The sequence below is a fragment of the Ctenopharyngodon idella genome, chromosome 7, assembly GCF_019924925.1.
Source record: "Ctenopharyngodon idella isolate HZGC_01 chromosome 7, HZGC01, whole genome shotgun sequence".
In the NCBI taxonomy this organism is placed as follows: Eukaryota; Metazoa; Chordata; class Actinopteri; order Cypriniformes; family Xenocyprididae; genus Ctenopharyngodon; species Ctenopharyngodon idella.
In genome coordinates this window covers 30,343,042-30,558,838 of record NC_067226.1, presented here as the reverse complement: position 1 = coordinate 30,558,838, position 215,797 = coordinate 30,343,042, and the positions used below count along the sequence as shown (strand labels likewise).

At 36.8% G+C, this 215,797-nt stretch overlaps 4 protein-coding genes across 5 annotated transcripts; all 4 read right to left on the bottom strand.

Moving 5' to 3' along the window:
• Positions 1-15,114: 15,114 nt before the first annotated feature.
• chsy1 (chondroitin sulfate synthase 1) lies at positions 15,115-91,809 on the bottom strand. The gene is given in 4 exon segments (XM_051901550.1): positions 15,115-17,973; positions 86,376-86,855; positions 86,857-86,872; positions 90,955-91,809. Coding segments are annotated over 4 exon segments (2,400 nt in total). The 5' UTR covers positions 91,263-91,809; the 3' UTR covers positions 15,115-16,377.
• Positions 91,810-92,847: 1,038 nt separating this feature from the next.
• selenos (selenoprotein S) lies at positions 92,848-97,449 on the bottom strand. Its single transcript, XM_051901594.1, has 6 exons — positions 97,206-97,449; positions 95,827-95,958; positions 95,641-95,747; positions 95,470-95,559; positions 95,322-95,391; positions 92,848-93,797 (listed from the first exon to the last, which is right to left on the bottom strand). The coding sequence occupies exons 1-6, from the start codon at positions 97,285-97,287 to the stop codon at positions 93,718-93,720; spliced, it is 561 nt and encodes a 186-aa protein (XP_051757554.1). The 5' UTR covers positions 97,288-97,449; the 3' UTR covers positions 92,848-93,717.
• A 1,793-nt stretch (positions 97,450-99,242) lies between these two features.
• Positions 99,243-106,225, bottom strand: snrpa1 (small nuclear ribonucleoprotein polypeptide A'). Its single transcript, XM_051901588.1, has 9 exons — positions 105,954-106,225; positions 105,709-105,856; positions 105,536-105,614; positions 105,399-105,445; positions 105,208-105,310; positions 102,829-102,908; positions 102,444-102,516; positions 99,849-99,942; positions 99,243-99,624 (listed from the first exon to the last, which is right to left on the bottom strand). Exons 1-9 carry the CDS (start codon positions 106,033-106,035, stop codon positions 99,473-99,475), a joined length of 858 nt encoding a protein of 285 aa, XP_051757548.1. The 5' UTR covers positions 106,036-106,225; the 3' UTR covers positions 99,243-99,472.
• A 6,755-nt stretch (positions 106,226-112,980) lies between these two features.
• Positions 112,981-214,476, bottom strand: pcsk6 (proprotein convertase subtilisin/kexin type 6). Of its 2 annotated transcripts, none has more exons than XM_051901547.1 (21): positions 213,880-214,476; positions 207,401-207,505; positions 199,107-199,217; positions 192,972-193,115; positions 192,420-192,496; positions 184,425-184,513; positions 178,293-178,465; positions 177,461-177,673; positions 171,218-171,318; positions 168,377-168,480; positions 167,650-167,767; positions 150,970-151,158; positions 138,330-138,466; positions 136,553-136,735; positions 135,232-135,334; positions 134,798-134,994; positions 131,041-131,128; positions 127,616-127,719; positions 125,465-125,594; positions 120,568-120,680; positions 112,981-113,870 (listed from the first exon to the last, which is right to left on the bottom strand). In XM_051901547.1, exons 1-21 carry the CDS (start codon positions 214,042-214,044, stop codon positions 113,773-113,775), a joined length of 2,742 nt encoding a protein of 913 aa, XP_051757507.1. In that variant the 5' UTR covers positions 214,045-214,476; the 3' UTR covers positions 112,981-113,772. The 2 variants fall into 2 exon arrangements, with proteins under 2 accessions (XP_051757507.1, XP_051757506.1); XM_051901546.1 differs by having other exon boundaries at positions 112,981-113,873; positions 213,880-214,472.
• Positions 214,477-215,797: the final 1,321 nt, after the last annotated feature.

Here is a 215,797-nt window from a genome sequence, read left to right as displayed (position 1 = left end):
AACATTTTACTTTAGTAATGTAACGCATTTCCAACTGAAACATGAAATATATTCTGTTAGGAAAGAAAAATGTGGCTAGGACTTTAGACCTGATTTGTAGGTGTTATATCAGAATGGAGTTATAGATAAAAGATTGCATGGAATAACTTGATTTTGATGATTTGTTCATAATACGACCAGAAGCAAATGTGATGAAAGTAAATTGGGTCCATCTTGAGTTCATTTAAAGTATCAAGACTCAAATTTTAGGATTTTTTGATGAACAGAAAGTTCAAAGAAACTTTGTGTCCCAGTCGATCACGACAAATGATGACATCACTGATCTCACAGTGATTAACTAATATAGTTAACTAATGTTAACAAATCAAACCTTGTCAAGTGTTACCAGAATTAAGAGTTGTGGTAGAGAGGATGGTTATCAGTAAATAAAGAGTTAATCAGTCTCACAACAACAAAGAAAAAAAAAAAGATTTATGAAATTAATATGAACTACAGTGGAGTCAAATGAACTACTTTTATTAGCCATTTAATTTTTATTTTGAGTTCATTTGACTTTAAGTGCAAAAAGCCCTATAAAGTATCAAGACTCTCAAATTCAAATCTGATTATGAATAATTCCTGTTCAAATCACCTTCCAGCTACCACAGCTAATTTTCCCATCATTTCCATCTCACCGAGTGACTGAGACATTTGGTTTTCATTCCACTTCTTAGTGCTCTACCATCTGATCAATGGCCATCAAAAGCCCGAGCTGCAGTATGCGGTGTGTCTGACGGCTGGAGTCCCTCTACCCCACTGACCTGCCTTCCACTGCAGCGGAAAACTCATTACCATTCCCTTCACTCAGCGTGTTTTCCACTGCTCTTTTATGTCGTATAATTGCAGCGCAGAGGTTTTTCTCGCTGTGGAGCATTACCGGAGGCCTGCGGGGATCGGGACGTGTGGAGAGAGGGTGGAGGATCCGAACAGGGCAGTAATGGAGACCAGGTGGGAGTCGGTCCTGAAGGCGGAAAACAGCTTCTGCTGCTTTGGTTCAACTAGTTCTATAGTTACTCTTAAAAATAAAGGTTTCAAAGTGGGTTTTTCCTAGTGATGCCGTAGAACCACCATCTTTGGTTCCCCAAAGAACCTTTCAGTGAACATTTCTTTAAAAAAACAGTATGAAGAACATTATAAAAAACGTTTTTTCACTATAAAGAGTTTTGTGTAGCCTAAAGGAAAGATTCCATGAATGTTAAAGGTGCAGTGTTTAATATTGACAGCTAGCGGTGGAAATTAGTACTGCAGTCCAAATTCAAAATATTGGAGAGGATCGTTTCTCCCGCCACTCCTCCTCAGAACGCGCAACAGGAGCGAGCGCAATTAGCCTTTTTTTACAGATTGTGATGACACGATGCATCAGCATCGTAAATCCTGCAAGTTATTTCTATTTTCATTTTTAAAAAAACTTTTATCTAGCCTACATTTATAACATACTTTGTATTATATTAGCTTTGCATCAAATTACAAAAAAACTATTTAAATGGTGCTGTGAGGGTGTTTGAAATACAACGGCTGTGGGACGGTCACATTGACATCTCTCTTCTGACTGCCGTTATCAATCTCTCTCTATTTTTTTTCATCTTTTGAAAGCTGTGAAAACACTAGTTTCCTTTTGCTAACTGAACAAATGGGAACACAAAAAAAATATATTTAATGTAGTCTCTTACAACAACACATTTGACAAGACGTTGCCGGAAGTAAATTTACACTGCGATGCCAAGCGCTGGAAACATGAAACCCGGAAGTGTGAAAAAGGCTAACTGACAATGGAAGGCGACGAGCCTTACACTGTAAGTTTATGAGTTGATTTATCCACATTTTAATATTATAATCCACATTATAATAGATGGATGTTAGGTTGGGTAGAATCTACAATCTCTGCCCTAGTTTGTTTGCTGGCTTCAGAGGCTACAATACACTGTGTTCTCTGCAAAATGGCAACCCGGAATGTCAAAATACTAATGGGTAAATTGTCAGTGGGCAGGATCACACGGACCAAAACAAAACCAGACATTTCGGCACGGAATGCACAATGTAGAATAACTGGCTAGCATTGTTTTTCAGAGAAACAAGTATGTGAACTTAGCATGTTTCAAATATCTGCAAATTATGGTATTTTTTTATGGTATATAATGATATTTTTATGCTTCAGTACAGTACAAAAAAATACATACAGCACTTTTAAAGGTTCTTCATGGAACCGTAAGAAGCTAATAAAGAACCTTTATTATTTTTTTTAGACGAGAGCCAGACTTCACTGTGCACCAGTTACACTGAGAATGACTGTCAAGTTACATGGCAAAGCTGGTATTTTCCTCAAACAATGACACATGCAAGCAGACCAATCCACAAGCTCGCATGTCCTATGAGAAACTTCAGAAACCACAGCTTGTGCTGCCATCACACGCAAACAATTGAGTGTTTATCTGCTCTGTTTCCTCAGCATGTCCCCCACAGACAGATCCCTACCAAGAGTCCATTGGACACAGATATCTGAGGTTCTGGTGAATTACAAAAGTGTGTTTCTCATTACCATGACTGATAAGCTTTTAAACAAGTTTTCTTGAATATTCTTACCCTGTATAGACAAAGATGAATTAAGACTGCAGATAACTAGTCACAGAATTGAAGATTCAATGTGTTTTCAACTGGATAATATAATTTGTAATGTGTTTGCTCATCAGGATGAATGCACTGATAAAACATTTCCTATTCCTTAACAGAACAACAGATTTTTGTACATTATTCAAATGTAATTCAAGTAAATAATGTATAAATAATATATAAAGTGTGTTTAAATCTGGATAATATCGTTTGTAAAGTGTTTGCTCATCATCATGAAAATAGTGATAAAATCTTTACTATTTCCTGTCAGAACAACATTTTGTTTACACCTGGTATTAAGATGCTTTTTGTTCAATCGGATCACAAGTGGACGACGCTAAATACAGGTGTAAACGGGGTGTAAAACGTTTCAATCACTTCGAGAGGTTGTTTAAAACGCATTCAACCGAATTGTTTTCGTAGTGTAAACGCTCATGTGGTCGAATGTGTTTAAACAGCCATAAAAGACCGTCTACTCTCCGCCTACTGACCTAATGCGTAAACATTACGGGAAGCGCACTAGCCAGACGGGATTTAAACTTTGCCGGTTGAAGACCCAAGTTTGGTTTGAAGAGGAAAAACGTACCAAGTTCAATGTTCTTTCACCATTTCTGATATCTAACACACACACACACAGCGTTCACCGTGGTTTTGTGGCTGTCAGAGTAGAAACTAAACCTGCTGCTCTCTGTATGTTTTTCCATCGTCTCCTGGCGCGTTCATATGTAAATTGAGCTTATTTTTTCCATTACATTGAAAGATCTAAAAAAATCCCATATTTATCCACCCATAAACCCTCCACTCAAAGAAATCAGGACAGAAGTGGTTGAAAGTGGACAAAAGAGATGGATTAAAACACCAGGTGTAAACAGGAATGTGTCTCTCTCGTTTACTTGTGATCCGATCGACCAAAACTTAATACCAGTTGTAAACAGAGCCAAAGACTTCAAACTTCGAAATATCAGGAATGAGGGTGAGTAAATGACAGAATTTGAATTCTGGGAGAAGTTATCCCTTTAATTTGGTGTAAGGATTTGCATTGAGAAGGGACAGGAAGTGTTTCACACAGAGACACTCAAAAGTGCTGATTCACAGGAGCTTAAAGCCACATAAATAAAGATCTTTGCATTTCCCTGGGCAGAAACAATGGCTGTGTTGTTCACTGGTATAATGTGGAGGAAGTTTGGCTGGCATGCGGGCAGGTTGCCCCATGGATGCTAATCACCCTCCCCAATCCGGCATCAGAATGACTTCATGCTTGTCTTGTTGGCATTTTGCTTTTCAAATGTTGAAAGCAGAGCATGATAAAATGATTAAAGTGATCAGTTGAAGTGCATGAGCTCCACTCTAAATGTGTCAAAGTACGGTCATGTCATTTGGAATAACCTCATTCTTGTTACTCGGTTTGATTTGTAGTTTTTAAGTTGAAAAACTTTGAATTCAACGGCTGTTTAGGTCATGAAAAAAGAGCAGTGACTCATTTGTCCTAAGAGATTACATGCCATATTTCACCAGAACTTCAAAAAAAATCACAAAGAAAAAAAGTCGAAATTGTGAGAAAAAAAAAAAAAAATCACAAGGAATATTACACAGTATTCATCAGAAAACAGTTGTGAAATACAAAACAAGAAAACACTGCTTTGAAAAACTCTGAGCCACTATTTAAATATAAGTATAAATGTGTCCTTATAATTCATGAATGTGCAGATATGAAAGCAGTTTATAGTTAGAAATGCAAATATAGCCTGTATTAATGCAGCTTTTTTCACTTCTTTCCTATTTCATGAAGACAAAATCGTGCTGCTGATGGGAAATGGGTGAGATGTGCATATTCAGATTTATACTGATCAGATGTAGTTTTCCTGTAACTGATGAATATGTCATAGACTTCCACTGAATATTTATCATCCACCAAACTCAGCACAGACTTTATTTAACTTATTGTTCCCTTGTGGACACAAACTTTAGAGGTAATAAAATATATGTCAGTTATGTCAGATATGTCAACCTGCAGTCGACTGTCAAATATGAAGAAGTGAAGGTGTCCACATAAGAGTATAAAGTCGGCATTAAACTCACATTTTCTTCTCTACTGTGACATATCTGAATAAAACAACTTCTGGAATTGGATTGATTGGATCGTAGGAAGTTGAGTGTTGCCAACTAAATGAAGGCAGATCTGAATGCCAAGCTGCATCCGAAATCGCATACTTCCAAACTGTATAGTAGGGAAAAAACATGTATGTCCTGAATTCACAGTACTCATAAAGAAGTAGGCAAAGAGTCGGATGATCTACTACTTCCAGCGAGATTCTTAGTGTGCATACGATGGACACTGTACTATCTCATTAGGCAATAGGAGAGGATTTGTGAATGGCAGTGAAGCAACGATACTGACACTTGGTGGGTCAGATGATAATGACAACATGGCGAATGTAGCATGACGTTTTTAAGTATGAATAGTGCAAGTAGTGTGTTCACACTGAAAATTCCAAAAAGAAAAAGTACACTTTAAATACCCGGATGATGCACTAAATAAACGGGAAAAAACAAAGTTTGGAATGTTGGACACTTCATATGCACTCAACTGTCGCAGCTTTAGTTACGTAGTGGAGGGGGAGGGGGTATCAGACTCCGTTGTTAAATGACAAAATAACCTTATACAATTCACGCACTACATGGATGAGTACATAGTGCATAAGTACATAGTGTATAGTGCGTCGTTTGGGACGCAACTATACTCTCCGAAATCGAATACTTCTCTAGTACGCGAAAAACAGTATGCGAACAGAGTAGTATGTCTGAATTCATAGTTTTCGAAAAAAAAAGTAGGCGAAAAGTACCTGGATGACTTACTACTTCCGGCGAGATTCTGAAGTGCGCATCATGAAAGCCACGGGAGAGGAATTGTGAATGGAGTTGAAGGGACGTAACTGACGCTGGTAGGTCATGTGACAGTAACAACATGGCTGATGTAGTACGTCCAAATTCATTCATACTACACGCATTCGTACTATAGAATGTACTTTTGAAGTAAATTTAAATTCAAATGTACTACCTCAACAGTTTGCGATTTCGGACGCAGCTATAACCCCACCCTCTGCCGAGACATACGTCATGAAGAGAGCGGATGCCCATAGAGTACCTCAGGGATGATGTGTTTTTGTAGGCCAACCCGGAAGTTAGCGGCGCACGGGTTCCCTCGATCGAAAGCCTATGCATTTTTCCCATAGACTTCCCATAGAAAATCGCAAAAAAAAAAAAAGCTCTGTGTTTAACAAAGGGTTATGACACTTACACGTTTTGTCTATCAAGATAATCTTTACAAGTTAACACAACATTTATACATTTTGAAGCCTAAATAAAGTCGTCAGATATAAAAAGCTAACAGTAGGCTATAAACGGACTACAGCACACCATGGTTGTGGATCAACGTCACCACCACCAAGCTTCCTCAAACTTTATTTAGAAAACAATTTTATTTAAAAACATGCTCGCTGATTATGATCTGCGCTGTGTATGAATACTTATCCACTTTTTCATGAGAAATGCTGTCCAAATGTCCTGTTTGTCATTATGACGTTTAAAGTCCCCAAAGGAAGTAGTCCCTTTTAGCAATTTGTTAGCAACCGCCGTTTTTAAGACACAATAAAGGTTTAAAAAAATCACAAGCAGGTTATAACTGGTGTGTTTTATGTCACAGATCAAAACGTGAAAATATTTAGAGGCTTTGTTAACCACAGACCTTATTTCAGGCGATTTAGCAAAAACCCATTGACTTAGGGGCGATGGAACCGGAAGTCCTAAAATGCTAACTCGCTTCCGGGTTTTGCCTACAAAAACACGTCATCCCTGAGGTACTCTATTTCGAGGGGGGATGTTTTTTGAATGAAGAATGCAAGTGCTCATACATTTAAAAAAAATAAATAACAATAATGTAAATAAATCATTAATAATGAACACTGCAACATTCTGAAAAAAAGAAAAAAGAATTGTCAATTTTGATTTCATGGTTAGCCTACTTTAATCTCGGCATTGAGCAATGTGCATCTGTCCACATCCCGAGATTCCCGACATCATGTCGCCCAAACGGATCTTATCTCGGGTATGAGGAACAACGGCACAACACTTAATGAAAGCCAGTTCGAGAAGGAAGAGAGGTGGAAAGAGTCGCCCGTGTTCAACGCTTCAGTGCCTGAAAGGAATCATTCATTCTGCTATCGAACAGTACTGTAGATGTCACACAAATACATGACGGAAACTTTAATGGCTGAGTTAATGGAAACAGCCGAGGTTTGGGCCAAACACAGAGAGGCAGCTCTTATTACTTATTCAGTGCTGAACAAGAGACGACTCTGCTCTGGTGTGAGCAGCAGCATATCGCTTTCAGCTGGGCCACATGCAGGGAACACTGTTATGAAACACTGCAGTCAACAGATGTTTGGGCTTCTTGCGCTGCAGTGACCCGACGACAGCGCTTCATGAACGAGCGCTTCAATACAACAGCCTGATGTGGAAAACGGGCAAGAGAGGTTTCTCTTAAAGGGTTAGTTCACCCAAAAATGAAAATTTTGTCAATCACTCTTCGGAACACAAATGATGATCTTTTAGATGATATCTGAGAGCTTTCTGTCCGTCCGTTGACAGCTATGCAACTGACACTTTGGCACTTAAAAAGTTCATAAAGAGATTGTAAAGCTAATACATATGAATTGAGCGGTTTAGTCCACATTTTCTGAAGAGATACGATCGTTTAATATGATGAACAGATTCTCTTGGTGAGTAGGCTAATTAATGACAGAATTTTTATTTTTGGGTGAACTAACCTTAAAGGATTAGTCCACTTTCAAATAAACGTTTCCTGATAATTTACTCACCCCCATGTCATCCAAGATGTTCATGTCTTTATTTCTTCAATCGAAAAGAAATGAAGGTTTTTGATGAAAACATTCCAGGATTTTTCTCCTTATAGTGGACTTCAAGGCCTCCAAACGGTTGAAGGTCAAAATTACAGTTTCAGTGCAGCTTCAAAGGGCTTTAAACGATACCAGACGAGGAATAAGGGTCTTATCTAGCGGTCATTTTCGAAAAAAATTACAACTGTATATGTTTTATATAAACAAACGTTCGCCTTCTAAGTGCCTAAGCCAAAACCGCATTTCCGCATTCTCCAAAATGCTTACGCTGTATGTCCTACGCCTTCCCTATTATACTTACGGAAAAAATGTAACTGGCGCAGCGTTCGTTCCGTAAGTTGAATAGGGAAGGTGTAGGACATACAGCGTAAGCTTTTTGAAGAATACAGCTATGTGGTTTTGGCGGACACACTTAGAAGGCGAACGTTTGTTTATATAAAACATATACAGTTGTATTTTTTTCGAAAATGACCGATCGTTTCGCTAGATAAGACCCTTATTCCTCGTCTGGGATCGTTTAAAGCCCTTTGAAGCTGCACTGAAACTGTAATTTTGACCTTTAACCGTTTGGAGGACATTGAAGTTCACTATAAGGAGAATAATCCTGGGATGTTTTGATCAAAAACCTTCATTTCTTTTCGACTGAAGAAAGAAAGACATGAACATCTTGGATGACATGGGGGTGAGTAAATTATCAGCAAATTTTCATTCAGAAGTGAACTAATCCTTTAACACACACAAAAAATTGTGCTTTTGTAAATAAAAGGCTAATTGGCATAAAAATGTGATTTAAGTCAAAACTATGATAAAAAGTTAAAATGATGACATACTAAAACCAAAGTATGACTTAAAAAGTCAAAATTACTGTATGTTAACTTGAAATTCTGAATTAAAGTCAATTATATGAAATTGACAATTGACTTTCTGTCATAATTATGGCATGGAAAGTCATAATTTCGACTTTTGTCTCATAATTTTGACTTTTAAATCTCATAGTTATGACTTAATATGTCATAATTGTGACTTTTATATCATTATTATTACTTTGTATGCCAATAATTGACCTTTTATTCCATTTTTTTGTCAATTGACAAAAACTAAAAGTCAAAATTATGAGAACTCAAAATTCTGAATTAAAGTCAATTATACTAAGTCAAAATTGACAAGTAAGATTATAATTTCAACTTTTAAATATCATAATTATGACAGTGTGTTATAACTTAGTACATATTTTTTATCTCAGTTTTATCACATCATTTTATCATATGCAGTGAATGAGAAGAGACAGGGATAGCTGCAGGTCCGAAGGTTGGTGCGTGCCAAACCCCTAACCCTACCCACACTAGGGCTGGGCGATATGACGATATTATCGTATATCGACGATGTCTTGCAAGTATCGCGATGTCGATAATAAAAGTCAGTTACAGACGATAATCTCCAATTTTGAGAAAAAAAAAATACAAATTTATTTAACATAGTCCCGTAGTTACCATTCACATATTTATTCACATGCAGCATAGGCTAAATGAAATATTTTGCAGCCTATAGCAGCTAATAGGGTTAGGAATAAAAAAATCTATTCTGGAATCACATTTACTTAAGGCCAGGAATCGAATAGGCCTAGGCTACTCTTTATAAAATTAACATTTTGATTTTGTTTATTAACAATGTATTTTTATTTTTAAAACATTCAAGCGCGAGATGAAGCAGACAACACTTCTGCAGGCCCCGCGCGCTGTTTTCTGAGCTCCGCACACATCCAGAGCACGCACAAGAGAGCTGCCTCATAGGTTATTTCGTGGACAAATACACAGAAAAGTATGTAAAAATATTCCCGTAAACAGTTTTGTCACGCATGTGTGTGTAACAGACTATATTGGATTCGTGTAGTGACATCAACCTAGGCCTAGCCGCGGTGCTAATAATGTTCATTTCTGTTTAAACCGACAAGTTTGTTAAATTCGAATTAAAAGGCTAAATTAAATTAGAATGGATAGCCTAAATGTCTATGACTATGACTTAAAAATAACAAAATTTGTTTTCCAATGGTTTCGTTTTACACACGCAAACAACAGAAAAGGAGGATTCACATCAAGCACCTGCAGCGCAAAATAGGCTACTCATATAGCCTAAATAAAAGGAATAAATACACAAAATATATTCACTTAAACAATTATAGTATTTACAAAACGAAAGAAAAAAAAAACTGAAGCCATATGCTGTTTTAATTGATTTATTTTTTTGCGACGCTTTCCACACAAACACGTTCAAAAAGGAAACTAAGACGGAAGAAAGCGGTAGGCCTACCTGTTTTCTTTTTTTCACAAAAACAAAATGTTTTGTTTTTATTGTGAGTGTACACAGATATAATTAAACTCTTTACAGTTTATGTATGACCAAAAATTAGTAGGCCTATTTTAAGTTGTTTTCACTGGTGTAAGGAAGCAGTTCAAGTGATCACGCCGGCGCCTCGATTAACAACACTAACATAACAACAAAGCTAATGTTTTAAACAAACCTTTAAGCTTTAATTAAATTAACTTTATGCCTACTGATTTGCAGGCTATTTTCAGATAAAGTGCAACCAAACTGATTTACAGTGCGTGTCGGCTATGTTGTCTCCGACGGGGTGGGGTGGGGCGGGGCGGGGCTCGGGTAGACGATATTATCGGATATCGCGATATTTTTTAAGGCGATTATCGATAAAATATTTTTTACATATCGCCCAGCCCTAACCCACACCCTAACAGGCAGCTTTCCAAACCAATTGTAAAGACCTTTCGGCACACCCATTACTACGAACCTGCAGAGATCTACACTTGAACTTAAGAGAGGAACATGAGCCAAAAGCAAGTCATGAGTGCCTCCTTTGTGTTGTGATGGCTGATTATCATCTCAGTGTGAGAAAAACCTGCTTCTTTTGTTTGCAAACGGCCAAACTGAACTAATAATTATGGAGTAATCAGCTTTAGGTCATGTTTGAATCTAAATAAACTCAAATGACAGATTTTATCATCCTCTCAGTTAAAATAATCTATCAACTGCGTTGTTTACTGAGGGTTTGCTGATTTGGGGTCCAAAAAGATTATGTGGATAAATACTTTGGAATGTCTTCGTAATGTTGAACTGAAAGTCTGTGAATGAACATCAATTTATCTGATAATGTTATCTAAAGGTTTGTAAATTCCACTTATTACACAGTCCATATATAGAATCTCACATTTTATGAACGCACTTAAAGGTCCTTTATGGTTCTAAGGACCTTTAAAATCCATGGAATCTTTCCAATTCTCAAAAGGTAATTCTGTGGCATCACTGTAAAAAAAACAACAACTATATTTTGAACCTATATTTTTAAAAGTGAAGACATGGAAGTTTTGTGTGAGGAACATTTGTCATTTTTCACTGAATCTGTCTAGTTACCAGCTTGGGTGTTTAACCATTTGGCCACATCATCCTTAAAAACCACCAAAGAAATAAATGTCTTAGTTTGATAGAGATCAGAACCAGTTTTGTCAGTAAAGGACTTCAGAGACTAGTAATTTTACTGTTAAGTTGTTCTTCTGAACACATTCATCTCATAGCAGAAATCTGTACAGTACAGTAAGTCAAGCCAGAGAGATTCTTGCCAAAGACTGGCAGCAACATGCCAGGAAAAAATCATGGCTGGTTAATATTTGGTCGTTTTGTAAGCCAGGTGATGACACAGCACTGTTTCACATTAAAACCAATTGCATGCTTTTCAACCGAGAATTAACAAGATCCAGCCACTATTATTAATCTGGTTTCAGCTCCTTTGGCTTGTGAGATCATCAGATCTAAAGCACATTAAACCAGAACCTTCAGTTTCACACTGGTCAGCAGATCTTCCCTTCAGGATCAGAATATGAACAACATAATATTGAAAATTCATGTTCATGCAAAAAAAGTGCTTTATTTAAGGCATGTTGGAGATAGCAACCTAAGGCATTCAGTTTTAGTCCTGGCATGTTTGTTTACATCTTGCATATCAATACACACATTGACTGCTATGCAAAACACAAACTTGTCTACAAAGCAGGAGTTTGTTCCATGAAATCTAAAGTTTATCAGCTCTTTAAACACCAGGATGTTCTTAGAAAGAATATCACAATGAGACCCTTTTACAAAAGGTTTTATTGGCTGTGGTTGAAGATGAACTTAATGAATAGTTGTTTACAAGTTAAAACCTCTGTGGTTATTATCAAAAACATAACCAAACATTTAATACTAGGGGTGTATAAAATATAAAATCCCATGTTGACAGACCACTAATTAATATTTGGAAACACATTCCTCCCTCACTGTCTGTCGTGGTTATGGCATATTGTTGAATAAAGTCGTTATTTTTGTTTTGTTTTTGCACACAAAAAGTATTTTCGTCGCTTCATAAAATTAAGGTTGAACCACCGTAGTTACTTCGACTATTTTAATGATGTCTTTACTACCTTTCTGGACCTTGAAAGTGTTGATTATATTGCTGTCTATGGACGAGTCATACTGTATACCTCTTGGATTTCATCAAAAATATCTTAATTTGTGTTCGGAAGATCTTACAGGTGAAGAACGACATGAGAGTGAGTAATTAATGACAGAATTTTCACTTTTGGGAAAACAAACAAAAGTCTAACAATAAATATTAACAAAACTGATTTTTAATATCAGTAATCAACACTTTATTAACCTTATAAATGGAAAAAAAAAGGACATTTTATCCTCAGTATGGTATTACTGTGTTGGTTTTAGCCAAATGTTGAGAAAGAAAATAAATGTATTCAAATGAGCATGATTTACTTGGTTTAAAAACCACAGATATTCAAGTACAGACAAGAACTCCTCTCAGTTTCTCAAGCAAAACCACTAAACCTGCTCATTCCACACACACACCTTTAAAATAACATTCCCCGTGTGTGAAACGAGCACTGGAGGAGGAACATCAAGAGCAGTGGGTCAGACGAAACAGGCCGCTCTTGGAATATCTGCTGAATCATAGTCGACTATAATTGTGCAATCGTCGTGAAAAGGTGCTGTGATTCAAACTTCATAAAAAAAGAGAAAAGAAAACCACAAAGTAGATTAGAATCCACTCTCAGATAGGATCATTTGAGAATGGGCTCCGTTCCAAGGCCTGCTGAGGCTCCATAACCCTGAACTGAAAATGACGTAAAGACCAAACCACTGATTGCACTGATTTTTTCCATTACCCTTTTTGCGATGGGAAAATGTTCTCTGTTAAGGATAAAATTTGACTAGAAGAAGTGATCTTATAATACAGCCGTTGTTTTGAAACAGGTTTTCATGTCAGAGCAACCATGATGCATTAAAATGCAGTCTAGTTAGACAGCTCACAAGGTTTTGAAACAGAACCAGTACAGAACAGAATGAGATCTCTTGATAGCATTGATTTTGTGGTGCGGAGAAAAAGAAAGTATAGCTTATTTGTTTTAAATTGAGTAACGGTCAACAGCAGAAAAGGTAAATCGATCCAGGAGTTTCATGAAGGTGATGCTTGTTGCCCACTGCAGTTTTGGGGCCTCATTTAATTACCTGGAATGTTTGCCGGCCACCATCCATTCCTCTTTTCTGAACTCTACTACCTGGTCACAACTTGGCAAGTTTATTTACAAGTTATATATATATATATATATATATATATATATATTTATTTATTTATTTTATTTTTTTAATTCATGTAATATCACTCTGGTTAATTATAAAATACTGTAGTCATTTTCTTATAGTTGTTGCTGTTTGAGCATGAAAAAGGTCTACAATATTACAAAGCACAAAGTCCTTCCGGCGGGAGTTATTCTCAAAATATCAGCGTCACTGTTTCTGAACTCCCTGAAATGCCTCCATTGTAGAGTTTTCTTCCAGGAACGAACACGTCACAATATCCCTCATTTAAATAATTCCCACCCAAGGCATGTGTTAGTATTGTGTTGAATCTCGTGGTAACCCCTTATTTACACTGCACACGTCTGTGGAGCGTTACAGCTGAAACGTGGCCACTCTAGTCAATGCTTGTGTTTACACCGGCCGTGCCACGGCACGTTTCAGAAGCGTCCCAGAAGTGGCTCGCCACGCTGCTTCGCTAAAGATAGGCGCCAAGTCTATTTTTGATGGATGCCACGTCCAAGCAGAGCAGTTCAAATACAAAATAAAGTCAAAATAATCACTCCTGCTCATATTTCACATCACTAGGAAGCCAGAAATTGACGACAAGAGATTCGAAGTTGAAAAACTTGAAAATCTTTTAACCTTGTTGTCCATAACTGGACTTTTAAGTGTATTAACTTTGTCTTTAGGCTACAGGAAAAACAATACGGGCATAGAAACAATTAAACCAGAAAAAATTAACCATTTAGCCATTAAAAACATGAAAAATCAAGGAAAACAAAGTTGGACAGGCAAATCTCGTGGTCTCGCGAATCTATCTGCTTCGCTTTTGAAATGCTTCTGGTGTGAGTTGACACCGTGTAGAGGATGGAACAAAATCTAGCCAGAGCCGTAATGCTCCGCAGATGTGTGCAGTGTAAATAAAGGGTAAGCGGCTTGATATTTGCGAAACATGATCAAAGCGGTTGACCAATCACAACACACAGTTTCAGCTGACCAATCAGAGCACATTGCGCTTTTCGGAAGAAGGGGCTTTATATAGACCGGAACTAAACAGTTACTGACAGACTGGGAAAATGTAAAATATGTGAAAAATACTGTTTTTTTTTTTTGAACATTCAAGCAAGAAACCTATTCTAGTAGACCCCAAAAACAAAATCAACACTTTGTAAAAGGGCTCAATATGGCCACTTTAAGCCATTTAATTTTTATTAACAATTAAGTAGTGCGAGTCTGTTTACTAACCTTCTCTGTGCAAAGTTAAATTCAGTCATTCTTGTCATGACGATGTAAAGCCAGTAAACCAGAGGTGCGTTTCCAGAAAGCGTCGTTAGTCAACTATGGTTGTAAGTCCCATTGAACTCTATTGGTAAAGACAGAACTTGTGACCATAGTTCACTTTGGGAAACGCACCCCTGGTAAGTTTTGCAAGATTTTGGCAATGATACCATTAAGGGACTGTTTATATGGAGAAAAATACACAGGAATTACACAAATTTGCTCAACTGAGGTCAGAAGTTTGATTCTCAGGGAAAATGGATACTGATTAAATTTTTGTCATTGACGCTTCGGATAAAAGCATCTGCTAAATGCATTATATGTTCATAGTCCTTGAGTTGTTTCACTGCTAAAAGGATGATTTAGATAACTTTACATATGAAATAACACATTTCTGTATGGAATAATTCATGTAAGCAGTTTACATAAAACAGCAAGTTGAAACCTTCCTGATTATCTTGCCATATATACATCCATAATGCATCTGCTGATTGATCTCAACTTTTTTGAATCTGGAACATTCCTTTAAAAGTTGTGTTTCACTGCATTTGGATGCTCTAATAAGGCAAACAAATTGGGATAAAACCTAAAAGGGATGGTTTGTTTTGGATGTAGAAATCAAAACATAATGCAACACTTTTGATAAACATTTTCCATTTTATTAAATATAAAACATTTGTCCCAGTTGAATGGGGGCTAACATAGAACTGAAGTATGAAAACTCCCCAAAGAAGAAGAAGAAAAAAATAGAAACAGACTACTGTGGGAGATTGGTCCTCACATCAGAAGGCGAGGCGGCGGTTTAGGCCAATTTCCCCGTGGAGTGCATGGCTCGATCACAGGAGAATGGCCTGTATGCAACCGTATAAAAAAATTAAATAACGAACAGGAGCAAACAAACTCTGATCAAACGAAATGAGAAAATAGTTTTCATCATTTCTGTTAAGTGGCTTGTTGTTGACATACTTTCATAGAGCTGTGTAGAATAGAAATCTGGTCATTGGTACCTCTATCCTACAGTACAATTCATGTGTTTTTCCTGCTCCACCACCTTGTGTTCGGACAGACACATACACACACGCACACATTCACAAGCACGCTCGAAACAATTATCACCTACAGCAACTGTGCAAAAAAGTCTTTGGTAATCAAAGTAATTTGAGATGGAGAGAGGGAAACGTACAGGAACGAAAACACTATCCATGACTGAGACGGTTACACAATCTCTAACATACACAACCTCAGTCCGATATCATACGAGACTGAACGTTCAATAAATTAGACAGTGGGAATGAGTTGGAAAGATCTACATCCAGCAGTTTCATTCACAGAAGTCAATAACAAATAAATCAAAATCAATGGAAACAAAACAGTGTTATTATGGATCCCCCCCAGACAAATAAACTGAAAAAATAAACCAAAAAGAAAAAAAAGAGAAACTTTTGATCAATGGCCCTTAATTGTCACAATTAAGATTGTTGTTTTATAGATCCCCTTTCCCAAGTATCAATCACTTGTTCAAAGCTCTCTGTAAACATTCACAAATAAACATTTACCATTTGCCAGACACCACATGTCCGTGTCCAAACTCCTTCTTCAACTCTATTGCGACACATTTTCCGGTGAGGTACACAGCAGTCTGTACGTGAGGTGCCATAAATATAATGCTCAGTATTAAATTCGTAAAATAGATCTCTCGTTGTTGCTCCTCTTACGTCAATGTTCCTTATTTTAACAATCGGTAACGACCGAGTCTGAAGGTGTCGTGCTGCTCCTTTACAGTTTACAAAACAAGTTATTTCAAAATATATCCACAGAAGTCTTTTTTTGTAAAAAATAAATAAGGTAGTTAAAAAAAACACCATAAAGAGGAAGACAGATGGCTGTGCGCTTGTGGGGTCTATTCTGTCCTCATTGATTCGTTATTAGAGTTCGAGATCTTTCGGAAGCTATGGTTGTTCTTCTCCAACCACAGCTCGGCAAGTTGCTGCGTGGAGCCATGCGAGGATGCTTTGGAACCCAGGCACATTTTGTACTGCTTGGGATCTAGGTTGGGGTCGCAAACCACGGGGTGGTGGACGTGCACGATGCCAGTGTCTGTGCTGCGGAACAGCTTGATCCCGGACTGGACGAATTTGTTAAAGAGGTCCACATCCTCCAGTCCCCAACCTTGGATTGAGACATCAAAGCCACCCGCTTTGACCAAGTCTCCTTTGTAGACACAGACGATCCCAAAACCGTAGTGTCTCCACAAGCCCGTTTTGGATGTGAACACATAGTGGTTGTCACTGGGCACCTTGCCCGCGTAGACAACCTTTGGGTCGTACTGGCTAAAGATGATGGGAAAGTACGTCTGTTCCCCAAGTATGGTGTTCCCGCGACATCTGGTCAAGAAGTCCGGAGTAAACAGTAAGTCCACGTCACAGTAGAAGAGTAAGGAATCATTGGTAAAGTGGGCCGAGCCGACCTCCAGGGCCAGAGCACGGGAGAAAGGGCCAGAAACCGGCTTGATCTCCATATCGGCTTTTGGATACTTCATGTGATACTCCCTCATGAGCTCGATCTGCTTAATGCGCTCCGTGTTGTTGTCCGTGCTGAAAAGCAGAATCAGCAACTTGACGTTCTGATTGGGAATGAGGCAGATCTTCTCGAAGTTGGCCATGAAGCGCACAAAGATTTCGTAGCGTCCCGCCAGCGGCACAAGGATGTTGATCTTCTTCTCTTTGGGTTCGTGCTGTTCGACGCCTGGGCCGCTCAGCTTGAATGGGACAAGCATCTTGAGAGAGTTGGACAAGAAGGACAGCGAGTCTGAGTCCTGGTTGATCCTGGCAGCCAGCACTCGGGCGTCCATTTCCTCATCTTCCAGGAATTGGATCTTGCTGAATGTCTGCTGAAGATAAGCGTGCCTCCTTACGGGCACTGTCATAGTCTTCCCCTTGTGCTTTTTGTAGAGCAGCAGCAAATCCAGTACGTACTCCGCCCCGTACATGGGGTTGACCCTTCGGTATCCGTACTGGATCTCTTTGAAGTCGATGACTCTACCTCGCGTCTTGGCATTGGCGTTAATCATCTCCATTACCTGCATGATGATGTCGTCCAGCGCCATCTTCTGTGAGGAGTCAATGCCTCGACGTGGAGGCTGACCGTCCGAGGACGAGAAAATGTACTTGCCTGTGAGGAACTCCCATTCTAGTACCTCCTCACGTAGGTGGGGATGAAAGCGCATGAACGAAGGAGGCATGCCCAGTTGGAGGTCTTCCTTGTGCACCTCAGTGTTGCTGTAGCGGCTCATCTGCACAATCTCACGGTGAAGCTGGATGGTGCGGTGGCGCAGCTCAGCGATCTTTCGGCTCAACATGTAACTGTGCAGGCGATACTGGTATGGAGGGTTCTTGTTGGGGTGAAGGGTTATGGCCCGGTGGATCTTGCTGTTGTGGAGATCACGGATGTAGCCCTTCTTGTTTGGCTCGTAGTTCTCATAGAACAGCTGCTGCATCTGGAAAAGAGAAAATGGGTATTAGTCATTGGCTTAGACATGTCTCAGTGTCGTAATAGCTCAACTGTGCAATGATATGCAAAAGACATATCATTAAAAACTTGAACAAATAAAAACAAGAAAGGGCACAACCTGTCTTTAGTAAGGCATCTTGTACCTTATTTTCCAATTTAAGGGCCAAAGTGAAATGCAAACAAGCAAGTCACCTTAAGACACAGGAGAAAGTTGGAAAGTGGCCACCAGACCAATAATGGCATCAAAAGCGATACGGTGACATGGGTAAGATTACAGAACAATGCTTGTCTGAGGATTGTGGAAGGGGATACCATCACTAGCACAGAGTCACAAGACCCGACTAAACCATTTCTATGCCAGTCCTGTAAGGTGGTTCATACACATGTATACAAGGCCAGAAGTGTTGACATTGTGAAACTGCATGATTTGAAAATTATGTGTGGTTGGCCACATATAATATATTTTAATAGGCAAGCTGGGGGCCATTTGAAATTCATCCCTGGGCCGTAATTGGCTCGCAGGCCAGATTTTCAGATTTCTATCATTACTGATAGAGTGCTGGGTGGCCAATGTCCGATATGTTATGACTTGATGTCTAAAAATATTGCTCACTAGTCAAGTCATACTGTAAGTATTGATAGAGCAGTTGATAATTGTCCGTTTTGAGATAAATAACAATTTTGTAAGTGCTACTTTCATTTCATCAATTGCTGCCATTATATTGTGTGTATTATGTCAAAAAGCTGACACCACAAAGACAGCAACAACTTAAAACCAGTTACGTTATCCTCTCTACAATATCCTACAAGTCTGTCTAATCATTTGTAGACCAAGTAATAACCTGTAATCATTGAAGGCAAAACCAGGTGCTCCCAACGCCTGTTCTGCTGGCTCTGGTTGAAAGGGTAGTAAGGGTGTGAGAGGAACACGATGCCAATAAGCAGGTTAGAGTGACCTGAGAAAGCTTCGCTCCAGCTGAGAGCCTGAGAACAGTACTCAGCAGTAGTCAGGATTGTTAAAACACTTCATCATTAGCCACCCCGTAATTATCCTAACTTCGGGTCACATTTATTCTTGAAGCACTTTATGACTCATTATAAAAATTCCATGACGGCCATTGATGTGATGAGGCCATTCATCATCTTTTGGAATTAAATAACATTATGTGGCATTTAGGAATAGAAGCAGAATTAAAGGTGCAGCCAAAGAGAGAAGTAAAACTCGAAAAGGAACTAAAGGTCAGTTAAAACACAAAATTAGACCTCACATGCCAAGACAAGGCAAATCAGTGTTATTAACAAAATTACAAGAGCATCTCTTTGCCCCAAAGCAACCACTTACATTTAGTCTTTTAGTAGATGCTCTCATCCAAAACCACTCACAGTGCATCTTTATTATAGAGGCTTCAAAAACCTTTTCGCCAACGAATTTCCATAACTCTTCCACATGGATTACTGGATATGAAAGAGCAATTTATATATATTAAAACTCTCTTTATACATTCCAGGTTTTTCATGACTGTGGGTTACATACATATATATATACATATATATACACACACATATATACACACATATATATATAGTTTGTATATAGGGTGTTCTGAATGGTTGCTAGGTAGCACAATACTTTTTAACTACTAAAAGCACGCCACCAATTAGATCATGAGATGGATTTACTTTTTCCCCCACAATACTCCAGAAAGTTTTTCCCATCTGCAGCTCAACGAACAGCAGTTGACACAAATGAAAACATTTAGACTGCGCTGACATTCAGATAGCAGACATGTCCCTGCAATGGAGGATGCCAGAGAAATGAACTCAAGCTGCAATCGCAACGTGCCACGGAGCAAATGTGCCATTGCAGTGATAGGACAGTCATGTGGCGTCCACGAGCCTAAACAAATACATTACAACAAGACACAGTCACTTTATTCCCACAGATAAATCCACACAGGCACATGACAGCATCAGTCTGTTTTTTGTCAGAGCACAAAGGGTTTCCATTACTAACTATAACAGGAAGCTAAAGCGAGAAAGTTTGTATGAAAAAAAAAAAACCCTTAAAAGGAACAGCTCATCCAAACAAATGAAATTCTGTCATCATTTACTTGCCTCATGTGAATTATTCCTTTAAAACAAGAGAAATGCTTTGCATATGAGAACAATGATAATCATTTGAGCTATACAAAGAGCCAATAAATAAGTAAAAACAGTAAATAAATGAATAATCAAACATATTTTTGTCTGTCTATCTTCTGATGGTAATAATCTCACAAGGGCCAAATAACATCCTATATACAGAGTCAGGGTTATTATTATTATGTATACCAAAATAATTTTCAGGTCTAGCAAAGAAGCATCTTCTCTTACAAAGCTATGAAATCACAGATTTTTTTGCAAAGAGGGCAAGAAAGGATTACAGTGAGAGTGGCGGGTACTTTATTGTCAGCATTGGGCTCGCAGATCATGTGGGTAGGGTACTTTTTTACTGTTTGTGTCGATGACCATGTCTGTCAGCCACCACGAAGACCATTTTTGACCCAGGAAAAATCCTGATATATTAGGCTATCATGACCTAAATTACTGAATTGCATCAAAGTCCCTTTCAGGCGAGTCATTTCACTTGGTGGCCATCTTTGAAACGCCTCTCAGGCAGCTACTTCAGTCATGTAAGTACAGCTCCTATCTCTTTGAATGGGGAAACATCAAATTCTCCAAAAGCTGTTCACCAAGCTTACAATTAAATTTCATATTTGAAATTAATGAAATCTGACAACTGTCTCAAATTTTGTTTCTAAATGCTCAAATCACAGCAGCCGGAGCTTCTAACAGCATCTGACTTTACCAATTGGCTTTTTTTATTTAGAAAGTGGGACTTATTTCACCATATTGAGTGTTGCACGTTGAGTGCACCATTCATATATCTAAAGTCATTGGTTACATTTACCAAACAGAGTCTTTGTCATATGATGCACATTGTAAACATTGTAAATTTTTAAGCCTTAAACTGATTTCAAACCAGCAAAAGCTTGGATTTTTGACAAGCAAAAAGCATTAGTAGCGCATAAAAACAGAGCGTGTCCTAATCTGCAGTGATGTGTACCGGTGACATGAAGACGAGAGGATCAGTGTAAAGCAGCTCAGAGATGCTGCATCTAAACACAGACAAATGTTTGACTTGTTCTGCAAAAAGGTCAGTGCACTCAGTTTCCCCTTTAAACACACCAGGAGCAATCCTCTACAATGCAAGTAAATCACTCGCATATGCGACCAAATTTCACGAGAGGCGACTAAATTAGCCAGTGGCTAGTAAATTGTATGATTTCAGTCGCCTGTAATCAAGTTAGAGGCAATAAGTTTAGCGTAGATGTAATTTCATTGCCTGCTGAGCTTTACGCACCATCGCTTGGCTGAGTGCACCTTCTGTCGCTTTCTCTTACACATGTACACTCAACGTGAGAGAAAGCAGGGCTCGTTGACAGAACTGTCACTGTCCTGATCGGACCAGTGCTGCCGCTGCAGTTGAACGGACAATTTCACACAAAATTATGTCAAAATGCCCATATTGGCAAGTATATATAGTTGGTTATGTCTTAAGAGAATGTAAACAGTTGAGAAGGTAAATGCATGTAACAGTACATTAGTCTTAAAGTGACAGCAGCCTAATAGTCCTGCTGCTGTCTGCGTTTTAATGTTAAACAACAGACTCACTGCAAAAAAAACAAACAAAAAAACCTCTGCTCTTGATTGAACTTTTGTAACTTTAATAAGGATTAATCTATATTTAATACAGTGAAGACTATGCAGTGCTATTTTACACTTGATTAATTTATTAAATTTTTGTACCGAATCCACATCTAACTACTGTTAGAGCTACATGAAAAAGCACTGTTTATTTAATTGGCATCTTTTCTATTGTGTTTATTTGTGCTATTGCTTGGAGTTTGATTATTTGACCGTATTTTATTAGACTGTTTACTTGACTTTAATAGTGTTTGAAAAATATATATTTTATTATAATAAATTTACTAGCCAATGGCGACTCGAGCTTCAACGTGTCTGTAGAGCAGGGCTCGTTAACTTCCTCCTCCTCTTTTCCTGGCGGTGCGGCTAAATTTGGTTAGATACGTGGCCGCAGTGGAAATATTCTGTGCGAATATTTCAGCAGTTATTATGTGTGTCCCATATTTCTGTCGACTCAACCAGCGATACCCATTATTCGTGAATTAATCATTCTTTTGTCTCGATTCTTTCTTTTCCGTGAATTGGCCAAACGCGCTTGCATAACGATCTGAAACGATTTGGATTCGTTCGGACCGCACTGAATCATCTGAAGTTGTTTCTCAGTCAGTAACAACAAATACAGAACAAATAGCGCTGATTTCAAGTGTTTCACTAATTTACTTTGAATAAATGCAGCACGGCCCAGTGGATAACGGAACGAAAGCTTAAAGGAGCTGCGTTTATTCCCAGTCCCGGATAACTTACCATTATTAATCAGCGTTGCCACATCCAATGAGAAGCGTTTCAATTCGGCACACACCTCTCGGTTACAAACTACAAATCACTCGATGATTAAACTAGTTTTAAATAGGATGAAACAGCCTCAACATTCCCAACAAGACTGATGAGGAAAACAGGAGAAATGTGCCATGAAGACTTTTAAATCCCAAAATCACCACCCTTACAAATATTTACCATGAATGAACTGTAGTAATTTACCATGGTTTGTGGAAATGTGGAATATTTATATTGAAAACTATATTATAGCCATTATAGCCACCTCAACTTTTTGATTTGATATTCCGGCCCTCGAATGAAACTACTTGAAGAGCCCTGCTGTAGAGGGTTAGGGAGATTTGTTTGGCATGGGAGCCAATGTTAAAGTCAACATGAAGTCAAAATTTACCCTATTTACATTCTAAATAAATCATTTAATAGAATATCCTGTTTGAAATACATCAGGTTATGGAAGTAAAATGTGCTGTGAAAGGATTTTCATGCATTATCCACTTTTTATTCTTTCAAAACATTGATTGATTTTGATGTACAGCTAATTCCCATGACTTCGCCTCAGCACGGTACTGTTTTCTCCACAGGCTCCACGGCAGATCTGTTATGACAGACCACCGCTCCCGAGTGCTGGGTGACTCAAGGATTTGTTCCGGAATGGTAATTAGTGTGGGAATGTACGGCGAGTGAAATCTGACATGGAGAAGCACATCCTGCCAGTGGAGCATGTGATGCAAGATTACAGCTCAGATTCAGTCCGTCTGAACTGACTACAGCTCCGATAACAGAGTAAAATAATACGCTATGCTCGCTGGTTTTAAATTGCAGCTGTAAAGATGTGACTTGTTTCTCCACTTTCGCAAAGGCTGATTTCATCATATAAAATCATTTAAGGCCTAATTCATGCACAATTACGGTTTATCATTTTGACATTCAACAATGTGCACTGTATTACAATTAGTTTACAGTGTATTACAACACTGTATTTTTGGCTTGTTTACCAGTAACGGTTATTTAAGTAAACTGCTGTGGCAATGTTGGTCCTCTGATGCAATTTATCAGCCTATGAGCACGTCTGACTGGAGAGGGTCTTAAACATGCCAGAGCGACTGGGACTACACTAGGATTTATCTGCTGATGAATAAGCAACATTACAGCTCAGCCTGCATAAAACACAAGCAGAATCAAAGTCATATATGTGTGTGATGCAACAATGAAGAGCTCGTCCCCTATACAGATACCAGACAAAGAATTAAAAACATCCAATTGAGCTGAAACATTTGCCAGAGTTGTTAACTTAAAGCACTAAGTAAAACAATGGTAATTCTTTCCACTATTTAATGGGAAGCGATTACTCCTGATGTTAAACACGTGTCAAGGCTGATTTGATGGCCGAGAACTTTACACTGCTGGTGAGCATCAAAAACAGATGGACTGTTTCTCCGAAATATCTGATGCATGATGGCGCAGCACTGGATGGAAAAACTATTTGTTTACAACTGTATTACATTAAAAACAAGGACGGACAACGCAGCACATGTCATACTGCAGATACAAAGTATTTCGGGTTTGAAAAATTAATAAAATCTATATAATGTTCAGATATGAGCAAGACTGTAGATGAAGGCAAGGTCTTTAATGGGAGGGTAATACTAAGTAGGATTGTTTTCCCAATGCCACCCAATTATAAAAACCAAATTAATTATGTACAAAATAAAGTACAAAATAAAAAAGGTTTAAAAAAAATTAATATAAATGTTAGTCAAAAGACATTTTTACTATGCAAAAAAATAAATAAATGTTATCATACATATGAAGTAACATTTCTATTGAAAAATAAATAGGGATGTACCGATATGAACATTTTGGCCAATACGTTAACCAATAAATCTTTATATTTGAAAGCCGATAACCGATATATTGGCTGATAAATCTAAATTAACATTTTTTATATATTTTTTTATATATTTATAAGTCTCATCATTAAAAGCCATATCCCAAGCACACAATTATAATGTTCTCATTATAATATTATGTAGCCTATATGACAGATTTGCGCTGCTGTACATGTTGCACTTAACTGTATTTTCCTTTTTGAAGTGATTTCAATCATATTTCAAGCAATTCAAAACCATAATGGTGAACAGTGCACATCTGAAATGTCTCAGCTGAAGGAAATAATCCATCATTTATCGGCTTTAATATATCGACCATATTTTCTTATCAGGCCGATAACGATAACATTAAAAATTAACATATCGGCTGATACAGATATGGTGGCCGATATATCATGCATCCCTAAAAATAAATATATAATCATGAAATACTAACTGACATACTAAATTTATATTATTAAAATAATAATAAATTTAAAATACATTAATAAAATGTAATCATACCTATGAAATACTAAATGGCATAATAAACATATTCAAAATTAGAAAAATATTATTCCTCAAGAACACTAAACATCTTCTCAAAAAATGTTTGCCGTTTCTTCACTACACAAAAACAAGAAAAACAAAATGTAATCATACATTCAAAATACTATCATGTAAATCTACATGAAGGGAGAAGATGTAATTGAAGTTAAATCTCTCAAATTAAAAATTAATGTAACAATATTAACTCTTAATACACTCTTAACATCATAAAACTGTCTCCGAGTAGCTCAGTTGTTCACTTCTTCTTCCAGCACTTTTCTCTTGACATCTCAATTCTGCAGGTCGGGTTGCAGGCTGCTTGCGAGAGGACGTGAATAATGGTGATTTCACCACTCCTGTCACTGTATGATCAACGTCTTTGGTCTGGGCCTGAACTGGCACGCTTTCTCTTGCGTTCTGGAACGCTGCATGAAAACAGTTCAGCATGCCACATTCAAAATCATCATTATGCAACACTCACAATGACGCAGATGAAGCAGCTTCCTCTGCATCACTGTGAAAAAGGCTTGTTGACTGAGAACAAGAAATGTTCTTGAACCAGAAAGAGAGAGGGAGTGTGGAATGAAACCGTGCCAAAGGACATGCCAAAGTATCGCCCGTCTGGTTTTGGAGGTCATCGGGTCTCTTCAGCAGAAAAGACGCCTTGCATTTGGCCAGAAAGTGACGTGGTCAAAGAAAAGAATTATGCAAATTGGTTAACGGTAAGAACACGGCCACAAAATTAGTGCTGTACGCAATTTGCATGATGCAAAACCTTTAAAAAATTGAATTACTGCTGCCGTGATTAATAGAAAACGTATATAAACATTTCTTTTAAACAAAATTCTGTTTACCAAATGCTTTCCGCAGGAAAACACTAATTTCACCAGGGTAAATAGCGCTGGCTTTCATAAATAAGTCCCAATCTGTCCAGTGTTTACACAGAAAGTAATGTCAAATTAAATCTAATAAATGACTATTTACTTAAATTGAATAAGTATATTAAACTAAATGAAAAAATAACATTTTAGCCTTTTAAATGTAACTTTTTTTTACCATGCAAAAAACAAACAAATATTATCGTACCTATGAAAATACTAAATAACATACTACATTTCTATTATTAAAACAGCAATAAATAATAAATTCAATTATAGTACTTTTCTATTAAAATAAAAAATAAAATAAAGTAATCATACCTATGAAACACTAAACATACTAAATTAATATTATTAAAATAATGAATAGAAAAATAAATAAATTGTACTAAGTAACATGTTAAAACTATTAAAACAATTAATAAAAAAAAAAAATCTTAGAAAGTGATCAGTTGACTTAACTTAAAAAAAGTGAGGAAACCAGTCGCCTTAAAATTAAGTAAATAAACTTAATTCGTAACTGAAAAAATTAAGTTATGTGGAATTGTCAAGTTCACATAACTTATTTTTTTCCAATTACGCATTATGTTTATTACTTAATTTTAAGGCAACGGGTTTCCTCACTTTTTTTTTTTTTTTAAGTTAAGTCAACTGATACTTTTTACACTGCAACATCAAAGTCAGCCATAAAGGACCAACAGGAGAAACCGTACAAAATTTGTTCGCCTCAAACGTCCCTCAGTAGCCAAACCTTTGAGTTTTAATAAAAAGCCAATGATTTGTCCATCAATGCCTACGGATTTGATCATTATGGCCAATAATCGGCCCCATTGACGGGCCGCAGGAGTCCGTCACAAAGGACGGTCTCAGAAGATAATGAAGGGTGAGCAGAGGTGGACGCTTCTGTCACTGCCCTCTTTATTGGATCGATTCATGGAGCTTGACACAGATATTCAGCTCTGATAATTGATGGCCTCATCCAACACCTGTCAGCTGAACGGCTCCACGCGGAGAAAGAAAGAGCAGCAGAGTGGGACGTTAATAGGTATGGATTCAGCGAGCACAGGAACCCTGTCAAGGTCTCCTCATTAACATCTGCTGAGGTACTTGGAGACGAATCAAATCCGGCTACCGCTGAGACTTCAGCGATGTCAGGTGACCGTACTGGTGCGCTCTTTGACCTCTCTTGACTGCTGTGGTTAAGTGGGGGAAACCGGCCTTAAGCTTAAGACAAACACGGATGCTGGAGCTAAACTCTGGAAAGCATCATGGGACGTTATTCAGAGATATTTTTTAGAAAGACACTCATTAGGGAAGATATAAGACTTGAATGAGGTTTTAAAACACTGAGCAACTACCCGCATCCAAACATCTTTCGTCAGAATCGTATTTCTTTAATACGGATTTATTCTACCGTAACAAAACAGACCATCTAGATGCAAAAGCGCATGCGAGGAATGGATAAAGATCAAGTCAGTCATCACCAGTCATATGAAATCTGCTCCCGTTACAGTCATAAGTGTTGTGATGACAGGAATGGGTGGTTTTTCCCCTCCGATTTCTATTGAAAAGCTACAATAAAAGGCCCTTCTCTTCCCAGAACTATGCATGACTCAATGATCATAAGGAAACAGACTTTTACTGTAGGTCAGCATCTGGAAGACAGATAAGTACAACACGCAACAGCTCATTGTATGTTGATCAATTTAATTTCCATTTAAACCAACAAATCAGCAAGATATGATTGCTATTTTTAGTGTTCTTATTCTTTATTAGCTATTATACAAAATCTCATCCAATCAGAATTTGGATGCAGAAATATTATAAAACGGTTTTATTGTTTGGAGGATCAAGAATGACATAACTAGAAGCTATTTTTGCACTGATGCCAAATTTATCATTCATTATGAGTAATCATTTGGTTTGCATACATCCGGTTACAAAAAATGAGAAAAATAAGATGAAGCATCTTTAATTTCTATTTAATTCACTGGATTATAAGCATTGCAACATGATTATTTAATATAATTTTAATCACAAACAGGTTTTAATGTTTAAATCTAGATCCGAAGATGCTAGAGACCTGACAAAATAAAGGCAATGCCTTTGTGAAACAGTTCTGACATTAAAACCGGCCAGATTGGTGTTCGACGGATAGGAAAACAAATCAATCAAGCCCTTATCTTGTTCCATGGCGCTTATCAAGAGTATACAGTGAATAACAATACGGTAGTTATCAGTAGAGTTAAGAGCGCTGAGATGAGCCTCCTGAAGAGCTCAGGCAACAGATGCCACGCAGCACACTGACGTCTCAATAACCGTCACACACACACACACGGAAACTATTAATGCTGCTTGGCCAAAGTGCAGCCCGGGGCAATTCAGACCACTCGGCCTGAGACTTCAGTTAAACGCACTGATAACCATGAGCACAGCATCTAACGCCGTTTTCACACTTGGTTTAATTGCTTTAGTCTAAAGTAGAGACCTCCTTTTATGCGGCATTATTGTGAGCACCACTGTGAGAATTATGCAGCTGTTTTTTACAGTACATATTGACATATTGAGAGAAATGTGTGTCTTAAATGAGTGTGAAAACAGCCTAGTACAGCAAGATATTCTTCATTTGGGAAATTAAACCCTTTTTTAGAACTAATGGGAGACTGATTAAGAGACCTATGGCCAATTTGTAAATTAACGTTTCCCATACAATGCCAATTCCAAAACGTACTGATCTACTGATAGGTAAAATATAGTAGTAAATGAAAAAAAAAAATCATATTTCTGCTTTCAATTTTTTTTAGTGAATATTATATTGTTCAGCAGTTTGGGGTTTGTAAGATTTTTTTTATGTTTTAAAAGAAGTCTCTTTTGCTCACCAAGGCTGCATTTATTTGATCAAAAATACAGTAATATTGTGAAATATTATTACAATTTCAAATAACTGTTTTCTATTTGAATATATTTTAAAATCTCATTTATTCCTGTGATGGTAAAGCTGAATTTTCAGCATCATTATTCCAGTCTTCAGTGTCACATGATCCTTCAGAAATCATTCCAATATGCTGATTTGCTCCTCAACAAACATTTCTTATTATTATCAATGTTGAAAACAGTTGTGCTGCTTCATATTTTTTTTTGTGTAAACCATGATACATTTTTTTCCCCCAGGATTCTTTGAATAGAAAGTTCAAAAGAACAGCGTTTATTTGAAATAAAAATCTTTTGTAACAACATTATAAATATCTTCACTCTCAATTTTGATCAATTTAATTCAACTTAAGAAACTAAATTCTAATTTATTTTTTGCATTGTGACAATTATTTAGTTTAATATCAACTAAACACATATTTCTTCATTATCATTACCACAAAAAGTATGAAAAACTGCTTTCATGCCAAAGCAAACTGACGTCAAACATACTCAGGTCTGCATCTAGTGTTAAGGCATCCTAAATATTGCCTTATAAAGTGGTGATGTTAAATCAGCATTATTGGCAGGGGCTGGCCTGACGTCTAGTCGCATCCGGCCACTTAAACTCAAGACCTCATCTATTCAGTCGCAGACCCATTCGTCTCTTTTTTCAATTTTCCTCTGCATTACTTTATTATTGAAGCTTTTCATTCTGCGCTCAGTGAAATTGTGTCTGCAGCAACTGTACTATTCCAATCCATTTCCAAATGACTATAATACAAAGAAAACTGCCATTCTGTCCGCTGACAGAATGTATACTTAGGCTGGCACTTTTGTCTTTGGGTAATTGAGTTACAAAGCTCTTCAATTTGCAATAACCAGCCCTGTTCCTTGGTGGGATGGTGCAGTATGCCATACCCCTACAAGGTCAGATTTCCATCTCTGGCAGTCACAGCTGCTGAAGAGAGAACACTAAATCTAATAAACTGCGGGAGTAAAGGGAGATGACATTAAAAAAAAATAAGAAAAAGCACAACTTTGGAAAGTCTGACTTATGAATAGAGGAAATTCCATATCAACACAAGGCTAGGATTGAACCGCAAAGTAGGACAGGAAGTAGAGGGAGAACAGTAGCTACCTGCTTTGTGGCGGCCAACACGGTCCAAAAACAGTAATTAGAAAATGAATAAAGAAAATAAACTTGTGACTGGTGTGGATTTCAAAGCAGCACCACAGAAACCAGGCCAGATTCAGACCAAAACAAAGAAAAGCAGCAGATATTAATGGTTTATAATGCCTTCGAAGTAAACTCTAAAGGGGAAATAAAACATTTAAATAATATTAAATGTTAAATACTGTTATATTTTGCATTAAGAAAATGAAGCCTATTAACCTATTCAGACTTTGGCATTTTCATAAATTTATATACACATATATTTTTTGTATAATATTATATATAAGTTTTGTGAGATTTTGACTGTTTTTAAAATAAGTCTCTTCTGCTCACCAAGGCTGCATTTATTTGATTAAAAATACCAAAAAACCCCAGTAATATTGTGAAATATTACAATTTAAAATAACTGTTTTCTATTTGAATATAATTTAAAATGTAATTTTTTCCTGTGATGGTAAAGCTGAATTTATTTTTTTAGCATCATTACTCCAGTCTTCAGTGTCACATGATCCTTCAGAAATCATTCTAATATGCTGATATTTGATTATAATTTTTTTTTTTTAAGCAGCATGTTGAAAACAGTTGAAAAAAAATGAAACAGCATTTATTTGAAATAGAAAGCTTTTGTAACATTATAAAAACAGTAAAAATCTTACTGATCCCAAACTTTTGAATTGCAGTGTATATGTATGTATATGTTTAATATAAATACAATATATAAATATAATATATTCTCGTTAATTTTATATATATATATATATATATATATATATATATATATATATATATATATATATATATATATATTTTTTTTTTTTTTTTTTTGTAGGCAGTAAACTAAATTTAATTTATCCTGATATATAAACCTTGTGTTTTGAAGCTATTTCAATTTGAAAAGCCAATCACTAATTGTCAAAAATGTTATGTCATATCAAATCAATGCACAAAAATTAGGCATGTTTCTATGCAAAATACTAGGGCTGCAAGATTTATCGCGATAAAATCGCAGGCGATTTGGCAAAGGCTGCAATTATTTTATGCACAGCTTGTCAGAGCTGTACAGCTCTGTGATCAGTAGTAAATGCTTCTCCATCTGAAAGCCAGAGGGCGCTCTCGTGCAGAAACTCCAAATATGCCCAAATATGTAGCTGAATAAACAGAAGATCAAAACGCTTTGATTGATTAAACATGACTAATAAACACAGGACTGCCTTATTCTGTGTAAGAAGCCACATCATCTCACAGAAGGATGCTCAACTGTCGTTATGAAGTGAGTTGAGTAAAAACATGTTATTAAATGTTGTCTTTTGCTTTCAGATGGATTAGCATTTGGAGCCATACTTCATTGACAAGCTGCGCATAAAAAATAAAATAAATAAAATAAAATAATCACAGCCTTTGCGATTTCATAAATTGCACTAAGAATCGCGTTTAAGTTCAATGTTTTTTTTTCGTATTGTGCGATAAATCTTGTGGCCCTACAAAATACCATATTCAACTAGAAAAAAAAGATTGCATTTTATCTCTTGGGAATTTAATAAATTGTGAAAAGCGGGCATTATATACCGGAATGGAGGCAGATGAAGAGGGAATGAAAACCGTAAGACAGACTGCATGAAAAGACCAGAAATATGCATAAAGATAATACAGTATAGCACTTTTTTTTTATTTATTTTTTTATTTTAAATGGGCTATAAAATTTCAGCATGCAAATTTTGGCACAGACAGGTTGAAGTGCTGAGGAACCCTGAAGCCCACATCTTGAGCGAGGTGCTCTTTGAAAGAACCGGTCAATCTTAAAGCATAAAGCAGCAGCTCTTCAGAAATCACAGCACATCTGAAACCCCAGAGGGCTCAAGAAAAGCGCTCTGGAGACGTGCTGCTGCTGCAAGGCGGACACACATCAGCCGGGCTCATCTTTGATATCTCTATTTGAAGTGGCTTCCATTCAAAGCCAATGATGATGTTAAGAAGCACATGCTAGTGACGGCTGTGCAACACAAAGCAACTCAGCCACACTAGCTCAAAAACCAAAGATACCAAAGAGCACATATGCATGAAGATAACCATAAATATGCAGAGATAATGCACAGTCATCCAGCAAAACAAACCGTGACGTGAACAAGAAGGGTCTTGTATCACCCCAAAGTGGTTTACTTTGCGACAACAACCAGATGATTGTACATTTTTAAGCTTATTACATGGCAACTTAATAAATAAATAAATAAATGCATGGACATGAAATATTGATTTGAGTTGAAATTAAAACATTGGCAACAGCCAATTATGCAGTTAAGTGGTCCAATCAGAATCACGTATTTCAGAAAGCCATGTAATATGCATAATCAAATTGTTGTGTCTTAAAACAAGCTCACATATACACAACTGTACTGCACAAAATGATGTCTTATACCAAAGACTGTACATATACAAACATGGTACACTCATATTCTTTATGAGTGGAAGAATGTGCAACACGCAATATGGTGGAAGAAGTCCCGCCTTCTAAATAAGAGAGCCAGTCGCCAATTGGTAAAGTCATCGCATCTCTGCAGCTGCTGTTAGACGCTCCCAGACACCACAGAAAAAGCCAGTGAGACGTGTGCTTTGGACTGGACATGCGCATTGGCTGGACCAACATGAAATATAAGCTTTTTTAAAGCTATTTGAGCCCAAAATACAACATTTATGGAACATTTAATGTCAGATTTTGTAGCTGATTTAAAATATGTTATTTAAATCTGATTTCAGCAAGCAGTTGTTGAGATTTCAGGATTTCCCCATTCAAGTAGATGAGTTGAGTGAACAGACTTTTCTTGAAAGGGACTTTGTTTATACGTGTCATGTTGAGAATCATCCACTGTTTAGGTTAATGAATCCACATTGCTGTTGCTGCTGTTTAATAAAAGCAATAAGCCACAGGAGGTGACGCGTTACAGCGGTTTTACTGCCTAACTCACCCTCAGCCGTGGTAAAACTGCTGTAACGCTTCACCTCCTGCAGCTTATTGTTTAATAAATATAAGTGGCTCGTGTATAAGAGCTTGAGCACAGCTCTGTTTATGCTTTCATCAGACAATATCTGAAGTCATTCGGTTCTGCACGGTCACACCAAGCAGCAAAGCCAATAAACCAGCTGCCAAGCTCTGTGTGAAAAATTACAAACAAGAGGAGCCTTATAATAAGTCATAAAACACTGAATAGTCAATGTCCGCAGCCAAGCACAGGGCAAACTACACCTCTTTTTACTTCAGCTGTCCTCTAGTAAAGGACAAATTAGATAAAGGTAAAACAAAAACAGCTAATTGTATTTCATATTGACACCTATTAATTAATATTGGAAGAAAACATCTATTTAGCATTAGACTACATCTACAGTTTTGGGGAAAATGCTTTATTTAATAATTAGTGCTAATCTTAAGGAAATAAAATGTATACATATTATTGGCAATGACGTTTAAAATAAATAATTCAAAAGATGGAAGCTATGAGCAAAGTCTTCACACAGAAAGGATATTTCACAGCAGAATCACAATATAGTCATTTTTGCTGGATATTCAACCCAAAAATGTTACTTTATAGCTAATTAATGTAGAAAAAAAAAGAAGTTTATGCTTTTAAGAGCTCTCCAAAAATTATGTTATTAAATGTACAGTATATTAATGCACATTTCTTTTTCCCAGCCCTACCTTGAAATGAAAAAGAACCTGTCCATGATGAAAGTGAAAAGAGTGAAAGAGCAAATTAAAGGTAAAAACGTAAAAAATGTCGGTGGTATTTCTATTCAAACAGAGGAGATCACGTTCAGTCTTCTTGACAAGGATAATTCAGACATAAATGGCCTATCATTTATGATTCAGTGCAATATGGACACATTAAACCACAGAGAACCGATGCAGGAAATGAGATAACACAGCACAATGGTGCATTACATCTACATTTCATGGTGGGCCAAGGCGCTACGCAATAAACTCAACAGATCAAACTAGATTTATGAGACCATTCAGCAACGACTCCCTCTCTTTTTTCCCTTTACAGATGAACTTCCTGCTTTAACTGTATCTGTGTTTCTCTTTTAGCCTGCAGCATGTTTAACTCACGGTCTGACACCTCCGCTCCAGAGAGAACGATAGTGCCGAGGAAATTCTTTCACTGACCGCAAGCTGGAGCATCCCACAGCCGTCAGTTCATTCCTAGTCTGTTTGTCATGGAGGCTTGTTCATGACGAGCAGCAGAATTAATGAATCTGGTTATGTGGGGTCTGGGTTTCATAGGCCAGATTACTCAACATCTGAGATGAGGAAGAGGTAGAAAACCTCTTAAAACCTGGACATGAGCTTCAAATAAATAAATAAGTAAATAAATGTTTGAAGAGTTCAGATGCAAAAGCCGCTAAACGCCACCTCCGTTAAAAATAAGATAATGATATTGAGCGAATGCTCTCCACACATAGTACACATTCATCAGTGACCATTGCTTCAAATCTGCTAAATCCCAGCATCAGCCCATTCAGAAATACCAGTTCGTTGACAGAAACCACTAAACGCTGCTTCCCTTTGACAGCAAAAGCTTCTAAATCCACAGAAGAACCAATCAGAAGATGCGAATCGGATCATATGATTTTAAGATGAAAGACGGTGTGCGTATGAGCCGGCTTTCAATTGCAGAGCTGCAAGTTATCATCATGTTTTGTCCATCGTTACAGTGGCACTGACAGGATTTTGAGAGCAGCAAGTAAACACAACAGTGCTCCTTTTGCTGCAGTAAAACTCACAGAAACAGACATTTTACTATGTCTTGCTGTCCAAAGAGGTTTTTGCACCTGAACTCCTTAATTTCCTATTATATATATATATATATATCTCAAGCTCAAATTGTGAAAAAAATGGTTGGATGGATGGAGAATGAGGAATCATTTTTATACATGAATTGGCACCTCTGAGTTCAGACCTCAAATTCATTGAAAGTCTTTGGGATGTGCTGGAGGAGACTTTACAGAGTGCTTGACTCTTGCATTGTCAATACAAGATCTTGACCAAAAATGGATGCACCTCTTGATGGAAATAACTTCTCTCTTTTGAACGTCTCCCATTATGTTGTGTGGATTGCAATATTTTATGTACAGCTTTGCTATTACTCAGCTAATTCAACCTTCACACTCTGCTCTTACTGATGGAATGTAAAATCACTGAAGATAAAACTGATTTATCCATCTTTAAATTCACATGTTTATTTGCAAAAAGCCCAACTTTCGTTGCATCGCTTACAGTTTCTGCTGCTCAGGTTGCCTCACATCACCAAGTCTCATTGAAAATGAATGACTTTAGTTCACTTGTTCGGGAACAAAGCAAGTGTGCCAAATCAACAAAAAACTGAGTGCAAGACAACCACAACAAAAATATATAATATCTGACTGCAGACAAAATCAGTCTGGTAGAAAAAAAGGTATGTCATAAATTCATTCCCATCTGAGTAGACGGGGTGAACGGGTGCTTATGAGGAGCGCTGCTGACATACAGACAGGACTATTCCTTCATGAACTGTGGATTACAGTGAGTGAACTCTGAAATAACCACACCACTATCTTAAGGGGTATCAGCGCTGCATTACAGTCCAATGAATATCTGTCCGAGAACTTCAAACCCACACGCCCACTGCATAAAGACACGTTATTCAATAACCTGAAATCCCTTTTGTTCCTCACAGGTCTGATGAAGCCAAAATGCTTTAGACAAACAGAGAGGGGGAAGACATACCCATAAACCTGCAGGAACACCTCTGTGTGACGCATTAACCTTTTGTTGCTGCTCCTTTGAAGTGTTTGCGCAAGATACATAGTATATCATAAATTGGCCAAATGAACAGTGTTAGGTGAGGAACTCAATCAGGAACAAATATCAGGTTGTGTCTCTTTAGTAATAATTCACAAAAAAAAAAAAAAAAAAAAACTCAGTTTAAAATGCAACTAACTGTAAATCAGTCAAGTTCACCCAAGTAATAAGATAAAGAGGCTGTGTTATATTGTGAATATATTATGTAAATACAGTATAGTATAAACAATGTATTTTGTTTTAAATATTAATACATAAAAATAAGTTAGTTCGCAAATTAGAACTTTTAACAGCACATTGTCATTTGAACAACCAGTCAGTAATGATAGTAATTTAATTTGCACAAACCTCAAGTACACAAAACATGATTAATTTCGAGATTGACATCACTGAAAGTAACGATAACATGCAGTTAAAAAAGTGAGTCAGATGTTGATTCAGTGAGTCAACTGGCAACTTGTCAGCTTGTGAGTTCTTTTGAGTGATTCATTAAAAGAACTGGCTCATAAGAGTCATTTGTTTGTAAATCAGACTAAACTGGTTAAGGTGCATGGTTTTGATTCACTAAAATGAAGCATAAGTGTCATTTGCTTGTGAATCAAACTAAACTGATCCCAATGTGTGGTTCTGATTCACTGAAAAGAACCGGTTCAAGAAAGTAATTTGTTTGTGCCGTGAATTGGACTAAATTATTTAAGCGATATGGTTTTGATTCCCTGAAATGATCCGACTCATAAGAATCATTTGTTTATGAATCAAACTAAATTGGTTAAGTTGTATGGTTTTGATTCACTCATAAGAGTAATTTGTATCAGACTAATCTGTTTGCACTGTGTGGCTCTAATTCAGTGAAAAGAACCGGCTCATAAGAGTCATTTGCTCATGGGATCAATTCAAAAGAATTATGCTTTTCTTGGCATTATTCTGTGGTACACATGCAGTCTTTATCTCTTCCCATCCAATTCAGATTCTGGTAAATATGGTTAGTTTTGTCGTGGTGAAGCATATAACACCATCAAGAGCCTTGTTGCTTTCAGACACAATTTTTCATTAAAACCTCCATGAGGTATTAAAGGATTAGTTTACTTTGAAATGAAAATTAGCCCAAGCTTTACTCACCCTCAAGCCATCCTAGGTGTATATGACTTTCTTCTTTCTGACGAAGACAATCTGAGAAATATTAATAAATATCCTGACACATCCGAGCTTTATAATGGCAGTGATAGGGTTCAATGAGTATGAGCTGAACAAAGTGCTTCCATCCATATCCATCCATCATAAATATGTGCTCCACACAGGTCCGGAGTGTTAATAAAGGCCTTCTGAAGCGAAACAATACGTTTGTGTACAATAAATATCCATATTTAACATGTTATTAAGTCAAATATCGAGCTTCCGCCAGACCGCCTTCCGTATACAAGTTATGAAGAATAGTTGCTCTCTATGGATGTTATGAACAGGTGTTTTGGTCTCATAGCTATTTTGACTAATCAGTATCTAGAAACGGAACTATCCGTTGTATAATTCAGAGACAGATGAGTGAATTTGTATTGCTTTTCCTTTTATAGCTGGGTGGCACACACAAATATAACCTCATTCAAACCATCCAACGAAGACCAGGATTGAAAAGCCACCCTCAAACAACGCATTCAAGTTTGCTGATATTGTCTGTCCTTTTTTTTTTTTTATTGAGGGTAGTAATTACAGTCTCCGGGAAAGTTGCGGCAAGCCTGTGGCACACTGGCGCTCTGTTAGCCTCGCTCGAGAGGTGCCGCCCATGGAAAGTAGAGAGAAGTGGGGACAGGAACTGGATTGTGGGTGTTTAGACAGAAGTTGCTAGGGAGAACTGAAATGATTAAAGTGAAACAAAGAGGGAAATGGAGTTAAAAAAGATACCCAATTACATATAATCTGTTTAAGTGCGTCTCTGACCTAAACAACTCCCAAAACTCCCACAATCAGAAAGCATTGTTTTGGAAAGCTCAGTGCTAAGTTTATAGAATCGAAGTGTAAACCATGGGAGGACCACCACAAATGAAAGCTGTGTTTATATAAAGCTGCAAGCTGGATAAAGCTGGGAGATTATAGCTGTCACTTACCAACACACATACTCAAGTGTGAAGGGGTGGTGAAATCATGTCACAAATACAGCCTCACTTTCAGCTACAGATTCTGTATGTGTGCCCTACAACAAACAGCTTTACCATTAAACAGAAGGTAGATCTGCACGATTAATCATTAAAAGATCGCAATCTCGATTCAAACACCCTGCAATCTTTTTCCTAAAGGACAACGATTCACCTATGCCTATTAAACCTTTGACAAAATCATACCGGAACATTCAAATCTGTGTTCTCAAATCACTCATCTGTGGAGATGTATGTTGCGCCATCATATCTGGCTATACCATGTCATATAGCCTACAACATGCTCTCACATGTTTAATTTTTTAACATTTTGGGAGTAAAATTTGGTAAAAATTGGGTTTCAACAACCAGATGCATTTACACTTGTCCAGTTTCGTCTGGAATGCGTCTCAGATCACCTCTTGAAGTGGTATGAATGATTTGGATCTAAATCCGTCTCAAAAGCGTTCCAGAGGGCATTTATACCTGGTCTTTTCATGATTGGATAGCTATCTGATCAGAGAAAATACATGAAGTGACCAGTTGTAAACAGGCCCTATGATAACCGGTTTATTTCTTCTTGTTCCCTGAAATTTCAGGCCTGGTATTAAGATGCGCTTTGGTCGATTGGATCACAAGTGGATGACGCTAAATACAGGTGTAAACGGGGTGTAAAACGTTTTGAGCTTGTCCAGTTTCGGCCACTTCCAGAGGTAGTCGAAAACACATTTGACCGGATTGCTCTTGTAGTGGAAACACTCATGTGGTCGAATGTGTTCGAACAGCCATAAAAGACAGTCTACTCTTCGCCTACTGACCTAACGCGTAAACATTATGGGAAGTGCGTTAGCCAGACGGGATTTAAACTTTGTCGGTTGAAGACCCAAGTTTGGTTTGAAGATGAAAAACATACCAAGTACAATGTTAGCTCACCATTCCAGATTTCTAACACACACTCACAGCATTCATCGTGGTCTTGCGGCTGTCAAAGCACAAACGAAAGCTGATGCTCTCCGTATGTTTTTCCATCATCTCCGGGCACGTTCATATGTAAATTGCTCGAGCTTATTTTGTCCATTAGATCGAAAGACCTGAAAAAAACCATACATTTACCCGCCCATAGACCCTCCCCTCGAAGAAATCAGGACGAAAGTGGTTGAAAGTGAACAAAAGAGATGGATTAAAACACCAGGTGTAAACGGGAATGTGTCTCCCCCGTCTACTTGTGATCTGATCGACCAAAACTCATCTTAATACCAGGTGTAAACAGGGCCTCAGATTCTTGCTTCGTTATGACAATTAAAGCATGAAAAATGGGCCAAACTAAACAACTTCAATATTATAGAAAACATATAATCAGTACCTGAGAAAATGATTAAGCTGTGATGTTGCAGAAATAGAAATCTGATTTGAATTTCTGTGCCACAAAAATATTGACCGTTTCCCAAACACTCCCCCCATTTGCCATTGAAAGTGACGTGTGGCCAAGTATGGTGTCCCATACTTGGAATTTGTGCTCTGCATTTTACCCATCCAAGTGCACACACACAGCAGTGAGTATTGAACACACGCCCGGAGCAGTGGGCAGCCATTTTCGCTGCGGCACCCGGGGGGTGATTGGGGGTTAGGTGCCTTACTCAAGGGCACCTCAGATGTGGGTAATGAGAGTGGAAGAGAGTGCTGTTCATTCTCTCCCCCACCTACATTTCCTGCCGGTACTGTGACTCGAACCCACAACGTTCAGGTTACAAGTCCGACTCTAACCATTAGGCCACAACTACCCCAACAACTGTTTGGTTGAACAAGCAGACGGCAAAACTCACTGCATTTGCTGAATCAAAGTTACTGTGTTGGACTTGTAGGGGTTGCTTAAATGCTACAAAAAAGCATTTTAATAAAAATCCTTAAGCCACTAGAGAATTAATTTGGTGAAGTTATATGTTTAATGTAACAAATAATTTATGCTACTGCTACATATTACAACCACTGCATGCTTACAGGCTGCTGTATATTAGAATGAACACAGAGGCTTGATTGAAACCATGGATATGTGCTGAGTTGATTCCTCTCACCAAACCCACATGTCAGAGGATGAAGAGTGCGGCCTGTTTCACACATCCTGCATCTGTAGCGTGTAACACTGACAGCGTTTCTGCTTTTCATAACAGGCTCCATTCAGAAAACAAACTGTATTTTTATTAATAACCGCCATAAATTATACAATAGTCTTTGGACATGAGATATTGAGATATAATACAAACTTTATCATTTTGTAATCAAGTATGCATACGAAGTATTACATTTACATCTAAATAACAATTATTCTACATGGATTCCAAACCTCAAAATACTTTTGTTTTCAAATAATTTTGATCAAAAAAGGCAAAAGATTGCATTGATAAATGCATTCTTGGTGCATTTTGGCAATATTTTTTGCTGAGTTCATCTTGCAAAATGCAGCAGAAATAATGTGCGTATTGTGAACGCTGCAACATGTTATTATGGGAAAAATCAATACTTGGATATGCAAGATGAATGATCCAGGCCTGAGAGTTTCATTTTAAAGCATTAGCCTTATGTCGTACTTACTGTACAGGCAAGAGGGCAGCTAGACAGGCAGGTGGCTGATGGGACCTCAAAGGTTTTGCTTTTCAAACAGGACTGTTTTGGCTGGGAACGTCTTAATGACAACCCGACGTAAAACAGCTGCAGCACAACTCAACAGATGTGCAGGTGTCGCTGACGTTGCTGCAGGGAAAGTTTAGTCTCTGTCTGCAGCCTGATGAGTCAGTTCTCGATTCATCAATGCAGGGTTCGGGACAAAGAAAACTCTGATACAAGTAGAATTCGTACAGACTCAGCCGGAGCAGTTCTTGACTTATTCAGTGAAACACCAGTCACTACTTTCACCATGGCCAACTCAACATATACCGAGAATTGTCTCTCCATCAGTGTCCGACTCCGGTTTCAACAATGTAAGGCTGCTGACAATCATCATTTTGGCTACATGAGATTCTCCGGCTTTGTTGTTGTTGAGCAATCGAAGCGTGAGCTGTTAAAGCTCCTCCCTCTTCTAGAAAGGGGCGGGGAGCAGCAGCTTATTTGCATTTAAAGGGACACACACAAAAATGTTTTTGCTCACACCCAAATAGGGGCAAATTTGGCAAGCTATAATAAATGATCTTTGGGGTATTTTGATCTGTGGGATATTTTGAGCAGAAATGTATCATTAGAATCAGAACTTTAATTATTAAATGTGTTTTAATTACCATCCTTAGCTACAAGATGGTCTAAAAAAGGTACTTCAATGGTCTTAGAAATATACTTAAATATGCTTAAAAGCAGCATGTGTGGAAAATAAACAATGCATGCTGACAGGTTCTTCAGAAATTGAGGAGGAGTTTCTGAGAAAAGCTGCAGATGGTGGCAGCTGTTAAAAATGCTGATGGTAATAGTGGAAGATGAGGACATGGAGGTCTGACTGCCAGCAAAGGATTTAAATGACCGTCCATCTCACACAAATACATTCTGTCATTGCCTCCCCATTCCAAGAAACAATACATGCATTATGCAAAACTACAGTGCATGAACAGCAACATCAGAACCTTACAAACCAACAAGTCTACCTGCACTACTATTCAGAAGCAGTTATTTATACAGGCCTATGTATTTTAGTTAATCTGTGAGATTGTGAATTATATGTGATGTGAGAAGGACTGGGAATCATCAAAATCATACATTAACAGTAATTTTCACTTTCACTTACGTTGCATAAATAATCTCCAAAATGAACAAATCCCTCAACTATTATTGTTCTTTATAATAAAACTGTCACTTCAATTAGTGAATCTGTCATAATCAAACAGATGAGTCATCAGCTTGAATCATATTGTTAACAGAATAAATTGTTTAAAAACCCATTCTTAAGTAAACTATCACATTAAATCCAATGCAACAGTTTATGCAAGAATAAATTTGAGAGCCATTTACACAGAAATTGGTTCTGTTTGTGTGTCTATGTATATGCATGTATGTTTATGTACACACACACGGCTTCATAAAAAAACACAAGGAGAACCAAGTTTACTCAACATGAAAATAAAAAGAGAAACTAATAAGGATGAGCGAATGACTGTGCTCCACTGGATCCTTCTGGTTCAGAAGCAAAGCCTAATTAATCGTGTTTATTGACGTTCATATGAGCCTCCACCTTATGCAGCACAATGAGACCCTCGCTGTGCCTTACGAAGGAATGGCAAAGGCCTTGGCACAACGTGAGATAAGCTTCTTTCCTCTCCTCGTGCCCTCTTCTGACTTCCCGGGAAGTTTAATTGCAAATTTAATTCGTTGTAACAGAGGCCGGTAAATTTTAAGGGGCCGAGTGCAGCGGCAGGCGAAGAGTTGGCCAGTGGTACGCTGGGAGTTTCGGGGACAGCTGTGTGTTTCTAAACCATTTCCAAAGAGTGAACTCAGAGTCCCAGACCACGAGAAAGGAAAGTGATTGTTAACGACTGGGAAGTCAGGCATGCTGAAGTAACCGACTGTAACAATGGAAACATGCAGGAATGACCTCACGGCTTCCTACGGGCTTCCATTAACCCGTATAATGTCCGTATAATTTTACGGACATTTCTGTTAACCCTAAAACAAAACGTAATGAAGTGCAAAATTCTAAATACAGGTAAAACACCTGTAAAAAAATAAATATGGAAAATTCCGTTAAACTAATATAGTACATTGTGCCCTATTTTTACAGATTTTTTTTTTAGTTTTTTTTTTTTTTTTTTTTTAAATCAAAAACAGCTAGAGAGCAAAAAAACATGGTACAAAACGCAAGGGTCTCAAGATCCACCCCCCTCCCTTTCCGAATTAGGAAAGGCACGGAAAATGTAAAAACGCATTCTATGGAGCGCCTAAAGGGACATGTTTAGGCTTGCTGCAGTAGTCAGTTACATAGATTTCACTTGTCACGTGAAGATAGTAAGGAGAGATGACTGACAAGATGATGTTGGAGGATTTGGTGCGCAACTGATCCGTCATCGACAAATATCTTTTCTTGTAAAACATGTGGTCAGTACCGCCGCTCCCTATTCAGAGTATGTGTGATCGCGAATTAGAAAGTAAAAGTGAAAAGCATGCACTTCAAAAGTGATTTCAATAGCGGCTTTGGGCACATCCCTAATATGCAATGTGATCCACATTGCGGTTCAAAGTCTTTATTTCTTTGATCAAAGCTGAATTTTCAGCATCAGTCTTTAGTGTCACATGATCCTTCAAAAATCATTCCAATATGCTGATTTAATACTCAAGAAACATTTATGATTATTATCAATGTTGAAAACAGTTGTGCTGCTTAACATTTTTGTTGAAACTGTTACATTTTGCAGGATTCTTTGATGAACAAAGTTCAAAAGAATAGCATTTAATTGAAATAGAGATGTTTTGTAACATTATACATTTCTTTACTATCACTGTTGGTAAATTGAATGCATTAAAAGTATTCATTTCTTTAAAAACAAAAAACAAAAACAAAACATTAATGACCCTAAACCTTTGAACGGTAATGTATATCAGAGTCTTAAAAACACAACTCTCGTACTTCACAACAGCGAAAGACTATCTATGTAGACAGTTGCAAAAAAACAGACTGAGCAGCCCTTATATGGCAAATATTCAACAGATAAATTGGCTCACTATCACTAACACTTGTAGCTTTAATAAGAATCAGTGTATATTTAATTCATATAGTGAAGACTAAACCCCCTGAATTACACTGTTGTTAAAATGACACTTATGTAGCTAAGTATAAAACACTGCTGTCCACTTCCAGAAACTGTAGGGGTGAAACATGTATGTTGGTTATATCATTTTCAGTTTTTAAATATATTTAAATATAATTTACATTCATTTTACACACTTAAATCATTATCATATCGCATATCAAATTGTTTAACAAATTATTGCATATTGCATTTTTCTTCAATATCATTACTTACTTACATATTAAAGATTTCATGAATCCCTCCATTTTTAACCATCTGACTCTTATGTAACACCCACCTTTTTCACATCCCACTTAATTCCTTAAGTCCCGTTCTGCATTTTTTTCTCATTGAATAGCAACTCCCATACTTCACAACAGCGAAAGACTATCTATGTAGACAGTTACAAAAAACAGACTGAGCAGCCCTTATATGGCAAATATTCACCAGATAAATTGGCTCACTATCCATTAAATAGTCCACACAAAAAACAGACCTAGTATGTATAATAACGTGAAAATTGTTTTCAGCAGGCGATTTGAAATCCAGCAGTAATTGCCTTGTTGAAGGCAGCGGATCCGTTACACATGCGGTGCTTTGATGGCTGCAGTGGCAATGCTTTAAAAATGATGAATTAAGAGATGCAGCTTCTCAGAGAGGATTTGTACTGTATCAGCATGCCAAACTCTCCCCGAGAAGTTTCTCTAAATACCACAAAACAACAAAACTGTAGATCCTAACCAACTTTATTAATGGACGTCCAGTTCATCCTGATCCCTTTCCAATGGAAGAGTTGCTGCCCTTGGATAACTCCAAGACATTTGTCTTACTTGAAGAGATGTCAGCTGGCAGTGGATTAAGAAATAGCACACATTACGAGGTTGGATGACTGATAAGTAACTGGATTCGGTCACTACGAACAGCATCTCAGAACCAGAGCGGTTATTAGCTTTTAAAACCCTCCCAAATATCCTCATGTGTCCAGAGAGAGATACAGTAGCGAGATCCGCTTGGCTCTCACTTATTTTAGTAAAACAGTTTGCCAATAAGACAGTGCGATCCAAAAAGCAGTGCTGCCTCTCTCGGCATGTGCCATGAATTAGCTGAGAGACACGCCGAGCTTCTTTCAATCTGTCTGGGCCGGCGCAGAAACCCATTTGGATGCGGCCCATGGGAGGTGGTCGGGCATCAGACATCCATCTTGCTGTCAGGACACAGACACAGCAGTCTCTCTGCATGCAGAAATCAAATAATGTGCCCATAACAGGCATACTGTGCTTATCTTTACCAACTCATGGCGTAACGTTATTTGACATCGCTTCTGTTGAAAAGACTTTAAATATAAACATTGTCCGCTAAACCCTCAGATAAAACCCATAGTTGTCTTCAGAAGACTCTGGGGCCTTATCACTTTTAATTTTTGCCTTTTGTCACAATGAACAGTGGCCGTGAGGACCTGGGAAAAAACAGACAGGAGAAATGTCACAAGCTGGATTCAAACCTGCACAGCCATGCACATGATCTAAGCAGTAGACCATGGGTCGGACAGACTCTAAAACTCTAAAAGCAACTTTACAAAAAAACTATGATGCTAATCTTCATGTCATATAGTCATATTTAGCAGATTAGAGCTGGGCAATAATATAATATAAACATTTAAGCAATTGAGGTTTTCTATAGTATATATCGTTTTGTAATATGCAGATAGCTGCACAATATATCTAAATTATCGAAACATCGCGATATGCATATTGCAATGGCTTACGATAACAATGATTTTAATAGTTCAAAAGTTTATGATTTTTTTTTTTTTTAGGCGCAATAAGCGAAGTAGGCACTACTCACACGCACAGGAAGCCGTCTTTTGGATAGCACGTAATCCCGATTTCGGTTCTCTTTCGCAGCTTATATGACTAAATACGCACAAAATTGTCAAAATGCCCGTCTTGGTGAGTATTTATGTAAACACAGATGGTTATGGCTTAAGTGGAGTAAACAGTTGAGAAAAAAAGTGTGGGTGTGTTACAATACATTGGATCCGTGCAACTCTTAAAGTGACAGCAGCCTAATAAACCTGTTTCCGTCTGTGTGCTTAATGTTAATCAAACAACAATAGACAAAGAGAAAAATCACACACTGTTATTGATTGAGTAACTTTTGTAGCTTTAATAAGAATCAGTGTATATTTAATTCATATAGTGAAGACTAAACCCCCTGAATTACACTGTTGTTAAAATGACACTTATGTACCTAAGTATAAAACACTGCTGTCCACTTCCAGAAGTTGTAGGGGTGAAACATGTATGTTGGTCATATCATTTTCAGTTTTTAAATATATTTAAATATAATTTACATTTATTTTACACACTTAAAGCATTATCATATCGCATATCGAATTGTTTAACGAGTTATTGCATATTGCATTTTTCTTCAATATCATTACTTACTTAAATATTAAAGATGTCATAAATCCCTCCATTTTTAACCATCAGACTCTTATGTAACACCCACTTTTTTCACATCCCACTTAATTCCTTAAGTCCCGTTCTGCATTTTTTCCCTCATTGAATATCCTGTTTCAATTGTAAATTATGTCAGATATGAAAGGAAAATTGGTAGCAAACAAACACCCATAATTGCTGAGCCAGAAGTTCTAACAAATATGTTTTCAGGGAAATGTTCTGAAAGCGCAACAGAACAACAGTGTTAAAATTATTCAGGCACACTACAAACGGCTGCACGATAAACTGAAGTAGGAGCAAGTGTTGTATTATTATACAAAATGACACTCTTCGGCTTTAAGAGTGAATCTGCAGAGGTCATTCGCTCTGTTGGACTCTTTCCCGTCTGCTCTCTCTCATCACGTTACTTCAATTAGCTCTGCAGGAGCCCAGCAGGATGAGCCCAGAACATTCCACACCGCCACAGATCTATGCCAGGACTGAGATAAAACCAAATCTGTACACGTCTATCAGAGATAAAGGCATTTACACTGATAAACTTACACTATAGGCTTCACAAATCACCAAATACTAAAAGATAATTAGAAGATATTACACCGACAAAGGCAAAAAAAAAAAAAAAAAAAAAAAAAAAAAAAGGTCAAAAAGGTGAAACAATACATAAAAGAAAACATTAACTAGCAGTAGTAAAAGATAAAGTCTAAGGTTGCGTTCACACCGGAACAAAAAAAAAAAAAAAAAAAAATCAGATTTTATACTCGCATCTGACACAGATCAGTATTTGTTGCACACATGTAAACACAAAAATCCGCACAAGATCTGATTTTTTCACATCAGATAGGCTACATATCCGTTATCTGAACATCTGACTTATGTCTAAACATGTATATCTGATTCTCCTTTGAACTCCAAGCCACCACAAGGCGAGGACGACACGTTTGCCCACAAAGACAGCTTTTTAATGTAGTATTATGAAGCAGATGTGCCTGTATGCGCTCGCATACAGAGGTGGAAACTTCATAGTTAAGAAATTGCGCACACACCGAAACATTCAAGAGCACAGAAACTGGTTTTCCACCTCTGACTCATGAATTTTATAAATAAATTTTATATTTTATACATTATATTTCTCAGCAATGAGGTGATAACTTCACGATTTTTGTAAATAGACTAACAAACTTCACTGGTATGTAAATTTTGCTCTGCAAACATCTTTGACAGCTTTTAACTTATCCATGCTGGCAAATAATCATGGCCACCCGACAGGAATTAAATGAATAATTTTAGTATGACCATTCAAAATCAGAGAGTTAACCATGTCACATAGTAAAGAGATGATATTTATATCGGATACCAGTCGTGGGGGGGGGGGAAGAAGAAAAAAAAAAAAAAAAAAAAATTGGATATGGTCAAAAGTTAAGACTCGCAGTGTAAACGCAGCCTAAATCATGATTTAAGGTAAGTGTACCCATTAAGCCCACGTACCCTTTAAGCCCACTTTCAACTTTGATGTCAAATTAAAAAAAAAAAAAAAAAAAAAAAGAGAAAATCATATTTTATGCTGATCATTATTTTAACCAATCCAGTGATTTGTTACTTCCCTGACATTTTTTTATTTTTTAACAATCACATTTGGCAATGTTAGCCCCACTCATGCATTCTGTCTCAGGGGACCTCACACAAACACACCAAAAAACTTTGGTGTTTCGGGACCCTTCAGAAATCAACACATTTCTGCAATTTGCTAAGTACATTAATAATATATCAAATAAGAGATAAATGTATTGTTTTTTGTGTATGAACAAATAGTACTTTATCATTTTATATCATTTTCCTTTAAATGGAAAGACGAGTTTTATTAGCTTGTGCACAAAGCTAATCTCAAGGTCAAACCATTAGCCTTACTGAAAGATAGACTGACAAATAATTAAGCATGCAAACACAATGTTTTGTGATTCATTTTGCATTCATTTACAAATAAATACAGCATAAATTGTTTTTTAGAGCAGATTATTTTCATAAATTAACTTTTTTTTTCTTTTTTAAATATATTAAATATTTTAAATAGTACAGTGGCATGCAAACTATCGCCAACACAAGCTAATGAAAAAAATGAATGAAAAAAAACAAAAACAAAAAAAACAAAAAAAAACAACAACAACTTACAATTTCTTAATGTGGGCACAATGAAAATTACTATGATACTTAGTCCACATTATATTTAAGCACCATGCATGTCTTTGTAAACTTATCTTACATTTTTAAAAGGAAAACATTGTCTTTTTTCACCTTTACTCACTGTGGTACCATTAAAGCCCACCTTATGAGTTTCAATGAGGAATCCCTCTAATTAGAGAGTTAAAGTGTTTAATGATAACATTTATTTGTGTGCTTTTAACTTACTAACCTTTTTTCTCACCTCACTTACTACCTTAATTTACAACAATATTTAGATAAGCCTACAAATTACACACTGTGTAGCCATTATATAATAGATGTCTGCTAGTGTGTGTCATTTGTTTTCAGTGAGAATGACAAAAAAAAAAAAAAAAAAAAAAAAAAAAAACTAAAGCACCCATCCAATAATTGTAGAGGCATGTCACCTTTACCATGAGGGCACACTATAAAACTTGTCTATGCTAGCAAAACAGTTTGTAGTGGACAGAAAGGGTGTTGCATTTAAGCCTAAAAAAAAAAAAAAAAAAAAAAAAAATCATCAGTGGATTTGAAAGAACAGGCATCCATTCAACCTATAGTGTGCACTAGTGGGGATGGAGAGTGACACACCATTTGCTATGCATACTGAAGATCCAATTACCACACCTCCAACCATGTCACTGACCACACCTCCAGATATGCATCCAGCTGTGCCATTTACTGTTCCTATAATAATAAGCGCTAACAAACATTAGTAAAAGGAATTTTTAAATACTTCCCTTTCACTCAATAAATATATTGATGTTTTATGTCTTTAAAATCAATACATTTTTATATTTTTGTGAATAAATCATGAAGTGGGTCTATTTGGAACATATGCAGGCTTAAATGGTGCCAAGGTACCAATTAAGCCCATGCCAGACTTTTGACTTTATTCATAAAATATCTTCATTTTATATTTTAAAATGTACATCAACTAATTAATACATTTTCAAATGAGAGATAAATCTTGCTCTTTAACAGATTATTTTTCTTATAAACCATGTCAATATAAGGGTCAATGACGTGACGGGTCATTTTTCTGTCCAAAGGCCTTAATTAAAAAAAAAAAAAATCAAAGATATGACATCCAAAGTATGTAAGGTAGTAGAACTAGATCTCTTTTATTGAATCCAAAAGGTTTTAATTATATTTTCTACATATAAAGGTATTTTAAAGATTTTGAAGTGTCAAAAGGTCATTCGGTTTAACCGTCTAAAGGCCAATACAGCCATTTCATTAGTGATTAATATATCTTAAAATGTAATAAATGTATATATTTTTTATTCTGGCATGATTTTGTAACATCATATAACAACATAGTGCAAAATGGTATTAAATTTATTTGTAGAAGTCGTTGCTTTGTTATGAGAAAGAATGTCCGGAAACAAATTTCACTGATGTCATTCGGAGTAACCAATATAAAGGGACCATTTTGGATCAAATCATGCGGTCAATATCATGTGACATCATTCAGACACCTGAAAAGGACGACACGGTTGTGAAGCAAAGTAACTAACTCTCTCTTAACTATTAAAAAAAAAAATCATGTTTTCACTTGCTCATAAGCATATCCTGAAACATCAGGTCATTCGGTACAACTGCTATAAAACATGAAAAATGTTGTAATATTTTAAAAACTTGTACTAAATATAAAATGTTTAATTGTCCTTTAGCTAGCTAACTAGCAAGCTAACTAGATATCAGCCTGTTAGCATTGTTTGAAGATATCGTCATTCAGTATAATCAAAAGTGTCATGCGGAAAAAATTTTTTGGTTAAACTGTATGACTTTTTTTAGTTACAAATTGTCCATCTTGTATAAAAAAAAAGAAATAAAAAAAAAAAAAAAAAGACAAAAGCAGTGTTAATTGACTATAAAAAAAACCACATAATCTCATTGTTAACACTTCATAAAACTTCAAAATTAATTATATCTCTATTATGTTTTTTTTTTTTTTGAAAAACACCTAAACTTAGATTTTGGTGGGCTTAATGGGTACGCTTACCCTATGCAGAACATTATATACAAAATAAAAAAACGTTGATATTTTTGTGCCATTTTGCCTTATTGAATGTTCAACGGGTGCAGATAGATGAACAATTATATATATTGGTACACTATACATTATATAGTGTAGATGGAACAAAAGAACACACTTCCTTTGGGCGGAACCATGATGGATGTTGTCTCAGCTGTCCAAAAATGCTAATATGCGGTCCTAAAATATTATTTGATATTCCCATAGCTATATTAGATTAAACCTCTATAATAATAATAATAATAATAATAAAAAAATAAATAAATAAAAAAGTCTCAGAAGTGCCATAAATCAGTCATTTTGACCTACTTTTACATTTTGGCAAAGTAATTTCAACAATGAATCAGAAACAGAACAAGGAAACCAAAGTCTCCACGGTTCAAAAGAGATGAAAATATCATGGGCCGTCAGACACTATGAGAAAACAATCACAGACTGGACACTTGAGAAAAAACATACACCAGCAGCAGAACTGGTGAAAGCTCCTTCCTGTTCTGCGGCACCTTTTGAACTCCATAACTTTTACAAACTTGGTATGCTTGTGTAGTAATTTCTATTGAATACTTCCTTAGCAAAATCCCTAAGAAAACATGATTGTTTCATTTCCATTAGAGAAAATTATATAAAAAAGGAATAAAATAATAAAAGGATTCTGAATCTTTCTTATTAAAATTGCATAGCAGGAACGACACGGGAACAAAATTTAATTACACTTCTAGAAAGAAAGCAGCGTGGCCTGAAGAGATAAATATTTGAGTCATTATCAGTTAAACTTGAAGCTGGCAGTAAAAGACGAACAAATCACAAAGTTTCTAAAATCGCAAAATGTTAGACTATCAAAATACCACAGTAAACACATTCTGTTGGTGAACTTCAAGATTACAGGGAACATGAAAAAGTTGCTGCTTTTGATGTACAAGCAGATGTGCATTACGATGTATTTATGTTTTTCCCTTCTTATTCAAAATGCTTTGATAAAGAGCTCTGAAAAAGCCTCATTGGAAACTTTCCCTCATATAGGAGAGGGCTGAATTTAGCCCGTTACGAGTCATTGCTCTTTGGTAGGATACAGAGAAACTGAAAGGATGCAATCAGGAGCGCCTGTGATATAGACTTAAAAACAGTCTTCCCGGAGAGTCACATCTTAAAATTGCCTAAATATAACAGTTAAAATAACAAAACCACCCAAAATTAAAATCAAATAACCTTCAGAACAACTTAAATACAGTCATATACGTCACAAAACAGCCCTGTATTGTTTTACATAAAATGACAGAAAAATGAAACCGGTTGTTTTTGAAAATTGTCCATTTGGATTTCTCCATGTGCATCTCATCATACATGATGCACATCTTTTTCCAGCAATTTATCATCAACCACCAGTGCTTACATTAAATATGATTAAACCTGGACCTGAAATTTCAGTGTATGTCTAATGTTTTTAGGTGCCATGAAGCGGAGTAATAATAAAAATCACTGCTTTTATAAAATCAACAACAGCGATATGATGTAATTAAAAAGTATTTGACCTTAACTCTTTAAGCCCTGAAGACATTTTTAGAGTTGTTTTTTTCCTGAGTGATATACACAAAAGTAAAGACTCATAACTCCAAAACTATAGCAAGGAGAGTCAAAAGGTAGGTATCGTTTGATAGAAAACTTTTTACATTTTTAGAGAAAAAAAAACTGATTACATATGGACATTCTCATGCTGAGAAAATGCTGAGAAAATGCAAAAAATATTATTTTATTATAATTTTACATTTGAAATGAAATATCTCAGGAAGGAAATAATGTAGGATGACAATTCTTTTTTTTGGTGAAGGTCACCTACATTTTAAATTTTGTGGTGATAGCATAAAGTAATCAAAAGTTACAGCATTTGGAACCAAGGTAGCCTTTTTGTTTAGCCCTTGACACCACCCTAATTGGCATTTTTAAAATAGTTTTCTTGTGATCGACGCAATGGATTATGTTGATTTTGGACTCATTTCAATCGGGAGCATCCACTGTAAGTAATGAAACAATTATGCTAGTTGTATTCTACTCCGTAAGACCTTTCAAATGACATATGACACATGACTATCTGAGCTGTATGATGTTTTTGACACATTGCAGTACATAGTACAAAAAAGTATTTCATAAAGTATGAATTTTTATTTTTTCCTGTTTATCAGCAGCACTACTTAGAGTTTCATTGTAAAGTTCAGACTCTAAGCTTTCAAATGACACCTAATTTGTGCTAAACAAAGCAGTAGTTTTGAAAAATATGATTATTAAATTTTTAATAATCATGGGCGGTACACTCCGGTTTAGTGGGATGACTCAGCACTCGTTAAGGGTTGATTAGAATGGATGCATTAAAAAGCAGAATTTCTAAGCTTTAAAATGATACCTATTTTGTGTTATTCTTGTCAGTGGTTGCTCATTTGATTATGAATTTTTTCACTTTGGGCTTAAAATAGTTCACTCAAAACTCAATTTTCTGTCATTGCTAACCTGTATGACTTTGTGTTCTTGTGGAACACAAAGGTATTCTGAGAAATTTCTTAGTGCTCTTTTTTCCCCCCATGCAATCAAAGTCAAAGACGTCCCACTTTTACAAGGTTTGAGAGCGAGTACATTTTCATTTTTGTATGAACTACCACTTTAAGAAAACTTCCCAGACTCGGCAGCACTCACACTAGTATAGGGAAATTATACTATGGGATGTCCTAAATTCTTAGACCGTTTCGAGTGTCGAGCGCTGTTTCATTACATCCAGTGGGATTTGGTGAGACGGCACTTTCCAAAGAGGCGGATGAGAAAAGGCTGGAAAAAGTGAGAGAGGGACTGGTGAGGACAGATGAGGCTTTCCCTACTGGCTTCGAGCTGCGCTGTTATTCCTGGAGGCACATCCAGCATTCGGCAGGTGCCATGCTGGCAGGCCAGACATCATGACACACCGCTTCCACCAGCTCGAGACCCTTTAATTATTTAAATACACAGCCACTTTGATGATGTTAATATTTCAGTGCGTCTGAAGTGGCTAGACACCGATTTATTAACCTCGCTGAACTATGAGCGTGAGCATTTTGCAGTCTGGATGGATCATAATTGCCTTTATTGCATTCAAGGATGATTTCTGCAGTAACCAGCAGCATGTGACATGTTAGAAAAAAAGGTTCTCGGCAGACAAAGACTGCTTTTCAGTCTGGTGTCACATTCTAAAGCAAAGAGTCTTTTGTCAAGAGTTACAGTGAGGAAGTATGATGAAACTTCCCAGTGTCATTGAAGGGAACGAGAGACAGACAACATAATAAACATCACTAGTCCATCAATAAGCAGAGGTCAGTCACAAGCAGAACCACCAGCTTTCATGTGTCCTTCAACTTGGTTAGCAATAAAGCACACAGTCGAGAATCCAAAGCAGTCAGTCACTCAGGCTGCCTCTACTCACAGAATAAAAATGACCCAGTGTCTCTTTTATAATGCAAACAATAAGCAAATAACCTACCTTCAGTACTAACAAAAGTACTGACTTCGGTACCAAGTCGGTATTGAAATTTAAAAACTGTGAAATTTTAAAAACCAAATCACAGACATATCTGATGAGCATGTGAACACATTGGCCAATCAGAGGTGTTTACAAATCTGCTCAACAGCGCTCAAAGCCTCACATTTTTAAACTTTCAGTATCGACTTGGTCCCGAAGTCAGTACTTTCGACAACACTAAAACAAACAACTGCTTTATTTGTGATCAAACAGTTATACAATGTACAGCCAACACTGCAAAGTGCATTTTTGTGGTTCACAAAAAATAAAAATAATAATGCTGTAGATGAAAACTGCCCTTAAAAATGGCTAACGTATGGCATATGTTTTAAAAATTAAATGTTCTCCAACTGCATTTCAAAAACATTTGTTTTAGATCAATAATTAACACAAGCGTGCAGTTGGTTCATGCAGATAAATGATGGCTCCATCATCAGACCCATTAGCACCAATTGCAATTAAGAAGGTCTGTGGTGAGAGCGAGTGACACCATGCTGTGCTATCATGCCGTCAGTATCTCCCTGCCAAAAACACACACACTCTTCTCTCTACCCAGACAAGGTTATCCCGCGTCAGCTCTGCTAATCTAAAACAGGAACTTAAGGATAAACAGGGACTCCGGGAAGCCGCTTCACAGCAGGGACGGCTATGGTCTGTGCAACTAACAAAAGCACCGTACCTTAGCTCGGGAAGCAATAATTCCAAGTCATTCTGGTGAAATGTAATCATAATATTTAGAAGGCAAGTCAATAAAATGACCCACAAACAATGAAACAGCTGTGCAAGTGATTATTCAGTTCGCCTTTCCTTAATTTTACCCCAAAGAATAAAGGCAATCTCTGTATAAGGGGTTTAACTTAAGTGAGAGTCATACAATGATAATTACTCCTGAAATTTCTAGAATGCATTTACCTCTCAGCATTTATTTACATCTACAACTACAATGTTAAGTTCTCATAACTATACTGATGCAAAATATCTAGAGACATTGAAGGGCAATGTAAACAGAGCTGATTAATGACGACAAGGAATTACAGGCTTTAGGTTTGTTTTTTGGACCTGAGCATTAGATCGACGACTGATTGATTAGATGGTTTCTGTATTCCTTAGGGCTGCAGTTTTTCTTCATCCATCTTTTTGATACAAGCCGACTACAGTCAGGCCTTGTTGTGTTTGAGTTATGCGCACAGACCTATTGAGGAAACTCAGGCGGGCATTGTCCTTAACGTCAGGAGTGTGAGGTTACAGATGGAACTGTGGGGTCAAAAGTTAAGAAAACAAAGCGAACCCTGGGAAGGTACACAAAGAGCAACAAGGCCTTTCATTTCAGCCGTCCCAGCAAACCACCCACAATGACAGCAGACCTACCACATCTGAACACAGACACATCTTAAAAATCACCTTGCTCAATATTTACACAAGTGGGCTTTGCAGTGACTGATGTTGTGATCTGCCTTGCATGGAACTACAAATCTGAATGCAATGTTAACGAAATTACTAAGAAAGCCAAAAATTATTCTAATACTATTATAGTACCATTACTAAATAATTTTTAATTTCTATTTCTAATACTAAATAATAATCCTATTATATAGATTAAATGTGAAGGATATTTGCGCCAAAAGACAAAAACTATGACCTAAAAACATGTAAACGAACAGATTGTGATTAATCTGCGCCGGAATCTCTGCATTGAATTGAATCCTAAAGAACGGACAAGGCCATGTTTGCTTTTACACACTTGAGTGCATGTTTGAAAACACAGTCTCAATCGTTCACACTTGCATGGGTGTTCAATGGACAGCTGAAACCACACATCGATAAAAGCGTTGAGACCTTTGGAGAGCTGTGCACTGCACCGCTCTGAGGCTAATGAGATTGTTTAGGCTGGTTCAGCATTGTGGATTCGGCAATCTGTAAGGCAGAGACACCTGGTCAACAGGCCCTCATGCTGTAAGACTCTTACAGCGTAATCCAGTTTAATAGGATAGAGGGTTTAGCTGCTAGACTGTGATCGCCACCGATGAATGTCCCAGCCGAGCAACATTTAAACTAGTCTCACTGAATTAAAAGTCCCAACAATTGGTTGTATGGTGGCAAAGGACCTTGTGAAAGGTGGATACGAGTGACCATGTTTGAGAATGGGTGAAAACGCAAGGCAATGACAACAGATGGCGGTCTATGGGGTCACTGGGTCGTTCCTTGTACAAGAACGAGGTCATGAGCTGAATGATTGGTGCCATAAGGATTTGACTTCAACACAACAGAGGTCATTCACTGGTGACATGTTGATGTTCTCCTACCAGACAAGCTGACATTCTTTGCCTCTGACCCTAAAAAGATTAAGATGTCTGCAGTTTAGCTGTAGTATGTGCATGTCGGGGCTGTGCAAAAATCAGAATCAGAATTGAAGAATCGTCAATTCATCAACTGGAATTTGAATTAGAATGACAGAAAGCGGAATGTTAAAGTTGTACAGTTGCACGTGTTTTGTGACGTTTCAGCAATGGCCCGATCTGGGTACCGACAGTTTCGTTAACTGTCCCGAGCATCTTTCACGCTGGCCCCGGGCCATCGGGCAGTCCTTATTGTCGAGCCCTGACAGGGGAGTAAACGAGAATGTACACGGTTGCGGTAATGCATAGACACACATTGATGTGGAGTGTGCCAAAATAAAGGATCACTTTTTTACGTTAGTCATTTCATCAATGTATCGATCCATATTGATGTACTGTTTTGTTGCACCCCTACATTCTATATCTACCCACATCCTATCTGTATATCCGATATCCTAGATTTTATATCTATATCTTGTTTCTATATTCTATATCTATCCTATATCTATAAACCTTCAAACTTCCAGGTATTGTTAAATGTCTTTTCAAAGCTTTCAAACAAGACTTTGTCAAGCAAACATTGCGATTATCTTGACAAAGATAATTTTGAATCTCAGTAAATTTGGGTTGGGTTGAGTCCTTCTTGACTGATAGATTACAGTGTGTTAGGGTATACTCTGGTTTGTCTTCCCATATCGTTACCAACACAGGGGCCCCACACGGAAGCACCATCTCCCCAGTTTTATTTACTCTCTATACAAATTAAAGTAGAGGTTCCTCATCTGATGTTTTCAATGTTAAATATGCAGACGATACAACAACTGACCCTTCACAAAGACCCGCTCCCTTAGTCGCTGTCGCTACGTCTGACAAGCCATGCTGCTCTTACGCCACACTTCATGTTCTCACGCAGTGAAAAATACATCGCGGAGCAAAGAGGACACTGACAGACAAGACAGAGGAGGTTACTTTGGGTATGAAACAGTCTTAACTTTCAAATTTTGTCATTTTTTAAAAAAGATATTCAAACAATAAATATCAATTGTGCCTCTTAAATTTGTGTTGTGACAGATCGCTAAAGTGCCTTAGTTCAAGCGACATGTAAACTGATCATCTCTTCCTAGTTATTGCACGAAATAAACATGAATGAACATCAGAATCAGAAGGTATGTTGTTTTAACTGCCGAAAGATGTCAATACACCATTTTTCAAGTTCAATTCCACCGATGTTAACCTACTAACTCTCCTGTCTGGTTTGTTTGTCGGACAAATCGGCAGATTCGGCGTTATGATTGGTCAGATCGCCTGTCAATCAAAATCCCAGAGAAGGGTGAATTGTTGGTTTGATCACTGAAGATGAAGTGGAGTATCATAGATGTGTAGATGAGTTTGTTGACTAGTGTCAATCCAGTTTTTCATTTAAACACCAGGAAAACTAATAAAATTATTTTTTTTACTTCAGAACAAGAGGAGATACACACCAACAAATAACTGTCAAAGGTGAGTGCATTGAAGTAGTAAATGAACATATAAATATATCCAGGGACAGTCACTGATGTAAAACTGACATGGGACGTAAATACAGAAGCTATGTACAGGAAAAGGGCTGCAACGATTGTATTTCATGCATAAGCTTTGGCAGTTTGGTGTGGATACACGTATACTGGTTCTTTTCTATCGCTCATGTGTGGAGAGTATTTTGACTTTCAGCTTTATTGCTTGCTTGGTATTTCTCACTCTCTGTAGTAAATAAGATAATAGGGCTAGTAAGACTGCAGGTAAACAGCAACACTATGTGAATCTCAAGCTGTGAGGAAAAGCCATGTAAATTTCTGGGATGTATCACATCCTCTTTATGGTGAATATGAGTTGTTGCCATCTGGTCGAAGGTATAGGGTACCGTTATTACAAACTGCCCGTGCACAAAGATCTTTTATATCCTCCAGTATAGCTCTGTTAAATAAATTCTTGTGATATCACAGTTGTCATTTTACATCTATGGCAGTGATTCTGTTGTTGTTTGATGTTGGTCGTATTTGTAATGTGTTGTAATCCGTTAATGTTTGTTTGTATTTGTCAACTGTTGTTGATGACTGAGGGGTTACCACAGATACAGAAAGAATTTCCGAAAGGACAATAAACCACTAATAAATTGTGATTATAATTCCTTATTCAAATTGCAAAGTTGCATCTTTGTTTGCTACTACAATTCAAATGGAATTCTAATGCAGAAATTTGCATTAGAATGTAATTGCATTAAATATTAATTTAATTTAAATTGATCATTTAAATTCAGTGCTGAATGACCATTTCATCTAAGAAAAAAAAAAAAAAAAAACAGGAATAAAATGGCCTCCGTGGACGTTCCACATCAACAAAAAGACTGGCATTGTGAAGCATATTTTACAGTAAGAAACTGGAGTGGTCATCTGTCCCAGTGCCAAAACAGGGAATGTGAAGCACTCTTCCTCCCCTAGATGTACATTGCTGTAGGACGTGGGTATTCGGCAGAAAGGTGGAACAATGCTGTCGCCGGCTTGTGTTTGTCCTGCCGAAGGGGCAATTACACTGCTGAGAATCACATGGCAGTGACAGGCAGAGATGAAATACAGGCAGACGGACTCATCTGTACGAGGCCGTGCGATTAAACAGCCGGCCAGTCTGACGTCAAAGGAGAGCCCTGCAGATGAGCTTCATCTGAAGGCGGTCTGACCCGCCGACTCGACCTCGTCTTTTTTGCCAAATCTGTAAACAGACGGCCATGAGGGGATGATGAGCTGACGAGCGCAGGGGGTGAAATTCTGAGGAATTTCCGGAGGATGTTTTATGGGGAGAGAAACACAAGTACGCAACCTTATCCACATGAGACTCATTACAGACTAGAAATCCATCAAAAAGGAATTACATGGAATTCTCCATTAGCGTAATTAGAATGCACTGCAAACGAACCGCAATTTAACCCTACGCAAAGATTCTGAAGTGGTCAACGCGCTGAAAATGTCTTACAGCTCTTGGGTAGAAAAGAGAAAGTTGTTATTTTCTGAACGTGATTCTTAAAAGGATTAAGCTGTCATTATTTACACCCTTACGTCATGCCAAACTCATATGCTTTTAATTCTTCTGTGGGAGTTAAATGTAGAATATTTTAAGAATATTTACACAGCTTTTTTCCATACAACAGCAGTTCACAGTGAGTACAAGTCAAAACCCATTTCATTTCAATAAGTTTCCAAAGCAAGATTTTTTTATTTTGGTTTAAAGTACTAAAATAACTAAAACTTACTAAAAACTAATAGAAAATAATGAAAAATAATAAAACTTAACCTAAAATTGAAAACAGAAGATATAAAAATAAAATCTAATTCAAAATAACAGAAACTACAGCATTATATCAATGATACTAAAATAACACTGCTACAAGGACCAAAAAAGACTATAAAACCATCACAGAAGAACTTAATGACTTTTGCACCACATTTTGTCTTCTGAAGTAATATGATAGATTTGTGTGAGGAACAGAATTAAATTAAGTCATTATACATGGAAAATCACTTCTTCTGCTCAAGTCCGTTCAAACTGCTGCGACATGACACCATTTTTCAATCTGAATGTGATCAAGAATTATATATTACAGGGAAAGACTCTTAAATTTCACTTTGTCCTTCAAGCAAAACTATCATATGACTTCAGATGGCTTTGAATATGTCTCACAGCTCGAATGTTGCTGTATGGAAAATAGCTGCTTGAAAATTATTACATTTCAAATAACAGCATATCATGGGTTTGGAACGACATGAAGGTGAGTACACATATATCAATTTATAAAGAATGCAACACATGAATACTCCAATTCCTGTTCATCAAGATTCCACTGAAACACATCATTGGGGAACAAATATTTCTCACATGCCAGCGAGTACGTATTTCAAGGGAGTCCCGTTGCAATCGCCACCAGAGACACCACATCATTCTCACAGGCTGTCCTTCAACCGCCACAACACCAAAAAGACGAGTCTCATTTCTGACCTCGAGTCCATCTCCCACATTACAGCTGCCTATCTGTCGGATAAAACCCTAGAAGACGCTCTAGAATGAAGCCACATATCATTTTTATGGCTGAACTGGAATAAACTACATGAACCATCTGCCCAACTTCTGTTTGAAGCTCAGCATCTTCAGACGGCTCTGTGGGGATCCATTTACTGGTTCAGTCTTCCAAATCCGCTCTACACTCCCTAAACCATCTTTGTGGGACTCCTAAATAAGTTTCTAAAGGAGCATAAATGCTTAAAAAAAACCCTTCAAAACCAAATAGTTTCCTTAGAACATATTAGTGACAGATTATCCTATTTTGTGTTTGCAAACGACGATGACGTTTTTGTGGGCGGAGCCCCCTTTTTTCTCACAAATCGGAGTTTATATCTCACAATTCTAAGAAGGAAAAACAGAATTGTAAGATATACTCATTATTCTGTCTTTTTGCCTCAGAATTGCGAGTTTATATCCCGCAGTTCTGACTTCCTTCCCATAAACTCCCAATCGCAAGTTATAAAGTCTGAACTGGGAGATATAAACACACAAATGCAAGAAAAAGTCAGAATTGTGAGATAAAAAAGTTATATGTTCTATGTCTATGTAAAATGTTATAGGTTTTAAAATTTCATGCTGTAACTGTATAGCTATGCATGCATGTCCCCTATGAACTGCATATGAATATTATGTTTACATCAAATTCATGCTTTAATAGTAGACTAATCATTGCAGGTTTCATCAGTCCAGTCTGTGACTTACAACATAAACATCTGTGTTTATGTTCAAAGAGCGTCTTCAACGACGGTATTCTATAAAAATATAGACATTCCGATTCTGACATCCAAAGGCACAACAAAACATTTGTTCTCTTATTCTGTGGATTTTGCCCATTTTCCTCCACTTGTTACCGCTATTTTTCTGCCACCACTATGCACGCGCAGTTTCAAGTGACGTAACTGTGACGTCTGCTCCAAATTGGTCTATAAAACCTGATTACATTTTCCCAAAACTATCAGACATCCTACCTTTGCTTACTTCTATAAATGTTCCTGAAAGGAAGATATTCCAAAGATTACAGCATTTCAAAGAACACAAAGGCCTACGATGAAGTATTCACCAACAATCATGCTGTGTTTCATGTTCTTCCTTTACATAAATGAATTACACTCTCCCACAGAGGTTGCAGACAGGCCTGCCTTTATAGTTGCTGTAAAGCCTCTTGGGATGATGTGAGGTGATGGTACAAATGCTGACTGGTGGCGGAAGCTAAAACTGTTTATTATTGAAAGAAAATGCTAGAGTCTCAACCCATTTCCACAAAGTGGGAAAAAAACCATGTTCCTTTCAGGATTTTGAGGAGCCAGTCTCAATCTTACCGTTCCTGTTGGCTGACTAAATCTCCTAATGCACAAGGTGTTTCTGTATGAGAGTCCTGCAAACATTCAAAACAAAAACAAAGCGTTCTTGTTCACCTTGAGCAGTGCATTCAGCAAATCAATACGACAGCTAAGAACTGACAGAAACAAACAAAACAAAAGCTTTAGCACACTAGCTATCTTTAAAGGTGTGAAAACCACAAAAATGAACAACATAGTTGTTAGCATTAACCATGGCAAGCATCACTACTACTATCTCTCATACTACAGGCTAGTGATTGGAAAAAACCTTCAGTTTAACCAGTATTCTTTTAGTATTTATATCCTATACCAGTTATTTATTAACAATTTAAATTAGGTTTTATATTTTTTATATTACAATTTAATTTATTTCAGTTTTATTTTTATTTATTTCCAGTTATACTTATTTCAGTGCTTCAACTTAAAACTGAATATTAGAAATGCTGCCTTGGAAACTAACTGAAATAAGTTTCATCTAATATTTATATTTTATTTTATTTCAGCTTTATTTCAATTAACAACAAGGCTGCACGAATAATCAAAATCAACCCTGAAATTGTGCTTAAACCGATTTGTTTTAGTGCAATTATGAAATCGATTTATTTTATGCGCAGCTTGTCAGTGAAGCACGGCTCTGTGATCAGTAGTAAATGCTGCTCCATCTGAAAGCACTGTGAGTTTAAGTCGGTTATAATTTGCATTTGAAAAAGCAACACGCGTCAAACATCTTTCCAAACATTTATGAACCTCTTGTCCAACAAAAGACAACATTTAATAACATGTTTTTACTCCAAACTCACTTCATAACGTCAGTTGAGTGTTTGAAAACATCCTTCTGTGAGATGATGTGGCTTCTTACACAGAATAAGGCACACATTATATTATTTCATAGTATTCTATACAGTGATAAAGGCTATGTCGATTAGCATTGCATTATAAATATACTTTATTATCATGAAAATACCTGAAAAGGCTTGAAGAACACCGATAAACCATATATTGTCGTAGTCGTGTGTTTATTAGTCTTGTTAATCAAAGCGTTTGAATCTTCTGTTTATTCAGCTACAGCGATAGTTTGATGCCCATAGGGATTTCGACGTGCGTTATCTTACTTCTGCAGGGCATATGTGGAGTTTCTGCATGAGAGCGCCCTCTGGCTTTCAGATGGAACAGCATTTAGCCATACTTCACTTACAAAAAAAAAAAAAAACCCCGCTGCCTTTGCCAAATCACATTCGGTTTAATTACAATTAATCATACAGCCCTAATTAACAAACATGTTTTAATAGATGAAACGTAAGTACACATGTGTTGGCCACCTGTGTTTACGCACTCTATCAAATGAAGTATATTTTGAAAGGCTATGCGTTCAGTGGTACACATACATTCAGTATTTGCATCAAAACTGAAGTATACTTTGGGCTAAACTATTAAACTAAAGAATGTAACTCGTCCTGCACTGTCTGTGCTACAGAATGATTGAGAAGAGGTGAGTTATTACTTTTTAAAGAGATTGGACTTAGGATGTTTAATTGGCAGACAATGAAATGGATGAAAAAAAGCACAGAGTTGTGAGTTCTTGGGCCTTTTCTTTCTTTCTGCCCCAAAAATGTGAAAGACAGTGGATTTATGAACAATATCCCACCAGACTACACCCAAAATCTCATTTCTCAGTTTAAATATGCACTTATGTTTTGCTATTGGTCTATAAAACTAAATTTTTCCCCATTTCACTTCCCTTTAAATCCCTATTAGCATCCTACACTGTGGGAATATTCCTGGAGGAGCAAAAAGCAATAGACAAGACATCTTTTTTTATCTGTCAAAATGACAAAATATCTTTTTCTGAAATGAATCTTCAATTGAATTGATGTGAATAACATGACTGGGGGAAAAAAAAATTAACAGATAAAAATACATCAAAGCAGGCAGCACACAGGGCTTCCTTGGTTTTATTCTAATGAGTATCCGGCATCTTTCCACAAGAATTGATCTCTTTCTTGTTTGTCCAACAGTAACACACACAAGTGGAGCGGTGGGAAGAGAGAAAGAAATGAGATTTAGAAGAACAAAGGCTCTCAGGGCTGCGCTGGCGAAGCGCAAGCTCACTTTCCCCAACATCCCGACTCTCCGCAGGCTCCCTGCCTAGTTGGAGATGGAGCATTGTGGTCTCACACCTACAAACAGAGCCTCGAGGCTGAAAGAAACCACGCAGGATGTCACCACTCTCTAATTCAATCCCCTTCGAGCGTTAGTTTGAGTCCAAGAACTGACGTTCCACAGATGAAGGGTAACACAGATGGCACACGCATACACACACACACACACACCATGACTGACGACACATCCCCTTATCAGTATGGTCGTCTGCCGCCACCAGGCACCAGATGTTGCCTCAGTATCTTCCCACAGATGTACAGACTGACGGAGCAGCAGCCCCTTCCATCACGCTCGAGCCGTCATCAACTGATTTAAACAGAACCATCTCTGCATATTAGCTCACCAAGCAGGTGGATGCAGCCACGTAATGCTCCCGCAGGGAAGCGCTGGAGAATGGACCGCATTTGCATTTCAGAGCTCTCGCTATTGATGTTCTCAGTGAGTGAGTCATTGGCAGTCAGTCGCCATCACAGGCGGCATCATGAACGCTGGCATTTGGCAACAAACGATCTAAACAGAGAACTGTATGAATTCTGCAAACTATACAAAATAATCACGTTTAAGTAGGGCTGGACGATTAATCGATAAGTAATCGAAACTGAAATTCATAACCTCTAACTGATGTAATTTTCCCCATGTTGGTTATTTCGTTTTTTTAATCCTATTAATACTTTCCCTTAAAAACATACTACCGTGTATAGTCATGTAACTCTGCCTCGTTCAGTCAGCGGCATGGAAGCAACATGGAGGCGAACTCAAAAGTTTAAGTGATGATAATGTATCCCAGTGGTTAAAGATTCAGCCGTGTGACTGAAAGGTTGTAGGTTTGATCCTCAAATAAATAAATAAATAAATATTTTAAAAAAAAAAATTGCACATATATTAAAATTCTAATAATTTCTATAAAGCAAATAATTTTTAAATAAAAAAAGTAAAAAAATATAAATAAATTATTTAAAATTTAAATAATAAATATTAAAAATTATTGTTAAATGAGATTAATATTTAATATAAATTATCACATTTTATCATGTCTAAGCACTAATACGATTTTAATTGCTGCAAGCAAATTTCTTCATTACAACATTATAATATACAGTATGAAAAATGGATATTCATTTTCAGATGTTTAAGATGACAAACTTGCAGTGCTATTAAATTATTAACATTTTATTTTAAAGACTAACTTAAAACTGGGGAAATGAGAATGCACAATTAAATATCCAGCATTGACAGATAACAATAAAATAAATAAATAAATAAAATAATTCATATTAAAAAAAACTAATAATATACTGATGGATTATGCATCCCTATACAATCAACTGATAGGTTATTGGATGACTAATCAATCACATTCCATCATGAAATGTCCTAACATTGAAGCATGTTATACTTTTAACAACAAACAAGGGATGGGTTGAATGGCATTCCAATTCAGTGGGAATCTTTGGAGCTTTTTGTGGATGCAGAATCAGGTTGGACCTGCTAACTAGCATTACATTCAGTAAATGAATTGGTTATCAATAACATGCTCAAAAACATTTCATCACAACACAACCACAGCAGTGCCAACATCAGTAATTGAATCAGCACAATATTTGCGGTGTGTTATGGGTAAGTCAAGGCCACTACTATAGATGCTCAAGCAGATGGTGCACCAAAGGGAACTGGGCCAAAACTCAAACGGCCCTACTTAACATGGTCTACTCTTCAGAAACGGCCACAGGCCTCAGTGTTCTCTTGATGCTGAAATCACAATTGTATAAAAAATAAAAATAAAAAAAATTCCCAAATAACACAAAGCGAATTAAATCACATGAAAATAAAAAGGTTATATGGGGAAGTAGGGCATTTCTTCCTCATCTTTCACTTTCCTACGTGTAATAAGCCCAAAATTGCCAGCTAGACACGGAAAAAGGGCGTACGCAATGGCGAACAGGAGAAATGAGGCCATGGCTGGGATGTGTCAGGAATATGCCCACAGAGGTGCCAGGACACGCCGTCTTCGCCAACCAGTCAGGCCTAACTCTGGCTTTTTTCTGCATCTTCAAAACATACTTTTACCAAGAAGATTATAGATAAAGGGAGACAACCAAAATTAGATAATGAGGGGACTTAAGAATCAGAGCCTTTGCCAGTGAATCTTTCAGAGATATGGGACGGTATGTCCTCGATGAGACGGTTCTGAAATCATGCATGGCCGTCTGACAGTGCGGCACATCTGAGACGTGCGGTTTTGCGAAAAATTAAGCGGAGAACCCAAAGTAAACGCTGAACATATTTATCTCCATGCTAGAAAAAATACAAGTAATACTTTAAGCTGTTTGCTCAGTCAGCCAGCCAACGCTGGTAGAGACCGGGCTCCACGGCACATGAAGTTTTAATCCCTAACAAATGGACGTTTTCACCTGGTCTGAATTAATTTCAACTGCAATGTGCAGATTTTGCAGGCCACCTCCAGCTGCGATGAGAACGAAGCAGGCAGTGAAACTCTCTCAGGCCTCTTTGTTCCAATTGTTTGTTGTGCATGAGGGGGGAAAAAAAAGACTTAAAAACAAAGTCAGCTTTCACCCTGGAATGGCAGTGACCTCAACGGGAGAGCGAACCAGCAAAGTGGGCGGCTCTGAGGGCGATTAGTATAGCTGTATTATAGTTCTGTAATGGTGCTGCAAGCCAAGAGGCACATTAGATTTAGTGGTAATCCGAGTTGGGCTCCTGTTTCCTGAGGCTTTGCTCCCTTGCACATCTCTTGCCTATCTGTAGGCCGAGGAAAATAGGGACGGAATCGCAGAATTCAATCATAATAATGGAATTTATATTATAGAGCAGATTGTCACAGAATTTGGCAATTTTTGGATGAATAAAACAAATCGTGATATGGACTAGTGTCTGAATATTAAAGTCCAAAAAACCTGCAATTTAAAGGTGACCTATTATGCCCCTTTTTACAAGAAGTAATACAAGTCTCAGGTGTCCTCAGAATGTGTCTGAAGTTTCAGCTCAAAATACCCCACAGATCACTTATTATTATAGCATGTCCTTCCAATTTGCCCCTATTTGGGTGTGAGCAAAAACACAGCATTTTCGTTTATGTACCTTTAAATGCAAATGAGCTGCTGCTCCCATCCCCTTTCCAGAAGAGGGCGGAGCTTTAACAGCTTGTGCTTCGGATACTCTGGCAACAACAAAACCAGAGAATCTTACGCAGCCAGAAATGTCAGAAATTGTCAGTAGCGGTGTTCAACCATATATGTTCGAACTGGATTCGGACACATAGGAAGAAGTTACAACTTTTAAAATGCAACAGGACGTTTCTAAATGGTTAGTTGATGAATTTATGTAGTTGTGGAGTTAACTTTATTCAACTTATTGATTAGCATGTTCCGTCATGATCATCTATAAATTGTTGTACAGGTGCTCATGTGGGAACTATAGTAGGATGTTAGTAATAACCCATCTTTCAGAATCAACTTTTGTGCAAATCCAGCATTGAACTGACCCTTGTTCGCAAAGGAATTAGGCATAAAATGATTTGTACACACATAGAAGACCTGATTTCTTTGGCACATTTCCTTCATAAATCTGCGTTTGCCATGACACTATGTGAGGACATGAACATTTCCAAAGCTGATCTGAGAGTCACTTCACTGGCATTTCACCATTTCATTTGATAAAAACTATCATCAGAAACACACAGAAACTGAAAGGTCTTCACTATGAACCACTAAAATTAAAATTTGGTTTTACTTGAAGAACTGATGACAGAAATAAATTACTTCTGTACAACAGAATGTATTTCTGGAAGTATTAGTAATAATGATGATAATGATGATGATGTTTTAATGTAATTTAATCTAGTAATCCCCTCGTGCAGCACTTTATTTGCCCAAAAAAAAAAAAAAAAAAAAAGTTATTTTCATTTAAATAACAATTTAGAATTAAATTGATTAGTCATGCTTTTTGATTATTAAAACATAATTAAAATACTATGAAAATGGGATCCAGAAAAATTAAAACAGAAAACATGGAATTTGGGGGAAAATTGAATGATTTCATAGGGCCGTGTGTCTTCTACCGTAGGGAACCGTGAGAGAATTACCACCTTACAGATCAGGTTTGGAGGAGATACAGCACGAATCTAAACCATCAGTGAGCTTCCTTTCTGCCCTTTACAACTAATCCAAGCTTTCCCTAATCCCCTCTCCAGCTTAAACAGTTCCAGGCAAGATGACACCCATGCATCCTTTAAACACACATGGGTTGCAAAGAGCCATTGCCACAAACTTAATAGCCACCAACACTCAGAAGTTGAGAAGGTCTAATGTGAAAGTCAATACAAAGACCTACTTCACAGCTGGACAAATGGCAATATCCTGATCAACTGTCTCAAGACATGGCATGCACACAACATTTTCATTCCATATGGAGTATGTTGTTTAAACCATAAAGGCTATTAGTTACAGGCATGTGACCATTTTTATAAGCTTTTTTTTTTAGCCATTATCTATATTGACCGATAAATGTTAATTTTTTAGTAATTCTGTGCAATTTTCAGTTGCTAATATCCTTTTGCATGCTTTGTGAAGCTTGAAAGCTTCAGTCCCTCTTCATTGCACAGAAAAATCACCTAATAATACCATCTCCAAAAATTCTCCATGTGTTTCATGGTAGGAAGTCATGGGTTTGGAATGACACGAGTGTGAGGAAACGAGTACATAATTTAATTTTTGGGTGAAATATTCCTTTAATGCTTCTGCTTTCACCAGCTGAATCCAACAAACCGGAAACAAATGGTGCATCCTAACAATTCCCATTCGCTCGTGCCGCCACGGGCAGAAAGGCGAGATTAAAGAACTGCTGGCATTTTGGTGGAGAAAGACGACTTCTAAAAGAGGAAGAGGGTGTGTCTGGGAGCACACTGTTCTCGGGCTGTTTGGTCTCACTAAACACGGAGAGAGCAGCATGTGCTGACATCAGCATCTCCTTCACTGTGCCCTTTTCTTTTCCCTCTCCTTGTTTAAGATCCTTCACTTTTTGTCTGTTTCTGAACTCCTTGATTCTATTCTGTGAAGCACATTTTTTCCTCTAAGATTTCCATCACTTGTTTGCTTCTCTTTATTTTCACTAAACTGCCTCAGTCTTCCTTATCCTCATTTTGTTCACATTCTTCCGTCTGACAGGAATGACAGATCCTGTCTGGTCCTCAACGGATCAGACGTGATGAAAATATCCCCATGTCGGGACTTACAATTCACTGCTCAACGAAGCCCATTCACAAAAACATTACCACCCACCTCCACCATAAAACAAGCTCACTTATAGCACAGAAAGGTTGGAAATATGAAAATATGATGAGAGCTTGAAACAAATTAAATGACGCTATAGGAACAAAAAAATGAAAAAGAACGTAAAGAGCTTGAAGTTGTGTTAGAAGCCTATACACTGCAATATCCAGGACATTTAACTGCTAACAATTATTAGCCATTTTGAGATAATCTGTTATTATATGTAAGGAATAATTGACTCCGGGCCGTTGAATTATTAGAAAATAATGCACACCCAAGTAATGCGGCCATTTATTATTTTATTATATTATAAGTAAAAATGCACTGGTGTTTTGGACACAAGATGTTCTGAGTTCATTTAGCGTGTTCACATAAAAGCCAAACATTTTGCAAACTGCTCTGAAACCAATCAAAACATCACCCCTAAGCTGAGAGAAACCATAATTGTGTGTGACATGAATCTTCTTGCACAATTTAGGACAATGCAAGCAGCATGAATCTGGAGATGTGTGTGCTTTCGTTCCTCACTAGCGTCATCTCAGCTGCAAGGACGTTCTCTCCACTCACAATCTCCTTCAGCGCAGCATTCGACCTGCCAAAACACTGCAAAGGCCGCTGATGAGGCACAGTGTGAGTCATTTACATAAGGTAAACATCGACCCACCAAGTAGTCGACTAGTAAAAACAAGTCATTGTGCAAACCCTAAAAGAACTAAATAATTTGTCCTCAGACCGATGTAAAGAAGTGCTTGTGCTTGCCGCTTTATGATGAAATGGTAATTTCCAACCAAAAATAGAGTCAGAATCCTTTTTTATTTTCATGAAAATACTGTTGACACAGATCAACGGCTCCTTTATCCCATTTAATGATCCGTTTTGAAAAGAAAAACAGCAGCTTTCAGTGCAATCAAATATTAATGACCCTCCAGAATCTCTATTGTGAGTTTTAAGTAGTCTGAAATTCTTCAAGTGAATGCTGAGTCTCATTTAATTGCTTTGGTAGTCGCTGGCCAAACACACTTCAGGCGGGAGAGAACAAAACAAAAAAGGCACAAAATAAAAGTTCAGCAAATCTGCATCACAGATTGTGCATTTCAAGGTAGAGTTTAGTCTGTCTCTGACTGGACAAACCAGGACGAGAGAGAGGGAGGAGAAAAAAAAAAAAGAAAAAAAAAAAGAAACAAAGCGATCGTGCCAAAGGGGAAAAAACTAGCCCAAACAGGAAAAGGTAGCTCCTGGATTGCCTTTGGAGAGAGCAGCAAAGCTCTTAATAAGCCTGTTGGTGGAAATGAGGGGTTCAAATGGCACGCTAATGGACTTCCTCTAAAAGAAAGTGTCAAACGGCAACAAACGGCTGTGAACATGGCCAACAAACCACCCACTGAAGCCAGGGAACACAAAGAGACTGCCAATGAAGCGTTATCTCCTGCTATTGATATCTGACGACACTGTAATTCCTCTCACTAAGAGCAAGACAAGGATTTTACACACATTAACTTCACAGATCTTAAAGGACCCCAGTTAAAAGCTTAGTAAGATAAGCAATTAAAGAATTAGATATGAGGCTTACTGCACTGAAACATCAGCTTAAATATAATTATAAAATTATATATTATAAATATTTTAATACATAAACAACATAAATATTTTAATGAATTAAAATAAATTTAACAAATAAATATAGGCTAATTAAATGTTTAATAACAAATATTTAAAAACAAATAACCATTTTAATAAATAATAAATATTTAATAAATAAATCAAAATTACATTTTAATAAATAAAATATTTTAAATAAATATGTTTTAATAAGAAAGTAAATATTATAAATAAATAAAATATTTAAAAAAATATATATATTAGATATTTGGATATTAAAGTAGTTTTCCACATCCCTGCAGTACAAGACCAAAATAATAATAATAATAATAATAATAATAATAGTAATAATAAATAATAATAATCTGTAACTGAACAGGAACAAGCCAAAAGCAGCAAACACTACAGCGTTTAAATAAGATCTTCACTGCGGTCGTGTCAGACAACAACTTCCTCTCAAACAGGGTCTTTAGGGATGTGCCAACTATTAACAGTTTAAAACGTACAATATTATTTCACAACATGTCACCCAATTCTCTTACAAACTCAAAACGGCTGTATTATATAAGAACTTCCAAATGTCAGGAGCTACATCAACCATCACTATATACTCATGTACTATAGAACGGAAAAAGAACGGAGCTTCTGTTTTATACTAATGCAACCCATATCCACGTCTACAGAGGACCTGTTTGAGCAACCGTACTTTGCATAAGTTGCCAATAACAGGCCAGTGTCCTGCAACGTAGACAAACTTCAACGACAAACATCTGAGTGTATAACTGAGGGTGTAATGTTTAGGGATTTTGAATCACGAGGCGATCAGCCGTTAGTTTGCAGCGAGCCAGTCATCCCCTCAGCATTCCTGAAGTGGCACACACTGAGCTCGCTGTGGGAGAGAAACAGAGAAGAGACATGAAGTTTGGGTATTTAAAGGGGCCACAATATCATGACCACTTTCAGCCTCTTTGATCCTTACAATTAAGCAGACTCTTTTTGCTACTGTATAAGTCATCCAAGTTAACGACCTTCACACTCAGCCATAGCTTGCAATCAGTGCCAAGTCAATCACTTTTACTTTTATGCATTTGGCAGATGCTTTTATCCAAAGCAACTTAAGTGCATTGAAGGTATATATATTTAAATCAGTTAATAACCCAACATGCAAAACGCCTAAACTGCATTTTTACCTGGGGACAGTAGCATAAACATAGCCATTACGTTAAGACAGTGTCTTAAGATCTAGTATGACCCACTACCTAATATCATTTGCATATACTTAGAATAATCATTAATTGACAGTTTGTGGAGACCAGATTTCGAGGATTGACCCGATTTGTCATGACACTGGGACACACCAAGCCAATGTCGGGCTGTCAGCGAGTGTCTGCCGGGCTAGTTTTTGCGGTGTGCTCCACACGTCAGCTCTCGTCAGGCTCGTGTTGGTGGTATGCCCTATTCAGCATTGTTGAAATGAGTTGAATCGGCATCGGGGCCATCGGTGAGAGTGGGAACTCTGATTGGATGTTCAGTTTAGCGAAAGAGTCAGTGCAAGAGAATTAAAGCGAAAGTAATGAAAGAGAGCAAGTCAGTCAAGATGGCGCAGACAGAAAGCTAGTCTAATGTTATGTTTATCCTACCCAAACATTCCAAAATGCAAATATTTACATAACATGAGTCGCTTAAAATAAAGAAAGTTATCAACATAACTGATATTCAAAATGGTAAGCAAGCGCTGCTTTGTTTACGTTTTGTATATCTGCATATATCTCATATCCTTGTTTCGGTTTCTCCTTTTGAATGATGAATATAGACTACTGATACCTGCTGATATAGACAGTTAATTCCTACACACAGACGCAGAACACACGTGCTAGTTTACAGTCGGCTGTAGTCTGTGCTGTGTGTTCAAGTGCATGTTTTTAAGTACAGACGCAGATGACGCAAGGCAACAACGCCACAGGTTTTCGTTGCCACTAGTTCTTTGAAGTTGGCTTGGTGTGTCTTAGGGGTTGCACCGACTAATCGACTTTAATGCTCTGCCATGACGCTTTAAGCATGACGTCGACTAGTCGCTGGTCATGGCCTACAGAGGGAGCAACAGGATAAGAAGTCTTTGAAGTCCACATTTACGCACCGTATCCAACAGTAAATGACAAATAAATGCATACTCCAAGAGTGCTCCACAAGATTTTTTGATTATACCATCTGTACACTCAATATTGATCGGATGAATGCACGTTTTAAACAGCTTCTTGTACAGGTACGTTAGTCGCCGTTCTAAACTGCACTGCTACATTACACGCACACACTGTATGTACACTGTATGTACACAGTAGCACGCAGATCATGTGAAGACAGATCATGCGCATACAGAATCATTATTGTCAACACCGTTCTGTGATTTATCAATAAAAAACCATTCTACCATTTATTTCTTAACTAAAACACACAGCTTCACTATTAGTAGAGAGAGATTGCCAAGTAGAATTAATTCACACACGCAATCGCTCTCTCACTAATGCATTCATATAAATGTAAGTAATCTTGACTGTGCTACTTCATCTGTATCAGATTTAGAACGAGCAGAAATCTGTGAGAAATATAATGACCCAAAGACAAAAGAACTGATAAAATAAACTTATGTTGGAGCAATAGGCTTATTTTTAAAAGTTGTTGAACTGATTCAAAGACTATATAATAACAAGACGCGTCACTCGTATTATTATGAATGGCAGAAAGAGCAACGCGCAACGTGACGGAATAAGTCCCGCCTTCTAAATAAGAGCCAATCGCGATTGGTAAAGTCAGCGGCCATTAGAAGCTCCGGTTCCTATAGAAACAATCAGACGTGCGCCTCCTAAATGATGGGATTGCGCGTGCGCATTAGCTTGATCCAGCCCAGAAAATACAGTTTTTTGTCACAATTCGAGCATTTAGAAATAAAATGTATGAGACAGTTGTTGTCAGATTTCACTGGTGATTTCAAATATATAAAAATTTAAATCGAAAGCTTGGCAAACAGCTTTGGAGAATTTGATGTTTCTCTATTCAAAGAGATAGGAGCTGCACTTGCATGCCCAAGAGGCATTTCAAAGATGGCCACCAAGTAAAATGACTTGTCTTAAAGGGACTTTGACTGATGTGAACTTGAGCGGCACGCTTTTCAGATAACGGTTTAAGCAAAACCTATTAATTGCCATACTACCATGGTATCAAAACTTTTATTAAAGGGTTAGTCTACCCAAAAATTAATCATCATTCACTCACCTTCATGTCGTTCCAAACCCGTACGACTTTTGTTCATCTTTGAACTCAAATGAAGATATTTTTAATGAAATCTGAGATTTCTATCTCTCCTTAGACAGTCCACGCAACTAGTCACATAAAATAAATATAAATATAAAACAATCCAGTCTTTAGTGGCTATAAAGCGATTCAGTCTCTTCAGTTGCGTGGACTGTCAATGGAAGGACAGAAATCTTTCAGATTTCATTTACCATATCTTCATTTGTGTTTCGAAGATGAATGAAAGTCTTACAGGTTTGGAACGACATGAGGGTGAATAACTGATGACAATTTGTTCATTACTGTGTGAACTAACACGAATACATTTTACTGGTATTGGTAGCAACTACTGAACTTAGTATTGTGTCAACTCTAGTACCCAATATTAAAAGTAAAAAAGAAAGAAGAAAAGATAATAATGCATTAAAATACTAAACGCAACAGAGGCACAGAAGTCATTCCTCCAGGCATCCAATCAAAGCAAAGTATGAGTCACATCACACTTACTCTTCAGTGAAATGCGTCAGACTCATCTAAAAACTGTCTTTTGCACAAAAACCATTTGTTTTTTAGTGAATCACCTGATGACTGTGTGTACATACATTTCCCTCATCTTACCCTTTTACCTTAAATAAACTGAAGAACAAAAAACACACAGATTTAACTAATTGAATAAGAGCAGCAGTTGAAAGCAAAGTACATTGGAGAGGTAAAAATAGCAGTGCCACAAAGACGCTCTTGTTCGAGGGTTTCTTGATGAAAACACAGAGGGCAAAAGAGCGAGAGAGACAGAGACAGACTTATAAAGATAGCGCGGGTGTGACAGCATCTCTCAGAGGGAGGGGCCACGTGTCAGACCTGTAGGAAACAGATGCTGTTGGTTTTCATTTGCATTAGCTGTACTTTGGCATGTTTGGCTGTTGGCATGGAAATGATGCCAAACCACAAAAACTCCCCTCAATCCACACAGAGGGCCGTCCGTACGCTTAATGCTGCATGCAAATCCTGCTTCACTACAACAAACAGGGTTATGGCGTATATAATGAAATTACTACAAATGTAAACATCTTAAAGGTCAAGGCAAAATTTTCAATCTTCAAGTAAATATTGTGTAAAAGAATATTAATTTGAGCAAAAGATTGATGAACAGAAAGTAAAAAAAAAAAAAAAAATGGTTTCATGGTTTCCACAAAAATATTAAAGCAGCACAACTGTTTTCAACATTAATAATGATCATAAATGTTTCTTGTGCAGCAAATCAGCATATTAGGATGATTCCTGAAGGATCATGTGACACTGAAGACTGGAGTAATGATGCTGAAAATTCAGCTTTGATCACAGGAATAAATTACACTTTTATATACATTTAAATTGAAAAAGTTTTTTTTTTTTTTCTTAATTAGATTAATATTTCATTGCCTGTAGGTTGACGTTAGCCAATAAGTAATTTCAGAAGCAGAGCAAGTTATTATGTAAAAAAAAAACAATTCCTCAAGGGTTTTGCACAAATGTCAAGGATTTTATTCATAAAATCTAAAGCAAAAAAGAAAACATTTAGTTAACAAAAGGAAACTAAATTAAAACTACAATTGCATGCTGCAATATGAACAAAAACTAAACAGAATTACAGATAAAATGAACCAAGTTGTCAAATTTTCATTGCATTTCATCATCTGACTAAATCTTTTGACCACTGGTTTTTATCAGGTTGTCAAAAATAACCAATTAGGAAGGGGTCGGCTTAATCATAAACTTTATTGGGTCCTAAAATAAAAAAACTAAACTGAAATAAAACAAAAAATACTAACTAGTAACTACTGAAGTTTTCAAAGCTATAAGCGTAAGTATCGAAATACAATGGGAGTCTGTCCACTCAAAGGACAACACAAACTTGGAAGCGATTTGTGTTTATGATTATGATTGAAACAAAAAGCGATATGAATGATAAAGCACACTACACAATTGCCAGTTACTTGTGCAGTCGTATCAGTACACAAACAGCTGGAGAGATTTTTATGGCTGTTACTCCACAGAAGGAGCATTTCAAGCTTGCTGGCTTTCATGCTCAAGCAAACCCCTTTAACCTCTGTTTGTATTTATTTTTAAATGAAGCTAGTAAACATTTATTTGCTCATTGCAGCTATAATTTTAGCATCCTGCTCGGGAGCGCCGAGGAGCAACAGAATAACACATACATGAGTCCAGCGGCCACAGGATGTCTGAAAATACATGAGGTTTGCCACATACACGGCAGTCTGCTGCGAAGAACTGAAATGAGTTGTGAACCAAAGAGACACAGACACCTCAACCTTTTCATTCTGAACGTGAAGATCTACACGTCACATTTAGTTGCACCTCGTTAGACAGACAAATTAAAAATGTGCAAAGAATGATGGAGACAGTGAAAACGCATGTCTGGGGAAAGATACCATCAGAACTGGTAAAACCTAATTAAAGGGTAAATAATAAAGGTCACAACTTGGAAAAAAAAAAAGCCATCGGTGAACCCATTCAATGCTCTAACAGAGCCAAAGAATGAACCATGGCTGGTTAGTCCATCGTCTAACTAATAAACCCAGTGGAAACAGGTGAGTTATGAATAGCTAATATTGTAACTTTAACAAGCTAAGAGGCCCAATCAAATTAAGCTCAGAGGATCAAATCATTGAGAATGTTTAATATGATTGACTACTCATTCTGGGTGCTGTCAAGGTCAACTGGGCTTCAACCCAACCATGTACAAACAATACTGTTTCAAACTGTAGTGAGCTGCCCAGCTGTCTACTGCTGTCTCAGAACCCTAACTGAAATGAAACATCGTAAGTGGCCAATTTGGAACCACTTTTCAATACATTGATTGGGCCTCTTTTACAGCACACATAAATATTGGATCATTTGTAATTTATTTAGGACAAAAGAAAGACAAGTATACACTATGGTTCAAAAGTTTGAGGTCTGTAAGATGTATAATCAAAAATACAGTAAAATTGTGAAATTTTTGCAATTTAAAATAACTGTTTTCTGTTTGAATCTATTTTAAAGCGTAATTTATTCCTGTGATCAAAGCTGAATTTTCAGCACCTTTACTCCAGTCTTCAGTGTCACATGATCCTTCAGAAATCATTTTAATATGATGATTTGCTGCTCAATCTACATTTATGATTATCAATATTTAAAACAGTTTAGCTGCTTAATACTTCTGTGGAAACCGTTCCATTTTTTTTAGGATTCTTTGATGAATATCAATTTCAAAAGAACATCATTTATTTGAAACAGAAATCTTTTGTAATATTTTAAATGTCTTTACTGTCACTTTTGATCAATTTAAAGTGTTAGTTCACCCAAAAATGAAAATGCTGTCATTAATAACGCACCCTCATGTTGTTCCAAACCCGTTAGACCTTCGTTCATCTTCGGAACACAAATTAAGATATTTTTGATGAAATCCGAGAGCTTTCTGACTCATCAATAGACAGCAATTTAACCACCACTTTCAAGGTCCAGAAAGGTACTAAAGACATCGTTAAAACCGTCAACATGACTGCAGTGGTTCAACCTTATGTTATGAAGTGAAGAGAATACTTTGTGTGCAAAAACAAAACAAAAATAACAACTTTATTAAACAATATCTTCTCTTTTGTGTCATTCTCCAACGCTTTTTAAGTCCAGCGCTTCCAGGTTCTACGTCAGAACGCCGGCTCAGTACTGGCTGACGCTGTTCGCGTGAGCAGCACGACACATGCGTGTGATGCTGACGCAGGAGCCGGCCAATAATGAGTTGGCATTCTTACGTAGAACCTGGAAGCGCTGAATGAGGAGTCAGAAAGCTCTCGGATTTCATCAAAAATATCTTAATTTGTGTTCCAAAGATGAACGAAGGTCTTACGGGTGTAGAACGACATGAGGGTGAGCAATAAATGACAGAATTTTCATTTTTGGGTGAACTAACCCTTTAATGCATCCTTGCTGAATAAATACTAATTTGTTTAAAGTTTGGGGTTAGTAAGACTTTTTTTGTGTGTATTTACAGCGAATTTTGGGATAGCCTTATATGTTGAGAGCGCCTATGATTTCTTGTAATCCCGTCTACACAGATTTTGGAACAGATACAGTAGAATGCAAATTCAAATGGAAAACAAAATTCCATCCATTGTTATAATGCCACAATGATGCATAAAAATGCACAAGAACCCAAGAATTGTTTTATTATTATGGTGAACAAACATTGCGGGTGAAGTTTCGAGCCGGCACAAACTATTTGTACTTTTGAGAAAAGCTTCACATATCTGCACACTGCCGCCAATCCTCAAAACACTATAACTGAGTGCAATAATGACCCATCTTGCATAGATCTCCAAAAAAGATTCCATGAAAATGGCCACAAAATACAGGACTGCACTGGCAGTATAATTCCGGGCTTCGCCGAGTGGCAAGAAATAGACGCGACTACAGGCGTTTGTTTGTTAGAGCTCGAAGAACAGAATATGCGTGTGGGAGGCTGACTTCCTGTGAATGTCTGAGCAGAAAAAGAAACTAAAGAATTATTGACACACTATGTGACACATAGAAGAAGGTGAGAGAATGGAGGCCTGGGTCATGAAGCGGTTTAAGTGGCTGCGAGGCTGAGAAAACTAAAGAATATCTATCATTTTTTTCAGCCATGTATAAAATGTACTCAATATTTTGAGTATCTGCTTTGAAATGGCTTTAAAAAAAAAAAAAAATAATAATAATATAATATAATATAATATAATATAATTTATATATATATATATATATATATATATATATATATATATATATATATATTACATTTTTTTTTTTTTTTTTCCCCAATCATAGGCGCCATCATTTCAAATAAACATGTCAACATTAAATCAAAACCTACTTCCTAAATACATGTTCTTGGAACAATTCATTGCTCCAAATTTGATAAAAAAATGATCAAAATCATATTCAATATCACATTTACTAGTGTTCATACACTACACGGCTAACCTTTATGACGCAGATCTGTGGTCACACTGACAGGGACACAACAGATGTGATGCATGGAAATACGTACTTGACATGACACAAGTTTCACTTCTGGTCTGTTGAGCTTGCAAAGGGAGCTGAATCATACGTAAGAGCTTCTGGGTTTGAAAACTCACAGATAGATGCGATCATCATTACACTGGAAGAGGAAGCAGTTAAGTCACGGCATGACGCCAACATGGGGATGGATCTCTAAATGACTTGAGGCCCTTGTCAGTTTCAGACTCTGTAAGTGACGTGTCATCACGGAGCTCACTGAGAAACAGAAAAGATGCTAAATGATAATGTGAAATCGAAATGCACCTAATTTACTTGATCCAAAAAAAAAAAAAAGCCTCTATAGTGTACACTATAGTTAAAAAGTTTGGGGTCTGTAAGCTTTTTTCGATGTTTTTGAAAGGAGTCTCGTATGCTAACCAAAGCTGTATTTATTTGATCAAAAAGTGAAATATTATTGCAATTTAAAATAACTGTTTTCTGTTTTGTATATATTTTGAAATGTAATTTATTCCTGTGAACAAAGCTGAATTTTCAGCATCATTACTCCAGTCTTCAGTGTCACATGATCCTCCAGAAATCATTCTAATATGTTGCTTTGCTGCTCAAGAAACATTTCTTATTATTATCAATGTTGAAAACAGTTGTGCTGCTTCATATTGTTTGTGGAAACCATGATACATTTTTTTCAGGATTCTTTGATGAACAAAAAAAGTTCAAAAGAATTTATTTGAAATAGAAATATTTTGTAACATTTTAAATGTGTACTGTCAGTTTTGATCAATGCACTGCTGATCTGATTAATGCACCCTTGTCGAACAAAAGTATTACACTGTTTTTGCAACAAAAAAAAAAAAAAAAAAAAAAAAAGTTTTTTACTTTAGTAGCAATAACAGTGTCCTAACTAGCTGACTAAAATGCTGAATGGTTAGGATGAAAGAACACATTTTTCATCCCATTTTTCTTTTTTTCTTTTTTTTTTTAAATCACATTTTTCCAGGTTAGGACATAGTATTAAATGAGTTACTAAAATTATTCCTTATTTTATTTAATGTTGAGAAAGTCTGTTCTACCAAGACAATGAACAGACCACATAAATGCACTGACAGTTTAGTGACACAAGAGTCATAAATCAAGGCGCAGATGGAAAAAATGTGGAACCCAATATTGGCTTACAGCTTCCATTCTTTGTCTCGTCATTTACGGCTGTTTTCCGAGCAAACAGATGGGCTGACAACTAAATAATGGCTGAAGAACAGCCTGTCAATATAAGTCAGAATGTGAACGATCACTCAGAGTCACGTGACAGGAGACAAAACGGCGTACAACATGACATGCGATTTACATCTTGCATTGTTCTTGCTTGAGGGCTTTTCTCTATTTTCAATGGAACAAACTACTACTTTACAACGCTCTTAATTGGCACATTTGTTGGAATAACTAAGACAGCTCTTCTTTCAGTTGTAATTTGTGAGCAGAAGTCCCACACGTCGTACAGAAAGAACATCTGTGACAACATAATTGGTGTAAAGATTAGCCAAACTGCGCTACTGAACAAAGCACAGCAGTTCACTACTTTCTTCTAGCAGAACTTCTGCATTCAGTGTGTCTATATTTAATAACAGGCTCAAAAAAGGGATTTTAATAACTTTCCTTGAGAGTATGTTACACAGCAACTTTCTCAGTTTTACTAAAAAGCACAACGAAAAAGCAAACTTTAATATTTATCATGAAAGCATGAGCTAAGTGTGGACACTATCAGAAACTATCAATAACCGTTTGGGATCACTATTATGAACAAAATAATACTTTTATTCAGCAAGGATGCATTAAATTGACAATATTATTGATCAAAGAATCCTGAAAGACACTGTATGATGGTTTTTCACAAAAAATATAAAGCAGCATAACTGTTTTCAACATTGATAATTGATAAGAAATGTTTCTTGAGCACCAAATCAGCATATTAAAATGACTGAAACATATAGAAGCTCTATATTACAGAGTTTCATTCTTTACAAAGGAAAAAAAAAAATACTAGTCATTATTATTTTTTTACTAAAATACTAAAAATCTTACTAATCCTAAACTTTTGAAAAGGTAGTATATTACCACATAAGTAATTTTATATATCTGTCACTTCCGGCTGAAACATTTCCACCGTCTGAGATATTTATTATCAAATGGACACGTCAGAGAGACTGGCAAACACATAATGGTTAAGGGTTATCTAATTGATCGGGTGCCAATCGTTATCGGCCACCAATAATAGCTTTATATAGTTTGATCGGTGGTTCCTATAAAGGCCAATCAGAAGACGCAAAACTCGCAAGACAATTTTTCTAAGCACAGCTAAAATTGCTTCATTACATTCACCAATCCGGCAGTTCTACCAGGTGTCTGAAAAGGACAATAAATTTGCAAGCCCAAACTTATCATCCAAACCAGCTAGATTAGAGATGGTCATAAAATACAGTATACTGTTGCTAAACTGCAGGACATGCTCGATAAAACGGTGATTAAAACTGCATTAAGGTAATGTTCCCCAAGTATTCTGTGGAACATGGAGAAGCAAAGTGAACTTTGAGCTTTGAGTTTGTGCCTAAACAGACTCAAAACACACAGAAATATGTCAAAATGCCTGGCTTGGTGAGTATTCGCTTAAACACCATCGATACATAAACAGTTGGGAAATAAGTCGATTGTGTAACGGTTAGGGTTGGGTAGCGTTCACATTTTAACCGGAACCAGTATCGGTACCTGAAATTCGGTACCCAACGGTACCTTTTTTCAGTACTTTACTCTCCGTGTCATAACAAAAAAAATTATTTCAGTGAAAAAAAAAAAGAAAAAGGACCAAACCTCTCAATTTTAACTTTTTTTTTTATTATTATTTAGAAATTTTACACACTAGACAAAATAAACTGTTATGTGTGCGCTGTAGTATGAATGAGATCGCATTACAGCTGAGAATTCAAATGTCACGAAAGACCGTTTCTCGCGCCGCTCTTCACCTCTGCTGCTCAGCGTTGCATTCAGACACATGTGCCATGAGTGTATGTTTCCTCAGCACAGTAGCACAAAAGTGTTGTTTCATTTTCCCCACGATGCTGTCAGAGCTGGAGTTTGACTAACAACACATGGAAAATATAACTGTGACAATATTTAGTATGTAACAACATGTGGAGCGCGCATGAGAGCGGTTTCTGCACGGAATGCCGCGATGAGATTAACAACGCTCGCAACGCGGATCATAGATCATATACAGACTGGAGTAAGCGTGTTTCAAGTTTTTATTGACATATTGCAAATAGAGTCACTCAGTCTGCATTTAGTTTTGTAAAATGTAACCACACTTCAGAACGTTTAACCATTGCCCTGTGTGTTGTGTTTGAACAAGTTGCTGGGGTGACTTTGCATGGTTTCTCTCTCTCTCTCTAACGTACCTTACTCTCGCGCCCAGATGTGTTCTCAGGTACCGAAATTTGGCACAGATTGATTAATGTGAATCGATAGTACTGATGTAATTCGGTCGGTGCCCATAAAAGTACAGAGTTCGGTACCCAACCCTAGAAACAGTATATTGGATCCGTGCATTCGGTCTTAAAGTGACAGCAGCCTAATTTACCTGCTGCTGTCACTGTCATTAATGTGAATCAAACAACAAAGGACAGAGAAAATCACTCATTGCTCTTTAGAGAATTAAGTGCGATTAATCTATATTTAATTTATACAGTGAAGACCATGCAGTGTTGTTTTACATGTGATTACTTTGTTGAAAAAGACTGTTCTGTTTTTTATTTTTATTTATTTATTTTTTTACAGGAATGCTAGGCCTATATTTGTATAAGCTGTGAGAGGGAATTGAATATGTTGCTTGCCAATAAATAAAGAGTTGTCAATTCATGATACTTTCTCATCTCTTCATTTTTTATACTTAAAATACATTGTTGTTAAGAATATTGGCCTATTATTTATTTCAGTGATCGGTATTGGACAATACTGCTGCCAGTGATTGGCAATCGGAGCACCCTTAATAATGGTTATGTTTAGACACAAATATGCGGAAGGCAGCAACCAGGACAGGACAAGGTCAGCAGGCAAAAGATATGAGAGCAGCTGCGAGAAGGTTCCCAGATCAACAGGTTTAATATAACACAGGTGACGAGTGTCTGGTTGAGCACTGCTAAGGTTTGATATCACTGGTTAAGTGTAAAAAGATTAGATAAAAGAGTGTCTCTCTGTGCAAAACCCACCTCCATGAGGTGGGTGGATGGGTGGTTGCTTACTGGACCAAGTCAGAAAAGTCCACCCACACGTCTCTGATATATCTGACCTCCAGATATGGTTCAGGTCCCTCGTTAACGTTAACTATAATGATAATAACTATATTAGTTTTCACAGCAATGTTTATTATAAATGTGCATTTGCCGCTTTATAGCTTGAGCGCTTTAAAAGCCGAATGGATTCTGATTGGCTGTCAATGTTCTTATTATGCATCAGCTGAAAAATTATAGTTAGTTATTGTCATAGTTATTGGTGTGAACGGGCCTTTACAGGTCAAAGTGATGCCTGACTTAGCAAATGCCAACAAATTAGTTGCTAAATGGGCAATTCAGAGAAAAACAGACAGAGAAAATGTGACATTTCATTATACCCGCTTAAATTGCGCACAGAATCATCTCAAGTACCCGCGAGCCCAAAGCAGAGGTCAGATGAGACTGTTTGCGCTCTGGCCATAAACAAACAGAAGTTGAGCAGCAGCACAGACAGATACACATCTGAAGAGCTCCAAACAGACAAAGACGCTTAATATCAGTATTTAAGGGAGTAACAGGCTGCCATTTTGAGCCGTGAGGTCTTTGAGGTCACTTTACGAGGCTGAAGCTCTTGCAGGGCCCGTCGAGACTTGCAGTGCAGTAGGTCTCGGCCGTTTCCATAAAGAACCAGAGGCAGAATGCTCCGACATTAATAGCAGGTTGCCCAGCTGTGCCGTCTCTAACTAATCCTGCACGGCTGTAATTAAAGCACACATCAAATGCGCATTAAAATCCCAGCGGCCCCAGTCACAGGGGAGACTCGTTAAGACTTGGAGGTTCCAATTCCGCCCCATTCCACAAGCCGAAAAAGATTCATGGAGCACCTCTGATAACTTTCCAACCCTTTAATTTTTTCCGTTTTGCAAATTTGTGAAAAGCGATGTCACATTTACGGTGACGAATTACGCATGTGGCTCCTTCATCTGGAGCAGATGGAAAAAAGGTAATCTTGCCTTGACGGATGGTCTTGGTAGACTAAACGATACGCAAAGACTTATTTGAGATGTTGGAGAAAAATGCAAAGTGCTTTACTCAAAACTAGCAGAAAACAGGAAAGCGCCGCCACATCTAAAAAAATAAAAATAAAAAAATAAAAAAAAAAGAAAGGAAAAAAAGGAGGAAATCCAGATAAACATTAACAGCACAGAAAGATCCACACAAAACTTCTAGTTTCCTTTCTCTTTCCCATAGCAAACACCTGAAGCTGTAGATGGAGGAACATGCCTAGGTCACACTTCACCCCAAAATCAAATATTTTTTTGAAAAAACACTATTTTAGGACCATGATATTTTGCATTGTAAAATTTATTTATGGAAATTAAGCACATTTTCCTCCAAAAATTAGTTACCTCATTACTGTAACACATCTGGATTTTTCACTTTCTCTTTCTTCCTTATTAGCAATAGTCATTTTTAATACTGCATTATAGTGTTAAGCGATATTTCGATATGTATCGATACTGAAATATCTAAAATGGTTCAGATTCTCATTTTCTGCAGTATGATACACCGATACCAGCTGTGCTTTCTCACTCGCTCTTCTCTCCGACGGCGAATTGACACACACCCGCCTCCTGTCACTCATTCGTCTCATTCACTCCAGTTGAATTGGTGCTTGTAGCGCGCATAATTTTAGTCATCCCCGCAGGTTTCGCGCTCACACCAAAAGCATGTGCACTGCTGATCTATACAACTGGTACTCTCATAAAGCCACCTCTCAAAAACCAACTCTTTTTCGTAGCTTATTGTGCTTACACGGTCAAATGCATACAAAATGATGTCAAAATGCCCTTCTTGCAGAGTACTCAGATAAATACAGTCAGTTTTGGAACGTAAATAGTTGAGAGAAAATGCATGTTGTGTAACAGTATATTGGATCTGTGCATAAACTCTTAAAGTGACAGCAGCCTAATAAACCTGCTGCTGTCTGTCATGTTAATCAAAGAACAAAAGACAAAGAGAAAAATCACTCACTGCTCTTGACTGAATAACTTTTGTGACTTTAATTGTAAGCATTAATCTGTGTTTGATTTTTACAAGATCAATAAATACTGTACCAATAAATACTTTAATTACCGCCTCATTGTTAGTTAATGCAATATGTTAACTAATGGGATCGTATTGTAAAGCAATACACTGTAATTGAATGGAATAAAAAACTGGATTGAAAGTAATAAGAATCATGGAGAATTATAGCAAATTCTCTTAAAATGAAACCATCCAGAAACATTACATTAATGAGAAATGGATAAAATCTACTTAAATGTCATGAAAACAATGTGAAAAATGTAATGGTCCCCAAAAAAAAAAAAAAAAAAAAAAAGGATTAATTTTCTTGATGCAAAATAAAGAGCATTTTTAGTTTTTTTGTGAAATATGACAGACATGTTCTCTGCAAATGGTCTTTTTTTTTTTTTTTTTTTTTTTTTTACGTAGTTCTCAGCTACTCAGTCTGCTCACAAAAAGAAAAGTGGAAGATGAGGCCATAATAGTATGAGATGATGACCTTTATCCATTGGAGAGATGATGACTCATCTCTCCAAGATCAGAGGTCACCCTTTCAAAAAGTCAGTGTCCAAACTCCAAAGCTTCATTTCCTATGAGTCACCCCATCACGGCTTTGATAAAACAGCTGATCTAGAACAACCATCCCTGGTTGGCAAAGATAGGCCATGTTCCCATTTGAACACATTCCACTATTGTCCAGCTCTCTCAGTAATACCTGGTCAGGTATCGCCGAAATCCTTTGAAGGATCAAAGCCGCCTAGGAGTTTTGATGGTGAAAAGAATGCAGCTCTTTTCTGTTTCGCTCCAACCTATAATTTTCAGCACCACGAAAATTGCAGCTCAGAGTTCAATGAAGTGGCTGATTTTCGAACAATATGCATTATAAACCTCGAGCTGCAGGAAATATAGGACACTAATAATTATGCAAAGGGTACTCTGCTCTATCTTGGTCATGTGATCACTGTGGTTTGGCCCTGTAATTATACAAACTACACACACAAATAAAAAAAATAAAAAAATAAAAAATCCAGGTGTATTACATGTTATGCCCCACAAACTTCATCTCATCTTACCTCATAGGACCAGACGCACTGCACCCCGGCGAAGCGGCGCACGCAGCGGCCCACCTCCACGTCCTCATGGGTGGTGTACATCTCCTGCAGGCACTGGCGGATGTGGGGCACCATCCTGCGCAGCACCTCACGGCTCATGATGACGCCAGGGCCGCCCATGCAGAAGTTCTCCCCTGGTTCCAAGGCCAGCTTGCCCAGTTCGTCACGGGCGCCCATGCCCGTCTGGCCAAGAAAGATGGCCTCGCTGCTGTTGAGACTCCTCAGAAAGCTCTCCAGCTTCTCGCTTTTGATGTAGACGTCATCGTCGGCTCGCATGAACCACTCAAACTGGTCCAGGTAGTGGTCATGCATGTACTTGAGCATCATGAAGGACTTCTTCTGCGGAGGGTACGAGTCGTCCACGTTCTGCAGAGCCACAATGGGAATTGGGATCGTCGTGTCAGAACCCTCGCTGGAGAAAAACTCCACTTTGCCTGGAATAGGTCTTGGCCCAGGTCCTACATAACGCAAAAAAGGAGAAATATTAGTGTGAGCATCATAACACAAACAAAAAAAAAAACTTAACAGTTCACAATTAGCGATCGGTCGACAAATAAATTGGCCTAGGGTGAGCGGTATGACCTTACATCATGTTAACAATATATCACAATATAGTTATTTGTGCTGCAAACTTAACCCCAAAATGTTTTATGTAGTACCCTAACAAAACAATTATGTCTATTTTTCTATAATATCAAACGAAAGGCATTTCAAGGAGCTATTATTAAAAAAATAAATGAATAGTAGTAATAATAATAATAAAAAGTTATCTCTCCTTTCAAAACCAAAATCTGCTGACAACCTTGTTTTTTTATTCCTCTACTGAATTTTGAATAAATATTGTGTTTATTTCAGCTATTTTGTTTACAAGTTCTCACATCATTGTTAAATTAAATTATCAGGATCGTGATGAGCTTAGGACAAAAAAAAAAAAAAAAAAAAATAAAACAAACCATAGCAATAATAATGTAGCAATAATATTAATGTACTGTAAAATAAAACAAGCGTTTATTATTATTATATTAATGGTCCGCATTTCATATTCAAGTTACGAAGAAAGTGTAAACTGGCATGGTGTCAGGTAAGCTTTTTCCATAAGTTGAATAGGGAAGGCGTAGGAAGTAGCGTAGGGCTGGACGATTATGACCTAAAATCAAAACCTCGATTAATTGAACATTTTACCTCGATTACGATTAATGAACGATTATTGTTTCTGTTTCTTTTCTTTCTTTCTTTTTTTTTGCCCATAGTTCACTTTCAAGGTTTGTACTGTAAATATGCTTGACTATTAAAGGTGGGGTATTTTTTCCTATTGAAAGAGTGATCAGACATAACAGCTCACTTTCAGCAGATAAAATCTGTTTCGTAACATTTCTTACAGATTTCTGCTCGTTGTAAATCAGATAAAGATAAATTAGCACATTACCAATAATGAGAGCGATTGCGTGTGTGAATTAGTCATACCGTCTCTCTATTAATTGTGAAGCTGTGGGTTGTAAATAGTTCCTTCAAAAGTAGAAAAATACATGCTATAATAACTTTTGAGTTTCTAAGCTACTTTAGTGATAAATCACAGGACAGCGCTGACAACTAGTTCCTGCTCATCTCAGTGCGCGCAATCTTCATGTTTTGTGCAGCTAACGTTACTGCTTGTATGAGTGTTCGTGCCACAATGCAGCTGTGCGAGCACAGTAGCTCGATATAATACACATCCGATCATCTAAAATCGCTTGAATGTCCAAACTGGCGAACCTTAAAACACACACAACTGACAAAGTTTTGTGAAGACGCAAGGCTCACCGCTCGTGTTGACTCGCCGTTCACCTGCGTGTTGACTGGACGGGGCGAAGTCACGTGGCTACACACGCGGTAGTATGTTTTTAAGGGGAAAGTATTAACAGGATTAAAAAAACGAAATAACCGACATGGGAAAATTACGTCAGTTAAAGGTTCTGAATTTCGGTTTCGATTACTTTTCGATTAATCGTCCAGCCCTAACGTAGCCTACGCTTTTTGAACTGCAAGAGTTTTACACTTTCTTTGTACGTTGAATACAGAAGGCAGTCTGGCGGAAGCTAGATATTTTACTTCAAAACTTGTTAAATATGGATTTTTTTTTTTTTTTTTTTGCACAAATGCATCGCTTCACTTCAGAAGGCCTTCATTAACCCTCCGGAGCCGTGTGGAGTACGTTTATGATGGATGGATGTGGATGGAGGCACTTTCTTCAGCTCACACTCGTGAACCCTGTTCACTGCCATTATAAAGCTCGGATGCGTCAGGATATTTATTAAAATATCTCAGATTATGTTCATCAGAAAGAAGAAGAAAGTCATATACACATAGGATGGCTTGAAGGTGAGTAAATCATGGGATAACTTTAATTTGAAAGAGAACTAATCATTTAAAGTTGGAAATTCCAGTATCGTGAAAACTCCAAAGTCCGAACCGAGACACTGAAAGCACTGGATCACGAGCTGCTCGCATGTAAATGAACACAGTGCCGCGCGTCACTCAGAGACTTAAACGCTTCACTTGGGTAATATTAGGTAGGAAAATACCTAGTATCTTTCATAGGTTGGAAAATATGGAAAAATCACATTACTGATTATGTACTGTAGATATCGGCATTGAGACAAAAACCTTGGGTAAGCAGCACTATTCAGAATATACTGACATGAGCAACTGAAGACTTGAGTAAAAACACTCCCTCAAGTTATTATCAGGATGATGAACAAATTGAGCAAGAAGTAGCATTAGGATGATTCAGATGGTTTTAAAACAAAAATCCCAAGCTGATTAACTATAAACATGTCGAAAAAACAGATAAACTAAATGGAGTACTCAGCATGCCAGAAGCTCCATTCTGCCATGACCCTGTCGTGTAGGAGGACACTTACAGCAACTAGATCAGTTCAGCAGAGCTTCAGAGATACACACAATTTAACACTGCAACATTCCTGTCCAGACACTCAAGCATGAGTCTCTAAAATACACTTGTGTCCCGCATGTCAGCACATGGAAAGGCTGCACTGTTTTTGTTCAGATAATATCCACTCTTCTTGCCAACATCTAATTTTACCAAAACCCTGCTTCCTGTTCTCTGCAACTAAAGGGGAAACCAAAGATACGGTGTTAACCTTTTGCACACTTCTGCAGTGAAGACATGGTGTCATTCTGACATTTACCACTAAAACCAGAACACCAAGCTCTGCTTTGATAGACAACCTTCCTCATTTTCTTGCATGCAATAAGCATTTAGTGATCTTGCATACTCATGTAAATCAAATAATGCAATTAAATAAATGAGATGGCAAACCAAGGGAAATAATATAGTTTTGCAATCCTTGAAGAACACATTCTCTAGAAATCACTCCTGTGCAGAACTATAAGCACTTAATTGTAGGAAATACAGCAACAAGAGAATCAGCCTTTGTTAATACTTCTGTGATGCTCTGGCTTTTCCACCAAGGCAATTCACCCACAAAAAAAAAAGTCTTTGGCAAGGTACTACTGCTGATTAAACTTATGACATAAAATCCATGGTAATCACCATAGTCTCCGCCAAAGCACCATACAAACACTATTCCTAAAATAATAACGTGGTATTAGCCAAAAGTGCCATTTAAAAATGAGAGGAAGATACTGACCACAATGATTTTTCATATAAGACTGCACTTAATTACCTGATTAATAAGCTCAAAAGAGGAAGTTAAACAGCTGAAATAAAATGATTCATCATAACCCAGTTCTCACTTCACATCCTTACTATGATTTACCATGGTAATGACAGTCTCCACCAAAATACCACAATTACTTTACTATAGTATAACTGTGGTAAAATGGTATCAAATGCAAGATAAATAATCTGAAGGCTTTTACATTGTCTGAATAAGATTGAGTATTATTATGACTATGTAGAAGTAAAACTACATAATTATGACAATTCGACGGAAATTATGGGTACCATAATGGTGATTCTTTGTACAGGAATGCGTTTTATTATAATGTTGATTAGACAGATGAAATAAAACATAACCCTGACCTTTCGCCATCCTTACAATGCTAGCAATTGTCACCACCAAATTACCACAGAATTATTGTTAATATTTAGCTAACTATGACACTTGCGCGAAAGCATTGAATTACCTGTAACTGGTAATCCCAAATAGTATTTGCCAAATATGACAAATATATTTTTGAATAATTAAATTAGTACGACTTTACACCTCGGCTGAGACTACAGTTACCAAGGTGATTTATCGTAACGTTACGTGAACGCGTCAAATTACAAATAACCGCCCCCAAAAACTAGTGACTAATAGCTAAAATAAAATAGCTCCAGCATAACCCTGACCTCTCTCTATCCTTACCATGATTTACTCTGGTAACCAGCCAAAATACCATTAAATTACCGTTACTACTACAATAAATGTGTGGTAACCAGCAGCACCGTTTCTTCACTGTCGTAACTATGCTGTATTTGGGCGGGAACTACGGTTACCATGGTGATTCTTCGTAAGTGGACGCGATGAATTACCTATATGCTGCCACGGCGCGGTTGTTCAGGTACTTCTGCGCGGTCATGACGCCCACGAACAGGAAACTGTTGGACTGGGGCACCACGGGCTTCTCCGTGCTGGGCATCAGCACCCCTCCATACTCCTTCTTCATCATCATCATCCCTCCTCCACCTCCGCAGCCGCCCGTGCCACCGCTCGCCCGCCGCTTGTGACCCGCTTTCTTCAGCTCAGTGGCCCGGGGCAGGATGAGCCTGGACGCCAGTGTGAACCCAACTACCAGACCCAGCAACACACTGAACCACGATCTGCGACTTCTGCCTGCCATTTCAGCTTATACTCAAACCTCCGGATCAGTCAGGGCTTTTATTTCTTTGTGCCTTCGTTTCTTTTTAAACGCCACCCGCTGCTGCAGTCCCGTCCAGAACACTGGGTTTGGGTCCAAGCATGATCGCCGCTGATCACCGTTCACTGCCGCTGTGTACGTTGCAGCGCTCCAGTCCCCATATATCACCGGCCACTGCCATCTAATCACCAGCTATCCGCTCCACGCGAGCCATGATCGGATTCATGAAGGTATTTCCGTTGTTTCGAGCCTGAATTGGTGATAAGTCAGAGGAAATTAACGGTCTGCGGCTGCATCCTCGTTCTCGAGACTATCTCGCCATTGTGAGTGAGCGCGAGTGCTTGAAACGCGTCTGCGGCGACGCGGCTTAACCATCAAGGGTTTTTGACACGCTGGAGGCGCCGTAGCTCGTTCCTGATTGGCTGAGGACAGTTAGCTGATGACGTTTCATGCATGGGAAAAGCGTTGCGTCCTTTTTCGCATTAATTTAGTTGTTCTTTTGAGAGATTAATCGTGAAACTTTGTTTATTGTAATGGATACACACGTTTTACTATAGAATTTTATTTAATTAAATGTCAATTTTCTAACCAGAAGCCAGTTTTCGCTTTTTTCCTGGTTGCATCATATAAGTACTTTAAATAGATTTAAGTGCCAAAATAAATAGTTGTTGTCGATACATATTTACATATCTTCTGAAGAGAACAAAATCCATTCAAAAAATTTCCATACAAAACAACAGGCTACAGAACTGGACGAAAGAAAAGCTATTGTATCTAGGAATGATTTTGGATTATGATGTCCATCATCATCTGTGCAGTCTTTATACAAAAATAATGTGACAAATATTTATTGTAAATATTGACAAATCTAGCATTCACTTCGTGAGGAACTTGTGAGGCTTAAAAATATTTTCACACCATAATACTATTTGGATACTGAATATTTAAAAAACGTTTTGTCAAAAATATATTATTATATATTAATATTTATATTTATTATTTAATTGTCAAATTTCATATTATGGTTTCCCATGAGAATTAAGCTTAATTCTCTAATTTTATAATAGGATTCCTTCTGTTTATAACTATGACAAAATCACGTGCTAATCTCGCCACCCAGTGGATAAAGTGTGACCTCGCGAGATTCTTCTGCTGTGTATTTTCCTGTCGCAACGTAAATGAATAAGACAAAATTACTTAGTTTTTTATCACAATATCATAAATAACTGAACATAAGGGTGAATTTGAATAATCTAATTACGTTGCGTGGATGTTGTTATTTTTGACAGGTCCCTATCATAGGTCCCTATATACGAACTAAGTATTAAACATTAAATACTAGCAATTCACAATTTTTTTTTTTTGAAAGATTCCAGTTTATTTATTATGTAGAATATAATGTTTCCCCTTTCTCTAATCAAATTGTTTAACAAAAAATATATTTTCTCTGAGTGTTTGACTTTCCTGTGTCCTAAAAATAACTTTCCATCCTGTTAAAAAGTGTAAATTGTTACTTTGATGGTCCTGAAACAGGACGTTGTTCTGATAAACAAGACACAGACAAACATTGAGTACATATGCATTTTAATTCTGAAAAACCGAAAATAACTTGTGATATGTCATTTGTAAACAAATGCTTTTGAAAACACCAAAGACCTCACACCACATAGGCTGCTATTTTACATCACTAACGACTGCATTGATGGATCCATCATGAAACAGCAATTCCCACTTTTACAACAGAATACAAACACTTCAAATGATATAAATGTAGCACTTTGCATTTTTTATTTACTCTCTCTAGGTGTTCATTTAGCACAGCCTTTATAAGTGCAAAAGCTAAAAACAGGAACACGTTTCATTACTGAACATCATCAGCCTGCCCCAGGAGTATTAATACCTTTGATGAGGAGGCGTCATTAGAAGCTGTCAATCATACAAATAGGCAATAGTTTCATAATCATAATGTGCAAATAAAGAAAAAGTATTTGTTTTAAAAGACGTTTTTCTTTAGACAAATTAAAAAAGAAGAGTCTGTCTTTATGAACTCACCCTGATGTCATTCTGACTGCAAATGATGTTATTGTGAAACACAAAAGGACAATCATCATGCAGCTCGAAAGGGAACAAATAAGCCTTAGAAGAACTATAAAAGCCCATTCAACCAGTGCACTAGATTCAAAATCATCTGAGTTCATAAGATGAACTGATTGATTAAAAATGTAACAGTATACAGAACTGGAACGACATGAGGGTGAGTGAAAATTTAGACAATGTATAAGCCAATGGAGAAAAAATGAAAGTGTTCATGAAGATCCTTAATAACCATATTTGCTATTGTCCTATGATGAGTGCTGACAGCCTTATTCAGTTAATATTTATGTGTTCCTATGGGGGAGTGTCAAAGGGTCAGAGGTTACTCTGACGACCTTTAACCTCATCCACCAGCGGACGGTCCTCTCCTGCCGGGTCTAAAGGAGCACGTTCCTCCTCCATCTCCAGACAGAGGATTGTATCCTGCAGTACAAACAGACAGAAAATCATGTAAACAACAACATAAGAAAATAAAATCCCAAAAATATTTTTAAACACAACAATATAATAATGTATAACGTCACCAGGGTGAGTAAATGATGACATAATTTTTTTAGGGCAAACTATCTCTTTAATATCGCTGCAATATTGATTAACAACCTGAATCATTTTCCCCTGTGAAATCTTGGGCTATTCTGAAAATGGGTTAATTTTTTGGGTTAGTGGACTCAAAAAAAAAAAAAAAAAGAAAAAAGAGAGGGAAAAAAAAAAAAAAAAACATTCTGTATGCACTTTCTGAACATACACTATATTGCCAAAAGTTTTGGGACGCCTGCCTTTAAGTGCACATGAACTTTAATGACATCCCATTCTTAATCCGTAGGGTGTAATATGGAGTTGGCCCACCCTTTGCAGCTATAACAGCTCTTCTGGGAAGGCTTTCCACAAGGTTTAGGAGTGTGTTTATGGGAATTTTTGACCATTCTTCTAGAAGCACATTAGTGAGGTCAGGCAGTGATATTGGCGAGAAGGCTTGGCTTGCAGTCTTTGCTCTAATTCAGCCCAAAGGTGTTCTATCGGGTTGAGGTCAGGACTCTGTGCAGGTCAGTCAAGTTCCTCCACACCAAACTCGCTCATCCATGTCTTTACGTTCCTTGCTTTGTGCACTGGTGCGCAGTCATGTTGGAACAGGAAAAGGCCATCCCCAAACTGTTCCCACAAAGTTGGGAGCATGAAATTGTCCAAAATGTCTTGGTATGCTGCAGAAAGTTGGTGACTTCTGCGCACTGTGTGCCTCAGCATGCGCTGAGTGTAATAAGCAATGTGTAATATGAGGACGCGCAATGCTAGAGCCTTTATGTAAAAAGTTTTTCCAGTCAGTAACACTGACACCACAAATACGCAAATAAGGACTTTAACCCGGGGTTTAGGAATGTGCAGTGTGAAACGGTAGCTTATGTCATGAATACCCAGCATTAACTGTCAACCCCAGGTATAGTATAAGCAGTGTGAAACGTGAAAAAAAGATAACCCAGGATTTAATTTACCAGGGGTTTAGAATGACCCAGGCTTAACTATTTCAAAGTATGAAAATCCCTTCAGAATAACAACTCAAATAATTAACATTACATTATGAAACACTCAAATAGTCAAAAATGTAATGAACCATATTATATATATATATATATATATATAAATAAATGTTCAAGAGTTTATTTTTGAGGAAATAAACTATACTTATAATAGGTTATAAAAATAATAATAGGCATAATAATAATAATAATACTAATAATAGTAATAATAATAGTAATTTACAAGGTACTACATGTAAAAATAAAATGAAAAATGAAGCACATTTACTTTTTTTTTTTTTTTTAACTGTATTTTCTTCAATTTTGCAGTTTGTATTTTGAACAGTTAAAGGAATAAAGGCCCAAAAATGTTTAAATAGAGTAAACTATTCTTTTTAATCATAAGAAAATGTAAAATTGTGGACATGCTGCATACCTCTGTTACGAAGGGGCTTTTTGTCGGTCTTTGGTCTCAGTGAGCTGGAGGAAGCGGCTTCTTCAGTGTTCTGTTAGAAACAAGAAATAATATGTAAATGCACCACCTGACACCTGAGGTCTAGAGAGATTCGTCTCAGAAGTCTTACTTGTGCAACTTTTGCATTTCCTTTGTAACTCTTTCCTTCCTTCATACTTTCCCACATCTCGATTTTCTGTCTTCTCTTTTCCTCCTCCAGCTAAACAGAACAAATAAACCAGCATGAATACTGCAAACCAAACGTCCGACCTGTCTGATCACATCACCACACAAGACTCACCCTCTGCTGCTTCTCTCTGAATTCTGCAGCTCTGGCGTCCTGCTCCTCTTGCATTCTGCGGCGCGACGCCTCCAGAGCCTCCTGACGCCGCACCACAGATACGGGGTCTGCAGATGCGACACACAACCTGTTCATATCTCAAATACTTTTGAGGCATTTCAAACAGCAGACAGTGTTGGTTCTGACCTTGGCTCTCTGCTGAGACAGAAGAGCTCCGATTGTTTGTGGATCTGTTCTTGCGGAGATGCTGGATGAGCAGATATCCTCCCACACACAGGAACACCAGATACCAGCCATAGTCAGACAGGAGCGTAGCAACTGTTGAAAAAAAGATAATGTTTTACATTCCAGACACTGCAAAGTCTATAAGCACTTTTCAAAAGTATGTTAAAGGGATGTTAAAATGATAATGTTGTCATCATTTACTCACCCTCAAACCTGTATGAGTTTCTTTCTTCTGTTGAACACAAACAAATATATTTTGAAGAATATGGGTAACCAGATGGTAGCCATTGACTTTCATAGTAGGGGGAAAAAAAATACTATGGAAGTCTGTTGGTAACCAGATGGTAACCATTTTCTTCAAAATATATTCTTTTGTGTTCAACAGAAGAAAGAAACTCATACAGGTTTGAGGGTGAGTAAATGATAACAGAATTTTCATTTTTGGGTGAACTATCCCTTTAAATAGTCTGCTATATAATCGATCATGTGATGGTTGTTAATACTATCTATATACAACTGTAATTATTAACAAACATATTTCATTTTGAAACATTCAAATACTCAAAAATGTCATGAAGCTTTATATATAAATAATATACATCTTATTTTTAGGGATGTGCAAAATTACAAATGTTCAAATTCATAAGTTGACTCATCTGTTTTTAAAGAAATATAATAAAGAAAAAATATAAAAGACTTATTATTATTATTAAAAATATCATCTACATTTCTGTTAATTGTATAGGTAACAACTTTCATGAATAACATTAAGAATTATAAAACTTTCAGACGGTTTGAAATGTCATTATTAAATGTCAAATATTATCTTATAAATTCACTTAACTATAAATATTATAAAATATATTATGTTTTAATATAATAATATAATATATATTTATACTTTAAAATTTAAAGTATAAAATGTGGTTTATTATCTTAGTTTAACATGGCTTTATTTAAATTTGTATTGACATGCAAATAAAGAAATAACTAAAATGTCCGCATCATCGCATTAGATAAAATATTATCTTACTTAAAGAATTACATTTTCCAAAGCAAAACATTTCACAAAACGTTTATTTATCTGTTGAGTTTGTTAACTTAATGGGTTATTAAAATAGGCTATTAAAGTCTAACTATTACTGACTACTGCGTGTTCTAGTCATTTCCCGAAAAGATCCGCATCAAAATGTCAAATCAATGTTTCCTTCAGAGTCCTTTATAACCCACAGTCACAGTTTAGATATCAATCAAACGGATTACACTATATTACACTTACGATAAATAATGACAGGTCAGTAAACGCCAATGAACTAAAGCTCTGGCTCATGTTTACATACCAGATGGCAGCACAAAACTCAGATCCTGGTTCTGGGGAGGAACATCTTCATTTCGGACACGCGCACCACCTTCTGCCTCCATATTAAAACGCTTTTAAGATAATTTATGATATTGTTATGAAAATAATTATAATAATTGGAGCATGTTTGCTCCGTTCAGTTCCATTCAAGCTTCCCTGCCACACACATAACACACTGACTCACTTCCGCAACCACAAGACAGCCAATCAGCTTTAAGATGGCGTGGCCTTTACGGGAGCCCAACTGAGACAAGCCAGGTCAAAGGCAAAATAAAAACTCTACTTTTCGATTATGGCACTGCTTATTTGACTTATCTGAAATATAAATATTGAAATATCACCCTTTAATGGCAAAACAAAACTAGAGTAAATTAGAGTAAAATAAGTAAATAAGCAAATAAATAATTTAACGGTAACACTTCACAATAAGGTTCCATTTATTAACATTAGTTAACAACATTAGTGAAAGGTGCAATATGTAAGATTTCTGCCCGCTAGAGGCCTATTCAAAACAAAGGCGTAGCTTGATGAGGCCAAGTTTGAGCGCGGAATCTTGGGACATGTGGTCTTCACATCACAGCCGGTGGAAACAATCGGGATAGGACTCGGGAAGAAATCATGTTCATGGATGCGATTATTAACGTTATTTTAGTATGAAGCAGAGCAGGACCGAGTGTTGTGGGAGCTGAACGAGGCCGCTGGAGCGATTGCGCAACACACGCCTCACGAGCAGCGGAACTTTTATTATGCCACAGTCGCCGGTGCCGCTTCCGCTTTACCGGTCATAAGTATGAGGTAACGCAGCTCTGTTTATCATATTAGATACATTTGAGAGTGTTGAAAATGATGTTATAACGTTACTCTGTGCGTTCACTCGGCGGCTGCTGTGAGACACTGTTACACAGTGCAGTAAGATAGATCGATTTTAGAATATCATATTAAATGCTGGATGGCTTGTGTTGATAAATGGCATGCAATTCATTTTAAAACGTATTGTATGATGGAGAAAATGCTGTATTACTGTTACTAAAAATAAAGCTGCATCTGATTATGCTATGTTAGCTACTTGACAAAATAGTGTTTTTCTCTGAGGCATGGTAAAGCATGGTACTCACAAAAAAAAAAATCAAGAAAATTAGATTTAAACAATAAGACTAAACGTGTTGAGCTATATAACAACAATTAGTTTTCTGTCTATAAACGTAACCAAACAGTTGTTCCCTTGTCTATTAAAACATGTAATATATTAAAGTGTCTTTGGTGTTTCTGAGGGTAACGCGGGTATAACGCAATTGACAGGCGACTCCTCACACGTCCCGGAGCCTTGGTTAAAATTGCAATTTTCTCATAATTTACAAATAGTTGGAAACATTTGGGATATTGTAAGTACTCAACTGAACAAAATATGTAACACTGGCCTAGTGGTTTTTGGATGTTTTACTGCAAAAATCTTACATATTGCACCTTTAACGAACTAAGAAAGAACAATACGTCTACAGCATTTATTAATCTTAGTTAATGTTAATATCAAAATTTACTAATACATTAAAATCAAGAGTTAGTTAATGTACTGTGAACTAACATGAATAAACAATGAAGTTATACTTTTATTAACTAACGTTAACAAAGATTAATAAATACTGTATCAAATGTATTGCTCATGGTTGTTAGTACATTAATGCTAACAAATGAACCTTATTGTAAAGTGTTACCCATTTAACTGTAGTGTATAGTACTATGAGTAGGAAAAAAATTTTTTTCCAAGTAATATTTTAGACACTTATGATATTTTTTTTTTTTTCACAATATAAATTGGGTATTTATACAGGAAACTAGAGTTTTAGGAAGTGGTCCCTCATGAGGATGACCATTTCTGGAGACTAAATGATCAAGAAACCCTGTTCTAAATTATATTGATTTTTTCTAAGCGTTTACAAAATGTGTGGCCAATAATTGGGCAAGAAATGTGCCACAAGTTAGAGAAGTTTTCAACAATGAAAAAACTGTAAATAATCAGTACAGATTAATATTTTTAATTTTAGTCTTAAAGGATAATTCACAAAATATTAGAACAGTAAATAAACAGGAAATTCTTGACGACGTTCAGATATACAAAGAAAAACTTTCACATCACTGTTCATTAAAAAACAAATGTTTAATGTACTTAAATTTACAAAAAAAAAAATAAAAAAAAAATGCTGTCAAACAACATCAAAACAAAGCATTAATGATTCTGATCGAACACAACTATGATCCATTAACATGCATATCCTCCTGCATGACATCATCTCCGTTTTCTCCCTCGTCTCTCATGCTCTGCATGTCCTCAAACGTGGGGACTGATTCCTGCATCTCTTCCTGGATCTCCTCTTCCTCCTCCTCTACCATGTTAGCTGCTCCTGAAAAAGGGAAAACAGAAGACTCATGAGAAGCTTGATCATTTTTAGCTCTTAAAAGCATAGAGTATGTACCATTACTCATTTAAATGTTGTTTGATTGCAAACTTCACCGAAAATGAGCTACACAGGGTTCCCACTCGTTCAACGATGAATGAAAGTGTTTTCACATTCATTTGTGATTACTGAGTAATGTTTACATGTAAATGTGTATTACAAAATAATACCTGATCTCAGCTCTCGTCCTGGGATCTGTCCTGACTGGAGAAGCCCCTTCAACCGCTCAACTTCAGCCAGTGACGTGGCATTAGCAATCGCATTCTACATGCAAACAACATTTACAAAGAGACGCATTATTATCAGGACATCATACCTATATGAATACTACATTAAACCAATCAAAAGTGTCAGTAAACACACACATTAAAAAAAATAAAATAAAAATAATAATTTATATATATATATATATATATATATATATATATGCTTCAGCCAACATTAAAGCCAGGAGAGAAGAAAACATGTATTTACGAGTGCACAGGACAAAGGCCCTGTTTCCACCTGGTATTTAGATGCGTTTTGATCAACTGGATCACAAGTGGACAACGCTAAATACAGGTGTAAACGGTGTGTAACATGTTTTGAGCTTGTTCACTTTTGACCACTTCCAGAGGTAGTCGAAAACACATTCGACCGGATTGCTTTTGAAGTGTAGACGCTCATGTGGTCGAACAGCCACAAAAGACCGCCTGCTCTCCACTAGGGCTGGGCATTGACACAAATTTCAAAATTCGATTAGATTTCGATTCACAAGCTTGCAATTCGATTTTGATTAAATTTGATTCGATTCAATATCGATTATTTTGGATATATATAAAGGAACAGTACATGGCAAATTTTCCTCAAGGAAAAAAAAATCTAATGCTGTAAACAATACACGGGAATCAGTTCTACATTACTATAATATTGAAGGTTAAAATTAACTGATTTGTATACAAACACTTAAATTAGTGGAAGTTAAGGAAGTTTTTATAATAAAGTTAAAACACTAACTTTACAATGATGTAATTATATTTCTACTCCAATTCATTTTTAGAAATATATTACTTAAAAAGGTGGCTGTTATAAAAACTTGATGGATTTATTCAAACATGCATTAAATATTGAAGAACATTATAAATTATAACGAATGTGTAATATGGTGCATATTTAGCAAAATGCTATTCTCTAGAGTTATGGTCACCGAATATGGTTTCTGAGGTAAATGTGATGTTACGTGACATTGCTTACAAGCTGTTTTATTGACGTTTGAAACACTGATTGAGCTATTCCATGAGACAGGATATGGATTTCAGTAAGTTGTACTGTATCTTTGAACATACTTTTGGGTATTCATTCATGTTTATTTCGCGCTGTAACTGGTATTAAAGCGAAGGAGATGATCAGTTCACGCGCGCTTCGCGTTGCCGCCTCTCTTGATCTGAGGCTACAGCCATTTGTCACGCCACATCAATCAGCGCCAAAACGGTTATTTTTTGAATTTCGTAATAAAATGGACAGAATTTGAAATCTGAGACTTTGTTTCATATCAAAGCCATTTATTAGATGGGAAGAGCGCTTCAATGTTCTATTCAAACAGACTAGACTAATCGATTCTTGGGATTTAAGAATCGATATCAGTTTGTAAAAATGAGAATCGATTGAAATCGATATTTTACACCCAGCCCTACTCTCCACCTACTGACCTAATGTGTAAACATTATGGGAAGCACGCTAGCCAGATGGAATATATACTTTGCTGGCTGAAGAGCCAAGTTTGGTTTGAAGACAAAAATCCTACCAAGCTCAATGATCTCTCACCATTTTGTTCCATCCATTGATATGGTTATCACTGTCAATCGAATTCAATCGCACATTTATATGGTTGTCAATGCCTTAAAGGGGTGGTTGATTATGATATCACTTTTTTTAACTTTAGTTAGTGTGTAATGCTGCTGTTAGAGCACAAATAAAATCTGCAAAGTTACGATGCTTAAATTTCAAGGCAAAGGGAGATATTTTCTTTTACAGGGGACATCGGATACCAATTTTCCACAAGTTAGTATGATTCTTTAGGGTCTTCATGAAAAGTCTATAACATACTTTGATTAAAATTTCTTAATGGTAGTGTAAAAAACCCACCCTTTTTACCTTGTCAAAAACAGCTCTGTTCACAGCGAGCCGTTTCGGTGCATGTCTCTTTAAATGATAATGAGCTACTGTTCACCCCACCCCTATCTTCCGTGAACAGGCTGTAAACACTGCTTGGCAGGTATTGCACTGAATTCACCATTCTTATTTATGCAGTTATAAATGCTCAAAAACGATTAAAAAACATTTGAAAATGACTTGTTAGTCATTAACCAACACCTTTATAAACCCTCTACAAAGGTAACCTTATTGTAGTGTTACCATGTTATCTTTACATAAAATGTACACAGTTTGTAATAAGACAATCACCTTAATGCATTGTTCATTATAAACGTGCAGTTATGAATTACAGTGAGAAGGTTCCAAAAAGAAATGACGACATGTTTGTTTGACTGTATTATTTTGATAATGAACAAGCTGCAATATCACGTTTGCAGCGCTTTGTTATATGTGCGTGAAGGAAATCCGCCTGTGATCTGAGATATTTGCGCTGCCGCATTACATGGATGCGCTCTCGACATATTTGTCATTAAAATAACACCATAGAAACTGCCTGGACTATAAAGAAGAGAAGAAAGTCGTGTCTGAAAGCTGTGTGTGCAGGCAGTGCCCCATGCCATATTCTTCCATACCTTTATGGCTTCAACATCTGCAGCAGACGGTCCCATTTTCTTCTCAGTCTGAAGGCCTGCTCCTGGAGTAAACCTGACAGCAAAAGAGTAAATTTGGGAATCAGACTATGCGAACATGTTAAAGATTGCCTCTGCAGCCTCTTAACCGCTGTTCCCACAATCAAGAGTGTAGTATCTTGAGTATCTTATCAATATGAATAAACTGATACAAGACAGAAAAGCCTTGAGCCAGCTCCCCTGAGAAACACTGCTGAAGTTTAACATGGAAATTTAGTTTTTAACAGCCAATTCAGGGTCAATTTTCATTCTCCGAGATGCCGAGTTCATAACTTCCACAGTCCAGTAATTCGGGAGAGCTGAGCTTGATCAAGGAGTTTCATCTTACGTTTTGGTTCGCTTGGCAATATCCTTTGCAAGCTGAGCACCTCGTTTGCCTTTGAACATTTTTTCAGCCTCCTGACGTTCCTGCGGTGATACAGCAGAAAGTTCAAGCAAACGTTCACAACAGACCATGGCAGCCCTGTTCTTCACACGTGCATTACTGAATGATCTCAGACAACTCAATCGAGCCAATTCAATCTGCATATGCATTTAAAGAAACAAATTAGCCAGAGGAGAATTATAATGTCGGATATAACAAACGATGTATGAAGAACAGGGCCCAGGGTGACACGACAGTGATAAATAAACAAAACAAAATGTTGTGTGAAAAATCTTGCAGCAATAATCTGTCCAAAGGAAGCCGTATGAATTTTATCAATTGGTTCATTTCAAGAAAATAACAAAACAAATCAAAACAATGACAAATTTTCTACAATTTGTGCAAAACAGTTATTAGTTAAAGGGTTAGTTCACACAAAAAAATGAAATTTCTGTCATCAATTACTCATTCTCATGTCTTTCCACAACCGTAAGACCTTTGTTTATCTTCGGAACACAAATTAAGATATTTTGATGAAATCTGAGAGGTTTTTATCCTCCATTGAAAGCAACGGAATTACCACATTTAAGGTCCAGAAAAGTGAAGACATCATTAAAATAGTCAACGTGACTGCAGTGGTTCAACCTTAATGTTATGAAGTGGCGAGAATACTTTGTGCGCAAAAAACAAAACAAAAATAACGACTTTATTCAACAAATTCATCTCTTCCCTGTCATTCTGCTATGTTGCAGAGCTTCCGTGTTTATATCCGAACGTGAGCTCAGTATTGGTCATTTCCTGCATCAGTATCACACACGTGTCGTGCTGGTCACATGACCAGAGCCACAAAAAGTATTCTCGTCGCCTTGTAACATTAAGGTTGAACCACTGTAGTCACGTTGACTATTTTACTACTTTTCTGGACCTTGAATGTGGTAATTTCATTGCTTTCAATGGAGGATAAAAAATCCTCTTGGATTTCATCAAATATCTTAATTTGTGTTCTGAAGATGAACGAGAGTCTTACAGGTGTGAGTAATTAATGACAGAATTTCATTTTTGGGTGAACTATCCCTTTAAAAACAGATCTTTAATAACTGCATTTCAGAAGTAAAACTAAAGGTGCATTTGCATCACAGATAATATTTAACAACATTAAAATATCCCTCACTGATACTCATAGGGTTGGGTATCGTTTGCATTGTAGCGATTCCGATTTTGCTCATCGTTTTCGATTCTTATTGATTACCAGTTGATTCCAATATGGTAAAAAAAAAAAAAAAAAAAAAAAAAAAAAATTAAGCCCAACAATTAGATAATCATACATATTTATTCTGTTTTTTTGCAAAACATTCTGTTGCAGCTGAAAAACATGAACAAAAATCAGCAGTCTAAAGAAAAACTAACTAATAAAATAGACTAATACGAGGCCATTTTGATAATTGTGTGTATTTGTCTATTCAAGTGAAAGAAGACGCAAAATAACTTTTTAGTATTCATCAACTATATGAGAAGCTTGAATGGTTTAAAGCCACATTAACATGCACACACAAGAATCAATAAGCAGAGTCGAAATTTTAATTTTATAATAAATATCCGATTCCTGATCTTAAGCGTATCTGATTCCAAAATTGGAATGGATTTTCGATTCCCAACCCTGAATACAGATCTATAATTATTTATTCTATAAATAATAATTAAGCACTAAAAAAACCTGCCGGTACTAAACATGACATTGACAAAAATGCACTAAAACATGAACTGCACAAAAAAAAAAAAAAAAAAATTGTCCACTGACATTATTTAAATCATGACGTACACTACCGTTCAAAAGTTTTGAAAAGATTTTTTAAATGTTTTTGAAAGAAGTCTCTCCAAGGTAGCATTTTTGATCAAAAATAAAGCAAAACAAATATAACAATTTAGAATAACTTTCTATTTGAATAAGTTTCTATATTCAAATGCAATTTATGTGATCAAAGCTGAATTTTCAGCATCATTACTCCAGTCTTCAGTGTCACATGATCCTTCAGAAATCATTCTAATATGCTGATTTGATGCTCAAGACACATTTCTTCTAATTATTATCAATGTTGAAAACAGTTGTGCTGCTTCATATTTTTTTGTTGAAACCATGATATTAGTTTATCAGGATTCTTTGATGAATGGAAAGTTCAAAAGAACAACATTTATTTTAAACAGAAATCTTTTGTTACATTATAAATGTTTTTGCTGTCACTTTTGATCACTTTAATGCATCCTTGCTGAATAAAATATTAAATTTCTTATTTTGAACGTTAGTGTAGTTAAAATAAAAGATAAAACACTACGGTTTAATCATACCTTCAGTTTCACCTTCTGGAAGTCTAGAACACGGATCTGTGGGATTTTATTGATGACATATAACCTGTAATGTTTCTTGTTGGTAACTGGATTCCTGAGGAGACTACAGAAGACAAAAACAGAAAATCCGTTGAAATGATCTGAAGTTAAAACAGTAAAACATTTGTAAAAGCAGTTTATTCAGCAGGTACCTGAGCAGGGTCAATGATTTCACTGTCGCAAGAGGATCCAAATCCCCCTGTTGAGCACCAGAAACAACCATTACTCCACAATTCAACGGTCACAGATTAATTAAAGTGCATAAAGGTACATCCATGGCTGAACTCACCAGCTCTTGAATGTTGTTGCTTGTGAGAATGAGCTCCTTCAGGTTTGGTAAAGCCTGCTCCATGTTCTCTCCAATACGGCTGCAATAAGCCAAACAAAAACACCAAGCGTTGTAGGGTAACAAAAGAGATGAAGATAAACAGTGCACAATAAATATTCATCTGCTTGTCTCACCAGATCCTGTTATTGTTTATCAGGAGTGTTTTGAGTCTCTTCAGCAGTGGAAACCCGTCCAGTTTTCTGACCTCATTATCGGACAGATCAATGGTATCAAACTGATCGAGTGTGGCGCCCAGATTCTCCAGCACAGGGATCTTATAGCCTACAAACACACAAACAGGGGTTAATTTTAGATTAACGCGCATAAATGAATGATTCACATGTGAATGATACGCTTTTAATGAAGATGCTTCACTCACCGCGCAGGTCGAGCTCTCTGTCCCGCACAGGGTTCGTGTACTGCGCCGCCTGCTCGATTAATTCTGCCGTCAGCTTCACCATGTCAGCCGCTGAGAGAAACAATGAGTCTGATCGATAAGAAACGTGTTTGTTTAAAAGTTTTTAAGCACGTATTACATTTACACACGCTGCCGCCAAACGGAAGCGACTGTTTTGTTCTTCTCGAAACAAACTCTGCGTTTGGAAGAAAGCCACAGCGCCACCAGGCGGGCTGGAGGAGCGATGCGCTATTGCGTACATACAAAACAAGATACAAAAAGAGGAAAAAGTAGCCTTTTTAAATCATTACTATCGTCATAATCATTTAATAGTATTTCTCTCAAGATTACAATAGCTGATTATGATTATTATGTATTAAAATGTTTAATTTATGCTACAATATAAAAAAAAACACCGAAGAGAGTCACTTGCAAACGAATCCCTCACGAGGCCACCAGAGCGCAGCACAGTCCTGTCAGTCGACGCCAGTTTCTTTTTTTCCCTCATTGAAACATGTTAAAGTTGTATAAAATAAATGGTCAGGGGATACAAGAAAACCACAGATGGTGTAATGAACATTTAGTTCGTTCCTCTTGCTGAAATATTATGGAAGCCCGTTTCCGCCACTAAATAAAAAAAAAAAAAAAGAGTAATTGCGACTTTTTATCTCAGAATTCTGACTTTTTATCTCGCAATTGCGAGTTTATATCTCACAATTGCGAGTTATAAAGTCAGAATTCTGAGATAAAAAGTCGCAATTGCGTGATATAAAGTCAGAATTCTGAGATATAAACTCGCAATTGCGTGATATAAAGTCAGAATTCTGAGATATAAACTCGCAATTGCGTGATATAAAGTCAGAATTCTGAGATATAAAGTCGCAATTGCGAGTTATAAAGTCAGAATTCTGAGATATAAACTCGCAATTGCGTGATATAAAGTCAGAATTCTGAGATATAAACTCGCAATTGCGTGATATAAAGTCAGAATTCTGAGATATAAAGTCGCAATTGCGAGTTATAAAGTCAGAATTCTGAGATATAAACTCGCAATTGCGTGATATAAAGTCAGAATTCTGAGATAAAAAGTCGCAATTGCGTGATATAAAGTCAGAATTCTGAGATATAAACTCGCAATTGCGTGATATAAAGTCAGAATTCTGAGATATAAAGTCGCAATTGCGAGTTATAAAGTCAGAATTCTGAGATATAAAGTCGCAATTGCGTGATATAAAGTCAGAATTCTGACTTTTTTTCTCACAATTGCGAGTTATAAAGTCAGAATTCTGACTTCTTACTTTGCTTGCGTTGCCTTTCACTGCGACTGACCATTAGGATTGGTGCTTCGTTATTATTCTACATAACATGGAAGACCTCATAAAGGATTATTTTCAGCGCGGATTTACCAATAAAGAAATTTTGATTTTCCTGGAGGAGACACATAAGGATTAGTCTCCGGACATATGCATTATGCAGGAATATGCATATAGCATGTTTCCACGGTAACCTTGTACATGAGTATCATTGTTTCGTTTCAAGGAGAAAAAACAGCTTTTACTGCCATCTAGTGGGCTTAATACTAAAACACCAATACCTATCATGTTTCATCAACTTTGTAACTTTGCAACTCAAGTCTGGTGGCTCCATAAAAGGGGGCATTCAAGGGTAAAATCATGCAATTCTGCAAATACAGTGGAAGTATTTGGTGAATAAAAGTTGTTTTTAACAGAATGGATACACTAATGAATTTGACACAATAATAACAATATAATAGTAATAATAATAAGAATCAGCTGTGGCGGAGGCGCAATAAAACAGACGAAGCTGAAGTGGCACATTTTCTACACCAACAGCTTCAGACATCAGAACGGCAGCACGGCTATCGTTGGATGCACCAGAAATGTTGGATGTCCGGAACTGTTACAGACAGAAACTGTCTGTCAGTTAATTGCGAGAAAAAAAAGTCAGAATTCTGAGATATAAACTCGCAATTGCGAGAAAAAAAAGTCAGAATTGCGAGTTTATATCTCAGAATTCTGACTTTATATCACGCAATTGCGAGTTTATATCTCAGAATTCTGACTTTATATCACGCAATTGCGACTTTATATCTCAGAATTCTGACTTTATATCACGCAATTGCGACTTTATATCTCAGAATTCTGACTTTATAACTCGCAATTGCGACTTTATATCTCAGAATTCTGACTTTATAACTCGCAATTATGAGATATAAACTCGCAATTGCGAGATAAAAAGTCAGAATTCTGAGATAAAAAGTCGCAATTACTCTTTTTTTTTATTTATTTAGTGGCGGAAACGGGCTTCCATAGTATTAAGCCCACTAGATGGCAGTAAAAGCTGTTTTTTCTCCTTGAAACGAAACAATGATACTCATGTACAAGGTTACCGTGGAAACATGCTATATGCATATTCCTGCATAATGCATATGTCCGGAGACTAATCCTTATGTGTCTCCTCCAGGAAAATCAAAATTTCTTTATTGGTAAATCCGCGCTGAAAATAATCCTTTATGAGGTCTTCCATGTTATGTAGAATAATAACGAAGCACCAATCCTAATGGTCAGTCGCAGTGAAAGGCAACGCAAGCAAAGTAAGAAGTCAGAATTCTGACTTTATAACTCGCAATTGTGAGAAAAAAAGTCAGAATTGCGAGAAAAAAAGTCAGAATTCTGACTTTATATCACGCAATTGCGACTTTATATCTCAGAATTCTGACTTTATATCACGCAATTGCGACTTTATATCTCAGAATTCTGACTTTATATCACGCAATTGCGACTTTATATCTCAGAATTCTGACTTTATATCACGCAATTGCGAGTTTATATCTCAGAATTCTGACTTTATATCACGCAATTGCGAGTTTATATCTCAGAATTCTGACTTTATAACTCGCAATTGCGACTTTATATCTCAGAATTCTGACTTTATATCACGCAATTGCGAGTTTATATCTCAGAATTCTGACTTTATATCACGCAATTGCGAGTTTATATCTCAGAATTCTGACTTTATATCACGCAATTGCGACTTTTTATCTCAGAATTCTGACTTTATAACTCGCAATTGTGAGATATAAACTCGCAATTGCGAGATAAAAAGTCAGAATTCTGAGATAAAAAGTCGCAATTACTCTTTTTTTTTTTTTTTATTTAGTGGCGGAAACGGGCTTCCATACTGAAACAATCATCTTAACACGTTTAATTTCTAAATACCCTGCGTTACATCTGATATTCTGCCGAGATGTGGAGGCTCATTTTGTTTTTGTAGATGCTCATCATTTTAAGAAACGACCCTTTGATAAAGTTCAGCAGATGATTTTAATGTGAAAAGTAGTAAATCATCAGATGATCACATTTTCAGAAGGATCAAATCAACAGCTCAGGACAGCGTGATTAATACAGCAGGGTAAACCATTGTTACTTTTCTGTTCACCTTTTAATGTCCAAGCTTTTTAACCTCAAGGCATTTCTTTTCTTGGACAGGCTGTGCTCAAGTTTACGCACTAAATGTGTCAGTGTTGGCTGTTATGACAAATTGGTTGGATGGATTGGACAAATTGGATAAAAGCCTCTGCTAAATGAATAAACGTAAAGGCAAATGCTGAGTGTTTCTAACTTCAGGTTCAGAGCACTCTTAAAAATAAAGGTTGTTTATTGGATTCTGGTTCCATTCCAACCTTTAACAACTGTTGGAACCTTTATTTTTAAGAGTGTAAACTCAAAACACACTTTTGGCTTGTTAAATACAATTAAATAATATTTTCATACATGATTGGAAATGAAAGACGATAAAATTATCTTCAGAAGTGGCTTAAATGTTACTTTGATTTATTTTAAGTTTAAAACAAGTAATTCATACTTGAATCATATATTTTCATAGTTTAAGATTAAAAGTCTGGTCCTCGGAAGAGATTAAACCAATAAAATCCACACCAAAAAAGTACAGTAGCAAAAAATAACCAATGAAGACGTGGTAAATGCAGTCCTGTGACCTTCATATATGCTGTATGGTATAAAAACATTGAAATCTTTTAATAAAAGCCCCTGATATGAATGTTCCCAGAAAGTAACCTAGAGAAAATCTCTATCTGTGGAATACAAAGGAATATTTAGAACTTTGGTGTGTGATTAACATTGGACCCCATTGACTTGCATTTTATGTACAAAAAAACAACAACACATTCTTAGAAATATCTTGTTTTTTGCTTCACAGATTTGGAGCAACATAAGATTGAGCAAATTACACAATTTACATCTAATCAGTTTAGTTAAAGTGATGTTTCTCAGTGCAAAAGACCTCAGTAATCTCACAAGTTTCCTATAGAGATTCAGCAATCTCAGTGTCTCAAATGGTGCTTGAATTTGCCAAAATACCAATTAAGAAATCTCAGCAAGAACATTTCTCATTAAATTCTTCCATAACTAAATGATCTGAGCAGCTCTACACATTTTTTTTATAACTCTATAGCTTATTATATAACTAATTAATTTTAGGAGAAACACCTGAGATAAAGTTGACACTTGTGCATGAAAAATTACTGAGAATTCATAAACACCATCTGAGCAATAAACATTTTTGATGAATCTATTTATCATAGAATAGCAATCAAAATTACCTGTTTCCGAGTCTGAGACTCAAAAAAAAAAAAAAAAAAAAACACTGACCATTGAAGTATCAGTTTTGACTAAATTTATAAGGCAGGGCTATAAAGCTATAACTATAACATGACCAATAAGAATAGTGATGCCTGACTAACATACACAATGGCTGCTTTCAAACACTCCTCTTCATGCCATAGTTCTGAGAAACAAAATCAACCTAGAAATGTTTTACTATTAGTTTCTCTGCATATTAAGCTCTGATTCGAGTGTTTCAAAATAAAATCCTTGGTTACACTTTATTTCGATGGTCCACTTGAGACATTTTATTATAACTTTGCAACTACATGTCAACTAACTCTCATTAGAGTATTAGTAGGGTTGGGTGTTAGGGTTCAGGTTAGTAGACAGTTACTTATAATCAGTAGGATGTCTGTTGGGAGCATCAAAATAAAGTGTTAGCAGATATTAAGCAATACTCTAATGAGAGTTAGTTGACATGTAGTTGCAAAGTTACTTATAGTTAGCAGAATGTCTAAAGTGGACTATCGAAATAAAATGTTACAAATCCTTTTTATAGGTCTACACAATTGACTCATTTGTGTCCATTTTTATTTCTCCTGAAGAATTTTAGGAAACACAACTGAGACAAAGTTGATCATCATACATTAAAACATAACTAAGAATTCACAAACGTCATCTGAGCAATCAAAAATTCAGGTAACACTTTACAACAAGGTCCTGTTTGTTAGCATTAGTTAATACACTATAAGCCATACATTTGTTACGGTATTTAATATTTGTGGTAATAATGTCTCATTTGTATGTTATGCATTAGTTAACATGAACTAACTATGATATATTACAATATATTTTTACAGCATCTATTAACCTTTGTTGATGTTAGTTAATAAAAATACATTTGTTTATGTTACTTCACTGTGCATTAACAGATACAACTTTAGATTTTAATAATGTATTAGTAAATGCTATATTAATAAATGCTGTTAAAGTATTGTTTAACGTTAGTTCATGTTAACTAATGTAGTTAACTGTTAACAAATGAAACCTTATTGTAAATTGTTACCATATTTGTTAAAGTCCCCTGTAGTCAATAATTTTATCCCTTAAAACTCATCTTTGCTCACAAAAATGACATATTTAAAGTTTTTTCCTTCATGCCTTAAAAAAGCTTGAATGAAACTCTACACCCTTGCTTCATTTAGTATTTGCGGATCAATTAATATGCTAATTAGCCCCGCCTCCACTCACTCGAGCGAGCTCAGAGATCCACTCGGTCAACTTACTGAGGTAAACGCTGCGCAATGGTATCGCTTTTTACAACTTCGGACACATAACGGTAATTAATAAGATTAGCCGTTTGCTTGATTATGTTATCAAACAGCTAATAATGTGTTGCTAATGTTACACAACTCGCTTCAGAGTGGTCATAGTTAATGATTTGCTAAAGCCGTTGACGTGATTGGTTATAAGGTAGTTTGTGATATAAGAAACATCAGCGATTTCAAACCACGTTTTTGAAACTGTCTTTATCACTGCAGTTATGAACAGAAAATACTCAGTAATGGTGTTGACTTATGAATTTGTACATGATTTGTCGTAAAACAAATTAAAAACACCACACAGGCATATAAACAACATTAAAAACTTGATTTTTGCCACAGGGGGACTTTAATGTTAGTTGTTCATGTTAGCTCAGGTCCATTAAATAATATGAACAAATACAACTTTTGATTTTAGTAATGTATTAGTAAATGTTGTAATTAAGATTAACTAAAGCGTTTGAAGTGTTAATTCATGTAGTTAACTAATGTGAACTAATGCAGTGTTACCAAAATTCAATTGAAAGCACATATTACACCTTTAAATTATGTAATAATGCAATGAAGAACAGTAATGATCAAATTGCACAGTATCATCATAGTTCAGGGCTTATTAATAAAGCAGCATGTAGTTCACCATGTTACTGGTTATCAGTCCTGCGGTGTTTTCACACAAACTGACTCCAGAATCATTAAAGAGACTCAGTGAAGCTTGAAGAGTTCAGTAACATCACAAACATGAGGAACATGCGTCAGTGTCTGTGTGCTGACATTATTAAGAGCAGCTGTGAACCTTCATTTCAATGATCACTGTGTGTTTGTTCATCAATTGCCCTTCAGGACGCTGCAGTCAAAACGTCACTGCGGGTCAGACTCGGACAGTTCATGAAGAGTTGTGTCCAATCTAAATATTTACAAGGTCTGATATCAGAACATGGAAAAACACCGGAAAAGCTAAACAAACAAATGATCATTAGCGTTTAAACACGGACCACCAGCACATGTGTCCTCACTGTGGGAAAAGAGAAACTCGGCCACACGTTTTCATCAGGGAAAGGTTTATATTTCAGAGCACTGATGGACATATATCACCTTCAAATATTTCAAATATCATTAGATACATAGTTTAAAATGTACAGTGTCATTATGCTTGATGATCCTTGAAAGCTTAAAGGGATAGTTCACCCAAAAATGAAAAGTTTGTCATCATTTACTCACCCTCAAGTTGTTCCAAACCTTTCTGTAGCTTTGTTACCAAGCAGATCTCACCCCCCATTGACTATCATAGTATTTATTTTTCCTACTATGGTAGTCAATGAGGGGCGAGATCTGTTTGGTTACAAACATTCTTCTAAATATCTTCCTTTGTGTTCAGCAGAACAAAGAAGTTTATACAGGTTTGGAACAACTTGAGGGTGAGTAAATGACAATTTTAATTTTTGGGTGAACTATCCCTTTAATGTCTCTCTTTACATTGCACTATCACTCGAAACTTTTCATGGAATACACCAACGCAATCATTCTCCCTGGAAATCACATGATCAGTTCTGAGAACGCCGGCTCCAGATGGCCTCTCTCATATACAGTTATTACATAATTCAGAGCGATGTCTTTGAATAAAAAAGAAGCAATTTATACATGTACTGCATGTTTAAAAAACAGACAATCTTAAAAATATATCTCGATTAAATCATACAGCACCCTAACGGGGCTTCTTGAAATGAGGAGTATTACTTCTGTCATTAATAATCACAGTATAGCTAGGTTAAAATGTACATTAGATAATACAACCAAAGAGAGAGGAGGTCAGTCCAGTGGCCTCTTTTCTTGCTGTCATCCAGCGGTCATCAAACACGTCCGGCAGCAGAACTGACGGAAGAGCTTTTTCTCACATAATCGGTTGGACTTGACCATCTCGCAGAACACTTCATCTGCTGGGAAAGAGAAAGAGAAAGTTCAGACCTCTGGATCGTGAAGACTTTACTCATTGATGTCTGTTTAGAGTTTGCATGTCATGTTCCAGCATGCTTTGCATGTTTGGCTTCTTCCCCACAGTGGTGATATGTTGAGTTCCAGTTTGGCGGGTCTCACGCTCTTACACCATGTCTAAACCAGACGCCGCGCTGCAACAGCTAGAAGCTGCCTACACTGGATGCGACAATGCGACCGCTGCGAATCCATTTGTCCTTTGTATGAGAAGTATGTCATACATAGAACGAGGCATTGCACTGCATCTAGTGTAGACAACATCACTAATTATATTGGGCTCTATTTTCTTTTGTTGCATCTGATTGCACTGCTCGCATCCAGTGTAGACAAGGTGTTATAAAAAAGTTTCAGTGAGGTTCTATTTAGAACCCTATCCACCTTATTCCTGACTAGCCTACTGCGTTTCGAATTATGGGTTGCACTTCCGGTTTGGGAAACTTCCATTTAAAAAGACAAACGAATCGTTTCAAATCATAAGGTTGCCCTACAAATAAAGCTTATCCGTAAGTTTGACTGAATGAGCTGTCAATTTTTCTTTCATGTTTTATTTTCAGACATCATGAGAATAACGTAACGCTTGGTATTTTAACGTAACATGTTATAAGAAGAATATCTATGGCAAGAGTTTTTTCAGTCGCTGCTTTCTATCCTCGTGATTATTTTCTTTTGTCCCTTTGCATACCGCTGTAATAGTGTGAAAAAGGACATTTACTGCACATTTGTGGTCTGTTCTCCTGATATAATTTACGATATATCCCATTAATAATTCACTGGAATGCACGAAGAATCTCTTGTTTTTCTCCTCAAAGCCTCACGTCTCTTTCCAGGTTTGTTTTCACAGGTAAATACAATTTATTATCTGTAAAAATGATGGAAATCACTTTGAAATAGTATCACGCAATGCTGAAGTTCATGAACATTTTTATTAAGGCAACGTATATTACATAATACAGATATATATCACTATAGTTATATTTAACCCGTCCGTTATTGCTGTGGAAAGAATCACGCTTTTTCATGGCCTTTTGAAAGTACCTTGTTGATGCTTTTATACTTTTAAATGTCCTTTTAATATTCGTTGGTTGAAGGGTGAGTAGAAAAATGGCATCTCATTGTACCCAGTTTAAAAAAAAAAAAAAACAAACAAACATATTATTGCGTTCATAGTTCATTATAGGTGTAACTTCCGTTAAGCTGTAAACAGTCAGTGAAAGGCTCTTTCACTGATTGTTTACAGCTTAACGGAAGTTACATCTATAATTCGCGCAAAGCGTCATGGGGCGTAGGAATAAGGTGGATTGTTCTTGATTCAATATTAAAGAACCCTTTATAGGGGCTTTCACATTGAATAGCTCTAGGAACTCAGTTATAGGAACTAGCCACTAGAACTAATTTCTCCCCTGGGCCATGTTCCTGGTTGCATTCGCACCGGTAATAGGAACTCTGAAGCGGCGTGTCTTTAAGTGCGGCGTCTTTAAGTGTGGCGTTTACAAACTTTAAAAACCGGTGGATGAAGGATGCCATAATCAGAGCTGTGTTTGTGGTTTCGTGATAACGGAGATGGAATGTAAACGCGTAACTAATGCGACTGAAAGAGCAAAAAAGTGGGGCTAAGAGACGAAATCTCCTATGACAACTTTCAGTATTACATATCATCGAGGCAGAGAAAAGAACACAAACCTGCAGACAAGGTAAATATGTTTACACTGCTTTTTTTAAAATGTCGGGTGTCTGTGTTTGACATGCGTTTGACCTGCGTTTGACCCATCAACGTACACTTACGTCACTGATAGTTCCTATGGAGCTGGTTTAGACCCTACTCTGAAGTAGGAGCTAATTTAGTTCCCCCAAAAGGACTTCCTAGAACTAAAATCATTCCTAGTTCCTGCGGTGCGAACACGGCAAAATGCGGGTACTTCAGCCAATAGTTCTAGGAATTATGAAAAGGTTCCTCTGGTGCGAAAGCCCCTTATGTCAAAAAAGGTTCTATATAATGAGAAATGTTTTTAGGACTGTCATATCAATCTCGATTAATTGTGTCTAACATAAAAGTTTGTGTTTACATAATATGTGTGTATGTGTGTGTGTATATGTATACACACTCATATATATATATATATATTTTCTAATTGTGATTAATCGATTTGACAGCACTAGTCTTCAAAGACTGCATAATATTTTCATGTTTAACAGGTTATTTCTACATTTTTCTAGTGATAAAGTATGTTTGTGTGCTGGTTAATTCATAAAATGTAATCAAAACAAAACATTAATTAAATCAAAATGAATTAATGAAAACTAAATCCATGAATATGGATATGAAATGCCAGACAGTATGTTTTTTTGTTTTTGTTTTGTTTTTTATATAAATACACATTCAAAGTAAAAAATGCATTCTATTCAAAGAATCCTGAAAAAAGTATCACAATGTCCACGAAAGTCAAATCATCATATTAGAGTGATTTCTGAAGGATCATGTGACACTGAAGCCTGGAGTACATGTCACATGTTGAAAATTCAGCTTTGATTACAGGAATAAATTACAATTTACAATATATTCAAATAAAAAGTGGATATTTTAAATTGTAATAATATTTCACAATATTATTGTATTTTTGATTAAATAAATGCAGTCTTGGTGAGCATCTATTTTGAAAAAATCTTGAATGGTAGTGTAAATTAAATATATAAGTTTTGTTGCGCAGCTTCTTCAGACAAATACTTAATAAAAGCAACAACATTATAATCTTATTTATTTGAAAAATGCTAAACATTTTAATTTCTAATGGTATGTAAACTCATAAGGACAACTCTATGTTTGTGTAGAAGTCACAAGTCTTCAAATGTTTAGAAAATTGAAATAGATTTTTAGATTTATTTTATGCAGCTTCAATAAGTTAATTTTGACTACTTACACTTACACTGAAAATGCATATCAAAAAAAAAAAAAAAAAACAATTTAGAGGTGCAGTAACCAATTTCTGAGAAACGCTGTTGATATTTGAAATCACCAAAACCAACACGCCCTACCCAAAAGGATCTTAAAAGCTCTGTTCACAAACACGCTATGCAACACAGGCACCTCCCCCCTAATAAGTGTATACGCCCCCTACTGCTGATTGGCTACTAGTGTGTTTTGGTGCTCAGTCCGGTCCACTTTTAACCGCGTTTCTCAGAAATCACTTACTGCACCTTTAATAGTCATTTTGCATGTAATCAGTTGCAATTGGTCACTAAATTCAATCTCAAATGTCAACTGTGGTATAAAGAAATGAAGAGTTTCTTCTATTTTCCTCAAAGTGTATCTCTTATTTTCCTCAAATAAGATGCAGCCCATATGCCGCACACTCGATCACTATTGTCTGACACCAGCGGACCGTCTGCTGTCATCTCTCTGCTCTCTGAGTGAGCTGATGGTCATGTTATGTAAGTTTGGACAGAAAGAAAGTTCCAGAGGAATGAGAGGCTCCTGGTGAAAGCATTGTTGCTTCCCTGCCAAAGCTCTGCCTCCACTCACACAACCGCCGTTTACAACAAATCCCCGTTTTATCCAGCCTTTCAATCACGCACGACTCTCTTCCCTTTTATGTTTTCTCCGTATGTCACTCTCTTCTGAAATCTTTCTACTCATTGTGTCCCTCTTTTCTACGCTCTCTAACTGGCAGCTTTTATAGTTGTGCAACAAACTGTGTTTGAGAAGATTTGAAGTCTGAAAGCCCCATAAAAACTCAGCTCAGGTCAATTTGAAGTGACATCATTCTTCTCAATAACTCCATGTGACTATAACAGCAAAAATCTCCTCAAAAAAAAAAAAAAAACAAAAAAAAAAAACTTGTGAAAAAGTAACCAATGAACCAAGTGAAAGCCAGTGAAAATATATGAAGGTTTAAGGTTTCAGTTGAAGGATTTAATTTAAATAATAATTATTTAAATTGAATTACATAGTAAATTAATATTTATTAGCCTGATTCACTATTCTATTCAACGAATCAGTCACAGTAACTCATGAATCAGTTTTAAACTCACGAGTCATCACTGTATGTATATGCTAATCAGTGTAATTATCGACTAGTTCGTCATATGACAGAGCAAGATAAAATATAATTACTTTTTATATATATATATATATATATATATGTCAAGCTCCTTTTTGAATATGAGGGAAGTAAATGATGACAGAATTTGTAGAATGTTTTCACAGATGAAGTTGTTGAAAAGCGCTGCCTTTGCTCTCCTCTGCAACAATACAGAAGAATGAAGGGAAAATACTTATGCACAAACACTCTCTCTTACGTTAATGTTTGCAACAGCACACACACGTACACTAAACTCCACAGATAACTCACTCTTTCACTCTAAATCAATCACAAGAGCTCGATAGAGCACGATTAACTGCATCTGCTGCTGTCACCCTCCTCAACAACACCAGCAGATGAGTCGGGTAGGGAATTGATTGAATGCGATAAGAGAAAGACTGGGTGCTGTGAAATAAAATAAATATTTTGTATTGCATTGTCACACACTGCAGTAAACAATGTAGCCTGATCCAAAAAACAAATGAGTCATATGAACCGGATTTATTTAGTGAATCAATCACAATGACTTATTTAAGGGATAGTTCATCCAAAAAAGGAAATTATCCCATAATTTACTCACCCGTAAGCCATCCTAGGTGTATATGACTTTCTTCTTGCAGTCAAACACAGTCGGAGTTATGTTAAAAAATATTCTGGCTCTTCCAAGCTTTATAATAGGAGTAAATAGTAACTGAGATTTTGAAGCCCAAAAAAAGTGCATCCATCCATCATAAAAGTAACCCATACGGCTCCAGTGGGTTAATAAATGCGTTCTGAAGAGAAGTGATGGGTTTTTTTAAAAAGAAAAATATCCATTTTTATAACTTTATAGACTATAATCACTGTGCGTTCACAAGAGTTGAGTTCCAGCGTATGATGTAGGATGTAGGAGTAGCGTAAACTTATGTGAGATTAAACACCTCTCGCGGTTCAAAGAAATAGGGCTGAGTAACATGAATTAGAAGTTGGTTTAGACTTCTAATTCATGACCGGTGTTTTGTTTTGCTCTATCCTCTGTGCTTTTGCTTTCGTCAATACATCATGCGTCAGGTCAAAGTTCACTCTACTGCCGGAATCGACTCACGTACAGAAGCCAGTGATTATAGTCTGTAAATTTATAAATATAGATATTTTTTTTACAAAAACGCATTGCTTCGCTTCAGAAGGCCTTTATTAACCCCCTGGAGCCGTATGGATTACTTTTATGATGGATGGATGCACTTATTTGGGCTTCAAAATCTAGGGTACCATTCACTCCTATTATAAAGCTTGGAAGAGCCAGGATATTTTTTAATATAACTCCGATTGTAGTCATATACACCTAAGATTTGATGGTGAGTAAATCATGGGATCATTTTCATTTTTGGGTGAACTAACCCTTTAATCAGTCTTAATCTCATGACTCCTCACTGTATGTGTACTTATTGCTAATGAGATGTAAATCGTGTAACTGGAAATTCAATTAGATTCTCTAAATTAAATTAAATTTACTAGATTAAAATAAAAAAAATGTATTAAATGTTTGTTTGAACATAAGATTCAACAACTGAGACATAAACTGAACAATTTTCACAGACATTTGACAAACATATATGGATAATGAATAATGAGACCCTGAACATATATTTTAAATGTTACACTAAAAAATGCTGGGTTAAAAACAACCCAAATCAGGTTGAAAATGGACAAACCCAGTGACTGGGTTGTTTTAACCCAGTGGTTGGGTTAAATATTTGCCCATTTGCCCAACGTGCTGGACAGTTTTATTTAACCCAGCTATTGTTTAAAAATTACTATATGTCTGGCTTAAAATGAACCCAAAATAGGTTTAAAATTTAAAAAAAATCAGACACATAATTACTAGAGAAAACAATAATAATCAAAAGGTGAACATTTATTAATAAGCAATTTAATAAATGTTTATTGTTTAACTATTATTCATTGAGTTAAATAAAACTACCCAGCAGGTTGGGCAAACATTTAACCCAATCACTGGGTTTGTCCATTTTCAACCCAACTTGGGTGGTTTTTAACCCAGCATATTTTAGTGTGTAATATTAATATTATTTTTTAAATTATTAAATAACTAATAATTAGCCTGAATCATGAGTCATTGCTGTGTGTGTACCTAATGCTCATTAGATGCAAATCAGTGTAATTATTGACTGGTTGTTCATACGGCAGAGAAAGATAAATGAACTAAATAGGTTTTCTAAGTTCATGTTAGTTTATCAGCTTTACATGAATAAATAAATAAACTTTTTTTTAATAAAAACATATATATTTAATTAACTACATATAATTTAATTACATAGATAATTAATTAGATTAAAATAAATAAATACATAATTAAATTTCTAAAAATTCCCCTCTGTACACATAAAATGTTTCCTGCACCGTAATTAAGACTCCCGCTGCTGCGAATGAGAGATGAAATGAGACGTGAATCAGCCGTGAATCATTCCAGCAGCCCTAGTAATCTGCCGACGGGGTCTGTGTCCACATGTGGTGAAAACTGGAGTACAACAAACATTAACAGCGACGACTGTTCAAAGGAGCGTACCATTGTTACAGGTGGCGTTCATGATGCACGTCCGACTGACGAGGCTGTATCCGTCCTTGCATTGCGTGCAGCTCGTTCCAGGACCCTGACAACTCAAACAGTTCTCCTCACACCTGAAGATGGACAGAAAAACTTCACATGAGTCTCCTCTTTTCATGTCTAAAAAGATCAATAAAAATGACAGATTTCCTGAAAACACGAACGAAGCCAGGCGACCAGAACAGGAGCATCATCACATGAATATGTATGAAGGTGTGCGGCCGACCAGGTCTGATGCATCAATGCCAGTGAGTGACAGCCGTAAAAAGAGCGAATGCCTTGAATCATAAAGTGACATTTTAGTACTTTTTAGTATTGGTTACTTTAGTTGATATGAATCAAATTGTGATATTGGATCTTGTAGGATAAACATTGAGCTTACTGAACATAGTTTAGAGCTTGTTAATTCAAACACTTCAGTGCTCTACATCTACTAGTCCAGGTCATTACTTTCAGAGTTGAAAGAGATCACATACCCTGATGTGCTTCTGACAGCTCAGAGCGTTCACTGTGAATGAGAATTAATGCTCGTCTCATTCACACACCGGGCCACACTGCAACAGAGTCAGACTGATGATGCTGCTAGATATCTGACAAACATCTCTGTCTTCATCTCTATGGCATTACTGACTTAAATTTATACGCATATTAAAGGTGACATATCATGAAAATCTGAGATTTTTTCCATGTTTAAGTGCTATAATCAGGTCCCCGGTGCATCTACCAACCCAGAAAACGTGACAACCCAGTAACTTTGTTTTGGCAAGTCTTTCTCTGAAAGCATGTGAAAAAACGAGCCGCTCAGATTTCGCTCCCCTTGTGACGTAGGAAAGGGGATCTTATTATAATATTACCACCCCTTGAATTTGTATGTTTCCACCTATGGCGCCGCCATTTTGTTTTCGCAAGCGAAAACAGTGTACCAGCTCTATCTAACTGTTCTGTTGTTGGCTGCACAGATGAGCACAGAACACTATTTAGAGTCTCGTTAGCTTGGATAGCCTGCAAGTTAACCCTGGCGAGCTTGACTGCTAAAAAAGGAGCGTTTCTGTCCGAGTGATATTTTGGAAAAAATATTAAACCATTCACAGCATTTGATAGCAATCATAAATGTTAGCCTGGTGTGTATGGCTCTGTTTGGCAAACAGGTACGCTATGTATAGTGGGCGTCCATACAGGTTTTGCACAAAAGATTAACTTGACGGCACATGCTAGTCAATGAGTTGAATCAACTCCACAGTAACTACATAAATTTATCCACTAACCGTTCAGAAACGTGCAGTTTCATTCTAAAAGTTGTAACTTCTTCCTGAGTTTCTCCATCAGTGTCCGACTCCGGTTTGATCAATGTAAGGCTGAACACCATTACTGACAATCCTCATTTTGTCTGTGTGAGATTCTCCTGCTTTGTTGTTGTTGAGCAACCGAAGCATGAGCTGTTAAAGCTCCGCCCTCTTCTGGAAAGGGGGCCGGGGGCAGCAGCTCATTTGCATTTAAAGGGACACACACAAAAACAGCGCGTTTTTGCTCACACCCAAATAGGGGCAAATTTGACAAGCTATAATAAATGATCTGTGGGGTATTTTGAGCTGAAACTTCACAGACACATTCTGGGGACACCAGAGACTTATATTACATCTTGTGAAAAGAGGCATAATAGGTCCCCTTTAAAGGAAAATCATTTTACTCACCATCATGTTATTCCAAACAGATACAAATTTCTTTCATACACGTTTGAAACAACAGGAGAGTGAATAAATGATGACTGAATTTTCATTTTTGGGTTAACTGATCCTTTAATTTGGTATCAAAAAGAGTGAAATTTCACAGGTACTTTAATTTTTTTGGTTTTTAAAAAAGTCTCTTATGCTCAACAAGGCTGCATTTATTTGATACAGTAAAAGTAATATTTAGAAATACTGTTACAATTTAAAATAGCTGTTTTCTATATATTTTAAAATGTAATTTACTCCTGTGATCAAAGCTGAATTTTCAGCATCATTACTCCAGTCTTCAGTGTCACATGATCCTTCAGAAATCATTCTAATATGCTGATTTGCTGCTCAAAAAAAAAAAAAAGATTATTATCAAAGTTGAAAACAGTTGTGCTGGATTATATTTTTGTGGAAACCATTATACATATTTTCAGGATTTTTTGATGAATTGATGATGCATTTATTTGAAATCTTATGTAACATTAGAAACGTCTTTGCTGTCACTTTTGATAAATTTAATCCATCTTTGATTTATAAAAATATTAATTTATTTTTAAAAAATTATTAAAATTACCTCAAACTTTTGAACAGTAGTGAATGTTCACAGAGAAAGTTTTCACACAAAACGAATAACAAGCGTGTGCATACAAAACAAGTTCTTCCCCTCTTTCCAATGACGAATCTTCATGTAAAGCAGGTGTGCCACTCTCAAAACCAGTTAAAACACAATAAACACCTTTTATAAAGGCCCAGGCCCATTATGATTTGAAGCAGGATAATTTATCATTATAAAATATACAAGCTCTGATTGATGTAAAAAATGACAACAGCTCTAAGGCCATTCATAACAGCTGTAGTGTTGAAGAACAGCTGTAAAATTGTCCTTGGCACACCGTATGTGACCTCTGGGCACTTATATAGTATTTACTATATGTACTTTGTCATTTGCTGGTATATGAGCTCAAACTGGATGTCTTCCACTGCATATTGGTTACCTCAGGGCCACACTTTACCTCTGTTTTACAGCTGTCTGATCTATTTGACTCCAGTGAACATCAACCGTACTCAGAGAAGAACCCATCTCTACTCCAATCACCATCCATGACCTTCATAAAAGCCTCTATTTGCTTTAGACAGCGTTCATAAAGCAAAAGACTGTTGCTTTATAAATTGTGCCGTGCAGAGGCGGCTATCCTCTCCCGCTGCCCTTATGCTACATTACAGGAATCTAAAACGCAGTGATGGAGTTGTAAATCTCACCCATACATGAAAGATCAGTGCTGAACCTTCCTCTGCTGCTTCTGTCTGATTTTATCTGCAAAACTGATTGCTTATTGATCATTGATATGGAGATAAAAAAAAAAAAAAGCAGTTCCGGATTCCAGTTCCGATTCCGATTCTGCTTATCAATTCCGATTCTTATTGATTTCCAATTTCGATTACAATAAGGTAAAAAAAAAAAAAAAAAACCTTAGATATCATTCACATTTATTCTAAGTCTTATTGCAAAACATTTCATTGTAGCTGAATACCATGAACAAAAATCAACAGGCTAAAAAACATTTACACAAGAAACTTTTGCCTATGGTTTAAAAATACCATAGCAAAAACAACTAGCCTAACTAATACAAATTTCAAGAATTATTAAAGACAAGTAAACACTCAGTAATTAAAAAAAGAACAAATAAACAAATTAGCAATCACACAAATAAATACAACTGAACAAAGATACAATTGAAGGTTATTCAGGTACTGAAATGTAAAATAACACTGCACTTTATAAATAAAATATACATTACAAATATAGTTACAAAAGTTATTCAGTCAAGAACAGCGAGTCAATTTTGTCTTTGTCTTTTGTTGTTTGATTAATGTTATTATAGGTACGGCAGCAGGAATATTAGTCTGCTGTCACTTTAAGAGTTGTACAGATACAATATATTGTTATGAGTTTTCTTTGTCAACTGTTCACATTCACTTAAGACATAACCAACTGTTTACACTAGGATATTTTGACATTTTTGTGTGTATTTGTCTGTTTAAGTGCAAAAAGACGAAGAGAACTCAGTTCAGTATCGCACACTATTCAATATGTATGAGAGGTGACTTTCTGTGCGCATGTTGCTTTGATGTGTGCGCAGCACAAAAAACGACGCGCGAGTCTTTGGTTTAAAATCACATTAAAATCACTTTTTCTGTGAGCGCGCTTTGGATATGTGCGCACCAAAGAAAACAGCGTGAGAGTCTTCTTGTGCTTGAATGGTTTAAAGTCATGTTAAAATGCACAAAAAGGAATCAATGAGAGGAATCAAAATTTTAATTTTATAACAAGTATCCGATTCCAGAACTGAAATTGATTTTCGATCCAAACTCTAGCCTTGCCTCTTTATTTAGCATATGCCGTGAGTAGGAATTATTTAAATGAGGAATATTGTGATATGTTCATTCCTGGAAGAAAACTCAAGACTACAATGGAGGCGTTTCAGGGAGTTCAGAAACAGTGACACTGATATAGAGAATAACTCCCGCTGGAGGGACTTTGTCACTTTGCAGACCTTTTTCATGCTCAAACAGCAACATTACACACTAAAGATAGTTGAATATGTAAAAAAGCAAAATAGGACCCTTTTAATACTTCGTTTAACTTTATCAGAAACACTTGATACTTTTAAAAATGCATGGTTATTGATAGACAAATAAGTAAGAAATTATTAATTTAATATGTATATTCTATTATTTTTTAATGCTGTCTCCATAAAATTATTGGCGGTCATTTGTCCTATATGCATCGCTGTTTATTGTTTGCATTTATTCATTCCACCATGGTGAATTTTTGGAGGATAAAGGCATTACTTTTGTTCAAGTTTAAGTCAACCACTGTATTAACAAATGTTGCTGTAAAATGCGGAATAATACAACCGCACGGAAATACTAGGCTAGAAATGCCGAGACAGCGAGAATGAGCTTGAAAGTTTATTACGTCTGCCACTAAGGGGTGAATTCCGGCAGTCGTGTCCGATTGTTGTGTGTAGTGGAAAGGCAGCTTTGGTTTCTGTCTGAATGCATAACTTTATAACTTTAACTTTATATGCATAACTGTACTCCAATGTACAGTTGCCATCTGAGACGTGTGCATGACTCACTTGCGGCACATCCTCTGTGAGAATCCCGCAGCCTCGCTCCTGTAGTACCCGGGAGCACATGTCTGAACGCACCGCCACTCCTGCTGTAAGAAATCAGCCGCACACTGAATGCACTCCTCCAGTCCCGGCCCTGCAAACACAACCACACTATTAGCTCAACGCTGGTGGTCTGGAATTGGTTTTCAGTTATTTATATTTGCGTTTCATTGGGGTCTTCGCTTGAGGCGTGTCTGGGACAGCTGGTGACAGAGGCTGACGTTAACAATGCAATGTTATCATTAATCAGTGGCATGATACAATGTATCAGGTTCAGCTGAAGATGACAGATGATTAGCTGAAAATCAGGATCAGACCACAAAGGCGACTTTCTTGCCTGCTTCCAGCCGATCAGCTCATCTCTGAGATTAAAGCAAGATTACGAGAGACTTTCTTCGATAGGTCAACCATGTGATCTCTTTCAAAGGTGCTTGCACATAATCATCAAAAGGATGTATGCTTTTATATCATACTAGTCATATAAGTTTGGGGTCAGTAAGATTTTCTTTCATTTGAAAGAAATTAATATTTTAATTCATCAAGGATGCATTAAACTGATCAAAACTGACAGTAAAGGCATTACAAAAGATTTATATTTCCAATAAATGCTGTTCTTTTGAACTTTCTATTCATCAAAAAATTCTGGAAAAAAATGGTTTCTACAAAAATATGAAGCAGCACAACTGTTTTCAACAATGATAATAATCATAAATGTTTCTTGAGCAGGAAATCAGCATATTAGAATGATTTCTGAAGGATCATGTGACACTGAAGACTGGAGTAATGATGCTGAAAATTCAGCTTTACTGAACGCTACAGTATACACATGAAGTATATGAGCGCTTGTACACACAACTGAATTCAATAGTCATACAAACAAAAAATGGGAAAAAAAGATGTTTTAAGTAGACTGAAATGTTTTGAAAGGAAAAAAAAAAAAAAATCATCATTGAATGAAATAAACGACTGCTTCTCAGTCTACTAATTTAGATGGAGTATGTTACAGTGCATTGTGGGATTGCCGTCTCCACGAATGATGCATGCCATGCTGCTTTTAGAAAATAATAATATTTCCTACTTTCCCCCAGTTTCACAGACAAGGCCTAAGCCTAGTCCAAGACTAAAAGGCATGTTTGAGCTGTTTTAACTGACAGCAGCTTAAAATATATCTTAAAATATGTCAGTGCTAATATGTCAGTGCAAATACGTCGTTGTTTTGCCTCAAGATGCACACCGGTAATGTTTTTTTCTAAGGCATGTTTATAAAAGCTTAATCTAAGCCTTGTCTGTGAAACCAGCCTTAATGTCTTAAAATGCTGCCTAAAATACCCCATAGCTCACTATAGGGTTTGGAATGGAGTCCATGACTATGTTAAATGAGGTAGAAACACACACACACACACACACACACACACACACACACTCGGGCTAATCTGTCAATTTACTTCCCTCCGCCACGCTGTGTCTATAACATTAGCTCTCCACATTTCAGCGAACTTGGAAAGCAAACAACTCACGGCTTATCAGTCGTCTCTGGTGAGCTGGTATAATGAACTAAGTTAATTAAGTTCTAAGGCTGAGCAGCAATAGTGAAACAGGACTGGCAGGGGCTCTTTCACTCCTGCTGTCCTGAAAACAAGACAAACTCTTTACTCTTGCGTCTCTCACTGCGAATTGATTCTGCTCCTGTGGTAAACAAGTTAGGGAAGACATCTGATCTCATTCCTCTACTTTTGCATTGAGTTCATTTCATATTCTGTGAGTTATATTTGAGTCAGCTGCACTGATTCTGAATGAGACTCATGATGACACAGTATACTGATGTAAATCAATGTTTCTCAACTCTGGCCCTCAACGTCTGTGGCAGTTTACCTGTCTGTGATTTTTGATTAATTTTGAAGACCCTGATTAGTTTGTTCAGGTGTGTTTTTGTTCAGGGTTGTAGCTGTATTGACCTTTATGATACTACTAGGAATTTTTGTTTATCGTTTGTTGTATAAAATTGTGTGTTTGTTCTGAATATAATGGCTGACAAATTACTTGTGGCTGTGATATTTACAGTAAGTACAGAAAATTGGAATAGAATAGAATAGAATAGAATAGAATTAAAATGACCTGTGCATGTGGAGCAGGAGATGTGGCAAGGGCTGCACTTCATTTCTTCCAAGTTAAAATAAGTTCTATTGGTACACTCTGGAACGCAGGTCATTCCTGCCAGACTTTAATCAGGAAAAAAGAAGACGACGACAGAAAGATTAAACTTATATCACAATTCATCATGGAAAGCAAAAACAGCAATTATATCAAAATTATCAGAACATTAACATGTGACTGCGACATTTACATATCAACACTTTTTATGCAAATTAAGACTATTCACACCAAGAGCAAAACAAAATGTATAAATGTAATTTTGTAAAATTATATCATTTGAATTCTATGGTTTTACGTATCAGGACATAATAAAAAATCATCTGGTCTTTATCAGGTCTTAAAATGAGGTAAATACAACCTCAGATGAACAACAACACATGACATATTACACCGTGTCATGGTTTATTTAACAAACACTAGGCCACAATGGAGAAGCCATGTGTGACAAACTAAGTACACTCTATGATTCAGTTATTTGTAGGACCAAATTTAGTAATAACTTAAATAGCAATAAGTTGAAGTAATCATTTTCTGTATGACTTTATCAGGTCTCTCACATCGTTCTGGAAGAGTTTTGGCCCACTCTTCTTTACAGTGTTGCTTCAGTTCATTGAGGTTTGTGGGCATTTGTTTGTGCACAGCTCTCTTAAGGTCCCGTTACAGCATTTCAATTTGGTTGAGGTCTGGACTTTGACTGGGTCACTGAAAAACCTTGATTATTTTCTTTTTTAGCCATTCTCTTGTAGATTTGCTGGTGTTCTTGTGATCATTGTCCTGTTGCATGACCCAGTTTGGCCAAGCTTTAGCTGTCAGACAGATCGCCTCACATTTGACTCTAGAAAACTCTGGTGTACAGAGGAGTTCATGGTCGACTCAATGACTGAGATGCCCAGGGCCTGTGGTTGCAAAACATGCCAAAAGTCTTCACCGCTCCACAAGTATGATGGACAGTTGGTATGAGTTGTTTGTGCTGATATGCTGTCTTTAGTTTTCACCAAACGTGACACTCTGCATTATGGCCAAATATCTCCACTTTGGTCTCGTCTGTCCAAAGAACTTTGTTCCAGAATTCTTATGGTTTGTTCAGATGCAACTTTGCAAACCTAAGCCGTGCTGCCATGTTCTTTTTAGAGAGAAGAGGCTTTCTCCTGGCAACCTTTCCAAACAAGCCATACTTGTCCAGTCTTTTTCTAATTGTACTGTCATGAACTTTATCATTGAACATGCTAACTGAGGCCTGTAGAGTCTGAGATGTAGCTCTTGGGTGTTTTGCAGTTTCTCTGAGCATTGCACGGTCTGACTATGGGGTGAATTTGCTGGGACGTCCACTCCTAGGAAGATTGGCAACTGTCTTAAATGTTTTCCACTTGTGAATAGTCTTCCTCACTGTAGAATGATGGACTTCAAATAGTTTGGAAATGGCCATATAACCCTTCCTAGATTAATGGCGGCAACAACTGCTTCTCTAAGATCACAGCTGAAGTTGTTCCTCCTTGGCATTGTGTTAACACACACCTGAAGGCTCCAGACCAGCAAACTGACAAAACTTCTGCTTTTATAGAGGTGATCACACTTTCTGACATTTGATTATCAGCACCTGACTTTGTTTTTTGTTAAATAAACCATGACACGGTGTAATATCTCATGTGTTGTTGTTCATCTGAGGTTGTATTTACCTCATTTTAAGACCTGCTAAAGACCAGATGATGTTTTATGTCCTGATGTAAAACCATAGAATTCAAAAGGGGTGTACTTTCTTTTTCACATGACTGTATATTATAGAAATAAATAATAAAGTATTTTAATATTTAGAATAGTATATTTATGTATATAATAAATTATTTCCAAGTTGACACTGTAACCAACATGTACAAAAATACTGCTTACCGTAATAATAATTATTATTATTATAACATAAGTGGAATTTCCATTATATATTATAGAAATAAACAATAAAATATTTTAATATTAAGAACAGTATTTGTTACTTACAACATGTGCATTATTTTACTAACCCTTAAACAATGTTACATTATTTCCAAGTTCACACTGTAACCAACATGCACAAAAATAGTTACATTAAAATTATTAATTATTATTATTTGTTTGACAATTAATCGACAGATAAAATTTTATAATTGTAACAGCAAACATATAGACAGTAACTACAAACTATTTACACCAAGAGCAAAACAAACGAAAATAATATTATTATATATATGTTGTTATTATTATTATAACAAAGTGGACTTTTCATTATATATTTAAAAAATAATGTATTTTAATATTAGGAAAATTAAAAGTCTACTTGTCACTTTAACATGCATTATTTTACTAACCCTTAAAGAAAATAATACATTATTTCACACTGTACCATGAACAAAAATAGTCAATTCGATTGTTAATTGCTTTGTTTATCTCCAGATAAAAAGTAATTGTGACAAACGTGTAGATGTGGCCCCTTTAAACTTTAAAGTGCTCTAAATGTGGCACAGCCTAAAACTAGTGTCGAAGTAAATTATATTTTCAAACAAATCAGAGTTACCAGTGAGTATGAATCCAAGACAAGACTTAATGTGTGTCAGAGAAAACAACTCTACAATCTTCTTCACAGTGGGTTGATTTAGTCTTGGCTCAAAGAACTGTTTTGTAAGGGAACTGTGGGTCAGTGGTTGAAAATGACAGGGGAAGAGAACCGTTTCAATAATCATTCGAGCAAGTGTGACGCAGAGAATGTGAATCTAAAAGACTCCAGGCATTTGGTCTCTATCCGCACTTCAAAACACAGCACATCACGATATATAACCCTGACAGATTAAATGCTGCAGAGAGGTCATGGCGTAACGCATGCAGCGTTTTACCCTTCACAAGACCAGACTGCCTTTCAAGAACTAAAGCCCGGTCTGTCTTAGTACGGCTCGCCTAAACCACAGCAAAGACAGCATACATAAAGATGACCAAATGCACCCTAGATGTCCTAAACCGACATAAAACACCAAAGCCTCACTTCTTACGCTATTTCATCTGCACCAGTATGCCATGAGAATTCATAACTCAATATATATTGTGCAATGAGTGCAAAGAGGGGTCACACTTCTGTGAGTGAAAGTTTATAGGTTACAAGAGGCTTTTAAATGCTTAATAGTCACAAATATTTGCTTTTATTTACATTTCAATTAAGCAACAATCCAGCACCAAATCCAGCAATAATCAAATGTTCTTGGGACGCATTTTAAAAGACCACAATCTGAGAGCAGCAGTTCAACACTGGACATGAAGTTGTGCATTTCTTTCTAATCAAGTTGTTTTATGCAAATGTTGATTAAGATTTTTTTTTTTCAGTGAACATTGTAAACAAGAATAGCTCTGATTTTTATTTGTATTACCTGAAGCCATCCTTACAGGCAGTGCATCTGTCTGCATCTCTCAAGCATTTCAAACAGTTCTCATGGCACTTCAGGCAACGTCTCTGGCCTGGAAAGGAAAAAACACAGAAAAATCACATAGACAATCAAAGACAGACATACTAGCGTACTGTTCATGTTATGGAGTAGGGGTGGGCAATATGACCAAATTCTTATTTCACAATAACAATATACACTATATTGCCAAAAGTTTTGGGACGCCTGCCTTTACGTGCACATGAACTTTAATAACATCCCATTCTTAATCCGTAGGGTTTAATATAGAGTTGGCCCACCCTTTGCAGCTATTACAGCTTTATCTCTTCTGGGAAGGCTTTCCACAAGGTTTAGGAGTGTGTTTATGGGAATTTGTGACCATTCTTCTAGAAGCGCATTTGTGAGGTCAGGCAGTGATGTTGGCGAGAAGGCCTGGCTTGCAGTCTTTGCTCTAATTCATCCCAAAGGTGTTCTATCGGGTTGAGGTCAGGACTCTGTGCAGGCCAGTCAAGTTCCTCCACACCAAACTCGCTCATCCATGCCAAACATGCTCATCCATGGACCTTGCTTTGTGCACTGTTCCCACAAAGTTGGGAGCATGAAATTGTCCAAAATGTCTTGGTATGCTGAAGCATTAAGAGTTCCTTTCACTGGAACTAAGGGGCCAAGCCCAACCCCTGAAAAACAACCCCACACCATAATCCCCCCTCCACCAAACTTTACACTTGGTACAATGCAGTCAGGCAAGTACCGTTCTCCTGGCAACCACCAAACCCAGACTCGTCCATCGGATTGCCAGACAGAGAAGTGTGATTCGTCACTCCAGAGAACACGTCTCCATTGCTCTAGAGTCCAGTGACAGCGTGCTTTACACCACTGCATCCGACGCTTTGCATTACACTTAGCATGCGCTGACCCCGCTCTGTGATTTTACTTGGCCTACCACTTCGTGGCTGAGTTGCTGTTGTTCCCAATTGCTTCCACTTTGTTATGATACCACTAACAGTTGACCATGAAATATTTAGTAGTGAGGAAATTTCATGAATGGACTTATTGCACAGGTGACAACCTATCACGGTACCACGCTTGAATTCAATGAGCTCCTGAGAGCGACCCATTCTTTCACAAATGTTTGTAGAAGCAGTCTGCATGCCTAGGTGCTTGATTTTATACACCTGTGGCCATGGAAGTGATGGAACACCAAAGGGTTGAAGGTCCAAATTGCAGTTTCAAAGGACTCTACATGATCCCGGCCGAGGAATAAGGGTCTTATCTAGCGAAACTAGATAAACTGGACTTTATTGGCCATTTTCTAAAAAAAAACCCACAAATGCTCATCTTGCACTGCTCTGCGATGTGCCGCGCATTACGCAATCACGTTGGAAAGGTCACGCATGACGTAGGCGGAAAGTACCGCAGTAGGGTGAAAAACTCCATGTCATTTTCTCCTCCAACTTCAAAATAGTTTGACATCGTTGTTTTAGCTTTTAGCACTGTTGTGGAGTTCTTTTAGCTCGTTGTTTGGCTTAGTCTGCGCACATTCACTTTGTAGAAACTGGATCAGTACTTCCTCCTACATCACGCGGGACCTTTCCAACATGATTACGTCATGTGTGGCAAATCGCAGAGCTAGTGCAAGACGAGCATTTGTGGTTAAAAAGTATATACATTTTTCATCTTTTTTAGAAAATGACAGATCGTTTCGCTAGATAAGACACTAATTCCTCATCTGGGATTGTGTAGAGCCCTTTGAAGCTGCACTGAAACTGCAATTTGGACCTTCAACCCATTGTACCCCAGTGAAGTCCACTATATGGAGAAAAACTTTAATTTCTTTTCGACTGAAGAAAGCAAGACATAAACATCTTGGATGACATAGGGGTGAGTAAATTATCAGGAAAGCTTTACATAAAGTCATAATGTTATGTCCAAAATGCCTTCTTGGTGTTTTAACAAGTTTTAGAGCTGGGCAATATGATTATATATAACAATACAAGTGATCATCTGGATTTAGATCTACCTAAATTGTATTTATAGTGTTGTCTAGCAGATAATACGTTCACAGGCTTTGCTTTATGTGTTTCCCCAGAATATATAAATGTCAGGAAACCCAATTCCTGGCCAATGTCAATGTTCACAGACCACTAGTTCTTTGGTGAGTTGTAAGGATCACTGCTTTTAATTTAAACAGATAATCATTCAATAGTTTCCCCTATTAAATCCAATCATGCTGCAGGATGTTTTGCTACTCAGTCCTGCTCAAAACTGTCCTGTTACTATAGCTAACATTACAACAACAGCATATCTTGTTTCTGTGAAACATAGCAAAACGATGTTATAAACAACACAATCATCCGCTTTTAGGCTTTCCACTCTCTAATGTCTCTCCAGCGTTGGAAAGCTTTTCTAATATTAACGTGGGTCCTAAAGCTCTTGTCTGATCATAACACTTCTTTCAACATGTGCATCTTTCAACACTATTCCTCTGACCTTTTCTCTTTTGTAATGTCTCTCAGCCATCTTTCTTTCTACAGTCTTCGAATCTCCCTCTTGCTCACTCTCTCTCCTCCCCATGAGTGGACACGCCCCCTACTGCTGATTGGCTCACTCTATCTCCTTCCCATCATGAGTGGACACGCACGTACTGCTGATTAGCTCACTCCCTCTCCTCCCCCATGATGAGTGAACACACCCCATACTGCTGATTGGCTCACTCTCTCCCCTCCCCCATAATGAGTGGACACGCCCCATACTGCTGACTGGCTCACTCTCTCTCCTGCCCCATAATGAGTGGGGCAGGAGAGAGAGTGAGCCTACTGCCTACTAACGCTCCCTACTGCTGACTGGCTCATTCTCTCCCCTCCCCCATAATGAGTGGACACGCCCCCTACTGCTGACTGGCTCACTCTCGCCCCTCCCCCATAATGAGTGGACACGCCCCATACTGCTGACTGGCTCACTCTCTCTCCTGCCCCATAATGTGTGAACACGCCCCCTACTGCTGAGTGGCTACAAGTGTGTTGTGCTGCTTGGTCCAATCCACTTTCAACAGCAGTTCTCAGAAATGGCTTACTGCACCTTTAAATTTGCGTATTCAAAGCAGTTTTACCCTGCACAGATGGCACATTAAAGCGGCAAATATACTGGGTGTTATTAAAGATGGTGTCAATCACAATCACATGTATCACACACTGAAACATCAATGATTTATTCAGGTACAAAATGAACAGAATACATGTGCACTGAATGACATGAAATCAGTGCATCTGGATGCAATTCATACTTGGGTATGTGCAAGTTTCATCCATTCATGCTGCCACTAAACACATATCCCATCAACATCTGTTCCACATGCACGGCTCCGCATGTGTTCAACAGCTGAGGCCAGCGTGCACAAACAGTGATAAACCAAGTCTTTGCTGGCTTTTATCATCCTCATACGCATCACAGGCGGACTGTGAAAGACGCTCAATCAACAAGCTGATTTGTGGAGATAACTACTGCTCATCTCCATCCCAGAATCTGTTATCAACAAGATGGAAACAACAAGGGACAATAAACCCGCAACAACCCATATGCAAATGCAAAATTAGTCAGAAACATGTAAATGACTCTTTTTTTTAAGTTTTCAAAGCATATCCGACACCTAATTTACTGGACAAATATGGTAATTCAGAAAGTTGAGTTCAATAAACACATAAGTGCAATGCAACAATGGGCGTCCCATCTTTGTTGGACTCACCCTCGTCATGGAAGCAGCCGGTGGGACAGGTTTCCACACAGACGCTCTCCTTCGAGTAGAAATAAAGACCTCTCCGGCAAGATCTGCACTCGTTCGGTCCACGACCGACACATTTCTCACAGCCTCTGTTACAGCGGCGACATCTACGGGCGTCTACGTCCTCAAAGTAGCCCAGTGGACAGTGACTAACACATGTCCTACGAGAAGGACAAGAGATATAGAAAAATTAGGGGAGCATAAATCTACTGTATATTCTCTAAATATATAGTTGACAAAAAGGTACATTAATAAAGTACCTTTATAAAGTAGATGTCTTAAGTGGGAAACGTATAAAAAAATACCATGACTTTTGACTTACCGCCCACAACTATCTATAACACTAAACTGAAACAGAGTTTATATATAATTGTCCTCTTTCTAGGCGTCCCCTTTACCTGCCAGATTTGAGGCTGCCCAGACTGAAGTGGATGCAGTTGAGGCAATGATCAGCGTCGGGCCCATCACAGCCCTGATCTCCACATTCATGATGACACGGACCTGAAATATAATGAAAAACAAGCAACGCCATAAATCTGATTCATAAATATACTAGATAACATTTGCATTTATTCATTTAACAGATTCTTTTATTCCATACAACTTACAAATGAGAAACATAAGCAAGTTGTCACAGAGTCAACAATTCCAGATTTATTATAACAATAAAGCTCATTAGGTTGATATAGACAATAATTTTTGGACTAGGAATTGTTCATTTTGCACTATATCACATAAGATAAAAGCATAGACAATTTCTTTGCTTTGCTTTTTTAAGTCTAATGTTCTGTCATGTTTCAGTTCTGTTTACATGGTTTCTAGGTATCTTACACTATCAAAAAGCAACAAGTACCATCATATTTATATATAATACATATTAATATGGTCATACTATTTATTAAAACCAAGTCAAATGAAAATCTAATCGTGTTTGGGTTTTTTAACTTCTTATTTGTTGCTTCAGTAATAATATAGTAACAAATATATTTCATGTAACTTATATTTGTTATTAATAGCTGTCGTTTTGTTTTTATTATTAACTTTCAACTTCTTTTCAGTCCATTAGTAAACAAAATGTTCTGCATTTACATGATTACATGTTTCTTGTTCATCACCTGCCCCTTTTGCATGTTTTTCCATTTTTTGAATGGGTTTTGGAGTTAATAATAAATGATTATATATACACTACCGTCCAAAAGTTTGTGGTCAGTACGTTTTTTTTTTATATATAAAAAAAAAACTTTTATTTAACACGGATGTATTAAATTGATCAAAAGTGACAGTAAAGACATTTATAAATTTTACAAAAGATTTCTATTTGAAATAAATGCTGTTCTTTTGAACTTTCTATTGATCAAATAATCTTGAAAAGATGCATCACAGTTTCCACTAAAATATGAAGCAGCACAACTGATTTTAACATTGATAATAATAATAGATGTTTCTTGAGCAGCAAATCATCTTATTAGAATGATTTCTGAAGGGTCATGTGACACTGAAGACTGGAATAATGATGCTGAAAATTCAGCTTTGCATCACATGAATATTTTACATTTTAAAAATGCAATTGAACACAGTTATTTTAAATTGCAATAATATTTCACAGTTTTTACTGTCTTTTTGATCAAATAAATGCAGCCTTGGTGAGCAGAAGATTAAAAACAAAAAAATCTTACCGACCCCAAACTTTTTAACTTGTCTAGGTATTACTGAGAGTACCATTATATTCCTCCTCTTCCTCCTCTTCATGCTCAGGGGCTCCTGGCACAGAATCTGGGTTTTTCAGCTCCTTGCCTGCTGTGGGAATTTCCAGCATCCTGGAGCGAGAGTGGTGGGAACCCTGGGTTTGGTAGGGGTGTTCAGACGTGCCGTGCAGGATTAGTGTCCACTCCTTCAGCTTACCTGAGAGAGAAGAAAGAGCAAGAGACGAAGCAATGAAGTCAGACAAAGAAAGTTGTGTTATGCATTGCAATGAATCACATCAATCCTGAAGAGAAACCAGAAGAAAGAAAGAACAACTTTAATCTGCAGCAGGTCTCAAAGTAAGTTTGCAATTAGCAAAAATGTCATTCATTTAAATTAGAAACATAAGCAAAAAAAAAAAAAAAAAAAAAAAAAAAGAAAGAAAGAAATTGGTGTAGAAAAACATGGACAAAAATCCATCTGGGACTGATGAGTTTTCATTTCCATTAGGATGCTGCCTAAGAAATCAGCTGCCCTAGGTTTAAAGAACATAACTAATGTAAAATGATATACATTGTATTGGTTCTTTTTTGCAAAACATGATGCTACAATTACTGCATCTAGTACTGAGAGCCAAAATAAAATAAAATAAAATAAAATAAAATAAAATAAAATAATAAAATAAAATAAAATAAAATAAAATAAAATAAAATAAAATACTGAGAGCCAAATTATTTGTAAAATAAAATAAAATCTGCATCTAGTACTGAGAGCCAAAATGATATGTAAAATAAAATAAAATAATAAAATAAAATAATAACTGCATGTAGTACTGAGAGCCAAATTATTTGTAAAATAAAAAAAATAAAAAAATAAAAACTGCATCTAGTACTGAGAGCCAAAATGATTTGTAAAATAAAATAAATTAAAAAATATAAAATAAAATAAAAAATAAAATAAATAAAAATAACTGCATGTAGTACTGAGAGCCAAAATGATTTGTAAAATAAAATAAAATAAAATAATAAAATAAAATCTGTATCTAGTACTGAGAGCCAAAATGATTTGTAAAATAAAATAAAATAAAATAATAAAATAACTGCATGTAGTACTGAGAGCCAAATTATTTGTAAAATAAAATAAAATCTGCATCTAGTACTGAGAGCCAAAATGATATGTAAAATAAAATAAAATAATAAAATAATAACTGCATGTAGTACTGAGAGCCAAATTATTTGTAAAATAAAAAAAAAAAATATATATAAAATAAAATAAAAAATAAAATAAATAAAAATAAAAATGTACTACTTGTTTAATAACTATATAATGTACTACTTGTCAAACTATAACAGCTTTAATAACTTTTTTCTTATAACAAAAAGAACTAAACGTTTAAATACAATAAAGCAACAAACAAAAAAATATAGTATAAAGTAAACAAATGTTTCAAAAGAATTATAAAGAACAATAGGTAACACTTTACATTAAGGTGTCACGTTAGTTAATGTTATTGTTAATATTTGTCTTTGTTAATGTTACTTAACTAACATTAACAATGAGCAACAGCTACATTTGTTACAACATAGTATGAAAGCAAACTAGTACCGTAGGGGCAATCAGCTTCATATCTAAACAAACACAACATTAGAATTAGGCTCTGGGAATTAGAATTAGAATTTGGGAATAGAGTCATATGTTTTAGGATTACACCATGTCTAGACTGAACACGACTAGCATCGCACCACATTGGCTTTAGGTTGTATGCACTGGAAGCATATTCAGTCTGAACTTCATTCCTCCATTCATTCCTTACCCAACACCTCCGGGTTACGCAGCTGAGAGGGCGAGTCAGATATCTCCAGGGTCCACGCGCCCTCCGCTCTTTCCCCCCAGCAATGCACTGTCATGAACTCCCAGTTCCTGAAGCCCTCGTTGGAGTTATCAAACAGTCTGGAAGGCAGAAGAAACAGAGTGGTCAAAGTTTCAGAGAGAAGAGGAGAGCAAAAGAGGATACTGAAAATAATGAAAGCCATCTGTTACGCTCATTTCTGCATCACTGATAACTGCGCATCATTCCCAGTTGTAATCCTTCAGAGGAGGGACACTGAACATCCTTGGAAATGCTAAATAAATGCAACAAACTAAAGTGATCAAATTGACTGTTGTTTAAATCAGTTTTTTTACTAATATGCAGATGTATACATCTATTTAAATTTTAATTTTATAATTTAAATGTATTCAATTGTAATACATTTTAATAGTTTAAAATGTATTAAAATAAATGTAAATGTATTGGTAACACTTTACAACATCCCATTAGGTAATGCATTAACTAACAACGATTAATACATGTTACACTATTTAATAATCTTTGTTAAGGTAAAAATATTTACAGATTAAGATTTATAAATGCTTTAGAAGTATTTTTCCATTGTTAGTTCATGTTAATTAAATGAACAAAAATAGAACCTTATTGTAAAGTGTTACTATTATTTTAAAATAAAATGAATGAATTAAACATTTTGCAGTAGTTTTGGCAAGAATTGAGAAGCAGAACCTCTTTATGAACAGTTTTCTGATGCGCACACTGGCCTATCAGAATGGATATGCAAATTAGGCTAACATAATTTGTTACCATTATGGAAGTATTTTTTTTTTCTTTTTTATTTGAGGTATCCTTTCCAACGAACTGGCTTTCACATATCGCGTCACATAAACGGCCGCACCGCTTTCTCCTTTCCAAAGCGTTTTTGCTCCCGTGGCGTCTGTCACTGCTATGCAACCATGAGCTGCGCTCTCCACGATGACGAGGAAGTTTCAGCAAAAGAAAAATTGATTTCTAGTCCTTGCATTAGCTCTACTACTAGATATATTTATGGAGATGAGAAATAAAAACCCACCCTGTACAGCTATGATCAGCTGAGCTTTCGATGTTGTTAAGGAAAGGCCGAAGCTCATCGGTTGGTCCTTGTCACATGACCTGCGGTGCGCTTGCGGCATTCTGAAAAGTTGAGATGTTTTCATCTCGCTGCGGCATAGGCGCGCACGGAAAAACGAGCGTGCTGCACCACATGCGCTTCTATTATGAGCGCGCTCACCTAAATTACAGTAAAAGTAATTTAGGCAAGAAGCATTCCTTAGAAGTGTGCAAAAAGATAAAAAAACAACTATCTGCTCCTCATCATCCAAAACAAAATCGCATTCACATGTTGGCGCTGTGCAGCAGGGTTCACTGGGAAAGAGTCCATGAGCCTGATTTGTGTTTGCACCTGTGAAGCATGAGTCGACGTCACACCACTGCATCATGGTGATTGAGCAGATGGATGCTTTGGCTCTGTTTGTGTGAGCTCGGAGCAGCTGGCGTGACGTGGTGCTATAAACTTTGCTCAGGTCAGACAGATCATGTTCCATCGTAGGTGTATTACTGTAAATACATTTTCCTGTTTGTCTTTACCAACTGAGGGACAAGTCAGAGTCTGTGGTTGACATTAAAGGCATACTCCACCCAAAAAATATAAATTCTGTCATCATTTACTCGCCCTCATGTTGTTCCAAACCTGTATGACTTACTTTCTTCTGCAGAGCACAGAAGATATTTTGAAGAAATATTGTTTGGTTGGGAACCAAACAGCACTAAATCCCACTGACTTCCATTGTATGGACAAAAACAAAAACAAACAACAACAAAAAAAAAACAGAAATTTCTCAAAATATCTTCTGTTACATTTCACTGAAGAAAGAAATACAGAATTGGAACGACATGAAGTAAATCATGAATACAAAATTTTATATATATATATATATATATATATACATACATAAATGAGTACAACCCCTCTGAACAAATACAAAATATGCATTTTCTTTATGATCACTAATACAATTCTTGGAAAGATGGCAAAACTAAAATGTATTAAACATTTACATAATAAAAACTGAGAAATATATGTAATTAATAGCCATAAAATAAGTAAATTAGCCAATTTTGTTTAAATTAAGGATTGCAGAAATGAGTACACCCTAGATTTAATTCAACAAATGTATAATATTCTAATACTTAGTATGCCCTCCATAATTTTGAATATACTGCTCTGACCCTTCTTGGCACGGAGTGTACAAGTTCATGACAAATTGTCACATCTGTCCTGTTTAACTCCTGGATGATGAGCTCCTTAAATGCCCTGATATTTAATGGGGAGTGTTACTCAACTTGTCTCTACAGAATCCCCCTCAAGAGTGTTAAGATTGAGTGCAATGCATGTCCACAGAAGGTTTTTCACCTTGGGAGAATGCATATCCTCATTGTCATGTTGAAAAAATGCCCAACAATGCAGAGAATGAGGAAAGGGTAACATCTTCTGTTTCAAGTTTGTGTATTAAATTGCACAGTGGTGTGTGAATTCATGACAGCATTGATAAAGCACAACTCCCTCACACCTTCAGCACTCATACATCCCGTATATAAGAGCTTTACTACCACTGAACTTTACTGTGGGAACCAGGCACTTCTCACTGTACTCCTCCTCTAGCAACACCATAACATTTTGGATGCTGTTAGATCCAAAATGATTGATTTGGTCTCATGAGACCAGAGTATTGATTCCCAGAATCTATATTTTGTAAATATGGGCTTTGGAAATGGCTAACTGACTTTATTGTGCTTTGGCTACAGTAGGTAGTTCCAGTGAGAACAACAACCATGCATGTCATTTCTGCAGGCTGCATCTTACTCTGTGAGATAAACAGTCACTCTTTTTATCACTTTTGCTGGCTCTGAGATACTTGCTTGGTATTTCTCCTGCTCTTTGTCTAGCAAAAAAATCCCTCATCACTAAATGAAAGCTTAAAATGAAGGCCTGATTATTTCAGGGGCCTTGTCTCAAGTCCATTGTTTTTGAATTTCTGTGTTACTTTTGCTATATTTTCACACTTAAAACAATGATTTGGTAATCCTCTTGTACCACTGTCCTCTTTTGTGCTAAGAAATAAGTCTCCTGACAGTTCTCTCCCAAGTGCTTCCATTGTGGTCAGCATTAAGTCTGAGAATGATTCAGTGGGCTATATAACACTTTTAATTGTCAAGAAATTACTTCTTTTTAAATGTTTTGGTTCAACATACTTACCTGTTAATCAAACATTGCCTTAAACTTACACCAGAAATTTTTTATTTTGTTTTATTTAGTAACTTTTAGGAGGGTGTACTCATTTTTGCTACACAACATTGGTAAGTGATTAAGCGGACTTGCTGGAACATTATATCTCTAAAGAACCCTAACATGTCTTCTAAGTAATTGAGTAATTGCTGACTTTCAGAAGTTTCAGAGGGGGTGTAATTATTTATGCTGTGCACTGTATATATATAGTACACCCCTCACATTTCAGCAACCATTTGTTATATGTTCTCAAGGGACAATACTATAGAAATGAAAATTGGATATACTTTAGAGTAGACAATGTATAGCAGTACAGATTTACTGTCCTCTGAAAATAACTCAACATACAGCCATTATTGTCTAAATAACTGGCAACAAAAGTGAGTACACCCTAAGTGAACATGTCGAAACTGTGTCCAAAGTGTCAATATTTTGTGTGAGCACCACTGTTATTTAGCACTGCCTTAATCCTCCTGGGCATGGAATTCACCAGAGCTGCACAGATTGTTGCTGGGATCCTCGTCCACTTCTCCATAATGACATCATGGAGCTGCTAGATGTTAGACACATGGCGCTTCTCCACCTTCCGCTTGAGGATGCCCCACAGGTGCTCAATAGGGTTCAGGTCTGGAGACATACTTGGCCACTCCATCACCTTCACCTTCAGCTTCCTCAGCAAGGCAGTTGTCATCTTGGCGGTGTGTTTGGGGCCATTATCATGCCGTTCAGCCCAGTTTCTGAAGGGAGGGCATCATGTTCTGCTTCAGAATGTCACAGTACATGTTGGAATCCATGTTTCCCTTAATGAAGCAGAGCTCCTCAGTACCAGCAGCAATCATGCAGCCCCAGACCATGATGCTACCACCACCATGCTTGTCTGTAGGCAAGACACAATTTTCTTTTTTTTGTCGCCACACATGCTGGACACCATCTGAGTCAAACAAGTTTATCTTAGTCTCATCAGACCACAGGACATGGCTCCAGTAATTCATGCTCTTGGACAGGTGGTCTTCAGCAAACTGTTTGCGGGCTTTCTTGTGAGCCAGCTTCAGAAGAGGCTTCCTTCTGGGACGACGGCCATGCAAACCGACTTGTTGCAGTGTGCGGCGTATGGCGTGAGCACTGACAAGCTGACCTTTCGCTTCTGCAACCTCTAAAGCAATGCTGGCAGCACTCATGCATCTGTTTTTTGAAGCCAGCTTCTGCACCTGATGCACAGCACGAGGACTCAACTTCTTTGGTTCAACTTCTTTGGCCTGTTCCAAGTGGAACCCATCTTGGAAAACCTCTCTCTATGACCCTGGCCACTGTGCTGTAACTCAGTTTCATGGTGTTATCAATCTTCTTATAGCCTAGGCCATCTTTGTGGAGAGCAACAATTCTAATTCTCAAATCCTCAGAGAGTTCTTGGCCATGAGGTGCCATGTTGAACATCCAGTGATCAGTATGAGAGAATTGTACTCAAAGCACCAAATTTTAACTGCTCTAATCCAAGATCCACACATTTGTATGGTCCTGTCAAGCAGACAAAAACATGAACATGATGAATAGGGCATGTGGCTTTGCATGGTTAAATAACATACAGCTGTTATCACTTAGGGTGTACTCACATTTGTTGCCAGCTATTTTGACAATAATGGCTGTATATTGAGTTATTTTCAGAGGACAGTAAATCCATACTGCTATACAAGCAGCACATTGACTACTCTAAAATATATCCAAGTTTCATTTCTATAGTATTGTCCCTTGAGAAGATATACTAAAATGGGGTGTACTCACATTTGTGACATACTGTATATGTTTTATATATATATATATACACACATACATACACAGTCAAACCAAAAATTATTCAGACTTTTTTGATATTTTTGATATATTTTTACTAGTGGGTGCAGGACACTATAGTTCATTTATGTTACTGCGGATAGCAAAATAAAGTAAACTGTGACATATTATACCCAAAAATTCTTCATACAGTGGACTACCAGTAAAATTGATAAAAATATGGAACCAAAAATTATTCAGACACTTTGACCTGACCATGTTTTGTTTAAGTGTTATCTAACATAATTGACCCTTCGCCAGGAGTTTGATTGACAGGCGATCTAACCAATCATAATGCCAAATCCGCCATTTTGTCCGACAAAGCAGTCAGGAGAGTTAGCAGATTAATGTAGGTGGGACTTGAACTTGAAAAAATGGTGTTGTCTTAACTGATGTCTTTAAGTGATTAAAACAACATTCCTCATGATGTTCATTCATGTTTATTTGATGCTATAAATGAACTAGTAGGAAGAGATGATCGGTTCTCGAGCCGCTTGAACTAAGGTGCTACAGGCGACCTGTCACGACACATTAGAGAGCCACACAATGGTATTTATTGTTTAAATTTCTTTAAAAATGACAAAATTTGAAATTTGAGACTTTTCTTCATATGAAAAGTAACCTGCTCTGTCTTGTCTGTTGACGCGTTGTCAGTGTCCTCTTTGCTCCGCGATGTACTTTTCACTGCGTGAGAACATGATGTGTGGAGAGAGATCGGCACGGCTTGTCAGACATAGCAACAGTAACTAAAAGGGGCGGGTCTTTGCGAACGGTCAATTAAGATTAATTTTTTCTGACACAGTTTAACTCTATTATAACTGACTTTTCTTAGAGTTAATAAACACATTTACATTATACATTTTACATGCAGAAAGAGTTAAACCTGCACAACCAACTGCCCAAAATTACTGCATACGAAACAACAAAAGAACACTACCAAAATAAAGGCAAAACATCTTCTTCCTCCTCTAAATAAAATCTACAGGAGGAATCGAACTGCTGCAATTATTGCTGTAATCTTCATTACATTAATCAGCATTCAATTATTCAACTATTGGTACGGTTTTTAGAAAGGCTGCATTACCTTTAAAAGCAACCAAAAACAATGACTAAAAGCTAATGGTGCACTCAAGTCATGTTGAAAAGATCGTATTTTTGCGTTGAACGCACATGAACGCCACCACAAAGTCGTAAATACAAGTGGGAAGCTCTGGATTTTGTTTAAGCCCCGATCTTTACGAGTTGGGGAAGTGTCAGTGAGAAACATGGCGGAATAACACATTAAATATAGGTATTTAGCAGTGACATTGGCAGGCTTATGTACAACAAAATAAGCTAATTCCCTGCACAAAATGTAATAGCATTGTAATATAATAATATAATATGTACAATGGAGAAAATAATTATTTGATCCCCTATTGATTTTGTAAGTTTACCACTTAGAAAGAAATTAAGGGTCTATCATTTTTATGGTCGGTTTATTTTAACTGATAGACAGAATATCAATCAAAAAAATCCAGAAAAATACATTATATAAAGGTTATAAATTGATTTGCATTTCAGTGAGTCAAAAAAGTATTTGATCCCCTACCAACCAGCAATAATTCTGGCTCCCACAGATTGGTTATATGCCCATGTCAAACACAGATTAGTCCCATCACTTTAAGAAAGTACTCCTAAAGTCAGCTCCTTATGTGTATAAAAGAAACCAGTCCACAGAATCTGCATCTTCCATTGCAACCTCTCCACCACCATTGGCAAGACCAAAGAGACGTTAAAGAACAGACAAAAGATTGTAGACCTGCACAAGGCTGGAATGGGCTACAAGACCATCAGCAAGAAGCTTGTTGAGAAGGAGACAACTGTTGGTGCGATTATTCGGAAATGGAAGAAATGTAAAATAACCATCAATCGCCCTCTGTCTGGTGTTCCATGCAAGATCTCGCCTCATGAGGAAAGGATGGTCATAAGCAAGGTGAGGGATCAGCCCAGAACTTCACAGGAGGAGCTTGTTAAGGATTTCAAGGCAGTTGGGACCACAGTCACCAAGCAAACCATTAGTAACATACTTTGTCACAATGGATTGAAATCATGCAGTGTTCCCCCAGCTCAAGAAGGCACATGTACAGGCCCATCTGAACATCTAAATGATTCAGAGAAGGACTGGGGGAAAGTGCTGTGGTCACATGAGACCAAAATTGAGCTCTTTGGCATCAACTCGACTCGCTGTGTTTGGAGGGAGAGAAATGCTGACTGTGACCCCAAAAACACCATCCCTACAGTCAAGCATGGAGGTGGAAACATTATGCTTTGGGGCTGTTTCTCTGCTAAGGGTACAGGATGACTTCACCGCATTGAGGGGCCCATGGACGGGGCCATGCACTCTAAAATTCTGGATGAGAACCTCCTTCTCTAAGCCAGAGCACTGAAGATGGGTCGTGGATGGGTCTTCCAGCATGACAATGACCCAAAATACCACCAAGGAAACAAAGGAGTGGCTCAAGAAGAAGCACATTAAGGTCGTGGAGTGGCCTAGCCAGTCTCCAGACCATAATTCTATAGAAAATCTGTGGTGTGAGCTGAAACTTTGAGTTGCCAAGTGACAGCCAAGAAACCTTAAGGATTTAGAGAGGATCTGTAAAGCGGAGTGGACCAAAATCCCTCCTGAGATCTGTGCAAACCTGGTGACCAACTACAAGAAACATCTTACCTCTGTGCTTGCCAACAAGAGTTTCTCCACCAAGAGTTTCTCCGACGAGTGACTTGAACGCACCTGAAGTCGTAAACACAACCTCTCAACTCATATACGAACTTCCCAGGAAGATTTGAACTCACAATAATATTAGGTTCACACAGGGTAATAGGTTCATAGCTAATATCCTATGGGGCCTGGGTGATGTCAGCTGAAAAGGAAAGTCATTTAAGTGTCAGCATGAATGCAAACATTTAAGAACCAAACATCATGAAAATCATTTGGACCCACTTACAAGTTTTTATAAGTTTTGATTCTTATCGCTACTTATGATCAGCATGAACTCACTCTCTAAGCATCAGATATCAACAAAAAGGCGGCTCACATTTGCTCATGCGGCCTGCTGTCCGACCACTAGCGCTTCCTTTGAACTGCATTCATACTGATAAAAACACTTCTTCCCCTTGAGCTCCGTCCACAATCACACTACTAATGAGAGCTTTGCAAAGCTGCCAATTCTGAACTTGGCCCTTTTACTGCCCTTGTTAACAGGCTTGGAAGGGAATTTCGCACATTACATCTGCGTGCTTTCTTCTCCCGCCACTAAGCCGAGGCGATCTGCGCTATAAGGAGACGGTAAATCTGAACTGCATTTGGCCCTGGCAGCATGCATGTTGAATAAATGAGATGAAGGGAGGTCCCGACCACAGCATCCCTCTCCAACTGGAGCGATAATTCAAGGCAAATGTCTTTCCTGGCAATTTGCAGGCGTCATATGGACGACGCTCCATCAACTCTTAGCACTGAAAGCCCGGGGTGAGAAAGCAGGCGAGCGGGGCGACTGCTGGCCGTTCATAAATACTCTCAAAACGCGGGAAGCCCCATTAGGCTGTCATGTCTGTTATCACAAAAGCAGATGCTCTGTGGGAGATGTTTGTGCAGGGGCGGATTTTGACAGGTCTTCCGTCTCCATGTGGTAAATAAGACGTGAAACGTCAAAACAATAAGCTTTCTGTGGAGAATTGAGAATGGAGGGACTTTCACGTAGACAAACTAGAGTGACAGACATTGTTACGGATAGAAAAGACGACATTGGCATTTTATTTTTTCCAAACATTTTTGGCATTTCATGTCTGAAGAGCCACATTTCCCATTATAACAATTTTGTTATGTTTCAACCTTGTGCTAAAATGCTTTATTTTATGTATTTGATTTCAGTGACATTCTTGGCATTTAAAGCCATAATAAAAATTTTATTATTCTTCAAAGCCAAGAAAAAAAAACTATGCAGGATTTAAAATAATAATTTTGTTATGTTGCAGCCAAAATTATTTTATATACATTTGACTGTTTACTTAAGATATTCAGTTCTTGTCCTGTGTTGTGTCGCTACTGTAAAATCTACGTCCTGAAGCAAAAGCAGCTGAGAACGAGTGATTTGGAGTGTGTGAGAGTTATATTCGTGAGGGATATGAGAATGAGTCTCAGCATCATAACCATGTGGTGAAAACCGCTAAAAGAATACTAAACTACACTGAAGCGGAGAGCAGAGAGGATTTGGAGCGTGCAGAGCATCAAGACCAACAGAGAGGATATCAAACTGCTGTGTGATTGACAGGATGAAGCTTCCTGTGTGACAGAAACCACAGCAGCCAGATCAGAGCCTGTCAGCCCATGTAGACCCCTTTAGAATAAACTACGGTAAAAGTAGGATATTACCATATTAGTGTGCATATGTTTGTATGAGGGTAACCCAAGTTGCCGTAACCACCATAGACAATGAGAGGGACAAGTGTCGTCCCCCCAATAATTAGAAATAGCCTAATTATTAGCCTAATAATAGAAATTATTTTTAAAATGTTTTTTCAGTGACACGCTGAGTCAGAATTATTTACACTTGCAAAATATTAGTAGGCTCAGTTTCAATTAAAAAAGGTCCCACTTTATATTAGGTGTCTTTACTATGTACTTACATTTAAATTAATCATTTGATACAGTGCACTTATTGTGTACATACATGTTTTTACATTGTACTTATATTTTAAAAAATACCTGCATGTAATTACAGCTGTAATTAATTTCTGTAATTACATCTATAATTACTGTTGACCCTTCCCTTATACCATAACCCACTCTTAAAGGGTTAGTTCACCCAAAAATTAAAATAATGTCATTAATTACTCACCCTCATGCGGATCCACACCCGTAAGACCTTCGTTAATCTTCGGAACACAAATTAAGATATTTTTGTTGAAATCCGATGGCTCAGTGAGGCCTGCATTTACAGCAATGACATTTCCTCTCTCAAGATCCATTAATGTACTAAAAATATATTTAAATCAGTTTATGTGAGTACAGTGGCTCAATATTAATATTATAAAGCGACGAGAATATTTTTGGTGCGCCAAAAAAACAAAATAACGACTTATATAGTGATGGCCGATTTCAAAACACTGCTTCATGAAGCTCGAACCGTTATGAATGTTTTGTGTCGAATCATGATTCGGATCGCGTCAAACCACCAAACTGCTGAAATTACGTGACTTTGGCGTTATTTTGTTTTTTTGGCGCACCAAAAATATTCTTGTCGTTTTATAATATTAATATTGAACCACTGTAATAATAAATATTGAACTGATTTAAATATGTTTTTAGTACCTTTATGGATCTCCATTGCTAGCTATGGAGGCCTCACTGAGCCATCGGATTTCAACAAAAATATCTTAATTTGTGTTCCGAAGATGAACGAAGGTCTTACAGGTGTGGAACGGCATGAGTAATAAATGACATTTTTGGGTGAACTAACCTTTTAAACCTAACCATACCACTAAACCGGTCTCTAAGTGCACCCGTATCCACCTCAAGAGCAGCAAAAGTGTTTTGAAATACAACAAACACATTAAGTACATTGTACTTATCTTTTGATGTCCCCCTGCAGTCAATAATTTGATCCCTTAAAACTCATCTTTGATCACCAAAATTACATATTTTAAAAAAAATTTCCTTTGGAAAAAAAAAAAAACTTTATGCCTTAAAATAGCTTGAATGTAACTCTACACCCTACCCTCATTTAGTATATGCAGATCAATGAATATGCAAATTAGCCCCGCCTCCACTCACTCGCACAAGCTCAGAGATCCACTCAGTCAACTTACTGAGGTAAACCATAGACTGTCAAAAAAAATATGGACATATGTGTAACAATATGGTGCTGACATCTTGAGTCTCGAGTCTGCGCATAGTGAACTTGGAGCCCGAGTCTGCGCCGTAGTGAGCGTGAAGTGGAGCCGCGATATCAAGGTCCTGCCCAAACTCAGAACAGCTCATTATGTCGGTGTGAAATAAACAGTTATGGAAAAGTAGAAATTAAAGTTAAAGCTCCAATCTCCTTGCGAAGATCTAGAAAAAAGTACGCTGGTGCCTCAGTGACTCCTTCACTCAGGGAAGCTGTCAATCTCAACTGTCAATCATGACGTCACACCCCCGTTTTTATAGCATCAAATAACTAAAACCAAACTTATTTAAAGAACGAACACTTGAACTAACACCAGCATGATAAAAACTGCCTAAAATGACAGAAACCATCTTTGGAAAAAAAAAATGTTAAAAGTGTAAACTGATTGTTTAGTTTGTCTCGCGTCCCATTATATTTCATGGAGAGGGCGGGGTTTATGACCTATACTGCTTCCAGCAACCTGGGGGCGATCGAGACGCTTTGGCTTCACTTTTCAGGACTCGTGTGGCACGCTTGAGGTAAACGCTGCACAATAATATCACTCTTTACAATGTCGGACACATAATGGTAATTAATGTGATTAGCCTTTTGCTTGACTATGTTATCAAACAGCTAATAATGTGTTGCTAATGTTGCACAAACCATGTTCCCGTTCACCATGTGAGAGTCAGACAGCTGCCTTCTAACAAACAGTATCCTTACAAACGCTTTGAACAACTCAGAACGTCGGTGGAGAAAGGCATATAGTTCATCATAACATCAATATACATCATACACCTGCTTTATTGCTAAATCTACACGATTTTTCATATCAACAGAAAAATATACTGGGATAACCTTCTCTCGAGACTCCCCTGCTAGTTCGCTGTTAATGATATGTTAAAGCCCGCTGGCACGTTGATGTGATTGGTTACAAGGTAGTTTGTGACGTCAGAAACACCAGAGATTTCAAACCGCGGGTTTGAGACTGTCTTTTTTTTGCTGCAGTTTTAAAGAGAAAATCCTCAGGAATGGTGTTAACTTATGAATTTGCACATGGTTTGCTTTAAGCATATTAAAAACATCACACAGACATATAAACAACATTAAAAACTTGATTTTCACCACGGGGTATAAAGTGTGACCAAAAAAAAAATATATAAACATCATAAAATATACCTTATAGGCAAAATTGCATACATTTGGTTGGTTTAAAACAACTGAAAATACTATTTGGCCTTAAAATTAAAAATGCTATTGGAAAAGAATGAAATAATTCTCCGAAAACTTTTGAGAATAAAAATACTACTGGAAAAGAATAAGAATAACTCTTCTCTGAAAACTTTTAAAAACTTTTTTTTTTTTTTTAAACTAGGTTTTACAAAGGGAAAATTGAGCAGGTTTCCTGTCCTCTCCACAATCCAGCCAATAAAATTGGCAAAAAGGACAAAATAGTGTTGCTTGACTTTAGCAGCACCACTAAAAATATAAAGCAGCTTTTGTCTCTTGTAAATTCAGCTGTATATACATGTTCTAGTGGGTTTTGTTGTGTGTAAGTGAGCATCACCTCTGAGCCAGTAGCTGCGATCGCGTCCCTGAGGGTGATATGAGGTTGATCTCCAGGTCTCCTCTGCGAGGGTGGACGATGAGGACTCGCACCACCACATGCTCCACGAACATCACGTGTTGATCGGGCTGTTCGCTGCAGCCCGTGGTCGAGATGCTGGCGTTCAGTTTCTGATCTGCTCGAATGTACCTGCAAGAGGACCCAAGGGGGTCAGTGGAGAACGGGTCAGAATCTAAAACACAGATCTGCATTAGTCGACCCAACATTAGACTGTCATGAGTGAAAATATGAAATGAAGATTAAAAAACTGTCAGGTTATATGACAATATATTCAATAAATGGTTACTGATTTTAAAGGGATTCTAAAAAGCTTTTAGAATGCTGATATTAACTAAGGGAATTTTCAGAACTGTAGATCATTTGCTTTGTTCTGAAACAGGGACTTAAAGGTGCAGTAGGTGATCTGGGAAATGCTAACGTTAACCTGCTAGTAGAGCTGCACGATTAATCGTAAAAAGATCGCAATCTCGATTCAAGCACCCACGTGATCTTACTTTATTAATGACAACAATTCGCCCGTGTCTTTTAAACCTTTGACAAAATCATAACGGAACATTCAAATATGTGTTCGTTCTGCCAGAGCCAGAGAGAGCAGTTTTGAATCACACTTTAGTTATTTCTGTGTTACAAATATTCACATTATCACAGAAGTACTGAGATATAAGTTTTAAGTTAGTATTTAAACACAGATGTCTACGATAGCGATCAAAATAGAGCAAACTACCTTTTGAAACGAACTTAGCGTGTCAAATAACGGTTGTATCTAGGTTGTATCTAAGTGGCGACAACTGACTGTTAAAAAAAAATGTATCTGTCATTGAATCGTTCATTCAAAAGATTTGTTCAAAAACACTGATTCATCCAGTAATGAAACAAGTATTTATTAACGAGTCATTGAATTAATTCAAAACCATTGTTTAAATAATTCATTCAAACATTTTCCAGCAATTAGAGTCAGCAATTTATATTTTGTCAGAACCTCTAGTAAATTATATGTTATTTTGTTTGGTTGTTTATTCAGAATCGTGGGAGAATCGTGAAAAAAAATTGTGATTCTCATTTTATCCAGAATCATGCAGCTGTACCTGCTAGCATCGTAAGCATACAATCCCTGCAAATCGGTGTCCAAAGCCAAGCCTCCTCCAAAACACATGAACACACACACACACACACACACACACACACCTGCTCTCAGCAAAGCGTTACAAGAGACGGCAATAAACAACCTCATATCTCAAAGCACATACAGTTGTGGTCAGAATTATTGGCACCCTTGGTAAGTATGATCAAAGATGACTGTAAAAATAAATCTGCATTGTTTATCCTTTTGATCTTTAATTCATAAAATTAGCAAAAATCTAACCTTTCATTGAAGGAAAAGAATTGAAAAAAAAAAAAAAAAAAAAAAAAAATCACATGAAATAAATGTTTTTCTTCAAAACACGTTTGCCACAATTATTGGCACCCATGTAATTTTTTATGAGTAAAATATCTCTGAAGTATATTCCCATTCATATTTACATTTTTTTAGCAGGGTGATTATGAACATGAAATTGTCCAGCCATGACTTCCTGTTCCACAGGAGTATAAACATGAGGAAACACAAAGGCCAAATTCCCTTAATCATTCCCTTTCAATTTTTGCTAATTTTATGAATTAAAGATCAAAAGGATAAACAATGCAGATTTATTTTTACAGTCATCTTTGATCATATTTACCAAGGGTGCCAATAATTCTGACCACAACCGTAACATTACAATAATAATGAACGTAAACAACTTAGAGAGCTTGTACCGGACGGCTGCAGATTCATTTCGGTGTTGATACTGTTGACATGGAAATGCCTAATTCAGAGTCTGACTGAACAGCTCCTTTTAGAACGTCACGGGTTGCTATCTCTTAATTACGGTAGTTATGGCGTGAACGTAGCATAAGCTTGTTGTTTTGATTTGGTAAGAACTGTAAAAGGTGGCTGCTGTTTATTTGAGGTGCTCCGTGACTGACGTCTGTCTGTATAAACTCGGCATAGCGTGAAAAGCACTGACGACATAGATTCTGCGTGAACAGGGTCACTGTTCGGACCAAATATAATAATTGGTTGAACATTTTATGGTCCTACTCCTTCCACAGATGGCATATATTTATAAAAATACATTTAGACCATTTAACAGTGATTGCTATTAGGATATGAGGAGACTTTCAACCAGTTTAACAAAAGATGTTTCTGTAAAGAATCACTTATTGCATCTTTAATTTGTTACAATGTTGCATTTTGTTCTTGGTTTGGTTCATTTTTACAGGGCAACATTTCAAAGTGTACCAAAATGTGTTTATGCAAGTCACATGCGAATAGAACTGTCCTCTTATTGGTCAGAGTTAACCTATTTATGTTCCTCTGTATCATCCATTAAGATGAATTGACAAGTTTGCTCTGAGAGCTTATTGTGGCTTTATCTGTAGCTATCACACGCAAAATCTAACTGATAAATTATATATATACTTTTAATGCAGTTAGTGTGGGAATCAAGGCTTCGTTGGGACAGCTCTTTGGTTATCAACCACAAAAAAACTCACAGAATCAGACACTACTGCTTTTTATATAATACATTTACCATTATGAATTATGATACCGCTTGGTTTGTTGGTCCGCTGGGTTCACCTCAAGCAAACCGCTCCAGAGTTCGTTTTTCAATCGGCTGAGACCACCTTGTTCCACCTTATAATTTTTCAGGTTATATGACAGTCAATAGTCAATAAACTGGAAAATTGATTGATTTTAAAAAGAATGTAAAAGGCTTTTAAAAACTTGAGTCTGACTTGAGCCAGTGTGAAAGGCAGAAGCTAATATTTTTTTAAAAGGAGAATGTGAAATAAAAAAGTGGACGGTAATTTATTTTGTCAAAAAGTTCAAATAATACCATAAACATACCATAAACGTAGTCCTCACATTTTTTTGCACCATATGAGCTCCATTGTAGCTACTTGATGGTACTTTTGTGGTACATTTTTGTTCTTTTATACAGTTTGGCAATGAAAATCAACATCCACTTTCAATGTATGAAAAAATACATTTGATCAGAATAACATTTTGTTTCACAGAAGAAACAATATAATCTGAATGACATGAGGGAGAGTAAATGATAAGAGCAAGTGAACTATTACTTTCAATGTAGAAAATGCATTCTCTGTCACTAGTGTATTTCTTGTGGGACGTAAATGACAGCTGCTTTGTGTAATCACTTGCCTAAAAGGAAAAACTCCCAGTTTTCCCGTCTGTCCTCAAGTATTACTGGAGTAAAGAGACATTATGCAACAACAGAGACAAACTGCCTCTTAAAATGATAAATGGCTGAACTTAATATGGAGCAGTGTATTCTGAGGACAAGTGGTCTTCTGGGAAAGTCCTGCCTTCTTTGAGTAATTGTCAAAAACCACATGACTTTATTTACATCTCTTGCTGTAGCATTTACACTCTTCCTGTGAGCAAAGTGAATATGATGAATGAAATCATGTCAGACACAGAATGATGATATTTTCGATATGAGTGGTCATAAACAATATAATAATTATCAATTTTAATTATTATAGACCAACTATGCAAATTGGAGATGTCAATTAATGAGTCATGGTGCTTGTGAATGCAGTGTACTATAGTTTTTGTGCATTTTGTATACTGTTCATGAAAACTAGAGAAACAAGACTACAGGTTTATTAAGCGACAGGTTTGCATGACTAAACTACATTTCCCATAATCCTTTGTGCAGCTAGAGCATCACACACCTAATGTGGATCGTTAAGCTAAAAAGGCAATAAAGAAATATCAAATTGCCTGACCTGTTCATTTTATTTTAACCTAAATCATTTAAATCACATAGTAAGCATCAGAGTGTCTGCATTACACATAACCTTCCCCTTAATAGTGTGAAAAAAACAAGCACATTCACTGTCATATTCACAATGCAATGCCGTTTCATGGCTCGTTAAGCTGCAGGATCATCTATCCGGTCAGTCCGGGAAGCTCGTTTTGTTTATGAAAGACTTTTTTCTTTGGGAGCAACACCGTTTCAACGGTTTTATAATAGCGACTGTGCCGTTTTATGGTTCTGCTGATAAACAACACCACACAGATGGCAACAAAATTAGTCACTTGAGGTCTGAGCCATTATTTAGCACATGTTCAGAAGCAGTATCACCCAGAAATACACTAGATAGAGAGCGCTGTAGCCTCATGACTGACATTCAAAGGAAAATGTGCTTAAAATGGACGGTTGTGTCCCTTCAGTTTACTGTAACATGACAGCTTGTGGTGAAATTTGAGGGCAACCTCAAACTTCCCCCCGAGATGAAACCTGAGGGGAAACAGCATCGACATGGAGACCAGGCATTTCTCTCAGATAAATGTTTAAATATATTAAAAATATTTAAATGTAAACAAATAAATGGCTAAATATATGCAAGCAAACCATCTAATCATCAAGCACAGCATCATTGATCATGGCATACAGCCATTGCATTTTTCACTTCGTAGAGCCAAAGGAATGAGACTGTAAATCAATAGATGGCAGCTCCATTCGAAACGTAGCCAAAGCACCAGCTAATTCCCTCTCAATAGCCATGTGAGCGTGAGATGCTATAAATAAAACCCAATCTATGATCAATATCAAAGGCCGCGGCAGTCATGCACACAGCCCTTCAATAAGATCTGCTATTCAATGCTATCAGGTACAAAACGAGCAACACAAGGAAACTGATACACGGTTTCAATGTTTTAGCAAGTCGCATTTTCAGAGCACTAACCACAATAAAAAAAAAAAACAGATATTGTGCATTTGATTAATAACTATATTTTAGGAGATAGATGTGTGTCAGCTGTCAACATGTATATAATCTAAGATAATGAAAAATATAATATGTAAAATTATTTATTATATTTGTGCCTTTACCCAAAATGTATTTTAACATTGGAAATATACATTTTGTAATATATTTTGACAGTTTAAATGAAATATATTTTCAATTATAAAAAAATATTTCATGAAGTCACACTGTACAGTGTTGTAACTGTTAACTATTAAAAACAGTTTTCGTTAATTGAAAAAATTGGAATAAAATGAAATATAAATATTAGATGAAAAATGTAAAATTAAAACAAATGGAGAAATGCTGCCTTGGGAACAAACTGAAATAAAATAAAATAAATTTAAGTTGAAGGATTAAAATTACTAAAACTGAAATATAAATTAATGCTAAATAGAAATAAATAAAATTACAAAAGTACATAAATAATTTTTTTGCAGCATCTAAAAAGATTAGTTCACTTTCAAATGAAGTGAACTAGGTGTATATGACTTTCTTCTTTCTGATGAACACAATCGGAGAAATATTAATAAATATCCTGACGCTTTATAATGGCAGTGAGCGAGGATCAACGAGTATGAGATAAAGAAAGTGCTTTCTATCCACATCCATGCGTTTGTGTAAAAAAAAAAAAATCCATATTTAACAAGTTATAAAGTAAAATATCTAGCTTCAAAAAGCTTACGCTATGTCCTATGCCTTCCCTATTTAACTTACGGAAAAAGCTTAACTGACGCGACGCCAGTTCCATTTTTTTTCGCAAGTTGAATACGGAAGGCGGTCTGGCAGAAGCTAGATATTTTACTTCATAACTTGTTTAAATATGGATATTTTTTTAAACAAATGCATCACTTCGCTTCAGAAGGACTTTATTAATGCCCCCGAGCCGTGTGGAGTATGTTTATGATGGATGGATGTGGATGGAGACACTTTCTTCAGCTCATACTCATTGATCCTGTTTACTGCAATTATAAAGCTCGGATGCATCAGGATATTTATTAATATACCTCCGACTGTGTTCATCAGAAAGAAGAAAGTCATATACACCTAGGATGGCTTGAGGGTGAGTAAAGCTTGGGCTAATTTTCATTTGAAAGTGAACTAATCCTTTAAGAGCACCAACTGCATTAAAACAATGTATATTTAGTTTTTGATTAATTTATGAACTGGATTTCTGGGGATAGATGTGGGGAAGCTAAAAATGTGTTAGACAGGACAATGTTTTACTTTTACACCCAAAATGAAATGGCCTTTTACGTCACAACTGCTGCAGTAGCGGCGACGCTCTCCGAGGAACAGCTGCAAACAAAGAGGACGACATCTTTACAACACAAACACAATTTAGACAGTGTGGACTTACTATTTATTCTTCATTGCTTTATCAAGCCCATCGATCAAGCTCCAAAACAAAAAGTGAACAGCAAAAACAACTATTGTTGTGGAGCCTATTAAGCCGACAGTGAGAAATATACAGGCTATAACAACATATTCTTCTAGTGTGTTTATACTATAGTGACCAGATGTCCTGAATTTACAAGCCACATCTCATCCTGATGAAGTTACATACAGTCATAATTAGTCTTAGTTTTAGTTTGACTGCTATTAACAAATATTTTAAAACAGCATTGCTGTGATTTGTGCTGTTTCTATCCTAAAACACCAGCTGCAGTTTGATGTGAAGTCTTAAAGAGATTCATTTACGCACACTCATGTCGTTGCAAACCTGACTTACTTATTTCTGTGAAACATAAAAAGAGTAATTTATAACAATGTTCAAGCTGCTCATCTCAATACAATAGCTGCATTTTTATAATCATCTGCTAGCACAGTCGGATTAAAAAAAGTCACATGTAACCACGTCAATCGGAAATAATTAGCCAAATCCAATTAAAATTTCATTCGGATTGTAAGGGGTGGTTTAAACCTTTTCTAATCAGATCAAGAGGACATGTAAACACTTGATCAGATTGAAACCCGAAGCTGGAAAGTATTGCACATCTGCGTTATGGTGTAATGACGTATGACGCCTGGAATGAGCTGTTGTTGTTGTTGTTGAATGAAGTGTCACAAAGCAGCTTTAACAGGAAAAATAATACAATTTGGCTGTTGTTCAGCTGAAGTCAGTTCAGTGTTGATTCAGTTCCGTTGTAAAGATCATCAATTATTAAATTTGTTAGTTTAATATATAAAGCAGTTCTGCAAAAAAAAAAAAACAGTCATCATCTAGCTCAGTTTAGTTCTCATACAACAGCGTCAGTGCAGTCAGTCAGTCATATGAATTAAAGCTCAGAATGTAGTGCAGATTTAAGTGTAGTGGAGATTAAATGGGGACTCTGCTAAACTTCATCTCTGGTGTTCCCAAAAAAAAAAAAAAAAGCCATTCAGGTTTGGAAAGACATTAGAGAGAGTAAATGATTGCAGTTTAAATTTTAGGGTGAACTATTCTTTTAAAGTTATCAAGAGAGGGTGGACTGTAGTTCTTTGACCCGTTAACAGAACAGTATGTACTACATCTGCTGCTTCCTCTGAATATGGAGTGGTAAGAAAACATCTGCCGTGCATGTGAATAATTATACAGTTGACAGTTTTAGTTTCAACAAATATATGCTTGTATTTTATTGTCTGGCATCTGACAGATTAATTTCAACTATCTTAAACTTTCTAAATGCATGCTCTCTTTTAGAAATCTGTCTGTTGATTCTAGTGCACATGCAGCTAACAGAATCTCAGGATCTGCGAGAACATCTAAAAACGCTGTATTACTCATGCCAGGCCAGTAGTTGGGGATGTCACTTAGTAAAGAAACACTACGCACTTATAGACTGAACACGTAATGCGCATGAGCATGATGTCACCGTTTTCACAAAATCACATTTTTGTAGTTTACACAGAGACGATAACGGCATCGTTTTCAAAAAATTGCACTCTGAATCCTGTTTTCAAAAGTTAGCATTTTCAGGGCCCCAAAACGCTGCTGTCGTGTAAATGAATGGTCAAAACACACAAAAGTTTTCCATTTATAGTTGAAAACAGTGTTGTGTAAATGCCCCTCAGAATCACAGTTTTAATCTAAAACATTTAAAATGCATGATTTTTTTTATTATTATAAATCAGTCTAGAATGGCACAACAATGATTACTATCCTGAAACACTAGATTGTTGCTTTTCCACAGTCTTTGCAAGCACATTTAAAATACATTGCAACATCGGCTAATTTTCAGTATATACAGTATAACACGTTTATATTTTATATTTTAGGGCCAGTTGTTCAAAAAGTTTGATCTGGATCAGAATGATCTGGATTTGGAAGTCCCATGTTTTGCTAACCAGGATCAGGTAATCCATCTTACTTTTGTGCTGGTTTTTCAAAGCAAAATTGGACTGGATCACCTTGATCCAGATACACACTTTTTTCAGATTACCAAATCTGGATTACTAGTCCTCTACGGAGCCCCTAAAGAGACATAGTGATAGAACGAATATGAGATGAGGAAAAAAAAATTCTCTCAGAAAAGTTCTGCATGGCGTTCACCGAGAAACTTTGCGTTCGATTGCAAAGAACTTTTTACTGGTTCATCTCTTATGATTGTACCAATGTAGTTTACAAACAGCGATAAAAACACTTTGAATTAAGCAATATTTTGGTTCGGTATTTACAGATGATTGGGGGTTATTTTATGGCACCAAAATCTCTTTACTTTACAGTAGGCTACTGGCTACCTTCTAATTTATTACTTTAACAGTTAAACTAATCAAGAGCAAAATAAAAAATGTGTGTATATATTACATGATAAAAATGTTGCAGTTTTAAAGTTTACTACATTTTTATTCCTGAAATCCACCCTTCTGATGGGATCAGTATAATCTAGATTTTTTGGATCAAAGATATCCCAATCTTACTAAAAAGTGAACAACACAAACTGAGAATTTTATCCAGAACAACCCATTTTCAAGATCTGATCCAATCCGACAGCCAAAATCCGATAGCCAAAATTCGATCAGATTTCTTTTGAACAACTGGAATTTACAGATTAATTTCAACTAATCCTAAACTTTCTAACAGCATGCTAACTTTCAGAAATCTGTGTTAGATTTAAATTGTCAAACTGTTGTGCATTAGAGTAAATCACACCAGGGGCCAGTTGTTCACAAGTAATCTGATCGGATTTCAACTATCAGATTGGATCAAATCTTGAAAATGGGTTGTTCAAAAGGAAAAAAGTATTCTGAAATCAGATTAGATAACAAAATCCATGGTTTTGATCTGGATAAAATCATCAGTTTGTGTTGTTCAAAACTTTTTGGTAAGATTGGGATACCTTGGATCCAAAAAAAATGGATTATACTGATCCCAGCAGAAGGGTGGATTTTAGGAACAAAAAGGTAATAAAACTTTAAAACCGGTCAAAAATACAACATTTTTATCATGTAATATACATATAATAACACATTTTTTTTTTTTTTTTTTTGCTCTTGATTAGTTTAACTGTTAAAGTAATAAATTAGAAGTAGACATTAGGCTACATATTTAGCCTTTCAGTAATACTGTAAAGTAAAAAAAGATTTTGGTGCCATAAAATAATCCCAAAACAGCTGTAAATATCAAACAAAAATATTTGATTCAAAGTCTTTTTTTTTTTAAATCACTGTTTGTAAACTACATTGGCACAATCATAAGAGATGAACCAGTCAAAAGTTCTTTGGGAGCGAATGCAAAGTTTCTTGGGTAAACGCTATGCGTAACTTTTCTAAGAGAATGCAAAAGCATTGATTTTTTAAAAAAAAAATTTCCTCATCTCATATTCGTTCTATCACCGTGTCCCTTTAGGGGCTCCATAGAGCACTAGTAACTTTTGTAAAAGTGTGTATCTGGATCAGGGTGATCCAAAACAATTTTGCTTTGAAAAACCAGCACAAAAGTAAAATGGATTACCTGATCCTGGATAGCAAAACATGGGATTTCCAAATCCAGATCATTCTGATCCAGATTAAACTTTTTTAACAACTGGCCCCAGGCCTGATTTGAATGTGCTCTTCTCAACAGGACATCTCTGACCTGTCTTGGATTTTTATCGTGGTCATCTGGACACTCCTAGTCTAACCCAAATATTTGAACCTACCAAACTTCTTCCTACCATTCAAACAGAGACTATTTACAGTTAAAAAAGTCATCGAGTCTGCTTTTACAGGTCTACTCCGTTCAACTGTATCCATCACAAATGCATTCTGGTAAACAGAAAGACAGATGTGTGACGAGGTGAATGAACAGCTTTTTTTAAAGTCACCATGAAATGTTTAAAATTTTAAAAAAAATAATAATAATATTGCAGTATTTATTATAAATTATTTTTTTTATTCATGCTCCTCGTTATCCTTAATCAAATTAACTTTCCCTCCCTCTTCCAGTGACATCTCTTCTCTCTCGTGTTTACTAGCGCAAGGGCGGGACAACCTGTCACTACTGTTAATTTTGTCAGCTATTTTTTTTTTTATTTACTCTTAAGGTACATTTACACTAGGGCTGCACTATTTATCACGATTAAACAGCATGCAATTTGGCAAAGGCATGACTAATAAACACACGACTGCCTTATTCTGTGTAAGAAGCCACATCATCTCACAGAAGGACACTCAACTGTCGTTATGAAGTGAGTTTGGAGTAAAAACATGTTATTAAATGTTGTCTTTTGTTGGACAAGATGTTAATAAATGCTTCTCATGTCTGGAAAGATGTTTGACGCGTGTTGCTTTTTCAAATGTACATTATAAGCGATTCAAACTCGTAGTGCTTTCAGATGGATTAGCATTTGGAGCCATACTTCATTGACAAGCTGCGCATTAAAAAAAAAAATAAATAAATAATCGCAGCCTTTGCGATTTCATAATCGCACTAAGAATCGCGTTTAAGTTCAGTGTTATTTTTCATATCGTGCGATAAATCGTGCAGCCCAAATTTACACAACAATGACTGGCAACCATAAGCATGAAAGCTCGTAGTAGAGGTTTGTATAGCAACCTGTGATATTTACTGTTTTCTCTCTTTTTCTGACAAAAATAAAGAGATTTTGGTAAAGTTTTTATTTATTTAAATACATTTTAGTATAATCTTTTTTCATCAAAAAAAAATACTGATACTGCATATAGTCACAGTTATAGTTTAATTACCTTGGTGTCATCTCGCCATCGTCTTAATCATGGAAAAAAGGTCTTCATAGTTTTTAACTAAAGTTAACGAAAACTTCTGTCACTCATATGAGATCGTCCAATCGCAAACAACAACCATCCAACTATCCAATCAATTCCCCATGGACAAAATCAAGCCCCGCCCTACATTTTTTCTTGTTTGGGAAGCCGTTTCTCTCTGATGTACGTCACAATAGGGAAGAAAAGAATGTCACAACTTCTCTTTCATGTCGACTTTAAATTAATAATTTAATTATAAAAGTAACAGTTAATTCCCCATGGATAATTTAAATGAATAATTTAATTATAAAAGTAACAGTTATCTCTTAAGTCAAAATTGCCAGTATTTACTGACCCTCATGTCAATTCAAAGCAGTATGATGTCAAAGCACCAATGTTTAAACCTAAATAATGTTCATTTCTGTGGAAATTAAAATTCATGTTGTTCATAACTTCTTCAAGCATTATGATGAGTAAATAATAGTAGCACATCAATCTGAGGTTGGGGATCGTCAACTCAAGATTCAATCCAAACCTTTCTGTTATCAGCCAAACCAGCAAATAAAAACAACTACCTGTCTAGCCCATGGTGATTCTTGACAAATGTCTTCATTCTTGACATATGTCTAAGAAGTTTATTGAGAGATGTGCTGACAGTTCTTTAATTTAATAAGCTGGCTCAGACACGAGGTCAAGAGACGATCAATAGCTGCTGCTTCATTTTGACAATCGATTTCTTTCAAACACCCATGTGGACCCGAACACAGAGGAAGAGAAATCAAGCCATGTGACGTCCTTGACAGAGGACAGATGATGTCATTGACACAATTCATTAAAGACATGCATCAGAATGAGCATATATGCGTCAGTGACAGTCCTAGTTTGAATGCAAGTTTAAATGTGTTGATTCTAGTACACAGCTAACAGAAGACAAGATTAACGCACTGAATAACCACTGCAAAAGTTTAGTGAAATGCAGATCTACTATATTCAACATATATTCTACTATATTGTTTATTAATAGCATTGCACAGTATTTTCATTTTCAGTTTATAGACAAGCTGTTATATCGCAATTTGAATCTAACACAAATAAACTGCAATGATTTTTTTATAATGCATGTGTCTAGAAAGGAGCAGTTATGACAAAACTAATATCAGATTACTTAAATCTTAAAACACTAGATGATTACATTACAGCAGTCTACTCTTCTCAAACCAGAGCCATCTTAAACTCTGCTTTGCGTCTTGTTTTATATAAGATATGCATGAAATTCAACAACTTTTAAGTGCTTTATTATTTCCTGTAATTCCTGTACAAGTACATTTATGCAGACTCTGCACATTTTCAAATAAATGCTGCTTTTTTAACTTTCTATTCATCAAAAAATTCTTAAAAAAAGTAAAAAAAAAAAAAAAAAAACTGTTTTACAACATTGGTAATAATACATATTTCTTGAGCAGCAAATTAGCATATCAGAATGATTTCTGAAGGATCATGTGACACTGAAGACTGGAGTAATGATGCTGAAAATTCAGCTTTGCATGATAAATAATAATGATTATAAGTAATAATAAATTACATTTTGAAGAAAAAAAACATTAAAATAGAAAACAGTTAATTTCAATTGTAATATTTGGCAATATTCCTGTTTTTACTATATTTCTGATCAAATAAATGCAGCCTTGGTGAGAATTCTTTAAAAAAAAGCATAACATTTTCAAAAACATCTTACCAACCACATGCACTGACAGACACACTCTCTTTGAACACTTTCACAAACCCTTAATCAGCTGATTAAGCAGTTTATAGTGGCACTTTGGGGTCAAACTGCGTGCAAATTAATTACCATCTGGATGTAATGTGATCCACCCCCAACTTATTTAAATTAGATTTCACGAATAATCAAGTTTGTACTGATAGAGATGGCCTACTCCTGATAACCATTTTAAAATTTACATCTGTTATTAAAGGAAATACGCAATGCAGTAAGCCAGAAAAAAAATGCAGGTCTTATACTATCACTAAACCATATAAAGCTTTAAGGTCACAATGTTTCATCATGCCCTTCAACATATCACCATTATAATCTGCCTTTCAATGCAATGACAGCACATCCTCTGAGGCCAGATATGAAAGGATAGAAAATCCCTTTCAATATAAATCAGTAGTTGGATGTGCCCACATGAGATATCACAGTTCAAATTAGGCCACACAGAACAGTCGAGTATTCAAACTCTGTTTCAGAACAAATGCTGTAAGACTCTTGAACCTCCGCATTCCCTGCTTGACTGGGATGTGAGCCTTTTTTGTGTTGATACGAAGATAGCGTTGGGTCACTGTTGTGTTTGCTTGAAAGCATACAATGATCCAAGACAGCAGAAAACGGTTCATGCAAATAAGAAAACTATGCTCAAGCTCAATAATGTGCAAAGTGCACTACGTAGATGCTTCTTTAAAACTGTAGTTTGCCACGATATGTTCATGTTATGGCATGCCTTTATAACATGCACGGCACAGGAGATTTGAGGAAACAATCTTTAATAACTTGGAAGAACATACAGGAGAAAAAAAAACAAAGCTGCTACACTTAAACGTTGACACGGATGGCTGGCGGCGGGAGAGACCGGGGCGGTGATGACGGTGGAAGGAGCCAGGGATGAGCCAGGAGCAGGAGGAGCCAGGCAGGGACTCAGACCACAGCCAGGACGATGGCCCAAGGCAGATTTGAGGGAGGGAGGAGCCACGGTGGAGGTTTGGCTGACAACAGCAGGGGGACAACTGACGGAGATGAAGCCAGTCAAGGTGGAGACCCAGGTGGAGTTGAAGAGCCGATGCGCCCACACAACATTGATGGCTCTGGAGACTGAGGCGGAGCCGCAGCAACAAACATCCGAGGTGAAGCCAGTGTGCTAGAGGACTGAGGACAGAGCGCCAAGGTGGCCAAAGTGAAGCCGGAGGGAAGACGGAGCCCGGTGGAGCCGTAAAGATGGTTCCAGGTGAAGCCAATGGGAGGAGCCAAGGTGGAGCTGACAGATCAGTGAGCCGAGATGTAGCAATGGACTCACTGACTGGAGGTGAAGCTAGAGGATCCTCTTTCCAAGGTGGAGCTGGTGACCGGAAGATCCGAGGCACATCCATGCAGCCTATTGGAGTTAATAATGGATAAACAAAGGAGCTGACGGGAACCAGCGGAGGTGGGGTTGACAGACTGACTTTGGAAGAGGAGACTGTAGAGGGAGGCTGGGTGGGAACTCTGGAGACACAGGAGACTTTGAGCTGGGCGGGACCTGTGGAGACACCGGAGACTTACAGCTGGGTGGAACCAGCGGAAACACAGGAGACTTACAGCTGGGCGGGACCAGCGGAGACAGGAGAACCAGGGAAACATCCTCTTCCATTTCCTCAAACAATGCAGATGCCAGCTGCAGTTCACTCTCAGGTAGGGCTTTCCTCCATGCCCTCATACTCTACAAGCAATCCCATGGCGATGTGCCGTGTTGCTGGCTCACGCACCTGGTCAGACTCTCTGTGGAGCTTGGGCTCCGGTGCTCAGTCCTCTTTACTGGGGTCACTGTCTGCGGTGGGCTCTGGTGTTCGCTCCATGCAGTGTGTGGATGCTGGCTGGCTGGGCTCTGGGTCTGGAGTAGGGCTGGTAATGCCCTCCACCGGGTAGATGGTGAACGCTGATCCGTTGTTTACCAACACTCACTCCACAAACGCGGAGAAATCCTCTCTGGGACCGTTCACTGGAAGGTGTGCATTGGAGAGCGCAAAGTTTCTCAGGGGAACGCAAAACTTTGCAAGTGAATTCAAAAGCATTGAAATAATTTTTCCTCCAAGCTCATATTTTTTCCATCACCATGTCCATTTAGGGGCTTCATAGTACTCTACTTTCTGTTAGTTACTCCCCTAAACTGACATAGAAATAGCACTGGATCAAAGACAAGTTTGACCAAACAAAAAGGTCACAAGTTTTGCAGAAAACTTCCACTTCCTTTGTATGCAGGAAGCATCTACTCAATATCCAACAGCACTGGGGTGCTGAAAAATTTAGATATTCCTGGAAATGCGGTCACTTTGTCATAAAGCCTAGTGGCTTGCCAAAATATCTCAGTAATTCAGACCTCTTCCAGGTTATATTGCAGGGATTTGAATTGAGATTTGAAGTGCTGTACTGAATGTGTAAGTGATTCATGGCGCTCTAGTGAACTATCTCAACATGTCTGCTGATTGTTCACCGCTCATAAAACCAACGTGACACGTCATTCCTCTCTGAGGCCGAAGCGGAGCAGTGATTCATGTTATGAGCTAATAACGCTTAGACATGCTCCAGTTACCACCACTGACCTCCTGATCATAATAAATGCCTCTAATTATTCCCATTAGAATCAGATATCGCTTTCAAATGAAAAAGCAGGGTTTGTTGCAGATATGGGTCAAGTTAGATGGGGTGTCTGGAAAAGGATCAGTAGACTGTTTTTTTTGGTTCAATGAATGAGATGAGACAGTAGCTGGAATGGGTGGTATGATAGTATATACAGTTTCATAATGTTGATTCTTTTTTAAAAGAATGTGAGACTTATTCATTTGTCATGAATAATCGTCGTTGGGTTTGTGTGCATTAAATTGTAATTGAACGAAAACACAATCAAATCAAATGAGGCACCTTTCATTTGTATTTAATTAAGTTGAATTACTAACAATTAGGCATTACCAGAATAAGCATTTAGTCTGTAGGTCTCTTATGCTCACCAAGGCTGTATTTATTTGATCAAAAATACAGTAAAACAGTAACATTGCTAAATATTTTTACAAATTAAAAGAACTGTAAATTTTCAAATGTAATTTATCCTGTTTATTTATTCTAATATGCTGATTTGCTGCTCAAGAAACAAATCTTATTATTATCAATGCTAAAAACAGTTGTGCTGCTTAATATTTTTGTGGATACTGTGAAACATATTTTTCAGTATTTTTTAATGAATAAAAAAATGTTCAAAACAGCAGCATTTATTTAAAACGGAAACATGACATAAAATTGCTCATACTGTAATAATTTAAGATTTTAGATATGCCAGTAATGCCACACACCCCTACAGAGATACATTAAGGACTTTAAGCAGCAGCTGACACAACGGCAACGGCATTCTGGCGTTCTGTTGTGCATGTGCAAAGTTACCTGCTACTTCTTGACGTTCTACTGTAACTGTCTACTACGGGAGAATAGCCGATTTGCCGTAGTCGATAATACGTGACAGGTTAGATAAGTAAATGTTATGTTCTATGGTTATGTGGTATTTTAGTTGTATCTGTATGTCATTTAATGCCAAAAGCAACCATTCTCTTGCTTTTATTTACATGTAATGTATTGTTTACTGTGTCAAATGATTAAATGATCCACGCCGTCCTCTTTGTTGTTGCTGTAGCGATTTTTGCGTTCTTTAGCTACGGCAATTGACAGTTTACTTCCGGTCGCCGTTGCCGTTCCATCAACAGCTGTTGTTTAAAGTCACTAGTATTGTGCAGAAGTGAGAGTTATATTTGCCAGTGTGAAAGAAAAAATGAATCTCTCCTTACCGTGTTCTGCGGTCAGAGGTCTTGGTGCAGGTGCGCTGAGGAGGAACATTTCTCCACTTTTTAGCTTCCACGACCATGCCCTCAGCATCCACCAAACCAAAGCCATACAGATGACTGACTAGTAGCCAAAAACACAAATACAACAACACACGCACGCTATTAACCAGGTACAGCTGTCAGCTGAATGTCTGGATTAGAATAAGTCCATCTTTATTTATTTAGATGAACTGTGACATTCATTATTATTTAGATGAATTATGACATTCATGCAGAAATATAATTCACACAACTAATGTCACCAATATGGGGTTTTAATGCCATATCTAGATAATGTCAATATCTAGAGTGCAGGACACTGTATATAGTATAATACTGTATACTGCTGATATACTATAAATAATTCACTTTAATGACAGCAAATGAGACATAAATGTGTTGAAATTATACACTAATTTTACATAGTATTTGCTCAAAATTCACTTAATCATATTTCTGAAAATATAAGACTTGTTTTCAGGCAATATATCTTGAATTAAGTTTAATTTTCATACTACTGGCACAGTTTTTTTTTTTCTTGATTTAATCATAAACTTAACATTTTGTGAGATTTATGCTTGCACAATTTGCCAATGAAAAAGGACAGACAGACAGATAATACTACACATCACGCATCTACATTTGAAATAGTAAAAACATCAAACAGCAAAGTAATTTGTGAGGCTTTTACCTTTGTGTCCGGCTGCATTGGTTTTCCAGTCACTGGCTTTCAGGTGAGCCTGTCTCGACGTCTTTACAAGGAGATGCTGGACATCTCTCCAGGTGATCAGAGGACTGAAAAATAAATTGCCAGAGAAAAGAGAGGAGCTTTTTGAGTTGTATTGCTCTATTGAAAATGTCCTCTGTAGAACAAAAGCTATTTCATTTTATTTGTAAATTTAGTAAAGAAAAAAAATGTTAACAGAATTGAATATGAATTCTTCATCGAAGCCACTGTTTTGCTTTCCATCTGAGAGGCTCAGTTTGTAGAGGCTTTTGAGGCACTCTTTCAATTTAGTGAAACAACTGCATCCCACTAGGTATTTTTTTCCAAGCAGCTCTCAATGCTATACGTCACCTCAATCCACTTCAGCTGTCTGTACATGAGTCTCTGTTCCTGCTAGAAGACAAATATGGTTGCAAGATCCAGGCCTTTGATTATTGCCCTTTGATTGTCAGCATCTGGTTTTCCGCAACAGACTGAATCCGCCTTGTGAATGTATAACGCACCGTTACATTCAGCTAATAAAGAAAAGTACTGCAATTTTTTGGTGTCATTTTTTTTTTATTGGTTGGGGCAGATTTAGCCCTTCATAAAACTTATCAACACACAGCCTCCCTCAGATTGCTTTTTATCAATAAACAAATCATAAAAAAAACAGACTAATAAGACTATCTTTGCTCAGCCCACCCCTGCCCGTGCCTAGAGCCGCCCCTGGCAAGATCAAGATAGTAAGGTCAGTCAGCATTTTATAATAATATTCAGAAAGCTCCCATAGTGTCCATAACTTAAAATAATGACCAATAATAATAGGGATTTGATGCCTGAGATGGGAAAATATGTTTTTCTGGAAGTTAAATATGTCATTAATGTTGTGGGGTGTTCTGAAAAGTAATACATTTTGGTAAAAAATCTAAAAATGTATAAGTCCAAATCATACCGGTTTCGTGGAATGACTTCACTTCACTGTTTAATGACAGCACCAAGTCTTCTAGGCATGGAATGAAGAAGTTGGCGACATTTTGCAACATCTATCTTTTTCCATTCTTCAAGAATGACCTCTTTTAGAGACTGGATGCTGGATGGAGAGTGATGCTCAATTTGTCTCTTCAGAATTCCCCATAGGTGTTCGACTGGGTTCAGATCAGGAGCCACTGAATCACTTTCACCCTGTTCTTCTTCAGAAATCCAACAGTGGCCTTAGATGTGTGTTTAGGATCATTGTCATGTTGGAAAAGTGCACGACGACCAAGGGCACGGAGTGATGCTAGCATCTTCTCTTTCAGTATAGAGCAGATCTGTGAATTCATGATGCCATCAATTAAATGCAGCTCCCCGACACCAGCAGCACTCATGCAGCCCCACATAAGGACACTGCTACCACCATGTTTCACTGTAGGCACCATGCATTTTTCTTTGTATTTGTCACCTTTGTCACCTTCACAGTTTTGAAGCCATCAGTTCCAAAAACATTCATCTTGGTCTCATCACTCCAGAGTATAGAGTCCCAGTAGTCTTCATCTTTGTCAGCATGGGCCCTGGCAAACTCTAGGCAGGCTTTTTTGTGCCTGGGCTTTAGGAGAGGCTTCTTTCGTGGACGGCACCCATGCATGCCATTCCTCTGCAGTGTACGCCGTATTGTGTCAGGGGAAATAGTCACCCTAGTTTGGCTTTCTACTTCTTTAGATAACTGCAGTGAACTTGCATGCCGATTTTCTTCAACCCTTCTCATCAGAAGACGCTCCTGTCGAGGTGTTAACTTCCGTGGACGACCTGGACGTCTCTGTGAGATGGTTGCAGTTTCATCTTTTTTAAATTTTTGTACCACTTTTGCTACAGTATTCTGACTGATAAGTAAAGCTTTGCTGATCTTCTTGTAGCCTTCACCTTTCTGGTGTAAAGAAATTATTTTCTTTCGCAGGTTTTGTGACATTTCTTTTCCAGGTGGTGCCATTGCTGACAGCATGAAATGGGAAGGGGTTTTAACACCCTTTTATAGTCAACTATCTGTTGGACACCTGTGTAATGAATAATCGGACTCACCTGTCGTTGAATTCTTGTTAAATTAGACATTTGTAGTATAAAATTTAGCTTTGCTCCAGAGACTTTCAGTGGGGTGTACTCATTTTTGCATCACCCTAATTTGAGTAAAACTGAAAATGTTGTTCTCTAAGTTATATTATAAACCTTAATTTCATGTTATAAGTTAAATAGATGTTATATTAAACTTAGTCTTAGTATTAAATTGTTTTTGTGTTCATTGAGATATTGTTTAAAATGTTACTTTTCAAAGGGGGTGTACTCATATACGCTGGGCACTGTATGTATATATATATATATATATATATATATATATATATATATATATATATATATATTATATATACACACACACATACACACATACATACATACAATGAAGAGACTCTCTTTGGTTTTTAACTGAGATAACTAATAGTACTAACTTTATGCAAAGCATTTCCCATTATGAATTATGATACTACTTGGTTCTTTGGTTCAGACTGTTTTCTCGCCACAACCATACTGTGTTCTTATTTTTAGTTCTTATTTTAATCAGACCGATTGTTTTGGTGCGGATCCGTGAGCAATTGCCATGTTCATATATGCCCAAACTAACCAAACTAAGGGGGAAACTGTGCCAGGTTCTTAAACTCCAAACGAGCCAGGTGTGAAAATGCAATAAGCGACGACCATCCCCACCATCCCTTTATACCAATAAATAAAAGTTAGTTAAAAACATTTAAATATAAAGAAGCAGTGCAGCTTTCTGCAACTGTATGGAAACCTCACTTTGCCTCCAGAGCGAGAGCGATGATACCCGCCACCATCGGTGCAGATACTGAAGTGCCTGTGTGGCCATCGGTACACCTCTGCCGCAGGTCAGTAGTCACCTGGTACCAGAAACACATGAATACAGAGAGTTAACAACTTCAGTGGTGTGGAGATGCATGAGTCTGAAATGAAAATGAAATGATTTTGTCTTTTAAATCTTATTAACAGGCATGGCAGGTCTTCTAAATTTGTGTGCGGCCACTTCTTGTGTTAAAAGACACTTAATATTCAGTAATATTATTGATTTGACTGCACTGACTATCAGATGAGAACAAAACTTGAACTGAATTGACCTGGATGATGGCACTGTTGTCTTCTGCAGAGCTGCTTTACAGCTGAATTGAATTTGTTTTATAATTGACAAATTTTGCAACACTTACACCTACTGAACTGAATTGAATCAACATTGAACTGGCTTGAGCTTAATATCAATGCTAGTGTCTTCTGTAGAGCTGCTTTACAGCTGAATTGAACTCATTAAATAATTGATTAATTTTTTCAGTTATTGAACTGAACTGAATCAACATGACAACGTCTTTTTCGAGCTGCTTCATAGCAGAATATGAATTGGTCTCATATTTGATGAAGTTTGCATCATTGATTCTGTTATTTCCTTGTTTATTAATGTGAAGCTGCTTTGAAACAATCTGTATTTTATTAAGCACTAGGTGTCTTGACTAGAGGGAAATGATGCAGGCGTCAGGTCTTAAAACACTCAGCTATCCTCTGAAAGAATGCACTTCCGTGACAGTGATGGGATGAGTGGTTTTCTGCAAAGTGCTCTGTAAATATTCCGTCGTTGTGGTTTTCTGGGAAACAACGGGTCACCCACAGAGCTGCTCCGGTAGCCCGCAGGCAGAGAGAGCGAGCGCTCGAATGTGTCTTCAGTCAAACATGAGCTTGATTACACTGGTGTTTCTCAAAAGAACAAACATGAATGGGGTCAGTGCCACTGACAGTGTCCCGAGGAAGATGCTGAGATAAGAGACACATGCTCTCATCTAATATGTGTGCGTGTGTTGGGGGGGTTATGTTCATGTTGAAAAACAGAAGTCAGGAAACAAACATGACAGTAATAGACTTTTACATTTTCTGTTTTAACACTTCTCACCAACCATCTGCATGTTTATTAAGGGGATTAAATTTAAGATGTTTTTAAGAATTTAGGAGCAATTTTGCAAATTAAAGATTAATAAAAATCATTAAATTATTCATTATCATTGAAAAAGTCATTAAAAGTAATTAAAAAAGGAGTTGTTAACAGGGGAAAACTACATTGTGATTGAATAATTTTATAGGTGATTAGGGTTGTATGATAAAGGGGAAAAAATTTAGACATTTTTGAGTGAAATAAAACAAGAAAAAAGTGAACTTGAAGAAAATTGATAAAAGATTAAAAAGTTTTTATGAAAAATTATTTTTTTTAAAAAATGCATCGTTCAGAATAAGACCAGTAACATGCCTTAAGAAAATAAATAGGATTTTTTTTTATTTAAAGGTGCAGTATGTAGAATTTGGGAGAATCTATTGACAGATATGTATATTATATTGCATAACTATGTTTTCAGTGGTACATAAAGACCTTACATAATGAACCGTTATGTTTTTATTACCTTAGAATGAGCCATTTCTATCTCATACACCGCAGGACCCCCCCGCCATGTCACGTTGCCATTATGCGCCGGCATGTTTCTACAGCAGCCCTAAACGGACAAACACTCTACAGAGCTTTAGTCACTATGTTGTTCTTCTTCTAAATCGTTTGTGTTTTTAGAGGCAGCTTGCATCGTCACTACGTTGAATACGCACAAAGTAGCAGTAGTAGTAGTAGTAGTAGTAGTAGTAGTCGTCGTCTGGTTTATTAGACACAGAGACGGTTCTTTGTTAGAAGAAAGAAGAAACCTCATTGCTTCACACAGGCTACTCTCTGCTGTCTCGGACAACGACATCTTTGTCTTGTGTCAGCCAGACGGCCACCGTAGCTTCCCTGAAAGGGAGGGGTATGAGTGGTGTGCGCCGTTAGTTGCAGTTCGCAACTCACCGCTAGATGCTGCTAAAATGTACACATTGCACCTTTAATTCCAACTTTAAAGATGATTGATTTTATTTTCCCAGAGGAACCATCATCTGGACCATATAACAATTGTTGCATAGTAAGTTAAAAACATTTAATGACAGAAATAAATAAGATTTTTGCTGCAAAATAAATAGTCAAGGCAAGACTGTGTCTTTAAAATTTTGAAAAGTGAATTTAAAGTGGTCATGACATGAGAAATCAACTTTACCTTGATCTTTTGACATACAAGCAGTCTTTGTACCATTAAAACATCCTACAAGTTTCATAGCTTAAAACAACCTCGTTATAAACAAAGCATCTATAATCAAGCTCCAAAAACTGCTTGTTTTGATATTGCGGGATCTGTGACATCAAACGGGCGAATACATTTGCATATGACCGCCTCCAGCGCAAGACATCAACGAATAGTTATACATCAATGCACCATAGGCCCCACCCACTGTCGTTCCTTTGCTTAACGGCTGGAAATTTGCACTACACTGGATGTGAGCGTCGAGTCAAAAGCAAAAATAACTTATTATAATCACTGACACTGTCTACACTGGATACAGTCACGCGTGACCTTTCCAACGTGATTATATAATGAGTGGTGGATCACAGAGCTAGTGCAAGATAAGCATTTGTGGTTAAGAAGTATATAATATTTATTTTAGATTCATTTCGCTAGATAAGATCCTTATTCCTCGTCTGGTATCGTTTAAAGCCCTTTGAAGCTCCACTAAAACTGCAATTTGGACCTTCAACTCATTGTACCCCACTGAAGTCCACTATATGGAGAAAAATCCTGGAATGTTTTCCCTCAAAAACCCTAATTCCTTTTCGACTGAAGAAAGAAAGACACAAACATCTTGGATAACATAGGGGTGAGTAAATTATCAGGAAATTTTAATTCTGAAGTGAACTAATCCTTTAAGAAATAAACAAAAGGAGCTGTGGACACCCTGTTAACAAGCTACATTTACATTTATGAATTTTGCAAGATGCTTTTATCCCAAGCGACTCACACTGCATTTAAAATACACATTTTATCAGTTCTTGCTTTCCAAGGGAATCAAACCCATGACCTTGGCATTGCTCATGCCATGCTTGTTTGAGCTACGGGAAGGAAGTTTTAAAGTGATAGTTCACCCAAAAATGAAAATGACTCAAGCCATCGTAGGTGGATATGACTATCTTCTTTCGGACAAACACAATCAGAGACATATTTAAAAATATCCTGGCTCTCCCAAGCTTTATAATGGTAGTGAAAGGGGTGCATGTTCTGAAGCCCAAAAAAATGCATCCATCCATCATAAATATAATCTATAAGTAATGGGTTTTTGTATAAGAAAAATCTCCATATTTAAAACTTTATTAACTAATAACTAACTTTCGGCAGATGGCCGTACGCATCGATTTGTGGCGGAAGAGTAACCCCTGACCCGACGCATGACACAATGACAAACGCGGAAGCACAGAGGATAGAGCAAAACAAAACACAGGTCACAAATTAGAAGTCTAAAACGAGTCATTTTAAAGAGAAAAGTCAGAGGATTTCTATATACGAGAGAAGGAGCTTGCGTTTGTTGCCCAGCCCTATTTGTTTGAACCGCAAGAGGCATCTAAGCTTACCCTTTTGGAGACTTGCGCAGTGTGCGTACAGCCGTCTGACGAAAGCTAGTTATTTAAGTTAATCAAGTTTTGAATGTGTATTTTTCATACAAAAATAAAATATACATCTTACATTCTTCCTTTATTAATTCCGTAGGAGCCATATGGATTATATTTATGATAAATGGATGAATTTTGGGGGGCTTCAAAACAATCTTTGAAGAGCCAGGATATTTTTTAATATAACTCAGATTGTGTTCGTCTGAAAGAAGATGATGGCTTGAAGGTGAGTAAATCATGGGATAATTTTCATTTTTGGGTGAACTATCCCTTTAAGTCATTTTTTAATGCCATTTTAAAATACCATTCAAAGTAGTTGCAAGATGACTTCCGGACTGAAGTTTTACTTAAGTAAACTTTATGTATGAGTAATAATAATAATAGTGATGCTTGCTTTATCAACACAACAGTATTTTCCGGTGTAGACACGGTGTAAACAAAATAAGTGTATGAGAAAAGATAAAGAAACCTGTCATGCATGTGTAAATGAGCTCTTAAGCCCATAACTACTAACCAAATACCAGAAGAAAAGAAAAACCCATAGTAGTCATTCTTAAGGATGATGTCATAATCTGCACTGCTGGAAGAGAAAGCAGATACACACACAAAAAAAAAAACGCTAGTTCTCTTCATCCTCTTGATAGCTCCCTGCGGTTTTCCCTGAGCATGGGAGCCAGACCAAACATTCAGCCCCAGTCTTTTTTTCCAAGCATCTCATTTTATCGATAGATATTTGTGGAAACAGCCAAACAACAAGAGCTCAGCTGTATTAGCAGGATAAGCAACAGGATCTGGGACAGCTGATCTATAGAAGACATCTGAATTTTGGCAGTTTACCATTAAACACCATATAAAACTATTTCTATACTGGTCCAGTCAAAAGTTGATAGATCTGTCCTTCAATGTTGGGATTTCTCACACATTTTATCACCCACGAGGCAAAAAAAACACCTGATTGCTTGGAAATGGAACAGCACGTCCATATTATTCATGTCCATTGCACAAATGGACTGGTCAGACGTTTAATACTTAAGGTTAGAAAGTGATGAGGAGGAATGAAAGGAGAATGTGTCACAGAAATAATTGAGTTGAATTGTAGGACACAATATGTGGCATCAAGAGAGCAAATGACCTAATAAAACAACATACTTACAAGGCCGAAAGTAAGACGAGGACAAAAGGTTGAGTAGATGACAGATGGAGAAGACAAATGGAGTACACAAAGATCCACACTTAAAGGGGTCATATAATGAAACACAAGATTTATTTTGCTCTTTTGAAACACAACTCAATCTACTCTATAGTGCGTTGCAACTGGTTTTGCTTCAGGATACAAGTAACACAACAGAGAACCAAAAGTGATTATTATACAAAAGTATACAAATGTCCTAAATATTAATGAGTTGCACTGTTTGATTTATTACCAAGAGATGCATCCAATAATACGCAAATATTTATAAATGTAAACATTTTAGTTTCTAAACATCTCTTTAAATTTGATGGGTTCAGGCTCTTGACAGTCAATAATTACCATACACATTGTCATATGTAGTGAACTCAGTGCAGGCTTCCTTGTTTACGTCCGAACGCAGACTCAGTATTGGCCGAAGCTGAACATGTGAGCAGCACGACGCATGCATGTGATGCTGACACAGGATCCGGCCAATAAAAACGCAGCACGTTTGAGCTTCAGGAGGAACCAATGAGGTTCATTCTCATGTTACGCAGCACGTTTGAGCTTCAGCAAGAACCAATGAGCTTCATTCTCGTGTTACGCAGGATGTTTGAGCTTCAGGAAGAACCAATGAGGTTCATTTTCGTGTTACGCAGCACATTTGAGCTTCAGCAAGATCCAATGAGGTTCATTCTCATGTGTTACGCAGCACGTTTGAGCTTCAGGAAGAACCAATGAGGTTCATTCTCGTGTGTTACGCAGCACGTTTGAGCTTCAGCAAGAACCAATGAGGTTCATTCTCGTGTTACGCAACACGTTTGAGCTTCAGCAAGAACCAGTGAGGTTCATTCTCATGTTACACAGCACATTTGAGCTTCAGCAAGAACCAATGAGGTTCATTCTCGTGTTACGCAGCACGTTTGAGCTTCAGCAAGAACCAATGAGGTTCATTCTCGTGTTACGCAGCACCTTTGAGCTTCTTCAAGAACCAATGAGCGATTGTGTCTTTCCAGAAAATTAGACTAAACCACTCAATTCCTATGGATTAGTTTTACGATCTCTGATGAACTGTCTATGAACTTTTTGAAGCGTCAAAGTGGTAGTTGCGTAGCTGTCTATGGAGAGTACAAAATTGGCTTAGATTTCATTAAAAATATCTTAATTTGTGTTCCGAAAATTGATGGATTACATATTGACTGACATTTTAAGTGGACTTCAAGAGAAAATGAACTTTCTGTAGTCATCTAACAGATGTCAGTGTGAGTGACATGTTTGTGGGAACATGGACGTGTTACTTAACTATTTTGCGGTCGTAGAACTCTCCACTGCTGTATGTGGTGGCAAGGGTGGAGGAACAGACCTCCAGATACCAGGGCTTGTTGCCGTTTTCGGTACTGCTGCTGACGGAGATGGTATAGATGCTGTTGGTGTAGCCGTCGCAGGAGCAGTGATCGCCCTGCCGGCCTCCGTTACCAGACGCCCAAACAAAGATGGAGCCGAGACCCTTACGGCCCTGCAGAAACAGAAAACATGTGAACAATGTTTTTGTCATTTTTATTATTTATTTTTTTTTTTTTTTATTTAGTTTTAGTAATTTTAGTACTTCAACTTAAACTTATTTAATTTGCCAAGGCGACATTTTTATGTTTTTTAAGTTTAATTTTATTTGATCAATTACTGAAAATTGTTTTTTATTTATTTGACTTTTTTACTCATTTCATTTTTTTTTAAATCGTATTTATTTATTTAACAAAAACAACACTGCCAAGTGGTCAACAACACTGACAAGATAAACTACTATTTACTTCTACAAAATTTACAAATATAAATTTCAAAATTCACATTTACTAAATATTTAAGCTACAAGATTTTAGATAAAAAACAGACAATAGTACATGGTTAGGTGATATTTTAAAAATTTTATTTGATACAAAATATAAAATTAAGTCTTCCTGCCCAGTCCTAGTCAAAACCATCATAACCATCACACTAGAGCAGTCCAGCTTTAGACATCTCTGAACGTCACTTTAAATGTTAAGCTTTTAATTTAGTCTTAATTTAACAACCCTGACAATAACAGTTACTCACTGAGAAATCCCTCGTGTTTATGTGTGCGAGTTTGAGACAACAACCTTTTTAATTCCCAGTTCAAAGGCTTGTTTGGCCAGAGGCCCCGGTCCATCCACAGTCTTCCCGTCATCATCGGGGCCCCAGCTGGCACTGTAAATGTCGATGTAGTCTGGCCTTATTCCCAGAGACTTGGCCTCCACCACATCAGTCACGTCTCCATCAAGCATTCGAACACCTTAGAGAAAAAGTTCCATCCAAAAATGAACAAATTCAGTCATTGTATAAATCACCCCGATGTTGTTCCAAGTCTGTATTATTTTCTTTACTCTGTGAAACTCAAAATGCAACAAAAATGGATATTGATTTATCCTGCCAAGCTCTAAAATGCATCATGAAAGTGTCCTAAAAGTAGCCCAGTTTACTATGCACTATAAGCATACCATTTTGTGGTGGAAATGCGAGAACCATTGTGGCATCAATAACTTCAAACAAAGTGCAACTTTTTATGAGTTTCAGAACGATATTACAAAGAGGAAAAAGAAAGCCGAACAAAAGACAAAATCAACTGGGGAAAAAAGAGTGATCTAACAGAGTAATGAAAGTGCACAGTCTGCATGATAAAAGAAAGAGTTTAACTTAGTAGTTTAAGTTTAAGCTTAAGTTTTTTCATCTAATATTTATCATTTCTTTTATTTCAGCTTTATTTTAATTATTGAAAACAATGTTTAATAGTTTTAGTTTAACAACAACCCTACCTAGAGGAATTTAAAAAAGATTAGACAAACACAATATACTAAGACAATATACTAAATACTTTAATACAGGTAAGACAAGATACTAAACACATTACCTAAATATTTAAGATGCTAGATTTTGGAAAAAAAGACATTAGTACAATGTGATTTTTTAAAACGGTACTGTTGAATTTACTACAAAAATAACAATATGACAAACATGCAGATGGAGAATTCCTTCAAAACTCACACACAAACCCACACAGAGGCACATAATCATATGCCATATGGTTCATAAATGTGCATAAATTGCAATTAAAATCTATTGTACTCTGCTGCAGTGAGATGTTTTCAAATGCCTCGATAATCTGCAGTCTTTCTCCTCATTCCATTACTGAACTACAGTTTAATTTCCTTTTCTTGCTCTTTATTTTGAAAGAAGAAAGAGAGAATAAGTGGTACAAAAAGTAATTTAGCTGAAACTTTTATACAAAGCATCTTACAGTAAACTTACTACAGGCCCGATCAACTTGGAGAAACCTCTTTTTAAGTGCTTTGCTCAAGTGCTCAATGGTGAAAGTTGGGGTTCAAACCTACAACCTTTCAGCAACCAGCCAAGATCTTTGATGGACAACTGGAACGAGGAGGCAGAGGCAGAAGTCATCAACTTAATTAGCTTAATTTAAGAAGTCAATAAGAGGTTCCTGCCATAATATAATAACAAAGGTGTGTGTGTTTGTTTTCCTGTGCGCTCATGAGACTAGAAAAGAGCCTGATTGTATAGTGCGAGAATGTGTGTGCATGTGCGTTATTATTTCTAACACCATATGCGCAACACACCGTTTTCCTTCCTTGAAACACCTCTAAAGGGAAAAGCAGGGGGTTCAACACTTCTCTATCATTCCTCTCACTTCTAACAAGCTGCATTACACCTCAAATTGATTTCGCGACTTCTAAAACAGCACAGAGTAAACACTTTTCTGAACCGCAGAGCAGAAAAACTAATCATTTCTACATTTCTAATTATGGTTAAAGGACATGAAGTTCTACATAGCAGCCAAGGCGAGACCGAATAGATTAGAAATGTCATTAGAAGGCGATGAAGTCATTGGCTTGAATCTGACACGTATTAGCTTTGGCAGCGTTTCAGTGATTAAGCAGGGGAAAAAAGTCAACTGCTGAGCCAAAAGACCTAAAGCACATCTTTCATTGTGCTAATCTGTCTGTATCTGGCTTGGAAAAATGACTCTTTTCAAACATCACTTCACCATTCTTAAGATGAATATTTTGCAGACAGGACTTAACAATTGAGATAGATTAGGATATGTGCAGCCAACATTTGGATGAGGAACAAGTCAATCATCTGTCCACTTCGTGGTTATTAGTGGTGTATTATCATGCAGAACTTGTCCTGCAATGTCTGTGCTACAAACACGAACAATTCCTCAAATCATGGAGTTTACACTGTAAAAAATGACTGTGATTTTAATGGTAAAAGACTGTAAAAATGCTACGTTAACTGGTTTACAGAAAGTTTCCGTACTATATACGGTGAATAACTGTAATAGATCTAATGGTACATTTAATGTAATTTTACGGTAAAATACTGTTAAATTTACAGTTTTTGGAAGTGAAAAATAACGTCATTGTATAATTAAAGGTAAAAAAACGTAAATTGATATTCCAATTCCCTGCGTGACACTTCACATTTGATGTATTTTAGTTGAAATAACCCTGTTTCTTCTTAGTTTTTCTTAGTTTTTTTTCTAATCAGTTATGTACATTAGGGTTTTATGTTACATCTAATGTTTTTAACTTAATGTTCATTTCATGCTTGTGATGAGCTTTGATTCATCATGTGATTCTCATCACCACTGTGATTGTTGGTTGTCAGTGTATTACAAAAGTACAAAACAGATATTAGCACTTCGATAGGTTGGGTAACAACATTAACATTATATCAGTTAATGAAATACGCTTTTTTACCGTAAATTTAACGGAATTTTTTTTTACGTTGCTACCGTATTTTTTTTTACGGTAAAGTTCTGGCAACCACAGCTGCCGGTTTTTTACCATAAATTTTACGGGGATTTTTTTTTTACAGTGTATTCAGGACATCAGACTTAAACACTTTTACATAGCAGATGAAAAATTAGGCAAAAAAGTTGCCATTCCAGTCACCAATGTATTGTATATTCATGTATGCCAGTGGTGAGACAGAATATAAAAGCATAGCTAAAAAAATGCTAGTGCTGTTAAGAAAAACATTCAATAGATTATGTTTTTATTTGACGAAAAGTTATGTTGGAGGAGAAAAGTAAAAAATAGTTCAAGATGCAATCGCTAGGTGGTGCAGTCCTCAAACTCCTCAAGAACCTTCAGTAGCAATAATTCATTTTTTGTTTTGTTTACTTAAGATGCACTGAAACGATATAAAGATCATAAAGGTGGCGAGGCAAAATGGCTGACCTTGAAAAAACTATTTTATTGACATCCAAGATGGTGACCAATCTAATGAATTAATCAGCATCACCGAAGCATTATAAAATGGTTGAAAGACAGTAAATTAAGACAGGAGAAGTATCGACTGCTGAATTGAGTTTAACTGGCATCCAATTAACTGAGGACAAAACGTCCTTCAACAGTCTAAATTAATGCTTAGAGAACAACAATACAGATCAAAATTTAGTTAGAAAAATGAATAGGATTTTACCACCATGCAGCTGAACAAACACTCTGAATATCTTATCTGTTGTAGGATTAAAATTCCTCTATTGTGCTATTTTAAAGGTTTCCGAAGGTTGTTTTGGATTCTCCTACAATAGGTTTAAATGCATCCAAGGTAAAAAAAATAAATAATAATAAAAAATAATAATAATTTAATTTTCTCATAATATACATTGCAGCATCAGCTCTTTTCTCACAGTGTCTGAAGAAACAAGTGATTTTTTCCCCAAACCAGCTCAGCGGAAGCTCCGCCCTGCAGCTGATTCTTAAGATTTTATTGGTCATGTCAATCACAGTACTGATTGCCTACACCAAACACTGATCCCTAGACCTACCCGTCATCGTAACCTTAAAGGGTTAGTTCACCCAAAAAATAAAAATTCGGTCATTTATTAGGTTAGGGTTACCTCATGTCATTTCACATCCGTAAAACTACCACTCCAAGGTCCAGAAAGGTAGGAAAAAAACATCATTAAAGTAATCCATGTGACTCCAGTAATTTAACATCAATTATATGTTGCGACGCGAGTGCTTTGCATAATTTACCACTTTACTTACAAAAATATTGATCTGCAACGCACGTTCACGAGAGCCTCACGACGCATGCGTGTTGTGTTCAGACTCGCGCGTCAACTCAACGCGCAAGTGTTCACAAGAATTCATCAAAAAGATTTTAATTTGAGTTCTGAAGATGAACGAAGTTCTTACGGATGTGGAACGACACAAGGGTGAGTAATTAATGACAGAATTTTCATTTTTGGGTGAACTAACACTTCAACCAATGGCATTAGCTGCAGGGTGGGATTTCTGGTGAAGTGATTTGGGGGTAAAAAAAGTTGCGTGTCTGAAACAGTTCAATAAAAGGATTCAGTCTCTCTAAGACTGAGAGACCTCCAAGAAGGAAAGGAGGGGTTTAAGGAAGGAATCCCATCAGACTGGCCCAGTCTGTTGTGATTGGTCGACCACTTACAGCATGTGTTGGAAACAAAACGTCAGTTCAAGCCAGAGTCTTCATCCTTTGGAAGTGCATGCAAAGTGGATTTGATTTCGCAGCACAGAAAACTACTTCTTCTTGACATGTCGACAACACAAACCAAACTCTTCCAGGAACAAGCTTCAACTCCAGTGTTTGAGGGCGGGTCAAAGTAGACGTTGTTTGCGGGCAGCCATTGAAGACCATAGGCTGGCATTATGCAAATGTGTTACAAACTTACGTTGTTCATGCAGGAAGTAAGAATGGAATTACTGACGACTTGTTTCAGGCAGTTCAGAATCAGTTCTTTCTTTTGGAAAACAAAACTCTATATATCGTGCACCTTGATCTGTAAAACTCTGCAGACCTTTTATATTCACAAACAGCTATATTACAAGATAATATCTGAAAAAGCATAATAGGGCACTTTAAATATTACAGAAGTGGGTCCACAAATGGTGTGGGTTATGAAATGGATCTTTGGTTTACAAGAGTTTCAGAAACCCTGGTGTGAAAGTTGAATTTCACAACTTTCCTTCAAATTGCTGCCATAAGCCACGTTTCCACCACAGGAACTTTCCCCAGGAACTAGGGACTTTTGTGTGATACTCTGTGTGTTTTCACCGCAGGATCCAGGGTCTAAATGAAGTTCAGAGTAAAAATTTCCCACTCAGAAAGTCCCTGCTCACGAGGTAGTACTTTTTCAAAGTTCCGCAACTTTCGGGGATGGGACTTGGGCACTGAACATGCTGATTGGTTGACTCCACGCAGCATTTTATTTCAACCACCATTTTTAAAAGTCTGCTGCGGTACGTGCAGTAAGAGTCGTTTGCTATTCAAATCAACAATGGAGTTTAAAAATACGACCGATGGACCGACAACGAGGTTCAGGCTTTATTAAATTTATATGCGGATAATGAAATCCAGTGGGAACTGGAAAGCCGTGTGCAGTCCTACGTCACTGGACTAATTGACGTAATCTTCATGGTACTTTAGACCGCAATGGAAACGCAGACAGCAACAGGTCTGGGGGAAATAGTTCCTGGGACAAATTGTTCCAGGTAATTTCGGTGGAAACGCAGCTATAGAATCCAATGCCAAGGAAAATTAATGAAAAACAATGAATATAACAGGAGCTTCACACCCTCGCTTGGTTCCTTATGAGATTGTATATGCAGCCCTATCCTGAACTCGCAGTTGCATCACTAAACTTTATGCATTTGGCACACAGCGCAACTGGAACAGCACAGGCCCGAACCCTGCCAATTCTGAGCAAGGATGCGTTTGTCGGCCCTGCCACCTGCAAGAACAATAAGGAAATATTTGCGTCTTTCAGTGCAGCTGCGGGCTCAAACAAAATGGCCCCAGATGGCTGATGGCATATCATGAAATCCACTTTTTGATTAAAACCGATCGCCCTTTTCATAGGATTAATTGCTTATGAGCGCATGAATGTCGAGCGGTTTGCTGTCCACTAAATTAATGAACTCTCCGAACAGAGGCGGACAGGAGAGCGGGCATCTCGCCGATTTTAATCCTGTGCACACATGCGGAATAATCCTGTCTTATCTGCTCCGACTGCGTCTAAAACCTGTTGCTTGATCAGGGTTTAGCCACTTGCGGCAACTGGTCAGTTTTACCAATTCATGTGTGTGTTGAGTGTCGGCTGTGTCGGGTCTGTAACCGAAACAGCATCTGAGATTTATTAGAAAATAAGAAGAGCAGGGAAGTAAACAGACTGTTTTTAGAAAGATCCATACCTCCTATGCGGGCGTTGTAGGCTATACCTACAATGCAATGCGAGTTGTTGGCTACAGCGGCAACTTCACCTGCACATCGCGTCCCGTGCCTGGAAAGAAAAAGAAATGCAATCATAAATCACACAAAAATTTGTGTTTGATCAGAAGTGTAACGATGCCAATCTTGCTTCCCCATTATCTCCTCACTGTATTCTGTCCTCTCCACACTGCTAATTAAAACTGCAAAGAGGGCAAAAAAAATTTAATAAAAAAGCTGGATTGAGTATTACACACTAAGACATTGGCTCTGATTTAAGCCCTAGTGCTTTGCCTCATTTGTCTACAGCCTAAAATACATTGTAAAAAATGATTGTAATTTTAACTGTAAAAATGCAACAGTAAAAACCTGTTAATTAGTTAACAGTAAGTTCCCGTAGTACTGTATATGGGTCAATGACATGACATGCATATTTTTGTGTCCAAGGGCATTATTTCCTTTTAAAATAATTTGATAAATTCATGACATATATCACTTTATTGTATAAAACCTATTTAGTTTGAATACATTTTTAGTACATTTAATTAATAATACATATTTTATGTTTTGTCAGCTTAAACCCCCAAAATGTCAGGTGGTGCAACTGTCAGAACAAATGAACAGATGAGAAAACAATTTTAAAATGGTGCCTTAAAAGGAACACTCCACTTTTTTTGAAAATAGGCTCATTTTCCAACTCCCCTAGAGTTAAACAGTTGAGTTTTACCGTTTTCGAATCCATTCAGCCGATCTCTGGGTCTGGCGGTACCACTTTTAGCATAGCTTAGCATAGTTCATTGAATCTGATTAGACCGTTAGCATCTCGCTCAAAAATGACCAAAGAGTTTCAATATTTTTCCTATTTAAAACTTGACTCTTCTGTAGTTACATTGTGTACTAAGACCGAAGGAAAATGAAAAGTTGCGATTTTCTAGGCCGATATGGCTAGGAACTATACTCTCATTCCGGCGTAATAATCAAGGAACTTTGCTGTCATACCATGGCTGCAGCAGGCGCAATGATATTACGCAGCGCCTGTGACCCCTGCTTGCACAGGGAGCGTGCCTTGCAACCATGGAGACATTTGTGAGAGACGCTGCGTAATATCATTGTGCCTGCTGCACATATGGAATGAGAGTATAGTTCCTAGCCATATTGGCCTAGAAAATCGCAACTTTTCATTTTCCGTCGGTCTTAGTACACAATGTAACTACAGAAGAGTCAAGTTTTAAATAGGAAAAATATCGAAACTCGTTGGTAATTTTTGAGAGAGATGCTAACAGTCTAATCAGATTCAATGAACTATGCTAAGCTATGCTAAAAGTGGTACCGCCAGACCCGGAGATCGGCTGAATGGATTCGAAAACGGTAAAACTCAACTGTTTAACTCTATGGGAGTTGGAAAATGAGCCTATTTTCAAAAAAAGTGGAGTGTTCCTTTAATAATTAAAAATTAAAAGCTAAATACTATGGCTGTCACATGTATGTTCAGTTAGTTTTAGTTTTCATGGACTTTTAGTTTGTTTTCATTAGTCATGTGTTCCTTTGTTTGTATTTCCCACCACTCTTTAGTTTCCATGGTTACTGTCATTATTAGTACCTTTTATAAGCTGTGTTTGATTAATTATCTTATTTGAGTCTGTACCCAAGCTCTGCTGTCTCCTGAGTTCACTGTTGTTGTTGTTTGTGTTACGCCTGATTACCTGCTTACGTATTTAACCTCATTTATATTTTTTAAAACATGTCTTCATCTTCAGCATTGTGACAATGACATAATTTTATGTTTGAAACCTTTCATATAAACAAGTTTTATAAATATCAGTAGTTTTAAAGCTGTTGAGATAATTAAAAAAACTTTTGTCCAACAATTTGTATATTCTCAAATGTCAGGGTGGAACAACTGCAAAAATGGCTCTTTTATTATGAATTGAAAAGATAATAACAGAAAACATGATAATGCTTCATCCCAACTGATCCTTGTGGTAGAGTGAAAAGGTTTGTAGATCTCTCTCAAATACTGGTAAAAACTGCTAATTTCAAGTATGGGTAGGTTGGTACAATTTTCATGTCAGGTGGTACAACTACAGTATATACATACAACTATTTGGTTGTACCCGCCTGACATAAAAACAGTCAAAAACTGAATTTAAACACTTTGAGATGTTATTTAACAACTGAAACTTGTTTAAACACATTGTTCATGACCCAAAAATATGCATTACATCAGTTTTGAAAAGCTTAAAAAAAAAAAAAACCTTTTTTTTTAATTTGTCAATTACCCATAAACGGAGAAAAACTGTAATATATCTAACCTTACATTTTGTTAAATGTACCATTTTTGGAAGTAAAAAGAACATATCTTAGAATGTATACATTGAAAAAAACTTAAACTGACATGTCACACTTCACATGATTTGAATAAGTATGTTTCTTCATAGTTTTACGTTACATCTTATGCTGTTAAATGAATGTTAATGGCATTATTATAGTGTCATGTGTGTTACCATGATGGTGTTTTGTATTTGTGTGCATGTGCACCTTTCTATATAGTAGTTTTTACATTAGCTTTTGGAAAAGCTGCTTGTGATGAACTTTGATTCATCATGTGTTGTTCTGTAAATATGTTTACATTTTAACTGTATTTTTTAACACAAGTTTTAACAGTTTTATTCTGTAAAAAAACAACAGATTTTTCTTTTACAGTGTACCATTCAAATGTTTGGGGTCGGTAAGATATTTACAGTTTTATTGCCAATTATTTTGGCACATTTTTCGAAACAGTCTTAACATTCTCCCTTTGCTGGAACATCAGAACTCTATTGCACATCTGCAAAATAGTTACTCAACCAAAACATTTCATTCATTCTTCAAATCCTAGTTATTGTGTCAGAAAATTGGCCAATGCCACCAAAATAAAAAAATTTTTGTCATGTAATATATTTTTTCTACTTTTTTGTTGACACTGACTGCTTTCTATACTACACAAGAATGTCAGTTTTGTCTGTGTCTCACACTGAACTTTTTAGATACAGATTTCAGCAGTACAGGTAAAAATTTACTGGGAAAAGTCAATGCTGTATAAAAAGAAAATGAACATTTGTATTCATTTATTTTGTAGAAATGTGTTGCATGCAAACTGAAAATTCACAGTTGCTTGTTCATGTTTACACCGTTATACCTTCCAACAAAACCTCCACACGTTTTTACATACCTTCCTATTGCTTTTCCGTGACAAGCAACTGTGAATTTTTAGTTTACATGTAACACATTTCTACAAAAATAAACGCAAAGGTATTTATACAGTACTGCTGTAGCTGCTGCTGTTTAGGGTTGACATTCCTTCATGTTCAAAAATTGTAGTGATTGTGGATCGCTTCCAAACTTGATTGGTTGATTGGTATGACTGTGATTCCTATTTCATTACAATGGCAGGCTGTTTGCCACTTTAGCAGACATTACAAACATTCCATGTCAGGTATTTATGGTATATACATGCATGTCCAAAAGATTTTGATAATTGAATGGATCATTTTGCATGTGATGGCTCACACGATGAAAGAATAGTTGTGAAGAGACAATTTCACTGAGAATCAACTCATCAGTTTAGATCAACAAGCCATGTGCATTTAGTTATTGTGCAAAAGACAACTGTATTACTCTTTTGCACATGTGCCAAAACATATGCAAATTGCTTAAATTAATAAGAAATTCAAATGTGATGTGAACAAGAAACTGTTCAGAGATCTGAACTTGTTGTTTTGAGAAAAAAAAAAAAAAAAATCATACTACTAAAACAAAATCATACAAACTAAAACTATAAACACCATTAAAAAAATACTTTCTTTTTTTTATTAAAAAACAAAACAAAAATACATTTAATTTCAGTAAGTTGCCAGGGCAAAAAAAATTGCCATTTTCATTTCATTTAAAGAGGTACTTCACTGGCAAAATGGGCTTTCATTAAAACTTGGCTGGAAAGCAGAAGAAAAAGAGAAAAAAAAGACATCAGTGTTACCTGGCTAGACAAAACAAAGAAAAAAGGCTGTTGTCTTCCCTTTGCCAAATAAGTAGGACAACTTCAACACCCATAATGCACTGGGCATGTTGCCGTCCAAGGCCACTCCCACCAGTCTGCAATGGATACACTTGACCAGAGTCAAACACCGCCTTGCTTTAGTGGGAAATACTTTTAGTCATAATGGTGTCGACTTGGCATTCCTCGTTATTTTGAACTGAAGAAGTCTTCACCCGCTCAGAGATGTGATAGCGGTGTCCGATTCGTGAACAAGCGGATTCTTTATTAATTAACCCCTGCACTGTCTTTACAATGTAAACAGCGTCGGAGAATGGTACGGAAATTGTTGAATAAAGTTATTTTTAAAAGTATTCTCGTCGCTTCATAACATTAAGGTTGAACCACTGTAGTCACGTTGACTATTTTAACAATGCCTTTACTACTTTTCTGGGCTTTAAAAGTGGTAATAAAGTTGCTTTATATGGGGGATCAAAAAGCTCTCAGATTTCATCAAAAATATCTTAATTTGTGTTCCGAAGATGAGCGAAGGTCTTACGGGTTTGAAGGTGAGTAATGACAATTTTCTTTTTTGGGTGAACTAACCCTTTAAGAAAGTAAATAGGGTGAATTTTTTATTTCATTTTGGTAACTAAAGGCAAAAACTTTGTTTTGGACTTTGAAGGCAGTATATTTTGAAACTGATACGCAAGTCAAACCTCTGTCCACCACTGTCACAGAATATTGCTGCAGGCTGCATTAGCAGTGCATTAATTGCATTTTTATCTTGTGCACTGTTCACTCGCTCTCGTTTGCTCAGTGCACCTCATTAACAAAGTCTCTTTTAATATTTTTTTTCTTTGTCCTCACTTAAGTTTCTGCTCCAGGAGGCACGTTCCACACTTCAAAAATGAATTGAACATTGCATTGTTTTCCGTTTCAAATATTCTGATGAGTATTAACAAAACAACGCTTTGAAGTTTTGTCTGAGGCTGAGCTCTTGGCAGTTCATTCGTAAACATGTGGCATGAGCAGAGAACAAGTATTAAATCAGGTGCTTATCAAAGACAGAGACGTTTTCAATTAAATCCACACCACCCTCAATCCCACAGGATTGGATTGGTTTCAGTGCTTCTCCACAAAAAAGCCTCTTCATTCTGTTGACATGCAAAATCACACGAGTCCAGCATTACGGCTTTACTTGCATTGCTCCAAATATCACAGCTTTTGAGGAAGCATGATCTTTCCAAACATTGCTGAATTTATTGTAGAGCTAGTCTAAAATCAAGCCAGATCTACCCAGAACACCCCAGCAACCATTCTGAGGTGATCATTCCTCACACAGTCTGCTTTATTAAGTTAGGTGCTATAAATACTAGTAAAGTGTGAGATTTTAACCTGCACTGGCGCACAGATCTGACAATCGATTCGCAAGACCAGAGGTGTGCACTTTTGTGATTAACCCTTCACATGCCATTAGGTTGCCGATTGCTGCCCTGGAAACTGCCTCGCAACCACCCATAACACCCTAACAACTGTCTAGCAATCACCCAGTAAACACTAGCAATTTTGCAACCATTCAGAACATCTTAGCAGCCTCCTAGTAGGGCTGGGAGGTATGACGATATTGTTACCATGGTATAAAATGTCTGTTGTTAGAGATTTTGCTATATTGTGTATATTGCGGTATGTACATATATAGCACTACTGACACTTCAGAGTTAGACATGCTGATATACCATGAATATTTATTACGAATTATTAAAATTTTTATAATACATTTTAAGAATACTTAACCCATCAATCGTATAAAATGCACAACACCGCTGTATTATGTGTCAAAGGGACACGTGCACTCAGATGTAAACAAGCCCAACGTGCACGAGAAGCACATGGTGGAATGAGTGAAGGAGACGCACTAAATGAAAGTCCGTGTTCACTCTGACAGCAGAGGGCGCTGATGGAACAGCAGAAGTGCAGCGGTTACCCCGGAAACACCATAAACAAAGCAGCTGCACTACAGAACAGTATTTAAAATGCTTCAAATAGCCATTCAGATTTTTTAATTCGCAATGTTGTTCATCACAGCACCAAATACTTAATACTTAGAGATTTAATAAGCTATTTTCAAACTTAAACATGTTTATATTTTAATCTGGACTACAACATGCCCTATAATGATTGAAAATGTTCTTATTATTTCTTATTGTTCAGTGTCTTAGTGACATAAGGCTTCATTAGTTAACATGTTAATTCATTATTACCAAACTGACAATGAAAAATACTCAAATAAAGCATTTATTAATCTTAGTCAATGTTAATTTCTTAAAGTTTAATAACGTTACTAAAATCAAAAGTTGTAACTACTATTTAATGGATCTGAGCTAAAACTAACAATGGTCAGTTGTATTATTTAACTAACATTAACAAAAAAATAATACCTTCTGTAACAAATGTATTCATCTTAGTTAATGCATTAACTAACATTAAATAATGAGACCTTATTGTAAAGTGTTGCCTGTTGTTCTTTATCATTCTTTTGCACTTTAATTTGTTTGAAACATTTTACTTTATAATTTTTTGTGTACTGTATTATTGTATTTAAATGTTCAGTTATTTTTGTTATAAGAAAAAGAGTTCTTAATGACAACACTTTTTTTGCAACTTATTTCAATATCGTGATAAAAGCTTCAGCAATTATCGCAACATGAAAATTTTATACCGTCACATGCCTATTCAGAGTGATTAAATTATGTTGCTTGATGCTTGATGTTAAAAACAGTTAGTTATAAGTGAAATATATTTATGCTGGGACAATAAATCGATGCACGTGAGCATTTGAGCATGCGGTTAAAACCTAGCCTCGAGTGCCATCTGCTGTTAAAAACTAAGCTCAGAATCAATTCGAGAGAGAACTGTGATGCATTCAGAAAATATCAGAATTGATCCACGAATCGCGATGCATCGATATATTGTCCCAGCCCTACAATATATCCTGAAAAGGAACTCAGCGCTCATGCTGACTGGCACTCTGCCAAAGTGCGTGCACAGAAAGCTGCCTCTCTCAAAAGGCGATCACAAATTTGAGACGTGCTCGATGTTATAAAGTGTTCACAATAAGCAGTGAAAAAGAACTTAATGTGGTTCACACGCTGATTGACACAGCGCAAGCGTGCGCACAGAAAACCACGTCTCTCAGCATGCGATCATAAATTTAGTTTTCTTTCAGGTCTTATTGAATGGATGAATATACACGCAATTATGTCAAAATGCCCATCGCGTGGAGTATTCATGTAAACACAGCCGGTTATGACTCAATTGAAAGTAAACAGTTGGGTGTAAACCAGATGTGTATCAGTATAATGGATCCATGCATTTGGTCTTAAAGTGACAGCAGCCAAATAAACCTGCTTCTTTAATAAAATTTGCTTCTTTTTTCTTATTTTTTAATAACAGAAATGAGATAAAATAACCATATCGTGATATATATTGTTATCATGAAATAAAATTTCTCATTTCATGAAATAAGAATTTGGTCATATCGCCCACCACTACCCCCTAGCAAGGTCAACACACTTTTAAAACTTCAAATAAACCAATTATTTAAACTACAAAACGGCTTCAATGACCTTCGAACTTCTAAACAACCTTTAAACTTTTTCCAAGCAAACATTTTGTCTAGTTGAATTATTTGCAATTCGGTGCAGCAGCTACCACAGAAACTGCATGTGTCTTCACCTTTGCAGATCAAAAATAATGTTGAGATGTTCAGAACTCACTTCCTACCACACAAGATCATTATGAAGGTCCCACTGGACTTATTAGATAATCTCACAGCTAAAAGGATGTGACTGCTTTTCACTTATCCACCGCCTGATCACTCAAAGCGAGACACACACACACAAATGAGATGCAATTAAGACAAGCCGTGTGGTGAAGAGTCATTTAGAAAGACATCAGGACTCACTTGTTCTCGTTGCTGGAGTCGTATCGTGGGGTCGGGTCGTAGTCATTGCCATTCACATCATAGCTAGCAAGCTGATCCTAAATGACAGACAAAACAATAAATAAACCATCTGAGGCATTGAGAATGAAAATTACCTATTTTGTTTTTCCACTGTAGTCATCTAGAGTGCTAAAAAATATAACACAAGCAATAATGTTATAATTCATGCTGTGTAGAGCACCCTCAAGTTGTTCCAAAGCTGTATGAGTTTCTTTCTTCTGTTGAATACAAATGAAGATATTTTAAAGAATGTTGGTAACCAGACAGTTGATTGTAGCCATTGACTTCCATAGCATTTTCTTTCCTACTATAGAAGTCAATGGCTACAGTCAACTGTTTGATTACCAATATTCTTCAAAATATCTTCTTTTGTGTTCAGCAGAAGAAAGAAACTCATACAGGTTTGGAACAACTTGAGTGTAAGTAAATGATGACAACATTTTCATTTTTGGGTGAACTGTCCCTTTAAGAACGCATTTACAAAGATCACAGAAAGTTTCAAGATAATCTCACATAATTCTGAGCCAGATCCGGATGATTCCTCTCAATACCGTCGTCCAAGATGGTGATGACCACATTTCGACCTGTGTAGCCTCTCTGCCAGGCCGCAAGGATATTCATTTCTGAACGACAGCGGCTGTTTTTATCACTACAGTGCTGGAAGACAAATAGAAGTCATCAACATCAATGTACCTTCACTTGCAATCAGTTTCAGGCACACGCATTTGACTTTGAAAATAGGAAACATTGGAACATTAGAGACATTCTCCGCTCTCCAGAAACACAAGCCTTTATTACTTTAGTAACCTTATGACTCAATTCGTCTGTGAGGAAATATGTCACAGCAAGCGGCCGCAAGAACCTGTAAATTAAACGGGACGATTCATGTTTATTCAGCGGCAGAGGTTTGCGTGTCCTTGAGGGTCTCATTTATGATTCTTTTCAACGCAGTCTTTGAGGACACGATCAACAAAGACGTCCCAGTGTGAAGTCAACATCTGAGGAAGGATTGAAAACAGTCTCAGATACCTTTGTGCTGCAATATTAATCATGCGAATGCAAATAAGCAGAATATGCTTTAATAACGTCTGAAAGTATCAGCTCTAATGGATTAACCATTAATCGTGTAGTGTTTGATACTGATATATGGAGAACAAAATGATTTGCAAAGACACTTCAATAACACGAACAAGGTCTGAAGTCCTTCAAAGACACTTTTCGGAAGGGGAAAAAAATGAGATGCCAACGAATAGACATTTCTCAAGACTCAAGGCCATTCTTCAATCACTACTCAATGAGAAACTTGTTGAAATAAGAGCAGGAGTACAGTGCAAACAAAAACTTATTATAGAGTGAAGTAGGATATAATTCATGAACTTTACCCTGGAAATGTATGTATGTGTGTGTGTGTGTGTGTGTGTGTGTGTGTGTGTGTGTGTGTGTGTGTGTGTGTGTGTGTGTGTGTGTGTGTGTGTGTGTGTGTGTGTCTGTGTGTGTGTCCTATTAGCCAAAGAAAGCATCTTTTGCCATAGAAAGCACAGATTCAGAGAGAAAAGGTTTACATTCAGAAAACAGACTGTTCTGCTTCTGCTTTCTTTTTCATTATCCATTTAACCGCCATGTTGGTTACCAGTGTTGAGGGTAACACATTACAAGTAACTTGAGTTACGTAATCAGATTACTTTTTCCAAGTAACTAGTAAAGTAACGCATTACTTTTAAATTTACAACAAAATATCTGAGTTACTTTTTCAAATAAGTAACGCAAGTTACTTTTTTTCCCTTTTATTGACTTTCTTTTCTTTTCTTTTCTTTTCTTTTCTTTTCTTTTTTTATTTTATTTTATTTTATTTTAAGTTTGTTAAACTTTCTTCTCCTGCATCCTACTCTTCTTCAATCCAGAATGGCTGAACAGCTGAAAAGTCAGCACAGGTGAGAAAAAGTAAAGAAAAAGTAGTGTAACGCATTACTTCCCATAAATTAGTTTACGCAATTAGTTACTTTTTTGGGGAGTAACACAATATTGCAATGCACTACTTTTAAAAGTAATTTTCTCCAACAATGCTGGTTACACAATCATCATAGATACAATTTCCAAAATAACCTTTTTGTGCCGACGTCACAATTACATCACGGCGTTAGCAAAGGCAAAACAAAGGGAAAACTGGAGGCAAATTGGGTAACAAGTTAAGTGATTTCTCATGTAACGCTAACGTTTTTAGCGCATAAGTTAGCTAACTTTGTTAGCCGTACTAGTCGTTAGGTAACTGCTACCTAACGACCAGAGACTAAACAAAGGAAACTGTTTGTATTGTCTCCCTTTCTGCAGTTTCCACAAGGGCAGTGGAGTTAATCCTGTCAGATCGTCCATCCATTGAGTGAGCGTGTACGGGTCAGTCAATCTGGTTCTGTCCATTATAGTCAGGGACGTGCACAGACATTTTGGGGGGCAGGGGCTCAAGTGGAAAAAAGGGCACTTCTCATAATTATTTATTTTTAAAAAAATAATAAAACGGACCGGTTAATATATTAACACAACTCTGACTTCCTTACCAATTTATTTTAATTCTCTTACACTCACGCAATTGTTCAGATTTCTACAAAATAATCAGTTCACACAGAGACCATGATCTTCTTTAGTATTCACTAGGTTTATCACAAGAGCAAAGGAAATGCCACAATGTGCATGTTTACTATTTTCAAGCAGCTATATATTTAGAATAAAAGGAGAGGGACATAGTTTAATAATTTGTTTATTTTGCACAAATCAATAAATCGTTTTAATTCTTTTGGTGTTATTGGAATACTTCTTTCATGTTGTGGACAATTTTAAGATTTTGGTCTATTTTTGCTTCCATGTCTTCTTTTACTCTAATGGAAAGAAGTATACAGTTAGATGGTGTTTGTTTTAAACCTACTACCCTCCGTCTGTTTGCATCTGTAGATTTCTTCTAAATGAACCAAAACAAGCTAATCTGCATATTTAAACACATCAAGAGTCTATTCCCCTGAAATGTGACAAGTAGGCCTACATAATATATATTATAAAAAAAAAATGCCTGCAGAGGGCGCCAAAAGCCTGGTGATTGTTGTTGTTACACAGCACGATCAAATCCTTGTTTTTGGCCAACCAGCATTATTAAAAATATAATATTAGTAAAATAATACAGTAATAATAATATTCGTCCACTTCTTTTTGATAGAAATGCTACAGCCACGTATTCAACAAGAATATGTGGACATAAAAACATGCACACTCAGAGCGAGGGTTTACACTTTTATTTATGTATTCTCCTTTGTAAGCGTAGGTTTAAGAATGATAGCATTATGCAATGCTGTATTATGATTTTTTAATGGTTTTAATAAATCGTGCATGCTTAGAAAACGTTCTAATAATGCAGTTCATGGATTCGCGTCTGTGGAATGCTCCACTTCCGGTATAGACAGACCTACAGATAACTTTACCAGGGTTCAAAACGCAATGAATGCACATTAAAATAATTGAAATTATAATATGACGCCTATCAAATCAGGCAGATGCGTTGATAGTGGTCAAATTATTAACACGGCGTTAAACGTATAAATAATCTCACTCTTAAATAGGCAAAAATTTCACGTTTGTTAACATACATAGGCTACCTGAAAGAAATGCACGGGATTCATCTAGGACTTTTTTATTTTTAGCTTCTCATCGCCAGACAGCTGTTGTCTTTTCCTCGACATAGTTGTCACAGGTTTTCAGCCAGCAGCAAACACGAGGTGGGACGGGGCGCGCGTGCGGGAGGGAGGGCATCTGAACTCGACAAAGCTGACCTGATATACAGTTTTTTTTCTATTTTTTATTCAGTAAATATATTTGTTTGACAGGGAAGCTGTGCGCAAACAGGAATATATATTCATTCATAATTTTCAATAACACTTTCTCTCAAGGAGGAAAAAGGGCAGGGGCTTAAGCCCCCTTTTATGTCTATGTGTGCACGTGCCTGATTATAGTTAACCTTTTCAAATAACAAATCGCGCTCCCGGACAGTGAGTGACCTTACATATTCAGATAACATTTTCTTTAGTCATTGTTAAAATGTAATTCAAATTTGCTAGCTAGCGTTAGTGAAGTGGTCAGGGGAATCTTTCTGCCCCTACCTAAGGTCCGCTTCCACACAAAAACATCACAATGTTTACTAACTGAAAAAAGGGGTCTATTTGACTTTGAATCATTGAAGTTTGAATCGATTCACTGAAAAAGAACTGATTCAGAGATTTTTTTTTTACCTGTTTGATCTCAGTAAACCAAATTTACAAAGAGTAAACGGGACAGAAAAAAGGCAAGCAACAGAAAAATGAAGAATTCATGGTGTTGCTGTAAACTATAGGTCAGTGACAGACACATTGACAGGGAAATAAAACAAACAAAATATTGACTTCTCAAGCAACTTTTTATATTGTCTGTACTCTATAAAGTTCTGTAGAGTACTAAAAAAGATCAAACTGGCTCTAAACATTATTCAACCCCCAAAAGTCAAATTTTGTGCAGAATCTTTTATTCTTTATAACCTCCAATAAACGTTACCTGTAAGTGTTTAGAAGCTTGTCACCTCTCTGCTGCAATCTTGGCCCATTCCTCGCTTGAAAAAGCTTCCTGATCACTGATAGTCTTTGGTTTCCATGTTACCACTGCTTTCTACAAATTCCACCAAAATTTTAATGAGATTTCAGTCTGAAGACTCAAGAACATTCACGACTGATCCCTGAACCAAGCTTTAGTAGATTTGGATGTATACTTTGGGACGACAGGAAAGTCCATTGATCATCAAGCTTCAGTCTCTGCACCGAAGGCATCACCATCTTTGCCAAAATGGCTTGATACTTCAAAGAATTCATGATGTCCTTCATACAGTCAAGATTTCTACTTCCTGCACTGGCAAAGAACCTCAATAAGAAGACTGGAGCACCTCCATGTTTGACCATGAAGATGGTGTCCTTCTGCTCATAAGCTTTGCCGAATGCCACTCTTGACCAAGAAGAACATAAAAGGCTAACTTGAATATGCTAAAATTCATTTAGATATACCTGTGGAGTTGTGGAAGAATGTTTTATGGAGGGATGTGACCAAACTGGAACTTTTTGGACCCCAGGATCAGCGTTACGTCTGGTGCAAAAAAAGGCAAAGCTTATGAGCAGAAGAACATCATCTTCATGGTCAAACATGGAGGTGGTCCAGTCTTGTTTTGGGGTTCTTTGCTGTTGCAGTATGAAAGACTGTAAGAAGGACATCATGAATTCTTTGAAGTATCAAGCCATTTTGGCAAAGATGGTGATGCCTTCGGTGCAGAGACTGAAACTTGATGATCAACGGACTTTCCTGTCGTCCCAAAGTATACATCCAAATCTACTAAAGCTTGGTTCAGGGATCAGTCATGAATGTTCTTGAGTCTTCAGATTGAAATCTCATTGAAAATATTTGGTGGAATTTGTAGAAAGCAGTGGTAACATGGAAACCAAAGACTATCAGTGATCTAGAAGCTTTTTCAAGCGAGGAATGGGCCAAGACTGCAGTAGAGAGGTGACAGAAGCTGCTAAGCACTTACAGGCAGCGTTTATTGGAGGTTATAAAGAATAAAAGATTTTGCACAAAATTTGACTTTTGGGGGTTGAATAATATGTTTAGAGCTAGTTCGATCTTTTTCATTATTCATCAACTTTACACTCTCAGAATCACTCAAATGTGTTTTAAAAAACTTTGTATAATAGTTTACTGATGCCTTTGATGAATTGTTTTCATAAAATTTTGTTCTCAGCAGCAAAATGTCTTGCAGGTTAAGCTGGTTGAATAATTTTGATTGCGACTATGTTTTCCAAAAGATATATAGAAACAAACATAATTTTCTCAACATAATAATGCAATCAGATTAATAAAAAATATCACAGTGACAGCACAGTGGATCCTTATCAGGGAACATGTTTTTTAAATAAAGACTGAAAGAGTTGTTGGAAGATTAATGGTGGTGACATTAAAATCATGCGACTGTGGTATAGTTCATTTATAGCCTAGATTTAGCTTTTCACTTCTGCCGATTGTATTTAGGCATTGAAATTCATAAAGTTGTGTTCATTTTTTCATGATAGACAAAACAAGTAAGAATCATAAACTTCTGTTGGTCATGGAGCTTATTTTCTGCAATAATCTAAAACCCAATGGAAAAATTCGATCAGCTTTTTGTCAAGGGAACCAGGGATTGTAAAATGATGCTTATGACTGAAATTTGCCCTGACTGATGCTGCCAGTGTTAGAGTGATTGTGTTCATTTCCTCTCAACATCACTAAACCTACAGTATGAATTCATTTGTAATTCATAGCATCAAGCTTGTTAGAGAAACAAACTAGCACACACAATCACTACTTTCACACAGTTCGGTTTTTATGAGGCCAGGGCAGCGGAAACAGTCCTGCTATAAAACAAATAAAACAACAGGAGCTTCACAAACGAGCCTGTTTAATGAAGCGCAAATCAGTGGCCCTTTTCTCCAGGAGTCACTGGAAATGAGGCAGCGATTCATTTGCTAAATCACTTCATTAGGGAAAAAAAGGGTCAAAAAGTAAAGATAGCGTAGATATGAAATACAGGACTGAATGTGTGAAATATCTACTAACAATGTACCACATGTTGGACCATTTGGGATCGTTGAAGTGGATGTAGCTCAGGTCACTCCTGGTATGGCGTTTCACTCGTGACTTCACCACCTGCTGCTGCGCCCAATCAACCTGCAGAAAAAGCCCGGGTTACATTGACTCACATCAAAGACTAAACAGTTTAGGCTCACCTTCATGCACATAAACATGTCTGTGAAACGCGCGGCCTGTATTTAGTCACGCTCTAGCTTTTCCATTACGTGAGGCTTATGAAGTCATTGCATTTTGAGTAGAAACAAATGGGAATGTAGTACTCCGAAATGTGCTTTCCTGAATCCAGCCTGAAGAAGAAATATAGTCAGAGCATCCAAAATATATGCATACCCATATAAGTCGAAGAGACTATTTTCACCAGTTTTATTATACACAAGACAAAAAAAAAAAAAAAAAAGTAATGGCACACATGAGTAAAGAAATCATTAATGCCATATACACTACTGTTTAAAAGTCTGAGAACGGTAAGATTTTTAAAATGTTTTTGAAATAGCTGTTTTCTATTTTAATAAACTTTCAAATGTAGTCTATTCCTGTGATCAAAGCTGAATTTTCAGCATCATTACTCCATGATCCTTCAGAAATCATTCTAATATGTTGATTTGCTGCTCATGAAACATTTCTGATTATTATCAATGTTGAAAACAAGTTGTGCTGCTTCATATTTTTGTGGAAACCGTGATACATTTTTTTTTTTTTTTTTCAGGATTATTTGATGAATAGAAAGTTCAAAAGAACATCATTTATTTGAAATAGGTTTTCTTGTAACAATATAAAAGTCACTTTTGATAAGTGTAATGCATAAATAAAAATATTAATCTAATTTTAAAACCCCAAACTTTTGAACAGTATAGTGTGTTGAATACTTATTGGAGTTTGCTCACATTACTCTCCCTAAATAAGTAATAGCAACAGTAATAGTAATGCTGCCATTTTAGAATTCACTTATGATTATTATATTTGGTTAGTGGAATCATGTTTTACCTTGAATATTAAATATAAATCCAACAATAAATTAGAGTGCGTTGTAGTCTAAAAATGACCAAAGGCAAGGACGAATGTGCTCTTGTGCTTTCCATATCGATTAGAGCAGCACCAAACACATTCAGATCTATCTAGATCTCTGTATCCTTCCAGTTAAACGTGTCGTCTGCTGTAAATAAAGGGATGTGGACTTCTAATTAGAAAAGTCACCCAGCCATGCCCGCAGATTTATTTGTCTTGCAGCAATGCCCGAATTTGTGGTTCCCCTCAAAAGAGCTTAACTTCAGAATCACTAGCGCACTACGCTTTTTTGCCTTCATTAAAGAGGTCCAGAGGGAAAATGCAAAGAAAATCACATATTGCAATAATTATGTATTTCTCTGTTACAGTCCCAATGCTATAAATGCATGGGTTGGGAATCAAGAACCTGTTCTTATTAAAAATGGGTTCTATTAAATAAACAAACAATTAAACAGAACCAAATGATTTTCATGATGTGTGGCTCTATTAATAATTCTTGAATGTTTGGATCAAACTCCTGAACCACTAATGAATCTCCAGCAAGTTGTTTGGAGGCTGAATTGAATGTCATGAGAGAGAAAGGCTGGGTGCTGTAAAAAGTACAAAGATAACAAAGACAACTCGTCTTAAACACCACAATAAACATACAGCATGACAATTGTAGCTGACCATTGTTGAATCTGGCAATTTATGAACAAATTACTTTTATGAGCCGGTTCTTTTTAATGGAATAGCTAATAAGACTTGGTTTGAATCATCTGACTCACTCAATGATTCAATTAAATCAGTTATAAACTTACAGTATAGTTAGTATATATAGTATAATAAGCTATTAGACACATAAAAAAAAAATAAGTGGTGCCTCAATAAACATGTCATGAAAACTGCATGTAGAGTTAGAGTTTAAAATACTTTAGATGAAGTACAGCGTGTCACACTGAGTGGCAGCAAATCAGCAGCTCATGTACTAAGTACCAAGAAAATTAACTATGCAGTTCACTTGATTTGTAGTGGTGTACTGTAGCATACACCGTATTATAAACTTGGATAGTTCAATTGGATGATTTGAAGCTGATAAACACCTGCACATTCTACATTAAAGGGTTAGTTCATCCAAAAATTAAAATTCTGTCATTAATTACTCACCCTCATGTCGTTCCAAACCCGCAAGACCTTTGTTCATCTTCAGAACACCAATTAAAGATATTTTTGATTTTTTTTTTTCTCCAATAGATAGCAATGAAATTACCACATTCAAGGTCCAGAGAAGTAGTAAAGAATAGAGAGCGTAAAGAGAGAATAGAAAGTAGTAAAGAGCAAAACATGGAAGCGCTGCACTGCGTTTATTGCGTCAACTGCATAGGAGACTGACAGGGAAGAGGAAAAATTGTTGAATAAAGTTGTTATTTTTGTTTTGTTTTTGCGCACAAAAAGTATTCTCGTCGCTTCATAACATTAAAGTTGAACCACTGTAGTCATGTTGACTATATTAACAATGTCTTTAGTACTTTTCTGGTAATTTCATTGCTTTCTATTGGAGATTAAAAAAAAAACTCTTGGATTTCACCTTAATTTGTGTTCAGAAGATGAACGAAGGTCTTACAGACGTGGAACAAAGAGGGTGAGTAATCAATGACAGAAATTTCATTTTTGGATGAACTAACCCTTTAATACACCAAGTCCATAATATGATCTTTAGGCTGATGAACTATATTACTTGACTAAAAAATTGTTTACTATTATTGATACTATAAATGTTTTTTGCTTTGTTTTTGAAAGAAGCCTCATGCTCACAGAGGCTGCATTTATTTGATCAAAAAATACAGTATAAACAGTAATACTGTAAAAATATTATTATAATTTAAAATAAAATGTGAATATACTTTAAAATGTAATTTATTCCTGTGATCAAAGCTGAATTTTCAGCATCATTACAAAAAACATTTCTGATTATTATCAATGTTGAAAACAGTTGTGCTGCTTCATATTTTAGTGGAAACGTTCAAAATAACAGCATGTATTTATAAAATGTCTTCATGGTCACTTTTGATCAATTTAATGCATCCGTGCTGAATAAAATGATTAATTTCTTAAAAAAAAAAAAAAAAAATCAGTAACACTTTACAGTAAGGTTAATTTGTTAGCATTAGTTAATGTATTAACTAACATGAACTAACCATGAGCAATACATTTGTTGCTGTATTTGTTAATCTTTAATTTAGTTAATAAAAATACAGCAGTTCATTGTTTGTTTAATAATGTATTACTAAATGTTGAGATTAATAAATGCTGTAGACGTGCAGTTCATTATTAGTTCATGTTAACTAATTTAGTTAACTAATGTTAACTAATGAACCTTATTGTAAAGTGTTACCAAAAAATCTTTTAAACAGTAGTGTAATTAATTACTGAACAATGATGTCTTTTATCACAATGCAACAACAGCAGATTGAACACTGCATGTTGATATGAAAGATTAAATTTCATTTCAGTGTCAGTGCCCTTTTATGAGGACAACAACACATCTATTGGAAGAGCTGGGTTTTTTTTTCCCTGTTCTTTTCAGCTTGACAGCTCTTTGCTTGAGGTTACAAAACATTTCGCGCCGCCTCGCATGGCCTCTGCCTGTGGCCTGACACTGATGAAATGGGTTATTGGGCATTTGCCACGCCGCACCATTTGTACACATGGCCCGGGGCAGGATATGATCAGAGGACCTCCGTCAGATGCCCTCCAATAGACCTGGACTGTTTTATTACTCCCGAGATGCCGGCTGTCGGGAGGAGATAATCTTAGCAGGAGAGGGCCGGCTTCCAAATCCTGCAAACAGCTTGACTTTGAATGCCTGGCTGCTCTGTCAAATGAAGTCTTGGGCAAACACGGCTGCTCGTCATATTAATGCGTCCGGGACTGAAATGATTTAATGTGTAAGTCGGAGAAGCTGAATGTTGGAGCAGAGGAACCATCTGAAAGTAGGAGGGACACAATTGTAACAGAACTTAACAGCTTGGCTCATGAATATTCATTATGTAGTCATATAATTAATATTCAACAGTAGTCCCGGTACTCCTACCTGATTTGCTGAGAAGCAAACAATGGTAAATAGGCACTAGATGTAGTAGGATTGTAGCACTTGTGCACAACACAACCACCTCAAAGAGGCTTAGCTTGATCTTAAAATTGTTTTTATTCACTGCCCGGCCAAAAAAAAAAAGGTGCAAATACTTAAGAGTCTATGGATGTATCATTATTACAGTGATTATTATTTTTCTAGCATGTTATATGTTTAGTTCTTTTTTAACCCTAATTGATGGAGTGTGTAGCTTTTCATTTCTTAAACCATGTAGGAAGACACATCATGACCATATTCCAGGATGACAATGTCAAGATTCATCAGGCTCAAATTGTGAAAGAATTGTTGGGAAGGAGCATGAAGAATCATTTGCACACATTAAAAAGGCACTGACCTTAACTTCAATGTAAGTTTTTGGGTTGTGCTGGAGTAGACTTTACAGAGTGCTCACCTCGTGCATTGTCAATACAAGATCTTGACCAAAAAATGATGCACCTCTCGATGGAAATAAATGTTGTGATGTTATTTCCATCAAGAGATGCATCAATTTTTAGTCAAGATCTTGTATTGACAATGCAAGAGGTGAGCACTCTGTAAAGTCTACTCCAGCACAACCCAAAGACTTTCAATGAATTTAAGGTCTGGACTCCGAGGTGCCAATTCATGTGTGAAAATGATTCTTCATGCTCTCTGAACCATTCTTTCACAATTTGAGCCTGATGAATCTTGACATTGTCATCCTGGAATATGGCCATGGCTGTTTAAGAAATGAAAAGATACACACTCCATCAATAAGGGTTAGAAGAACTGTTGCCAAACATATAACATGCTTGAAATATAATCATCACTGTAATAATGATCCATTCATAGATTCGTAAGTATTTGCCTATTAAAATCCAAACAGCGACTTTTTTTTGGCCAGGCAGTATGTCCCCAACTACAATTCTTTCATTTGTACAGTTGCCAAGCAAAACCAAAGTCTTAAAACATAATTATTTTCTAAAACATGTCCCCCCATATAATGGTTGCTACACCCCTTAAGACAGGTTATTATAGTTTTGAAAGTTTTATTACCATAATGTAAAACTGAACAATTTTCTGTTTAATTTTGATGGTGCATTAACCAGTCCCTTCAGGATTTTAGGATTTTGCAGTCTTGCAGTTGCAAGAATAATGTGAATTCAACCAACTGACGCATTATTTACAGTTGAAGACAATAGTATTTAAAGGTTTAGTTCACCCAAAAATTAAAAGTATCCCATGATTTACTCACCCTCAAGCCGTACTAGGTGTATATGACTATCTTGTTTCAGACGAGCACAATCGGAGTTATATTATATATATCCTGGCTCTTCCAAGCTTGATCATATTAGTGAAGGGGGCGTGAGATTTTGAAGCCCAAAAAAGCACATCCATCCATCATAAAAGTAATCCATATGGCTCCAGGGGGTTAATAAAGGCCTTCTTCGCTTCGAAGCGATGCGTTTTTGTAAGAAAAATATATCCATATTTAAAACTTTATAAACTATAATAACTAGCTTCCAGCAGACGGCTGTATGCATCGATTTACGTTAAAAGAGCGACCTCTGACGTGACGTAGGAGTATCGTAAGTTTAGAAGCCTCTCGCGGTTCAAACAAATAGGGCTGGGCAACAAACTCAAGCTCCTCTTCTCTTATATTGAAATTCTCATTTTAGACTTCTAAGTCGTAACCAGTTTTTTTTTCCTTTTTTTTTTTTCTATCCTTTGCACTTCTGCATTTGTCAATAAGTCAGAGGTCACTCTTCCGCCGGAACCAGACTCGTGTATGGCCATCCGGAAGCCAGATATTATAGTTTATAGAGTTATAAATATGGATATTTTTCTTACAAAAACCCATCACTTCGCTTCAGAAGGCCTTTATTAACCCGCTGGAGCCGTGTGGATTACTTTTATGATTGATGGATGGACTTTTTTGGGCTTCAAAATCTTGAGCCCCATTCACTCCCATTATCAAGCTTGGAAGAGCCAGGATATTTTTAATATAACTCCGATTGTGTTTGTCTGAAAGAAAAAAGTCATATACACCTAAGATGGCTTGAGGGTGACTAAATCATGGGATAATTTACATTTTTGGGTGAACTATCTCTTTGAACTGTAAAAAAAAAAAAAAAAAAAAAAATGCAAAAACAATTCTACAACAATAGAGAATAATATAACTTGTAAACTGTCAAAACTTTAAATGCGTAGATTCATCACGCTGTTTATGTCCATCCCCAATGATGGCAGCTCCGGCATGCTGAAAATCAGCCGTTATTACAAAAATATTGAGCCCGATCTAAAGTGTGGAAATTTTTTAAACAGAGACTGAATGAAACGGAAAACTGCAGCAGCACAACTTCAATGCAGGGGCATCAAGAAAACATCCCGGGGCTCTCCTACCTCTAAACAACGAGACGGCAGCGTAAGTATTTGGACGATTACAGTGAATTTTTACACAGCACTAGAATATGGTTGTCACTCTCATATTTTGTGCTTAATATGGCTGTGTTCATACATTCATACTCTTTTGAGATTATTTTACAGTGCAAGCATTAAATTTTGAATAAATAGTTATATATTTTTTTATTAAATAATTTTTTTAATTACTTTTTCCCTATAAGTGTCAGTTATAGTTTTATGGTCATTGTAAACAGTGGAGGGAGGAGGGTCCATCTGTGCTTTTGTTTAATTATGCAGTATTGAGCATTGAGTGCTTTTGCAACCCCGGGCTGAAAGTCACCCTGTTCAGTGTTGAAACAGAATAAGACCACCAAAATGACACCATAACAAAGAAATATGTTACCATAACCAACCCCAAAATTAAAAATTAAGAATAGATTAACTGAATTGTCGACCAATGTAAAAATGTGGATGAGTATTGAAGTATTCATTTAAACATCTTTAGTTTTAATCTGTTTCATCCCTTATGACACAGCAGGCACATTGCTCCTTCTGGCTGTGATGACACATACGCCACATCAGAAACTCACCATACTGAAAATAATAACATCAAAGTTGAGGTTATAAATGTTTTCAAATTCACAACAACACAGCATACTGCAGGACACGCGGACAATTAAATGCACTATAAATGCACCACTGCTGCCATATTTAGCTGTAAATTTTAACTACGATCCCTCTGGCATCACCGGGGTGTTTATGATTCAGCAGCACAGACTCCATCCGCTCTTGCGTCAGATGGCCTGCACACGGCCAATATTGGAAAGTTTATGGGATACAAGTTTTTAAATATATTCAATATGTTTGTTTGAGGCCATTTAGATCAACTAAATGAGACTTTTCATAAAGACAGCAGCTGCAAACTCTCCTTTTTCTTCAAAAGAAGTCTGTTATGCTCACCCTACCTTTATTTATTTATTAAAATACTGTAAAAATAGTAATATTGCGAAATATTACTATTTTTATTACTATTACTAATTTTATTACTATTTACAATATTATAAACATTCCTGTGATCAAAGCTGAATTTCCAGTCTTCAGTGTCACATGATCCTTCAGAAATCATTCTAATATGCTGATTTGCTGTTCAAGAAATATTTCTGATTATTATCAATTTTGAAAACAGTTGTGCTGCTTAATATTTTTGTGGAAACTGTAATACATTTTTTTTTTTTCAGGATTCTTAGAAAGTTCAAAAGAATTGCATTTATTTGAAAGGAAATCTTTTGTAACATTATAAATGTCTTTACTGTCACTTTTGATTAATTTAATGCATTTTTGCTGAATAAAAGTATACATTTATTTAAAAAAAAAAAAAAAAAAATTCATATTGACCCCAAACTATTGAACGGTAGTGATGTCAACAGTACCGACTTTGGTACTAAGTTTCAAAAATGTGACGATACCAGCATTTCCCCCTAGCATTTTGAGTGCTGTTAAACACCTCTGATTGGCCATTATGTTCACACGCTCAACAGATATGTCTGTGATTGGCTACAATGATCATCGCTTCAAAAACATGTTGTAAATAGACATATTTGACGCTCTTCACTTCACACAGATACACACGGGAGCGTTTGAAAGCAGGCGTCTATTAGCGGATCACTTTGCAATAGCTTTCATAAACTTGCAAGCATTTGAAGTGTCATTCTTGTCATCAGTGGAGTGTTTGGTGATTATGGCCACAGGAGGGAAGGCTTACCTTTGGGTCCATGTGAATGAAGCTGTGAGCGCCCCTCGTGGCAAAGGTGGATCTGCGTACCACCCTGCTGTGATGGAAATGGTAATGGTGCTCCAGTCCTCCGATCTACAGAACAAACAACCATGAAAACCAGCAAGGGAAATGACAGTCACACATTTGAGAAAGGCATGAAATAAACTTTTGTCAGACAGCTTTGGTGGACAGAAATTGCATCTAGGCAGGGGCTAGCTTACAAACAAGAAATCAATATTAACACATACAGCACAGACTCCAGTATAAAAAAAGTTCTTGCACATAGATTGCTATTCCAGCCTCACAAAAAAACAAAGAGAATCTCAGCAGAACGGACATATGGCACACAGTGGGTGGTGCCATGGAAAGAGAAATCTAGTTGGCACATGCCTACTGCCCTCAGCACATCTATCACACACTGGCACTTCTGAGACAAATGGTAAAGGAATAGTTCAGTATTTACTCACTCTCATGTTGTTCCAAACCTGTATGCATTGCTGTTGTTTTGTCAATGAGAGTAATTTTCCATAATTTGATAGCTTTGAAAGCACAGGGAACAGACAAAAATGTAATCATTTAAATTTCAAAATTAAACGTATCATTCTATATCCAACATATTTAAACTGTTACATCGCGATTGCCTATACAAGTACCATGATGAGATCGTACTTGGAATGATGCACCAAGGTGCCATTTTTGAATTTCAGAACTCTGGTGGAACATTTCAAAGGATAAAGAAGAGAGAATAGAGGGTATGCATAGACTTCACTTTCCCGCCAGAACGCGCTCCCTCAGCTGGACTGAGTGGCAAAAGAACCTGCTGCATGACTGGATTTAATAGGGGAAACTGCGAAAACGCGAGTAAAACAAACGATTACACTAAAGGTTGGGCTCGAAAGTGTTCCTTATGATGTCAAAGAAACCTAATCCATGGACATTGACATGCAGCCAGGAATCGTGTTTCCTGACATTTATATGTGCCTGATTTCGACGCCAGGGAAATACATAAAGCAAATCGGCCTGTGAATGCTTTATATAAATACAATATAGGTAGGTCTAAATCGGAGTGATCACTTATATCAATGTTATATATTTCGTCATATCGTCCAGCCCTAAAACTTGTATAGTTTTTGTCAGTGTTTATTTAAAAACACCCAATTATACAGAATATAAGATGGTAAATATTTAATTGATGAGTTGTCAACATAATATATAACAATACAATATGATTTTACGCCAAAACCCAACATTTTGACACAAAATGATAACTGCAAAACATGTTTCTTTGCCTGGAGTCCAGCTGTTTCTGTGAATTGCAGCGACCTATTTGCTTCTTTTTTCTGTAGCTTTCAGCAGTCTGTAAAAATATACATCAGGTTTTGTGTCAAAGCTGTTTGTACAGTCAGTTGCAAAGCGCTTTCCCATTTTGGATGCGTTTTGTGTTTTTTTCGCGGCATTCACGCTGAAAACCAATGCTGCCACCCAGTCTTTTGCCACTCAGTGGGCGTAACCGCAGTCATAACTGTCGACAGTGACTTCACGTGCACACCCTCTATAGGTTATATGTGTACTACTTTATGGTGCTTTGTGCAGCTGAGGTCATTATGAACTGTGATTGTATGGAAAATAGATGCATAAATATTACAAAAAAATCTTGTTTATCATGGAAGAAAGAAAGATACAGTTTTGTTATACAAGGGTCAATGTCGAATAAGGTTTCTAAAAGTATAAAAAAAGCATAATGGAGATATAATTAATTCTGAAGTTTTATTAAGTGTTAACAATGAGATTATGTGGTTTTCATAATCAATTAACACTGCTTTTGTCATTTTTCACAAGATGGACAAAATTTGTCACCAAAAAAGTCATTCGGTTTAACCAAAATTTCGGTTTACCGAATGACACTTTTGGTTATACTGAATGACGATATTTTCAAACAATGCTAACAAACTTATATCTAGCTAGCTAGCAAAATGATAATCAAACATTTTATATTTAGTACAAGTTTTTAAAATATTACAACATTTTCCATGTTTTATTGCGGTTGTACCGAATGACCTGATGTTTCGGGACATGTGTATGAGCAAGTGAAAACATGAATTTTTCAAATAGTTAAGAGAGAGTTATTACTTTACTTCACAACCATGTGGTCCTTTGCAGGTGTCTGAATGATGTCACATCCAGTCACATGATATTGACCGCATGACTTGATCCAAAATGATCCCTTTATATTGGTTACTCCGAATGACATCAATGAAATTCATTTTTCCGGACATTCTTTCTCACAACAAAGCAATGACTTCTACACATAATTTTAATACCATTTTGCACTATGTTGATATATGATGTTACAAATTCATGCCAGAATAGAAAAATATATACATTTATTACATTTTAAGATATTTTAATCACAAAGGAAATTGTTGTATTGACCTTTGGACAGTTAAACCGAATGACCTTCTGACACTTCAAAATCTTTTAAATACCTATACATGTAGCAAAATATAATTAAACCCTTTTGGATTAAATAAAAGAGATCCTGCTGTACTACCTTACATACTTTAGATGTCATATCTTTGTTTTTTATTATTATTAAGGCCTATGAAATGATAATGAAATTATTTTCTTTTGAGGTTAACTATTCCTTTAAATACTTTACATGATTTGTCTGCAATGCAAATGTTAATCTCATGAATAAGGTTTTCTTTTGTAACATCTGAGAGGGTGTAATTTTAAAAATGCCTTTGCCAGAAATGTTGGGAAGAATCCGCTCACATGCGTTTATCTCTCTGTAAATAAACTTCATGTTTATTTGTTCACTCATATTGATTCTCCTTACTGTCAGGACACACTGAGCACAACTGAGATGTATGCAAATGCATTAGGTGACAAAAAGGACTTAAAATAACCTTGAAAGACAACTTTCTCTGTGCTTTTAACAAAGAAATAAAATAGATCTGCCTCTGTGATGGGGAACTGAGCAACCAATCGTGTCAAATCAAAGCTTCACAGACCTCAGAGGAGAACATCTTGAATCTTGGAGATAAGCAACCTCACAGAGACCAAATTCAAGGCATACTATTAGCGCAGACAGTGTTAATTTGAACAGACACCACCTCCAGATGTCCTAAGGCCCTTGAGTGCAAGAGAGAAGTGCATTCCATACGGTGCAGTTGACTTGAGAAACAAGAGCTGAATAACATGTTCAAACAATCCACAGTATGATTTCTCAAGTTCTTACGATGTAAACATGATTAGGAAGAGTTTATTTTAGGATAGAGGGGTAATCCTTTACATAATGCAAGAATGCACACCGAGCAAGTAAAACCCAGAGACTCTTGCAGCATTTGGAAATCTTGAAGTACTTGAAGCTGGTAAAGGTGTAATACCATACATAAAATGATCCCACAACCTGAAGCATACACATGTGACAAGCCTAAACTATTAAACCACAACAATAAAAAGAGGCTGTAGTTTTATTAAAAGGAAGAGTGGGTGGTCTAATTTAGTGGATAATGATGACATGCTCCAGAGGAATCAGAAGTGGGAACACTCAAGTTGAAATTTTCCACTTCCAACCTCAAAGCATTCCAACTCTGAATTCTCCCACCTCCTTCTTGAGAAATGGAACATCACTTTAGTAGTGACAGTCTCAAAATTAGATCAAATTTTGCTTCTCATTGATTGGCTGATCAATCTGCTCCTACAAATAAATTATTTTCAAGTAGGAGAAGGGAAATTTTAACACGTTAACAAAATGACTGAATGACTTGGTCACAGATAGAGGGTTCACAGTGGTGAAAAAAGTTAAATACAAATGATAAAATGCAAGTAAGGATATAATTGTGCATAGTTAGGATAGCAACATGAACAAGCCTATGAACTTGAAGTTAAAGGCTGTATGTTATATTAAAATCTACAGTATTTCGGTGCAAATTCACGTTGCACCTGTCTAGTTTCTACCAAGTGACACATGCACAGTTTGCTTAAAGCTGCAGTCTGGAAGTTTTTCCTCTTTGTTGCCATCTCTGTTTGAAACCTGCAATTGCAGGCATATACAGAATTATTATCTAGGATGAATCTAATGTTTGGTGTCAGTCACCACATCGGTGTGGATACTGTACTTCGGAATCACAGATTCTACGTCTTAAGCCCGGAACACACCAAGCCGACGATCGGCCGTCTGGCAGTTTTTGTTCGTTGGCCGACTAAGTTTTCTCAGTGTGTTCTGCACCGTCAGCTGAAGTTGGTCCTTGCTTTTTTTCGGCTTATTCGACATGTTGAATCTGCGTCGGAGCTCGTTGGTCAGTCGGGCCATCTGATCATTCTGATTGGCTGTTCAGCTACTGCCACCTGCTGGTACGGAAAGGCATTTCTTCTTACGCAGGTGCAGAACGAACGTGCTACTTGGCCGTCGGGTGTCGAGCGTCGGTTTGGTGTGTCAGGGCAACTTTAGACCCAGACGCTGCCGACGTAAGCCAACCCCGCCATCTGCTTTCGTCACCACTAGTTCGTCCGCGTCGGCTTGGTGTGTTTCGGGCTTTAGAAGTATGACCAAAATAAGAAAAATGTCATCTGAACAAGTAACATGCCTGCCACTTTTTTCCTGACCAACTGAGGAAAAAAGCATTAGGCCTACAATAAAAATGCGCTGCCAATGGTGATTAAATCTAACAATCGCTTAGCTCGGATCACATCAAACTGTGCAAATTATTATTGTTGTTATACTTTGTTCTCAAATTGCATTGAGCAACTATGTGTATTTACTGTGTATTAGTGTTACTTGTGGATTTCAATTTCTGTAGCCACTCTGCAGTCCTAAGTCTTTTGCTTTTGACTACGGGTGTATCTCCAGTTGTCACTGATGATTGTCATTTGGACCTTTCTGGATTACAATCCGCCATCAAAATGATAAGTTTAATTATTCCAGCTGCTGTGAGAAAAGGCTATAAATGATCCGCTACAAGCAGCATCCTCACGATATAGCTACTAGCAGGGACTCCTTCCTTTCTGTTTACAGACATGATGTAATGACGCAAAGACAAACAGCTGCATGCTCGAATTTCCTGCGGAAACCCACCAGTACCACTCTTATAAAAATTTTTTACAAGCTTACCATTGTGAATCGAGCTAAGGTAAGGAGATTTTGAACACTGGCTGGTTATGTACATGCTCAAAAATTGATTTTGGATCATTTTTTACCAAAAAAAGTTACGGACTGCAGTATTAAACACGTGACTAAAACTATGCAAACTATCTAGTTATATTAAATACAGCATGCTTGCATAATTTAAGCCAATCAACATTTGATATGTGTGGTGATTTATTATATTGGCTGCCACACCAATCAAAAACCATCAAAATACAATTTAATTTTCCTATTCAGCCAAAGTCAATATGTAATAATTTACATATTGTTGGATCTATGCCATTTATGGTAATATTAATACATTTCAATGTTTAATTAAGTTTAGCTTTTGTACTATAAACAGTTTTGTTGTGACGGGTCCCTACTTGGTGTTTAATAAAACCAGAAGTAAATCCAGCTGCTTACAGCACATTTAATACAGATTCATTTTTAACCATTGGTTAATCACAAGTTATCTTGTTCCATGTTTCTTACTGTCCAAATTGATTTAAGTAATCCTGCATAGTGAGGTTTCGAGATTTCGCGGAAATGTTATTGAGGTTGTTTGAGCAACAGCAGCCAACCTGTATTGATATCTGCTGGTCCGCTCTGGTTGTCTTGAAAACACCAAAATTGTAAATAAATAAATAAATACCCTGTTGAAAAAAACAAACAAAAAAAAAAAAACAGCATATGCTGGTAAGGTAGGTTTTGAAGCTGGGATGCTGGTTTGAGCTGGTCCTAAGTGCTGGTCCTGGACCAGCTTAGGACCAAGCACTTGACCAGCATAAACCAGCTCAAACCAGCATCCCAGCTTCAAAACCTACCTTACCAGCATATGCTGTTTTTTTCAACAGGGTAATCGTCTCTTTTTCACTCAAATTAACGCGTTTAATGTCACTGTACGACATTTTTTGGCACTCTTTCCTCGCTTTAACTAAACAAGCGCGTGAAAGTTTCTGCTACTGTACACAGGTAATGAATATTTAATTAGATACGCGTCGAAGTAGTTGATGATTGGTTGACTGTTGCTAAACAGCTCGTCGTAAAATTCTAGCACTGCGTTGTTTACATTCGGGCACGACCATTTTTCGCTGCCTACCAGTTTTAAAATTACAACTGCGAACCTCTGCGTGCAGGTTAAAAAAATAAAAACGTAGAAGGAAAGCCCTGAGCAAAGTGTTTTAGTGCGTAATTGTTTGGGTAATTTACGCATGACCTAACTTGTTAGTTTTTGATAATGCTTTCATAACAATGATGATACTGTAGACTTTAAACTGATTTAAATGAGTTTCTTATCATATATGCACTAGGAAAAAAAATACAAAAATATCCTTACCTGACCCAAATTAGTAAAGCCATATTTTGAGGCGAGTTTATCAGCGTCTACTGGTCCTCCGGGGATCCGAACAGCCCAATGATTGGTGTAAACGCGAGAAAGCGACGCTTCCCAAAGACAAAAAGTTGACAAAACAAAACCAAGCAACAAACGCATATTGCTCATCGATAGTCCAGCCTGGTAACTTTGCGGTAAATGAATCACGTTTAAGCGATCACCTCCAAACTCACCAAAACACGAGCATCAAACCTTCAGCCCTGGCACGCGATACATCCAAAACATCCTTGAGTTACTCCTGCATTATTCTCTCCCATTCAAAACACTGCATCCCTTCTTATCGCTTCATTTTGGGAGCTCAAGTTCAATAAACCTGCAATATTGGTCTTGTTTCACGACAGATGGCACGCCAGCCAATATAAGTGTTGTCATGTAAGCCTATAGCAGAACGAGTGCGCGCTACTATTGAGGTTAGCAGCACGAGCTTATGGCTAGTGCATGCATGCGCAAGTGTGTCAGATAGACGGCAATAAAAGGCGTTTTTATCTAGACAAGTGGCGTGCAAGTAACCGAGATATGCAGATTCACACCTCGCAGGTAATTCACTTTTGAACGAGTCTTGCAGTGTGCTGATGATCCCTAATGATGACTGACTAGAAGTATTTTTCTGTTTAGGGCTGAATATAATCTCATGACACCTGTGAAGACCGTGCCCGTCTCATATTCAACCCAAATTGAAAAGAAAGAAATAAGAAATTATATTTAGGTCTCACTTTAATTCACATTACTGTCACATGATAAAAAATATATTATGTATATTAAGTAGGCTATTTTAACAACTTTACCCTATATAAGTGCTGGGTAGTAACTGATTACATGAAGGTAATCTGGATTACAGAAATCATTTCACTTTCAACAAGTGTTTTCTTGACACTTAAACATTGTATAATCAGCTCCTGATGAACACATTAATTATTGTTTGAATTATCACTCATTGAGTCAATTTAACCATGTATTACTGCCTCTGGAAGGCTTTTGTCTTTCAAAAATATTAAAATGTATAAATTCACATCATTTCATATTTATATGCAATGCAGGGATTCCTCGACTTTTTTGTCAGCTGAACCTCTTTGCCCTAATATATTTACTTTAAGTACAACCTGAGATTTTAAGTTAATAAGTTAGGTCAATAATAAAATTAAGCCAATAATAATAATAAAATTAAGTTCACTGTTCTCTGATGTCGGTTAATGGTCACATGACATGCAGGTAAACAAATATTTTTAATCTATTTTTTGTAATTTTTTTTTGTGTTTTTACAATTTGTAAGTAATCTACCCAGCACTGTATATATATGCATTAGATAAGACAAAATATCAAAGCTTTACAAGGAGCTTTACATACAAGGTCAGTATGAACTGTTGTTGTAAAAATAGTTTGAATATTCTCAAATCATGTTCCACTGGAAAAAAATGAATTCAACTCTTCATTTGCATCTCACTTTATACAGTACCAGCTCAAAAAAAACATGATTAATGAATCCCAGGTTCACGTATCATTAGAATCTCTATAGATCTCTGCATGTGACAGCCATAAAGGAAATAAAATGATAATTGCATTCAGTCACTGCAGTCACGCTGAGAGTGTTTGGAAAGAGAGGAGGTATGCTCTGAATCTGAGGAGGTGTCTGAAGAGCTCAATCAACACTATTCTGATGTCAATATGTGGAACTAATCTAAATGGAGCACACTGCAAACAAATTGATTTAGAATTACGGTAGGAGTCCAAAAGACCGCATTAAAAATCTGTGATTTCTTTCATGTAGACCTGAGAATAAAAGTTTTGTTTGTCAGCTGTCATCTGGAGTGCTGCTATAATTAAAGCAAAAGAAGATGAACCAAACACTGTAAATACTATACTT

Excerpts from the sequence above, each read along its gene's own strand:
- selenos (XM_051901594.1), bottom strand. The coding sequence starts at position 97,287 with ATGGAGGCAGAAGGTGGTGCGCGTGTCCGAAATGAAGATGTTCCTCCC. Across the intron at positions 95,748-95,826 it reads TGTCTCAGCAGAGAGCCAAG|ACCCCGTATCTGTGGTGCGG; the intron begins GTCAGAACCAAC and ends TCGCATCTGCAG. Across the intron at positions 95,392-95,469 it reads GAAATGCAAAAGTTGCACAA|AACACTGAAGAAGCCGCTTC; the intron begins GTAAGACTTCTG and ends TGTTTCTAACAG.
- snrpa1 (XM_051901588.1), bottom strand. The coding sequence starts at position 106,035 with ATGGTGAAGCTGACGGCAGAATTAATCGAGCAGGCGGCGCAGTACACG. Across the intron at positions 99,943-102,443 it reads CAGATGTTGAAGCCATAAAG|AATGCGATTGCTAATGCCAC; the intron begins GTATGGAAGAAT and ends GTTTGCATGTAG. Across the intron at positions 99,625-99,848 it reads AGGACGAGAGCTGAGATCAG|GAGCAGCTAACATGGTAGAG; the intron begins GTATTATTTTGT and ends TCCCTTTTTCAG.
- pcsk6 (XM_051901546.1), bottom strand. The coding sequence starts at position 214,044 with ATGAGCAATATGCGTTTGTTGCTTGGTTTTGTTTTGTCAACTTTTTGT. Across the intron at positions 168,481-171,217 it reads GCTCTCGCTCTGGAGGCAAA|TCCTCTGATCACCTGGAGAG; the intron begins GTGAGGTTTCCA and ends TTTATTTTTCAG. Across the intron at positions 135,335-136,552 it reads GGAAGAGGAGGAATATAATG|GTCCGTGTCATCATGAATGT; the intron begins GTACTCTCAGTA and ends ATTATATTTCAG.